The 288358-nt window shown below is 35.2% G+C and overlaps 2 protein-coding genes across 3 annotated transcripts; one reads left to right on the top strand and one right to left on the bottom strand.

Moving 5' to 3' along the window:
• Positions 1 to 62397: 62397 nt before the first annotated feature.
• On the top strand, positions 62398 to 102475 carry COL3A1 (collagen type III alpha 1 chain). Its single transcript, XM_058300507.2, has 51 exons — positions 62398 to 62621; positions 73014 to 73216; positions 74246 to 74296; positions 74751 to 74864; positions 75884 to 75964; positions 77774 to 77827; positions 78298 to 78351; positions 79526 to 79579; positions 80220 to 80273; positions 80440 to 80493; positions 81128 to 81181; positions 81609 to 81653; positions 81800 to 81853; positions 82290 to 82334; positions 82932 to 82985; positions 83421 to 83519; positions 84081 to 84125; positions 84269 to 84367; positions 84566 to 84619; positions 84744 to 84851; positions 85044 to 85097; positions 85722 to 85820; positions 86145 to 86198; positions 86332 to 86430; positions 86745 to 86798; positions 86916 to 86969; positions 87285 to 87338; positions 87879 to 87932; positions 88263 to 88307; positions 88895 to 88993; positions 89081 to 89188; positions 89447 to 89500; positions 90911 to 90964; positions 91087 to 91140; positions 91811 to 91864; positions 92409 to 92516; positions 92789 to 92842; positions 93142 to 93195; positions 93392 to 93553; positions 93668 to 93775; positions 94751 to 94858; positions 95493 to 95546; positions 95630 to 95737; positions 96215 to 96268; positions 96668 to 96775; positions 97094 to 97147; positions 97241 to 97348; positions 98181 to 98475; positions 99375 to 99562; positions 99958 to 100200; positions 101355 to 102475. Exons 1-51 carry the CDS (start codon positions 62543 to 62545, stop codon positions 101499 to 101501), a joined length of 4398 nt encoding a protein of 1465 aa, XP_058156490.1. The 5' UTR covers positions 62398 to 62542; the 3' UTR covers positions 101502 to 102475.
• Positions 102476 to 124449: 21974 nt separating this feature from the next.
• Positions 124450 to 271283, bottom strand: COL5A2 (collagen type V alpha 2 chain). Of its 2 annotated transcripts, XM_058300506.2 has the most exons (54): positions 270781 to 271035; positions 202662 to 202886; positions 196738 to 196751; positions 193317 to 193349; positions 191962 to 191994; positions 190474 to 190527; positions 185310 to 185420; positions 183712 to 183789; positions 181527 to 181571; positions 180511 to 180564; positions 180043 to 180096; positions 177979 to 178032; positions 175048 to 175101; positions 174022 to 174075; positions 173094 to 173138; positions 172589 to 172642; positions 168222 to 168266; positions 165449 to 165502; positions 162188 to 162286; positions 161798 to 161842; positions 161586 to 161684; positions 160293 to 160346; positions 159966 to 160073; positions 158875 to 158928; positions 158157 to 158255; positions 154298 to 154351; positions 153301 to 153399; positions 153138 to 153191; positions 152950 to 153003; positions 151926 to 151979; positions 150873 to 150926; positions 149177 to 149221; positions 148758 to 148856; positions 147655 to 147762; positions 147293 to 147346; positions 145154 to 145207; positions 144909 to 144962; positions 143329 to 143382; positions 142490 to 142597; positions 142309 to 142362; positions 141738 to 141791; positions 140604 to 140765; positions 139799 to 139906; positions 138561 to 138668; positions 137401 to 137454; positions 136809 to 136916; positions 136216 to 136269; positions 133986 to 134093; positions 133474 to 133527; positions 132371 to 132478; positions 130125 to 130416; positions 128497 to 128684; positions 126749 to 126988; positions 124450 to 126104 (listed from the first exon to the last, which is right to left on the bottom strand). In XM_058300506.2, exons 1-54 carry the CDS (start codon positions 270875 to 270877, stop codon positions 125958 to 125960), a joined length of 4500 nt encoding a protein of 1499 aa, XP_058156489.1. In that variant the 5' UTR covers positions 270878 to 271035; the 3' UTR covers positions 124450 to 125957. The 2 variants fall into 2 exon arrangements, with proteins under 2 accessions (XP_058156489.1, XP_071072324.1); XM_071216223.1 differs by lacking the exon at positions 196738 to 196751 and having other exon boundaries at positions 202647 to 202886; positions 270781 to 271283.
• Positions 271284 to 288358: the final 17075 nt, after the last annotated feature.

Below are 288358 nucleotides of genomic sequence, written 5' to 3'. Positions count from 1 at the left end.
GAAGAGCATCCTGCAACATACTTGAAGGAGTGGAAGGAGGAGATGCCTGTCTGCAGAGAAGACTCGTAAGTAGAGCACTCCACGCCACAGAGGCCAGTGCCCATCCTCCACTGAAGGCACAAGCCACCTCGGGAGATGTTCCACAGCTGAAATTGAAAGCTCCACTTCCCCAAAAGGGGGAAGGAAGAGAAGGTTGGGCACCAATTTCAACTATGATGAGGAAATTCAGTGGACTACCATATGATGCTGAGAACAACTAAAGTTTAAGCCAATCCAAATCAGAAAGAGGCCAGGAGCTGCGATCTTAACTCTGTGCCTGGCACGAGGGGAAGCGGGGCAGACTGAAAATCCCAGTGTTGGTGGGAATCAGCTTCTTCCCATCCAGATCATATTGCGGGTCGGCCTAGCATGGAGGAAGCTGCGGGAACCTGTGCCAGTCTCTCCAGGAAGTTACTGGCCAAGCCGCGGAGGGCGGTGATTATCCTGCTCTAGCAGCACTAGCCACCCCAGGGCCTGTTCTGTGATGGGAATTGGAAGATCCATTTCCCAGAAACAGGGGAGGAGGAGACAGTTGGCTGTCGATTCAGCTGCAGACTGGGATAGTTGGCTGGCTAAGAGATAACCCTGGGAATGGCTGGTGTGAGAACCAGCCCTAGTCAGAAAGAGGCTAATAAACACCATTCTGACTGTCCCCAGCCTGAGGGGAAGCCAGGCTGACTGAAACTCTCAGAGTTGGCAGGAACAAGTTTCTTTTATGAAGATCAGCCTGCAGCCCTAGCCTAGGCTTCAGCCCTGCCTCTGGTAGGGAGGAGACTGAGGAACCCTGCACACGCCTGTACAGATAACTGCAGAGAACTTTGACTGGCATTGACTGAAGACCAGAAGTCTACCAGGGCAACTGCAGTCATATTGGACCCGCACTGCATAGATTACTGCCCACACCTGCAGCTCCATCCCTGTCCCAGGCAGGGGAGAAAGGGATGTGAAGCTTCATCAGTCTCTCTGGGCAACTACAGTCTAGGCCTGCATGTGGATTATTCCACATAGCTGTGATTTTGTCCATACCCCTGGCAAAGGAGAAAGTTGGAAGAAGCATCATTGGTTCCTGGTGCAATGAGGGCAGCTTGAACCTCTACAGCTTATAGCACCAACTACATGCTTGACTCCTACTATGCAACCAGCAAGGCAGAAACAGTAAGAAGCCCTAAAGAGAAAAACTGCACCCAGAATAAATACTCTAGTAAGCCAGATGCAAAGACACCAACAAAAAATGACCATCCATACCAAGAAACAGGAAGCTATGGCCCAGTTAAAGGAACAAGATTAACCTCCACATGACATAAAAGAGTTGAGACAACTAATATCAGATGCTTAAGCAAATCTCTTTAATAAATTCAATGAGGTGGCTAAAGAGATTAAGGACATTAAGAAGACATTGGAGGAGCACAAAGAAGAATTTGAAAGCATACATAGAAAAATAGCAGCTCTTATTGGAAAGAAAGGTGAAATCAATGAAATTAAAAAACATTGGAATCATATAATAGCAGATTTGAGGAGGCAGAAGAAAGGATTGTTGAGCTTGAAGAAATGGCCTCTAAAAGTGAACATACAAAAGAAGAGATGAAGAAAAGAATGGAAAAAATTTAACAAGGTTGGAAGGAACTAAAAGATAGCAGAAGGGATGCAAACATACATGTCATGGGTGTCCCAGAAGGAGAAGAGAAGGAAAAAGGGGCAGAAAAATATTTAAAGAAACAATGGTAGAAAATTTCCCTGAAAGAAGGGAAAGAGGACCCCTATCTCACACCTTATCCAAAAACTAACTCAAAATGGATCAAAAAACTCAAAATAAAAGCAAGAACCATAAAACTTCTAGAAGAAATGATTGGAAAATATCTTCAAGACCTGGTGGTAGGTGGTGGATTTTTAAAGGAGATAAGAGAAGGACTGAGTGGATTGCTAATGTTTAATGTATGTGGAAGTTTTAATTAGCTTTACTGTAAATTTGTGGAAATGTATAGAGTGGATGGTAACACACAGTGAGTAACAGCTAGTTTATAAATGGGGATGTGACTGAAATGGTAATCTAGTTATGTAAATGCCAAATGACAGAATGCTTGGGAATAATCTAGGAACTGGATAGCACACTAAACCAAAAGATGGGTGAGAATTATGGTTGATGGTACAGATGCAAGTATCCTTTGTAAGCTACAACAAACATATATCACTACTGCAGGGTGTTGGAAATGTGGAGAAGCATGGGAAAAATATAGCTGGAGTGACCGATGGACTGTGGTTAGTAATAATAATATAATACTCTTGCATCTATGCAAAAGATGTACTATGTTGATACTGAGGCAGATGGAAAAAGTGAGCCAAATGGACACTATGGACATGACAATAATCAGATCATATTATTTTATCTGTAACAAATGACACACAATATTGTGGTGTGTTGATGGAGGGGTGTTGTTTGGGAATTCTGCACATGTGCATAATTGTTTTAGAAGTTTACAACTTCTCTCATAAAAAATGTATTTAAAAAATGATAATAGGATAGGTTGGGGGGAAAACACACCAAATGTAAGAAAAGAACTATGGTTAGTAGTAAGATTTTGACAGTGTTCTTTTATAGTTTGCAGCAAATGCCTCATAACAATACAAGATGTTGGTGGAGGGTTGATGTATGGACCCCTGTATGACGTTATGCATGTTTGCTTTGTAAGTTCACACCTTTTACTCTACACTTAATTGTTTATGTATGTTCATATATAAATGATATATGTATGTTTTCATATAAAAGATAGTAATAATCGGATTGTTAGGGGAAAAATACTTTGTTTAGTAGTAATATTTTGACAGTGTTCTTTAATCGTTAGTTAAAAAGATTTAAGAACAATGAAAGTTATTGGTGGTAAGGTGAGATGTTATATATGTTTTTGATGTTATGTATTTGTTTAAGTTCACAACTATTATACATTCATTGTTTATGTATGTTTGTGTATGAGTAATATATTTCAATTTTTAAAAAGTTAAAAAAAATTAAATAGAGGTTACCTACACAAAAAGAAAAATCAGAGTTATCTCATATTTTTCTTCTACCATATTAAATGCTGGAAGGAAAGAGCATAACATCTATGAGTTTTTCAGGTGAAAAGTTTAGGAGCCAAGACATTTTTGCTCATTCAATGAGGCAACTGAAAGACAATTTCAAATACTCAAGGATTCAGAAAGTATAATCCACTATGTATAAAAATGATAATTACTTAAAAATAAACTTTAACCAAAAATAGCAGTGTCAACCTTTTGAAAAGTAGGTCTGATCATGTCACCCTTCTGCTCAAAACCCTCCATCACCACCCACTCAACTTAGAGCTTCTTACAATGGTCAGTGAGGCTCCAGAAAAGCTGGACTATTACTTCTCTTACCTCATCTCCAATTATACTCAACTCCAGGTTCACTGACTTCCTTGCTGTCCCTCCAATAAGCCAGGCACATTCGCAGCTCTGGGTATCTCCTCTGCCTGGAATGCTTTCTCCAAAGTTATCTACAAGACTCACTCTTACCTTCTTGCCCAACTATCTCTTCTCCCTTAAGGTCTCCCCTGACTAATTTTGACTGTTTGCTGCCCCTTTCACTCCATTTTCTCTATTCTTGCCATCTACAATACATTCTAGAATATGGATTCTTTGCATGTTTTATACCCATTAACTTTTTCCATCTTTTTAAAAATCTTTTTATGTGGTCTGGTCAAGTTGCTCAACTTTATTTCCAAATGAGTAATTTTTAAGTTAGAACTATTAATTTTTCATTTTATTCTGCATGTTTTTAAATTTTCAAGAGTTATTTCTTATTCCATGATCATTCCTATTTCCTAAAAACTTGTTTTGATTTTGGATTATATATTCTCTTAAATATCCCTACGGATACATTTAAGAATTTAAAAAACTTCCTTCTCTCTTGCATTATTTATATGCCTACCTTGATATTTCTCTCCCAAACTGCTAGTATTTTCCAAATGATTAATAACTATTGTCTTAAAATTACTATTTATGAGTAGAAGTTGATTTTACTCAGTCTATATTGCAATGGTGCTTTTCCTTTCCTGTAGTATATGTATTTCTAGCTAAATAGAAATGACAGACTGAGATCCCCACGTATGTTGATGGATCTTGCTGAAAATCAAGCTCTCCTTTATGGTACATGGCCTGGGAGTAGGTAGCTAGCTCAGGACCTCCACAAATGCCAAAGCAAAGTATATGTTGCTTTGCAAGCAGAATACTTTTCTACAATATACTCCTGCCAAGAGGTGTCTTTCCATGGACCATTGTAGAGATATGGTATCCCTTCAGATTCTTCTTTTTTTCATTTATCTCAAGGGAAATCAACTATGATCAATGCCTCACCTAGTATATTACCAGCTTTTAATTGAAGTTAAGTCTTGGGTTTCCATCTGTGAATAAATGTCATAGAATGCTGCCCCAAACATATACAGGGATATGAGGAGCTCCCTTAGACTACATGCATTCTCTGACTCTGCCCAGTCCTTCTCTTTTGATGTCTGACATTTCCAATCTGGGAATCTGGGGCACAGCAGGAAGAATATCTCCCACATCTACAGCTTCTTACTCCCATATCTGCTCTAAGATGTGACTTTTTCCCTATCAGTATTACCCTAACATTCATGATTACAAAAATCTGTCAAATCTCTTCTAGTAGGGGAACACTCTTGTTTACTGTATTCCAGAGGCTCATTCTGTTTTATATCTTTACGGCAATTCAGTGAGATTTTTGGATGGAAGGAGGTACCTGTATATGCTCAGTTTGCCATCAGAAACTGAAACACAGAGAGAAGGTCCTAACTATACAGTGGCAAGAAACATGTTTCAGATGAAGGAATTAAAAGAATAGGGGTCGGAATGTCAATGAGGAGTTTTCTTGAGCAAGAATCACTAATTCCCTGGTTACTCAGTCTTTAGCTACTAGTCAAAGGAAATTCACTATACTTTTATATTCTTAACACTTATCTGTTTTTGTTTTCCAAGGCTTTTAACAAATGTATTAAAATGGCCTTCTGCAGACATTACCTATCTTTATAGTCTAAATCTAGAATTTCAAAAGGTAAATGGAACTCCAAGCTTTGAACTTGAGTGTTACTGCAAAAGTAGCAATAAACATCACTAAAGGAAAAGATGGGTTAGATTCTAAACCAATATTTGAATATGACATTAACTTTAAGAAATCAGCCTATAAAAAATCATGACCAAATTTCTTTCAGTGTGGTTTTAACATATATCCCTATTCTGATCTTCTGTATTTGTTGATTTCCTTGATTTGGGCCTTTGATTTGTTCTTTATTCTTTCCATCTCACCTCTCCTGAAAAACCCTGTAGGAAAATAGTTCAAGATGATTGAACAAGAAACATCTTCACTTCATTATGGTTCTCCATCCCATAACAATGATCAAGACTACAGAATGACAGATACAATTGGCCCAGGAGCCCATTATTAAAACCGAGTTTTTAAAACAAAAGCCAAGACATCAAAGCCAGTAGGACAAATGAGTGAGGTATAAGTACACTGCATTCTCTAATTTAAAACAAAGGAATAAAAAACTTTTTTTTTCATTTTAAATTGATGACTGAAAACTAGGACAAAAGAAAAAGACAATAGGATTTCCCAGTTTGATGTGAATGTTAATTTATTAAATCCCATTGTTTTCATATGTGCCTTAATTACTGAAATGTACACATGTAGATGATTGGTGTCACTTATAGCCTGAAGTTTCATTAGATGGTAGAAAGTTTCTCTTGGGAAGCTTTATAATGAGCATAGACAACCATCATCTGTTTTGGATAATTTTGGAGACAGAACTTTTAGGTTCCTTCCAGCTCTGATCCTGTGTCTGGATCTAAACAAAATGAATTATGTCCAATTTTCCCAAATGCACACATCAGCACTTCCTGGTGCTTCCTTTTTTGAGAGGCTCAACTTCAAGCTTACAGTTTGGGAACACCATGATACCATGCCTTATCTCAATACCACTCATCCCAAAAAAACTTCTATGATCTTTACAGCGTACTGCTCTCTCACCTTCTCACACTAGATTCTCCTCTCTGTCCCCAACCTACCCACACACGAAACTCAAGTTTGTGTACTTGACCCATTGACTCTAGTTCATCAACTAATCCCCTGTTTCCTTCTCCTCCAAATCATGCTGCCCAGCTGCAAGGAGCACCATTTAATTTGTGTATTCTCCCTCCTGCTCTGGAGTGAAATGGAATAAATCATTATTTCAAAATGTGATTATCCCTGGAAACATTCATTTTTGTTTTCAAAGACCCATGTTTTTGCACAAATAAGAGAATTAAAGGTTTTGTCCTTGATAGGAAGACAAATGTTCACACCTGCATATACCAATCAACCATTGAACAAAATTATTATTCAAGCTCAACTTAAATCCATCTTTCATTTATAAATTATGTCATTAATCCATACCTGGTATACATATTATTGCAAAAATATCTAAGTAATATAATTATAATTTAATTATTTTATTAATATATCACATGAAAACACTGTCAAGCCAATGTCAGTTTATGTATTCCGACTTTCCATTGCCTTGCACTATGAAATAAAAGCAGGAAAAATGGCAATAGTAGTAACAATCAGATTTTGAGAGACTTTATAAGTGCCAGGCACTGTTCAACAAACACCACATGGAATAATCCCTTTAATCCTCACAACATTTCTACCGGGTATATGTCATTTCTATCCCACATTTTATGGATAAGGAAAATGGACACAGACATTTTATATATCTCACCCAGGATCACTGGTACTGAACGCCAAAGTCTGGATTCAAATCCATAGCCTACCTTCAGAAACACCATGCTATAATATGTCAAAATATAAGGAAAGTGTGCTAAATAGTATTGAAGACCTTTAAAATTCTTTAATGGAAAATAAAAATTATTATAGAGCACCAGTGATGACATTGAGCATATTAACAATAATTTAGTTATGTACTATGAAATTTTATCAAACTAGGTTCAAATAAATAGTTGCTTCCAAGGAAAAAAAGAAAGAAAACAAAAAAGCCTTTTCTATAGTGGAATTATGCCATACTACATATATATACCATACTGCAGTTACAGTGAAATGACAGATAAATATATAAAATGTAATATGACTAGAATTCGAATGTCTGCCTATATCATATAACCATGAATTTCCTAATACTTAACAATGTCCTTTGGACAGATATGGCATTCAATAAATGCTTGTTAAATTGTACGAACTTTTATTGGTAGCCTTGTAGGAGAATTATAAGGTATAAAGGGTGAATGCCTTCTTAAAACAAATGGAATTTAATTCGATGAGGACTTATAAACTTCTGAGTACTCTTTCTTCAGAGGTATTCAGATATACAGCCAACTAAATGTTTTGTCCATAGACAGTGAGAATGTTAAAGCAGAGCCATTATAAACATTCTAGTGAAATCCTCTCATTTGGAAAAGAGGGAAATGAGCAATAAGCAGGTTCATTGACTTGCCCACATAGTTGGTTCATGAAAAAAATGTGACTAGAACTCAAGTCTCTTAATATCTATGTTCATTTGAGAGGTGCATGTGCATACAAAAACACACATACACAAATTCCAACTGCCCTAAATTTTCCTATCTTTTTGCCATAGCTCTGAAATCCTAGCATTAAACATTAAAGGGTACTATTTTCAATTATACAAGTAAACTAAAATGTGCTAGCCAAGATTTAAAAAGAACAGAAAGGAACAATCGACAGCTTACACATCTCATTGGTGCTGCTGGTGGTGCTTTGGCTGCTAGGCATCTGCAGATTGACTGCTTTGCGCAGCCCTACTCAGAGGCCCCAAGTTGGCTCATATCTGGAAAGTGATCTCAGTGATCATCTGGTCCTTGTTCTTCTGGAGTATTTTAATTTCTCATTTCAACCTCTTTTATCCTAAAGGGATGACTACACTTGCCTGAGCCCAAGAAAACGTTCGTGCTGACTAAGCATACAAAGGGAAGAATAATCCAGCTATCGTGTCTTGGCCTTCTTGTGCACTCAACCGCTCTTAAAAAGAAAGTCAGAGAAGTAAATCTCCGAGACACCATGTAAACAGAAATATCCTCTGAATTCCATAAGACTTTATTTACCCATAAATTTACTAGCATGAATTAGTTAAAAATCTAGCTGGTCTGATAGCTGTGCTTGACTTTCTAACATCCAGGTTACCTGACCACAGCAAATAGCATCAGTACAGTTTTGTGATCAAAGTTGGGTTCTGATTTATCTAAGATACTCCTGATAACTCTGTCAGCGAATAGATCAAATATTGAATACTTTACTCAATTTGGGTCAATGAGACATGAAACCAAGTATTCAAAGAGTTCTAGGAATTTCTTTACTCTTAAAAATGAGCTATAGGAAAAACATAGCACACCTCCTCTTTCCCACACTGGTCATGAATAAAGATGTATCTAGCCCTAATTCTTACTGATACAACTATTCAACGACTTATATCAAGGTTACTCAGCCTCAACATTATGACAGTTTGAACTGGAGAATTCTTTGTTGTGCGGTATCTTCCTGTATATTGTAGATGTTTAATAACATCTCTGGTTTCTATACAGCAGATTCCAGTTGAACACCCCTCTAGTAACAACAATCAAAATGTCCCCAGACTTGGCCAAATGTACCCTGCGGGGCAAAATTTCCCCTAGCTGAGAAACCCTTAGTTGAATTTGGCAGTATTGACAGCAAAGGGAGAAACCAAAATATACAAGATTCATGATGATATCACTGAGTCTATAGGATGACTAATTCTGAAGCCCTCTTCACATCTGTCCTATAAGATGAGCAAATAAGTCCCTTTATCTCTTAAGCAATGTGACTTGATCTGTCATAAGGGATACTGGAGCAAGACCTGGAATGAATTAAATGGAGGAAGAGATAAAAAGACAGTTTCAAGTCAAAGGCCAATGACTGTGAAAGAGAGTGAGAAGAATGACGGACTGGGCATGCTATGGTTATTGATTTGGTGAAAGAAGTAACAAAATAATATGCTGAGAAGACATAAGGAAAGGGCCAAGGCACAAAACAGACTTTTCAACTAACTGCCAGCTCTCTTGTTTATAACTTTTCCCTTGTCAACAGTAAACTTAATACATGGGTTAGTACTTTTGCACCTTCCACACCCTTAAATGACAGCTTCACACCCTCCAGTCTCCTCAGACCACCAGCATCTTCTCCACATCCTCACTGTTAACCAAGGACATTACTTTCTACTTCACTTAAAAAAGTAAAAGAAAGCAGAAGAAAACTTCAGGCTCCCACATCTACACTCTATTTATCAACCAGCATCTGCCTTCATAATCCAGTCTTTCTGCTTGTGCACTAACTCTCATTCTTTCTTCCCTACTAAAATGCTTAACCCCACCAATTTCTCCTTCTCTCTTTCTTATGTATTTCAATCAGTGCACAAACAAACTAGTTTCTCCCACTTTAAGAAATAACTTTTCCATGACCTCACTTCCCCTGCCAATATCCTCATTTATCTGTTCTTTTTACCTTCTTAAGAATTATCCTCAATCAAGTTATCTACACTCAGTACACTCAGTATCTCCAACTTTGTTCCCACTATACTCTTTTTTTTTTTTTTTTTTTTGAGGTACCCGAGGCCTGGTACTAATCCTGGGACCTCGTGTGTGGGAAGCCAGTGCTCAACCACTATACTCTTTTAATGTCACTCATTCAAGCTTTCACCCCTATTTCCCCACCACATCTGCCTTTGTCAAGGTCAGTAATGACCTCTATGCTACTACACCCAATTTCCAACTTGCAGCCCTCATTTTAATTTAGTAATCAGCAATATTTAATACTGCTTAGAGTTCTCTACTGCTTGATGTAGTTCCTTCACTTGCCTTCAGCACATCATTTTTCTTCCTTTTCTTCATATCTTAATGGTATCCTCAGGTTACTTTGCTGTTTCCTCCTCTCACTTACCTCAGTTCTTACCCTGTGTTTCAGTTCTGGGTCCTAATTCTTTTCCCTGTTTAAAGTCACTACTCTGGTGATTTTATCCAGTCTTGTGGTTATAAATGTCATCAATACACTGATGTCGTCCAAATTTATAATTCCAACCCAGACTTCTCTCTTAGACCTATGACATATATGTACAACCATCTACTTGATATCTCATGTTGGCTTTTAGATTTCTCAAATTTATTAAATCCTATACTAAACACTCAGCCTATTCCAACTCAAACCTAATATATCTGAAGTCTTCCCTAAGTTGAGAACAAAGTCATTCTCTCAGTTCTCAGACCAAAATGTTTGAAATCACTCATTATTCCTCTCTTTTCCTCCTCCATATTCAATCTGTCAGAAAATCCAGTTGGCTCTAACCTCAGGATACATTGAAAATTGAAATATTTCTTATCACTACCAATGCTACCCTGTACCACAACACTTGTCTAAGTTACTGCAAATGACTCCTAGCTGGTCTTCCTGTTTCTACCCTTCTCTCAACCATAACATATTCTCAATATAGAAGACAAAGTAATATCTTTGAAGGTCACTAGAATTCTGTTTTGGGTAATGGAAAAGTTTTGTTAATGGATAGTGGTAGTGGTAGCACTGCCGTGTGAATGGAATTAACACCAATGAATTGTATATCTGAACAGGGTTAATAAGGAAAAGTTTAGGTTGTATATATGTTGCTAAAGCAAAAATTAAAAAAATAAAAAAGGCCACTAGTGATTTATCAATCAAAACCTCCAATTGTTCTCCATTTTCACTTAAACTTTTCCAGCCAAAGTTCTTAGAAAAGTTTGAAAAATCCTCTGTGATCTGATTTCTCTAACTTTTTCAACCGCATTCACCCTTACTCACAGTTCCAGTCATACAGTCTTCCTCCCTTCTTTTGTCAACCATTCCGTGAATGCTACTACCTTAGGGCCTTTTCATTGACTTTCTGTTATGCCTGAAATGATTTTTCTCCAGATAATATCTTGACTTACTCTCATATGAACTGTCACCTAAGGTTCCCAAGCATACTGAAAAACATAAATGCATAGATAAAAGAAGCTCTATGAACCACAGACCATATAAATACAGAGGGACCCAAGCTAGAAATATCATAATCTAGCTGCCAAGAAAGCAAAGATTGTGAATGTAGCTTGAAGAAAATGACACATTACATTCATGGGAAAAATAATATGAATGAAAGGTGACTTCTTATCAGAAAAAAATGAGCCACATTCCAGTAAAATATCTGACATATATGAAAGAAAGCATTAAAGACAGTTTCAGATGAATAAAAAATTGAGAAAATTTGTTTCCAGTGACTCTGCAATAAAAGAAAAGCTAAAAGAAAATTCTTCTGGATGAAGGGAACAGAAACCATATGAATACTTGAATCTCTAGGGAAGAACGTAGGTAAATATGTTGATAAATCTGAAAGAATTTTAAAAGTCTCTTTTATCATATTTTCTTTAAAAGACATGACTGTTTAAAGTTAAAAGAACAACACTCTATTGTGGGGCTTGCAATAAAAGTAAGTAGATGTAATATATATAACAACAATGGCAGGGATCAGATAAAGGAGCTTTACTGTTGCAATGCATATTACAATACTTAAAGCAATCACTAAAAGTAATGTAAATAGTTATAGCTGAAAAACTCTTAGAGGAAGAAAAATGGCTTATTAAAAAATATTGTAATATCCAAAAGAAAGCAGATATTGGAGTATCCAAAAGAAAGCAGGAATGGAGGAATAGGTTTTTTTTAAAAAACAGATGGGACAGTTAGAAAAAAAAAAACCCAAAATGCTAGTCTAATATCCATGATATCAATAACAAACATTAATCGTAAGCAGATGTATTACTCCAATTAAATAATAGAGTTTATCAGACTGGATCAAAAAAACTATCTTCAAAGATTCCTTTTAAATATAAAGTCTCAGGTTAAAAGAAAAAGAATGGGAAATGATATAATACAAACAGTAATCATAAGAAAGTTAGAATAGCTATATTACGTAGACAAACTGACTTCAAAACAAGAATTATTAACATCGATGAAAAGTATCTAGTCATCATAGAGGCATACCAGTCTTAAATGTGTATGTGTCAGATAACAGAGATTTTAAATACTTGAAGCAAAAACAGACAGAACTTAAAGAAGAAATATACAAACTTAAAATCGTAGTTATAAATTTTAACAAACCACTTTTAATAATTGATAGATTAGCCAAAATCTAACAAAATAGATTAAATAATTGAATAACACTATGAATCAACTTGAACTAATTGATATTTGTAGGGAAAAAAAACTGCATTATGTTCACAGGCACACAGAAAAGGCCCCTAAGATAGACCATACTAAAGCAGGCTAGTAAGATAAGGAAACAATAGATGGATCTGAAACCTGGCAAGAAGTCCACGTGGACATCAGCAACCTCAAGATGGCTGCTGGAAGACCCTCCCCAAGATTCTGCCACTCAGAAGAAGACTTCCTCCAGAAGCCAGGAGAAGCCCCAGATATTCCCTAAGGACTTTATCTTGGGCCCTCCTGGGAGATTGGGGGGGGGGGTAAGTTATCAAAACAGGAAACAACTGGGACTCCTCCCCTGCTGTTAGCAAAGGGGAGGGATAATTAACAGTTCAAAAGCCAGGCACAAGGCCTGAATGAGCTCTCTTGTTCTCTCATGCTCTCTTGCCTCTGGACCCCGACTCCAGCTGCCTTCTCCCCCATTTAGATCACCACACAAGTAAAAACTGGGCATTTATAACCTATATTGGGAAATTGTAGCCTGTAAATCAGCCCTCTTTTATCACTTCTCAGCCCTTTCCTCTCTACCTGGGACCTCTGATTTGTTATTTTCTCCCATTTCTCTTCCCTCCCTACCTAAATAAATTACTGACCTAACTCACCCGATGTGCTCTTGAAATTCATTTCTCCAGAACTGTCAAAGAACCTAAACAAAATCCGGTAACAATATCTTGAGCCATAAATTAAATCTCCATAAATTTCAAAAATTTAATTTTTTAAAGAGCCTGATTTCTGAGCATAGTGGAATTGAATTAGAAATAACTATAAGATATATAGAATGATATATTTATTCTACTTACAAAAATTATTTCAAAATTCAACACACGGATAGCCCACAGAACAAAAGCAAATTAGAAAGGAAATTAGAAAATAGTTCAAACAATGATAATAAAAATACAATATTTGTATCCTAAATTTAAAAGAGCATTTGGAGGGACTTGTGGCTTTAAATGTTTATTTTAGAGAAAAAGAATGGTATAAAATCAATTATCCAAGATTGTTCCATTAAGAGGCAAAAAGAAGAGCAATTTAAAACCAAGTAGAATACCAAAACAAGTAGAATAAAGTATATAGTGATGATTAGAAAGGGGAAAAAAATCAGTGTCTTAATTTGTCAGGCTGCTATGACAAATACAGCAAAATGGGTTAGCTTTGGCCAAGACTGTTTTTCTTTCTCTTTGCCAAGCTGCCAGACTTATTCCTTACATATCCCTTCTCATTCCCTTCCACATCCTGACTACCTTGAAACCAATTCTGCAGCAGTGGGACTACAGAGAAAAACCACTCACACTGGAGGAAAAAAAAAACAGGAAAAAAGACAACTTCAGACCCTAATTATTCTTTCTCAATCCGATCTCCTCCTCCCCTTTTCCTCAAACCTGACTAAACAGGTGCCTGAAAGACTCCTAACTAAGCAGTTCCTATCTCCCTCTGCCTCTCCCCAGCGGTCCCAGACTCCAGGCAGCCTAATTACTGCAAAGAAAGCACTCTGATCCAATCCATCCCCAATGCAGCCTCAGTAAATCTCTTATCCTCCTTGTGGTCAACACCTATTACTATCTGCCAGGGCTTTTCCTCCAAACCACTCCCAGACCTTAAAAAAGCGTGCTGTCCTTTGTTTCGTTGTCAAGGGAGTTCATTCTGCTCCCTTTTTGCCTATCATACACCCCTGGATAAAGTCATCCTTTCCTGCTTAACATTGTCAGGAGCAGCTCTTTTTTCTTTGACAGCTTAAACAACAGGGATTCATTGGCTCAAGGTTTCAGAGGCCAGAAGTTAAGGTCAAGGTATTGACAGGGCCAAGCTTTTTCCCCAGATAACACATGGCAATGTCCAGGTAACACATGGTCTTCACATGGCAATGTCCACTCCTTTCTCTTCAGTTCCCTCTGACTTCCTATTTGGGGGTGTGGCTTCTCTGACTGTGGTTTCCAGATTTCTTCTCTCTATAGTAATAAAATCTCCTTCATTCATTTGGCCATGCCCTAACTAAAAAAGCATCTCTAAGAGAGATGCTATTTATAACTTAACCAGCATAGGAATATTAAGATTAATGACATGTGTTTGTTAGGGTATATAACTCATCCTACCACATAGAATTAAAAAAGGACAAAAATGAATGAAGCTGGGAATTTGATTCCTTGGAAAGGTTAATAAAATTGATAGACACCTGGCAAGACTTATCCAGGAGAAAAAGGAAAAGAGAGAGAGATAACAACTTATCAATATCAGGTATGAAAGAGGAAATATTTCAACAGACATTAAAGACATTAAAAGCATAATAAGGGGATATTGTAGCCAATACAATGATTTAAGTGGATTATAAAACATTGGATAAAATAATATCCAAGAATCTATACTAACACTGATTAAACAGTTAGAAAATGAGGAAGAAAAAATATTTTCTTTACAGTAAGTACCATGCCACATAAAAATTACAGAAGAAAGGATCTCATGGATGCCAAAACTATTAGGTAAAAATCTGAGGATCAAGATATTATATAGTTTCAAAGTATCTCACAGAAGTTGCTTATTATTTATAATGGAACAGAATTAGTAACTTTGCAATGGAGAAACAATGAAGGTCACATTAGCCAAAAAATCAAAGTTAACATTATCAATATTGGGAAAAAGTATCAGCATGTGCCTCCTGATATGATGCACTGAGAAGGCATAACAGCATTTTAATGGTATTTCAGGGGGAAAATGCATGACCTAAAATTAATCATGAAGAGACATCTGACAAGACAAAAATTTGAAGAACATTTTTTAAAACAATTGGCCTGATCTCTTCCAAAATGCCAAGGTCAAGAAATGCACAGAAAAGTGAGGAAGTGTTCTAGATTTTAAAAGACTAGAGAGACATGACACTATAATGCAATCATGAACATGAATTGGCTCTTGCACCTAAAAATAAAAAGTTAAGTAATTATTCCTTATTGAGACTGTTGGTGAACTTTGAATATGGACTATGAATTAGTTAAGAGTACAGTACCAGTTTTAAGTTTCTTAATTTTGAATACCTATTCTGTGATTTTAGAAAAATATTCTTGTTTGTTGAATATGCACACTAATATTTTTAGGGGTAAAGGAGCACTATATCTCTAATTTACTCTCAAATGGTAAATGTTTCTGAAAAAATTTTGAGAAAAAGGAGAGCAAAGGAGGGAAGAAGAGAAGGGGAGAGGGAAAGAGAGAAATTGAGAGAGAGGGAATGATAAAACAAATTTGGGTAAATGCAAACAATTGCTGAAGAGGATCTGAAATTTCTATTAACTATTTTTGCAAAATTACTCTAGGTTTGAAATTATATTAATATTTTTATTTTTTTAAAGTCCTAAAAATTACTGGAAATCAGAGTATTATTTAATAGGTTCAGCACATTGAAACTATTGTTGATATTTGATATTTTGATTGTTTCTCATGTTATTCTAGAAATTCAAATCTGCAAGAAATGTCATTTTTCATTTTTATATACTGATACTATTAATTCTTCTTTGTCAGTGTTTTGTTTTTAATTTCAACTATATTACTTTTAGTACAAAGGAAAACTATTGAATTTGATTTATCACATATCTCGTCAACTTATGACACTTCTCTTATTGTTTGTAATAGATAATTAGTTAAGTACCTGGAATTTTCCAGGAGTACAGTCATATCATCTGAAGGTAATTATGATAGCATTCTTTCCTTTATAATATTTAGTGTGGGTAATTTTTCTTGATTTCTTACATTTGGTAGAAATTTCAAAGTTTATTTGGATAACAGTGGTGATAGAACTTAGCCCAACTTGTTTCCAAATAAACATTTTTAGTATAAAACCATTAAAAAAATAAGTGAACAACTTACTGCTAATTGTTTTATGTTTAGGAAGTTTCCTTCTATTATTGGGTTTTATCAGGAATGGATGTTGCTAATGTTTAATCAACTTTTTTTGTGGGAAATAGCATTTCTTGATTTTATTTTGTGATTTTTCTCTAATTAGTTAATGAAATACATTATTTTGGCAAATCTCCTAATATTAAACCATCTTTTCATTTCTTACTTAAACCCTTCCTGGATATGAGGTATTATATACTGATTTATTCACTTTCTCATAGTCTTAAATTTTCTTTAATGGAATTTTCAGTGGAATGGAAAATGTGTATCTATGTGTGGTTATGTGACTATTTGGCGCATGCGGCATAATTTAGTAGTTGTGTGGTTTGGTAAAATTAAATCTGTGAGTCTCAATTTTCTCATCTTAATGAAGAAATATTATGAGTTGCTACATAGAAATTTTTAAAGATAAAATGTGAAAAGATATGTAAAACCCTGGCAAGGGACCCTGATCTCAGTAAATGATAATTCATCTGTTCTATGATCTGACAAAGATACCAATATAAGACACAGCTATTCTCCTAAATGGATTAAGATGGCATTTCTCCTAAGTGTAAAAGTCCAACTGTGGACCCATAAACAGCAAGAATGATCTACATATCACACAAAATAAAATATTTTTGACTATTTCTAATAATAGCAGCCACCCGTGAGTGACTCTCCAGCCTGGGGTAACTTTCCAGCAAGTCTCTTTTGTATAACAGAATTATTTGATCCAAACATGTGGTCTTGTTGAACATTTCCCAAAAATCCTTATTTATAGCAACCCCCTGGCCAGTGTAGTTCTCCTTAAATATAATCACTAAAACATATTTGCAGTCAAACAGTTATTGCCATTTCCTTCTCTAAATTTCTTTCTAAGACACACAGAAAGGTGGAAGGCTACTGTTTACACAGCCAAACATCCTCTGAGTCCAGACATTTCCTTTGGCAGTCAATGCAATAGGTTTCCAAATATCATCTGAATACATACTATGTTGCAAATTGTGAAAGCAGCTACCAGCACTATGCTTGGCACAGACCAAGCTATTAAATAAATGAATGAAGGAAGGAAATGATAGGAATTCAAATTTTCAAAAAATAGTTGTAGCTTGTCTGGGAAATATTACAGCAGTTTAGAAAACTGGGAAAATTATTTCAATTGAAAATATAACTTACCTCTTCATTCATTCAATAAATATTGCTTGAGGGTCATCTGTTTCCCAGACACTACGTACAATCTACATTTTTACTCTTAATGTACAAAAATAACAACTAAATATATCAGGATAAGGTTCTGAATGTTGGAAGATCTAAATTCTAGTTCAAGATGTGATGTTAAATAAGCTTATTATAAACCAATGAACTACAAAATTAGGACATCGCATGTGCTGGCAGAGACAACTTGAGTTGCTGAATCTCTCAGTTCAGATTCAGCTGCTTGGAGGTTAGCTAGTCTCTTTCATGATTTAAGTATCTCTTTCCTGCCCATTGGTAACACAACACCTTCAACTAGTACTACTTGAACATAGGCAGCTAAACTTTTGAATGCTAATATAGTAGATCTCATCAAATCCTGACTGGACAAAAGTAACCCCCCCCCCCCCCCAAAGGGCAAGGCAGAATGTTTTGAACAAGTTGAAACAAAATCAAAACATGCTATGTTTTGCTATGATTCAATGTAGAAAATAATACCAAAGGAAAATATACAGATGAATTTCAACAAAGATTGGAGGATCTAGACCAATAATTAGGAAAGAATATTGACTGGGTCTACAAGCAGAACAAAGGTATTAAATAATTTTCACTTCTAGTGAGAAAAAGTAGACAATTAGCATCAGTATGTTCATCCTCAGCAGTAATTATCCTGCTTGTTTATGGCCTTGTTCCTATAACTTTCTGACAACAGTCAAAGCCTGGTTCTCTGCTTGGAAAGAAAAATGGAAAAATACGGTGAACACTATATACATATATACGTGTATATATATATATATATACATATATTTCAATATACTCTGCACTCTCCCTCTCACTTGGATCCTTCTTGTCAGAATTTTAGAATACTAAACTATCTCCCATTAACTTATAAAACAAAAGACAATGTTCCTGCACATTGTCAAATTCACCAGTCAGACTTTTTTCAGCCCTGAGTTCTTGGCCTGATTTTATATAACAGACTTCAATAAAAATTCCATTGCCAAACTAACCTTTCAGCTGGTTTTCAACATTTTTTATCCACTACTCCTTCTTCAAACATTCTCTTTTCTTTACTTCTGTAATAAGTAAACTCTTGGTTTTCCTCCTAACTCTTAGAACAGCGCTCAGGCTTCTCTACCCTAACTGCTCAATGTTGGAGCTCTTCAAGTCTAGACCACAGACTCTCTTGTCTTCTCATTCTCTCCCATATAAATTTAAAGTATCAGCTACCAACTAGACACCAATGACTTCCAAATTTACCAAGTGTTCATTTTTAGTCCAGGTAATTTCAATAAATTCCAAACCAGTGCAGAGAACCATTTATTACTGGTGAGTTCCAGGTGGATATCTCAGATGCATCTCTTACTTGACATGGCCAAAACCAAATTAATATTCTCCTCAACCAAAGCAAAAACAACACAAATCAGTGAACAAACAAAGCAAACCCCTCCCCACAACCTGGTTTTCTTCCAGAGTTTCCTATCTCAATATAATGATCATCCAAATTCTAGTGGTATAAATCAGAAACTTCCTTTACTCTCACATTCAATCAATTCTTTAGCCTCCAATTTCTAAATATCTCTTTAATGTGTATACTCTTCTTTACCCTATCTTTCACAACCCTAATATAGGTATCCATTTTTCTGTAGGCTTGACTTCTGTCTGAATTGCCCACTAATTGGTTTCTTCATATCCACTCTAACTACACTCCAATCTGTTTTTTGTAACATCATCAAAGTAATGTTTTAAAAGTTAAACTTGCATTATATTTTCTTCCTTACTTAGAAAACCTTCAACATCTTCAGGACTTTTGAGAATAAAGACTTGTATCTTCATATAGATTATGATGTTTTATATTAACTCCTGCCTACATCTCCAGCTTTATCTTATATCATTCACCCTTCCTCTCTCTACTCCAGCTTCACTGGCATTTTCTCAGTTCCTCAAAATAAGTCTTGCTCTCTTTTACTACAGGGCTTTTGCTAAAGCCATTCCTTCTGTCTAGGACATCGTGGAATTTCCCCAACTATAAAGAATAGTTATCCCTCAATCCCTCAAGTCATATTTAATTTCTGAGAGAAGACTTCCTGAATTCCACAGACCAGGTCAGGAAACTTTGTTACAGCATACCAGTTCTTCATAGAAATGTATTATTTTTATGTGTTAAATGATTTCTGTGATAATTTGATTATTTCCCAATACCTCTCCATGATGGCAGACACCATGGCTGTGTACATAACCAGGTCACACCTAGAGTTTAGCACAGGACTTGTTATGTAATTAATATGATTGATACAACTTTTTTTTAAGGAAGTACTGGGGATTGAACCTGGGACCCCATATATGGGAAGCAGGTACTCAACCACTGAGCTACATCTGTTCCCCAACTTAATAAATTTTTATGGCATGAGAAAACAAATAATTTAACTCTGCAGATAAGGAAATTAATTTAACATAAAAAAACAAGTAAATGCCTTTTTTCAATTTTATAACTTCAATCTATCTATATGGATAAAACTTGATGGAATGAAATTGTCATAAAAATACTCTTTTCTTACCTAATCGTGTTTATGAATGACCGGTTAGCATTAGGGCTGAAAAGAATGATGTAAAACTTTGTTCTCCGTTATAATGAAAAATTCTGACTCTTATTTTGTAGCTGTATCTTGATATATATTGTTTTAGTTTCCTGGCTAAAGTCAATATCACGCAGTGGGTTGATTTAAACAATGGAAATTTATTGGCTCATAGTTTTGAGGTTATGAGAAGTCCAAAATCAAGGTATCATCAAGAGAATTCTTTCTCATAGGGCTGGCTCTGGCAAGACTTGTTCCTTCAATTTTCTGTCACATGGCAGGGCACACCGCAGCCTATCCTGACTTTTCTTTCTCTTCCCGGTTGGTTCTGTTGACTTGCAGATTCTGGCTACTCCCTGTGGCTTTTCTATCCATGTCTGAATTTCATTCAGCTTATAATGAATTTCAGTAGTAGGATTAAGACCCATCCTGATTGGGCTGAGCCATACCTTAACTGAAGTAACCTCATCAAAAGTTTCTATTTACACTGAGCTCACACTCACAAGGATGTATTAACTTTTAAGAACATGATTTTCTGGAGTACATAGTTCCAAGCCACCATACATATTACTGGCTAAAATAATAAATGCAATGATAATATATTTAAAGAGAGCTGAACCCTTTCTATTCCAATGGTGAAATATTGAGTGGTCATTTTAAAATTTAGGAGATATTTTTGACAACTTCTTGACACCAGTATGTCCAAAGGTGATACGGTGTCATACGCCAACCTAAATGTGTGTGGAGGTAAGTGATAGGAATTCTCAGTTTTGTGCTGGAAGAGCATTTGATTTTAATTTCAATTGGCAAATTAAATTGAACATAGATGGCTGATCTACCAACTACTATCATGTTTTGAGTGGTTTATATCATGAATGGTAGTTACTGCCAAATTTGAGCCATTTGCAAGCTATAAAAAATTAGAGTTAATATCCTACCCCAGTCAATCCTTTAAAAATTAATGTATAAACCCTATACATACATAAATCTATTAAAGAATAAATGGAATTTTAATTATCATACAAGGTAACAAACTTGCTTTTATATTTTTATTCAAGAATATTTATTATGTGTTCTTTGATTGTAAGATCAAATGTCTGTTAATCATAAAATTCTCAGTTGTCAATGTCCTATAGTGAAATTATTATGGGACACTTTACTATTAATATCATCGAATCAACATTTATATAAGACATTTCCCAACTGTTTTTTTTAAAGCTATAGAAGAAATTACAAAGAAAGAAATGCTAAAATCAGATTCAAATTCTAAGTACTTTGAAATGGAGAAAAACGGCAAGTGTATATTTAGCTGACAATATTAAGCTATCTCTTCATTCATTCTACAAACAAATTTGCCAGATGCCACACTGGTACCTAGGAAACAAGAATGTTCCTAAATCACAGAGCTTCATCTAGTTCTATCTCCAAGAATATTATTCCTAGTTTCTGGTAAACCCAATCATATAGGGATTTTTAAAATTCCTAACCATTGAGTTTTTTTAATATAATAAATTATAGTCCTACTATTTGGCATTTAATAGTTACTTAATGTTATATAAACCTGTAGCAATTTGATATTATTTATAAATTCCGAAAAGAAATATAGATTATGTTTGTAAACTGGAAGTTTCCCTGGTGTGATAATCCTTTGATTGTATTAGACTCAGCTGAGACATCTGATTAGATCATGTTAAGATTAGGGCTCTGGTCCAACCATTAGAGTGTTACTCAGCATTGAGTCCCAGCCCCCTTGGACTGACAACACAGGCTCTAACATGGAAGTAGACACACCAAAGCATACACAGGAAGAGAGAGTGTTAAGTAGAAATGGCCCAGAAGAGAGATGAGCCTGATAGTCTACAGCTGACTTTGTAAGAGACCAGAGCAGCTGAGCGCAGAAAGAAGTGAGCCGGGGAAGAGAGACGAGCCCCATGATAGCCTACAGCTATGATAAGAAGAAGCTTGGACCACAGAGCCTTAAGAGGAAGGAGGAAGACTGAACCCTCGCAGAGATCACCCACCGTATTGCATCAACATGTGGCAACAGACTTTGGTTGAAGAGGTACCTCTTACAGTACCTTGAGTTGGATTCTTTAGGGCCTGGTAACTGTAAGCTTCTACCACAAATAAATACCTTTGATAAAAGTCAACAGAATTCCAGTACTTTGCATCAGCACCCCTTGGCTTGACTAATAAAACATCAAATAGGCAAAATAGTGTTTTGATTTCTTATTAATTATGTCATTCTTTCAAATATTTCTTTGAAAATAGCTCTTTAGTACAAAAAATTGAAAAAAAAATACTTCGCTTATAAAGAGCTTGGTTTTTCGATCCCTGTCATTAGCAAAGACTTGAACTCATATTTTCAATTGCTCTAGGTCATTTATGAAAACAAATTTTCTCATCTGTTCCTCAATGCTATTTATACACCTCCTAGATCCCACCCAATAGGTTGGCAGGAATTTGCATGATTGTGTTATTGGAGGGAAGTATTCATGCTCCTGGAGGTAAGCTGAATGAAAGGGGTGTGTTCAGAAATCCGCAGAACTGTTTTTCTTGAATATATTGACCATTCTTTAATGCAAATGACTCATGCAAGTGCAAACACACTTCCAGCACAATGAAGGGAATAAAGGAGTCTGTTCTTCATCCATGATATTTGAATATAATTGAAAAGCCATCTCTCCCCTCTGGGAACTGTTTTCCTATATTTGTTCAGCACAAAAGGATATCTTACATTTCAATGAATTATACTGGAATGTAGATAGAAATGCTTCATGCATAATTGTTACTGTTGATTAACAGTGGACAAAATCAGCCTCTGCCTTAACACTTCTCCTTTTGTCTTTAATTCTTGATGACATGAATGCCTCCTAATCTGAACCTACCAATACAGGATGCTTCTTGAGGACACAGATTATATGTTCATTTTATCTGTATTACTAGTGCTTAGCAAAGATTTGGACATTTATTAGACACTTGAAACAGGAACAAAATAAGCCACTCTGCCATTTAGTGATGTGGTAAGTTAGCAAAGGAATTCTCAGGAAACAGAAGAAATATGCTATTATTGTGTCACTGAGAGGTTAAATTCCTACCCCCAGCCCAACCTACTTTCTTGTCCTTGCACAAATGGAATCACCTAGGGAGTTTTAAAGATATCCAACCCAGACAATATCTCAGATGAAATAAATAAAAATATCTGGAAGTAGGATAAATCCACAACTATTTCTTAAAGCTCCTCTTTGATTGCAATGTGCAAACAAGTTTGAAAAACAACTTTGTAGAGAAACCTGAAGAAGCTACTTCACAGATAAATATTAAGGAAAAAAAAAAAGCTAAGTTGATTTCAAGAATTAATAGTAATGAATATAACTAATTTAAACAGACAGAATTTCTTAAAGAAAAATAATTGATATTTCAGTTCTACAATCCTGATAAATTGGTTGATATTTTAGGATCAAATGATGAAACTGTATGTGCTTGAAAATTTGCATGATATATTAAAAAGGACATTCGGTTTGGAGAAGTTTCCTGGACTTTGGAAACCTTCTTCTACAAATTAAACTTTAATAAGCTAATCAGTTTCTAAAATGTACAAATTTTCACTTGAGGCAGCATCCTTCATAGCTGTGGTGAAATGGAGGCCATCAAAAATTTTTATCTTATGCTTAAGAACTCCAACAGGTAAGAAAAATAAATTTTAAAATCCTCTGGTGTGGAGGAAGGCTTTTATTGCTTTAAATTTTCTGAGATTGAATCCAGATACCAAAATTGCTGCCCACAGCCCACATGAGTAATTCCAACAGTGTTAGTCACCATATTCTGTAGAATCAGAATTTATGGAATTGTGCTGACATTTACTGAGAAAGGACTTTGCCTACTAAGGTAAGCTGTAAAAATTAATTCTGGCTGCCATCTTCTGTGGGGAAATTATATATAACACATATACATGATTCACTTTGTACAATAGGCATAAAATAAGTCTTGCTAAAAATCTCATCCTGAACTTCAATATCATGCTTAATCTTCCACCTTTTAACTCACTTTCATAATTGTTCATGGTGTTCATTGCCTAGTATCAATGATAATATCAATGCAATATTAGACTTTGTTTCTTGTTACTTTCACATATATTTTCTAAATAAATTCTCAAAAAAATTCTGTGATGCAGAGAAATTTATTAATTTTTTAGTGAGCAAATTCAGAGTCTAAGAAATTCAGTAATTCTGCCACAGTCAGTTAGTGGAAGGATACAAGGCTTGTATCCAATATTTTTGATTCTGAGCTCAGGGTTTTTTGCTATGCATCACTGACAGAATCGGCACCTTGTTCATCATGTGCTTTTGTGCTGTCCCTTTAATATATTTTTAAAATATTTACTTATTTATTTATTTTTCTCCCCTTCCCCCATCCCGGTTGTCTTTTCTCTATGTCTATTTGCTGCGTTTTCTTCTTTGTCCACTTCTGTTGTTGTCAGCGGCTCAGGAATCTGTGTCTCTTTTTGTTATGTTATCTTGTTGTGTCAGCTCTCCGTGTGTGCGGAGCCATTCCTGGGCAGGCTGCACTTTCTTTTGCGCTGGGTGGCTCTCCTTACCAGGCGCACTCCTTGCGTGTGGGCTCCCCTACGCGGGGGACACTCCTGTGTGGCAGGCCACTCCTTGAGCGCATCAGCACTGCACATGGGCCAGCTCCACAAGAGTCAAAGAGGCCCAGGGTTTGAACCGCGGACCTCCCATATGGTAGACAGCACCCTAACCACTGGGCCAAGTCTGCCACCTGTTCCTTTAATTTTTAATTTGGTTTATAGTGACTACTTCATGGGTTATTTTCATGGCAGTGGAAGACACTGGGCAGACATGCACACTAGTGCTTGGGGACTACTTGCAATGATGTGATAAGGGACAATGATAGATGTAAGTTAGGTTAAGGGGTAGCAGAAGAAACACAGTCTCTTCTACGATCAAAGATAGGAAACACTAGTCTCAGCTCAGACATCAAATGGTTACATTTTATTCCATAAGTTACAGCTTCTCTGGAAGTCAGTTTTCTCAAGTTGAGTAAGGGGGGCAAACCAAGACTTTCTTGTGGTTTATTCTTCAATCCCTGAATATAATATGAATATAATTATTTTAGTAGCATATGATAGATGCTATTCAAATTGACCAGGCTGTCTCTTTGACATTCTTAAGTACTTTTTCTATTCTATGTACTGGAGACATTGGCTGTATAGATCACCAAATAATCTTCCATTCAGTAAATCTTTACCTGTATAATAAAAGTATTTTACAGTACTTTTGAACACCATAAATAGGTAATTGAAATTTTATTCCTGCAGGTTGGATTAAATGGCTAGAACTGAGTACCACATAGCCAATTTCCTTAATTACATTTGTATTTTGTTTCTTTACATATAAAATATTGACTAAATTATATTTCATTTCTCTTGATATAACTCTTCTAAATTTTGATCAACTTTACTATTTGTAGAAATCCCATTCTAATATTCAAATTATATAAGTATTAGTAATGCTATATGTATTTAAAGAACTATAAAGATATCACTGTGGTAGACAGACTCCTAAGATATTCCTCAAAATTTCCTATCCTTATCCCTGGAACTTTGAATAAAACAGATAATACCTCTGTGATTAAGTTATGATATAAGACACAGTTGACTCTGAGGTTATTCAGGTGGATCTAACCCAATCACAAGAGCCCTTTAAAAGTCAAGAGTTTTCTATGGCTGATTGCAGAAGTCCGAGATTTGAAACACAAGGATTTGACAACTGTTGCCTGTTTGAAGATGGAGATGGCAAATTGGCAAGGAGAGTGGGTAGCATCCAGAAGCTGAGGGCTGCTCTTAGTTGACAACCAGCAATGAAATGATAACTTCAGTTGTTCAACCACAGAGGACAACAAAAAGAGTGAGCTTGGAAGGACTTTTTCCCCTAGCCCCGGAAGAAAATTCAGTCCAGGAAATATCTTCATTTCAGCCTTGTGATACCCTGAGCAGGGTCAGAGTCAGACTTCTGACCTATAGAACTGTAAGCTAATAAATGGGTATTGTTTTACAGAATTAAATTGTGGTCATCTGTTACTTAAAAATACAAAACTAACATATATCACCTGGTTCTTCATTTCCTTCACCTAAGGTTAATAATTGTAGATACACACTACACTGAACACTATCATTGCAAAATAAATAGAACATTTGCCTTTGTCATAGGGGAAGCTTTAGTATATTAATCCTAATTCTCTTTGGGCAAATATATCCCTCCAAATGATAAGCTATTCAATTTCTAAGCCATCCCAGAAATCCTTTCCCAAAGCATTTCTATGCAAAATAACTCATCATTAGGAAATCTGAGCTCAACACTCATTTCCTCCAGAGAGTAGCAAGTAATATAATTTATGCATATCAGCAGACACACTATCCCTTATATAACAATCTATCCATGCTCTTGTGAAAAAAAAAATTAAAAAGAAAAATAAACAAATGCCTTGAAGCTATTAGAGATGGAAGGGTGAAAAAGGACTGCAGTGAGAACCAGGACCTAATAAGGACCTAGGCAGTTTTCACAACCATCTTGTTTCTTTCTCTCAGAGCTACAGGCTTTTTGCCTTAATGCCTTTTTCACAACCAGTTTTCTCCAAACTCTCATAATATCTCATAATAATATGACTCACATGTATAGCAATTTTTCAAGTTCTGCCCTTTTACCAGAGTTCTATAAGAGGATTCCTTTTGGATTAGCTCACTTTATCCCACATTCCACATTAAAGGCGTCTCACCGGCCTAAAGGTGTTTGCCACTGGATTCCTGAGACAAGAGAGGATTAGATCACAAGCTCTAAAACATGTCCATGTAGGTAGAGAGTGGAGAAGGCAGTGCCCAAGAACGGACTGGGGCCCAGTGACTGTTAGCTCTAGTACAGACTTCATAATCATTTTCTCCTTACAAACTAAAATGAAGTGTTGAAAATTTACTTTATCTCCTCCTACAGAGATAAGAGGAAACCAGCTGATGCAAATTATTTTCCCACAGCAAATTTTATTTTTTGAAATAAACTTCTTGAATGTTGTTATTAATATATTAAAATATATCAATGTAAATGGAAAGGAAACCAAAGCAAAGATGATTTAAAAATCATCACATAGAGGGAAACGGACTTGGCCCAGTGGTTAGGGCGTCCGTCTACCACATGGGAGGTCCGCGGTTCAAACCCGGGGCCTCCTTGACCCGTGTGGAGCAGCACGCGCAGTGCTGATGCGCGCAAGGAGTGCCGTGCCACGCAGGGGTGTCCCCCACGTAGGGGAGCCCCACGCGCAAGGAGTGCACCCGTGAGGAAAGCCGCCCAGCGTGAAAGAAAGTGCAGCCTGCCCAGGAATGGCGCCGCCCACACTTCCCCATGCTGCTGATGACAACAGAAGCAGACAAAGAAACAAGACGCAGCAAATAGACACAGAGAACAGACAACCGGGGGAGGGGGGGACTTAAATAAATAAATAAAAATCTTAAAAAAAAAAATCATCACATAGAATGGCTCGGGGAATAAAATTATTAAATTTTGTTTTTCAATTCTTCAAAAAAATATCTGCCCATAAATGCGATGTTTGGTTTTGACACAGATGACTGTGGTGGTTTGATGCTGTGCGTACCCCAGACAAATATGTTCTTAAATCTAAACCATTCCTGTGGATTTAAAACCATTGTAAGTAGCACCTTTTTGATGAGGCTACTTCAGTTAAGCTGTGACCCACTTCATTCAGGATGGGCCTTAATCCTGTTACGGGAGTAGTTTAAAAGTGGGATGAATACAGAGAAAGAGAAAAAAACTCAGGAAGCAAGAAGGTAATATGGAACCCAGAAGAGAAGGAAGAGACCAGGGATTCCACCAGGCTCCTTGCCATGCTACAAGCTAAGGACCAAGGGCTGCCAGCCCAGGAACACCACAATCTTGATGATGCCTTGATTTGGACACTTTTCCAGCTTCAAAACCATAAGCTAATAAATTCTCATTGTGTAAACCAACCCATGCCATGGTATTTACGTTAGCGACCTAGGGAACTAAAACAATGACCACTCTGATCCTTAGCTAACAATATCAAGTGCCTCCTAATTCTGCTCCAGTCAGTCTGTTCTGTATTTCAGGAATACAGTGAATGCTACATGAACTCAAAGAAGAATGGTGACACTTCCTTCTAGGATAGTTAAGAAAAACCTGTGGATTTGATCTTGCCTTTGAAGGGTGAAAAATTCTTGAATGGGGGCAAAAGAAGTGAGAATGACACAGCTGAAAGGAATAATAATATGAGTGAAAAAGGATGGCAATAGTGAGAAGAAACAATACCTGTTGAGATAATATCAAGACCTAGAGCAAAGCATTCATAAAATGTTTTAGATTTTGATTTAAACTAAATTAAGGAGAAACGGACTTTGGCCCAGTGGTTAGGGCGTCCGTCTACCATATGGGAGGTCCGCGGTTCAAACCCCGGGCCTCCTTGACCCGTGTGGAGCTGGCCCATGCGCAGCGCTGATGCGCGCAAGGAGTGCGATGCCACGCAAGGGTGTCTCCCGCGTGGAGGAGCCCCACGCGCAAGGAGTGCGCCCGTGAGGAAAGCCGCCCAGCGTGAAAAGAAAGAGCAGCCTGCCCAGGAATGGCGCCGCCCACACTTCCCATGCCGCTGACGACAACAGAAGCGGACAAAGAAACAAGACGCAGCAAATAGACACCAAGAACAGACAACCAGGGGAGGGGGGGAAATTAAATAAATAAATAAATAAATCTTTAAAAAAAAAAAAAACTAAATTAAGCACTTCATATAAGGGAAGTCTGGATAGAAAGATATACAAGAAACTGGTCATAATGGCCTAGTGAGTGTAATAAAATATGTTTAATAATAATAATGGCTAATACATCCCCAGCCTTAATTTAAAACTAGGGCCTGTTATTTACCTGTATTAACTTGTTTAATTCTCACAAAAATCCTTGAATAGATGTTATTGTTACTTGCGTTTTACTGATTAGGAATCTGCGATTAAAAGATTTGCTCAAGATCTCACAGCTAAAAAGAATAGAGGTGGGATTTGAAATCAAAAGTCTCTTAAAGAGCTAATACCAATTTTTGTTCCTCAACCTACTTTTTCTAGCCCATGCCTACTTTTCCATTTGTTTGTTTTAAGAAAATGGGCTATAGTGTGTTAAAAAAAAATTACTAAGTGCATTAATATGTTTGAAGATGTGGATGAGGTCATTTCCGTATTGTTACAGTAAGTTCTAGTAGAAGAGATGACAACATAAAAATATAGATGAACCAAGCACAAACTTTGTGAACTAAAGATGTACAGATAGATGGATGGATAGATAGATAGATAGATATGGATATGATAGCTTAAATTCATTTGAAAAACTAATAGGCAGCTATTGATTGGGAGGGGGGGTAAAACTGCTTGTGAGTAATTTTCAACCCTGAAATGTTTTGAGTACCCAAGGCAATATTCAATATACTATTTATCTCAAATGGTATAGTTTCTAACTCTGAGCTGTCCTTTTCTCCTAGTTTCCACAGTTTATCATTCAGGGACCAAAAACTTGAATATTCTTTTCACAATATTTTCTTTCATCAATTTATTGTTTAAATTGAGTTCTGTAGAAGAGTCATGTCAGTTATTCTTTTAGATCAATTTGTGACAGTGCTCATCCAAAAATTAAATAAACAAAAGAAGAAAGAGAAAAAGAGGGAGAGAGAGAGAAAGAAAGAAAGAGAAAGAGAGAAAGAAAATAATGCTAGTATTTTAGGTGGTGCTTTTCTATGATTCTTGGATGTTCTGAGATGGAAAAGGATACATCAAATGTGAGTCACAATCAATGATGCTTGTGGGGTTGCTTTTTAGTATTTTTTAAAATTTGTGCTTAGCTACCAATATTCTTTGAACTCACCCTTCTGTCATCAGTCATGTTCAAGAAGCTGGAAAAGAGCACATTTTGACAACCAAATTTTACCTTGCTCGTCAGGCACTAGACATTGATGTGTTTTGCTCCTAAATAGGTCTTCATGTTTGATTAAAATGAAAATTTTTCACTAATTAACTGTTCATGTACTGAATTTAACTGAGGGCTAGAGGGATTGGAATCCCAAAAAAGTAAGACCACCATGAATTTGCATAAACATTTAGGGGCACAGACCTATTTAAAAGAGAGTAGTTTAAATGACAATAAATTAATTTTTAAATTAAAAAATCTATGGAAATTAATTAAATCTGAGGAATTTGTATGAATTTCTCAAATGAAACTACTCTGAACATAAGCACTTAATCTACAATTCAGTTAAATTTCATGATTTTCCTTTGACTCAGGAAACCTCTGTTGGACTCTTGTTTTCATTAGACTTTAGAGTCAAATTCAACCAAAGAATTTAGCAACTCAATTCAAACCATTGAGGTTTACCTGGTTTCATTACTCATTCCTCTAAATTATTCAGTTTCTAACAATTCTAAAGTATTTCTTCCTGTGTAAAATCACCTTCAAAAGGTATAATTGTTTTCTTTTATCTTTGTCTTCTTGACAGTCTCTTGATTTCTAAGTTGAATGCCTACTGATTCAGTTACATGTCTAAAATAAAAGGCTTTAAAATTAGAAGAACTTACTTTTAGATATTTAATCTCCTAGAAAGATGAAAAGCTTCTATACCATGGAATACTTATTCTTATATATGCAGTGTTTAATAAATATCATTCAAATGGCTTCCCAGCTCTCTGTACATATGCAAGTAACCAGATGTGGTAGACCATAGGAGTGTCCAGCAAATATTTTTAGGTTTCTTTTAGAAATTTTTTCTGGAATTTTTTTTCTTAATGCACATCTTCATAAAATGATTCATAGCCATATTACTTTCTTCAGTTCATAAAAGTTGGTAGAGCTGCCATGTCAATTACTAGTTGGAACATGAACCTTCATGTTAATATGGCAGCAGAAACTCTATTAGCCTGATTCCTGAATGACCATGATGAGCAGACCCCCTGATGACCACACGTAGCATAAGCAAGAAATGAGCTTCTGCTTATTCAAGAATCCTTTGTATACTCTGGATGCAATTTTTAAAAAATCAGAGATGTGAATTTCAGATATTTTCTCCAAATCTGTGGCTAATCTTTTCACTTCCTTAACAATGTCTTTCTCAGAGTAAAATTCTTAATTTTAACAAGGTCTATCTTTTTCCATGCATCAGGCATTTAGTGTTGTATCTAAAAACTCATCACTAAACCCGAGATCCTGCAGATATTCTCCTATTTTTCTCCTATAAATTTTATACCTTTGCAATTTACATTTAGATCTTTGATCTGTTTCATGTTGATTTTGTGTAATGTGGGAGATCTCTATCTAAGTTCACATTTTTGCATATGAATACCTAATTGATTTCAACACCATTGCTTAAAAAGACTAATATATCTCCATTGGATTACTTTTGCTACTTTGTCAAAAATCAGTTGACTAATTTGTGTGAGTCTGTTTTGGGGCTTCTTCTATCCATTGATCAATGTGTCTATTTTTTTGATAATGTCAACTGTTTTGATTATTGTACCTTTATAGGATGTCTTGATATCTGGTAACATGAATTCTCCAACTTCGTTCTTTTTCAGAAAATGTGTAGGATATCAACTTTCTATGTCAATTTTAGAGTCAGTTTTGATATCTGCAAAAAATCTTGCTGGGATTTTGATGATATTGTGCAGAATCCATCAAGCACACTGGAAAGAACTAATATCTTAACAATATTGAGTCTTCTAATCCACAGACAGAGAAGACCTTGCAATTTATTTAGATATTCTTTGATTTTTTTTTCATCAGAGGTTGGAATTTGTACATATTTTCCTGGGTTTATACCTAAGTATTACATTTTTTGTGCCATGGTTAATGCTATTTTTCTTTTATATTCTAAATTCTTATTGGTCTCTTCTTATATGTAGGAAAGCAATTGACTTGTACCACTGTTGTTTTAAACCACAACAAAATGAGTTATTTGCCACTAATTGCTTACTTTGATGACTATGAAAATTGGTTATAAAGTATGCTGATTTCTTAACAAAGCCTAAATTATGTCATATTGCTTTAGGGATCTTATGGCATGTGTTGGGGAAACTGATACTGGACACTGAATGTATGGACATCTATGTTTAAAGCTAAGAAACATTCCCTAAAGCCTATGATAACTTGGAAGGTGGATCTTTTTCCTAATGCACCTGTAGCTCTAGGCAAGTAAGTTGGAAAACAAAATGTTGATTGAGTATGTTGGTTGCTATGATATCAGAAAAGAATTAGCCAGTTTGCAAACAGAAGTGAAAGCAAATAGAATGGGTCCAGAAATTCAGGGTCTTGCAGATTTGATAAGGATGGGTGCTTTTTCATTCCAAACAGTGCAAGATAAGATTGTGTAACCTAGTCATTGAAACCATTCCATTGCTTAAATTGCCCCTCAGCAAACAGCAAATTAGGGGTATAAAATGCAATATCATTTCAGTTAGTAAAATAAATCTAGCATTAGACCCTAAGGAACTCATAGCATCTGACACTAGTGTGGAGGAGAGAAAGAGAAAGAGAACAGAACTGAAAACAAAGAAATGTGGCAGTTTGGGGAACTATGTCTCAAAAAATACTGTGGTTCTGATTTTGGTTACTGCTTCATGATGCTGACTAAAATCAGATAGATAATACTTCCAGAAGAACCAGGAGTCTGTTCCTCTCCCAGATTTTAAATGACCATTGGACACCAAACCACAAACGAGAAGGAAATGAGTTAAGAAAGCAGCACTGCATATTCCCCAGTGTCAACTTAAGATGTGGCCAAGGAATATATTGGAAAAAGAGTACTTTCTCAGAGGATGTAGCAAGAAACTTAAAAAATAATGAACTATAGAACTCTTCCCAAGAAAAAGAATCAGGATGTAATGAGGAAATAGTCCACACTTCCAAGAATAGGAAACCTTATGAAATCTTCTCAGTGAAGTTTAAGAATTAGAAATTCTTCCACTCTTACCCATTCTGAATTGGAGAGTTTATTATCTTCTTTTTCACCATCGTAGAGTGTGTGTGTACATGGTTGGGGAGATGGGACACATTTCTCATTTTTTTAGCTCCCTGTTCTCAAGGTCAAGGGAAGTTGCATTGAGACCTGATGTAGACACAAGAACACATCAAAGATCACCATATCATGACTGATGGGACCTTTGCATTGTCTCCTTTAGGAAGGTGATGAGTGCGTTCTACATGTGTAAAAGAGAGTGGATGAAATACATGGTGATCCAAAAAAGGAAACCGTGATCGATATTTTTATTGCTCCCTGAGAGATCTAGTTTTCCTCTTTCCTTAGAAGAACATTCACTCTTTAACTTCTACATTGCTAGGTGACTTGCTTTGGCCAATGAAATGTTAGTGAAACTGATGTGTCACTTTTGAGCAGAAGTGTTTAAGAGATACAATTCTCCATGCTTTCTTATTCTGCCATGGCTAGTCAAGAAGCCTCATATTCAGATAAAAATTGAGCCTCAATTCAGTGGTTTTCTCAGCAACAACAATGAGCAGATCTACTCTACTATCCTGGATTTTACTTGTAACATGAAAGAGAAATAAATATACGTTGTTTAAGCCACTAATAATATAAGGATATTGTTTCTTTTGCACCATAAGGTAATCTATCCTATGACATCAAGTAAATGGCTTAACCACATTTGACACATTAATGAATTAAAACTCAATACAAATTTATTAATGAATAAAATTTTCCAGGTTCACTAGGAAATTCTGAGAAAAAAATCGATTTGTGATTTTAGTTGAGTTTCTACATCCTTCCAAAATTCAGAAGCCATAATAAGCACTCAAAGTAGAAAAAGACTACATGTCTGAATCTAGGCAATCTTTCGAAGTTTGTTTTTGGAAACCTTAAAAGCCTTTTATCAGTGGATATTCAGTCTCCAGAGAGGTCTAATCGGCACCTACCAACCCCAACCTCTAGACAATTTTACACAACTTACATCATTGATGTTTTAGAGATCATATAAAAGTAGTGTCTTTTGGAGTTAGTGCAAAATACAACTATTATTTGGTTCAGAAACCTTGGAGAAAAGGATATGGGATAAGAAAAATAAAGAAAAGTGTTGTACACATTCTTTTCTCCTCTTTGTTCACTTACCCTCTCTCCTTTTTCTCTTTTCTCTTTTCCTGTTCTCCTTTCATTTCTTCCTCTTGGTATGCTTTACGAAAGGTAGTTTTAAAGTAAAGTATAATAATTTTTGTATGATACCAAGAAAATATGTATGATGATAAAGACATTTAGGGTATTATTCTTAGAAATCATGTTTTAAGATGCTGTATTATCCATTATACAAATCTCAGAATGAATTCCATTTTATAACTTGAAAAGTAGATCCGCAGAGAAGTTCCTTTGTTTGGAGTTTCTTGATTATAGAGAAGGAAATTTAGCTATTCCAACTGGTAGAAACAATTATGACTAGAAGGTAAAGGAGAATGTCAAATTTTATAAACAAGTGTGCTAATCATTATGTTGAGAAGTATCACTAAAAGTTAAGGAAAATATTACCATATTTTTCCATAATGGAGGCAGACATTTTATGGAATACATGCTAGTTCTTCTTTCACTCAGATATTATTCTTACTCAGTAAACAATATTCTTATGAACTGCTTAACATCTAGATATATGGCCTAAAGTTTTCCAGTGGCCTTTAGGTAAAAATTTCCATGTGTACTTAATAATTTCTAATGGCAATATTAATATAATTTTCGACATTTTTTCACAACATGAAATGAAGTACATATTGATTTCAATAAAATTTAAAGTACAACTTTACAAAGCTATAAAATGTCTTAACAAACAATATACACAACAAAATAAGTCTGTTAGAGTAGAAGGCATTTTGATTCTCTCAGGAATATGTTCCCGAGATCAGGCCATTTACTGAGTCCTTTTTTCCATGACTGTGATGAAACTCAGCTGGACCACTAACAGTCTCTTCCATGGAGCTGGCAAGTCAAAAGGAGATTGCTGCAATAGGCTTCCTTGCCCACTTCTCCACTGCACTTCCCTCAGTGAAACTGTCTGGGAAGACAAAAGTGTGCAGACAGAGAATTTGACATCTTGACTTTTTTACTCAAATTTAAAGCAGTGCCAAAAGCCGCTTTATTTAATGTAGGCAGTGAGTTTCCACCCACAGCTTCCATCTCCTCTAAATGTTCCAATCCTGTCGGCTCATGAGCAATCTTTTCCCGTGGAAAACTGCCAGTTACTTGATTATTATATTTTCCTTTCTAACTTTGAACTTGAATTATCTTTCACTGGTTGAAAATCTTTCAGAAATATTTTTAAATAAAAGTTAACTCTTTAATCTTCCCCTTGACTTACAGAAAAACTTAAAGATTGAGCATTGCTAGCACTAAAATGAAATTAAAGTTACATTTTATGGGCACAGAAAAGGAAACTGGTTGAGGAAGGGAAGGTGGTTCTTGCTGTATATTCCATATTATTTCTTTCAACCCAGACCTCAAACTCTGCTACTATAACTTTTTTTAACTTTTTGGAAAGTTGCATATAATTTATTCCTGTATTCATTTATATTGCCATAAAGAGTTCTTGACAGTGAGATGAAGCTAGTTTTCTTCAATATAATATTTTTCTTGTCATTCTTCATTCTAGCTCATCATACGGAAGTATAAGTTCCTATATGTGACTTTATATATAATTTAAATAATTCAATACATTTACAAAAGTTTTATCAAGTTCATTAAAATTTTATTGTACTGACATTTGTATGAAATAAGCATAATAATAAAGACTAAGAAAACAATAATAAGGGATATAAAAAACTAGGCATAATCATCAAAACAAGATAAAACACATGAACATACTTGCATTCTTATTTTCCGAGAAAAGTGTAATAAAAAAAGTAAGTACAGGTCTAGTTTACCTAGACCAACTTAAGTTTTCTTCAGATTAAATTCCAAATTCTTAAACAACATTTCAGTAAGAAAGTAATTGTTTGAGGCTTAAATCACGTGAAGGATTTGTAAATTGCTTACTTCTTTGGATATGTGTATATGTATTAATCCATATATAAATATATCCAACTAATATGAATGAGTCTTAACTTCTACATGAAAAATTTGAGACGATGCTAACATAGTGAAAGATATTTGTTTGGAATAGCTAGAACAGTCTTTGTCTGTCATATCCTAATGACACACACGATTTCCAGTCCCAATATAAATGCTTCCATTTCATTTGAGGACAGGTGCCATATGAGGTCAAGAGAAGGGTGGTTAGAACACATATTACACTTTGGCAGTACTAGACATGACTTCTGGATAAAAGAATGAGTTCAATATATTTCCACTCAGAGTGTCAGCTGAAAACTCAGTCTTTGGTGATGATGATGGGTGGGAGGGGAGGAACTTGTATGGTTTTCTTTCTCTTGCTATGAGACATTGTACAATGTCTCAAAAATATATACTCTGTTCCAAAATAAACAAGAAACTTTTAAATAAGCAATTTCAGAATTTTAAAAATTTGAACAATGCTTTTTATTTTGATATAAAAAAATCTGATAAGAAAAAAATTATGGCTTTCTATAGAATATTGTAGAATTGGAATAATAATAACAACAATGCTATAGTTGGCAAAGAAAAGGATCTATGGAAGTTATAAACAAATTGCAATTGCCACAGGAGCAGACCCTTATTCAGTTGGGAAGTAGCAGCAAGATCTACTCTTCATTAAAAACTAAGACTTTCCACGTTCACTTGACAACCTGTTGTCAAAATCCATCAAAAATATTAAGCAAGAATACTAGTTATAAATCTATCTACTATTTGGTAAAATGAAGGATTTTTAAAATAATATTGATTTGTTGTCAGTTTTGCCTCTTCCTTGTTTATAAATTTGGTTTGAAGTAACTTTTTTAATATTATCTCAATACACGTTATATAGAGTGTTTCTTCTATTATGTGACTTGAAGAAAACTATCCTTCCTTACATTCATTTGTATAATACTAGAGTTCAGGATAGTAATTTACAGTAGCTTGTAAGTTTCTGGCAGGCAGAGACATTATCTTCTATGTCATTTGATAGCATGCAGGTTGTATTAGTGTCCAATTGCTGCTGTACCAAATTAGCACAGATTTAGTGATTTAAAACTACACAGAGATAGAAGTTAGAAGTCCAAAGTCAGTTTCAGTAAGCTAAAGTTTGGTGACAGGAGGGCTGCATTCCTTTTAGGAGGCTCTAGGGAAAGATCCATTTTCTTATCCTTCACAGCTTGACCCTAGCCTCCTCCCTTCTAGAACGTGAGTTCTTCTCATCACAGCACTCTAATACCCACCCTTCTCTCTCATTTTCCACATTAAGGACTCTTGTGATTACCATGTGGATAAACTAGGATAATTTCTGTGTCTAAGTAATCTGATTAGCAACCTTACTTCTACACAACCTGAATTTCCTTTTGACATGTAACCTAACATATTATCAGTTTCTAGGAATTAACATATGGACTTATTTGGAGGATCATTATTCTTCCTACAATAGCGATATTATTTACACGCTTGTGAAACTGAGGCCCTGAAGAAGGTGACTCTAAATACAACATTAGTTACCAATATATTTCCATAACCTTGCCCAACAACTAAAACCGTCTGTTCCTTTCCTTTAGCTCATATTTTCATTATATTTAACATTTTCTTTTTGTTGGAGAAAATAATTGCAGAAAAATCTATTTTCCTTAAATGAGTTACTTGCTAGGAATATGTTCAAGAATAAAATTAATTTGAAAGAATTATTTTCAGGAAAAGTTACAGAATATCCATATTTTAAAAATAACAATGGTTTCAGTAGAATAAGCAGTTCTTCAATAATGACTGGTATGTAAGGAATATTTCAATATACAGTTCTTTCCTTTAAAACTCTGGCATATATACCAAAACAATTTATACATTAAAGAAAGATTCTACCTCATTAAATAGATTAAAATCTTTTTTAAAATATTGGGCATAGCAAATTAACATGTATTATTATGTGTTGATGGTTTTATATTGTCCAAGTATTGTTTACACATTATGTCAACAAATGACTATAACACATGCAGGCAAGCAAAGGTATCACTATCCTCCCTTGAGGATGAAGAAACAAGGACTTATATAGGCTAAGTGATTTATCTAACATCACTATTCTAGAAAATGGCACAGAATTAGACCTTAAACCCAGGAACTATGATGAATTTTGGTCGAAGGGGCTTTCTATCATAGCATTTATTTTCTGGGAAGATATAATAGGAAGCATTCATATAGTCATACAAACAAGATTAGAGTCCATATCATATAATTTAATTTATAAATGTTCAGTAGAAACTAACAGTAGCTTTTGGTTTTCTGTAACACTTACCTCTGAATTTGATGTTATTTTCATGATCTTATTGATTATCATTACATGAATTCAATCTTTGTTGGGAGTCTTTGTGCTCACATGTTTCTATTCATGATTAATATGTTTGGATAAGAACACAGCAAAAGAAGTACTGATTTAGAATAAATGTTCATGTCAGAAAAATACAATAATATTAACATGTATTTATCAGCCAAAGTGGTGCTGATGCAAAGTACCAGAAATCTGTTGGTTTTATAAAGGGGATTTATTTGGGGTAGAAGCTTACAGTCGCAAGACCATAAACTCTAAGTTACTGCAGTCACCAAAGTCTTTTACCATGTGCTGGAGCAAGGTGCCTACTGGTCTCTGTAAGGGTTCAGCTTCCCTCTTCCTCCTAAGGATTTGTAGTCCCAGCTCCTTCAGGCTTTGTCTCTCTCTCCAGACCTCAATTCTTTCCAGGCTCAGCTGCTCTGTTCTCTCCACAAGGTCAGCTGTTGACTATCAGGCTCTCTCTCCTCCTGGGGCCTCTGCCATGTCTGTGTTCCATCTCTATTCCTCTGTATTCTTCTCCTGTGTGTTTACTTCCCAGGGTTCCTGCATCAAAAACACCAACCACCTCCTCTGCTGTGTGGTTTTCTCTGTGAGTCGCTGCCCACAAAGGGGGCTGGGACTTGATGTCCCACATATATGTCCCAATCAAAGCTCTAATCACAACTCAATCAAGTACAAGTAAACCTCTAAATCCAAAACAATCTAATATGCCCAGAGGAACGGACCAGTTTACAAACACAACCCAACAACTACTTTTGGAATTCATAAACAATATCAAACTGCCACACGTGTTTAATGGAAGATAGCCTTAGCAAAAATTCTGAACACAAAATTAGAGAATGTTAGAATGCTTTTCTGAATTCCTTGTGTGTGTAATGATCAAATTGTTGGTAGAAATTGATGAACTGAACTCAAAACCATTGATAAAATTCCTCCCACTAATACAGACATTTATTTCAAATATTACAAAATTTTGCCTTGGAATGAATTCTAAGTTGCTCTTTATGTTTTTAAATAGATAGAATTAGAGTAACATACAAAATTGTCTTAGATCATCTCATTTCACATGATTCCACAAATGTAGAAATTAATTCAACAACTTATCATTGATAAACTGCACAGACCACTATTAGTCCAGGAAATAGGAATAAAAAACACATTTGAGGATCTTATAATCTAGTCAAAGGAAAGGCAATATAGACAACAATTAAAAAATATAAGAGGTTCCCTTGTACCCCCACTCCCTCCCTCTCCCCCCCCCCCATGCCACCCACATCAACAACCTCTTTCATAAGAGTGGCAAATACATTGCATTTGATGAATACATTTTGGAACACTGCTACACAGCATGGATTATAGTTTATGTGGTAGTTTACACTCTCTCCCAGTAACTCAGTGGGTTATGGCAGGATATATAATTTCTTGCATCTGTCCCTGCAATATTATTCAGGACAACTCCAAGTCCCAAAAATGCCCCCATATCTTCCCTCTCCCTGCCCTCACCAATTCCTATGGCCACTGTCTCCATATCAATGATACAGTTTTTAATTTAATATTTTGTGTTGTCTATGCATATTTTTAAGAAAAGATTAAAAAAAGACAACAATTAAGATACAGTGAGAAAAGGAGAGGATTGGGGAAGATGGTGGAGTAGGAGTCTCCAAAACTCAGTCCTTCCACCAAAACAAGCAGGCATGAACTGTCTGAAACAACTATTTTCAAACTCCTGAGGCCAGAAGTACACTGTACAACATCCAGGGAAGAACTAGAGGAAAAGAATGATAAATTATGGTAAAGAACAGTAAATTGCTCTCTGCACCAAAGCTACTGGTGACCACTGACTACTCTTAGGGCAGGCTGCCTTAGTGTCCAGCACCTGGCTAGCTCAATGGCAACAGAAAGGGACATAAAAATCTCCTTCTCCAAAACCAAGGGTGGGCACAGTTGATCACTGATCATGGGCTTTTGATTACAACTTTGGATTGCTAGGAACCCAGATATAAAGATACCCATTGTTTCAACCCACCCTAGACAAGGTTAGCAGCAGTCCTTGTTTCAACCCACCCAGGCAGAGACCACAGCCGTGGGGATTTAAGAATGTTGTGTTTCCTCAAGGTTGCAGAGGACAGTTAACTGAATGGGCATTTGCTGGCCAGGCCAGGAAATCTCAGCAGTGAGGAGCTGTCATAGAAGTTGTTGGGCCCCTTCCTGAACCCTCCCCTGCCCCAGGGCACTTTGGAGATGGTCTTAGAAAAAGACCTGAATATGAATATCCAAGCTCAGAGAATACCAAACAGGATAAACATGAAGAAAAATACATCCCCTCATATACTGATCACACTATCAAATGAAAAGGACAAGAAGAGAGTTCTGAAAGCTGCAAGAGAAAATCAACATGTTATGCACAAGGGAATCCCAATTAGATTGAGTGTCAATTTCTCATCAGAAACCACCGAGGCAAGAAGGCAATGGGTTGAAATATTTGAAGTGCTGAAATAAACCACTACCAGCCAAGAATTTTATGTCTTTCAAAACAGGGAGAGATTAAGACATTCTTAGATGAAAAAAAGCTGAGAGTTTATCACCACTAGACCTGCTTTACAGGCCATTCTTCAGACTGAAAGGAAAGGACACTAGATATTGGCTCAAAGTGGCCTAACAAAAGACCTGCATTAATGGTAACCAATTGGGTAATTATAAATGCCAGTATTATTTTAGTCTATTATTTGGCATGTAACTCCACTTATTACTTCCTACAGGTGCAAAAATGTAAATGCCTAAAGGTAAGGATAAGTCTATTGTTTTGAACATACAAAATATGAAGATATAAGTGGTAATCGGAACAAAAAAAGAAAGGTAGGAAGACAGAGGAGTATAGGGAAAGTACATGTGCATGTTATTGAGGTTAAGTTGGTATCAAACCAAGTATGATTGTTATATATTAAGATGCTAAATTTTAACTTCATGGTAACCACAAGAAAATAGATGAAAAATATATCCAGATAGAAGTGAGAAGACACTTAATATGACTTAACACATAAAAAAGCAAATAAATATAAAAGCAAACTTTAATGGAAGTGAGGGACAAAAAAGATAGAAGACTTACAAGGACTAAATAGCAAAATGACCAAAAAAAAAGTGCATATTATCAGTAATGACTTTAAATGTAAATGAATTAAACTCTCACAGCCAAAAGGCAGAGATTGGCAGAATGAATTTTAAAAAGCATGACTGAACTACATGCTCTCTGCTAGAGACTTACCTTTAATTCAAAAATACATGTAGGGTAGGAGGACAGTCCCTATTTTGCAACAAGAAAGGTATGGATTGAGGTTATTTGTTTGTTTCTATTCCCCTGATATTTTTGCTTATCTTTTGAACCTATATCCAACTGTCTTGATTACTGTAAATTTATGAGTCTTGAAGCCAGATAGTCTGTGTATAAGTCAGCCAAAGGGGTGCTGATGCAAAATACCAGAAATTGGTTTTTATAAAGGGTATTTATTTGGGGTAGGAGCTTACAGATAACAGGCCACAGAGCATAAGGTACTTCCCTCACCAAAGTCTATTTTCACATGTTGGAGCAAGATGGCTGCCGATGTCTGTGTGGGTTCAGGCTTCCTCGGTTCCTCCCTTCCAGGGTCTTGCTTCTCTCTGGGTTTAGGTTTCCTCTCTTCCCAGGGCTTGCTTCTTCCTGGACTCAGGGTGCCTCTCTTCCTGGGGTTTGCTTCTGTTTCCTCTGTGAGCTTACTTCCCTGCACTCCAGCTTAAGTCTTCAAGCATCAAACTCCAACATCAAAACTCCAACATCAAAAACACTCAACTCTGTCCTTTGCCATGCCTTTTATCTGTGAGTCTCCACCTTCTAAGGGGTGGGGACTCAACACCCTAATAATGTGGCCCAATCAAAGCCCTAATCATAACTTAATCATGCCCAGGTACAGACCAGATTACAAACAAAATCCAATATCTATTTTTGGAATTAATAACTATATCAAACTGCTACAGTCTGTCTTCAATCTTTATCTTCTTTTTCAAATTATTTTGTGTGAAAACATCATATTGTAGGTTTTTGTATTTTCATATAAACCATAGGATAAACTTGGCAATTTCTTCAAAAAATAGAATTTTCATTGAGATTTCATTGAATCTATAATTCAATTCTGGGAGAACAGGCATCTTAATATTATTGAGTATTCCAATCCATGAACAAGGTATATCTCCATTTATTTAGATCATCTTTGCTTTCTTTCATCAAAATTTTGTAATTTTTCAGTGTCGAGGCCTTTCATATATATTAATTTCAGATTTATTCTTAAGTAATTCATACTTTAATTCTCTTTTTAAATGGCATTTATTTAAATTTCATCTTATGAAGTTAGTTTTCTGTTTCTGGAATATGTAAATACAATTGATTTTAGTATATATAGTATCAAATTAAGGAAGTTCTCTTCTGTTCTAATAAGTGGATATATATATATATCAGATATGGGCATTGGATTTTGTCATATGCTTATTCTACATCTATTGGGATGACTGTGTGTTTTTATTTTCTAGTCCATTAATATAGTAAACTACATTGATTAATTTTCAAACTTTAATAATATTTGCAGTAATGTCACCTTTCCTATTCCTGATATTGACAATTGCCATTTTATCAATTTTTTAAAATCAATCTGATTAGTATTTTATCAATTTATTGATCTTCTCAAAGACCATCTTTGGTTTTGTCAATTTTATTTATTGTTTTCTTACTTTCTATTTGATTAATTTTTGCTTAGACAGTTGTTATTCCTTTTCTTCTGTATTTCTTGTAAGCAGCATCTAATTTGAGTTTGTGCATTTGTCCAATTGTTTAAAATGTTGAATATTACATGATTTCAAATGTCAAAACTCTGTAAAAGGATGTAGTCAAAGAAGTTTCACACTCTCTTCCCTATGGCTTTCACCTAATTCTCTCTTCAAGTTTTCCTACCACTCTTGTCTTTTTGAACTATTGTGATTGCTAAAGCATGTCATGATATAATTTAACCTTGGGGAAAAATGCAACATATATATGTATATATATAAATTGGGTTCTTTTGTTTACACTTTCATCTTAGCCAGACTCAATTATCATAGTATCATTAGGCACCAAATGTTGTAAACAAAAAAATCCAGAAAAAATTGTTTGGCCATATATGATTATAAGGAAGTCATACATATGATACAGAGTATACACATGTGTACATGTGTGTGCTTATCATCGTGCTGAAAACATAAAATATAAAAATTTCCTGGGTAACTTACTGAAGTGTGCTTTTTCAATTCTCTTTCTCCAGAGTCGTAGCATAATTCACACAAAAATAATACCACCACCTTTATAAGTTCATGTACAAACAATTGTGTTCTGTTTTACCACAGTATATATTTTCCTTATGGTGCATAGAGCATTACATTTTGAAAAAAGGAAAATATAAATAGTATGTTTTTGTTATTTTAAATAAAATATGTAAATGGTATTCCTAATGGTATAAATGTGACTAAGTAAAAGGAAAAACCTAAATTTAACCAACAATTTTTTCAAATTCCTTATTTGAGTTTTATTAGAAATTATCCACATTATGCAGAATGAGGAATGAGTAGATATTCAATGATGATAAATTACAACTATGAGATAAAATAGGATTTACCAAGCCACCTGTTTCTATTTGATCCCTAAGCCAGTCTGCACTTCCAGCTCCTTCACCACAAACTTGCCCGATACTTAATCCATCTCAAAATCTCACTCAAACTCACCTCTTCTTCCAAGTTATGCCATATGTCAATTTCACATTCTTTCCTCTCACGTCTCAGAGCTCACTTACATATATCAAGACTTGTGGATCATTTCAAAATTCTAGAAATCATATTTTAGTAAATTGAGAATTTTATGGTGAATCAGCATCCAACATATTATCAAATTATTTTAGTAGTTGCAGATAAAGTAAGAAAAGAAAACAGTAACTAAACAGTATCATATATTTGATTTAAATAACGAAATTTGACTATATCATTTTCCTAGGCTAATATCTCACAGTATAAGTCTTCCTCCACATTTTGCTCTTTTATTCTTTAAGAAATGATTACTATAGTCATAAGTCTCATATGTAAATAGAACTAGAAGAAAAGCATTACACAAAAATATGGGTCAAGAATAGAGTACTATGGGAAATTTTTTTTTCTAGTAAATTGTTATTGCTTCTTGTTGTTTCCTTTTGTTTTTCTTTTTTTTTTTTTTTTTTCTGAGTGTGGATATCATCTTGCCAACGTGGCATGAAAGAGAAAGTTCTGTTTAATAGTAGCTGGAAGTTCCTCATCAGCATACTTGTTTAAAGTATGAGACCAATCATTTTCTAATGATACCAGATGGGCTACTCTCCTGCTACATTACCTCATGGTCTGAGGAGAATTGTAACACGTGGCAGATTCAGCAAAGAGAAGGATTAGGAAAGTTCTGAAAGATGGCAATAATACTTTGGCAAGTAAAAACTAATACACATGGTTTTGGCAGCGGTTTCTCAAGTTCAAATGGGTTCCACCCTTTTTCTTCACCTACATTTCCAACTTTGTTTCAAAATAGTTGTTTTGCAGTTTTGAGAGGAGTAGACCTCTTATTGGAATACAAATCTGGAAGGGTCCACTCTGCCTTATCTGTAGCACTGCTTCCAGGCCTGTGGAGATTGATATTTGGAACTGATTTCCTCTGTATTTCTAAATGACAAGGGGAAATAAGACATATGATCAAAGTTAGGGAAAATGAGTGGGAAGGCTGAACACTTGGTGGCTGGGTTTGGTCAGGGAAGCCTGGAAATTCTAGAAGTATTGGGCGCCCCAAAAAACTTTGAATAGGTAGTTTTAGAGCAATTCAGAATGATTACTTAACACAGTGACTAATAATTTTGGAAGTTTATTGCCCAAGAGTTGATACTGCTTAAAGATGTAACCAATTTAATAATAACGATTTTGAGGAATACATGGATGATTATGCAGTTAGTTTAGAATTACTTGGTTAAAAATCATCACATCGTGAGATGACTTCTGAGTGTCATCACATCCACTTCTACCCATGCTGTCACTCTCATTCTCAGGGCAAAGACTGGGCTGGATGGACCATGTCCTGCCTGGAGAATATTTTGAATGTTCTCATTGAAACTGAATAGATTTTTAAAGTCATTTATATTCACAAAGATTACCTTTTATCTGCTTGCAAAAAGAAGCAGTCTTGTGTCCAATTTATAGATATTTCTTTAGTATCTTCTATAGACTTGGGAGTATTTTGGGTACTAAAACAAGAAAATGACTTAAAAATAACTTTTGACACAATCTCTGTTGCATTTTAAATGTTTTTATAAAAATTATTATCCAATTAGAAACTTGGAATATAAGAAAATTTATCCCCATGGGTAATCTATGCTTGTCTTCTTTAAGAAAAGAATAGTTTAATGTCTCTTTTTTCTCTCTTTCATTCATTCTCTCATTCTCTTCCTCTCTCTCTTTTATTTTACAACAAATATCAAGTGTTTTCCATTAGCAAGGCAGCTAAGCTCTACAGAGATCTAGGTATTAGCAAGACAAACAGGATGACTCTGCACAACTGTGACTCTGATAAAGGAGCACAGAGAAACAATCGATTTCAATAATATATGATGACTGCTTTGAGAAAGTACAGGAGCAAGGTAGATACTGACCAGGAACAAATGAACTCTCTTCTATGCCTCAGGAAAGCTTCCCAGAGCCAGGCCACCTCACAATTGAAGAATGGATAGGAGATAATCTGGCAAAGTGGGCTGTGGAAAGAGCGCACCAAGCAGAGTGTATAGGAAGATCTGGAGGGAAGAAAAAATAACGGTGATTTTGAGGAACTTAAATTCAGGATTGTCAGAGGGAAAACTGAAGTTGTGAAAGATGAGGCAAGAGGAAAAGTCAGATGAGGAAGGCCCTGGTAATCCTTCCTAAAGGTAGATTTTTATTCTAATGGTGCTGAAATGGTATTAACAAATTATAACTTGGTAGTTGTAGGATCAGATTTGCATTTCAGAACAATTTCTCAAGAGGCAGTGCAGAGAATAGATTTTGGAGGAAAAAAAACTGGAAGTAGAACTAGGAATTAGGATCTGTACACAAAGCTGGGCAAGAGATAGATAACAGTGATGATCGCAGGGGAGAGATATGGATAGATTTGAAATGATGAATTCAATTTAAGTTACCTGTGAGACATCCAAGGGGATGTACTTAATAGGAAGTTACATAGTCTTGACACTCAGAAAAGAAGTCAGAAGTGAAGTAAGTGCTTGGGGTTTATTTGTTTATTCACTCATTTTACAAATATCTACTGAGGACTTACCAAGTACAGTACTGAGACTGTTCTAGGTGCTGATGCTATCAAAACACCATAACACAGACAAAAAACTTTGTCTTCACAGAATTTATAATCTAGTGGGAGAGACAATAACAAATAAGTAAAATATATAGTATGTCTTAATTTGCAACAGGGCTGCTGATACAAAAGAGCAGAAATGTGTTGACTTTTAAAATGGGGATTTTTTTTTAGGATAAAAGCTTACAGTTCCAAGGCAGAGAAATGTCCAAATCAAAGCACCATCAGAGATACTTTTTTACCAAAGTCAGCTACTGGTGATTCTGGTGTCCTGCCACATTGGCAAAGATGGCAGCTAATCTCTGCTGAGGTCTCTGCCTTCCCTTCCAGAACCTACTGTCTCCAGGAGCCTAGCTGTGGGCTAAACCAGGCATAAATATGTGAATGAGGGTATGAACTAAATCAGCAGCTGAATGCTGATATCCTGGCTAGGATCAACTAAAACTTAACTCTTTTGGGGGGTTTTTGTTTGTTTGTTTGTGTGTGTGTGTGTTTTGTTTGTTTGTTTTCTACATCAACTACTACTATGCAGCCATACAGCCCTTCAAACCATTATTGGAGCAATTGATACTTTATGAATGCTTTTATATTTATCCTTTACACAACTTTATTGTGTTGATGTAGGTCAGCCATCACAATGTTCTGGGATTTTTTTTTTTAATTTTAATGCTATCATGCAACCTATAGCTCCATATCACCCACAAATTTGATAAAAATTTATGCTGTCTGCTCATCATTATTCTATAGGAATATTAGATAAACCAACTTTACAACTCCTGTTTCAATATCATTTCTCCAAGAAAGCTTTACTTATTCATCCAAGGGTAATATGAGAGACTTTGCTATAATTTGCTAACATCCATACTTCAGTATCAGGAAGAAAGCTGGGCATTTCTAATTAACCTCCAACATGTGGAATTGTCCCATTGCAAGGTAGTAATTTTAAGATTTATGCCCTGTCATTTTTAAGTGCATTCACTCTTCTCTATACAAACAATGGTTATATCTTTATCTACACTTTTCTATGCCAGAATGAAGCATTTGATTAGAAATACCAGAGAAATGCATTCATGCAGAGCCTTGAGCCTTCTATAGGACAATATGAATCAGACTCAATTGCTAGGTCTGAAAAAATAAAACAATATGACAGCCAGATGAAAAATATGCCTAACATAACTCAAAAACTATCAAGAATAGAGTAGCCACCCCAGTTCTGGATCATGGATAATAAATAGATAACACTATTAAAACACACACATACACACACACACATATACACACATGAACATAACCAGCATCTTTTGATGTGAATTTCCTCACTCTCTTGGTAGAATAATCATTTTCTCAGTGTTCTAGAAGCAATAATCACCCTGTTCCTTTAATAAAGGAACAATGTGGAAAACGGACTTGGCCCAATGGATAGAGCGTCCACCTACCGTATGGCAGGTCTGAGGTTCAAACCCTGGGCCTCACTGACCCATGTGGAGCTGGCCCATGCACAGTGCTGATGTGCACAAGGAGTGCTGTGCCATGCAGGGTGTCACGTAGGGGAGCCCCACGTGCAAGGAGTGCTCCCGTAAGGAGAGCCATCCAGCGTGAAAGAAAGTGCAGCCTGCCCAAGAATGGCATCTCACACACAGAGAGCTGACCCAACAATATGATGCAACAAAAAGAAACACAGATTCCTGGTGCCGCTAATAAGGATAGAAGAGGTCACAGAAGAACACAGCGAATGGACACAGAGAGCAGACAATGGGGGGGGGGGTGTAGAGGGGAGAGAGAAATAAATAAAAAATGCATCTTTAAAAAAAAAGGAACAATGTAATTATGACAATCAGATACAGTATGGTTGGAATGAGAAATTAAGCTCCATCCTTTTTCCACGCTTACTTCACTAAACTGCAAAATGGAAAAAAAAAAGATGTTATCTGACATTAGTAAATGCCATTAGATTAGTCTGTAGGCTTATTGCTTCATTTTGAAGCTTCCTATTCAAAATTATAACCTATAGATTACTTGAGCTACTCTAAAAGGAAAAAAAAAATGAACTCAAGCAAAATAAAATAAATAGCAACAATAAAGGATTAAGCCCTAGTATGTATGATTATCTATTTTAAAATAAAAATTTCTAACATGTCCTTCAAGTAAAAATCTTCCACATTTCAGATCCAGAGAGAAAGAAGTAACCCAATTACTTTCTCGTTTAAATGATGTAACATTGAGGAAACACTCCATGTGTGACAAAAATACTTTTTTAAAAGTAGCTTTGTTCTGTTTACCCGTGTTTTACAATAATGTGCTCTGTGCAAAAAAGACAATATCTTTTTTCAAACCTAGAGGGCAGAAGTATGTATTACTATGGGTACTCTTTGGAAAATAGTAATTCATCTATAGACATAAAACATTATATAAGAGAAAGAAGAAAATTTAAGTGAAAATCGAAACTTCTTTTTTACTAGAATAAAGCCTACATGTAATTTATAATTTTTTAGAAAGTGATTGAAAGTTTGAACTGAAATAAATCATTAACTATGTCTTACCTCATCATTTCATTAGTGAGACGATGTAGGCCAAGATTAAATAGATTATAGTCTCTTTAAATCTAGGGATTGTGCATTGCTTCTCTGTTTATACCCTATTCAACAAAAACAGTGTGGTGTCTTGCACACAGTGGGTATTGGACTAGCATAATTTATTAATTGAATGAAAACTATTTGGGCCATAAATTAGGTACTACCATCTACTAGAGGCACTGGTATGAATTGTTCGAAAGTAATTTCAAGGCAATATTTAGAATGTAGGTGATAGCCTTGAAAACCCAAATCTGAAAGTGAAGCAAATGTCACATCTATCAAATAATTAAAGCAAAATCAAAAATAAAAATGAATTTTGAAGAAAAAAAATTTTTGAAGAAACTAAAATTTAATCAAGCTCACCTTTGAAAAAGTGATACTGATTAAGAGAAGGCCAAGCTGAGAAATGTTGGAAAGTCTAGGGACTAAAGTTGTACAGAAAAGTCTACAAAGGTTTTGGAACAATTTGCCTAAGTATGTCATTTTGGGACAGCTGTCTGCCACATATGTAAGTTTTGTTGGAAACTGCGCTCATTCTTGCACTGTCAGGATGGGATCATTTTGTACAGTTTACAACGTGGACAAGCCCTGAGGGGAGGGAAAGTCTAATTTTTCACTTTCTGATTTTTCTTAGCTAATCCAAGCTTAGTACTGACTACAACAAAATTTGGATTGTCCTAACAGTTCCTGAGGAAGAAAATAGGATTAAAAATTATAATTTGACCTCTATATTCAAATATACCTCCACACCCTCTCCAGCCAAGACCATAGATTTAAAGAACTCTTTCAGTGTCTTTTAAACTCCATAGAGTAGTGAGTTTTTCTTTTGTGTTCTGTTCTATTCTTTTATTTAACACAAACATAACAGAAAGACTGCCTCTTTGACCAATTACTCATATTAGTTTTTCAAAGCACTATTGAATCTCCTCTTTGGGGGCTTGCTTATGAAATAATTTTAGGAGACATACTATTAAAGTTGAAATCATTACCATATAGACATATTTTAATTTTTGATTCAATGTCACACAATTTATTTAATACTGTTTATTCACCAGTAATTGTAACAAATTATTTTTGGTTGTTAAAAAAAATTAAGCCTACCCTCAACAGGATCCACCATTATAAACATTCAAAATAATGTTTTAAATAAATACAATTCACTTTTGAGTAATTGAAAAAATATTGAGCTAAATATAGTTATTCAGAATTATTTCATTGCAGAAGAAAACACTCATTGAACATATCATTTCTGATATGTTTAATAAAGTGTCCATATTATATAATTTTTTTGTTTTTTATTTTTAAAGAAGCTTTGCATTACATAAGTGTTGTATTAAAAATATAAGGGAGGGGAACAGATGTAGCTCAGTGTTTGAGCATCTGCTACCCATGTATGAGGTCCTAGGTTTTATCCCAGGTATGCAAGGGGGGTTCAACACAAGAAAATCAATTACCATAATAAACCACATTGATAAATTGAACAAGAAAAATCACATGATTCTTTCAACTGATAAGAAAAGGAATTTGACAAAATAAACCACCCTTCTTGATAAAAACACTCAAAAGATAGGAATAGAAGGAAGACTTCTCAGTATGGTAAGGTGCATATATGAAAAACCTATAGCTATCATTGTATTCAATGGTGAACGACTGAAATCTTTTCTGCTGCAATCAGGAACAAGACAAGAAAACTCACTGTCACCATTATTATTTAATATTGTGCTAGAAGTTCTAGCTAGCGCAATCAGGCCAGGAAAAGAAATAAAAGGCACCCAAGCAGGAAAGGAAGAAGTAAAATTTTCACTGTTCATTGAAGGCATGACCCTATATCTAAAAAAATCCTGAAAAATCTACAACAAATTTACTAGAATTAATAAATGAGTTCAGCAGGAACTCATTTGTGGTGGGATACAAAATTAATACACAAAAAATCAATAGTATTTCTATCCACTGCAGATGTGCAATCAGAGGAGGAAGTCAGAAAAAAAATTCCATTTATTATAGAAACTAAACCAATCAAATATTTAGGAATAAACTTAACCAAGGACATAAAGGACTTGAATTCAGAAAACAGCAAAGCATTACTAAAAGAAACTGAAGAAGACTTAAATAATGGAAGGACATTCCGTGTTCATGGATTGGAAGACTAAATATCGTTAAGATATCAATTCTACCAAAGCTGATTTACATATTCAATGCAATCCCAATAAAAATCCCAACGACCTATTTTCAGAAATCAAAAAGCCAATAATCAAATTTATGTGCAAGGGTAAGGGACCCAGAATAGAAAAGATGTCTTAAAAAGAAGAACAAAGATGGAGGATTCTCACTTCCTGACTTTAAAGCATATTACTCAACTTCGGTGGGTACCGGCATGGTATTGGCAGTACTTCATGGTACTGGCATAAAGTCAGGCAGATTGACCAATGGAATCAAATTGAAAACTCAGAAATTGACTCTCTGATCCATAGTCAAGAGATCTCTGACAAGTCTTTCAAGCCCTCCCAGCTGTACCAGAACAGTCTATTCAACAAATGATGCTAGGAGAACTGGATAGCCATTTCCAAAAGAAAGAAAGAAGACCCCTGTCTCACACCTTATACAAAAATTAACTCAAAATGGATCAAGGGGCTAAATATAAAAGCAACAACCATAAAACTCCTAGAAGAAAATGTAGGAAAATATCTTCAAGATCTTGTGATAGGCAGTAGTTTCTTAAATCTTATGCCCAAATCATGAGCAACAAAAGAAAAAAAATAGATAAATGGGACCTCCTCAAAATATAAAACTTTTGCAAATTAAAGGACTTTGTCAAAAAGGTGAAAAGGCAGCCAACTCAATGGGAGAAAATATTTGGCAATCATATATTTGATCCATGATCTCTAAGGAGATCATGTAACACAACAATAAAAAGACAAACTATCTGATTAAAAAATGGGCAAAAGACGTGAAAAGACAACTATCGAATGAAGAAACACAAATGATAAAGAAACACATGAAAAATGTTCAACATCACTAGTGATTTGGGAAATGCACATCAAAACTAAAATGAGATATCCTTTCACACCTATTGGTTTGGCCACTATTAAGTCAGAAAACTGTAAATGTTGGAGAGGATGTGGAGAGATAGGAACTCTTATTCACTGTTGGTGGGAATGTAGAATGGTACAGCCACTGTGGAGGATTGTTTGGCAGTACCTAACAAAGTTAAATACAGACTTGCCATGAGACCTGGCAATACTGAGAGCAGTGACATGAGTAGATATCTGCACACCAATGTTCATAGCAGGATTATTCACAATAGCCAAAGCTTGGAAACAACCCAGGTGTCCATCAACTGATGAATGGATAAACAAATTGTGGAGTATACACACAACGGAATATTATGCAGCTTAAGAAGAAATGAAGTTGTGAAACATGACAACATGGATGAACCTGGAGGGCATGTTGAGTGAAGCATGCCAGACACAAAAGGAAAAATACTGTATCATTGGGATTCTCATATATCCCATTCCCCTCCCCCATTTCCCCCCAATAACAACATCTTTCATTAGACTGGGACATTTGTTGTAATTGATGAGCACATATTGAAGCATTGCTACTAACCATGGTCTATAGTTTACATTGTGGTTTACACTTCGCACTGCACAATTTTATAGGTTTTGACAAAATGTGTAATCCATTTATCCATAATCCATCCTTTTATCCATCATGCAATGTCATGCAGGACAATTCCAATGCCCCAAAAATGTCCCATATTATACCTATTCTTCCCTCTCTCTCCTCTCAGAATCTCTGGTTACCACTGCCTTCATATCTATGATACAAGTTCTTCCATTGCTAGAATAATAATGTCACCTATATTATTAATATAACATATTAATAATATTATATTTTAAATTAACTTTAAAATTAATATAATATATTAATAATATGTCTTTTTAAAAGAATTTAGGGCTACTAATTACAGCATAATACATGGTGATTTGAGAGCAGATTATGGGACCACACTTCCTGGGTTTTAATCTTGGCTCTGCCATTGTTATATGATCTTAGGCAAATCAGTTTGTTTTCTCAGTTGTATATGCACATAGGGTCATGTGCCAGGATTGGCATATGGTAAACACCGCATAAGAATTGCTATTATTTTTTTAAATTATGGATAATCATCTACAATTATTTTTCCATGATAGCAACATTTTCATATTAATGAAATTAAAACAGCAAACCAATTCCATAATTTATTCAATAAACATCCATTTACTGAGCACCTCTTACATGCCAGTAACTGCAGTAGGTAATGGATATTAATAATTTTAAGATATTATTTTGAAATGATTGAAACTCTCTACATAAGAATTTTAGGCTTAACTGCTCAAAGTACATAATCAAAAATAATTTCTGTGAATATTTTAATTGGGGGAGATACTCTTCCTCACTTAACCCCATTCCTTGCTTTTATCTATGCAAACTAAGATTTACAGCCAAGACTTTTCCTATAATCTTTTAAAAAATGTTTCTTGGATGGTAATCCAAAATAAACAGTGCAAAGAAGATAAGCTTTGGGAAAATGTTAATAAACTTGCCTCTGGCAACTTATTTGAGTTGGCAGGGATTTTATTTGGGGATTTAAAAAAAAAGGAATGAAGAAAAATGTTACACAACTCTATGGATGGATACTTCTCTTTTTTAAAGGGATGTTTTACTTATAAACTACCATTCAAGGTTGAGAGTTGGGAGTCCTAAAACTGAAATTTAAATTACATAAATTAGACTGGAAAATTATCAAATGGCCAGAAAACTTTGAGTCATTGCTATTGGATTAGATTCTCAGCATCCTATCAATCAATAGGTGCTTAATAAGTGCCTAATGTTTTAGATGGTGTACTGGGTTATAGAGATACAACAATCACCAAAGCAGGCACAGCTTCTTTACATGGAGCTTATAGCCTTGCAGGCAACATAAAATAATAATTATAAATAAACAAGTAATTTGACATAATAAATAGATACAAGAAAATCAATTAAGGTGGTCATTTAATACAGTCCATATTTTAGCATTCTTTGATATTTTAAAACCCTGTATCTTAAGATTTCCTTATCCCCAACTCTTGATGAGCATTTCTCCAAAGCCTAAGCTGTTGGTAAAAGGAAATGGGAAGTTTTATTTTTATCTTTTTTAGCTAAAGAAAAGATAATTTAACTACAGCAATGTAATGCTGGGAAAACCGAAGGAAGGGAAAACAATGATGTGTGTACAACGGCAGCAGAGGTGGTGACTGACAGCCATCACCACAGTTGTTTCCTCTGGTTCACTCCTCACCCTTTCCTATTAAATGATAGGAAGAATTTTGCTAACTAATGTGGCTGCAATCATTAATGATTTGGTGAAATTCCAATATCCACAACCCCTAAGAATTTTCCTGAATCCCCTACTTGGAGAAACGCTTATGGCCCACTAAATCAGAACGGTTGGCCTGGAAAACCATTTATGTAATTTCTCTGCTTTTGTTTTGGGGAATCATCCAAAAGAAGTGTCTAGAGAATCAGATATAATTTTGAGCAGGGCATGCTAACGTGGCTTCAACAATGATTTTACTTTTCTTGTAAATTTGCACTCGACATCATTTTTTCCAGTGGTGTGTCATGCTGTCCCAACTGACTGTCTGGACATATTTTGCTCTGGTGTTTGCTATAGCAAAAAATGCAGATATAAAATTACCTCCTTCAACCTCATGTTAATTTATGTGGAATCTCCCAAGATGTACCCTCTCCTCTTTTCCCCACCAAATCTGTATAATTTCAAAAGGCCCATCAGCTCCTGATGAAATTTTGAATAGCAAATAGTAACTGGTTGTTATGTTAAAATAAAATAATTCAAGAGTTTTTTCTAGCCTTTCATTTCAGTTATCATCCTAATACCTAGCAAATGAGTTTCTGTTTTTGTTTTGTTATTTCTAATCCCCACCATAAAAGTGTTTCTTGCACCATTTCAAGATGGAAAAGCGAGAGGGCCAGGCAAGTTTCACACAATTCCCAGTTTGGTCACACAGTCTCCAACTACTAACCTTCAGCTGTTGCCCCACCACCGCCAACCACACCCTAACCGAAATGTTAGGAGTGACTCAGCTGGACACCAGGCAGCAATCAAGAATGATACAATCCTGATGCTGAATTGAGGTCAGTTGGCTGCCCACTTTTCAGTAAAACTTGACCCCAATACCAAGAAATGGATTCTAGTTCTTGCACACAGGGGGACATGCATGTCTTGAATACTATAATCTGACTTCTCTCTATTCCATCGCATACTCAACTAAGCAGACTGAAGTTTCCACAATTCGCCCAAGAAATTTGTAATCGACAAATTCAACAATAAAGAACAATGGTTTAAACATTTGTCTTACATGTTTTTATATGTGGGTGTTTGTATTTGTGGAGGGTAGGGAAATGTCAATACTTTATCTGTTGCATGATTTTTTCCTTTTTTTAAATTTCAACTGTAAAGAAGTTAAGAGAAGTGAAAATAATTTAAGACAATACACTGGGAACCCTGTGAAGAATATTTCTCATGACATTCATTTATATGGATTTTTAAATTATGTACATTGTAGGTTTATGGAAAAATCATTCATAAAATACAGAGTCCCCATAAACTACCCTACTATTAACCTTGCATTAGAGTGGTACTTTTGTTACAATTGATGAAAGAATATTATTCTAATTGTACTATTAACTCTAGACCATAGTTTACATTAGAGTTACATAGTCCTATGTTACTGTTGTTTCTATTTTTAATCTGGTAACATATTTGCAACCTAAAATTTCCTCCTTTAGACACATTTAAATATATTCAGTTGTGTAAATTCATTTACAATGTTGTGCTACCATTACCACCATCCATTAATAAACAGTTGGCACAGAATTTCTATTTAGGATGTTGGGAAAGTTTTGGTAAGTGCTATCCTTTATTTAAAAATACAGGTTAAAATGTGATACATTTAAAGTTCAGTAATTTCAATTAATTTTGAAATGAACTCTTAACTCTTCTGCCATTTCTTTTATAATACTTGGCAAATTACCTGTTTTTGTTTTTGTTTTTATTTTTTCGTTTTGCAAATTGTCTTTTTTAGTGATCTCTTTTTTTGACATTTCTGGTAAACACAGTTTGCTTTCAATTTGTTTGCTAACCAATTCTATTGTGCTTTTTTTTCTATTTTAGAAATAAATTCATAACATCTGGAAGCTTAAAAAAATCCTTTATAAATCCAAAGTCTTCCTATGCTGAAAAGAATGACCTTCCTTTGTCTGAGTGATGAAAATACTGGGGAATAATTAGCCTATTGGAAAATTACATGAGTTCTAATGCTACAAAGAAAATTAATTACTTCACATGCAGTTGCTGTGTTACGTGTTTTATGTTTTAAATGACATACCATTGCATATTTATTAATCACTTACTAAATGCAAGTCCATGTCAATAGCAACTTTGAGGTATAAAACAATTAATAAACTTGAATCTTGCTCTGGAGTTGCTTTCAGTCTGACTGGGGAAATAAAAAGCTTTGAGTTAAAGAATAAAGAGCCATGGGTAAAGTCTATATGAGGAAGGTTAAAGGAGGGAGGGGATTATTTCAACAGGGAAGATGAAAGAGATTCCATAGATTGGGTGATCTTTGCACTAAATCGTAACAATCAATTACAGATTGAAAGATCATTTCAGAAAGAAGGACAACATGAGCAAATACATACATAAATATAGATGAGGAATTGAAAAATTAGAACCATTCAGTTTGCCAAGAAATCAGACACGTGCCTGAATCAGGTTGAACTGAGTATCAGGAATTATCTAAGAAAGTCTTAGTCCCAAAATTGGCTTGGGGTGGGAAATAGAGCGGGTAGACGGACATGAGCAAATGGAAATAAAACAATATTAATCTATTCAGTATTATCATCCAGATATTAATATTAGCACTTTGTATAATCCTGATGGCACAGTGTTTATGTGGAAACTTCCTACTCAGAATGGTTTATGCATCTAACATCTGTAAAATTGTGAAGGGTAGAGGCTGTTTTCTGGTTGTGTTCTATAAAGCTTTAAAGAACAAATTCAGTCTGTTCTCCTTTAGACTATTTCATGCTTCTATCAGAAGATCGTGAAGTGGGCCTTCTTTTTTATCTTCAGACAGAATTGTCTATATTTGAAGAGCTATTGCAGCTGTGTTGGATATTGCAGAAAATTCCTAAGGATGACTCAGATGACAAATTATATGTGATAGAGAGTCTAGTGGGATTTACAGCATGAGAATGATTAGTTAACTAAAGGCCCAATAGGGAACTCCTACAAGATGTCGCAACCCATCTCTGTGTCTCCCTAGCAGCAAAATTGATAAAATAATCATACTGTTCAGGGATGAGTCTATATATTAAGTGATGAGCTAGATTCCAATTTTCTATGAATTTTCAAATATAATTACCATAATAAGTATGAGGCAAATAAAATCATTAAAAGTTAAGTATTTATTTATGTATTTTTTAAAGATTTACTTTATTTATTCCCCCCTTCCCTACCCCCACCCCCATCCCCAGTTGTCTGCTGTTTGTGTCCATTCACTTTGTGTTCTTCTGTGTCCACTTGCATTCTTAGCGGGACCAGGAATCTCTGTCTCTTTTTTTGTTTTTGTGTCATCTTGCTGCGTCAGCTCTCCATGTGTGTGGCACCATTCCTGGGCAGGCTGTGGTTTTTTATACGGGGCGGTTCTCCTTACAGAGCACTTTCCTTGTGCATGGGGCTCCTCTATGCGGGGACACCCCGCATGGCAGGGCACTCCTTGCGCGTATCAGCACTACACGTGGGCCAGCTCACCATATGGGTCAGGAGGCCCTGGGATTGAACCCTGGACCTCCTATATGGGAGGTGGATGCTCTATCAGTTGAACCATGTCCACTTCCCTAAAACTTAAGTATTTAAATACTTCAGAATCTTTGACAGATGCTGGTCTGTACTTTCCCGTTCTCTAAGTAGTCTTTTAAGTAAATAAAATTCATCTGGCAGGTTTTTATCCACATCAGAGAAAATGCATTGATGTTTATTTAAATGGAGATAATGTGGAGAAAAATTGATATAACAAATACAAATTATCTTTACATGTATGTTATGATTTTTCCAAGGGATTTTATTTGTTCAAATCTTTGTCAGCCTTTTAAAGTGTAGGAATATATACATACATATAAACACACATACACAGACACATATGTGAATTCTCTTGCATGTCCTAAGATTGTATTTTTACTTACTACTTAATTATAGCGATACTGAAAATGGTCCAAAGAGCCATGATGAGCCAAAAAATCAGAAGAGTGATTTTTTAAAAAATTGGCCATTAGCTCTCAACTTTACCCTTTCTCTGCATCCTTTTAAAATCCCTGATTTAAAAAATACAAAATTAAGTTCCAAATAAAATTAGGAATTGTATTCACCCAATTCCTAAATTGCATGAAAATATCGTTACCACAGTCAGTGACTAATCGAAGTGAGAAACATGGCAAAAATATTTGGAAAATGTGCTATTTGATTCCAGTGAGTAATTTTGAGAGTCATGTAAACTTTTTGAACTTTCTGTTCAATCTTGGGGTTATTTTCAGCTGAAATATACAAAGACAGAAGTGCAGAACCTGGAGTTTAACAGCATAGGAAAGAAAAATAATAGGAATAGAGATATTTAGTGTTTCTAAACTGAATATATTGTAGCACACTTCATTTTGCTAAATGTCAAGAAAATTTGAGTCTTCTACGAAAGTATGACTTCTAGACTAATAAGAAGTTGTTTCCAATACAGTTCTACAGGAACCAAAATAAGGGGGCAATTAACTCTACCTCTGGGTGAACAGGAAATGAAAGTAAAGGGTCTTGAAGAAATGGTTTAGTAATTCTCAAATACTTGACTATCATGTTCCACTTCCACTGTCATTGGCACAATCTTGGAAATATCTATTGTTGGATAATCCAAAATCCTCCAACTATGACGTGACATTTTCAACTATATTTCTGGTTCTACTTCACATACACTGATATTTGTTCAGGTTCCTTTAAAGAGAACACAACCCTACAAATGTCATTTCACCTATGTAAGCTGAATGAACTAATCCAACACACTAGGAATAGCAGAGAAGATTCACATTGTATTTTAAAATTGTATTGTCAATTATTCTATTTTAGGCTGCAGTTCTGCTATGGATTCAGAGTATTTTTAAGTGACTACTGTTATTTTTAAATGGCCTTACAGTGATTTGCAATCTTATAGAAAATAGCCATAAAAATAAAGCATCTCTTTAGCCTAAAAAAAGAAAATCCTACATGTCAGTTTAACAAGGGAGGGAAACAGAGAGAGAGAAAGAGAGAAAGAGAGAGAGAGTTTGAAAAACTGCTTCTACATGTGTTTTTCATGATAGAGCTAATTGATTTTCTTATTGTAGAGAGCACTGCTGACATTCACTGGCCTACTGAGTTAATCACAGCTGTGCTTGTGCAGCTCTCCCAAGCTCCATTTTCCACTGAACTGGAAAAGATTTAAATTTTTGCTTGATAATCTGCCACTCCCTTGTTTTGGCTCATCTTTCCAGCACTCTCTTTGTTGAAAGAGAGCCAGATTAATCAGTGCTTTAGTTGGCACAGGTGTTTAGATTGATGTTAAAACTCTAAATGCAGTCCAGAAAGCAAAATGACATGACTATGTGTCCTGGCAAATATCAGCAAAGGCAAAGAGGTATAGAAAGAAATGTTTATCCAGATTCCTGTGATGATGTCAGCTCCAGAATTGCATAATAGCTTTCACTCGTGTGTGCATTTCACCCATTCGTGGCACCAGCTCAGATCCACACCCATCTAAACACCTTATCAGAAAGGATTTTGACATGAGAGGAAGAATAGAATCTGGGACTCAGAATGCAAAGAATCGTAGTGCAAGATCTTCCATTAAAATGTGCTTGGCTAAGGAAAAATGATAAATTGGAAAATCTGGAGTTTGAGTTATCCAGGTCTCTCATGAATATCTTAAAATGCAGCAATACCTTTATTTGCAAAATATCAGCTAATTTTTCTTAAATGCCTGCATCAAGCATGAATTTTTCTCATGAGGATAAGATTTTATATGAAGATTAAGGAAATTAAGAATGTTAGGGCAAAACAAAAATGCAGTAGAAATTATAGATGTAATGCCTGAAATAGAGCATACAAAGCATAATTTTTAAAATCACACACCTAATTCCTCATGCCTGAAAAGAATTCCAACAAGGAAATTCAATTACTTTGAACTTTTATTGACCACCTAAAACTATAAGAGAAATCTATTTAATATAAGCATATGAATTTTTTTGTACATTCCAAGATACCTTAAGGGAAAAAACTAATCATGTTTCTGAATTCGTTTCCCTACAAGAAAATAAAACTTAAAATAGAGGATGCAGGTGACTGGAGGATAGGAAGATGTACGTAGTCTCTTTTCCTAATATCTGCACTATGGTCCAATAGAAAAGCTTATGTTCGTGACCATTCAACAATTTTTCTTCTCAGGCAGAGGCGTTGCAAGCTAAGATCAGAAGATCCATGAGAGATTGGTCCAACCAGTTCTCCTTTCCTGTCACCAGATGATGTCATCCACATTGGAACATCTCAGGCAATGCTCTGTGTAAGTAGAGAGGCAAGTGTATCACTCTCTGTTCATGCTTATAGAATAGATATACACCTGGGACAATGCATGCAACATGAATTGAGTAAAAATTGAGTAACATGAATTGGGAAAAAGTGAAAGATGAAAACTGGCTTTAATGATTTCCCTAAGGAGGAAAGTTTGGAGTTTGGTCTTAGAGAAGTGACTTCCATGAACTAGTGTGAGGTTCGGAGAATTTTATGTGCACACACATAAAGACAGTCATTGTTAAACTGTACCTGGAAAATTAAGTGAATAGGTAAAGGAAGGAATCATGGATTGATGATTAGTGTATAAAGAAAGACTGTGGGAAAGCGTATTTTTCCTGCAGATATTTATTGAAGACCTAGATACATACGATTTGCTCTTCTTTCAAATATGACCCAGAATTTTCACTTACATCCAGAAATATATTTGAAAGCTATGTTGATGTGGATCTAGAAATTATATATTTGAAGATCTAAGTTTAGAAATATTTATGCTAATTTAGATAAAGTGAAAGTTTCTTCTGGTACTTCTGCCATTCCATGTGATAAGCTGTTTCTTTTCCAGTTTTTAAAAAAGTCAATACATGAAAAAGCTGAATTTTATCTAGAAAAATCTGTTCCAGCTATCACAAGCAGCACAGAAAATGGACATCTCATAAGAAAGCACTACTTGACTAGCTAAAGAAATTTGTGAGAAATGGAAACAACTACAGATAAGTATCTAACTTTTTGGATGCCATTCAAATATAGTTCAAATGGCTTTTGACATTTGCCTGAAATTTTAACTTCCAGGATCCAGTGTGGGTGGATGAGTGGAAGAGACAAACAGAGGCTTTTCTTTCAGTTAATCTCTTACTGTTCCCTATTTAAGTTGAGTTTGGGTGGATTCTGGCAAAATCCCAATTTCAAAATCTTTGTAGCAAGAAAAGGTTTGCGGATTTGTAGAGCCCAAGAAATGGGCATCAAACAATTTCTCAAAATTATGTAGTCAATGTTAAAAATACATACAGTTAATTCTTATATTAAAACACAATAAGGCAGAGCCTTTCAAAATATATTCAAAAGTTACATAAACATATATGTGACGAAAATATGCAACAAATTTATACATAGAGACACACAAGCTCCAGATGTGCTATTTTTCTTACTTTGTGGGTTGTCGTCTATAAGGGGAAAAAATATTAATCATTTCTTTTACTGCTAAGGGGATGGGTGCTGCTCTCATATTTCAGAAAGGGGCTGGAAAGTGAGAGAAGCCAAACTTTTTCCTATTTAAGGCCAAAGCAAAGGAATCTCAGTGGCTGAGTTTTATGACGGGCCCGGTGCTGAAGGGCAGGGAACAACTGATGGTGCTACTTTGAACTGCTTTTCTTTTCTCCTTTTTGCACAAAGAGTCTCATGTCTGATATTTAGACATGATGAGCTTTGTGCAAAAGGGGACCTGGTTACTTCTTGCTCTGCTTCATCCCACTGTTATTTTGGCACAACAGGACGGTGAGTAGGTGCTGATTTCAAGAAACTTTATGTGGTTTTTGTCGTTACTTCTTTTTACAGCTAGATAAAAGGAGGAAATCAGTCTCCTAAAAGATAATTTCCTTTATTGCTCCCAATTGTTAAACATTGAACTAACCGTGATAGAGCTTTTTTACCTTTGTTTTTGTTTTTGTTTTTTAAATATTGTCATTTGAAAGTTCTCTGGCTGTTTAAGAAAAATGTTCTCATACCAACTTGTTTTCATGTTAAAGGCACTGGAAACTTTTAAAATGGCTTTTAAAAAACTACCCTCCTGGATGGTTAACATCTTGGAATGCTTCCATAGGCAGTCTGGAAGTTATTGGTTTCTTGTAATACTTTCATGTTCTCCTTTGTAACTGGATTCTTTGTGAGGATAGAATATTGAGCATTGTTTTACCAAAAAGATAACACATTAAAAAAAGAGCATGCTTTAAAAATTGGTCTAAAGAAAAATACTATGCCTTATTAAAATTGTTGAATATATTTCTATAAAATGGAAACAGTACAATATCATCAACCTTCTTTAAATGGATTCAAACTGTTAAAAATGTTTCATCACTCCTCTTTTTATTCTGTTTCAAGCACTTGCATGGTTGATTAATGCATATTTTCTAATAGTATATTGTCAAGGGTCTAGTAATCTCATGATCTCCTTTTTAACTGCATTTGCATTAATGAAGAGAATATTTTTAAAATATTTTTTCAACAGGAATGTTTTGACTTTTCTGCAAACAAAGTAAAGGTATAAGTACTATTTGACTTTGAAATGTTTATTTTCTCATAAAAGCATGTAAATATTTTCATATTCTAATGTTCCCCAAAATTCTTATCTAATTATTTGATTATGTGAAAACATTTCTGTTGACTCATATGCCCCTCATAGTTGTGAAAATATGACAAATCAGAGTAGAAGCCTGCATAGAAATATTTAAATGCTAAATGTAAAGATGGCTAGAAGAAATCATTACACGTCATTTCCTATTTGCACATAATAAAAAAATGTTTATGTCTTAGACCTATAGTTTTGACAAACATGGTGTATACAGTAATTTTTTTAAAAGTTTAGTGTCCTCACAGGTAATATATGTAAAGAGGGGGCGGGCACCCAATGGCATTTCTTCAGCCTTCTCTGCAGCCCACAGCCACAAAAGAAAAGAAACACCCTCATCCCTCATTGCCTTCCTTGGCTCCCCCCTTATCCCTCCACTCCCTTCCCTGCCCCTCCCTTTCATCTGTCCACCCCTTTTGGCTCCCTTAGATGTCCTCCTCCTATTCTTTTCTCCACGTATTACTCCACCCCTTTCCAGGCAAGCCCATCTCTCCACATCTTTCCTCCTCCCTCTTGCCTTTGCCCATCCCTCCTTCCTCTTATCCCCATGTGTCCTCTCTGAGCCACCATCTCCTTTCTTTCTTCTCTCTTCTTGTTTCCTCCCCTATCTTTCCCTAGAAGCTCAACCCTTTCTCTTACCCATCTCCCTCTTTCCTCCCCATACCGTCTCTCCATAAGATGCTCCACCTCCCAGTCTTTGAATAGGACAATAAATGATTGCCACCCCGCTCCAATAAAGATTTTGGCCTTTTTTAAGCTTTTAAATTCTCTTAGATCTTGTGTGGGGGGGTAGTGCTCTCATTTATGGAAAAATATACAAACTTTTCATTTTTAGTTCTAAATATTGACAAAATATTTGTAGTTCTGTACTGATTACAATCATTAACAAGTACTATGACTTTTTTTCTTCTCTAATCCAACTGTAGAGTAGAAAAAGGCACTTGATAGCTATATTATCTTTACATCACCCAAGTGTTTTATTTTGCCTTTCCTCTCTCGCTGCAGAAGATACTAAGTAGTATGAAATTATGCTTTTACATTTATGTGTTCCTAACCTAAAAAGTAGTTGAAAGGGATTTTGTTTAATTTATTGTTCCCTACTGATCATACAAGGAAATTCTGCTGGTGGATAAACTTTGGGAAGGTCACAGGAGATGGACGAATATACAGCACAATGAAAGCAGTCAGATACAGTTTTGGCCTATGGACCTCTTGCATTTGCCTTAATAGAGCAAAAGGGAAACAGCATAGCTCTAATGAGCACTGACATCCAATATAGTCATGGGGTTTTCTGGTGCATGATACGTGTCTTCACAAAGGATTTTGGTCTTTTTACAAGTTTGTGAAAATTCTTCTTAGTTTATGTATTTTATCCCAGCAATAGAGAAATGTGGTCTGTTTTATATTTCCTGTAGTTTATAAACACAAAATTTTTAAGCATAAGGAAGTGCCACCTAGTGGCTGATAGCGAATTACCATTTTACAAAAACTGTGCCAACAATGTTACATAAAGCTCGACTGAGTATTTTAAGATGAGGTTTTAAAATATTAAATTATGAATTTTAAATATTAAATACTGCTTTCCTAAGGAAATTAATGTATTATTGACAAAATGCTGCCTCACACACAAACACAATAGAAACAATATTCAAAAACGTTTTGGAAATGAGCCTGACTGTTACGGCCATTTTCAAAATCCCATATATGAATAGTTTTGGAATATTTTTCAAGTTTCTAAAGTAGTCCTTGTTTGGAATAAGTACTTTGCTCATTGCTTGCTAGATAGATAAATAGATATATGCTAATAAGCAATATTGCTTCATGAAGAGAGAAACTTTATTTTAGTTAAACGTGTTTAAATGATTGAACTCTATACATTGCTACACTGATAATTCCACTAAAAGGGACCATGGGCCTTTAATTTTTTGGAAATTTCAAAACTGTAAATGGATTCAGAGAATCAGTTCCTTATTAAATATCATGACAGTCTATTTTACAGTATGCTTAAAGAAAGAATTGATTACAATTCAGTAAAAATCAGGCTTTCTGCTTTGTATTGCCCCTACAATTAAACATCCTCAGCTAATGAAAAAATGTAGCAGATAATCATTAGAAACAATGGTACTGGCAAGAGATGAGAATACACAATTGCTCATAGAGCCAGTGTCAAATATGTAACATGTATCTTGTACTCTAGTTGAGTTTACACAACTAGGAAATGATAGCTAAGAATAGAACCTAAATTCTGTTAAATCCTAGGTAATAAGAGGGCATAAAACATACATTATTCTTAGAGTATCTGAAATTTCTTATATTTGCAACTACTTATCAGTGAAAGCAGAAACTAAAATAGCATATATTATACTAGAAAATACATGAGCTAATGCATTTACAAAGAGAATAAAAATGTATATCTTTATTGTTTAATACTCAACTATGGATTGGTAAATCATTTTTTTAAACAAGAGCGAGAGCTTATGATTTGACCAGATATTATTTTCAATTCTGTTATAATTTAAATTGTAAATAAATAAAGTATTATTGATACAAAATTTTGTGTTCTCATTCACGATACTTTGCATTTCCTTAGCACCTTGAAAGTACACAACATCAAATAATGCAAATGCCAGTAAGTAAGTAGATATTCTATATAATTTTGGAATTAAACATCTCAGCACTATAAAAGAGAACAAAGCCACTGGAACAATTCTGGAAAGAAGGAAAAACTATGATTACATGCCTTTTACTAATTCAGATTCCTCTGTTGGTGTCTTATCTACAGGTTGATTAAAAAAAAAAAAACACTCAAGAACTGTTGCCTGTGAGTTTGCCAAGAGTATAGTTGAGTTTAAAAGATAGATCCTCAGAAAAGCCCTTGATTCACAACTACAGAGTCACATGCCAACCTGAGAATTGTCGTTCAGAGAGAATATTGTCATCTACCCAAACTACATGGTTTTCATTGCGGATGGCTCTTCCTTAGTGCAGAGTTCCAAAGATTTATGCCGCTCAGTTCTTTTATTTTTAACATCAAATGATATCATCGCCTTGAAGTGATTAAAGTGGATTGCTTAAGAGTTAAAGCTTTAAAGATGAAAGATGTTATTGCCTTTGTTGGACATGAGGAACATTTGTAAAGTTTCCAGGTCCACAATAACTTTCTGGAAACGTCTCAGTGAACAGTTTCCTGTAAAACAGTTTTCCCTGGATAAAGCTCAGCATCATTGTTTTCTACAATCAGAAAAAAAAAAGTTAAAAAAAATCCAGTTTTCAAAGGGGAAAACTTTGCATGTTTCATGTCAAAATGACAACGGAAAAAATGAGATAGTTATTTTTACACAAATCATTTGTTAACTGCAGTTTGGAGCATTACATTAACTACTAACTTCTGTTTGTGCTTAATGAAAACAGAGCAGAAGTGGATTCCTTTCAGATTAACTAACCAATCCCTGTATTTTCCATGACTGGGATCAAGAGCTGCCATTTCAAATGTAATTTAATAAAGAAATAAAAAGTTCAGAAAGAGAAACAAAAATTTAAATGTCCAAAAGATGTAAAATTCAAAGATAAACAGCCAGAAACTATTGAAAGCTAAATTTGCTTTAAAAACTAGCATTGAGATGTTATTGCTTTAGTAAAATGGCATCTATTTTTCTGAAACCTCGGTTTCTATAGCATTTAGGGTGGAGGATGACAACAATGAAATCAGAGAAACACTCATATGAAGTTGCTTATCATGTTCATAATGTCTAAACGTAGGAGGGAACTTCAAATGAAGTTAGAAATTCATTATTATCAATCATTTAGTAACAATGTTTTCTGAAATTCAGTGTGCTAGTGAGTCATCCTAAACATGTTTTTTGCATTGGATTAGAAGCCTCATCTGGTTTTTGTTTTTTATGTTGTGTTTGTTTGCTGTTGTTGTTTTCTATAATTTTTTATGTTGTCAGAATTCTACATCTCTGTAGATGGTAAAATGTATTCTTTGTTTCTGAGTAACACTTTAATCCTGTTGGTGGTCTGGATATTGTCAGGGTTGCCTTGGAGATTTAACTCTTTTCCATAAGGTCAGGAGAAAAACAACAGACTACAACTCCAGATGGTATCTTCCTGTTTTGAGACCAGATAGAGAGGACATGTTGCAGAAAACTGTTATACCTTCCAAACCCACCTTTCTAGAATTCGATTTGAACCTTGCTGGGCTTCCAGACCATAGTGGGACAGAACTTTGAAGTTGGCCTCTTCGCAGCCTTTGAAACAGCTAAAAGGGACTAGAATGCAGTCTGCTATGGTACCAAATCTAAAGACAGCCTTTCAAGGTTCAAATCTTAGCTTCACCCTGTGCCAGGTAACCTTGGGAAAATTACTTAACGTCTGTGTCTCAGATTTCCACATCTGAGTAATAAGGATTACGACAGCACTCCTCTCCTAGGGCTCCCGAGAGTATTAAGTAAAACAGATATGCAAAGCATTCACATCAGTGCCTACAATATAAGAGGTACTATACAAATGCTGAATACTAGTACTTTCATTAACACTAGCCAATAAATACACTGTTAGGAAGGAATTAAAGTACTTAGTAACTTAATGGTAAAGAAGATATAACATTTTGGTCATCAAAGGCAAAATTAAAAGATGCTTGCCAACTGCAATAGAACAGTAAAAATATATTTTCCTCAGCGTTCCCATAATTTGGCAGTAATCAAATTATAGATGTAATTGCTGATTATTAGATATAGGATAGTTTTAATTTTCTAATTTTATATTGATATTTGGCAGCATAAAATGTTAAACACAAGGGAAAGTTCTAATTGTATACATAAGTATCACATCTCAAAAATAAAACAGGGAAACATGTAGAAATGATTATAAAGTCGGGTTTGTTTGTTTTTTTGGTGAGGACAAGAATAAACAGAATCTACTCTTTTCATACAAGACATCATTTTAAAATTGAAGTAATTCATCTATTAGGTCTATAGACATTTCTTTGGGTCTATTTTCAAGCAGTTTTATTGAGATATATTCACATACCAAGCATTACATCCAAAGCATATAATAAATGACCTTTAGTATAATCACAAAGTCCCTTTTGTTTACTCATCTAACATATTTTAAGATCTTTTCATCAAAATGTAAGCCACAAAAACATATTTAATAAAGAAATGAATGTTTTACACACATTAATATCATTCAACATTTGAGCATACTTAAGTTTGAAACTATGTGAACTCTTTTCATTTGTACTTAAAAAATATTTAACTTTCCAAAGTAATGGAAAATAATGTTATGATATTTTATGTGTTACGTTTAGTTTTAGATTTTTAGATTAAAGAACACCTTTGACCAGATAAGAATTCAGTAATAAGAGAAAAGCAAAAAAAAAAAATTGTTATTCAAGTTAAGAATCCAACAAGAACAATTTAGCTGGATGTTTAAGAGCACATTATTTTTACTCCAAAAATGGTACCACAACAAGCATGCTTAAGTTGCTTTATTTTTTGGACACAAAAATAAAACTCTATCAAGTCAACATAGGCTAACATCTGAAGAATGGAAGAATGGAAGCTAAAAGAAAAGAAAGAAAGAAAGCTTTAAGCACATCTAAAAATATAAGATTATGTTACTTGGTTTTATTATTCTCTAAAATTCCAAAACAGAACTAGAAAATAAAAGAAGCTAAGACTGGAATGCCTGATGTTCTAGCTTTGTTTTGTTTTGTAATTTAGATCCTAGCAAGGAACTGATTTAGTCTAATTCATTTCTTGTGTGACCATGAATGAATTTCTTTCAGAATTGTGTTTATAATAAAGAACAGAAATACCAAATGACAGGGGAGGTGGAGTTTAAAATTAATAACAAGTTAGAATGGAGGACTTAGTTTAAGCAACAACAATAAAATAAGTAATTGGGAAATGTATTAATTTGTCCTGTAGTAAAAATATTATTTGCCTCATATTTAATATTTGTGTCAAAATACTTTTATTTATATCCAAGCTGCTCTAGAAACCAGATATGTAAAGGGAAAAAAGCAAATACAATGAAAGGACAATTTGTGAATTCTATCTTCCATTCCATTTTTAAATGCTGCAATGGACTAACTAGAGCATTCTGTTCCTCTTGAAAATAAAACATTCTTTTCCTTGACTCTACCATTATTTCCCCATATATAGCTAGGTTGTGGTAGTAAAACCGAGGACCATAAGACATCCACATAAGGGGTTTAGCTTACAGTAGAATTTCTTGTCAACCATATTTTGTCATGCACAGGACAGTAAATTAGATAAAACAGCACAAAACTCTATTCTTTCAGTAAAGGCAACTTAGGAAAAGCAGCAGAAAAAGGTCTTTCAGCCATAATTACTTTTTGGGAAGAGACAAATTTCTACCAAAATGGATATAAATAAGCTATGCCAATAAACAATGCTTCACTAATTCTTATCTTTCAAGCAATCCAACTTTCTTCTATTACTTAGAATAACCTGACTTTACTCTCTGAGGTAAAACACAGCATACACATGCCATGTCACCTGACATCTATAAGTCAGAAGAAAATAAAAACAATAATTTTTTTCTACTAAATTTTAGAAACAAGAGCCTAATGATAATTTTCATTTATATAGAATTGGTTTTAAGCTATTTCCAACAAATTCTTGTGTGACTTTTTTATAAGCCAATATTGCATTTATTTCTTTATTATCTTGCACAGGAAGTGGAAAATATTGAATTTCTAGTGATATGATGACACACCCAATGAGACATAGACACAGGGAAATGAATACACAGAAAATAAAGGTTTATGTTAATTTCAAGGCAGATTAGGAACATAGGAAGAAGAGATATTTAAACCATGAGATGCTAGAACCCAACTTTAACCACATCTTCATTCGTCTCTAATGTGTCAATATTATTCAATAGCTAGTCTTTATATCACAGGCACTGTGTAAAACATAAAAAGATATTGCTGATCAAGTGCTCAAGGAATCATTAGTATAAACTAATAATATTTCGGGGGCACAAAGTTTAAAATTCAAATTATTATTGGGAACTTGATCTGAAACTAATCTGCAGGAACATTGCATATAAAGCTATTTAGAGAAGGTTTTAATTTGATTAATTTTAAGAAAGTGAGACCAACACAAAGATCAATGAATGTACTTTAGAAAATTTTACTATACATTCTTTCATCTCATTAAAACTTTTTTGTAAGTCAGTGAATACGGTTCTTAAATATAGGATCTCAATTCTGCTTAGAGAATAAATGAGTTAAATACCTAGACCCTCTTATATTACTACTATTCTTTATGATATGAGAAAGAGTATTTGTTCTGTTCTTAAACTTATCTTCCACAGCACCATTCAAATAGGCCTACTTCATTTCACTTGCACTGAAGTAAGCATTTTGGCATTTGACCTTTATGTTCATTATGTATAAAGGATTTCTCCTTTAAAAGGTTAGACAATATTTCTTTCTGATATTCTCATACATCTGTTTTGAACATGAATGAGGAACAAGAATAACATATCTAAATAAACAGATTATTTCTTGCCTGTTTAAAATTGCCATGAAGCAATCTTGCTGTCCTTAGTTGCAGACCACAGTGGAAAATTATTACACAGATTAAGAATGGATTTTTAGACTTCCAAAATTGATTGAGGCAATTATCCAAGATTGTTAAAGTTGTATTTTCACACATAAAGAAAACAGGAAACAGAGACAATTTTTGTTCTCTGTAGTCTACAGGTTCTGAAATACTCCTTTTTCATGGACTTCTAGTAAATCAAATAAATCTCTCAGCCCAGAGTATTTAGACATAAACATAAGTTATTATTACTGCCTATATGGAGAATAGATTAAAACAAGAATTTAAAAAGATTATTTTTATGGCTGTGGGTACTATCCAGATGGAAAAATCTCAGGACCCATTCAAAGACCTCTTGGCCCCAAGGCCCACAAAGGGTAGTTGTTAAATTACTCGCTTGCTCCTGAACAGGCTTACTCCAGCAGACAATTCAAAGATCTTAGCTTTGATAAAACAAAATAGCACTTTCATGAAAATACAGAGGTACACAGCAATATACCATTTCTTGTTTGCAAACATTTTGTAGATGTTTAGAAATTATTATTTATTTATTCAATTGCTGGCAACTATTACAGCAATACTCAAGAACTAAGTTTGTATTTAGCCACACTCTACACTTAATGCTTTAAGAATTGAGACCAGGTTTTGTTTTGGCAAACCCCAAGCTGATTCATTGTTAGTAGCTTCTGAAATTTCAGTACCCTATATATAATTAGGAAGAAAGTCTAAAATCTTGGTTGGGGCAAAATTTTGACCAATTTAAGCCACAGATATGCATGGTCATGATTCATATTTTTCCCTATTATTTTTACTTATTCCTTTCCAATATTTGTTTAAAAAAATAAAACACCATTTTTGGTGAATTAGAAACCTCTTCATATGAATATAGGATATTCAATACATTATGTCATACCTGTTGACCTACTAATGCTCAACAGAAGTCGATGTGACATTCAATACATAAAATAAACTTTCTTAAAATTTTCCTAGGAAACTCTGGAAAGAGTTTCAATGCTTCCGAGAGTAGCTCAGTTTTCCTCTGGATTTCGCAACTAGGTTAATAAAATCCAAAGTCTTCAAAGCTAGTAGCAAACTCATCTTTTTTGTTTTATGCTCCCATCTACTGTTAAAGCAAAGAATAGCAATTGGGTAGAATGGCTTATTTTCAATTGAACAATTAAGAAAGAAATGTTTAGGTGTTTACATGGTTCCCATTTGGGTTAAATTCTTACTCTAAAAATATTGTAAAAGCCATTGACCTTAAAGAAAATTTACTATGATGAGCCAATATTGATGCTAATCAATACTGATAGTTTAAGAAATCTTTTACTACTTAGCAAAATAGGTAGAGGAAATATAATTTTCTTGGTAATTCAAATTGTGGCTTTTTTTGTGCATAAGCATGTTCACAAATTAGTTTAATGAAATTTTTAAAAATTATTTGTTCAAAGTATTTCTGCTTTGAATTGTTAAATTTTAAAAAGTGATTTAAGTGTATGGTCAAAAATCTAAGTAAGCACCTAAGCACCAAGCCTTTGTGCTGAAAGCTCATAAGTGATAGATAGTTTTAAGTTTCTTCTGGTTTCTAACAAATACGGAATAAATATGATATACTAAAAGTGATAGGGAATGCTTTTGAAAGGCCTGTATATAAAATGAAAATCCATAATTCTACTTGAAACAAAAATCAGATAAAAAAATGTCCAATTGAACCTCTAATAAAGATTCTTTATTCTTTAACTGGATAATCTAGTAGAGTATTTAATCTCTTACCCCAAATTAACATCAATGGTTGTGCATGTATTTTTAGTATTGCTAAGCTACCAAAAGAGATACAACTGTTTTCAAATTCAAAGAACATTTATTTTCATCTAGCTGTTGAAACTAGTTATAGGAGCATCACAAAAAATCACATTTTAGTAAAACGTAAGAAAACATTATGCTATCTGACTTCTTTTCCAGTTACTGGAGGAGAATGCTCCCATCTTGGTCGGTCTTATGCGGATAGAGATGTCTGGAAGCCAGACCCATGCCAAATATGTGTCTGTGACTCAGGATCTGTTCTCTGCGATGATATATTATGTGACGACCAACCATTAGACTGTCCCAACCCAGAGATCCCATTTGGAGAATGTTGTGCAGTTTGCCCACAGCCTTCAACAGTTGTGAGTTTATAGAAAAATTATACTTCTGCAAAATTAATATTCATTGTGTATTTATTCATTAAAAATTCAATAGGCACAGAGAGTCATGATTGGCTAATCTGTCTTGATAATAAAAATATCACTTTCATTTGACAGATGTTTCTGGTCCCTAAGACATTTTCCAGTATCATTGCTATATCTTGCTTATGAGTAAAAATTTTGCTGAACCTGATATTTTATTTCTTAGTGACAGGTCCAAGTACATTTGGGAAAATAGCTCTAGTTCCAGTTGCCTCTGGTGACATTGTCACTACAAACATCATTGTCTAAAAGCTTCCAGTGTTGCCTAAATATTCTAAAGGACCATACCAATTGAGAAAAAGTAATAATACAAGCATTAGATTTCCTTTGGTATATATTCAATCAGAAAGTAAGAAAAGAAATTACACTGGAAATAAAAATGCCTATTTGAGGTATAGTTTCAACTCTACTGAAACCAAGATTTAATCTGAACAGAAAATATTTTACAATCATTTGCACCAAATTATTTTTAGGGTCTTAAAATAATTTAAATGGAAATTTTATTTGCACTACTAGCTGACATTCAAGATATATATATACATAGACGTCACCCAATTCTGCTTATTATGTCACTTAATAGAACAAAAGAGAAATGTTTCTAGCTCTTGAACAACAATAATATATTTCCTATGAGGAATCTAGTAAATTTAAGTGATAGGCACAAACGTAAAGCAAGAAGATAGGTGATATATGTTGCAAATTTTAAAGAAAGGTTTCCTTTTCACTGCTTAATGATGGATTCCTTACTATAAAAATATGTGATATTTAGTTGTCCTTACTCACTAGCAACCTGAGAGGAAATGAATCATGTCTGTCAAACAATCATGTTGGTATTACAAGTAAAAGGTAAATATTCTGGTTTAAAATTAGGGATTAATTGTGAACTGGGTTAAGTGTGCAAATTAGGACATGCTTCATGGAAATGATTTTCCTATGTCTTCTTTAATTTATATCTTTTTCATTTTTTAGCCTACTCATCCTGTAAATGGTCAAGGACCTCAAGGCCCAAAAGGAGATCCAGTAAGTAAACATTCCTCAGTGGAATGAACTGAATGCTACTGACTCCAGAAGTAGCTTCTTTTTCTTCTTCTCCTATTGTCCCGAGACTTGAACTTTTATCATGCATGCATTTCCTTTAGTACCACATATTTGAATGAAACAAAATGACTTAAACCGAGATTCCATAATTTTACATGTAAAGATTCAAATTTAAAGCTTCATATAATATCCTCATCCCCCTTAGTGGTTTGAAAGCCAAACTATAGGTCAATATGCAAAAGAAAGAATTACTTTTAAATTATTCACATAATAAAATGTATTACTTCCCAAGAAATTGTATCGCTTATAATGATTCCCCAAATTATAAAGCAGAGAAGCTACACTCGTGTAATGATTCTGACTCATAGAACTTTTTACTGTTTTATTTATTTCTATCTCTGATTGAGTGATTGATTGATTGACTTATTGATTTTAGGGTCCTCCTGGGATTCCTGGAAGAAATGGTAGTCCTGGGATTCCTGGACAACCAGGTACCCCTGGTTCTCCTGGCCCGCCTGGAATTTGTGAATCATGCCCTACTGGTAATCAGGTAATAGATTACAGGACTGAAAGATTTACCCCTTTAAAACAAATCTTCTTTCCTTTAGCTTTTATTATATTTCATTTTTTTAATGCCCTTTGTTCTTATATTTTATGTATTTTAAAAATTCTTTTTCAGTGCTTACATGTGCTGGGCACAATTCTAAATGCTATACCAATATTTCCTTTTTCTTATACTGCTAATACTATGGCTAACCATATCCTTGCAAAATTTCCCAACTTCTCAGCAGCTATATAACACACACACTAAGTGTGAGAAGTGAACCTTCAACCCGCTAAAGAATTAACCTAGTGAATTGCTGCAGCTGTACCTATTTCTAATCTTAATGGCAGAGCCTCTGAAAGTTTGGACAAAAAGTTAAAAATCTGTGAACATGCTTTATGGACTTCAAGTCAACAGGATTATTCATGCCTAACAATTACTTTTACTAACCTTTCAGAGCACACCCTGCTCAACCTGAAAAGCATGTCAACCAACCTACTCTGCTTGTAACACAAACAAACTAAATTGCTGCTGCGTAGAGTTAAGAGAAATTAGAAAACACTTGTACACACATCTTTATGATATCAAAAAGTTGTTTTTCAAAAATCCATTCAGCATGATATGAAGAATATCATCTAAATTATTTCTATCCTAATAACCAAATAGAACCCAGAACTCAAAACAAGCTCAACAAGCTCCAAATAAATCCAATAAGCACATATCCTTCCTATTATTCTTGTGCTTATTTTCCATGGGGATTTTTATTTTGAGTGAACCTTCTAGATATATTAACTAGAAGCCAGAGGATGAGGCTTTTACTTGTTTTACTAATTATTTAGGAATAATATTGCATACAGTTAGCTGAAAGATTTGTGCATTAAATAATACATACCATAACCACTGGCATGCAAAAACTGTCTCTTCATGAATCATAGATGTTCCACATGTTTTCTTCTAACTGGTTTTGAAAAGAACTATGATATCCATATCAAGATGATCATATCTGCCCGATCTCTTTGCTACAGAACTATTCTCCTCAATTTGATTCATATGATGTCAAGGCTGGAGGAGTAGGAGCAGGACTTGGAGGCTATCCTGGGCCAGCTGTACGTACAAATGTTTCTTACAGTTTAGAGAATTACTCAGCCTTGCAATTTGTTCAGTCTTGAATGGTTGTTCTTTAGGAATACAGTATTATTATGGAATTGTACAAAATAGCTTGTGCCCTATTAAGTTGGACAAGAAAAATGGTAGCGTTATCATGTCCTTTCTATTCTAACTCATTTTTTCCTCACGGCCTCTTTTCATGCCACTGTTTTGCCATTCTTTCCTTCCCTGTAGAACCACCTCTGTTGGAGGCCCATCTGCCTCAGGCTTATGTCTCACACTCATATACTACCTACATTTTAACCAGATTTTGTTACTTTTCACTTCCACTTTTCCTTTTCCTCTCCTGAGATATTCAGAATCCTCTTTTTGTGTTTTTCACCTATTAAATGCTACTTTCTAGATGTCAAGACAAGTGATAAATTTCCAATACCACCAATGTCTCGCCACAAATCCTCACATGCAACACAAGTATTTTCAGAATTCATTGAGTTTTTAACTTCATCTGCCTTATATGATAGAACTGCCTTATATGATATCCTTAAAATATATCCAGATGGCTTCCTCAATGTAAATGACCTAGAGTTTTGATAAAAGAAAATAGGAAAAAGCATTGAAACTTGTACCTGTGCCCATAACTTACGGTATCCCGAGTAAATGACCCTTGTTATAGAATAGGTTCTTGGAAGGAGCTACAATAAGGAAGGTTAAAATTTCACTGCATGTGACCAGGTGGGTAAGGTGAAATGCAAACATGGACTCTCTGGGACCATGGAGGACTGCTGCCTACTTCTTTGGGCCCCAGATTTGTGACTTACAGAACTAGGGATGAAAATTTAACCAATAAATCCAAATGACCAGATAAAGAAACACCACTAGAATTGTGATAAAGTAAATGTAAAAAGAAGTGTTTCCATACCTTTACAGTTTAGGAGGTGTGATCTTTTTTTCTTTATTTTCTTTTTTTTTTATCTTTCAAAGCCAGAAGAATTACTTTAACTGTTGTAAACACTGGGTCTTACTTGAGTACATTCAAATTACAAATCATATTTTTTTTCAATCAGTTACATATTTTTATCAAAAGAAAAACCCTCTGAAGAGCATTTGTACTTATTGATATCTCAGAAAAGAGATTACATAAAAAAATGTAATTACAAACTGCTGTTGTATAATTTATTATCAGCATTTGTAAATAGGTTGCTACAAAACTGAAGATTGTCTAATTTCATCTCTGAACAATGATAAATCAATTAGTTATAATTTTAAGATATTGTTCTATATATGATGATTCTCACAACATGCATCTAAATCTCTATGTCACCATCACTTTGTGATATCTATATCAAAATAGCTATGTATTTGGGTTAATTTACTTCATTATTTTAGAAAGTGAGATCATAGAATATATAATAAACAGATAAGCATTATTTATCTGCCAGACAAAAACATTGCTTCTTCACTAGTGCCAGTACCATCCTAATATTGCAAGGATTCTCATAGACTTCTGTACTGATTTTTCCATATTTTAACCATTATTTTGGGGGTATTTAGGTCAATGTTTTATAACATTTAACAATAATTAGTTTGGATTTTGTAGGACTTCATTTATAATGACTTTTGCTTACTGAGATATGCATTCCCACTCTCATAAAATTAATCATGTTCATGTATAGTTATCAAATAATGAGATTAGTATTTTCATTTTTAAAGATATCAAAATGTTTCTAAACAGACCCATGTATTTGATACATGGATAAAGCATATCTTACATGCATTTTTGACATTTTTCTTTCAAATCTATATTCCAGGGTCCCCCAGGCCCTCCTGGTCCCCCTGGTTCATCTGGTCATCCTGGAGCCCCTGTAAGTACAGCTATTAGTGATACTTTCTTCATCATGCATATTATACAAACATAGTTCATATAAATTCTTGCTTGATTTTAGTCATTCCCAGCATGCATAATCCCCAATTAAGTAGAGAAGTCACAACCAAGCAACTGATCATTCCTTCCTGTAAAGATGTTGAAATTCCATATTTAATATCTTTCCACTAGCAACTTCTAGCAATTAAAGCCTCCGTGATGTTCAACCAAATGTTTAATTTGCATATCATATGGTTTCCAGTTTGAAAGAATTCATTTTCATTGGAAAGGATGGGATGGAACAAATTAACCTTATTCTGATCTGAAAGATATTGATTCAAACTTCATAAACTGGAATAAAATTAGCTGGTTGCATTAAAAACACTTGCTTTCTTACTGTCTTCAAGAAATAAATTAGTCATATGAAGATTATGTTGCTTTCAAAATATTTACATTTATTCTACCTACTAGGGTTCTCCAGGATACCAAGGTCCTCCTGGTGAACCTGGGCAAGCTGGTCCCTCAGTAAGTAACCATTAAATCTATGCTTGGTAAACTGACAATTCCATACTAAAGCCACCATCATTTTCTAAACCACAGTTATTGATCCCTAAAGAGTGTGGATTAAAATATGCTTAACATGGCGGCGGACTTGGCCCAGTGGTTAGGGCGTCCGTCTACCACATGGGAGGTCCGCGGTTCAAGCCCTGGGCCTCCTTGACCCGTGTGGAGCTGGCCCATGCGCAGTGCTGATGCATGCAAAGAGTGCCGTGCCACACAGGGGTGTCACTGTGTAGGGGAGCCCCACGCGCAAGGAGTGCGCCCCATAAGGAGAGCCGCCCAGCGTGAAACAAAGTGCAGCCTGCCCAGGAATGGTGCTGCACACACGGAGAAATGACACAACAAGATGACACAACAAAAAGAAACACAGATTCCCTTACCGCTGATGACAGCAGAAACAGACAAAGAAGACACAGCAAATAGACACAGAGAGCAAACAACCGGGGTGGGGGGGAAAGAGGAGAGAAATAAATAAATCTAAAAAAAATTTAATGTATTTTTATAATAGTCAAATTAATTTCAAAGATCTTTTGGACTCTTTTAATGGGTTAGATATCTTAGAGACACTATTTAATCTGCAGGTTTCCTGGTTAATTAACTGTCAAAATAAGTCCACCTCCCAGTGTTGATAGAGTTTCTCTCTTGAGTAAATAAAGGTTTCGTTATCCTGTAACCACTAAGTTCACCCCATATCTACTCTTCTCATATACTGTTTTAAAAATTTAGTAGAAATAAACGTAACCTAATGGAAACCTCCAGAAAGACATACAGCATAAATAAGTAAAGCAGCATTAGTTTAATTAAAAATTTCAAAATATGTAACAATATATATGCTTTCAGAAACCTAACATCTCCAAAGAATACAAAAATACATTTGGGTTTATAAAGACACACACATATACAGTCTGATGTGTAGAGACATAAAGATTGAAACTCCTTTAAATAAGTTTAATATACAGTAAAAGTTGAATACGATATAGGCATGTTAATTCAGTATCATTTTCATGATGAGTTACATGGAAAATATTTTCTAAGAGAAGATTTCCTCCAGGAATAGATATAATATATAAAAATAGATTGATCATAACAGAAAAAGTTGCAAATACATTTATTTTTATTATTATTTCCTTATTTTCAGGGCCCTCCAGGACCTCCCGGTGCTATAGGTCCATCTGGTCCAGCTGGAAAAGATGTAAGTTTTTAAAACTTGAATGTGGACATAGCAAAATCAAGTTGGAATTGTCTCAAAAGTATTCTGATATGCCAGAATCTCAGAGGGTAAAATCACTATCTTAAAAATTGCTGATATCATAATGACATTTTAGTTTGTATTAATCTTGGAATTCCTATATGATATTTTCATAGCTACATATACAATTTATTGAATTCCAGACTAAGAACCCCAAAATGGGATTCTTGATTCTTATCAAGACTCAGACAGAGAATATATCATTTAACAGTAGAAGAGATGTTTGTTTTCTCTGCCTTTCATGGAGTAATTGATAGCAACCCTCTATGCACTTGAAATTTATAAGCACCATGCTATTCTTTCCCTCCCATGTACTCTCTAATGGCAAGTTCCACTCATTTGGATGAGGGAGGGTCATACTATGTCAGTGACAAGGATGTCTGTATTATCCATTTATAAATTTATATCAAGTTGGAAGAAGCCCTCCTCATTCCATCCACTAAGAAAGTTGATCTTACAACTGATTCAACCCAACTGTTAAATTGAGCCCTCGGGCAGAACAATGCAAAGTAATTAGCTCTCTGATTGACTACCAGGTGTCTCCCATATGCAAGCAAGTAAGTATTCTTTATTTCTACCCTAGGGAGAATCAGGAAGACCCGGCCGACCTGGAGAGAGAGGACTGCCTGGACCTCCAGTAAGTCTTCAGCATCCAATTAATCAGTCGGAGTGACCACAGTACACTTAGCTTGAACATTACTATAGAATTAAATTTAATTTAATTTAAAAATAGAAGTCATTTTACCACCGGATAGTGATTCAATTTGAAGGTGGAGTAATATATTTTCTATTCATTATTTTAGGGTATCAAAGGTCCCGCTGGCATACCTGGCTTCCCTGGCATGAAAGGACACAGAGTAAGTAGAGTCTCTAAATTGACTATAAACTGTCCCATTTGGCTTTGTGTACTTGCCTAACTAATTTTACTGGAAAATTCATTATGTTCCCAAAATACTGGATTCTGATTTTATTTTAAAATCTATCAACTTTAATTTTGACAAAACTAGCTGATTAGTTTACACAAAATGATTGAGATGATTTTAAGCATATGGAAAGCCTTAGGAAAGAATAACTTAGTTTTGTCAACCTTTCAGAAAAAACATGAAAATATAATATTGAAAACTATGCTTTAGTCATTGACTGAGTCATTATGATGAACCAAGCAACTTTACTGTATACTAGAGAGTTCAGTAGATTTAACAATCGAGCAAAAACTCTATCAATGTAATGGAAATAAAATCTGAGACTGATGTTTGGTACTATACCATTAAGGCAACTTCCTAATGGGACTGAATTGTACTTTCCAATTAGTTCATAGTATTTACTATAAAATCATTATCAGATGTCTTCAAACCACTTAAAAGAGTTTTATAATAAGACAATGTTAAAACTTGTGCTATGAGGTAAAAGTTAGTTTTGAAAAATTCAATGTGAGGTTTATCAGCCATTCTGGATCGTTAACAAATTTTGTTATGTTTAAACATTTCATAGGGTTTTGATGGACGTAATGGAGAAAAGGGTGAAACAGGTGCTCCTGGATTAAAGGTGAGTCACAAAATATTCACATTTTCATAGGTGACTTTATTTTAAAATTTTATACGTACATTTAAAGTTTATTTTGTGGGATTTATCTTTTCTGAAATGAACCTTAATTTTGCATTTTGAAGCTGAGTGACTAATTGAGATATTTCATTAACGTTTCCATGAAAGTAAATTGACATGTCTGGATTATATATTCCTGAATGTTGCATGTCACTTCTGCTTAGCCCTTAAGTTTTAAAAATACAGGAATTGAGATTTCTGATCAAAGAAAATGCTAACAGAAATTTGATATTGTTAAAATGGACATCTTTTCCTTAGGTTCCAAATTGTTCTTCAAAATATGTTGGGTTTTAAATAAAAATCCACCTTTTATTATATTACATAAAGTTATATAACATATATAAAATAATAACATTTTATATGTCTCCAGGGTGAAAACGGTCTTCCTGGTGAAAATGGAGCTCCTGGACCAATGGTAATTATGTTTCTTATCATGTAATTTTCAGTTTTTACTATTATTCTCTGTCTAACCCAAAACTTGCCTTGCCCCTTCCCCACAAACCAACTTTTCTTGCAGATGTCAATTTAAAAGTAAACTGTACTTTCAATTTTACTTTGTAGGGTCTAAGAGGAGCTCCTGGTGAGAGAGGACGACCTGGACTCCCTGGAGCCGCAGTAAGTAACCATACAACAATTTCCTGTTACAACCCAAAATGACATGTAGAGTTTTTCAGCCACTTTCCCAGCCTGTGAATATCTGCAGGAAAATGTTCTTTCTTTACAATTATACTCAAAGCCATCTCAATAAAATTTTGGTCATGGTTTAGTGTTTTATAATTAGCATCTCTGTTTAAGGAAATTTTAAAAGTTTTAACTGCATATATTATTAGGGCCATTACAGTCATATTCAGTTCTGTGAAACACAGAATCCAAACCTTATACTTGTTGTATATAAAGTTTTCACAATTTGACTCTAAAATCTAAAATTAGTAGGCAGAATTTAATATACTTGAGGAAATCTAAAACTTAACTGAGTCAGAATTTTAGTCAAAATGTTTCTTGTGACCAGCCTTTCAGAATTAAGATGTTTGTAACACCCTTCTCTTTATAGGGGGCTCGAGGTAATGATGGTGCTCGAGGTAGTGATGGACAACCGGTAAGAGGCTTTTTACCTACCCCTGCTTTGTGGTCCAGGGTAATGAGAGATTATGTATTGTGGATATGTCCATTTAAGCTCCTATGTTGACTTTTAAAGATGAAACATTATTAATTTTGTTGTAGAGCCAATACTTGGCATTATTAGTAAAGATCTGATTCAAACTGATACTGAGCCCGGAAACAAACTCTAGGTTCTGATACTCTTTTCTATAATCAGCCAATCTTGTATGCTTGACCACATGTATGGTGCTCACAATGCGATTCTGTATTGGATATGACAATGAAAAGAAACTGACAAATAGCTAATAACATTATTTCCATTTTGTAAATGACAGCATAAAATTTAGGACCAAGTAACCTGCATGATGTCACAGAGTTAAGGCCAGAAGTGAGACAAAATGCAGATTTTCTCATTTTAGATCTCACTCTTTATTTTACCCCATTGTTTCTCCACACAAAATTCACCCATTCATGACTAGTACGATTTTTATGTGCACAAATGTCTTCTGTGTGTTATATCTGTTTACTTTTTATTTACTAGTAGTATTAGCTTTAACTTAATTAAGAGTTCTCAAAACTGTATTTAATTTTTCAGGGTCCCCCTGGTCCCCCTGGAACTGCAGGATTCCCTGGTTCTCCTGGTGCTAAGGTATACTTCTATTTCTCTAGAAGAAAATAAAATATATCTTGGAGACAACCTAAGAGTATTAGATGCTTCTTGAAAATGTTTTTTTTTTAACCATACAAATGGCTATCTCTTACACATGCTGATATTTAATGGCCCTATTTTTTATTCTAAAGAGAGTACTATCCCTAACATACAACTGCTCTGATAGATCTTCTGATGCCTTCTCTATGTTTTCCCAGGCTCTTTCTGGAAAGTATAGAAAACCATGGTCATGCATGTATTTTTCATTATTCCCTGCCTTCATGATTAATGAAGTCCATGATTCTTTGTTTTAACTATAATGTATTGTTATACCACTCTACACTTTGGGAGACAAGTTCAAACAAAACTGAGAAGTAACTGCTTAGTGATTAAAAGTGGCAAAGGAAACTGACTATCTAGGGTTTTATCCCTTAGGGTGAAGTTGGACCTGCAGGGTCTCCTGGTTCAAGTGGCTCCCCCGGACAAAGAGGAGAACCTGGGCCTCAGGGACATGCTGGTTCTCAAGGCCCTCCTGTAAGTAACAAAAAGGGAAGTGGGGTGGAAGAGTGAAGCAATACTTTTTCCTTGTAAGCACATATTTAAATGTTGCTGTCGACTAAAATTGCTGTTTTGAAAGGAATAAATATCGCTTGGTGTTCTGCAGTGACTCTGCTGCCTGTAACAAATGCTGGTTTGATTCATCCTGAAATGTTATTAAGAGTTAACACCCTTCTAGAATTTATGGATTTTATATTTATAAGGCAGAGTAAAGAAGAGGAGGGACAGTTCTCTGAACTTTGAAGAATCTCCCCCGAACTATTCACCAATCAGAATAATTCAGGAGGAAGCAAGCCTAAAAATCCCTCCTACTGATATTTTCATTTACTAATTTAGTCCAAGTGCACAATATCCCTAACGTATTCAAATAATAATTCATTTTCTCTAAACTTTCATGTGCTGGGCTATAGTTGGAAAAATAACCTAATCTCTACAAAGCATCATTTCCACCAATGACTTTCTTTTACAAACATTTCAATAATTTCAAATATGTATACACTATTTGCATTATTACTGAGATGTTCTTCTTCCCCCTAGGGCCCTCCTGGCAATAACGGTAGTCCTGGTGGTAAAGGTGAAATGGTAAGCTGCCCCCACACCTCACCCTCACCCCATTAACGCACACACAGTGCTGGTTTCTTTTGCGATTTGCCTGGCAATAAGTTAGCCATTCAGAAAAGAAAGTTCAAGTTTGCCTAATGTCAGTGATCTTGGATTGCTTTTAGGGTCCTGCTGGCATTCCCGGAGCACCAGGACTGCCCGGACCTCGGGGTCCTCCAGGACCAGGCGGTACTAATGGTGCTCCTGGACAGCGAGGTGGTCCAGTAAGTTGCCTATTTTTCATTTGTTTCCTTCAAGGTGTGGTTTAAGTGCCACATCAAAAATATAAAGAACATTTTGTTTCTCCTATCCAGTTGAATTTATGTTGACTTCACTGGTTTAATAATTTTAATATGTGTCACTGGTGAAAATGTTGTTAGTCTGTCCTCCCTGTTTTTAAAAGGAGATTTTGCTTCACTTAGGGTGAACCTGGTAAAAATGGTGCAAAAGGAGAGCCAGGACCACGTGGTGAACGTGTAAGTAGTTTTCCAATGGTTTTGGTTATTTCTTCAGAATATGCAATATAATTAGAAAGTAAACAGGCAAAGTTTTTGCACCCAAGTTCAGTCATCGTTCCTTTATTTGGGTATTCTTTCTTAGGGCGAAGCTGGTTCTCCAGGTATTCCAGGGCCAAAGGGTGAAGATGGCAAAGACGGTTCACCTGGAGAACCTGGTGCAAACGGAGTTCCAGGAAGTGCAGGAGAAAGGGTATGTCTTTAATGGGGCATCTAAAAGGAAAACAAAATCAATGTCAGAGTGAGGCCACATCATTTCTCTTGAGTACCCAAGCCTATATTGTTTTAAAGCATTTTATAGTATGAGATTATCTATGTTGGCACTCAAGAATTCTGGAGAAGTTTTAATGTTTTGACTGAACTGCATGATTTTCTTGATTTCCAGGGTGCACCTGGATTCCGAGGTCCTGCTGGAGCCAATGGCCTTCCAGGAGAAAAGGTAGAAACTTTTAGTTTCTGATTCCCTAAATGCTAATACTACAAATAGGTATTTTCTTCTATATGGTTCCCATTAATAGAAACCTCAAGTTTTGAAAGACATATATAGGAGTTTAAAAAAACAATTTTTTTTGCTTTAAAAAAAAAAGAAACAAAAAGAAAACAGTGATCCTTGTCCCTACTCAGCCACTTCTTTGGTTTTATAACTAAGGCAAGTCACTTAAGCTCTCTGAGAATCCTTCAATTTCTGTTTCTTGAACATCTTTTATCTAGTATCATTAAAAGAAGTAGCTAAACTAATATGCCTGAAAATTCTTTGAAAATTGTAAAGTGCTATGCAAATGATTTCATGTCATCAAATATATTTGACTTTATATACACAGAAACATATTATTAAACTCATTAAATATTGTTTTTTCAAACCTGTAATATTTGTTACAGTTGCCCCAAAATTTTTCCAATATGGCAAGCCAAGCTAATAGATAACTGTGATTTTTATACAGAAGATGTCAGCAATACACTGACTCTCAGAAGCCAGATGAAGTTCTCATATAATCTAAATGTTGTCAATGTCTAGGTTAATGAAGTCTATTTTAAAGATCTGTTTGTTTCTTCCACCACTTAGGGTCCTGCTGGGGAGCGTGGTGGTCCAGGCCCTGCAGGACCCAGAGGAGTTGCTGGAGAACCTGGCCGAGATGGTGTTCCTGGAGGTCCAGGAATGAGGGTATGGTGAACCATTAGTTTGAAGGACACTTCAATGTAATACGAAGACAGGAAAATAAAGAAGAATCAAGGGCAGTTCAAATCACACTACACCCTGAAGCTCAGAGTAAAACAAAACAAAAATTCTTTTAGGAAAATTTAGGACAGGATAAATTGAGAAAGAACGAAAAATAGAATATGTGGCTAAGACACCCTTTAAACACAAGAAAGTGTATGCAAGGATGAGGCTACACATGTAAATGGAATTCTCAATACTCCACAAATAAATATTTTATTTTTTTAAAAATCATAGTTTTAAATCAACTGACTGACTTCTTTAATCCAGGGTGTGCCCGGAAGTCCAGGAGGTCCAGGCAGCGATGGGAAACCAGGACCTCCAGTACGTACATTTTAAAAATATCGTTTTACCAACTCAGTGAAATACTGAATGCATATTTTGACCTTGAACATATATATCATATGTTGACCAGATATTTATTAAACCTTTACAAATGCTAATTTTTTCTCATTAGGGAAGTCAAGGAGAAAGTGGTCGACCCGGTCCTCCAGGCCCATCTGGTCCCCGAGGTCAGCCTGGTGTCATGGGTTTTCCTGGTCCTAAAGGAAATGATGTGAGTTCCTTCATTAATTTCATCATTAATATTGATCAACAAAGAGGATTTTGCTTTCAGAGATGGCCAAAACTGTATCCCACTTAAATGCACAGAATAAATGAAAATTTAAATAGCATATGGGAAGGGAGCTATTTTTTTTTTCAGAATTCTGAGGAACAGTGGCACCTACTTAGGGATACCTACTTCTAGAAAGTAGTTTTGGTTGTGTGTGTGGGTGCGTGTGTGTAGGAGGCAGATAAAAACTATGAGGGAGCTGCATGATTAGTGATTTCCTCTTGGGAATTAGTAAATACTGGATGCTTCTTCTTTAGGGTGCTCCTGGTAAAAATGGAGAACGAGGTGGCCCTGGAGGACCTGGTCTTCCGGTATGTAGCTATCACCAACTTACTTCAACCTTGCTATGGATGTGCTTCTCTCCAAGCTTAAGCACCCTCTCGGTTATCTTTGTTATCTCTTCTTCTCTGATTATTGTTTTATTTTAGGGTCCTCCTGGAAAGAATGGTGAAACTGGACCTCAGGGTCCCCCAGGACCTACTGTAAGTTTACACACATAAATTGAGAATGGAATTGGGATGGAGGTGGGTGAAGAGGGGAGTCTTCAGACATTATATCATTACAGTTCACCTTAGCAATTTTGAAGCATGCATATTTAGTTAGCTAGCAATGACTACTTTAAATAAAATGCATATTTTACACATCTGCTTTGCATCACTCCCACAGTCCAGACTCTTTCCCCAGGCAGTATAATTACTTTTAAATTTCAGTAAAGGGCCTGCTGAAATGAAAACTGCATGAACTAAACATGAATGAGTATTTTATAGTAGGACATCTCATTATATTTTTCTACCTAGGGACCATCTGGTGACAAAGGAGAAGGAGGATCCCCTGGTCCACAGGGATTACAAGTAAGAACTTGTTATTTAAATGTATATTTTTATCAAATAAGTACTTTCCTTTGATATTTGCTGAATAAATTGTTAAAATTTATGGTGATACTGATAAATTTCAGTTCACTTTAAACTTAATCTGTGGGTCTGACTTCCATTCTGAAATTAAATGGCCAGCAATTTTAATAAATGGGCATATCATCCATGTTTATTCCAGAATTATTGAATTAATGTTAATTTAAAAATTAATTAAAGTCATATAATTTTGCATAATTTCACTTAGTTTTTCACTGGCATATAAATTCTTATAGCTAAGTCCATCTTGCTATGCTTAACAGTTCATTTTTCTATGCAACAACAGAAAGAAAATTAATATAATTTATAATATACATTTATCAGGTTTCTATTACTGGAATTTGAGTGGCATACATTTTCTATCAACAAAAAGAACACAAAATCTATCTTGTGAATAAATTGCAGAAGCATGCTTACATCTGAGAAGCCTTTCTGTAAGCCATGTTTGAAATGATTACACAATGCAAATATGATTCTTTGTAGGGCTTGCCTGGTCCTGGTGGTCCTCCAGGGGAAAATGGGAAACCTGGTGAAGCAGTAAGTTGCATGCCATTTTTCAAAATGCCTCAACCAGAACAATAAATAGTGATTATTCATCAATTATCAACTGTTGCTTTTTTTCATGCCATGGTAGCTGAGTTTTATCATTCATTTTAGAAATATCCATTATCAAAGCAAAGAAAAGGTAGTTAAGTCATAATACCATTTAAAGTGTTTGGATTTCAAATAAACTAAAGGAAAATAGAGAATATGGCTTCAAGATTTGACAACTTATACAATGTGCAAACAAGTCAAATGTGTAATTTACTTGTGCATAGGGAACATGCACTCTGATATAGGCCTAATCACATAATGCCCATCTTCTAGGGTCCAAAGGGTGATGTTGGTGCACCTGGAACTCCAGGAGGCAAGGTAAATTATTTATTCTCTAATTTCTTCAGCATGTCATAGAGAAACTGATTGGTGGAACACTTGTCATATATCAAACCAAAATACTCTTTTTAGAAGAGCAATACTGCAAATGTTTGGTGGATATACTTAGGGTATTTCAGTGGGTTTCCAATGCATTAAATTGGCTTCCTGTGGAAAGTTCAATCTTCTAACATTAATGAGCACCACAGAATCAACTATGGGCCTAAAATTTCAAAAAATAAGTCATGCTAGAGTATTAATTCTATACAGGAAAACTGTTTTGCTAGAACTTACAAAATTTATCCTTGTGTATAAAATAATAATAATAAATGAGTCAAAGTTAGTCCATACTTCGGCAGAATAGGTTTCAGTTTCCCTGTTTACACTTACCCTTTTAGGCTTCCAGTTCCCACTCGGTTGCTCAAATGCTTTTTGTTAACTATAAAATGTTCCAAATTGTTCAAAATAAAAGTTGCGAGCAGAGGGACCCTCCTCAAAATAATACAATTTAAGGTGTTCATGTTTAGTTTCATTTTGTTTCAACACTTTGGGTTTTCTAACAGGAGTATTAATTTTTCAAAATGCAGGGTGACTCTGGTGCCCCTGGTGAACGTGGACCTCCTGGATTGTCAGGGACCCCAGGAATTCGAGGTGGAGCTGGCCCACCTGGTCCGGAAGGAGGAAAGGTAACTCTGTAGAATTCAATTCACATGATTTTAGACAATGCATTCCATTTCCTTTTGGTGATTGAGTATTTTGTCCCTTGATTTCAGGGCCCTCCTGGTCCCCCTGGGCCACCTGGTCTTGCTGGTAGTCCTGGTCTACAAGGGATGCCTGGAGAGAGAGGAGGTCCTGGCGGTCCAGGCGTAAAGGGTGATAAGGTACTGACTTGGTTTCTCTTATATTAATAAAGCAGATTTTGTAAGTTAAAGGAAAGTAACCCTGCTGGGAAGTCATGTACTTTTCAATGTATTTAATGTTATCATTTTATACTATGTGAAATGTGAGATATATTCTTAAAGCTACTATAAATCATTGCATCTAATATACACATAGCAAATCTTGAGAGTTGGTCTACTTCTTGGCATATTTTCTCCAAGGATACTGATAATCTTATTATCTTGGCTTTTATTTGACAGGGTGAACCAGGCAGTGCAGGTGCTGATGGGGCTCCAGGAAAAGATGGCCCAAGGGTAAGTATTAGCATGTTCCCATTAGAGATATATGGGCCATATCTTAATGTGATATGGAATAGTCCATTACCTCAACTCTTTCATTATTAAAGAATTCCTCGTGGTAAATTGGATCACAGTTCATCACCTTCTGGGCATTAAGAGGATACAAATGCCTTGAAAGTTAAAATACATGGTTTGTATGTAGCTCTATCATAGTTCAAGAGTGATCTAAGAATTGGAAAAACCTCAAAAGCATGATAAAGATTACAAGATAAATTCATGAGTCATTAAAATCCAAGATGAGAAATGCGCTCATTACAAAACTTTTTATTTTAAAAAGCATTGCAAATCAGTGGTACATCCATACCGTGGAAAACTACTTAAAAACTACTAAAAAGAAATGAACTTTATACATGTAATGACTTTTATGAACCTTCAGGAAATTATGCTGCATGAAGAAAAGCCAATCTCAAAAGAGTATATATATTGCATGATTCCATTCATGTAACATTCATGAGATAACCTAATTTTAGAGAAGAAGAACAGATGACTGATTGCCAGGGATTAGGTATAGGGGGAGAGGGAGTGGGTTGGTTATAAAGGAATGACATGAGAGAGATCTCATGGTAATGGTACATTTGAGCATCTTGGTTATGCAAGCTACACATGTGATAAAGTTGTACAGAGTGTAGCATGAGTGCATGTGCAACTGATGAAATCTGAATAAACTCTGGGTTATACCAATGTCAGCGTCTTGATCTGATATTTTACTCTAGTTGTGTAAGATGTTAGCATTGGGGGAGGTTGGGGAAAGGGTTCACATTACTTCCCTATATATATTTTTCACAACCTTCTGTGAATCTATAACTATCTCAAAATTTTAAAAAATTGAAAACAAACCAAAAATATTATAATCAATTCTATTTACATTAGTATATGTCTTCTAGGTATTATTGTAGTAAATAAACATTTAAGGCATTTCATAGGTATTATGTTGACTATAATTGCCTGAAAGAAATTCATAAATTCATCACTTCTGACAGTCTAGATGGGTAAGCCATTATCCCAATTAAAAAACAAGGATCAATCATACTTCATATATGTAATAAATATCCATATAAGAATTCTTCAAATAAATAAATAATTTTGAAGAATTATTAAGCAATTGAAGAGGACAATGTATTTTAATTTTTAAAAAGATGTTTATTGTAACATCTTGTATAACATCTTCAATGATGAGAAAAATGAATGAATACATAGATTGCTGCAGAAACTTATTGTCCTTTAGGGTCATCCCTATACAATTTTATATTTATTAAGCTCTGCAGTATTTACACGCTAAGCGAAAAGCATATCATTGAAGTCATGAAAGAAATCATATTCTCAAGTTAATGAAATGAATGACTAAAATATATTTCTATTTTTTAGGGTCCTACTGGTCCCATTGGTCCCCCTGGGCCAGCTGGCCAGCCCGGAGATAAGGTAACCATGTTCAGAAATGGAAAGAAAATGTCTTTGGCTTTTACTGATGCAGGAAAGTGGCAATATTGTTGTTGTTTTATTTTTTGTTGTTTTATTTTTTTCTCTCTCTCTCTCTTTTTCAGGGTGAAGGTGGTGCCCCTGGACTTCCAGGTATAGCTGGACCTCGTGGTGGCCCTGTAAGTATTAAGGATATTTTCAGCATATTCTTTCACCCTACACTTGTGCTTCTATCTTTAGCAATTCTGCCCCAAGTGATCTTCACCCTCAATTCAGGATACTGTCTTTAGAAACTATATAACATGCAGGGGAAGGTTAAATTTCTTATACCTAAAATTTACAAGAAAGAATTTTAAATTGTGCCTCTTTCCTAAAGAAGTCTAGAAAAAGAGAGGTAAAAATTGCCCAAGCAATATACATTTGTAATATAGGCTCTTTGCCTCAGGTTCTTTCTAGATCTAAAACTCCTTGCCTTCAGAGCTTTGAGACTTAAGACAGAAATATTGTCATTGTTTTGTTTGGTTTAAAAACAAATTAACTGATTAATTTCTCATGTAACCCTTTACCATAGTTTAAAAAAACACATATTTTATAGGTTTCATAATTAAGCATGCTAAACACTCCAAGAATCTCAAACTGTTTCTCTTGCAAAGATTATCACTGTGAGAGGCAGAAATGTTTCGGAGTTCTCCACTCTTAGTTTTGTTGTCGAATAGAAAAGCCTCAGAAGTTAAACTATTAGCTTTCAACATTTCTGCCTGAAGGGAAAGATGAGACGCTGTATTGGATGAGATGTGCTCCCCGTGGAAACTACCTTCACTTTGCTAACAAGGACTTTATCCCCTGCAGGGCGAGAGAGGAGAACATGGGCCTCCAGGACCTGCTGGCTTCCCTGGTGCTCCTGTAAGTGTGAACATTGAAACAACATGTCTCCCAGCCCACAATCATCATCTTGCTAAAAATCAACAGCAGAAGTTTAAGTCCAGTTGGGTCTCTAGTCCAGTCTCCATCACTTATTCCCTAGAGGGTTATTTTGCATCTTTATCCCTATTCTTCCTCCTTAAAAGATGAAGATAAAAATCACCATAACACTGCCCTGCCTTTAGCCTGGTTATTGAGCACTATAAAGTTATTCAGATATAAGAACTTCAGTGAATGAAGACTTGCTCTGAGCCCTGTATCTGTCAAATGAATTTGAACTATGCACTCCTTGGAGAGACTATCTCCCTTATGACAAATAATAAATATCTTCTGCTTACTTGATAATTTTATCATGGAAATATTTTTGATTGACTTTGTTTCACCATGTCTTCAGAGAGCCTTCTTTTCCTAATTTATTTCAACACCCATGCATCCAAAGAATTATATATTCTGAAGAAAAACCAAAACGATGAGCCAAGTGTATTTTAAAGAGTGTCAGCTCACAGGCTGTTGTTTCTGAATGTAGGGTCAGAATGGCGAGCCTGGTGGTAAAGGCGAAAGAGGTGCTCCAGGAGAGAAAGGTGAAGGCGGCCCTCCTGGAGCCGCAGGGCCCCCTGGAGGTTCTGGGCCTGCTGTAAGTATTCTCTCTTTCTCAGTGTCCTCAAATGGAAGTCAATAATTTACTAATTCATACTGAGATAGCTGACCTTCGTGACAAGATTGCAATCTTCATAGTAACATTCTTCTGAGTTTGAACCTGTCAAACTATCCAGTTATCTTGATATAACCTCATTCAAGTTATGATCTCTTCATAGAATTGCTATTTTTTCAAAGGCTGAATGCACATCCCAAATTTTGATTTCGGTGCTTTTTTGTAGACTTTTAATTCTCCTCCATTCTGTATAGGGTCCTCCTGGTCCCCAAGGTGTCAAAGGTGAACGTGGCAGTCCTGGTGGTCCTGTGAGTATTGATTCTCATCCTCTATTAGGGAACGTCTCAATCTGAGTAAGAACTTGATAGGCACTTGAAGCCTAAAGAGGGAATAAAAACTGTAATTATACATTCACATGTGAGTTACATATAAATGCCAAGGAGGCAGGGAACAAACCGTAATGATCCCAAGGTGGAATGAAGAGCCTACTACATTTCTTTTACTTTTTTAATATTTTATTTTATTTTTAAAATATATTTAATTTTAGTGAATAATTATTTATTCTACTTCAACCTTTAAGAATCAAAAAAATATTATCATTTCACAGGGTGCTGCTGGCTTCCCTGGTGCTCGTGGCCTTCCTGGTCCTCCTGGTAGTAATGTAAGAGCTTTTTTTAAAAAGTCTTTTCATTAATGTATTCCAGAATGAGCATTCATGTAGAGGATTGAGAAATTTACACAATGCTACCTATACTTTTATTAAATCCTTTATAAAATTATTTGAAAGCAGATAAAAGAGGGCAGAAAAATTCAGTTTTTCATTATAAAGTACTCAGATTTCAAATAACTCTTTGTAGGGCAACCCAGGACCCCCTGGCAGCAGTGGTAGTCCAGGCAAGGATGGGCCCGCGGGTCCTCCTGGTTCCAGTGGTTCTCCTGGCAGCCCTGGGATTTCTGGACCAAAAGGTGATGCTGGGCAACCTGGCGAGAAGGGATCACCTGGTTCCCCGGGCCCTCCGGTGAGTGGTTTCATTGCTCTCCTGATTGTTAATACTTTTCTTTAATCACAAATTCAATAAAGGAAAACATTGTCATGTAAAGAAAAGCTAAGGCTTTGTTATCTGTCACAACAGGGAGTTCCAGGCCCACTTGGACTTGCAGGGATTACTGGAGCCCGGGGTCTTGCAGGACCACCAGGCATGCAAGGTCCTAGAGGAAACCCTGGCCCACAAGGTATCAAGGTGAGTGTAGCCATCTTTCATTGGACTCTTGTTTCCTTTGATAGCCTTTGAGATCACTTAGCCATACCTGTAATGAATGAATCTTCCTGCAATAGATACAGATTATCCAAAAGACCTTTTTTCTTCATAGTTTCAGATTTGGGGGAAGTATACATGTTATTAAATGACTCCAGAACACAGAAACAACAATGTACACTGTAGACCAGCCTTGCACAGAAACCCAAACAAATTGATACTACAGAAAAATACCTTGCCGTCTCCGATACCTCTGTTAGAAAACTTGGGAACATTCTTCAATTTGTTGACTGTCAATCTCAAAGAGGAAACAATGTTAGCTTATAAACCTACAAAAACCTTTAATTGATGCCACTTATCCATCAACTTGACTCATTTTTCGCTAATGTTAACATAGTACTTAGCACCTTAAACATCAATTTAGCAAATTGGGAAATAAAATTCCATATTTATTACAGCTCACATTTTGACACTTTGAGCACTTGTTCCAATAAAAGGCCATATGATATTGTAATGAAATTGAAACTTAACGTTTAAGTGTATTCTATTTATATTAACATACTTGGTCCATCTGTTTTCTTTAGATATAGCCAAATGTTCAAGAAAACCCAATTCTAATGGTCACCAAAAGCCTGTAGTTTCAGGGTGGCTCATCATTGTTATTATTTTTTTTACAGTAAGCCATGTTTATTTATACATCTCAGACTAGAATGCATTATGAATAAGATAACCAATGTGATTCACTCAGCTTTTTGGTTTACAGAGTCATTGGGCAAATTGGGAATTATAGGAAGTTTGCTTCCCTAAAGCTTATCCTTTCTGGTGGGGATAGTTTTAGAAATAAATTCAATAGAAATTGAATAAAACAACATCTTCCCTCAAAAATAAAGATACTTAATAATGCCATGCTGATCGATTTCTTAAGTTAAAATGAAATGTATTTTATTTCTTTGCATACAGGGTGAAAATGGGAAACCTGGACCTAGTGGTCACAACGGAGAACGTGGTCCTCCTGGACCTCAGGGTCTTCCTGGTCTGGCTGGTGCTGCTGGTGAACCTGGAAGAGATGTAAGTGCCGGTTCTAAGGAAATATATGACCTTCAATATAGAATATGATAATTCATTTAAGCAAGGCTATATTGGGCCTTAATTAATGGTTATAAATATTGCCAGAAGCCAAAGTTCCCCTTCCTTCTTTAATAATAGATATTCTTTCTGTAGCCTTAAATTTCCATCTTCTTTAATATTTACCTAATGAATGATCATTGTTAGAGAAGAACATACTCTCTAACTAAATAAGGAAAATAGTTGGTGGGAAGAGCCTTCATTTACAACATTTCTCCTGGGTGAAAATGTTCTGCACATTTTCTTTGTTTAGTTTTTCCTTAAATTGTAGATTAACATTATCAGCTTAGACCACTTTTTCATACTATTATATTATTTTCTTCTCCCAAAAGACTATTTCTTTTTTTCCCAATTATTTCTTCCCTTCTCATCTCATGAAATTTTATTACAACAAATATACTGTATATTGGTGAAGGGCCACATGCTAATGTAATATCTAAGATTTTTCAGTCTCCTCCCAGAACCAGTTTTCATCTCCTGAAGTATGACATTGCCCCCATTGAGAATGCATGACTTATATAGCATGTGAATGGTTCCAAGGAGTTTGATTTCTTTTCTCCTTTTTTTTTAAAATCAGGGAAATCCTGGATCAGATGGTCAGCCAGGCCGAGATGGTGCTCCTGGTGGCAAGGTATAACACACGTGCAATAGGTTTATGGAATTAAAACAATAGCTGCTCATCATACTTAGTTTGGATCTGCCACTTTCCCGCAGGGTGATCGTGGTGAAAATGGCTCTCCTGGTGCCCCTGGCACTCCTGGCCATCCAGGCCCCCCTGGCCCTGTCGGTCCAGCTGGAAAGAATGGTGATCGAGGGGAAGCGGTAAGTTCTAGTAAACACCATTTCTCTTTATTTGTCTGTTTTTCACAACAAAGAGATTAGTAGTTAGAAGGTGAGAATGTCATCTCTGCTAACCAAAAAATACACTATCACTATCATTTGTTGTACAGATTTTATAAAAGTCATTCCTTAGGTAACTGTGGCAATAGACAATATATCAGAAGTTTCTGACCATAGTCAAGGAAGAATTCATTACTAATCTAAAACAGTAATAATTAGACCAAATTTCTATGCACAAAATAAATGCAAGGCTGAATTAATGGGTCTCTTCTTTGGCATATTGGTTTAGACCCCTATAAAGATACAAACAGGAAAAAGACTCTAACAGAGAAAATGATTCTATATTCTAATAAAAGTATGCATGATATTATTCCATCACCATGAAATTAACTTTTAAAAACAAAGTGGTATAAACAAACAAACAACTCCATGTTTTTTATTCATTTGTTTGCCTTTCAGGGCCCATCTGGTCCTGCTGGTGCCCCAGGTCCTGCTGGTGTCAGAGGCCCTGCTGTAAGACGTTCTTATTTATTTATTTATTTATTTATTTATTTATTTACTGACTCTAAAATGTAATAGGATATATCCTGTTTTCCTAAATGTTTAGGAAAAGGGGATGAAAAATACATAGCTATAGAGCAGAATTTAAACTTTCCTGGATCTTATAGAAAGCAAGTCAGGATCAACAATTCTTTGAGGTCACGGGTATAAATATCAGCTGCTGATATTCCATGTAATCTTCAATTGAAAATCAAAACAACGTCAAAAACGATGTTTATTGATCCCTATCTGAAGTGTCTGATGATTGGAATTTCTAACTATTAATCACAGCCTGGACATATTTGCTGAAATTCTATTTATTTTTCAAGTGTATGCTTGATTATGACTTAAATTTGATATTTATTTCTAAAGGGTCCTCAAGGCCCACGTGGTGACAAAGGTGAAACAGGTGAACGAGGGTCTAATGGCATCAAAGGACATCGAGGATTTCCTGGTAATCCAGGTGCCCCAGGCTCTCCAGTAAGTGAACTCATTTTGTCAGAAATTCCCCCTTCCATGCATTTCAACTGATGAGGTAGGCAATTAGATTTCCAAAACTTGTAGATTTACAGAGATTTTAGCGACTGACAGAAGAAAAATTTTCCTTCTTAACCAATATGCTAGAAAAGATGAGAAATGGAATAGAGTGCTTCTTTGAAGTGGTCTAAGACAATGGAGAATTTAAAAAGGAAACCGTAGTTCGTCATGATTCCCATATTTCTTGATCCAATCTTGCATGTATAGTTTCCTAAACCTGTTCAAAGTCTTCACTCATATTCATCCTGCCTTTCCTTCTAGGGTGCTGCTGGTCACCAAGGTGCAGCTGGTAGTCCAGGACCTGCAGGCCCCAGAGTAAGTCCCACAGAAAAATTTTAGAAGGTTCATGTTTTTAAATGTTTGCACTGGAGGAAGATATTCTAGCATTGGGATATGATCATTCCTTAGGGACCCGTTGGACCCAGTGGGCCTCCTGGCAAAGACGGAACAAGTGGACATCCAGGTCCCATTGGACCACCAGGACCTCGAGGAAATCGAGGTGAAAGAGGATCAGAGGTAAGACATTGCTTTAAAATATGTGTATTTACTATACTTTTCAAATTTTCAGAAACACTGAGAAGTATCTTTAAACAGAGATGGTAAGTTAGCAATGCAAATGCCAACTTGATTCAGAAAATGAATAATGGCCACATTAATTTTTTCTCCACCATACCATAACAGGCACGGGGAAAAAAATCAGTTCAATTCAGTAACTGTTATTTTAGAATAATGACATATGCCCAGTTAAACAAAAGAACTATTCCAATGTAGATCTCACAACAGAAACCTTTCAAAGCTGGCATGGTAATCATAGCACTTTGCACATCTGTGGTGCATTTAATTTATTTCTCAAACAGCTTCTATGATTCCTATTTTGCTACTTACACCATCATTCCTAATATTTTTCTACCCCATAACTTGGGGTAAATGGAAAACAAAATAAAACTATTATCCCCACAAGTTACACATGTGACAATGGAAACAGAAATGGTTAAGTGACCATCTCAAAGATACCCTTTAATAACAAATCTGGGTTGAGAACATAGATTTCCTGATCTTGTCCCCTTTGTCATGGCAGCATTAGAATTGTGCTGTATTAGGTGTTGGCTTACATCATTTATACAGAAGAAAAATATAGTAGAACACTATAAATTTCTTGGTAATTTTATAGTTATTTTAAATTGATTATCATTTGACCACAAAACAACCTAAATAAACCTTTGTTAAAATCGTTATGATGACACAGCATATTAATTGATTCTAACGCATTTGTGTGGGCTAGCAACATATCCTTTCTGTGGGACCCAAACAAATACACCTCTCTGATACCTCTTCCTACTTTTCCTAGGGATCCCCAGGTCACCCAGGTCAACCAGGCCCACCTGGGCCTCCTGGAGCCCCTGGCCCATGCTGTGGTGGAGCTGCTGCCATCTCTGGTGGTATAGGTGCTGAAAAATCTGGTGGTTTTGCCCCGTATTATGGAGATGACCCAATGGATTTCAAAATCAACACTGAAGAGATTATGTCTTCACTCAAATCTGTTAATGGACAAATAGAAAGCCTCATTAGTCCTGATGGTTCTCGTAAAAACCCTGCCCGGAACTGCCGAGACCTGAAATTCTGTCATCCTGAACTCAAGAGTGGTATGTTGGCAACAGGATTACAGAGAAAGCTACTCATAGTATAATTTGGGAACAATTGAACTTTTACTGTGAATGGAAAATATTTTATAGCAGAAAATACTGAACAGATGTTAATTAACTTGAATGTGCTTGATATTGTAAGAAAAAAAGCTTTGTAGACATTCTTAAAATATAACATAATTAACCTAAAGTAATGAAACACCTTAAAGTATCATATTCTCAGGATTAAATATACATAATCTGATGCAAACATAATTTGCAATTTAACTTTTTTTCAAAATACAATTATTAAAATTTTGAAGTTAAGAAACAAAATTCCAGAATATTGTATAGCATATTATATAGAATATTGTAGTAGTTTTAAGGTTTGGGATATGTTGGGTTAATTTTTTCTGAAAGGAAAAATTTTTTTAAGCTTTTAAATGTCTTGACATGGAACATTGCCTTTTCTAGGAGTCATTTCTGGAAATCACTGAAAATAGAGACAAGCGTCAATCAAAGGGACTTTAGGTTTAGATCTATAGGGATAAATCTGGATTAGACAACCAGCTTATTAATTAACATCACATTAAATAGCTAGTCACCCTAAGAAAGATTTCAGGGAATGCAATACACCAGTCAAAATGTCTTGGATTAGTATGTCATCTTTGTTCAATTGCAATATTTTTTTTATTTCAGTGTTTTCTAATTATTATAACTAGCTCTTTCACCCTACCAATATGAGTCTAAAATATTTCTCTATCATAGTATGCTATAAAATACAAGCATATAAAATACAGATACATTAGTAGTCAACATTATGACTGCTTTGCCACGTAAACAAACAAAATAAGAGTAATCATGTGTTGTCACTAGATTATATAATGAATTCCCATTGTCTTTTTTTTATGACTGTTCAGGAGAATATTGGGTTGATCCTAACCAAGGTTGCAAGCTGGATGCTATCAAAGTATTCTGTAAAATGGAAACTGGGGAAACATGCTTACAAGCCAATCCTTCGCATGTCCCACGTAAGAACTGGTGGACAGATTCTGATGCTGAGAAGAAATACATTTGGTTTGGAGAGTCCATGAATGGTGGTTTTCAGGTGACAAAGAATATATCATTTTTAACTGTCATCCTTACTTACCTTCCTTCATTCCTACTATTTGTTCATCATGAAACATAATTGCTTAATGAGTAGAAGAGCCAAAATGATTTTAGATATTCCAGTGACTATACTTTTATGTCTTTATAACTTGCCTATCAGTAAGAGCTAAGCTAAATTGAATTAATCTTTGTATTCAAACAATTTTCATTCAATTCTTAGGACATTTTTCCTCAATGATATGTTATACTTGACAATAAAATATGTTAATATATAAAATGTTCTTATATCAAATATGTAACTATTTATTACAATGACCATACTAATACTATGTGACTCCCTTAATACAGTTGAAACTGAAATGTTTGATGAGTTTTATTCGTTCCCTACCACAGTTCAGCTATGGCAATCCTGAGCTCCCTGAAGATATCCTTGATGTCCAGCTGGCATTCCTCCGCCTTCTCTCCAGCCGGGCCTCCCAGAACATCACGTATCACTGCAAGAACAGCATTGCATACATGGATCAGGCTAGTGGGAATGTAAAGAAAGCCTTGAAGCTGTTGGGGTCAAATGATGGTGAATTCAAGGCTGAAGGAAATAGCAAATTCACATACACAGTTCCGGAGGATGGTTGCACTGTAAGTAATATCATTTTTATAAACATAGTTCATAATGAACTTGGAATTTCTAGGTTTAACCTCGTTAACTGTTTTGAAAGGGGAAATTAAAAAAATGAGGGCTTTTAGTGTTAGGTATATCAAATCTATTGAATCATTGCAGGAAATGTCACATACCACAAAAATTGGGCAAGAGATCTTAAATGTTCATGACACTAATTCTTTGAGAATCTGATTAAAGCTTCATATGCTATTTTTTAAAAAAGAAAATATACATACACAAATATCAGTAAAATTTGCATCCAGTTTTTGGGAGGTAAAGAACTTCTTCCAAACTATCTATGAAACCCCTAGATATCTTTGGACTCTTGGTTAGTTAATTCTGCTATTTACCAAGGATTAAGCTTTCTTCTATTTTATTAAAATACTTGCTCACACACCTAAGGAAGCTTGGAAATATAGGAAACATAAGTAAGGGCTACAAGCAATAAGTGTGTTTGAAGAATAATTCATTTTTCAGGAAGAAAGAGTCTGTGCTTTTTACCTCTTGTCTATGAGTAAAAGATGGTGGGTAGTCAGAGTGATGGGAGGAAAGATAAAAGGTGATTAGTGTTGTGTGCTTAATACAAAGCTTATTGCTTAACAAGGAAAGTGAATGCTCTTTGTAAGAAAATATATATTTAAGTGTTAATAGAGAAATTAGGAGAGTGTGTTCTTGAAAATATGTCAAAGAAAGCGTTTAAATAAATGATTGTGATTGTGCTTAAGTTCTTAATATTTGATTTGATCCTCTGTTACTGTCATTTATGAACAGAGGGAACTCACTTCTAATATTAACAAGCTCCATGGTGAGTGACCTATTCACATCTTAGTAAACCAACTATAAACTTAGTTGTCATGACCAGACTCAGGCTTCCCAAAAAATGGGCTAGCCTATTCCTGATCTCCCTGCTAGATTTCCCTGTAAACCCCACAAGATCTTTTGATTAAGAACATAGTTTATCCTTTAGGAGAATTAAAGCTTTGGAGTGGAATAGGTCTCACATGTGTGGAAAATAATATAGCAAGCTTGCAACTCCCCTGGAGCAGCAAACTTTTTACCTGGAGTGTCAGAGGAACTAAGTTAATTGTAATGTGATGATCATTTACTTTCCCCCCCCCCCCCCTTTTCACAGAAACACACTGGGGAATGGAGCAAAACAGTCTTCGAATATCAAACACGCAAGGCCGTGAGACTACCTATTATAGATATTGCAATCTATGATGTCGGTGGTCCTGATCAAGAATTTGGTGTGGACGTTGGCCCTGTTTGCTTTTTATAAACCAAACTCTATCTGAAACCCCAACAAAAATTTTCTCACTCCATATGTGTTCCTCTTGTTCTAATCTTGTCAACCAGTACAAGTGACCAACTAAATTCCAGTTATTTATTTCCAAAATTTTTGGAAAAAGTATAATTTGACAAAAAAAAGGATACTTTTTTTGTTCTTACACCAAATACAATTCAAATGCTTTTTCTATTTTTTTTACCAACTCCAACTTCAAAATGTCTCAATGGTGCTATAATAAATAAATTTCAACACTCTTACAATAACACTGTGTTACATTCTTTGAGTCTTAGCCCATCTGCAGAGCAATGACTATACTCACCGTTAAAAAAATAAATTTTATTTCTGAAATAGCCAAACACGAAATTAGAAAAGCCCTCCCTGTTTCAACTACCTCAACCTGGTCAGAAACACAGATGAAATCTATGAGTACCAGAAGACCAAAAAATTTGTGTAAATTGGCAAAACTAATGAATTCCTTTGAATTATTTCCTTAAGTATTGGTAGAAAAAAGTAGAGGGTAGTGCAAGAATTTAAAGAAATATTTGAAAAGCCACTATTTTAATCTCAGATAGCGACTGCTTTTAAAGGTGCTTCTCTCTTTTCTTGTCATTGCTGGTCAAGATTACCAATATTTGGGAAGGCTTTAAAGACACATGTTATGGTGCTAATGTACTTTCACTTTAAAACTCTAGTTCAGAATCATTGACTTACATGCAAAACATAAATGTACAATATGTGTACATTTATTTGTACAGATGATTTTTTAAAAAGATTTATTGGCTTGCCACTTCAACGGACTCTTCCCTTCATCTGTAAAAGTTGATGACGACAACAGAAGCAAATTACGGGATACTTTTGTCACAGTAACACGAAGAATGTGTTGAAATTTAACTTTGTAAGCTTGTATATGGTTGTTGATCTTTTTTCTTACAGACACCCATAATAAAATATCATAATTAAACATTTCTGTTTTTGTCACTTTTCATAGATTTAACAAATGAATGTCTCCACTCGAGAACTCTCTTGATTTTCTTATAAATCATATTGAATTCTAACTCTCTAGTGTAATAATGCACTGGCTTTAGGGAACATTAGAATAATGTAGCCCATGTTCAGAGCCGAGATAGTGCTTAGTAGGGAATGTGGGAGATTTTTAGATTTTTAGATGTAAAAATTTTTAGATTTAGTGGAACACCTAGGCATATTAGAAACAGGATATTCTGTTTTAAAGGGTCAATACCTGGAAATGGTAACATAGTAAATTAAGGTGTCCTTAAAGTGGGAGTAATCAGGAAGGAAGATGCCAGTAATTTACCAGAAAGTAAGCAGTTTCTGGCAAAACAGGTGTTAACATTAAAGACTGTTATAAGCTTAGGGTTATTCTTCTATCTGTACACATAGCCTCACTAACCTCTTGATTCAACTCTTTCTCCTCCATCAATTTCTAATCACAGAGTTAGTATAAATAAAATAGCACATGACTTTATAGGCTGAAATTTACTCACTCTATATGGTCAATAAAAAATATCAAACATTTTAATTACCTTAGTCAAATGTCAAGAATCTTAGTCTGCTTATCCTCCAACCCAAAGGTAACCAATGTTAACTTTCTGGAACTCTTATTCTAGAAATATTTTATGCCTTAAATATATATATATACACACATATATATGTAATATACTTATAAAGAGCCTATAATATCGATAAACAAATTAGATCATGTTGAATTTTATTTTAGGCAAAGAGTAGCATATGAAACACTATGCTCTGCCTCTTTCAATTTTAACTTAAAGTATTGTGGAGAGTAGTTCATCTACATATAGCTCTAACTTGGGTGCCATTGCTGTTTAATATTCAAATTAATGAATAAACTAGAGTTAGAAGTATTTATTTTTAAATTAATTTTGCTCCAAGTAGCTAAACCCTATTTTATTTCAGGGAATTCCCAATCAAATGAGTCTTGGTTAGGATTAGAAGCCACAAAGTTCAGAAACTTACTTTCCCTCCCAGCCTCCCTTACAGTTTAGGTTTAGGCATATGACCTACACTTGGCAAATCAGAAATGCAAGTGTGAAAGTATCAACCTAGAGATAGTTGCATTAGTTTCCTATTGCTGCTGTAACAAGTTACCACAAACATAATGACTTAAAATAATACAAACACATTACCTTACATTTCTGGAGGTCAGAAGTCTGAAGTGAGTATATAGGCTCTAGACAGAATCTGTTTACTTGCCTTTTCCAGTTTCTAAGGGTGCCTGCCTTCCTTGGCTCGTGGCCTCCACCCTCAAAGCCAGCAATGTTTAAGTGCATCTTCCCCATATCGCATCACTCTCATACTGATTCTCCTGCCCCCCTTCTTCACCTTATAAGGACCCATTAGAATGGGCCCATCTGGTAATCCAGGATAACCCCATCTCAAGGTCAGCCGTTTAGTAACTTTTATTCCATCTGCAACCTTAATTTCCCCCTTGCCATGTAATATAACGTATTCGCAGACTCTGGGTATTAGGTTGTGAACTCTGTAGGGGGAGAAGGGGCATTATTCTGCCTACCACAATAGTGATTCAAAGAAGCAAGGAAAATAGAAATTATATTTTGTGGTAGTCAAAGCTACAGCAGGGGCAGCAATATCTAGATTTCCAAAGAATCTGGACCATAGTGCCAGAAATGGCATGCAGTGTCCAGAGTTGATGATGGCTTCACCTGGCTGTTTCTGAAATATGATTTTGTCTAATAATCCCTTTGATTCTACTCATTTTATGACCCTGGGTTCTATAGCTTTCTCTGTAGTCCGCTGAACTTCAGATAAAACCCATAAATTACATTTCTACTTATTTTTGCCAATCTGGTTTTGTTTGTTTGCAACTAAGAAGCCTGATTATGCCAGCAATTTTTAACAGTAGTGGTACTGGCAGCATAAACTTGGAAAATGGAGAGACTCAGGGATCAAATGTTTGTACTGTTTGATGGCAAAAGTAGATAAGCCCAGTTTATATACTTTGGTATTCTATGAGAAAGAGTGACCTGTGATTACCAGGAATAGGATTTATCATCTAGGATCACCTGGAATGATTTGCTCTTTGAAGTCAAAGCTTAAGAAGATGGGTAGCCTCTGCTACACAATGGTAGATTTAAATATCATGAGAAACACCAGGGCTGTGTGGGACAAGGCTGATTCTACTGGGGATAGACAGAAAGAAAATGACAAGCTTAAGTCCCTAACTTCTTGGTTCAAGGCACAGAGGAAAGCTATTGCCTTTCCCTGACTGTGCTAAAATATGTTTATAAATATGAAAATATATATATGTAAAAAAAAATCTCTAAAGCTCAACACCAAACTGTCTAAAATATGTATTAAAATGTTTCTCCAAAGAAATCTTAGTTACTATGCTTGCCAACAGTGCACTGTTGAAAGGAAAATTTCAGGAGAAATTTAGAGTACCACTCTTAACTTGAATTGGGAATTTGATTACTCTTTTCCAAGATGCCCCTAACTAATTTCTACACCATAATTTATGTTAACATGTATTTATTTACTGCCATTTACTTTTCATCTGTTTATTGGACATCTATTATATCAAGTACTGAAATAATAGCTTATCCTAAGTGATTTTTCCTCTAATCTCTAGGCTATTCCTTTTTTGTCTCCATCATATTCTTCTACCCAATCATTAGGGTGCCTTTAATCACTCCAATATCTCTCCTTGACAATTTTATCTATTTCCACAGCTCCAGTCATCATTTAAATTGAAAATGACTTTCAAATTTATTCCTATATTTCATGTAATTAATGACCCATATACTGTATCGCTTAATTGAAATCTCCACCAATCATTTTCATATATCTTTCATAAAGCAAGGAATGAAGCTATCTTGGAAACAATCATCCCAGGCAGAGGGAAGAGCAATTGCAAAGGCCCTGAGGAGGTAAATGTTCTTGAGGTATGCAATGAAGAGCAGGGCAGCATGGTTAGTACATGGAAGAGCAGTACAGAAGAAAACCAGAGACGTAGAAAGGGGGGCAGATCATGTGGAGTCTTAAATTAAGGGTGACCATGTGTCCAGGTTTTCCTGGAAAAGTACTAGTTCATGTCTTTTTTTCTGGTGTCTCATAAGAGTCATAATTTTAGCACTCTCATAAATATCTTAATTCGGATGATATCATATGGCCACATTACTTTTATTAAGTCACTGTGAGGTCTTTGACTGTTACATTCAGTGAGATGGGAAGTCATTGAGCAAATGGAGACATGATCTGGTTTACAGATTTAGAGTACTGCTGTAGCTATTCTTTTGAGATGATAGTGGCTTAGGTGTAGAATCAGTAAGAATAGTTAGGAGTACTTGCAATAATTTGGGTCAAAGATGTAGGTGTCTTCCCCCAGGGTGATATTAGTGAAGTGATGAAAAGTAGTCAGATTCTGGGTATATATTAAGGATAAAGTCAACAGGAATTGCTAACTAATTGAACATGTGGTTTAATAGAAAGATGTTAAGCGTGAATCAAAAGATTTTTGGCCTACGTAACTGCAGCAATAAAGTTGTCAGTAACTGAAATGGAGAAGATATTAAAGTAACAGGTTTGAGGGGCTCTAGAGTTCAGATTTGGACATGCTACATTTCAGATGCCTATTAATCATCTAAATAGTTTTACTGAGTTGTGGGTTATACACTGACAGTCTGGAGATCAAAGGAGAGTCCCAGCCTAGAGAAATAGATTTAAGAGTTTCAGCTATCCATAAACAGTGATGATAACATCAAATGATTGAGTGTAGAAAGAAAGGAGAAGAGTTATATGGATTGAACTATGGGGTACTTCAATATATGCAAATTTACATGTCAGGGAAGTAGGGAAGAAGCTGGTAAGAAACAGAGATGGAGTGAAAGGAAACCAGGAAAGTATAGAGACATACGAACTACAAGAAAACAAATGTTTGCTTTTTAAATTTTAGAATTATAGCATATTAAGATCATAAGTAACCTTAGACCCAATTTATTCCAAGGTCACTAGTTTTAGATAAAGTGAAGTCAAGTGAGGTTATATCAAATTTCCTATGTCCTAAAGATGCTGGATAGTGATGTACTGAAATTCTCTAATTCACAGTCATGCTTTTCTTTATTATCTCTGACTTGTTAGAAGATTGGATGCAATTCCCTTCACCCCAACACTGGGACCTTAACAAAACAAAATTCAATTCCTTGCTGGAAATAAAATTTATTTTATAAGTTTTGAGAATAAAAGTTATATGAAAATTATAGACTACTTAAAAAATATAGGAAATTAAGACAAAAAAATTGATTACCCATGTCTCTCATTGGTGGACATTTTCTTAAAGTCTTCTATGTATATCTAAACATAATTGTGACAACCCTATATATGCAATTTGATATACTGCTTATTTCATTTAACACAATGCCATAGTATCCATAGTTAGAAATCACATTAAAGAGATCTTACTTTTATTTATTTTATATTAAAATTGTATTTCTCCAGGTTTTACCTTAGAAGAATGTGCTTATTTTTAAAAGTGATTCAGAAACCATGAAAAAATATGTTCTTTCACACATAGTTCTCTGTTGAGTCACAACTCACTGTGAGCATCATGCAATATTGGTGAAAAGTTTCTGATATGAGAGTCCATATATGAGAACTCTCCCCAAATCTCCATGTTCCCCATCTGCTACCCTTGAGGTTTACAGAAAACATGTAAGGAATAACTTGTTGGTTCAATGCTATAAAGAAAAAAAAGAGATCATCATTTGTGGTCAATATTTTTTAAAACAAATTCTTCTCTGATGATATTTTTTTCTCCTAACCTTTTCTTCTCATCTCTTTAATTCTTCTTCAATGGATATTTCTCTTTTAAAACTCCTGTTTTCACTAAGAAAACAAACAGAATCACTTGGCAACTTTGACCATATCTGACACAATTCTTATTAACAGAAGTCAAATCTCTCCTGTGGTCCATAAAATTTAAAAAATGGGAATTGGTATATTTCACACCAGTCTAGTGATGATGGGAAACAATGATATGTTCGTTGCAATCTTAAATAGATGAGAGGAAAATAAACTAAAGATTTAAGTTCTGTTGGGTTCCCTGGAAACAGACTCTAAGATGCTTCTGTGTGCAGAAGGTTTATTGGGAAGTAATCTTGGGAGATACACCTTTAAGGAAATAAGAAAGACAGGTTTGGACAGAGCAAGAAGTTGATCCCAAGTGTAATTGACACTAAGGCTCTAGAGCTGAGATGGCCCTTCAGAATGTTACAGTCCACAACAAGAACTATATATCCTGTTATCCCTGAATCAACCAGCCATTGACCACTAGTCAGAATCTGGAAGGGAGAGGATTACCTTCAGTAAGGCAGTCTCAGTGACCAAGAGCAATGCTCAATGAAGGGCACAACTGTGAGCCCTTCTCAGCAATTGACAGATGTGTGCTTTGGCTTTGAAGAGGGAAACTGGGTGGAACACCACATTCTCCACTACAAAACCCTACTCTATGTTCAACATTTTGCTCAACACTATAAGAAATCTAAAATAAAACACATGATCACTCCTCTTCAGGAATGTATAGTCTAGAATAGATAAGTGAACACAAATTAAATGGCACCAAATCATTCAAGATGATTAACAATTAAGTGCTAGGTTGTGCTGGGTCAACTACAAGAAATAAAGATAGGAGGTCAGTTCAAGTCTTGGCTAATGATAATAACAGTTGTCAGGAGACTCTTTTTTAAGAAGATAAAACTTGAGTTGTGCAATAATCCAGGGGTATAACTTGGTACATTGTGGGGAAAAGGGAAACAATTTCAGACTCATAAACAAAAATGAAGAGGAATAGAAACAGGAATGTTTATTCTATATCCATGGACCCATGAAGAATCAGGGTGACTTAAAAGCAGCCTTCTTAATTCGACATTACTGAGTAATATTAAAGGCAAGATTCAGAACCAAGTGCTCAAGAACGTAAAAGAAGAATGAAATGTTATAAAATGTAATAAATAAGATGACACAAATAACAATGCTGCAAGACTCAAAATAAGCTGTACTAGAGAGATGGCACAAAAAAGCTGTACTAGAGAGATGTGCCTAAAAAAGGCACAAGAATGGAACAATCAGCCCACCTGGGGTCCCAAAAGGAAGGCTAAATGATGCAGGAGGCATCTGAAGAAGACTTTAAGTAATAGAATGTTTCCAGGAAGAGAGAAAGAGAGAGAAAGTCCAAAGAAAATACAATGAGTAAAGAGGTGGAGTTGTGAGGGACATATGGAGAATTATTTTAGCCAGTATCAGATTATATTAGCCAGTATCAGTATTATATCATATTGTGGTGTTGTTAGAGATAAGACTGAAAGTATAGTGTGGAGCCAGAGAATGTTGAACACCGAATTGATGAGTTTTTATTTAATCTGCTTTTCAGTGTTGAACCTTATAAAGGTTTAAAATATTGAAAAGGTCTGATCCTAAGACTGCCCTTGAAGATGATACATTTTGTAGCCAAGATGGGCAATATTGGAGCATAGAGAGCAGGACTAAACTATTACAGTAGTCTAGTTGGGGAATAAGTCAATTCTGAACCATAGTAATGGCCAAAAAAATGGAAAATTGTATCTGGCACATAGAAGATATCTGAGAAATCCTTCCTGAATGACTAACCAAAGTGAGCAACACTGCAGAGGTCAATCCATGGAATGGACACATAGTTGGTTATGGGGAAAAGGAGAGAGAAACAAAGCATCTTCTAGTTCTAACTTTCATAATTGAGCACTAAGCTTAAATAACTTCAATGGCAGTGATATTTAAAGAAAGAAGAATTATAGAAAAGAGGCTTGAAAAATGAAAATCATGAGTTAGGTTTAGTAGTCAAAGCACATGAGCTGTTGGTGTAAATGTTCTACAAGCAGATGGAAATTTAAATCTAGTGATATGGATTTGGTAAATTATACATATACAGGTATTAATTTAAGACAAGGAAGTATATGGTCCATCAGAAGGAATCTTGAAAGAGGAGACATGAAGTCGAAAACAGAAAGACCCCTTGTTATTATAACATTTAGACTAAAGGAAGCAAAGGAATAATCATTTAAGAAATAAAAAGGGAAAAGTCATAGACATATTCAGAAATGTAGAAAGTGTGATATCATGGAGAAAAAAAGGGCCAAAGAAGAGGCTAAATTAATTGACAACATTTATCTCAGATGCTTGACATATAGAATCTTCCAGCAAACAGTAGTTATGAGTGGGAGCTATTAAGCCTGACCCCTGAGTGTCAACACTTGATCCACCTTTACTGCCTGTATGACATTGGACAAATTACTTAAATTTCATGAATCTCAGTTTCCTCTGATGTCAAACAGGTATGTCACTGTGTTGTAAAGATTATATAAACCCTGTGAAGTACCTGACACATAATAAGTTTTCAAGGAATTACCTCATATAGGCCTTAAAACCAAATCTGAGAGGTAACTATTATCAACGCACTTTATAACTGAGGAAATTAATGTTTTGAGAAGTATAAGATTGTTTAGCTGACAGGAGGCAGAATTAAGATATAAATCCAGACCTAATTGACTCTAAATCTCATGTTTTACCCATAGCACCCAGTACCTCTAAGAAAAATGAAACTCTTAGTGAGGCTTCAATTTGATATGAATGAGGAGTGTTGAATGCTTTCTAGTGTAGAATTACTTCCTGGGAAAATTAGGTTAAAGAGGGAAAATGAGGACAGCTAAAGAGGACATCAAAAGTTATGTAAGAGTCATTTCCACTTAAAAAAGATGGACTAAGCGGAAAGTTGCACAACTCCAGTCTTACAGCTTTCTACGTGGCAGTTAAACCTGACAGTGATTCATTTGGAAGAGTGGTTGAACATGATAAAATGTGTTACTGATTGGGGAATACTAGGTCAGGGGCAGCTAAGTAGATTTGGAAATTATCCTCATACAGATGGTCGATGAACTCATCTGGTTCTAAAATGAAATCCTTGGGAAGCAAAACTTCCAAAGAAAAGGTAAAAAGGACAGTACAGTGTGTACATAGTAGGAGGGATTTGGAATTCTGTAGCTTTTAATCATTAAAAGAAAGGAGGATTTCGTTTTGAGGGCTAAACTGTAGGACAGAGAGGATTTGAACAGAATGAGAATATCATTAGTGCTATTGATAGCAAATAATTGGAGTCTGATTTTCAAATTTTGTCTTAAATTTAAACCACCTGGAGACTGTCCTTGCTGGAGTTGGCAAAAGCATGATTTTCTTGAAAGAGTGAAGGCAATCACTTTAAGAACCCATAGAGAAGAGTGTTGTGCAAGGAAACGTCAGATGTCTTAAGATTCAAGCATGAACTTCAATTTCCTATTGAAATCTTTAGGACTCAATTCTGACGGCAGATGTCTTCAATTTATGTTGCATTTTTCTTATTACATTGGTTAATAATTGCAATCATTCTGTATCTCCAGCTGCCTTCTATTATTAAGAGCTACCTCATAACTATTTCAAATATTTGAATACAAATAACTGCTGGGAAAATTGTTCATATTAGCATCGCAGTTATATTGTCTTCTATTTATTTCATTTGAATGCACATTTTTTAACTTCACTTATGTGCAAACCTATTTTTGCAATACCAATGGCATTTAATCATAATTGCTTACGTACACTTTTGATATGCACTCCTGAAATTGTGAATCTTATTCTTTGATATAAATAGCTGCAATATTCAGGGTTTTTTTTAACTTGCAAAATGTTATCAAATAATTAGGAATCAATATGAGTTAAATATCATTTGAAATGCTTGTTGATGCATTAAAATATAATATAGCAGAGAATTATAAACAGGAATTATATAGGATAATGCCAAGTCAGGTCAATTTCATCTCTAGTGTTGCCTATTATAACAGTATCACTAGTGTCTTTGTATAGGTTGATTTTCAGCTAGCATTTTCATTTTTTTCTATTTCCTCCTGTCTTCTTTAGTTTAGTAAAAAAAATGTAAAAATGAGAATAAGATGCATTATTGCATCAGTGGTGGTTTCAAGTTCACTTTTCCAAAGTCCGTGGTTATCTTTAATAACCAAGAGTCAGGATTCTATAACTAGAAAGTAATATTCTTAGTAATAGGAATGTGACTTTCCTTTTATTCTTAAGCACCATAAGCAACCTGAACATAAGTGCTCCTCAGAGATCTGTCCTCGGCTCTTGTTCTTCTCCCTTTGCATCTTCTCTAATGATCCCATCACAGCCAAAGCTCTAGTCAATGTGAGGGCCCCCATATCTCTAGGTAAAAACTTGACCTTTTTCCAGGTGAATACTCCCCAGACATATCACACACATCTTCAGATGTCCCTTTCCCTATTTTCCTACTCAGCAAATGCTATCATTTTCCATTCAGGTACCCATGCCAGAAATAAAACTTTCCTCCTTCACTCCCTCACTCTTCCATTTGATTATTTTGATTCTATTTGTTAAATTCCTCTCAGATCTATCCCTTTCACTTTCCTCAGTGACAATGAATTCTCATTCTCTCTTTGTTTACTTCAGTTTATTTTTGGTCTCATTCACATTAAAAATTCTTCCTGAAGAATTCTTTAGAACCACCAGTGACCTTTTTAGTGTGCAAATCACAACTTTATCTTGTTTAAAATACTTAAATATTTTGCAATGCAAGTTTTATTGGTATTTTGGGTGGTTATGTTTTTTTCCTCAGGGACTGACTTGCATGCAGGAATTTTAATACCCTTGATTCCATGCACAAAATGCCTAGAATTTTCCCCAATTTTAATGACAAACAGAAACATTGTCCTGATACATTTCCAAAAGTCCTTTAAAGGGTATGGTTACATCCCCAGTTGAGAACCACAACTCTTTTCTTAAAACACTTTCAAAATAATTTTCTATCTCTTTAGCTTAGCACACAATTCCCCTATGATCTCCCTTTCCTACTTCTCTGAATTTATCTCCCAACAACACCTTAAATGCAACCTGTTATCATGATAACCACTTGGGATTCCCCAACAATCTATGCCTTTGAACAATTCCATACCTTGACCCATGCTTTTGTGTCTGGTATGCCTTCTTTATTGTTCAAGATTCCATCTTAATTCCTCAAGACTCAGTTAAACTCTTTCTTCTAGATAGTCTTCCTCGTTTTCTCTCCTCCCCAACTCCCAGCCTAGTTTAGATGTCTCACCCCTGCATTTCCACTGTGCAATTATCACAATGTATTTATTTAGTTCAGTTGGTTTGCTGGTCTATTTTACCTACCTAAGTGGTAAAAAGAGCATATAAAGCATAGAGTGACTTCCTGGAGCATCAACTGGATAATCCTTTTACATCCCAATGCAAAGATACCATTATCCTCACATAAAATGCACATGGAAAACATGTACCCACAAAAGATTGTTAGGCTGTAATCTAAAGTGACCTGAAACCATTGTGAAATTTGTCTTGTAATGAGAAATTGAAGTTTCTTTCTATATGTATGTGTTTTTATATAAAATGATGCTTTAAGTGACTTGACATCAGGTAAGATTTATGGCCCTGGAAAATACCGGTGTATTTTTCTACTTTTCCTACTCCAAGCTCAATTCTGGTCCCACTATGTCCTCACATTCATGGGAAACTCTGAATAAACCATTTTGAGAGGATGATTTTTAATTATAGTTGCCACAATCCTGATGGAAACACAGACAATTATCAAAGATAAATGAGAATGTTTTCTTCCATCTTTTACAATGAATATGAACAGACATTGTAATATTTGTTGATATATAGGCAGAATTCAACTTCTTATTATTTCTGTTGCATTTTTATTTCTAAAGATTTTAATATCTTCCATATGTATATTGGCCTTTCATATTACGCCTTTTGTGGATTATCTAGATAGGACATTTGCATATTCTTTTTTTGATTACTCAGAGCTTTTCACAAATATGCCTTTTCTGCCATATTTACTACAAAAACTTTTCCAGTTTGAATTTGCTTCTAACCATATTTACTGAGATTTTTATAATAGAGAACATTTAAAATGTTTTAAAATATAATCTTTAGGGAAGCGGACTTAGCCCAGTGGTTAGGGTGTCCGTCTACCACATGGGAGGTCTGCAGTTCAAATCCCAGGCTTCCTTGATCCATGTGGAGCTGGCCCATGCGCAGCACTGATGCACGCAAGGAGTGCCACACAGGGGTGTCCCCCGCATAGGGGAGCCCCACACGCAAGGAGTGCACCCCGTAAGGAGAGCCGCCCAGTGCGAAACAAGTTCAGCCTGCCAAGAATGGCGCCACACACACGGAGAGCTGATGCAGCAAGATGACACAACAAAACGAGACACAGATTCCTGTGCCGCTGACAACAGAAGTAGACAAAGAAGAACACTCAGCAAATAGACACAGAGAACAGACAACTGGGGTGGGGGGAGAAATAAAATAAATCTTAAAAGTATATATATATATATATAATCTTTAAGCATTTTTAGCTTATAGATTCATTTGTTTTCATTCCCATTCCATGATTACTATTTAGTAATATTTTCTTCTAATATATTCAGAAGTTGTTTTTACATTGAAATCTTTAGTCCATTTGGAAAGATTTTGGTATAGGAGTTAAGGAAACAAACTTTAAAATAATAACTATTTACTCAAACATCATTTATTGAATAAACAAGAAATAATTTAATTATATATTAAATTCTTATATTGATACACAAGTGCATTTCTAAATCCCATTCTTTCCCCATCTCAGATAGTTTGGTATTCCTTTTTTAATATCTAGTAGTGAGACAGGTTAGTTCAGGAAACAAGGAAGGCCACTGGTCTGAACATAACCACAAGAACCCACCCAGAAACCCCCTGAGGGAAGGCAGCTGTTTTCTTGTGGCAGAGAGATGTCAGGTGGTCATGGCATTGAAGGCCAGGGTGCAAGAATCTGAGAAGGAAGCTTCATTAATAGCCAGCTGGGCTCGGTGGACTTCTGTCCAAAAAAAACTGAGACTGGCATAGGATTTTTGGGTCCCTTTTATACAGAGGATGTAGGAATGGGGAGTCAAATGGTGCTTTTATGAAAAAGAACTTTCTTTGTTACTTTCTTTGAGTTTAAATGTTTGTTTGAGTACCAGATAGGTTTTGAATTACCATATCCCTCACATTCCAGGTAAACTTGAATTAATATATCTCCCACATTCCATCTGGATGTAAGTTCGAACACACATTCAGTCTGCATCCTCCCTGTAGAGCTATATCACCTAATTGGCTTTCCCGGAACTAGGCATACTTGGTTATAGAATAAGATAAGTTTGAATTCATGCACAGGCCATACTAGTTTGAGAACAAAGCCATAACTGTTACAGCTGAAAAGTCTAGCAAAGACCCTGGTTACCAGGTCCCATATGAAAGCTCCAGGCTCAAAAGACACCCTGGATAACTCCAAAGAGAAAGGCCTCCTGGAAATTTGACAGGAGAAAGTAGAAAGGCAACTAATCAGGACAGCAATTAGCTGAGATCCTTCCTTCATATGGGGAAAGGGGATGAAGAAAGGCCTTTAAAAGGCCTACCCAGGGTCCCACATACATTTCTCACCCTGTAGCATGCCCACACCCATGTATTGGGTGTGTAAATTTCCTTTTTCTCATTTCTTAATAAACTCTTTTCCATTGCCTACCCTATGGCATGTCCTTAAATTTCTTTATGCATCATAGCCAAGACTCTAGAAACCCAGAAGCCAAAGGTTTCTACTAACATATTTGGTAAGCCACTGCAAGAGACAAAGAGCCAAGTCACCCTCCCCCATACCCGGCAAACACTGGAGAGTCTAGGCTTTTAATCAGAGCCTGTCTGTGTGCTCTTTTGTTTTATCAGTGAAGCGTAGAGGTTTGTTCCTTCCTCAGTTCCCAGGAGGTTCTGCAATTCCTGTTAATCCTTTACCTCTGGGGCTCCTAAGGCTGTTTGCTTCCAAGCTGCAGAACAATTAATCTCTAGCCTCTTAATGTGCTTCTTAATGTGCATTTTAACTGAAAAACTTGGTCCCTGGCAGTGGCCATAAAATGAGCTCACTCTCCGGGGCACTTCCTAAGGCCTCTGAAAATACAAGCCAAAAGAAAGGTCCCTAGCCAGTCCCTTTCCTAGGGAGGAAGTCTGGCTTGGGAGTTCCTGTCTAGGAACAGGACCCAGACATTTCCCAAGAGCTTTAAGGCCCTGGGGACACCCAGAAAGCAGGACTTCTGATCCCCAGAACTTTGGAATGGCAAACAAGACTCCCAACCCCAGGACGCTGTGGCAGTGAGCAACTTCCATTCATCAGGTCTAGTAGTGGAACACCACTAACAGGCAGTTTCTCCAGCACTCCAGCAGACTCCTCATTGGGGTGTGTTTTCAGGGATTGGGACAACTCATCTACTGATGGTATAAAAGGGAAGACGCTAATCTTTTCCTGCCACACCATGTGGCTGTCGTACAAATTAGAGGACAGCCAAGGGTGCCCTCTGAATGGGACCCTGAATTCCTGTTAAACTTCCTGTTTAAGAGGGAAGGAGGGGACAGGTAGACAGATCTGAGGGCCAGAGATCATGTGACCACATGTCTCCTCAAAGGGAGAGGAAGTGCACTACCAAAGTGGTCAGTTATAATAAGTTCAGGGAAGTAACTCAGAGGCAGAATCTGAAACCCAGCCTTATTTCAAGGAAAGCTGGTAGACGCAATAAAAATACCCTGTGGTAGACCCTGACTCTAGAGAAGAACAAATCCTGCTAGTGAAGCAGGCTAGTAAGATAGGGAATCAACAGATGGATCTGAAACCTGGCAAAGAGGCTACATGGACATCAGTAGCCCCTAAGATGGCTGCTAAAAGACACCCACCCCCAAGATTCTGCCATTCAAATCAAAGACTTGTTCTGGAAGCCAGGAGAAGCGCTGGATATTCCCCCAAGGACTTTATCATTGGGCCTTCGTGGGGGATTGATGGGTGTGGTAATCAATCAAAACAGCAAACAGTTGGAACCCCTCCCCTGCCATTAGCAAAGGGATGGAATAATTAAAAGTTCAAAAAGGTAGGCCCAGAGCCTAAGCACTCTTGCTCTCATGCTCTCTCACCTCTGGACCCATTCCTGTCCTCTGTGCACTGCTCTCACCATTTTTTCTCTGTCATGTGGCCATGCAAGTAAAACCTGGGCATTTATAATCTATAATGGGAAATTGTAGCCTATAAATCAGTCCGCTTTATCACTTTACACCCCCTTCCTCTCTACTTTAGGACCCCTGATCTGTTATTTTCTCCCATTTCTCATTCCTCCCTACCAGAATAAATTACTGGCCTACCTCACCCAACATGCTCTTGAAATTCATTTCTGCAGCATAGTTAAGAACCTAGACAAAATCTGGTAACACTAGGAACTCAGTTTATTAGCCAGTGTGCCTTAGATATCTGTAGGAGGCTTCAAAAACTTTCTATGGTCCCCAAACTTCCATGAACTCCCTTTTAGAAACAGCCTTCACAGTTTTCAATAATCAAAACTATGCCACCGAGGAAAAACAGGTAAGGAGAGGCAGGCACAGGGCCCAGAAACAGGCTCATCTTTTAACTTCCACCATTAAAGTCACCCTGTCACCCCAGGGCCTGTCAGTTCAGGCTTCCCTACTAGCAGGAACCTGTTTCAAGTGTGGAGGCAGGCTCCTGTCCCCAAGGTGCCTTGACCACGGGGATCTGCCAGGGCTTTGCTCCAGGAAAGAACTGAAGGGTCCTGAAGCCTGGTATGAGCCATCAACCAGGAGGAGCCTGGGGTGACCCTTGATGTGGCAGGTAAGAGCGTTACTTTCTTAATTAACATGGGAGACACTTACTTGGTCCTGTCCTGCCACTCTGGATCTCTCTAACTTCAGTCATCCCTAATAAAAAGAGTGAATGAAGAATCAAGATATAGGCCATTTACTAAACCTCTCCCGTGTAGAATAAGAAAACTCCTCATAAACCATTAATTAAGCAGTATCCCCTCAGGAAGGAAGCTGTTAAAGGCCTCAGGCCAATGACTAAACAGTTTCTTGAGAATGGCTTCCTAGTTCCTTGCCAATCCCCTTGAAACACCCCAATCCTTCCAGCAAAATAGCCAGCAGGACTTTAGCCCTTGCAAGAGATAGCTGATGGGAATGCAGCCTTGATTTGTGTTTTATCGGCCACAGTGAAGCAGGCTAGTAAGATCGGGAATTAATAGATGGATTTGGAAACTGGCAAGAAGTCCATGTGGGCATCGATACCCCCAAGATGGCTGCTAGAAAAGCCTCATGAGAAATCCCATTTGAAATGAGATTTTTTCAAGAAGTGAGGAGAGGCCCTGAATAGTCCCCAAGGACCTTATCATTGGGCCCTCCAGTGGTAGGGTGGGGCAATCAAGCAAAACAGCAAGCATGTTATTAGCAAAGGGGTGGAATAATTAATGGTTTAAAAAGCAAGCGCAAAGGCTTTTTGCTCTCTTGCCTTCACCCTGTCCCTAGTGTCAGTCATGCGCCTGTTCCTGCTTCCTGTACCCTGTTCTCATGGGTTTTCCCCTGCCATGATGGCCATGCAAGTAAAACCTGGGCATTTATCATCTATAATGGGAAATAGTAGTGTGTAAATCAGCCAGCTTTTAACTTTCCAGCCCCTTCCTCTCTACCTTGGACCCATGATCTGTTATTTTCTCCCATTTCTCTTCCCTCCCTACCTTAATAAATTACTGGCCTAACTAACCCAACATGCTCTTGAAATTCATTTTCTGCAGCATACTCAAGAACCTGGACAAAATCTGGTTATAACAGGGCTTCCCAGAATCCCACAGCTCTTTGCCTAGCAGCTGTCCCAGGGATTTCCATAGAGGAACAAAGTTGAAGGTTTCTGATTGAGGTTTCTGCCATGGGCAGACACTGAACATTTTGTGTGAAGGTGATTTTAAAGTTGGGTCTTTCCCTAAGCTAATTGTGTAAAATCCTCCTGTTCTAATCTGTTCTTCCTTTAACTTTGTCAGTCTGCTCATGGCTAGGAACTCATAAATCAGATTTGAGGTTCACCTGTTATAAATTGGATAACAGTGAAAGGTAACTTAAAAATGCAAAAAATTGCAATACTATCTTGCAATTGATTTTGATGTATAAAAGAAATCGCAAGTGGAATTAGTTCAACTGCTGGAAAAGCAGAAAAACTTAGTTAAAGTTACTAATAAAATAGTTTTAGTTGCTTAGTTACTGAGCAAAAGTGCCCAGGTTGTTTAGAAGTGAAAATTTACTAACTGATAGCTAAGTGTTAAGACAAAATCATTATATAGATGTCTTTATTTTAAAACAGCAAAAGGATAATGTCTGAAATTGCTGAAATTGGCTGGATTTAGCTTAGACCTACTATTGCAAAGGAATCATAAATTGAACTTACTTTTGCATATGGTTATTTTGAGACTAGCTTCTCTGCTGGACCTATGATTATAATGGTAATTCTAAACTGAATTTACCCTTGCTTATGGTTGTTTTGTAACTAGCTTACTAGCTTCCCCTTAGACCTAAGCTATTGTGATGGTAATCCTAGACTAATTTACCTTTGTTTATGGTTACTTCAAGACTAGTCACCCTTGTGCAAACTTGCTATTACAACAGTAATTCTAAACTGAGCTTGCTATTTGCTTACAGTTGTTTCAGGCCTGGCCTCACCATTGTGATGGTAACTACTCTATTCTCCCCTGTTTGAATCCATGGCAACTTCTTCTCCCCATGGTTTGGGGGAAGGCAAATTTGAGACACCCCTGTCTCCGGTCCTTCCCCTGGAGTTAATAACCCTGCTTTCTCTCATGACTCACCCAGGTGGGACTCAATGACCTTTGAGGAAATTGTTGTTTGGTGGAATCCTTGCCCCTTGGGGTTGGACGTCCATTCTTCCAGTCCAGCAGCCACCAGAGTCCGGTTATCTCTGAAGACTGGGGAGTGGGGGACCTTGAACATCAAGGATACTGACAGCAGCAGGTCATGAAAGAAACCAGTTTTCCCTGAGATTTCAATGACCTCAGTGAGTATATACTGGAATTGGTGTTGCTCATCCAAGGTCTGTTAGAGTTGAAAAGGGAAGTAAGCAAAGCTCTGACATAAAGGCAAATGATATAGATTGTTTTTTAAAGCATTGTGAACAATTTGGTTATAAGCCAAAAACTAAAAAGAATGAAATTCTTGTACAAAACTGCTTAGTCACAATACAGATTAATCAGAGATAGCCTTTATAGAGATCTTTTGAATATAATGTTATTTTAAAGTTAAACTTATTTTGTAAGAAAAATGAAAGGTCACATTAGTGAGTTGGGTGTTCATGAATAGCTATTTCTGTCAGTTCAGTGTATATTTTCCTACCGTGGGATGGTAATATCAAATTAGCAATTGAAAATCCTTAAAAGAGCTCTATTCAAATTGTTAAAAATTAAATGAGTGCTTATATATGTAAATGAATATTCCTGGACCCCAAATTAAAGAGGCTAAGCAGGATAGAAAGGTCATATAGAAATCTGAATATAGAAATTATTGGGAGAGAAAAAAATTTCCTAAGCTCTTGGCCTACCCAGTCCCCAGGGTCTCTTTCTCTTTGCAAGAGCAATGAGAGAAGGGCTGGGTGTGACAAGATAGGAATATATAAGTTCAGCTTTAAACCGGGAAATTAAGACTCATAGTTTTCCCTGTAATTCCCCAACTTAAGTCTTTTAACAGCCTTAAAATTAGGTTAATTAATAATCCAATTACCAAATTTCAATAAAGTAAAAGTCCTTGAAAGCTATTTTCTAAATTATTATTAAAATAAATTAAACAATTATAATATATTCCAGAACCTGGCAGTCAGTATGCTTTTGAGGTTATTCATAACTTTAGAATTTTATTGAAGAAAAAGAGGTTTTAGCCTCCTGGGGAGGAAGGAAAAAGAACATTTCTTGCATAAACTATAATTGTTCCAATTTTGTTTGGCTTGGGTTTAATCTCCGTAGGTGTATAGGATACTAATAAAATAAATTAACATTATGTATTAAATCCTTAAGATGATAAAAAACTGTAAGTTTGTGTTTAATGAAATTGAGATCTGTCCTAAAGTGAAATTACTAGTTTTCACAGAACAGAATAAAGGGTGTAAGATAAGATTTAAATGGATAAAAGTAAATTTCATTATTTGCAACTGTAATTTAATAAGCTTTTTTAGAGGTAAAAGTAAGTTATAGTTAGTTATAGGAAGTTTGTAAAAGCATTGTCTAAACTGAAATATTTAAATGACTAATTCCAGGAAGGCATTATTAAAGAGAACCCTAAACTGATATGAGTAACAAAAAGTAACTCCTCAGAGGCCAAACTCAATCTGCATGTTAAGGAGCAGGTAGGAGAAGATAATCTTGATTCCATTGGGAACCTTAGGTTTTCATAAAACAACGGAGAAAGTAGTTTTTCCTATACTCCTAAAGTAATATATCTATTAATTAGTGTAATCATGGTAAAGGTATAGAAGTAAAAAGTAAATTACTAAAAATAGTTAAGTTCATTTAATATTATAAACTGCATTGGAAGTAATAGAAAGTATATAAAAATTGAAAGGGATAGACTTCAGTTTTGTCAAACTCTCTTGTGTATTCAAGCCAGGCCCCAAGTACCCTGCATGGTGCCTCTCCATTTGAGTTATTGGCTAGATCAATCTCCACAATCCCTAAAACTTTAAAGGCATCTACCACATCTCTGAACATGCTCCTGAAGTGGATGGAAAGTTGTCGTTTTGGACTTCTGTGGCAGCCAGTGATGGTTTGATAGTGCTAGATTTACAATTGGCATTGCCTCCAGTCTGGCTCTGTTTCATAGTGCCAAAGTGTGCTATGCACAAGGCCAGTGAAACACTGGAGCCTACCTTCCTAGCCTCTCTCTAGGACCAATGGTACAGCAGCATGCTGGCTGTGTGAAGGATATATCAAGTGGAGCAATAAATATCAGAGCAATATGAGTTGAACTTAAACAAATACAATTGACATTATGTCCTGCTCCCATGGAGAGACAACATGTATGGTATTGCAAACTTGGAGCTTAGATCTATTAACTGCAGTTCAAAGAAGGAATTATGCAGTTATTAGTATTAAGTGCTGTACCTATATACCTGATAAATATGATAATATCTCTTCTATTCTAGAACATATGCAGAGGAATATTGAAGAAGTTAAAAGACTTGGTAAACAATTAATTTTTTAAGTAGTTAATGAATGTTCCTAAAAGCTAAAAGAATGGCTGTCTTAAGTTCTGCCTTTATTTTGCTTGCCATATGCTTGTATTGTTGTTGCCTATATTATCTTTGTGAGTTTATGTATAGGGCAGTGTCTCTCCTCATACCTCTCCTAGCTGTTCTAGGTACAACCACCAGCATAGGAACTGGGGTTGGCAGTTTATACCAAACCCAGCAGGTCTACCACAATCTGTTCCTAGAGTTAAACAACAGCAGAAAAGAAACTAACTGTACCTTAGAAGTCCTCAGAAAACAAATAGACTCCCTTGCCACCATGGTGCTGCAACATTGCCAACCTCTAAACATGCTGCCAGTGGCACAGGGAGGAACCTGCTTGTTCCTCAAGGAGGAATGCTGTTTCTATGTAAATTGCTGCCAAACTGTCCTAGACAGTATTTGAAACCTGCAAGATGAAACCCATCAATTTTGGAAGGATGTAGCCTCTGGAGGCACCTGGTCTTTCTCACTCATGTGGTCTAGTGTATCATGGCTGGCCCCCTTTTTGGGGCTGCTTACCACCATTTTCTTTATCCTTGTAGTAGGACCATGTATCTCCAAAATTCTGTTTATTTCTTCCAGAATCAACACATTCCAGAATAAGGTATTAGTCATGTGGGGATTTCATCCAGTTCCAACCATGGTGCCAATCCCAACTTCCTTCAATCTCAATAGAGTAGACAAAGAGTTTCACATCCTGTCAGGCAGGGACTATTGCCCCTAACCAGCAGGAAGCTGCTACAGAAAATGACCATCATCCTTCAGCTCCCTATTAAGAATAAGGGTGTAAACTCTTTGAGGTGGGAGTTGAGAAAGGTAAGTATAGGAAAAAGGGAATGCCACTGGTCACAACATAGTCATGAGACTCCACTTGGAAAACCCCTAAGGGAAAGCTGCTGTTTGTAAACAAAGCCATATTGGTTACAGTGGAAAAGCCTGCCAAAAGCTCTGGTCACAAGTTCCCATTTGAAACTCCCAGACCCTGGATAACTCCAAACAGAAAGGCCTCCCCATTGGTTCCCTGGAAGTTGACAGGTGAAGGTAGAAAGGCAACCAATCAGAACATCAAATAGATGAGATTCCTCCTTAAATTGCGGAAAGAGGAGGAGGAAATATCTTAAAAAGGCTTACCCCAGGGTCCTACACACTGTAGCTTGAAGAATCCATGTCTCAGAGGAGCACTTTTCTCATTTCTTAATAAACTTTTTGCTCCCTCGCTTACTCTGTTCCTTTATATGACATATCCAAGAACCTAGAAACCCAGAACCCAGAGCATTCTGCTAACAGTAGGGCTAGTGCTCCGTCTTTGGGCATCTTTTTTCTTTTGGGGAGGATTCCTGACCATTTTTCCTGCACATGAAATTGTTATGTACTATTTTTTAAGATCTGACACAGATTTTGAATGGGATAGTATTTAATTTTGTGCATTAATTTAAGAAAAATACTTATATTTTTCAAATATTGAGATTACCTGTGTGAGAATGAGGCCTGTCGATACGTATTTTTATCTTATTTTCCATGTCTCAGTAGAGTTTTATTTTTCATTTTCAATCAGATCCTATAAATACCTCATCATGTTTAATCTTTAATGTTCTGTGCTGTTATTGACATTATGGATAGATTTTTTTTTTCTTCTATTATGTTTTCTATCTGATAATAATAGAGAGTAATAATGATATAATAGTAATAATAATAATATATGCTTCACACTAGTACATAAATTAAGTATGAATACTCCCTAAATTACTTTTCCAGGTACACAGTATCTGAGGTATGAAGTCATGAACAATACTTCCTTGAATATTTTTTCAGTTTGGAAGAAATTATACTGAACCTGGCCAGAAGTTATAAATTTTTGTTATGAGTTTTTCCTGCATTGTTTATGCTTTACTTTATTTTTAAATTTTAGATATTTTCTTTTGTATTTTTAAATATCTATTAATTCCACCATCCTTCCCAGATGTACATTATTTCACTTTGACCATGTAGCATTTTATATGCATGTGGATATGCAGGTATAGTGGTCCACTAGGAAAAAGTGGTTTATAGGCATAGAACCCAGTCAAAAATTTTTTGAAGGCCTTTGGAACAGTCTGGGGCAGGCAACCTTTTATTTGTAGCATTTTTGAGCTCTACTAATAATTTTTATTGTTGGAAATTAAGTATTTTTTACTTACAGCAATATCTTATATTTCTGGCTCATCTCTCTGAACTTGTTATTACCTGTACTGGTTGATTTTCAAGGAGGTTTCTAATACAAACAAAATTTACAAATAATATTTACATTTGAGGTTAAGGACCAAATAATAACCAAGTTGGGGAGAAAAATTATATTGTGAAATAAATACTGGAAATAAAACTGAAAACATTTAGATTAAAATCCTGTATGATACACTTTGAAACATGTGTTTTATTATCACAGTTTATTCAGCCATGAAAGAATAATTGCTTTTCTCTTTTTATCAGTAGTACTACCCTGACATTTTTAATGGCATAGACACTGATACTTAGTGTTACGTTGCCTTTTTGAGTGATGTTGCCAATAGATTGTTATTTATAAGCAAGTGCATACATGATGGAGGTTATTTGCCGTTTTATATTTTAAGCAGAAGTCAAATAAAGAATATTCACAGTACCTCTCTTTTCACCACTTTAAAATGAAGTGGATCTAATATATTCAAAGGAATTTCACAAAACGAAAGCCAGTGACATGACAAAAGCGTGCATTTAATTTGATGCTTTGCAAAGATACATGTGTGCATGGCTTGTCCTTTGGGATGGTCCCAGCTGTTTATTTTCAAAGAAAAAAATAAAAGTGGAGACAACAAATGCAATTAAGGAAAAATAAAAACCTTGAGACACAAGAGGACCTACATGTTCTGGTCTAAGATACATGCAAGCATTACAAACATTCCAAATACAGTATGACAGATGAACAGTGAAAAGGCACTGGAACAATGCTCTTTCTTTTATAATTGGGAAGCCTAACAGTTATATTTTCACAAGTGGGATTTATGAAACCATCTTTATTTCTAAAGAATTTTATAGAAGTAATTTTAGCACCATCATTAAAGGAAAAATAATATTTTTAGCCCTGCCTATCTCCAGTCTTGGAATAATAGAATCATAGCACCTTTAGTATCTAAAATATAAACAAGAATAGTAAGTCCATCCCAGCTTCCAGAGATGAGGTAGCTCATGCTAAGAAATGTTGAGTCATTTTTCCTATAGGAGCATAGGGGCCAAATGATCTAATTCCAACCATTTCTATTGATTAGAGACAGTGCCACAACTTGGAGTTTCTAAACCTTTTTCTTCTTTATCAACTTGAGGATGATGAGATAGGACACGTGTAAGTCTCAGTTTTGGGCCCTGGAAATGTGTTTTTAAAGTTGTATGTGTAAATTATTTCTCATTCAATGTCTTCTTAAATAAGAAAGTGCAAATGTATCCATGTCACTACTATCTATATTGATAGATTGAGTTAAGAGGGAAAAGATACCTTTAAATTTGAAGTAGAAAGAAACCTAAATGTACCACCCTTTACAAAAGTTTAAGAAGTTGAAATGTTTCCATTTGTTTTCCAGAAATACCACTGAAATATATTATCAAAATATTTCATTTAAGACAGTGGGAAACTAGTATAATTAAGATTATTTTTAACGAATGTCTATACTAGTTATAACAAGACACGTGGCTTTCAATCACAAGGTTAGACATGTAGGTTTAATTTTTAATCTGAGGAGAGTCTACAAAAGAGTACTACTTCCTATTTTTCCAATTGTAATCAAGCAAAACAACATGTGTTGTGATTTTACATACCCCACTCTTTAAGCTACCTTCCAGGAGAAAGAATTTCCTCATAAATACTAAGCAACTTTTTCATTACCTTCAAATAAATTGCAGAAAACAGTGATTTATTTATTCAATCAGTTTACTTTTTTAAAAGGTGGTCATTGTCGTTGGTCATCTTTAACCTAAACTGCTGGACTGAAAAATATTTTATATCAATTAAAACTTGAGGACTGTAAGTAAAATAAATATTCTGAAGGATAAGAAGGCCAGGCACATAAGACCATATATACAATGCTGATGTGGTATCAGCCATTATTTCAAGAGTCTCAGGATCAAATTCAAACAGTCAAAGTTCTTGTGAATGGTGGTAGCCATTGATGGTGGTGGTGGTGGTCACTGTTGATGTATCTCAGCTTACTTTACACAAAACAAGCTGGCCCAATTTCAACGCCAAATTCCTGGTCTGTGTTGCCAACATCCATGGGGGCAAGATCTATGATGGGCAAACGTGCCACATTCTGTGTTCTATATTCAAAAACAGTCTTGCCTACAATTCCATTTCGTTTCTGGAATTAAATAGTGCAATGGTTAATAGTGTATACAAACTTATTTTTAGACAGCTACCCCCAGCCAATTTTTATAATTAAAAGCATTGCTTTTTTAGAGCACCACTTAAAAAAGAAAAGTGCTCAAAACAAAGTACAGCACTAGAATGCCCGGAAAGGATTTCTTTCATGCTGTAATTGGAATAATGGTCTTTGTTATTTTACAGCTTCTTAAATGGTCACTACCAATGTAATCAATGTATGTCTTTTTGTTTTTGGCAAATGAAACTATAATTCATCATTCACTAATCTTCATATTTTTTTTATATCCTGATACACGAGTAGGAAGATATACAAATCAGTGAAAAATCTAAAGTAACTCAGATTGATTATGCATTTTTAGAATCAAGGAATTTTAAAGCTCACAATGGAGATCAAATAAGTCAAGTAACTTATAGGGGAATCAACATGAGTTTGTAGACATAGATTGGAGCTCAGGGATCCAGTCCTTTCTAAATGCTAATCCACATTCAAGTTTACTCTCAAAAACAACTGTGAGCAAACTTTTGCTGCTCTTAGATACAAGGTAAAATTAGTGTCATGACAGTATTTTTAACAAAAATAACTTTTTTAAACCAGATCAATATAGACCAAAAAGTACTTACAGAGCATGTATCTTGGAGAACTGTATATCTGAATCTAATGTTTCCTTCTGCTTTGATTTCTAAGTCATTAGCACCTTTGAGAATAACAGCTTTCTTGAGGTTCTTAGCTTGATCATCCATGTATCCTACACTGTTTTTACAGATGTAAGTAATATTCTGGGAGGCTTCCTTTGATAACAGGCGCAAGAAGGTCATTTGAGTAATGGCTGTATTAGGTGACTGGTGGTCTCCATAAACAAACTAGAAAAACAAAATAAGTCTTGGCTATAAGCATTAACAAAGACTTTCATAATGTCATTTATTTATATGTGAATCTTGATTTCAGATAAGTCAGTTTTGAAGAGTATTTATTTTATTCTTGCCATACAAAAAGCTAGCCTACCTATACATATGAAAAATATAAAATTTTCTATGAACAGTCACAATTATGAAACTCTATCCTTACTATCCCAATCAAAAGATGATGAAAACAATAATAATAATTATAATTAACCAGATTGGCCAGAGAAAGTTTAATTATTTTTAAATCTTCTTTACCATTTGTTTAAAAAATACTTGAATAATAATTTTTAAAAGAAGTTATATACATGAGTATTGGCTTGGTTGGTCAATCATGCAATAAAAATAACTCATTGCTCTTATTGCTAATTATAATAAGAATTAGAAATTATTGGTATAAAATATTCTTTTAACTGTTATATACTTATAGGAAGTATGAATTAAAATTTTTCCATTAGCTAACAGAAATAATCAAAAGTAATTTCCCACAGGCTCTTTCTTATTCATTTTCTACTCTGAGTTTTGTTTTCAATGTTCCCATAATACTATTATGTTACACATAATACTGTATTAGCTGAATCACATTTTAACCATTTACTTTTGAAATTTTATATTTTCCACTCATTAAATAATGGAAGATTCTAGCGTAGCTTATCCACACCCATAGTCCTACTATCAAGTTTATTCTGAACATGACGAATTCTAGGTAAAGGTCCGGAGAAGAGGTGAGAAGAAAATGGCAACAGGTTAAATTGCCACACAAGAGGCTTGGAATGAAATATATGTATTGCACTAGCAAGGGGCAAAGCTAGACCAAAATCTGCATACTGGACCATGGTAGAAATATAAGGGAGACTGGAGCTCCAGAAAATAATAATAGAAGTCATATAATTACAAAAGTGTCTTAAATTTAAATAAGTTTACAGTGTGATTGTTATAAAAATATTATAGTAACTAATATTTATCACTAACCACGTACTAGACACTATGCTAAGTACTTTATATTCACAAGGCAACAATGAGATAACTATGATCAGTCTCACTTTAAATGGAAAAAGTGAGGCTCTGAAGGATTACTAGACAACCTAACACGGAAAGTCCATAAGAGATCTAGCTAAGAGCCATCCAGCTCTCCTAACATTAAATATAATCACTGTCTTTCAAATGTGGCCAGATTCCTTCAAGTATACTTCACAGTCAATGTCACACACATAATATTAAAAATGATTACTCTTCTACATTCCATCAATGGGAAAATTCTAATTCAAATTTATGTTACAATTAAACTCATAGTAAAACTTTCTTTTTATGTTATGATATTGCAATTGTAGCTAATGAGATTACATCACTTCAAAATAATGTGGGAAAATGATCCTGATCAAAAGTAACTAGCATAGTTCTAAATAAATACTAAAAGCAACAAATAATGAAATGTAAATAATACAATTTTAAATAAATATTTAAATTACCTGAGACCCTCTATTCATGTCCAGACCATACCAAACAGGCTTATGGTCTGGAGACCTGCTGGCCCACCAGGTCTTGAGTGGTATACTGAATGGGTTGGCTGAAATGCATGTTTCTCCTGTGTCCATGTTGCAGTGAACTTTGATCGCATCTTCAATAGATCCCTGGTTAGGATCAATCCAGTATTTACCTATTTTCCAAAAAATAAAAATATTTGCTAAATAAAGAGAATTTCAAACGTGATTTTGAATCTTCAAAAGATTTAACAGAGGATTGAAAATATGAAATCACTGATGAAGGACTCTTTTATGAGAGAGCATCCCTTAAGGGAAAAGTAGATATTATGCATTTGAGTCCCTTCTGCATGCCAGGTACTATTCTAGGTGCTTTGGAAAACCGTGTACTTAAGGTTCAAAATATCCACGTGAGGGAAATATCAGTACTTTCATGTTATAGATGAAAAAACTATACCAAAGAGAGATAGGCCACAGTAAGTGACTTTGTCAAAATAGATGTATCCCATTAAATTTTTAAAGCCCATATTTTAAAGGAAATCATAATTGGAATTTAATAAAGTAATTTATTATAAAAACCATGAATAAAGTAAATAAATTAAGTGAACTGCTTTTAGAATTTTATGAATAATCTCATTGGCCCTTTTTAAAATTGACCTTCCCATATATGTAAGTCTTCAACCAAGATATACCTGGGCAGTGCTTGGTGCTGGGTAAATAGATAAAGAAATAAAAAAGCATGCATATATACATACACATATATGTATATGAGTATATATAATATTTATATAAAAAACTACATTTTAAATGAAATGAGGGGAGAGTGGGGGGGATGTAAAGTATAGAATTGAGAATAAAAGTGCCTGTGTTTCAAAGATAACAATTTTAGCTATCCCTGACAATGTCATTTCAAAGTTAAATGGAAATTTTAAGCATTTCACAGCATATTCTTATGGTCTAGTATTCCTCTTCTCCAGGTTTTATTAGATTAATCTAAATGATAGAATACTGTGAATTTCAGGCATGGCACATGTAACTAGGGAAAAAGAACTTAAATTTAAAATATTTGATTCCAAAATGCTCTATAACCTCATTATAACATAATCTTGCCAGTAAAGATTCTTAAAGCATAATTCATAGAACATGAAAGCACATGAAAGCAATTCCATATATCAACAAGTTCGGGGAATTATATACCTCATTCCACTCCTCATGATCTACTATATATGGTAGCTTATTAAAGCCCTTAGAAGTCAGGCAGGTAAAAAAATAACATGTTTAACCCTGCTTAACCAACTATTTTCCAAATTTGTATTACCACAAAATGCTCTTACTCCACAAAATTTATCAATATATATTTTATGACTTCTAGATGAAATGGAACTACCAACATAAAATTATTTTATGAATTCCCTATTACAGTAATCATCTTGTCCCATAATTTTTCATATAATTGAATTCCCCACCACTAAACCATAAGCTCTGTAACATGTTTACCATTTTATTTCTTGTGTCTATCAACAAGTAGAGAGTCAATAAAATGGTTCTTAAACGCAGTGAAGAATAACACAATCAGAAGCAATGGGTTTTGCTTAAATGGGCTGCTGTATACTCACCACTCTGTTTCGTGGGATGGCAAAGTTTCAAGTCATCACAGGTCCGGGCTGGGTGCTTTTTGGAGCCATCAGGGCTGCGCATGGTTTCAATTTGACTACTGAGTGACTTCAGGGTAGCATGGACTCCTGGGTCAGTTTTGTTTTTGTCATCAGGAGCCGCCTGATCTTCAGTAAACTCTGGAAGTGGATCTGGCATGCTCTCATCATAGTGCCCCATGATATCCCCAAGAGCAGCTGTAAGGTGACCAGGGGGACCTGGAGGCCCAGGGGGACCAGGCTCACCAGGAGGACCCTAAGTAATTAGAAAGAAATTAGGAATGAAGTTGACACATCATTGTTTATTCTATTAGGCACGAGGCACAGGTGCGACTTGGTGTGGAGGGGACTGCAATTCAACACTTAAATTTGATGATACTGAGAGATGTGTAACATATGCTCTCTGAAACTAAGCTGTGACATTCCAAGGAAGAGAAATGACACACACTGTATTTCAGGAACATGTCTGCACTTAATAAAAACCAAAGCATAAAATATTTGTTCTGATGTTTACCTTAAAGTGCAATATATTTAATGTTAAGAATATTAAGATCTGTACATTTATTTAGGAACCATTAAATAGCCAAAAGATAAAAGCAATATGAGAAGATATCAATAAAGGAAAAAAACGAATTAAGATATTTAACTTATGGATAGAATCTGAAAAATATACAAATACAGATTTTAAAGGACTAGTTTGGGCAAGATAAAACTAAAAAGTTTTAAAAGTATTCATGGGCAGAAGCTCAAAGAGGAGACAAGAGAAATTATGACTGCTAATTCTATAAGGCTGCACATGAATATCAAAGAAAATACCTACAAGAGAATTTAGTCTTATTTCCAAATAGAGGGCAAAGTACAGGAAGTCTTTTTATGTACACACATCTATGTGTGTAGATAGAAGTTCTATGTCCAAAACAAAAATGAAATAGTTCTCTTTGACCATTACATTGCCAAAAACAAACAGCTCTCCTGCTCTCTTTCTAACCAAGAACTATTTGTGTGATAGGGAGATAAACACAAAAAGTGGCAAAAGCTTAGGAAGTGACTCCTCTCTGTTTTCTATACTTTCTTAAAGAACCCAGAAATTTGAAAGAACCAGCTGAAAATCTGAAGAGAGGCATAGCTTACTTATTTTGTGGAAAAGGTTGGAGTTCTAATCCTGGCTCTCCCATTTGCTGTATGGCTTTGGACAAGTTGCTTCAACCTTCAATGATGTTTGCCCACCTTCAAAAGGGTTCTAAATATGGCTTTATCTCAACAGTCATATCCTGTTCTAAAAGTTCAGGATTCTCTGCATTCCTTCATGCTAATCTCCAGGGCAGGGATTTTTTTTTTTTTTTCCTATCGAGGACCACTGACCCACAAAAGAAAAGGCAATAAAAGGCACAAAAGTAAGAACTCTCCAAATTTTATGGATTTTTGCTATTGAAGGTTGAAGAAATAAAGAAATAGAAAACATTCCTTGTGACAATAGGAAATGTAAGCCCATGCAATCCAGGTAATAAATCATAAATACTTGTTTTAATATTATAGACTTTAAAGGGCAGATACATGAAAATAAGAGAGAAAGGTAAATATGTCCAAAGAGGAAGAAAGACAAGAGAGGGAAGTATAAAGTCACATTCACACAAGTCTCACATGCAAGGGAAATAAATACAGATGTTCTCCAAAGCCCTGAGAAGCAAGAAACTACCTAATCCAGCTTTACACCTTTACATAATTCTCACGTCACAACTATGGGACTTTGTCATGAAATATTTTAATTGAAGTCTTATGTTATTTTCAATAGAGAAAAACTTCAATTTCATACTCTTCACTTTTCAAAGTAAAAAAAAGCTCATCAGTTTTCATAAATAACTACTTTATAAATGAGTAGAGTAATAAGTATTCTTATCTATAAATAACTAACCTCCCAGCCATTGCCATATAAAGGAATGACTTTAAAGTTTCCATAACTTTAATTATAAATTCAATCATTATTTGCTATTTGTCTTTCATTTATATCACATTAAGTCAAGGCCTTTATAGCTTGGACTCTGATTTTATATACTCTGAATAACCCAAATTAAAATATTCAAATTTACTTATACAGACAAGCTCTTATGTGACTTTCACGTTTGAAATCTCTTGCCCAGCAGACATTCCTTGGATAGACCAAACTAGTATAATCAGCGGCACTACTTGCTTGCCAGCCCCTGTGACTTTACCTCAGGTCCTGCTTCTCCCACACTGCCCCGCACACCAGGAGGTCCAATTGGCCCAAGTGGCCCAGGGTTTCCTTCTTTACCAGAAGGACCAACTGGGCCTGGGGGACCCTGCAAGAAACAAAGACTTTTTACATTTTATGAAGAATATTTTATAATGCCTTTCTCTAATCAAAGCTCTGCTTTCCTTAAGGAGCTATAACAATAATTTCTCAAACACATTTTCCCAATGACATTTAAATGGATCACTAACACTTTCTAATATTTACAATTTCATTGCACATGAATCTGCCATCATCCATGCATGTTACAAGTGTAGTATCAGTTAAAAACTAGAATGGACTCATCATCTGCTTTTATTGGTAGAAACTGTTTCTTCGCCTCTCAAGCATAGTTAGAAGTTCAATTAACTCACAATAAGAAAATGAAATAGGTTGACATGTTTGGAATATAAATTAGTGTGCTTATACCCAGAATGCCATCACATTCTAGTAGTTTTCATGCTACAGTTCTCAGCATTACATATGACTTGTTCACAATGAAAATGGTATTTAGATATTGGAGAAATTTTTCTAACAATTTACCTAAATAAGTGTGTGTGTGAATTGTACATAGTGGCTTATTTGAGGAGGTATTAATACTAATGTAGAATTTCTGAGAACTTCAAATATTGATTTCGTTTCATGATTTGCTTCTAAATTATCCTTATTCATCAACTTCTGGTGATGAATTATCACAATTACCTAAAGCAAAATATATATCCAGCTTCAAAACCTGTCTCTACTTCATGGTAGGTACTATTACATCATTTCAAACAGTGCAAATTTAATGGAAATTTCAATTAACACAGCGTAAGAAAATGAACTAACAGATGAGTATATCCAAATCATAGATAAAAAATTTTAAGGTAGCCACATGAGGTAATGTGTTTTATTTCAGGATATTACTTCAAAGTAATTGTTAAATGGTTTATCTCATACATTTGCTGCCACCTTCAGAGATCATGGGCCAATAACTGCTTTCATACCATGAAAATGATACTCAAGCATTAGCAGTATTATCACTGAAAGTAATATTTATATTTGCAATTTACTATAAATACTTACTCTTGGGCCAAATGGTCCAGGGATTCCAGCACTGCCTTGTTCACCATTTGGACCCTAAGCAGGAGAGAAATAAAAAATATAGTTAAAAATATTTAGGCAAAATATTCTGCATTATGCCATTGTTTCCTTAAGAAGTGCTATTCTTGACTCAAGCAGCATAATACTTTGATAAAGTCACCAATTTCTCTACTATCTACATGAGTTTGTTGGATTTTAGTCTTATTTTACCAATGCTAAAGATGACTGTAGAAGTAATGGTACATATATACTTTTGCTTTATTTCTTCTCTACAAAATTGTAGCTGAGGGATGGGTAATTATATTGCATAAGTCATAATTACCCATCTCTCAAGATGATAATTAATAATGGGCAATTATTAAACAAGATAGTTTTTGAAATGAAAACAAGATTCCAAAGTCCATTCATCCTATAGACAAATAAATAAATGCTCATGTCAAATACTTATGTATCTTCATACGGGACATTAAATAATACTTAAAGGAATAACTCACAGGAGGTCCAGGAAGACCCTGAAGCCCGGTGAAGCCTCTGTGACCCTTCTGACCTCGGTCACCCCGGTCTCCATGATCACCTTTGTCACCGCGAGGTCCTTGGGGTCCCTAGAAAGAGTCATCATGGCATGGCTATGACCTGTCTCAAATTTACTACAATTTTGAATATTGTATTTTTTGTGGATTAACATATTTACTTATAAAATAAAAATAGATGTAGGAAATTTTCTCTATTTTTTCAAAGAATGGTAGATAATCATTAAATGCATAAAAACATACTAATGCCTTCCTGAAGGCACTTCTATTTAACTTAGAATCATATCTCAAATGATATATTTGGAAGTTTGATTTAGCCTATTGGAAACATATTTTTATTCCATTTATTTAGCTGGCAATATATAAAAAAGTATATTAAATATTACCATCATATCTAGTTTTTTGAAAATCAAAACATGGGTATTTACTTATCATGTTACTCCAAAAATAAAAATTTGTATTACATTTGCATTGCAAATAAACTATCTATGACAGGTAGGATTATATTAAAGCATTGGCAAAAACTTGTTTGAGTCAACTAAATAGGAATATCATCAAGCCACTCTCCTCTAAAAAAAATATAAAGAAATCCTATACTATCCTCATAACTACAAATGTCTGTACCCAAATCTGGCAGTCCTGATGCAGATAAACTAAGAAAAAGTAATAGTTAAGATTCTTATTGTAGGATAGACATTGTACCCAGAGAAAAGGTGAGGTTAGTTTCAGGTGTATTTGTTTGTTGACTGTATTTTTTAAGGCCTTGGGAATAGAAGCAGCCCTTAAGGGTCCAGTAGTTTACAGAAAACTGACAAGTGAGAGAGGGTTACTTAGTATGGTATCAGCTTCTATGTCTCTCATTTTCCTAAACGAGAATTGAAATCCTAGTAATATGATTTTGGAGGGAATCAGATTAACTGACCTCCAGGTTAATATTTTCCAGATTGGTTTTTGCTTTTGTTTTGTGTTCAGTTTTGTTTTGGTTTTAATTTGGATTTTCTAATTTTCCATATGTGAACCTTTTCATAATTAAAACAAAACTAGGTTTCATTACCTTTTGCTTTTTTTATATAACAATGTAAATTTAAATATCAAAATCAGCCTGAATATTCTCATAAAGTTAGAGCAGTTTTTTTTTCATCTTTTTACATATTCATACTATATTTACTGAAACTGATGTACAGATATTGTGACAATAGATTTCAAACCAGGTAACATTAGGGATTACACTGTGGTTTATATTTTAGACTATACAATTTTCTAAATGTTTAGTTATCTTATGTTTTACATTATGATTTACATTTTAGCCTATCAGCCCCTATATATTTTTGGTGTAACTTAACCTGTCTTATATCCATCCTTGCGTTAATCTTGTGGAGCACTTCTATTTCCCACACAGTTACATTGATACCATCTATTCAATACCTCTTTTTTTTTTTGTCTTTATTTACCCTTTATTTCTGAGAAAGCTCAGAGTTTCATAATTGAAAATGAACTAAATCAAAAAGCACTTATTCAGCTATTAACTAAATTAAAATTAATTTTTTTCATGGAAAACAAAAACTACATTGTTTCTGTAACTCACTAGAAAACCATTTAGTTTTTCATGCCATACAATTATGAAATCTTTGCCAGTTGAGCTCAAATCAGTTAGCAAATTTAATAATATGGCCATGCTTTTTACAATATAACTATTCTTTATGGATAGTGGCATTGATTTATATAGTTAGTGTGAAAGGAAATGATGCATTCATAGTAAAACATTTGCATAATAACCATTTATCTGAAAGCAACTGCAAATAGCAAAAAGATCAGAACATAAACAGGACAGTTTAATTGAAAATTAAACATAATATTTGAGTAGCATTTTTCAAGTTTATAAAGAGACTTCAACTCCATTTTCCTATGTGATTTTAAAACAATCCTGAGAGAAGGGCACTATTATCCCTATTATTTAAACTGTGACTCTGGAAGTCTTCACTAATATTGAAAGAATTCACAGTTAAATTCTGAGCTGTGATGCTAAAATTATAAAAACAAAAATGAACTCCTAAATACTATTTTAAATTAATATTTTTTCCAGATTTTGAGGCACTCAGTATTTTTTCTTTTATGAATCTTAAATTGGACTACTCTGTGGATATATTTTATGCAAGAAAATGTACTTTAAAAACAAATACAAGGGAGAACTTACAGGTAAGCCACGTTTCCCAGCTCTACCAGGTGGTCCTATAGGACCTCGAGAACCCTAGAAGAAATTTTCACAAAAAATTTGTATATAAAAAAGATAAACACATACTATATAGACATAGAATGTAAAAAATGTTTTTGGTTCGGTATTTATATGTATATATTTGAATCTATGTATATACTCTTATAGCTAATAATTGTAATCAGGCTAATGTCCATCTCTAGGTAAGAATGTGCTTCACTGTAGCTTCTATAGCCAATTTTATTGACTTACTGAGTAAAGGTACTTAGTCAATTACAGTAAAACACTACTTGCTTAAATTTAACCGTGCCCAATACATACTTAATGTACTTCCTATAAACTGCAATATTGTAGATGATTAAAGTCAAAGCATCAGAGTCTTTGAATCCTAGCTATAAACTCAGCATTCTCCTGTGAAACTAAAAAATAAATAATTAATGATTGGCTTCTTATCATTCTTTGTGAGGAATCCTTAACCAAGTGCACATGTATGACAGTGTGTGTGCATATATTTTGCTTATAATATAGCATACGGACGTGTGTACCTGTCAGTTTGAAACTGACTCCCTCCTTACCGGATCTCCTCTTTGTCCTGCATCTCCTGGAGCTCCAACAGGACCAGGAGTTCCAGGAGCACCCTGAGAGCCTGGCAGACCTGCAGGCCCTGGGTCTCCACGATCACCCTGAAAAGAGTAATGGTGATATTGTTCTTTTAACATTTATTTGAAAACAGTGGTATTCTATATGGCCATGCTATTCATGCTAAGGGAAAAAAATGACACAATTTTTCTTGTTTACTTTGTAATAAATCAAATTGAAAAGAATAATATATTTCTCCCTAATGTCAAACCTATCTCAACCCTCCATATACACAAGCCCTTCCAAATGTATCCTCATCCAGAGCCTTCATATTGCACCAAATGTAAAAGTTATTTGTTTTCCTACTCTTCATTAAGAAAATGCCATCTTACTTGGCTTTGTATTCAAATCTCATTTCACATACAGAGCTACAAAAATGACTACCTTAACCGCAAGGGTTGTTACTACTAAAATATCAGCGTTGCACTGTAGTTATGAGGATAAAGCCTAGTATTTTACTCTTTAGATTTTATGAAGATTTCATATTTATATTACTGCAGATTTCGTAATCAGTGAAATTGCCCTTACACGTTCTCCAACGGCACCATCCCGTCCTGGAGTACCATCATTACCAGCAGGACCCTAATAAAGAATCACATTTGAAAGACAAATTAACTGAGTAATGAAAAAAATCTCATTCTAAATGTCAGAAAAAAAAATACATCATGATTTCCATTTCTCTTCTGTAAACTATAAATTAGTATTTATCAAAATCTCAGTAGAAGGAAGTTTTCTGCCATCTTTTCTGTTACTTTAAATTGCTTGTAAAAATATTATTGCATCTTTATTTAATCTAAATTCTTCATTTATTTTTCTTAAAAAAGAAAATAATTCTCTAATACTTTAAAATAAATGTTAAATTCTTGGTATTTTATGGTTTTGTTTATATTAACAGTGAATGTTTTTTCTCACTATTATTATACTTCTTAAATTAATTCAAATACTATCCTTAAGGTGTCCAAATAAAATAATGGTAAGTTTGGATGATACTGAGTTACTTTTTAAAATATGCAGTCTTCTGTCCCTATTCTCCTTTGAATTTTTTTCAGAGCTAGTTTTACTGTTTTATCAAAATTACTCTGAAATGTACTGATTGTTTCTTTCAAAAAATACATGGCATTAACTGTTTGTTAATATATTCCTTAAAGCACTACAGAGAGGAGATTCTAATGTATAACTTCTCCAATTCCCTTTCAAAAACTTAATATCTCTCAAAATAAGCCAAGTGGACATGCCATCCATAACATTGCTAAAGTGAAATTTAAGTAACACGATCTCTACATTGTCCTTTTCACAAGCTGTAACAATTATATTTTTAATCCTAACACCATAGAAGTTGGCAATTTTGGTAAAGATGCCATTTCAGACTAAAATGATAAAAAGGGAAAATGAACGGACGTATCTTTCATTTTCAAAACAAATTGGCAACAACTTAAATCCACTAAAATATTCAGTTCCAGATTAGACAAAGTTCAGTGCAAAGACATCAATGTTGTCTCCTTTTATTTACATGATCATTTAGCCAACTCTATGAAAGTAAAGTACCTCAAATAATATTACTAAGAAACTTCCTTAAGGGGAAATGTATGATCGATTTCTAAATTTTTATATTGATTTCTAAATGAAAAAAAAATTTCCCATGACACCCAGATGATGAAGAGTGGAGTTATTTTCACTGAAGAACTCACTTCCGGGCCAGGCTCACCCACAGGGCCATTTGAACCTGGAGGTCCCACAGGTCCAGGTGGACCTTTGTCTCCCGTTGTCCCAGTTGGTCCTACTTTTCCAGGTGTGCCCTGAAATAAAAGTATAAATACATCAACTACCTCTGAAGAAATTTAAGATTGTCAGTTCACATTAAAACTGCATGAATTCAAAAAAGGACCCCAGTCCTATTTGCCCTAATAATTGTTCATTATCTTCTAATACCCATGTCACTGTAATGCTTCCTTAAAGGTATGCCCACTGCTTGCCACATTCATTCTGATGTAGCCAAGGGACTGAAAAGCATCCTTTGCTTCCAACTTCCATGTGCATTTTGGATTCTAATCATGCTGTACCATAGTCATTTCTGGTTGCCTTCCTGGATTCTATATCACTACTAAGGCATGCTCATTGTTTTTCACTCCTGTTTTGTTTGCTCACTTTACTTCTATATCTTGATACTTTAGTCTCCCTTTGGAGGATTATTGTCCATTTCCTGGCTTGGCTTATGTGGTTACCAATAATAAAACTTCCTTTAACTCTTGACTTGTTGAGTTTAGACCTCTACGCCCAGTCCATCCTCCTCTCATCCAGTCCAAGGGCCTCTGGAGTAAACTCTCTCTGTAGGCATCCCATAAAAAACATCATTTTTTCTCCCCAAGCACATAAACTTTCAGTGGTAAATTTTAGTCTCATCAAAGCTAACACCGAATCAAACTTTTATCTGTACTTCAGGGAATAAGAGATTCATAAGCACCCTCCAGGAAATAGGAGATTACTTTTAGAATCCTTCATAAGTTACTCAACAGTCACCTCTAATCTTAACTCACATTAACTCAACTACTTCTTCCCTTTGTATACTTACGGAGGTTTTTGTTGAGTATGTTTATTTTAAAAGAAGCTCACCAAGAGATTATCCCCCTTCTCTAGCTCCATGGATCTTTGTAATCTTTGAAGAAAGGTTTAAGAGTCACCAAAAATCCATATCCTTATTTGTCTACCTCTCTCATCTCATGGTTAACCAAATATCCCTCAAAGAATTTGAAAGGTACTCAAGTAGATAATTTGACATTTGAAATAAAAAATTTTTTAAGATACTCATAATTTTGTTTTAAAAAGACTATTTAAATCTAGGTATTAAGCAAAAATATTTGATAAATTCCTTCCACATAAATGATATTGCACATATTCAGATGAGATATAGACTGATGAAGCTACTCACCATTGGGCCTGGCAAGCCGGGCATACCTCGTTCTCCACGTTGTCCAGGCATGCCAACAATTCCTCTTTGCCCAGTAGTTCCAGCTGGACCAGGGGGACCATCTGGGCCCTAATGTTGAGGATAAACTAAAATTAGAAATTCTCCAAAGCTAAAATTGTATCCAAGGACTTTACAAAAGTTACAGCTTTACAAGGATCTCAGTGTGAGAAAAAGGCCCCTGTTTCATAAAACCACCCTATATATGAGTATTCATAACTTGTAATTCACATAAGGTTTCTAAAGTTATTTAAAGGTGAAAATGGCTCATCAGTTGGAAAGGAACTTGAAAATGAATATGAATATTGACTGTATAAAAGACATAACTACTCAGAGACATCTTTTTTCTTCCTTTCATAAGGGCAAAAGGAAATTTTTTAAAAAGTAAAAAAAAAAAAAGAAATAGTGATCTATTTGAATGTATTAATATTTAGAGGCATTTGGACATTAAATAATTAGAATGTTTTAAAAAATTTTCTTCATGCAGTGCATATATTTAAAGACTTGTTTCATATTCAGTTTTTGGATACCATATCCATTACTACTATATATATTTATATATATATACACACACACACACATATATGCACACATATTTTCTACAGCAAGGAATTACAAATTAAAAGCATGCAATATATAATATACTTAAAGGATTATGAGAGCAACCAGGACAATATTTAAATAGTTTTCTGGTGGCAGGGATTATCACTGGTTTCTATTTGTAATTATCTCACCTAAAGGTGGTCTAGAACAAAGACTCCACACTTACAGGTTGCCCATCTTCTCCTGGGTCCCCTTTGTCTCCTGGGCCACCAGGGGGTCCAGCTGGTCCTCGATCTCCCACTCGCCCATGAGAGCCAGGGTCCCCACGTAGACCTGGAGGTCCCTCTTTCCCAGGCTCTCCTAAGGGCCCTGCAGGTCCTGGAGCTCCCTAGTGTAACACAAACACACACAAAATCACTCAGTAGGGTAAAGTGGATGCCAGCTAATAGGAATTGATGTAATGGTTTCAGCTTCAGATGCACAATGACTATCAGCAAACAATACTGTTAGTATTTAGTGCCCAAATGAAACAGTAGTCAGACTTTGGATCTAAAAGGGACTTACAAATATTGGATTATTAAATATGAATATAGGGGAGCTAGGTGTAGCTTGGTGGTTGAACATTGACTTTCCACATATGAGGTCCTGGGTTCAACCCCCAGCCCTGGTACCTCAAAAAAAAAAAAAAGAACATGATTTGGCAAAAATGCAAGTATGAATTATTGGGGGTGGGGTGGGGGAGGGAAGTTAACATAGGTGAATGAAATAAACCATATACAAAAGGGCAAATGTTGTTTGATCTCACTTATATAAAATAAGAAGAATATGCAAATTCACAGGGGCCAGAATGGGGATAGATAATGGGGGGTAACTTAACTAGTACAGTGCTTTTGTTTGGGGTGATGGAACAGTTTTGGGAATGGGTGAAGGTGATGGCAGCACAATATTGTGAATGTAAATAATACCTCTGAATTATGTATTTGGATATGGTTAAAAGAGGGACATTTCAGGTTGCATATATGTTATCAGAACAAAATTTGTTAAAAACTAAGGACAATAGTTAATAATATAATTATAATACTGTTTCACCAGTTGTAAAAAAGGTATCACACTAAATCACACTAATGCAAAATGTTAATAATAAAAACTGTGTGTGAGGAAGGGTGTATGTGAACTCTGTACATTCCGCATGATTTTTTCTGTATGTCTTCAACTTCTCTAATTAAAAAAAAAGAGTTAACATAGGAAAATAAACCATCAAGGGATTAAATAAAAGAATAAGAAATATACACACACACATAGATATACATATTTGCAATTACTCTACTATCAAAAACTTGAATTACTGGAATTGACTTACAGGAGGGCCTGGAGGTCCAACTCTGCCAGCAGAACCAGGAAATCCTGTAGCACCCTAGAAATTAAATGCCATATAAACATTTTAAAAACAATATTAATTAGTTAAATGTACTATCGTGGGGTCTATTTTCATAGGGAGAGTTAAGCCTTTGGATTGCCTGCTACGTTGTAACCAATAGAATTTTTCTTCTTGATTTAATGCACCATAGGTTTTCAAAATGGACCTGGATGAATTGGTTAGAAGTGTGCTACTTTTTTTTTCCACTTTTCATTACATACCCAGGGTTAGAATCACATCAATATTGTATTTAATAAAATTATATAGAGTGCTTTCACATTATTCATTTACCCCTTACATAGGTAATATATTATTTATGTTACCCATGAGGCAGCTGGGTCTCCAAGATTACAAGATCTCATCTAAGTTAGTTCCCTTTCCAGTACAATATAGTTGATACAAGTAAAAATTTATAATTATAGTCTCACATTATGACTAACTTTAAAATGGCCTAAGAAGCACCAGATGCCTGTGATTAGCTGTGCATGCTTCCCAAGCCTTCAGACCAACTTACAGGTGGACCCTGGGTTCCTCGACCACCTTTCAGTCCAGGAACACCATTCGGACCCTATATAGAAAGAAACAAAGAGAAGGCCACTGTAGTAAACTGCAAACAAGCTAAACACAAGTTCCAAACATTAGGTCCTAACACTCAAGTAAGGCCATTTATTATTACTGATTTTTTAAAAACTTACATGAGGGCCAGGGGATCCTGCAAGACCTTGTGGTCCAGGAGATCCGGCATCTCCCTTCTGTCCTGGCTCCCCAGGTTCACCTTTCACGCCAGGCTGCCCGTCAGGACCCTGTGTGCAAATGTGGAAGTGAGCAATTGATTATAAGATTTATAGATAAGTTGTTTATATAACTAGTATAATTTAGCATAGTTAATATAATTTGGTATAATTTTAAAATTATTACTAACGTATCATTTAACCATTTATTGTAAAACAGTATTTTGTATACAAAACAGATGCTGGACATTATGTATCCTGCCATAACCCACCTGAATGTACTGGGGGAGAGTGTAAACCACAATGTAAACTATTATCCATGTGGTGCAGCAGTGCTCCAAAATATATTCACCAAATGCAATGAATGTGCCACACTGACGAAAGAGGTTGTTGATGTGGGAGGAGTGGGGAGTGGGGTATGTGGGAACCTCTTATATTTTTTAATGTAACATTTTTTGTGATCTATGTATCTTTAAGAAAAAAAGACAATTCAATGAAGAAAGTTTTTAAATAAAACATAGTAGAAGAAAAAATACACTGGAGATCTTTCAGTACAGCCTGAAAAATAAGATATCCCACCACATTTTTACTATAACAAACAAGCATACAAGCCTAAAGAGTGCAAACAATACTTTTGTGCCAATCTATGAAAATGTATATTGAAAATGAGAATATTGTCTAGAAAATTATAAACTTTCCATAATCTTTATCTTTAAAACATATGACAGTGACAATTAATTAAATAATTGTTATAACAAGGTGTCTGTTCATTTGTAAATTAGGAGTATTTGAAAATTATATACCTGGGGTCCAGCAAAGCCAACAGCTCCAGTTGGCCCATTTTCACCACGAGAACCCTGAGGAAAAAAAGGTGATTGTGGCTTTCACACATTATTCTAAATAGGAACAATATTTAAAAATAAAATTATATAGGGAAGCAGCTTTGCCCAGTGGTTAGGGCATCTGTCTACCACATGGGAGGTCCACGGTTCAAATCCCGGGCCTCCTTGACCCATGTGAGCATCAGCCATATGCAGTGCTGATGCGCGCAAGGAGTGCCCTGGCACGCAGGGGTGTCCCCCGTGTAGGGGAGCCCCATGCGCAAGGAGTGTGCCCCATAAGGAGAACCACCCAGCACGAAAGAAAGTACAGCATGCCCAGGAATGGCGCTGCACACATGGAGAGCTGACACAAGATAATGCAACAAAAAGAAACACAGATTCCCAATGCCACTGACAACAACAGAAGCGGACAAAGAAGAACATGCAGCAAATAGACACAGAGAACAGACAACTGGGGGGGGGGGGGAGGGAAGAGAAATAAATAAAAATAAAAATCTTTTCAAAAATGTTTACAAAATTAAAAAATTAAAAAATTAAAATAAAAATACAATTATATAAATGGGACTTGGTTTGGTTTGTACATAGAAGGAGAAAATACCCAAAAGAACATTACTGGGACAACTGGGAAAAAAAAAATGGAACTGTGTGCTTTATTTCAATGTTAAATTTCTTGAACTTGATAACCTTAATGAAGTTACATAAGTGAATATCCTCGTACTTAGGAAGTCTACAAAGAAGTACTAAGTGTTCAAGAAGGACGATGCATGCAATCTACTCTCAAATGTTTAGAAAATGATAGATGTTAGATAGAATGATATAAAATCATTGTGGCAAAATGTTAAAAGTTGGTAAGTCGGGTAAATGGGTAAGGGGTACCATAGTTTTCTGTATCAGTTTTGTATTTTTTTTCAACTGTCCTATGAATTTGAAATTATTTCAAAATGTAAAGTCAAAAATATATAGAGTAAAGCAGATGTGGCTCAACCAACTGGGCTCCCGTCTACCTTATGGGAGGCCCTCAGTTCGCTTCCCAGGGCCTCCTTGTGAAGGCAAGCTGGCCCACGCCTGCAGAGAGCTGATGGCCCAGGCCCATGGAGAACTGGCATAGCAAGATGACGCAACAAAAGGGAGACAAGCAGACACAGAAGAACACAGCAAATGGACACAGAGAGCAGACAACAAACAAGTGGAGGGGGGGAATAAATAAATAAAATAAAAATCTAAAAAAATAGAGAGAGAGAGGTAATTGGAAATATTGACTAAGGAAAATTCTCAAGAGTGTTGTAGAACAAAATTCCCAAGGTCATAAGTCTAAAAGAAAATTCTTAATTATTCACAAAATCAGCAGCCCACCAAAACTTAATAAAGTGTGTAGAAATCACACACTGATATTTTGTTAATTCGAAAATTAAAAGTTAAAAACCAGAAAATTACAAATAGCCTAAATCGACCGGTGTGATTCTATATAAATATCAGGACAAATGATGAGCTGTTTTACTGCTTAATTTTACACTAAAGGAAATGAAAATACTGTCACTCACAGGATTGCCACGGGAGCCAGGAGGGCCAACTAAACCTCGAGGACCAGGTTCGCCCTAGAAATCAGAGTTTAGATGGTTATTCACACAAAGACAAAACATAATATAATTGTAGAACATTAGGCCCGTGTGGAGGGTGGAGAGTGGGGAGAACTCTGAGATAACATTTAATCTTTTATGGAAGAGATCTTTATGAAAGAGCTCAAATTCGGGTCTCATAAGTTTATGGCCACAACTTGTGACATTACCTTTTCTCCAGTGGGGCCTGCAGGACCTGGAGGACCTAAGGGACCCGGGAGACCCTGTCAATTGAGAAAATACATAATGAGGAAAAGAATACACAGAAATCTTCTGGTTTAAAGTAACAAATAAGCAAACAGAAGTGATTGGGTACCTTTTAAAAACACTATATACAATAAACAATGTAATACATATACTCTCAAGACTTTTCTGTCTCATCTAAAGTAAGTTCCACCACAATTTCTCCACAGAACTTTTAAATTTCTTTCATCCAATACATAAAACTGTCTTTTAACTTTAGATCTAAATTAATTGTGTTCTTCAACAATATCCCTGCTTCTTAGCCTATTTAATTTTGCTGATACCTATTTTGAAATTTGAGTATACACAGAAATGTGGCTTTTCTTCTTATGCATAGACAACTATATCTTAAGTTTTAATATAATAGCACATCAATTCTTTTTTCCCTTGAAAAAGTGAAATTGTACTAAAGCATTACCTACTCTACAGCATTCATTCTTCTGAGATTCATCTCAGAATCTCAGAAAAGGAGTACCACTACCCAGCAACACTGGGGTTGAATTGGCATTAAGGTTTTCCACAAGCAGATACAACCTGGGTCTTCTGGACACATAGTCAAAATCTTTAAATTGCTGGACTATACTGGAATCCTTTCTAAAACAAGTTCTCTATTTGACCTTTGAGTATTGCCTCTCATATGCAACCCAAATAGTCTTTGTTGTTTAATTTTTGTATATATTACTGAAGAGACTTAAGGAATAAAGTTGACTTTTAAATTTTATATTTTTAATAGGAACATGAGAAAATTTCTGTTGCTTTATTCTCTGGATCTATAATGGAACAATATTCTTCCAATTATATATCTAATTTATTTCCCTAAAGGATTTGATTAAATATAAAGATCACTTCATTACTTATATCCACAGACATTTCTTTTCATACAGAGAAAATATATTATTCATTTTTCCCTTTGTTATGAGATTACAGCAAGTGCCTTAATTTCCTTCTCTGCTAAAACAATGTATTGCTCTTACCAAAAATGATGCAGGTATTGCTTAACTGAACTGTCAACACATCATTGCTTCAAATAGTGCTGCACTACTTACTACACATTTCAGACCATTTGTGATGTAAAATGCATCTATCAGACTTACATTAATTGTTTTCCTGAAATATTAAATCAAATTTTTATCAAATGTTAGAGTTAATTAAAAGCCACATTCATAGCTTGGTAAATGAAGTGCTTCACCCTTAATTAGCTTTCTAGAAAAAGTAAAAAGGATAATTACAATTAAGGCTAAAACTTTTCCATATTTTACTTTATTTTCTTAATCAAAACTTAATGTATTAGCAGCAGCTCAACATGCAGAACCAAATATATAAACAATGGCTCAATATGAGCTGTTTTTTATGGGCATAACCTGACAACTAAAATCAAAACATGTCATACTGAAACAGAAATTACTCATCAAATATTAGGCACTATTCAAGGAGATATTGTACGTCTGAGCAATCGTGACTAACTACTTTTCCATAAGGGAATCATTTATGTCTAAAAATATATTGTCTCTCTAGTCAGATTGTCCTTGGAATTACAAAAGCAATTTTATTTTTGAGGATCTAATGCTTGTTAAATGTCAATTTCTTATGTGACATTAAACACTGTTTGGTGTCAACCATCCTTCTTGACATTTCACTTACTCACTTTCCTTATTGATGAAAGCATTAGTGATGATTCATTGTGGAGTAATTTTTAACCATTAAAATTCAGGATATTGAGAAACACTTATCACAACTTTGGCTCCTTTACAAAACTCTACTTACCTGCACTGGAATGAAGACCAGGCCAGCTTATTAGATCAGTATTTTAATAGAAATAAGCTTGGTGTAAGAAATAAAAAGATGAGAAAGAGGATTCCTATCCTGTACACACAGGTATGATAACATCTTTTATTTCAGTCTCTTAACAATGATTTTACTTTGCGCTTGCTTTAAATCAAAGTAAGCAAAATGAGTATCCATCGCTGATCAACATCCATCTCAAAGTCCATCATTTGCAAAAACCTGACAATCAAGGAAATATGACCAATTCATTCTCAGGTAGGAAGAGCAATAGTTTCACTTACTCTTGCTCCATCATTTCCAGCCGTGCCTTCAGCCCCTTTCTCTCCTATGCCACCCTGGCAAAACACACAAAATACTATTATGTCATTTATTGTCTCTTTCCCACACAGACATGGAAGTTTCATGAGGGCAAGGGTAATCTGTCATAGTCACAGTGTATCCTGTAGGGCCTAGAACAGTTCCTGGCACTGTGCATTTTCTCATTAACGGTAGAAGGAAAGAAAGAGAAAGAAAGAGAAGAGAGAATGAGAGAGAGAAAGGGAGGGAGGGAGGAAGGAAGGAAGGGAGAAGTACTTGTGATTCTGCTCAGGTAATCACTATCAACCAAAAGCCTAAATGGATGAACTAACAGAACCTGACTTACTCTGTCACCCTTGGGGCCAGGCGTTCCTGCAATTCCTCTTTCTCCTGGCATGCCCTGCAGGCCTGGTGGGCCTGCATCTCCAGGGGTCCCAGTTGGGCCTGGACTTCCCTAAAAAGAACAAACAAACTACATGAATTTGCCATTTTGGTAGGTCAAAAATAATTGAATGTGAGCAATTTCTTGGGGTTCTACTTGGTGCTTACATTTTTCATTTAAGAAAACTGTCTTGGTCTGACTTGACTTTTTAAATGTATCTTAAAAAATCAGATTTTGCCCTTGTGACTGTTGGTTTAGGCTTTCAAAATTTCTCTCTGAGGACAACTGAACATTGGTTCAAGTAAGAAGTGGGTTACATTTTTTACTCTTTTGGGCAGCATCATAGGAATTCTAACAAAGAAAAAAGGTCATTACATTTACACATTACATATTACATTCTCTGACTAATGCACCAGTGATGTTAAGGTGGTTTTCAGGCTCATTCAGAGGTTAAGTTGCAGGAATCCTTACACAGTCACCCTGGGCCCTGAAGAGATGATAAAGGATCTCATGTCATATGATTATAAAAAATTACACTCCAACTATTTATACTGAAGTTGGCCTCATTGTCTTCTACCAATCATAATTATACTAAAAAGGAAAACATGCTGATTTTTGTTTTAAGATGTACTATATTTTCATATTTTAAAAAACAATAAACTTTCGTATAGCTAGTGAGCAGAATTGTGGAATCTGAAACAAGGAAGTGGAACATGATTAGGATTGCCTCCTAGCAAATTACACAATTTTCTATTTCTTGCCTCTGCTTATTAACAGAAGCCATTAATAAAAATGTAAAACATGTTAGGAATGTGTTTGTATATGGGAATGTACCATTATGTTCACTAAACCATGTGGTTCATCATAGAAGAGAATCTTCTTTTGGCTGACTTTTAGTGCCAAGAACAACCCCCCAGTTGACCCACATTAAATATTTGTTGAAGAAGACAATGATGTAATCAAATTATTTTATAAAAACAAGGAAAATACACTCCAATAAACCATATGTGTTTATTGAGGGGTAATTTTAGAGCATGCTAGGATGCCTAGGTCCCTACTATACTTACTTTTGGACCATCAGGACCGTGTCCACCAGCCATTCCTTTCTCACCAGGGAGTCCAGTTATTCCTGGTTCTCCTCTTTCCCCAGGATTTCCACGTTCTCCCTGCACAACATTAGAATGTCAAATAATCCCAGTGTTTGGTTTGAAATGGGTTAAAAATGTTCTGGCAATCTGCAAACTGGCTTCTATTGAAGAAAAATTTAGAAATGAGGAAATATTGGGCCTGATTTTCTAATTTACTATAAGAATTGAACTTGAAGTAAGGATATGGTAGTTTCATGGGACAAAATATTTCTCATAAAATTGATTTCATCCATAAGAAGAATTCAGAGCTTAAAATAAAGACTATTTTAAGATTAAAATACATTTTTAAACTGAAGTCAGCTAGAAACAAAGTTAATCACAAAGGAGAAAATACTTACTCTAGGTCCTAATGGGCCAACTGCTCCAGGATCTCCAGGAACACCCTATAAAATAATATTTTTAAAAATCGGAAAAGTCTTGCACTAGTTCTTGGGTATTTATTAGAAAACTTTCCAGATCATACACCTAATTTGTTTTAATTTACCATTAGAAGGCTGAATAAGCCTATAATATTGAAGAACAAGAAAAATATATACAATCCTTTTTTTTTAATTGGAGGTACCAGGACCAGGGATTGAACCTGGGACCTCATACATGGGAAGCTGGCACTCAATAACTGAGCTATACCCACTCCCTATGTATAATATTTTTGTAAATGAGAGGGTATCAAATATTTTAGATGAAATCATTTTTCTAGATAAATTTAGGTTATGCTTAAATATTTAATTTTGGGCAATGAGAACATGAAAATATTACTTCCCAAACCTACTGCATCAGTTTTTAGATGCAATGAAATATATGCTAAGTGCCTTTTAATTTCCCAATGGAAAACTGAAAAAAATTTCAATACAGGAGAGTGATATTAAAAGCCACTGAAAAAGAGATGATCTTTAAATAGAACCAATTCAGTTCTATCCTATTCAAGTTATTAAAAATTTCTTGAACATATAATATTCTAGGAATTTGGATTCAAATTAGTATAGCCATGGATACATTAAAAGTTTCAGTTTATTCTTAATAAAAGTTTGTCATTTCAAAACTCCTCTGTCTAATAAAGATAATAACTTTAGACCTTAAATTTATTTCTCTTACAGTGGTGTGATCTTCCCTAAACCCAATTCTGATCATATTGTTCCCTACGTAAAAGCCTTTCATTAGCTTCCCATTACTCTAATGTTGAAGAACAAAGTAAGACCTTCTATCAAAGAGCTCCTGATACATCCCTCTAGTCTTATCTCCACCTTCTCAACTTGTACTTGACACAGTCCTGACATACATAATTCCTTTTAGTGTCTTAAACTGATCAGCAGGCCTTTGCATCCACTATTCCCATTTCCTGGAGCATTTTCCTGCCTGCCCTCCTCTATCTTAACCACCCTTTATCCTCCAGATCTCACAGTGGAAATTACTATGGGACACCTTTCCTAAATCCCCAAGATGGACTTAGTGCCTCTTCTGTGTTTCCATACATAGTGCCTCCCTTATCCTAGCTTTTATATCACACTATTTTTATAACTGTCTTATTATACTATCTCCTACCCTATTCTAATATATAAAAGCAAGGAACATATCAATCTTGTTCATCTGGGTAAGATGATTGCCTTGTAGAACTAAGCACCTAGAGTACTTAGCAAATATTTGTTGAATGCTCAAATGAATGAATGAATCATTCAAAGAAAAAGAAATTACATAAACCTATGTGCCAATAAAACAATAGCGATTTTACTATTTACAACTGCTTATGGAGCCTCCAGTAAAATACTATAGATGTGGTAAGATATAGCTGGTGATTAAAAGCCCAGTCTTGGATTCAAATCATTTCAGCTGTGTGACTTTGGGAACATTACCTAATCTCTGTGTGCCTCATTTTCTCTCATCTATAAAAGATATAATAATAGGATCTAGTGCATAGGGTTGTTTTGAGGATTGAAAGCGATAATATAGCCAAAGCAAATAAGAACAGAGTCTCACACATAAGTGTTATTATGAGCCAGCGATTTTCAATAGTTCTATTATTTTTATTTAAAAACTCACCTGATCACCTGGCTTTCCACCTTCTCCAGGAGGCCCTGGAGGACCAGGAAGTCCCTAAAACAAAAGGAAAGAAATCAAACTGTTGATCTGTTTAACTTTAATAGACCACCAGTATTAACAGTTCACCTTTTACAGTTTATGAAGCTTCCATGATTATGGTTTCCAGACAGAGATATTGCTCAGACACAAGATCAAGCAAAACTGAATGAGAAAACCACATCATCTAACATAATACAGCAGATGGTCAATTTATATGGTTAGGTTTTAATTTGCACACCACTTAGTAAAAAGAGATAAGAATACAACAGAAGGTTCTTCGAATTGTAAAGTTCATATGGGTCTGAGAACAATATTTTAGACTGCTAGAATATCCTTTAAAGTAAGTCCTGAAAGATTCTTCCAAATTATGACTACCCATGCCAATAAACAATCTACCATATCAATATATTCATATAAGCCATGAAAATCTGTTGAATAAAAAATTTTAGGCAATGTGTCAGTAAAACTAGATAAACTATAAAAATAGTTTAATAAATCTTGTTGAGATATCAAAACACTTTCTTTTTAATTTCTTAATAGCCATGAGTTTTAATAGTTTTTCAGGAGAAATTTGTTCTTTCTCTTTGAAAAAAGTGTTAGATTTTATCTATCTTAGATAAATAAAATATCTATTTTATTTACCAAAAGAAGAAGAGCTTCTTTTAAAAAAAAACAAAAGAAATTTATTGTTTCATGGTTCTGAAGTCTGAAATTGAGGGAAAATGAAGACAGAGAGACAGAGAGAGAAAGAGCGATGTGATGGAGGTAGAGATTGAGTTATGGCGCTTCAAGACAAGGGATGCCATGGGTTGCTGGTCATCCACCAGAAGCCAGGGGAGAGCCATGGATCTGATGCTCCCCCTTAAGAGGGACCATAGCCCTGCAACATCTTGATTTCAGAGGACTAACATTTTTGAAAATATAGAATTTTATTGCATGCAACCATATCTTTTTATAATTTTAAAATGCATTTTAGTTCATGAAGACTTAATGGAAAACAGAATTGGTGCTTACCTGAAAGCCAGTGGGGCCTGGTGGTCCCTGTTCTCCTCTTTCCCCAGCTAGACCCTAAATCATGGATTAAAGAAAATCAGGAATAGAGCCAGATCTTTATACCTGCTTCCTATTTATATGAACCACTAGAAGTATGATAATTCTTTATATTTCTTCCAATAGCATGTTTCTCAGTTTAGCTAAATAATAAACTAGGATTAAATGTCATCTAATGGTGAGGTTGAAGGCCCTGCTGATGAGAAAATCTCTTCTAAAGTCAGTGAAGGGAGTAATGACATGTATTTATTTACTGATCTAGACAAAGTATCTGGAGTCAACCATAAAACTGTAGGGAAATTGGATGAATTGGATATGGAAAAACTAATTACTTTCCTACTTCTAAGCTAAAAGAGTAATACTTCTATTTGTAGTTTCTATTTGTAGTGTCATAAGAATTGTTAAGCATTCAAAACTAGAATAACTAAAGAAAGCAAACATTTTAGGAAAATATTTAAACTAATCAAAGCAAAACAAATAAATATGCCAAAAATACTTTTTATAAAGACTTAATTTTAAAATCCTAAAATGAAAACATACCTCAGAGGATAAATATTATTCTCCTTTTCATACCCCCCAAAAAAGCTTAAATAAATTTTTATAAGATATATTGTTGGAAGAAGGTAAGTATTTAAATATTTTTTAAATAGTTATTTAAATATTTTAAGTAAAATATATTATGAAATATTTATTTGCCGAATCCTATTTTCCTCATTTTATACATTCTTCAACTGTGTGGCACATAAAGACAATGAATTGGCTTTGGCCATCAGACTTCTAAAGAACTTTCAAATGAAAAGAAAAATTATTATATTTAAAAAGGCAAAAGACAGCATTACAGAAAACCAAACATGTAATTGACTTACAATCATGTACTTTCTTAATTATTCACTTCTCCTAAAACTTTTGATTTATTCATAATTAAAATTCTGGATGAACATTACTGGAAAATGCAATGTGAATATATTCTCACTAAGATATCACGTACCGGGGGGCCCACGGGACCGGAAGGACCAACTTCACCATCTTTTCCAGGAGCTCCCTGGTGTTAAACAGATAATTTGTGAGGTGATGCCATAGGAATTTAGACAGTTCATATTTATATATGAAAATATATATATGGATTATATATATATGAATTGCATTTTTTTCCTTTATCAGAAAATAAGTACTTACCCTCTGCCCAGGAACACCAGCATTTCCTGCTTCTCCAGGTTTTCCAGGGTCACCCTAAATAATAAATTGAAGCTATTTTAAAGTTGAATCAATTTGCCAATAACATGCCTGCTCCAAATGAGGATTATGATGGGATGGCAAACATAGTATGCACTATACTCACACTGCTGCCTTTGGGGCCTGGAAGACCCATACTCCCAGGCTGCCCTCGGATTCCAATTGAGCCCGGAGGACCTGGACGGCCATCTTCCCCTGGAGCACCCTACAAAATTTACAAGAGCAATTTAAGTTTTATGTAAACTCTCTCTACATATTATACCACCCAAATTGTCACTTGGTTTGATTATTATAAAAGTTACGTAAGCATTCAAATATCCTGTGTTTTCATCTTATTACCTTAATGAATCAGAACAGTTAAGTGTTTTTTAAAACTGCAAAAGTGTTTTGAGTATTTAGAACAGAGATTTTATTCTTCCATACACAAGCCCCATTTTAACATCGCCTTACATTGTCATTCAATTGGGATATCAGTCTCTCTTTCATTTACTCCAGTTTGTGGTAATGAAAATTCAGGACTTCTATTTCACATTTTCAATATAAGGGAAGAATTCAGAAAATACAGGTTATTGAGGTTCATATCTGCTAACCTCTTGAACATATAAACTTGGTAGGACATCAAGAAATGAGAATGTTGCTAATAGAAATATTTCACCTGTATTATTGAAAGAATACATCACGTCAACTTTTCACTGATGCCAAAGAAACAATTCCAACCTTGAACATTCATCTCAGTGAAAGCCGATTAATTTTTTGGTAAATTTGAACATACACCAATCCTAAGACTTTGCTTCAGGGAGCCATTTAAACATATATATAAGATCAGCTTCCACAGGTCCCAAAACATTAACTTACCAAATCCAATGGATGTGTCATGATGATGGGAACGAGTGTTGTTTGGGGGGGGAGAGGGGGGGTGGAGGGGTGGGGTTGAATGGGACCTCACATATATATTTTTAATGTAATATTATTACAAAGTCAATAAAAATAAAAAATAAAAAAAATAAAAATAAAAAAAAAACTTTAAATAAACATCTTATCATTTAAGTCACATGTCTACTGAGAAATGTTAACAATTGTGGACTTCTGTTTAAATTTCTTACCAAAGGTCCAAGTTTTCCTTCAGGGCCTTGAACACCAGGATTTCCTGTCAGCCCCTGAAAATGTAAAGCATTCATCAGTTTGTAACTGCCTGCAATTCAAGTTAAAATTCTAAAGACTCACAATAATGTTTTAAAATCATCCAACCTGCCCTAATCAAGATGGTGGTGTAAGAATCAAGATGGTGGTGTAAGAACTCCATTCCCTCATAGAAACTTTGAACAGCCAGCAAAAACAGGCAGAAACAACTTTCCCAAAACTTCAGAAAACAATTAAAGAACTGCAAGAACAAGGTGAGTGCTGAATCAAGAAAAATGCCACTTAAAAGTGGTGAAAATCTTTGGTACACTGCCTGTCCCCTCACCCAGCCCTCTCTGACTTGGAGTGGAGCCAACCCAGGATCCCACTGAAGGCCTCTCATCCTGGGTCCAGAAGGAACAGAGTAACTCTTGTACACCTACTGAGAGCATGCATGTCTGGACCAATCCATCTGACGGTGGCCTGAGGGAATTTGCCCTGCATGTAGAAGACAGCTCACAGAACTCTCCTACAGAATGTGGTAAGAGAGCAGTCAAGTGACTGCCTGAGGCAAGGAATTGCTGTCTGTGAGATGTACAATACAGTGCCTCAACCATTAGGAAACTGTCTCCTAGGCAAGAGGGAACATTTCTAACTGTGTAAATGGGGGAATTCCTAGGACCCCAAGACATGATACATGTGCAGAAAAGACCTATGCTTTGACTTAGAGCTATTCTCTAAACTCATTGCATGGATAGGCTCTGAAAGAAAGCCCCACAAAGATCAATCTGCAAAGACTTGGAAAGGCACTTTCCTTTTTTTAAATTTTGTTAGCTCCTGGCTTTCAAGGGAAGCTCTGGCTTAAGAGTGGCTGGATAAAAGCTTAAGGAACAGACACTTCAGAGTCTAAATTCCAGCAAAAACACATTAAAATATCAAAATATCCATGCTTCAACAAAAGATTATAAAATATAGGAAGAAACAAGAAGCAATGGCACAAGCAAAGTAGAAGATTAAAGCATTAGAAACTATCATTGAAGAGGATCAGATCTGGGACAAGCCAAAGACTAAAAAATTGGTCCTAAATATGCTCAAAGAGCTAAACGAAAACATGGGCAAAGAATGAAAGGTAATCAGGAAAATGATAGATGAACACAAAGAGAATATAAATAGGCAATGGAAATTAAAAATTCACTAGAAGTATTCAACATCAGATTGGAGATGATAGAAGAAAGAATCAGAGAATTTAAGATAAGAGAATTGAGTCATCCAGTCTGAGATGCAGAAGGAAGAAATAATGAAGAAAAGTGAATAGAACCTGAGGACCCTGTGAGACACCACAGAGAACACCAATACATACAGTGCAGAAGGCCCAGCTATAGAAAGAATGAAAGGGCAGAGGAAATACTCAAGGAAATAATGCTGGATACTTCCCCAATTTAATGAAAGACATGAATATAGACATCAGTGATGCTGAACAAACTCCAAACAGGATAGACCCAAATAGGTTCATACCATACCATGCTACAATCAACCTGTCAAATACAAACGATAAAGAGAGAATTCTGAAAACTGCAGAGAGAAGCAACGTATCACATACAAGGGAGCCTGAATAAGATTACATACTGATTTCTCATTGGAAACCATGGTGGCAAGAAGGCTATGGATGACATCTTTAATAAGTGCTGAAAGTCAAAAGTTGCCAGTCAAGAATTCTGTATCTGGCAAAACTGTCTTTCAAAATCCAGGGAGAGATTAAGACATTCCCAGAGATACAAGAGCTGAAGGAGTTTGTCACCACTAGACTGGCCCAAAAGAAATACTAAAGGGAATTCTGCAGGTTGAAAGGAAAGGATACTAGACAATTGACTAAAGCCACAAGAAGAAATTACTTTTATCCAGTAAAGATAACGACATGGCAGTATAAAAATACCAATACTTCTATTGTATTTTTATCTGAACCCTGCTTTTTTACTTTCTTCAGGATCTAAAATGTAAATGCATAAGATGTAATGATAGGCGGCGGACTTGGCCCAGTGGTTAGGGCGTCCGTCTACCACATGGGAGGTCCGCAGTTCAGGCCCCAGGCCTCCTTGACCCATGTGGAGCCGGCCCACGCGCAGTGCTGAAGCGCACAGGGGAGTGCCCTGCCACGGAGGGGTGTTCCCCACGTGGGGGAGCCCCACATGCAAGGAGTGCGCTCTGTAGGGAGAGCTGCCCAGTGTGAAGGAAAGTGCAGCCTGCCCAGGAGTGGTGCCGCCCACATGGAGAGTTGACACAGTAAGATGACGCAACAACAACAACAAAAAGAAACACAGATTCCTGTGCCACTAACAACAACAGAAGCAGACAAAGAAGACGCAGCAAATGGACACAGAAAACAGACAACTGGGGTGGGGAGGGGGAAGGGGAGAGAAATAAAAATAAATAAATCTTAAAAAAAAAAAAGATGTAATGATAAATTTATGATTTTGGACTCATAATGGATAGATATATAATTTGTGATAAGAACCACATAGAGGGTGATGGAGGGGTACAGGAACATAATTTATATATGCTACTGGTGTCAAGTTGGTATCAAACCAAATGAGATTTTTATAAATTTAGTATATTAAATTTCACCCCAATATTAACCACAGAGAGATTTTTTAAAATTCCAAAAAAAGAAAAAGAATATACAAACTCATAGAGACAGAAAGTAGAACACAATGCCTGGAGTTAGGGACAGGAGCAAAGGGGAGTTGATGCAGAATGAGTAGGTTTCTGTTGTGCTAAAGGGAAAGTTCTCGTATGATGATGGTGAGGGCCTTACAATACTGTGAATGTGATTAATCCCACTGAATGGATGCTTGGGAAAGGCTGCAATGGAAAGAATTATGTTGAATATATCTTTCCACAATTAAAATAAAAACAAGGAAAAACCATAGAGATAATGGCAATTAAACGTAATACATGATATATGGGGTCTAAGAAGGAGGAGAAAAGGTTCCAAAGGACATTATTGGGACAAAAGAAAAAAACAGAATATAGACTGTAATCCTGAAATCAATGTTGACTCTTTTGAACTTCATAAGTGCACTCAAAGGTGATTACATAGTGAATGTTTATAGTTCATTCATAACCCTCCCCGTTCAGATGCAGTTTAAAATCAGGAGTCATTTTTACTGTAAACAATATTAGCATTAATTCAACTAGCATTCTACCTTTATCAGGTGTCTAGGGAAGAATATATAGGTAATGGTGAACTCAAAGCTCTTTTCCAAGTATAAGGACTAACAAGTAGAAAAAGAAAGGGCTATAATTAACTTTTACTCATGTATTTAATGCTGGGTTCAATATAAGTTAAAGAACTTATGGTGAGCTAAATATTTCTTTCCACTCAACAATTTTTTGTATAAGCCCTTTCTATTTAAGGGGTATGGCTGACAATTGCATATAAGGGCAAGTCTATAGTTCAAATGAATTTTAAAGTGGCATTTTGTTAAAATTAAATTCCTAACATCATCAGGAATTCTCTCTGCCAAAATTTAAACAAGTTGTTAAAATGTAAATAAAAATTATACACTTTGACAAATAGATTTTTTTATGTGAAGGGGGGAAAACTATTAATGCATACTCCTTTGAGAAAGGGAAACTGGAAGTCACTGATTAATACTCTGTTTTCATTACATGACAAAAAATAAACCAGTATATAAAAAATAATGGATTGAGGTCAAAATGATAAAAATGAAGAAATGCTCCGAGTTGTGAAAGAGATCTCAATTCTTAAAAAAATCATTTCAATGGACGTGTTCAGGATCATTTCTTCTGGGTTGATATAGCAAACAGCTGTTGCGATCTTACCCGAGCACCAGGCAGCCCAGGTTCACCCGGACGTCCTGGATCACCCTGACCTCCTTTAGGTCCTGAAGAACCTACAGGACCCCTTTCTCCTTGAGCCCCCTGTTACAAAGCAAAGCAGAATTTGTCAGGAGAAAAAGGAATATCGTATATATAAATGTATACAGACTATATATATAATCATATCTTATCTTGTATTTATATGTAATTCTTATTGACAAACCAAGGCACTACTAGTTAAATAGTTAATAAATAGTTGTCAGAGTAGTTAATGAAAGACTTTTTGGTAAAACAATGTCACTTCACCCTTTGTTCTAATTTGGATTCCTTGTAGAATTTGTTTTTTTCATCACTAACTCAAGAAAGATGTCTTTAGTGCTGCACTCCAACCATTAATATTAAAAAAACCGAAGAGAATTTTTAAATAAGTCTAAATTTCCAGCTAAGGGAAAATTCCAATCAGCTAAAGGACACATCTATTACCTTTACTTCTCAAGTAATGGCCCTGACAAGTCTAAAACAAGCTTCCATATTCCTCTAACTGCTAGACCTATAAAACTCAGTAATTAAGCAAGAGAGATTTGGAGTGAGACCACTATGCCCATCTCTTTTCTGGATATGGACCCATGTGGATGAGGGCTATATTACTACATTGGAAAATGACCTCTTTTATTACCCAGTTCCACCCACAAGAGTTTCAATATTGATGTGTAAACCTCACCTTTGGTCCAGGTAAACCATCAGAGCCTGGAAAACCACGATTGCCAGGAGCACCCTACAAATAATCAAAATGCCATCTTAATTGTCGATATTTAATAATATATAGTAAGTCATTTTTATTTTTAGAACTACAAAGTTTAAGGAGTTGTGGTCAAACCAACCAGCCATTAGAAATGTATAAGAAAGAAAAAAATAATCTGACCATACAGAGTAAGTTTCCATTATTGAAGAAGCTATAAGTGCTGATCCAAATAATCCTTCAAATCAAGAAATATTCTAGTAGTTCAATATAACATTGAATATAAAGAAACAGTAACATCTAATTATGAGAGGCTAAGGAGTGATACCTTCTACATCAATCAAAATGTCAATAATAACATATATTAGTATTTGTTTTATATGTGAAGTCTATTGTATTTTCTGAATCTCTATACAAATGTAAGGTGTGATTATTGTTGCTCATTTTGGACCTGATTCATTACACTTTAGTCATAGTAAAGTCTTCTGCTCTTTAAAATTATCAGGTCATTTCCTGTCTCCTAGCTTTGCATTTGTGGTTTCCTCTACCAAAGAAGCTCTTTCTCCCAGGTTCTCTTACTGGCTTATTGTCATCTCCAGGACTCAATTAAAATGCCATCTCCTCAGAGAACCCTACTTCCAAACCTTCTAATCTAACATTGCATCACTTTTATATATCCACATTTACTCTCCATCACATCACTCTGTGATTTAATGTGTTTATGACCCTTATTAAAATTTGTAATTTTATTTTTATTTACTTGTTGATGCTTTTGTTGTCTACCTCCCCACTAGAATGTTAGCACTATGAGGGCTGGGGCCATGGATTTCTTGTCCATTGATAGATCCTTAGTACCAATACATCAAACTGGCAGGAGCAGTTGTTCAATCAATATTAGTTGAATGAATGAAAAATGATTAAACAGTTGGCTTCTTTTAGTCACAGATAATGTTACTGAACTATGCAATTTACATGAAAGCATTTCTTTTAACTGCTTATTCCAGTACTACCCCAAAATTGACTTGTATACTTCCCCACAACTGTAAGAATTTGTTTTATTATTGAAATCTTACCCTTTCTCCCAGAGGACCGGGAGGGCCAACTGTCCCTGGATCACCTCGGGGACCTCTTTTGCCTTCCTCACCAGGTGGGCCTATTGGACCCTGAATGCCATGTGGACCCTATTGAAAATTGGAGAACAGTTACTAAAAATAGAGCCATAGGACGAGTGAGTTACAGTTGGAAGAACTTAATCACAAACTTCAAAGTATATTAAACAATTTCCATCCCATGGCATTATAATTCTCATTGGCATTGTTTTAAACCTTTAAACATTTTGAGTGGTGCACTTCTAAACATATTTATGTTTTTCTTATCACTTAAAAGAATTGAAGCTTTACCGGTTCCCCTTTGGGGCCAGCTTCTCCTTTGAAACCTGGAACTCCTGGATCACCCTAAAATAAAAATATCAATATCATAAGAACCAGGACATTTAGCCAGTCTAACCTGTTCTAATTAATTACAGAGACTAGCCTTAAAAATAGTCTGCAGTTGAGTCTGTATTGAATTGGCAGTATATTATCATTCTTTAAAATTTCCAAGTCTTATAAAATACGTGTGAATTTTTAAAACTTTGGTAGCAGTTATTTATTTTAGTGTTCCACAAAAACTTATTTTTAAAATAAAAATATTTTCATCATGTATACTAGAATAATTAGAATGATTCAAACTTGATATTTAAAACTAGAACTAGCTATGACAACTTCTACAGATAAATCTTCTTAGGTATTTTTTTAAGGAAATAGACTTTCACCCAGAATCAAAATAATATCATATTTAAGTTCAATTTATTGAGAGCTTTGCAACTTCAAACAGGTCATTTCATCTTTGGAGTGTTTTGGGGGTTTGTGCATATGTGTCTTTAAATAAAAATTATAGATTATGCTCTGGGAACCAGATATCTAAATTCAGAACATAGTAAAATCAAATGCTCATATCAGCAACAAGAATGATTTAATAAATTTGCTAACAGTACTTGAAAAGGATTTATCAGTATGATCAAAGTACTTGGAACAGAATCCAAAATATCTGTTTAAAGTAGTCCTAGTAAAGAATGTTTTGATTTATATATATTTATTTATATATATATATATATATAAAAGACTATAATCACAACTTCTCAAAGTATTTGTTCTTTGTTCTCACGGGCTTGCCCACATTATTTTTCTAATTTCTAAAAAATATGGAAACTCATTCAATATGGACAATAGTTGGCATCACCCTTCAAGACTAACTCTCAATATACGGCTGTTAAACCCATTTTTAGTCATATCAACATTACAAATCTCCATTAGATATCCACATTTCCTCACACTGGCTTGCAAAATATTTCTATAACTGTTTATCATTCAACTGCTCATAAAATTCTATAAAGTAGACCCTGAAAATGAGCTTATTGTTGTATATAAGAAAAAATTAAAAGTTAATAATGCAATAATGTTCCACTTAGGATTTTAAACATCTAAATTGTACGTCAATGTATTGCTTTCACTTTACAAAGATTTTAATCTTCATTTCACTCATTCAAATAAGTCACATGTGCTATGTTTCATTGCATTATATTACAGTTATTTTTTCCCTACCATCTTAGTTTGGTTATACCAGAAGATGATACTCCTTTCAAAGGACATTACCGGTTGGCCTCGAATTCCCGGAGGTCCAGTGCTGCCCTGAGGTCCTGGCGATCCAGGAGGCCCTGCCAAGCCAGGAGGGCCGGAAGTACCCAGCGAGCCCTATCAAACAGCAAGAATGACTCGATGAGCAGAAGCCCAGGTAGAAGTCTAGAGCCAATGTCCAAAGGATTATATTCATTGGAACTTCATAAGGCATAAACACAGGTACTCACTGTTGGTCCTTTGGCACCAGGCGTGCCATCTGTCCCCACTGTACCCTAAAGAGAAACATGAAAAGTTTATGAAATATTAAGCCATAACGGGGAGCATTTTGGATGGTACTCAGATATCTATCAATCTTCCAAGAACAGATAGCAAAATTTCAAAAAAAGAATCAATCACTGCTATATTCTATATCATAAAAATCAACTTTGGCCACTAATTCTCCCCTTCCCTACAATAGGCAAAACTTTCAGAAGCAACAAGGGACATTTTTTTTCCCCAAGAGTTCTAAACAGTTATACAGAGTCCAAAGAGAATATATTAAAATCAGTTGCATTTTTTCTGATGCTATGAACGTGTCCTACTTTCTGGGCTTTTCCTTCGATATGCTAGGAACTTACAGGAAGACCTTGAGAACCAGCTGGACCGGGAGGCCCAGTTTCACCTCTCTGTCCCTGAGGACCTTCAGGGCCTCTCGCCCCAGTGGGACCTGCTTCTCCCTAAAGGGTGCAAAGAGAAATGTTACTAGAAGAAAAACAGAAATATCTCATGGTACAAACTTGGTTCCTCATTTGGAATTTTACATTTTAAACCCAGGCTTGAAAGAGGCCAAGAGTACAAAAAGGTTTATTTCAGGAGTGTGTGCCTAATCTACCCTATGGATGGGGCCCTCGCACTCACTACCCCTTTTTGTGTGATGACACCCATGTCCACTTCACTAGGAAGGTGCTCCACACTCCAATCCCCAGTTACAGAAATATCCTCATCCTTCAGAGTCATTTTAAATTCTCCTCTGCTAAAATGCCACACAACCTGGAATTTCTTTTACCGCACTTACAGATTTTTTTCATCATTACATATTAAAAACTTAACATAATCTAAATTAGTAATGAAAAACTGAGAACTGGCCTTTACCAGGCACTGAGTTTCTCAAAGATTGAGAGTCACTTTTCTTATCCCTGAAGAGCAGTTTTAATATGGTCATAGGTAATATTCAGGTGCTTCAAGCCCACTTTTATGCACATGGTAGAAGTACATTTAGACTTTTAAACCAGCACAAAACCAAGCGAGAGAGGAAAATTTACTAGGTCAACTGTGATAGCAGGAGTTATCTCTGCTCATTGTAAATTTAGATGTTTCAGATCTAGCAATGATGCTTTATGATGAAAACCTGATGCAGTCATTAGAAGGTAAACCAAAATATTTCCTAACATCTCCAAAACAGCTAATAGCAGCTAAAATGCAGAGTTGATCTCAGATGACAGCTCTCGAAATGTGTGGGACTCATTCTAAAATATTCTACACAAAATTTCATATCTATATTACAGAACAAGAAATTGTTTCCTTATTATATAAACAACAGAAATCATGATATTTTCAAACTTAAGATAGGATTTGATTTGTAAAAATTTGATTCCATTTATCTTTTAATGAAAGCAATTGATTCATTACAGTGGGAAATACCTGGGCTACAAAATGCCTAATAAACTTCACAACTTTTGGCGACATACAAGTGAACCACCTCTATTTTTAAAAATAGTCCTTTGATAAGAATGAAAGGAAACTTTTATAAAAAGCAGTGCTAAGTGAAGAACAAAGTGGTCAAAGTGATCTGTTAGGTATTTTAGTTCTCCTTTCAGGACAAGACAGGAATCTAGATTTAACAAATAAAAGTGCAGGATGCCTAGTTGTACTTTAATTCAGATTAAAAAATAAATTAACAATAAACAGAAAAAATGTTGAATTCGTCCCATGTATTACATGGAACACATACTAAAAAAAGTATTCTTTGTTTATTTGCAATTCAAACAACTGGGTATCTGTAGTCTATCTGGCATATTATGTACCTATGTGGTTCTAATCCAAAGGAACCAGGCAACTAAAATCTAAGCTTTAGGAGGCCCATAGGTATTAATAAAACATATAAACTCCCTATCATCCTGTACCACTATAAAGCAAAGAGCTTGAGGTGGAAGTTTATTCTTCATCCAGAGAGTCAAAGGGTTATAGCAGAATACAAGTATAGCAAAATCCTGGGCAAAAAGAAAGACTTGGGAATTTTATGCTAGAGATAGTAGACCAGGGAAACAATTTCTGAGAAAAGTTTGTTTGAGCTTTTTTTTCTATTTCTTTCTCTCTTCCTCTCTCTCTTTCTTTCTTTTTTTCTTTTCATTTCTTTCTTCTTCCTTTTTTTTCAGTTTGAGCTTCATTATGCTGTTTTCAGTAGTCAACAGCCAGTACTACCAAATACCCTGGATGAGCTAAGTGTTCAGAGTAATCTGATGTTTGAACTGTGATTGAGAGGAAAGTCTTAATTAGATGTCTCAGTAGGAGCAGAAATCTTATTTCTGTTAAGTCATATAGTCCTAGACTTTGTATTATTTTCTTATTTCTCATCTTGGCAAGGGTGGGTCCGGTTCTCAAATGAAGAGGGAAGGAGTTGCCCATGTCTTGATCATGATAGGTAGAAAGCTTGCCTCCCCTGCCCCTGTCCCACCCACCCACTCCCATGGCCAAAGGCAAATGGCTACAGGATTAGGACTTCAGCCCAAGCCCAAAGAGGCTGGAGGAATGGATCAGACACAGAGGAGAGTCAGGAGTGTCCCACCTACAGTGAAAGAAGGGGCTGGTTAGAGAAACAAAAATACTTTAGGGCATCATTTTAAAGCAGCCTCATCCCTGAGGAAGAGTTTAAAGACGACTTTAGAGGCTGCCTGAGGAATCTCACATTTTAAAGTCAGCTACAGACTTTTTTAAAAATGTGATTTATTTCTAAGTTGAATCCAATATGAGTTACACTTCTAATAGGAAACATGAATCTATACTGAGGACATCCTTTGCATCAGACACTATGCTAGGAGTTTACATGAATTATCTCCCTTAATCCCTAACACAATTCCCTGAGAGAGCAAGGTTTAGAGAGATGAGGTGGATCCTGGTGGTCAAGGTCCCTTTTGAACAGCAGTATTTCGAGTAAATCCTTTCTTCAAAATGAAGAAAATTATTGCTGAAAGGAAACTGGGTGTGAGGGGTAATCCAATGTACTGTGTTGCTTAAAATGCGAAAAGAGCATGCTGAATTTACTTACTGATTTTGCTAATATCATCTTAATATTCTATGTAATCCTTGAAACCAAAGTATTCAAAAAGAACAAATTGTGACTCTTTACAAATGCAAGTCATCCCAGTAGAATACTTTAATCCATTCCCACAAGGAAAGCCAGCTATATCCTCCCTTCCCATTGCTTTAATTTTGTAAGGTGGGGGAGGGGAGGGCTGAAGGCCAGAATTGTATGAGAAGAGCCTTTTGACAACATATGATTTATTTTAACCTCCTATTGTTTAGAACATTCTGCTGTTTATTACTCCCAGGCCCTCTAGCCAAGAACAGAGTTCCAGATTGAAGCTGTTATTCCTTGCAGCTGTTTCAATTGGCTTTGATATTATAATTGTATGGTTATAAGTAATTCTCCCTTAATTGCATATTATACCATTTCATTTTATTCATTTTCTTTATTTTTTTTTCCTACAATAATGGATAATGAGGATACTTTAGGCTCTTCCTTGTTTAAGAGCAACTTTCATACTCTTCAGTTAATGAAATGATATTTTTAATTTTAGGACTCAGGTAATCAAGTAGAGTTGAATATATTAACGTTTTACCTTCATTCCAGGATTTCCTGGAAAACCAGAAGATCCAGGTATCCCAAGAGGACCCTATTAAAAGACATCAGAAGTACTTTTGTACTTTATAATCACAAAGATAACAATGTAATTTTATTACAAGTTCCTTCTTACATTGATATAAAATAGTGCCAAAAAACATGTCCAATAGTATTAAACATGATAATAGGATTATCCAGTTGTAGCATGCAAGATTAAGTGAGTTAAAACACAAATTGTTTGAAATAATTGCTTTAGATGTGTACTTTGTGTTAACCATTTAGTAAAGACAATTTTAGAAAGTTGGGTTTTACATAAAAACCTGGTACTACATTCTATAAAAATGATGCTTAAGGAGCATCTGGATATTTTAGACTGTTTTTTCCATGCTAAAAATAAGGGGATATTTATCACTATTCTAAAGTTGGAATGACACACATATAGTTTAAACCATTGATTTAAAGCCTAGATTTAAAACAAATGGCATTAAAAGAATTCTATCCTAGATTTTCCTGGTTCTTTTTTGAGGATTGCATTTTAATTCCATCAGTTTTGAATTAATAAGCACCCTCTCTATACTTAGTTTTTCATCCTATTTTTTGTTTCCTTGTTATGAGGAGCAAAGGAAGAAAATCCTTGGGGCAAATAATTTCAATTATTATAATGCTATTTTGCTTTTGACACATGAGAAAACTTGAAATCATTAAACTTTTTTTCTTTGATAGTCTTTCAATACTGACTCATGTTGATCATGAATATTCCTTGCAATCGTCTTTCTCATAAAATGTTCTTTCCTTGGTGTTTTATTAGCATGATTTCCCTGTGGGGCTGACCCAACTTTTGCTGTTTTGATAAGAAAAATTGTTCCATAGACTGTTAGGTACATTTCCACTACCAACTTGATGTTCAGTTACTGCAACATTCACATGAAAAATCATGACTATGGATTACGGTGCATAAATATATTTATATATTTGTGAAATTCTACATTTTGCATAGTGCAATAGCTATCAATCTTGACAGACCCATGGAATCACCTGTAAAGCTTTAAAAAATACTGGTGTCTGGGTCATATCCCCAGAAATTTTTATTTTAACTGGTCTGGACCTCAATATTCTAATTCTAATGTGCAGCCAAGGTTGAGAACCACTGTTTTAATGAGTAACAAATGAAGTTTACTACACAATGTCTCCAATATTAGTTTGAATATTTTAGTAGTAAACAGTCTGAATCATGTATGGAATAATCTCTGCTAGAGATTATTTTATCTTCTTTTCAAAAATCAAAGGCACCACTGTTAAAGTCATATATTCTGATGGGGAAAACACATGTATGACTGACTTACTCTGTAGTTCAGAAAATAACTTTATATCAACTAAAGCTATTTTTAAAAATGCATTTAATCTAGTTTCATTTTGATTGTAAAGATGTAACTTAAGTGTACCTGACAGAAAAATAAAAGTAGAGCTTTTGAGTCCCACAATGGATATAACTAACTACTCTGTACTTCAACTTCTCATATCTCTTTGGATCATTTATACCTCTTGGTACCTAAGGAGTTCATGAGCAGCAAGTGGAGCATATACATGATTGATCTATTCCCAGTAAGGGAGAGAGAAAGAAGGGTGGGTTATATTTTAGGAATTTATGAAATTACAAAATTTTGCCTTGATTTATAATGTACCATCAGTAGCCAAATGAATGTTCAGATTTTCATCTTCAAATGTGAACTAAAGGTCCATAATTACAGAGGTAATCTATGGGATAGTGCACTACATTCTGGAGAAAAAGGCAATAGATTACCAACAGCAGACATAAAAAGCATAGCATAAGAAATATTGTCACACTCTGCAACCTTATTGTTTCCTATTCTATGTTACACTTTTACTGCCATGGCTTTATTTATTGCTCACCACATGTTTAAAAACCTCAAATCTACATTTTATAATTCAAACCTCTATCTTCAGCTCCACTCTTGCATATCCAATCACAAAATTGAATTCATTTCTTCCTATCCTTAGCCTAAATTCACAAATAATAGCCTATTTCTCACTCTGTATTTATTTCCAGTATCAATAATGACAACATGATCCACTAAATTCCCTAAACTTGAAAATTAATGGACCATGCCCACTGGAATTTCTTAGCTCCTTGATATGTAGTCTGCAATAATTTTAGTTCATATACGTATAATTTCTCTCTGGATATCACTCCAGTGATATTCAAACTAATCCCCCAGTCTTTACTCCTAGCACATTACCAGCAAATGACACTCCCATGCTTCAAATCCCTTAATGATCTCACATTAACTAATATAGGAATGAACTCAAAAAACCTTTACCATTGTACATATAGCCCTTTATGAACTAGCTCCTACCTCCCTAACCCAATTTTGGTATTTCCCTGAGATCTTCATGGTTTTTCACATATCCATACTATGGACTACACAATACTCTTGTACATTATATCCATCTCTCAAGACTTAGCTTGAAAGTTGTTCTGCTTTAAGTCTTTGGCATCCTTCTCCCACTGCAGGGTTAGGTACTTCCTCCTCTATCTTCCCATGGCTTGAGTTATATTCCTATGTTAACAATAGCATTATGCTACAATTATTAAGAGAGATAAATCTCTCTTAAGAGATACATCTCTCTTCCATGATAGAGCAGCTTTCAAGGGCAAATATTATGTGTTTATCACCTTTTTATTCTAAGTCTCCATAGATATAACAGAATAGAAGAATGAAATGGACGAATATGAAAGTGATGAAACTCACCATTGGCCCAGGTTTTCCAGGCATTCCATGTGCACCTCGCTGTCCCTAATTAGAAAAAAAGAGTTAAGATAAAGTACATTCTGTACAGGGTTTGCTCATAATCACATGCTTTGTAAAAAATTCCATGTAAAAATTTCAAGAATAAATATTAAAGTTTACTGACAACACCTTTAACTGGGTTAACAGCAATGAAAAATATACATTTACAAAACATTGCAATGGCAGTAAAAATTGTATATATCCTTACAACTATAAGAAAGAAAAATCAAGATGGAGAAAATGGAACTGAGTAAAATGATTATTTTTACTTTAATGTATCACATACTATCATGTGACCTCAAAGACAATGAGTATTTGAACACTTTAGTCTTCTTAATAGATGAACTGGGAGGATAAATGTCCTCATTGGAAAAAAACATACACCTCATTCTCTCCCACACACATGGAAATTAAGTTGTAGTGAATGCTGTACCACCTAGATCCCCCTTCAGGCTGAGACACTCCTCAGGCCTTGACCTCAGCTAAAAGGAGTTCTTTGCTCTCAAGGTTATGCTCCTTTTTTTGCTGATTCATTGGTATAAAGGATTGACCCCCTTGCCTCATTCCTAGACAAGTCTGAAGAGCCAACCCAGGTTCAATGTTCTCATGGAATTAACTGAGGTCTCTGCTGCAGGTACAATATACTTCAATTTCTCTCTCTGACAAAACCTACTTCTTCCCTTCATTCTCTTAAAAGTGCAGATCCTAAGAACATTCCTCAGTAGATTTCCCACACATGAATTTCTGCTTTGAGGCTGTTCTAGGAAGCTTAACCTAAGACCAATAGTACCAGAAGTGGTCTAACACAGCAGCCCCTGTGATGGAATTTTGAAGCTGGATTCCTCATTGGCAGGCAGGTGATTGTTAGTATATGTATCACCCTTGGCATGCTGTTGTGGTGCAGTTAATACTATCTGCAAAGGTGAACTTGGATGAGATGCAAGGGTAAGAGAATAAACTAGGAATTTGAGAAGATTTTCGGGAAAGAACAATTACAAAATTGATAGAATTACATAGGTCTTCTTGACTGCATCTACAGGAGAAAGACAAATAATGGTTGATGGTGATTAATCACCAATTTAAGACAAAGGGCCACTTTAGGAACATGTAAAAAGATTCTCATCTCCTGCAGCCAGAGTTAAGGAAAAGCTGCAGATCAGGACCATGACTTAATGATAAAGGTACACGAATTCTAGATAAGTTTGAATACACATACCTGGATAACTTTGTTATACTAAGATCAGGGTCCTGGGTTGGAAGGGGTGGGACCTGAAATCTGGCATTGGAATAACTGGGTTGACACTTAAGAACTTTGAAATCTCAAATTCTCTAAAGGCTTTGAGCCAGTAGAAGTGGCCATTTCCCCATTAACAGCTTATGATTACCCCTTGCTTGAAGATGACACAGAAGGGTCTACCTTTCAAAACAACATATGCTCCCCTCCTTACCACCAGACCAATTATTAGTGTCAAGGTACAAAATAGCCAGGCTGAGAAAGTGCAGTTTCAGATAAGAGGGAAAAGAGACTGTAAATCAAAGAAGCTGCAGGATGTGTAGAATATGTAGGGGCAAGAGTCAGGAGAGAATGTATGAGACTCGATCCTGAGAGTGCTGGATGAAGTAGGACAGGATATAAAGTTGGAGAAAGGATATTTAATGATATGAAAGTACTCTCTCACATTATGCAATTTAACAGTCTAGTAAGGATCCTGGTAGATGGTGCTAACAAAAAATATGGTTCTTGGAAACTTAGAAAGAGCAACAACCCACCCTAAATGAAGTAGAAATGCAAGAACTGCCTTAGCAGATAGTAGAAGAAAGCATGAAGAAGTGAGCAAGAGAGACTGAATATACTAGGTTGGGCTAGATAAGCCAATAGTTGACTATTCTACTGGAAAACCCAGAAGACACTGTTTAATAAAGTGACAAGGAAATCCCAGTAAGAATCTCCAGGCACTATTGAAAAGCTGCAGGAGGAGAGGGGTTCTCTGTAGGCCAAGGGATGTTAGAGAATGCTGTAAAACCTGGGCTCCCTAATCATAATGTGGATGATAGAATCTCAAAAGAATAGAAGCCAGGTGGCAATCCTTAATTGTCAAAAGCAAAGTGTGTGCAATGTAATGAACTGCATGTTGAACTCTTGGTCTGGATAACCTGACCTTTAGAGAGCTGTGAAGAGAGTTCCTAGAACACACTCCTAATCCAGGGTCAAGATACATGGGAAGACAGCAAGGGTATTCCTCAATCCATACAATTAAACTAAATCACGGACAGATGACCAGAAGGCTCAGATCAGCTTTCACAATAAAATGTCACAATCCCTTGCCCTCTTTCCAGATTCTAGTCTGTTCTCAGATTTAGAACCTGCTGAGAGAAGGAGCGAGAGCATTTTCTACAACTGGGAATATGGGACGAGTCCATATATCCAGGGACATGAAAAGACAGTCAGAGCTCATTGAGCAGAGCGGGAAGTGTGAGATAAGCAGCCCTGCTGCTTGGGTCACAGACCTTTGGTGTTAGAGGTGCCAATGGTGGAAAAAAGTGCTCTCGCAGCTTGGGGCAAGTTTAAGGGGGAGAATCACAACATAGGCCTTTGTGTTCCAGACAAGGACATGCCATCTAAGGCAGTTATTTATATGCCTTCTGAAAAACAACTCCAGGCAGGCTACTGGGTGCTGTTAGAGATGGAACTCTTACCTGCGGAACACTAAATGAATAAGGTTATGAGACCAGCAGAGGTGGTAGCGGGTAGGTGAGTAGAATCTTAAGTAGACAGTAGAGATGAGAGATAAGTATTAGCTATAACCCTAAGACCAGTTTTAGCAGTGGGGCTTTAGTGTGATCTACCTTCTTTTTTGTAATTTTCCTCAGGAAAGATATCAACCAGAATCTCAGAGGAGCTATTTCCAGATGAGGTGGACTTATTATACAAAGCAAGTGGATCCAAGCAGGGAAACACTAGCAAATGCTGTTATGAGTTACACAGATCCCCTTTCAGGACTAAGGCTCTCATTCTGCAAGCTATTGGAGTATAGTCTGATGACAGTTTATAATTAGTCTCTGCCCATGAATTGCCCTCAGCTAAAGACACTGCCTCACCCAAGGTTACATCTCTTCCCTTAGGACAGTCCACATCTAATGACTGGTCAATGTGGGGATACAAAGGTACTGCCTCCAAAATTTAAAGTGGGACAACTGTGAAAGGCCATCCCAGATCCAGAATCATCTGAGGCTTCATTATCTCTTAGTTCCTATTGCCAAGAGCACTGCCCAAAAAATTTACTACATACAAATCTCCTCAGAGTCTGTTTCCCAGAGAATCTAATCTAAGACATAAGTGAACTTGCTAAGATTACTTTTCAAAAATAGTGCTGAAGAGGAAAAATCACTGTGGACCATTTCATTGACTCTAAGTCTTGCCAAACAAGTAGCTATGGAGTACTAGTGTTGCCAAATTCATTATAGGGAAGGAACATTTCTGTTTCTTTAACATAAATGTGGAAAGGAGCCTTTGTGAAGTATTTTATTGACATATAATGTACTAATGTAATGAAAACGGTTTCCGATATATGCATGGAATTTTCCCATCTTTTACAATTGGCATATAGGGTAGACATAGTGGTTTCAATAGATTGATTTCAAATCTACTTTCCCTCCACACACATATTTTAGAATTAAATATCCTTTCTATATATTGTCAGTCACTTTATTAGACTTTTTAAATATTTCCATTAATTCTCATAAGAACCCAATAATATTTATTTGTTCCATTTACAGAGAAAAATGAATGTCAAGTTAAGTGATTGCCTATTGCTACCCAGTCATTAAGTTGCACACGGTGACTGTGGATGATTACTTAACTTCTACAAACCTCAGTTCCTTCATTTTTAAATAAACTATTAGTGTTTATCTCCCTTTTAGGATTCTAATAGACATGAAATAAAGATGCTTGGAATAAAGCTTGGCATATAAAAAGAGCTTGATAAGGGTTACCCATTATTATAATTTTTATTACTGTTCCAAGTCTATATTTTTCTACTTATCCATTCTTTCTTATGTTTTCATTAAATTCTTAATTTTTGTATTAAAAATAAATAGCAACAAATATACCATGGTTGTGTGAACTGGTAAAATTAAGGGAAGCTTTGTGAAGGGTGTTTATTATCTTGCAAATTTTCTTTAAACCTAAATTTATTTCAAAATAAAAAGTCAAGAGAATAGGAAACTACCACTGTTAATCTTATTTAAATGACATATTTAGGAAAACAAACCTGAAAAAGAGTTAAAATACATATTTCAGCAGTATACATCATGGAGTCCATACTTACTGGAGCACCCTGTGGCCCAAGTCTCCCCCTCTCTCCTGGCATTCCTCTGGGACCCTGTACACAAGAAAGAAAAATCATCCCTTGAAGCATCTAATTTGCACTCTAGGGTAGTTTAACTACTATACTTCTCAGTCCATCCAGCAGCAGTTTTCTAGGGATAATTTTGGATTTGAAAAATCTAGACCTGTGAAGATACCTACTCTACCACCTCTTACATAAATAGATTTCACTTAATCAAGCTTTAAAGAGCTGGATGGATATACAATAATCCTTAATTGATCACTGAGTATAGAGAAGAATAAGGGCATTTGACAATTAAGAAAACAATGAAATGCAAGGAGCCTTTTTCAGTTCAAAGGCCAAATTCTCTTGATAGGCTATGTCTGTTAGCTGGTAGTCAAGATTATTTCACAAGCTAACATATGTTTCTCCAATGTTTTTCATTTAAGTATTCTTTCAATTTAACCTAAAAAGCAAACAAATAAATACTTGAATTGATACCTACCAAAGGACCCATGGCGCCCATTGGACCAGTAGGTCCAGCTTCACCCTAAAGCAAAAATGAGATCACATTATATTATGAGAAACCTAAAACCAATACTCACATCACTTTTTCCATGTATGTATCATTTTAAAGGAATATTTTCAAAGCAGGCATTTGAAAGCCATGCTTTGAAAGAAGAACCTCAAAACTCTTCTATTTCTTTTCTCAAAGTACAAAGGCAAATTAGTTTGTAGACAAATCAGTCTAAAATAAAGTTGGGGATTTAAACAAGACTGATGGAACTATCACACCTAGCCACATAAATTAGTATAATAAATTTAATTATGTGTCTATATCGCTTAATATTTTAGCTCAAATAAAACTTCACAAAACTGAAACTGACTGTAATATTTCTTTAAGATCTATTATATGAGATTTAGAAATAAAATTTTAAAACCATTCTTTTCCACATATGTATCTCATGACTCCCACTAAAAAGTCCATCACACTTCTTTCATGTTCTTTCTCCCTCTAGAAACTTAAATTTCAGGAAGAAAAGAGGGCAAGGAAGTCCTGGAATTAAAAGGAAACTAAATAATGGGGCTAAGAAACCATCTAAACCTCTCAGATATATTTAAAGAAAAAAAATAATGTTTACGAGAGAGTGGATTCCTAGTGCCATATTCACGTAAAGCCAATACACATCCGATATCGGCAGAAAGACAGTGTTTTGGTGGCAATCTTGGTGGTAGAGTTACATTATGTCACCTATCCTGGTAAAGCCATTGTGGACTCATCTATGAAAAATTATATTTATCTAGTCAACTAAAGGCTTATTTATACCCTTCTTTCTTTCAAAATTATTAAAGGTGGTTTTGAAAAATTTGTAGACAGCTGTTGCAGAACTGAAATGCGATCTTGTGGCTATATTGAAGTATTAAACAATTACCTTGGAACCAATTGCTCCAACTTCACCTTTTGGTCCTTCAAGACCCTTGTGCCCCTGAGAAGAAAAATGTTTGTATTTGTATACTCCTTTTTAAGTTTCAGAAGCATAAAAGAAGAAACAAAACTAAACTCACAGAAAAAGCCTTCTGAAAATGAATCTCAAATTTGAAAGTTGTTACTCAAAATGTTTCCAAAATCTCAACCTTTTTTTCAAAGTCTTTTCAAAGAAAATTAAAGTATGGTTTTCCATTTAATAAGATTTTAAACTTTTTGGTTTTCCATTTAATAACATTTTCAACTTTTAATATTCTCATATTTTTGGTGCCTTCATAGAAACTTTATCTATATCCACAAATGAAAAAATGGTATAGGCTTTAAGAAAAACAAATAATTGGATAGTTTATTTAGTTATAAGATATGTGTTATATCCAGGGATATAGTTCAAAAAATGTAATAACCAGTACAGTGGTAAGCATTTTAATGAGGAGCTCAACTACTCAGACCAGAGGACAGCCAGTACATACTGGCTGAGTATCAGCCATGTTTTCTTCTAAATATATATTGATAAGTACAGTTTAATAAAACTACATTATAAATATCTAGTTACAAGAGGAGAAGATCTCTATGGCCTTCCAAGCCTGGGTCGACTATCCTCCTGTGATCCAGCACACTCTACCTATACCATGTCCTTATTCCACTGTGTAGCAATTGCCTATTTTCTTAACTGTATCCCTTTTCAGGCTGAAGCTGCAGATCCTAGAGGGTTTTTCATCCATCACAGCATCTTCTTTCTTAGCACAGTATCTGGTACATAGTCAGAACTCAAAATATATTTGTTTACCAAATGAAATGAAATTCAAAGGAAATGTGAAAAAGCACTGCGATTTCAGCAACCACAGATGAATACCGCAATCATAGCCAGTTAAGAATCACTGACAACTAGAATGCTAAAGATTTTGAAAGTAAAGCACCCCAGACCCTACTGGATAAACTAGTGTGTGAGAGGATGACAACAGATTGAACTTACGCGGTGACCCTTCAGGCCTGGAAGACCAGGAGCCCCAGGAAAGCCTCGAGCTCCCTGGAAAAAACAGATAAATAAGGCATTTCAGAGTCATGAATAGGAATTGCTTAATATAAGTTTTTTTTTTTTTTTTCAAAAAATATCTGGTATGCAGTATTTCACTGATCTACTGAAGAAGAGAAAGATTCAATAAAGTATACTTTCATCTATCAAAACATATCTAGGTAATCAAAAATTAGCAAGGCAGACACATTGTTAGAAATGGGAACAACTTACACAAAGACATGGATTAATGTCAGGTATTGGCTTGATGATTTTCAATTTTTCAAATGGTATAAGTGTATTATAATTAGTAGGGGGAAAAGCAAGAAAACAAGCATGAATCAACATGTTCAGGACCTTAATCAATTAGATCAAGGTATAGGAAAACAAATCAGAGTAGGAACTTAAGGGAAAAAACATTTTCCCTCCTTTATATTGTTGCTTTATATTCAGTAGAAGAGTAAATGCATTTGTGGCAAATCGGTATTGTTGTTTTCTCAGAACTTATAAATATTGGCAACAGAATATGCCTGGAAGAATAGTATCAAAATGTGACCAGGAAAAAAAAAATTTTTAAGTAAGATGTTCCGAAGAAACTTTGTAGATTTATGATTTTTTAAAAGCGAAACAAAGAAATTAAAGGAAGGTTAAAAAAATATGGATAGAATGGCTTGATTTCTTTGTTCAGTAATTTCTTAATTTCTGCTAATTTTATGCATCTTCCACCTAAGCACATCAAAAAAAAAAAAAAGACAACAGAACAGAATTAAACAAAGACAAATCCAAATGGAACTACTATTCTAGAACGATGCTTGGAACTGTTTCCTCATACTCTGTTCATATAGATATGGACCTAGTGACTTAAATATTTGCTTATTCTCCTAGCTCACATTAATTTGGTTTTGAACTGAATTCCCATTACTACTGACACCAGAAGACTGTTAGTTTCTGATAGCACAGACTGACATTACTAATATGCATATCTGTGGCAGTTAGCTACTTATACCTCACCTTTAGTGACTACCCAGTGAGTAATCATTGATAAACAATGGAATGAAGAAACTAACATTTCTCTGAACTCTCTAAACCTTTCTTAAGGAACTTTTCTGTGCCACACAAACACCACAATCTTTTTTAGATGGCAATATCCTTTTGTTCTATATACCATCATTTTCCTTCATTGTTTACCAAATAATGAAAAAGCAACTATAAATGAACTTCATCTGATGAAAGCAAAGTCATAATTCCTCGTGCTCTCTTGAGGAGAAAATACTTCTTTGTTGTTTTGGACTTTTTCACAGTAAGGATCTATCTATCAAACCACACTCTCTGAACAAATGAAGCTCCACTAACTCCTCTGGTTACACAGCCCTGGTTAGAAATTATTTCACTGCAAGAGCTCCCTTTAAATTTTCCACTGGAATGTTCCCTTTACTGAGGTTTGCCTCCCCTCCTGAGCAGAAAACAAAGCACACGCCATCTAAGCCTATAGGGGAATTGCTGAGCTATGTTATTTCAAATAATTAGTTCACTTTCCAGTTTTTATGGCCTGCAAGAGAAATTCTCCTATGATTTCATCTTCCTAATATAACAAGAAAATGAGCCAGATGTGCTAGTACTCATAAAAAAATTCTCATTCTGCTGACCCAAGACTGTCATCACACCCCAATCACACATAGCTGCACAGAACTTGCGAAATACAGCTGCACTATGCTGGCAGGGCATGTTTCCTCCCCACGGAGGCCCACACTGTGGGTATGTGCAGGAGTGCAGCAGAATGGGGCTTCAGGTCTGGACTGGGTAAAATGGACATCTGTACTAATGACTAATCCGCAGGCCTCTGTCTGCATTTACTTCCCAAGCTGATGGGAAGGAAAGGAAAACAAAGGAACAGCGAACTGGGGAATCGATTTTATATCTGTAACTAAATTATCCTTAGAACCTTGTAAATCCCCTCAAAATATTTGCATTCATTTGTTTTAAAAAAATCCTGATGTTAAACCTCACCAAGTTTCAGAAAACAACAATAACATCAGTTAATGCAATACTGTTGGTTGTATTTAATGGTAGAAACATTAGGAAGTTACTGGAAATATCATGAGTAGGAGGCTCAGTCAGCTCAAGGGACTGCTGACCAAGAAGTCTTAAGAGAAGGAAAGTTAGAGAGAGCTTTTTGACTGCTTATCATTCTCTAATATTCCCGTGGTCTGTGCAACACATCCTAGAGGAGGGCCTATCAATATGGGGTGAGAGAAGACAGAAAGGGGGCCAGTGACCCCGATCCTAAATTCTGGTTGAGTGGGTTGCCAGGGACCTGTCCTGAAGTGAGCAAAGATGAAAGAAAACAGCGAGGTTAGGAGAGCTGGAGTCAGTGTGTCCTGTCTTAAATAAGATTTTAAGGCCTGGCACATCAGTTAGGAAGTTCAGTCAACACAAGGGTTTGGGGAGCAGCCAGAGAAGTATCCTGTCTACAATTTATCATCTCTAGCTTGTAAAAAACAAGACAGCTTTTTTTTTTGAGCTATTATTTTCAATATGTAGTATTATAATATACAAATACTAAAAAGAGAAAAAAAAGCAAACAGATTGAGGTGTTGTGAAAGGTTAATAGGTCAGCTTATCTGAAAATGTGAAACCCAGTTTGGAGAGTATGTTTCTATGTTAGGTTACCAATATAATTTCTCTGATTCTTAGGAGGGTTATTCACGTGATGTTGATGCACAGTAGTGAAATTGAATTAGTTATTACTCTGTCAAAATATCTTGCTTCAAAATGGCAGAAAAAATTTCCTGGTTATAGTGTCTAACGCATGTGCATGCAGTAAATTACAAGTTAATTTTAATGTTCTTTATTTTTGGAAGAGTCATGCCATTATGACAAGCATACACTTACCGGAGATCCTGCAAATCCTACATCACCAGTATTCCCATTTCTACCAGCTTCACCCTTCACAGAAAAACAAAAACAAAAACAAAAACAAGAAAATGGGGCAGGGGTGAAAAGGGATTATGTTCTCCTCTGAGAATAAATGACACATAATTTGCAACTAAAAGATTTTCTTTAGTTCATCTCCAATGCTCTAAATAGTAAAAAAACAAAAACAAAAACAAAAAAAAACTGGGCTCTATTCCAGATACTAAAACTTTCTAGTAAATCAGCTGCCAGCTTGGATAAATTTCATTAATTTATCTAAAGGAAGAAATGGAGGCAGCGGACTTGGCCCAGTGGTTAGGGCATCATCTACCACATGGGAGGTCCACGGTTCAAACCCCGGGTCTCCTTGACCCGTGTAGAGCTGGCCCATGCACAGTGCTCCTGCATGTAGGGAGTGCCAAGCCACGCAGGGGTGTCCCCTGCGTAGGGGAGCCCCACACGCAAGGAGTGCACCCCGTAAGGAGAGCCGCCCAGCGCAAAAGAAAGAGCAGCCTGCCCAGGAATGGCGCCGCACACATGGAGAGCTGACACAACAAGATGATGCAACAAAAAGAAACACAACTTCCCGTGCTGCTGACAACAGAAGCGGATAAAGAAGACACAGCAAATAGACACAGAGAACAGACAACCGGGTTGGGGGGGGGGGGAAGGGGAGAGAAATAAATAAATAAATAAATCTTAAAAAATAAAATAAAGGGAAATGGACTTTGGCCCAGTGGTTAGGGCGTCCGTCTACCATATGGGAGGTCCGCGGTTCAAACCCTGGGCCTCCTTGACCCGTGTGGAGCTGGCCTTGCGCAGTGCTGATGCGCGCAAGGAGTGCCATGCCACGCAAGGGTGTCCCCCGCATGGGGGAGCCCCATGCGCAAGGAGTGCGCCGGTGAGGAAAGCCGCTCAGCGTGAAAAGAAAGTGCAGCCTGCCCAGGAATGGCGCCGCCCACACTTCCCGTGCTGCTGACGACAACAGAAGCGGACAAAGAAACAAGACGCAGCAAATAGACACCAAGAACAGACAACCAGGGGAGGGGGGGGAATTAAATAAATAAATAAATCTTTAATAAATAAATAAATAAATAAATAAAATAAAAATGGACATCAAATTACATTTAAAAATAAAAAATAAAAAATACATAAAGGAAGAAATGGATATAAATTACACTAGTCTGACCTAGCTCACTATGTTATGAACAACAAAACTTACACATAAATACTCATATGCACGTATCTACTATAAGAGTCTATATAAACATGTGGTGTTGAATTAAAACTTGTTTCATAAAATATTTCTTATCATTTCTTTTCTTGTGAAAAAAATTTTGAGATACCTTAAATATTTTCTCTCTGGCCAAATTTAAGGTGATATGCTTAAACAAATTTCATGACTCACAAAGAGAAAACACTTACTTGTTTTAGTATCACACAGAAATTAAGGGCCTACCCTTGATTTATCTTCATTTTTGGTACAACTAAGAAAAGAATCCAGAAAAATAAATTTGCTGTTCTACCCTGCTCTCTGATCACATATTCTTTATGCTAAAATCTGGAGGCGCATCACAACATCAACTAAAAATCCAGTTGAAGAAAGGCTTTTTCAGCTTAGGGTGCCATATTGACACTCTACAACTAACACATTTAAAATTTTCCATTTAATGAAGTTCTTGGCACAATGTATTACCATCAAATCAATGTATTTTTCTTTGAGGTCACTTCAGCAATTTCACAGCAAAATTTCTAGCTATTTTAAGGAAAAGTCTAGCATCTGATAGAGAAATGATAGGTGAAAAACCCAGTGTATGCATGAAAAGACACAATACCTAATAATATAATAGCATGAAAATTAAGAGTACTTTTAGATTTTTGAAAAATTCCATTTTGGGTTCTCCAGTTTAGATAGAATTTAGCAGAGGCTAAAAATAGTGAGTAAAAATGAAATAGGAATTAGTGAAGAATATTCATGTTAATACTGAAGCTCCTTCTTAGCCTCTTTAAAACTTCAAAACAAAATGAATAAAGGCAACTTACATCTTCCCCAGGTTTCCCAGGAGGGCCCTCTGGTCCACGTAAACCAATTGGACCCTAATAATAAAACAAAACAAAAGGAAAAAAAACAAAAACATTTACCTGTATTAACTATTCCTACCAATGTTATAATCCAAAATATTGTTGAGACAAGTGAAAAGTATCAGAAGAAATAGCTTTATTAATGTTCTGATTTTTATGCACTATCTCCCATATCATGTACTCAGCAAGGAAAAAGTTTAATTTCACAAATGAAAATATTTCAGGGCTGTCTGCAGACCATATTGTATGCTTTTAAATTTAAATATTTTGCTGAAAGGAACACACATTCTAGGTACGGTTTACAACCTAGGGATCCCAAAGTGGACTACGATGCCTTGCTACATTAAGGGGATAGTTAGGCAACTGTGAAACTCACAGCATTTTAATACCTATTGTCAACTGCTCGGTTACGTGCTTACTTGACATTACCATTGGTCCAGGTTCACCAGGTTCACCGGGAGGTCCTGTAGGGCCAGTGCCACCCTAAAATTGAGAACAAATTATACATCTTTAAATGATACATACAGACCAAAGGAAAACAGCACACTTAACCCTATACTCCCTACAGTATAGCGTTTTTGTTCAGACTGCTGGCTTTGCCACTTCTCAGCTGTGTGAACTAGAACAAGTTACTTAGCCTCCCTATTCCTCATTTTCCTAATCTGTCAGGAAATTGGGCCTACCTGATAAATCTCTTACGAGTATTTAAAGAACAAATGCTGGTACAGAATGAATGTTCAATCAATGGTAGCTATCACCATCATAATCATCAGCATCACCTCCACTATCAACAATTACCTTTTGTATTTACCACTGACAGTAATGCAGAATGGCTTGAAGTAAAACACTTTACAATGACTATATGGTACTCTTTGAGTGAGCTAAAAATTCTTTTAATTTCTTTCTGTTGAAAAAGTATTTCCTAGTGCTTATCAAATTTCTACAAAAATCAAAATAGCTCTGTATCATTATCTATTTTACATATCTATTTTACTGGCAGTTAATAGGCTATAAAAAGGACAGTAATATGTTCTCTTTTTTTTAAAGATTCCACAGAGAGATAATCTTGACTGTTATTTTTAACAATACCATATGTTGATGGCCTTCTCTGGTTGTATTTCATATGGCTTCAAAGTTGGCACCAATTATAAGAATTTTCAGCCTAACATGAAATAATGGTCTATTTCAGAAGCAAAGACACATAAATCTTGGTATTGGATGTTAGTTACATAAAGAAGTCAGATGGTAAAAATTTAGTCCCATGAAGCAACTTTGAAAAGAATATTGCATATATTTCTAAATGGTGAAAATTAATTCACTACAGTGTATTCAAAGTAAGGATTAAATATGCAGTTTAAGGCCATCCCAAAGCAATTGTGTCAGGTGGCCCTATTTGCATATATATATTTTGCTACAGTATGCCATTTAATTATAAAAATACTTACTTGCTTCCCTTGTAAACCTTGAGGTCCTCTTGGGCCAACAGGACCCTTAAAAACAAATGAGAGGAAAATGTTGACTAGTACTAATGATAATTAGATTACACATTTCAAAAATGTTGAATCAGCTTTAGAATCTGGACAAATGAAGCTTTGACAATAAAGGATGATGACATTCTCCATCTGTACTCATCAGGAATGTAGCTAAATTCAAGGAGACTGAGTCTTGGAACAACTTTGGTATAATTTCTATACACACCCTCAGTGTCATGAAGGAAAATAAATGGGCCTGTACACACCCAGTGTCTTTGGGATAAGAGCAGTTGCATGGTTCTGTTAACTAGAACATCTGAAAAAAAGAAAAATCTTGCCAGGCATAAACTATCTTTTTAATTCTTCAGTTTCACAACTGATAACTCTAGCTTACAAGCAAGTTGAATTTAAATGTTTATGAAACCATGAACAATGACTGGATTATTTTAAATGTCAGTTTATAAATTATCTGATGTCCTGAGTTTCCTGGATTCTTTCTTTCTTTCTTGAAATACATTTCAAGAAATACATTAGAGAAACAGTATCCACACAGGCTTTCTCCATTTAAACATCTTGAAATACATTTATGGAAACAGCATCCACCCAGGCTTTCTCCATTTAAACATTGCAAGATTACACAGAAATATAACAAAGGTGTAAAAAAGAAAAATGTAATTTTTGAAATTTATTAACTTATGTCTATGCAAATTTTAAAATGTCACACTTTTAATAAGTACAATTAACTAAATTTTATCAAATCTGTTCCTATGGGAAAAACAACTTTTTATTTTGAATTTATCAGATATTTTAGCAACTAGGAAAATAAAAGCTTCATTTTTGAAAATACTGTAAAAGAAACACATATTTAATTTGAATTCTTCTATTCAAATGGATGAAAAAAACTCACATATTTCAGAAAAGCATCTCAAGAAAATCATTGCATGACACCATAGTGTAAATGATTTCAGAAAATACACGAAGAGGCGGCAGACTTGGCCCAGTGGTTAGGGCCTCCATCTACCACATGGGAGGTCCTCGATTTAAACCCCGAGCCTCCTTGACCGGTATGGAGCTGGCCCATGCGCAGTGCTGATGTGCGCAAGGTGCCACGCAAGGGTGTCCCCCACATAGGGAAGCCCCACACGCAAGGAGTGTGCCCAGTAAGGAGAGCCGCCCAGAGAGAAAGAAAGTGCAGCCTGCCCAGAAATGGTGCCACACACACTGAAAGCTGACACAACAAGATGACGCAACAAAAAGAAAGACAGATTCCTGTGCCGCTGACAACAACAGAAGCAGACAAAGAAGACGACGCAGCAAACAGACACAGAGAACAGACAACCCAACCGGGATGTGGGGGGGGGGAGGGGAGAAAAATAAATGAATCTTTAAAAAAAAAAAAAGAAACTATACGAACAACGTTTAAAGTACTCTAAGTGTTTGCCTTAAGGATGGGTAGGAAAGGTGGTTATACATAAGATATAGGTTTACACTTCCTACTGCCTGAATTTCACCAATTTGGTACCCATTTGAATTATGAGCAAAAAGCTCATTCATGTTGGAAGAGTTGGTTTGAAAAGTGCTGTTAATTCATTCAGTGAGACTGCATTGCTTCAAATACTCAAGGTAAATACTTGTCCAGAAAGAAGGGAAATCTTTCTGGCTGTTGAAGAAATTTGAAAGGGGATGGGCGGTCAGTAGGTCCAGACAGGAAACCTCAAAGTTGTTGGTATAAGGCAGCCAGAGGAAGTTAAGTGGGAACAAATAAAATAGAAATAGCAAAACTTATCTTACTTGGAAATTTTGCCAAAGCACTGTTCCCATCAATCCTATAAATCAATTTTTTTAATTAAAAAGTTATAGCGGTTTTTATTATGGTGATGGTCGAGGTGAACATATGTTTTCAAATCCTTCATTTTCTGTGAATTACAGGTCTTCATGTTTTAAATAAGTCTTTTACTATGTAGATAATTACATTGCATAGCTATGAATGGAAAACCACAGGCATTTTAGGTGATTCATAGTAGGGTTTGATGAGTGAATGAATGCGCTTAAGAAAACACATACTATTTCTTGATTAGCTAATTTGAACCTCTCTTTTTATACTGGTTCTTCCACAAGTACTCCAAGTACTCTGATTATCAGTAAAACTTGTGCTTACCACAGAGCCAGGCATCAGTCCTACTTGACTCCCAAGCCCAGATTTTTCATCCACCCCAGCCATCTGAGCTGCAAATGGCTGAAAAAGCAACGTGTCGAAATTATTTTCACAGTATAAGACACACAACAACATACTTTTTAAATTTAAAAATGTACACTCTCCAGGATTCTTATAGCATGACTCTTCTGAGAGTCATTTTATTTGACTTTAAAGCAAAGAAAAAGATTCAAGTTGCTTTTCATTGTATGTATGCTGGATTGAACATTCTTCCTCAGAATTGGGTCAAATTTCTGATACTTGATAAATGGGTTATTCTGGAAAGCACTTAGCCATTCTAATGAATTTCAGGTTTAAATCTCTATCTGATGCCCTCTTGGGGTTAGAGCTTGTTCAACATCTAAATAAAGCCTGAAAGATGCCTTAATAGATTTATCCTAAATCAGGGGTTTTTAACAAGGGGTCCATGAACTTGAATTGAAATTCAAAAAAACATAATTCTTCTGCAGATATGTTGGTGCCGATGTGATATATTTATTAAATAATACACAGTATAGTGTGGACTTAGTAAGGGGCTTTCAGTCTAACTGGAAAAGGGGTCTTTGGAACAAAAACGGTTAAGAACCCCTGAACTAAAGACACCAGATTCCACTTTAGATTATTTTATTTAGATGGTGTTCTTCTTCATTTTTTCATGGCCAGTAAACTTTAAATTCTATTTACATAAATTAGTAAAAATGTTAAAATCCTTCTAATGAATCCCTAAACACTCCAAGAATTGTAAACAGTTTTACCTTTATTCTTTCAAATTTAAAAAACTCTAGTAACTGAATTGACTAAAATTGCCCATATACATTCTAGTAGTTACATTAATTTCCAGATGACAGTAGGAAGAAAAATGCCTGCATTGTTTAAAATATAAATATGTAATTACCTTATGCAATCACTGGAGAAACAAATGTATGCAGTGTTGTAAATAAAAATCTTATTTCTGGGCTCCATATGGTCCCTAATTAAGCTATGCAATTTACTAATGAATCTCATCTGTCTGCTACTATGAATTCAAAAAGGTGGGTATCTAAAGATGTTTTATTTTATCTCTCTTCAGTAGGAAGTTAAAATTAAGGAAATAATCAAGTAGCAAATTTAGAGTCAAAGGAATGGCCCTTTCATACACGTCATCATGGATGAGTCATGCTCTCTTGCTGCAGAGGACAAGATGTAGATTTTGTCAGCATTCTAAGCCTTGAAAAGAGCAGAAGAGCACAGTACATCTCTCTTTTCAATTCATTTCATAGGGCCACAGTGCTAATGGTCCTTTAGCAGTTAGAACAGAATTCATAGCATTCAGAACCAACATTGAGAAACACAAATAATTTGGAGCAGCACTTAAAAAACTCATATTTCGACAATTCTCTGTAGATTTATTAGTTTTATTGTTGTTTGTAGCAGCATTGCATCCACTTAGCAGCTCTTACAATCTAAGGTCGACCTCCAAACTAACACAATAACAAAACATAACAATAAATCCATAATTTATAATCAATAAATCAAAGGCCAATGTCATCTAAATATGATATTAAACAATGCACACAACTCACTCTGCTCATGCCATCAGGTCCTGTGTGGGATGGATGTCCAGGAGGCCCCGGGGAACCAGGCTGACCAGGAACACCTGGTTCTCCATCAATTCCCTGAGGACCACGGGGACCCTGGAAAGACAAGTTAGTGGAAATTAAAGTCCATTGTCAAATGTGTACTTAGTATAAAAGCTAACAGGATAGACTTCCAGGAGGAAATGGAGCGTCCATTATTGTAAAATGGATAAATAGCAACTTATGCACTATATAGTAGTTTAATACACTTCTGTCAATACTACTGATCCTGGCTGGGCAGAATTTCTACCAATGAGATAAGATCTGGGTAAGAATTTTACTCTTGAGGTGTTAAAGCCCCAGTAATCACCCTTCTTGGAACAATTATAAATTTTTATTGAGATCATAGGTATTCTAGAATGATCCTCATTTCATCTAATTTTGCTGATCAAGGATATTTAAACAATAATTTTTTAATTCACTGGTCTCTTACATTTCAGTTAACTATGTAAATACCTGCTTAACTACCCTCTACCCAGATTAAGCCCCCTTTATTGGGGTTCATGCTTGTTCCTTTTGTAATTTTTAAATTGCATGGTAATTATGGTACACAGTAGACACTAAATATATGCCTGTTAAATTTTCATGTTCCAGTCCTCTTTAGTATTTAGAGTCTGACACACTTTATTTTCCTTACCTCCCCTGGAGATAGACCAGACCAATTAGAAGGAAAGCACAGCGACCCAGCCAAGTTCTGGTTTTCAGGGAAGAGAGCAATAATTTCTAGCTGTCAGATTCCACCTTCCTCATAACCCACAATTTGAAGGCAGCGAAGGGAACAACCACTTCATCAGTACTGGAAATGCTCAGTCCCCTAACCTCATTACTCCTAACAGCTGTGTTCAGTAAAGACTCTTCTCTTTAACCCTGAAGAGTTTAAAAAGGCTTTATAAGGAAAGGACCAAAGAAGTCATAAGACAACATAAATTTGTAATTAGATGCAGGGATACAAAAAAATAAGTGAATTGGAGTTTAATAGTAAAAGAAGCCTCTCACGCTTAGAGAGGCGACTGTCTTCTGGCCTACAGTAAGCATTTGAAATTTGAGGATAAGACAGAAAGAATAAATTTAGAACAAGTTGACATGATAAAGGTGGGCAGTTTACATCAGAGACTTTGGGAAAGGATAGCATAATAGCTATTCAGAAATTTAAACATTTAATATATTTTAATATATTCTAACATTCATACAAATGTGTTTACTGCCTAGAACAGTTTTAAGAAACATTATAACATATATACTGTGTTAAATCATGAAATAAATAGAAGTGGATAACTTAACCTCATGTTTTTGAAAAACGATTTCTTAGAAAATTATCCAAATCCTTTAAAAAGCAAACCCTTTAGGACCACATCTTTTCCCCTAAACTGCTGACAAGTCACTATACTCTTTTCATTATAAGGAATAGAAGCTGACTTTAATTGATATTTAGTACTACTGGATCATATTACTATAGACAATATGAGGGGGAAATATACACCAACATGATGTTACAGACAAAATAATAGCATGAGCTAGTCATAGAGCCTTGCATGGAAAATTATCAATGTCTTTTCCAAATATGCAATTGTTAATTGATAACCAAGTATTACTACATATAAAAAGTGAGCTAGCACATTAACTTTGTTCCCAAAGATATCTCCAAATACAAAATTTAAAAACTACATTTAATGCCAATGGGAATGGAGAGAAGTTTGGGTGATATTAATCCTTCTCTGTGACTGTTCTGTGATGAATAGTCATGTTTCAAAGCCTGCTCTGAAGACAGCCCACTTTTTCAGTGGTTTTATGAACACTTCTGCAACTTCATGTCATCTCCTCTAAAAATCCTATATGATTTATTCTTATAGAAATCGAGATTAAAATTAATGAAGAGAGCTTATGAAAATGACCCAAAATTACGTGAACATAATGAACAAGGTAAGTGAGGAGAAAAACTTGTATTAGAATCCATAAGCATTTTACTGAAGTATTGAAAACATAAATTATGGAGCCCACGTAAAAAGATATATTTTAATATTTCCAATTGAGCTGAACCACATAAAATCATAAGATGAATGTTCTATTTATCAGCATTCCCTTCCATCTGTCAGGATATGTTTTCAGTATCCCTAGCAGCAATCGACAGTAAAAATACTCAAAGGTGGCCACTAGGTGGCAACCTTTAAACATCCACAAGTAGCATCAAGGTTATTCGCTGATAGTTAATAGCATAACCTCCGCCCCCCCCCCCCAAAAAAAAATGGAATCATAATAATTACTAAGTATTAGAGCAGGTAAGATCTGGCATATTTTGCATTTTACAGATCAGGAAACTAAGACCTATAGAGGTTAAATGATTTTTGCAATTAGAACTCATATTTTCTGGTAAAAGTAATAAACACAGATTTCTGAAACAAAACATTTTAAAAGTCTACATTTTTATAACAAAATAAACACATCTCCCACATAGGGCATGTCCTTCCCAAATAAATGCTCCAACACTTGTATCTAGTAGTATTTCTGCCGATGTAAAAGGGCTATTGCCTCAGTCTAACAATTTTATGTTTGCTGTGTTTCTGAACTTTGCCCATGCAGACCAGCTTCCCAAGAAAAACAAACCATTGGTAAATTTGATAACTGCCTTCCCCAATGGGCAGCACTTAAAAAATAAAATTTTATGGAAATGTAGAAATATCCTGTGACTCAATAAAATAACTCATTCTGAATTAGTAGAAACACGTGGGTAGACTATTGTGCCTTAGGTCCCCAGCATTCCAGGAACTGCTTAGCTGAATTAAAAGCTATGACTATAATAATATAGGATGGCATTGCAATAATAAATATCACTTTTCTCCCCTACTTCATTACCATCAAGTGCTACAGAAGGCTCACAATATAAGCAGAGTTTCTCAATTTCAACAATACTGCCCATAGATTGGGTCAGATAATTCTTTTTTGAGGGATAACGTCAAGTGCACTGTAGGTTGCTTGGCAGTATTTCTGGTTTCTACCACTGGATGTAATAGAACATCCCCCACCTCCTACATACAGTAGTGACAACCAAAATATTAATTGTTAAGTGTCCCTAAGTGGGGAGGAAGGGGGGGCAAAATTATTCCAGACTGAGAAGCCTTCGGAACTAACCAATGACTGGACTTACTGTTATCACATATCCTCAATTTTAAGTGCATTGTCCTTGTAACTGCATAGTGGCAAAGCAGTAACCTGTCAGAGATGGACTAGCAATGGTATGCCTGAGTCAGTTCGTACTGGCTCATAAGTGCCAATTATGCACAGCTCTTCCCAACTCCATATTCTGTGACCTCAAGTTGGCAGCTTGAAATTGCCCATGGTGGGAGTATTTACCCCAGGAAATCAGCAAAAGCTACAAATCAAGGCTTTATATAAAATAGAGCACTGGTAGTTAAATGTTTACCAGCACAACACAACTGGAATTAAGAGAGGAACAGATATCCTATTGGGTTATTTGCCTGAATCATCCAGATTAATTTCTCACAAATAACCACTCTCCACGCTAAATCCAGGCATCTCTGGGCCCCACTCTCTTATCTCCCTCCTTATCTCTCACTCTCTCTCTCTTTCACACACACATACACACAAACACACACAGTCATATCCTATACTCATTGATTATATCAAACTTAAGCCAGTACAGGAAATGGAGCACATCATGGGCTAAGTCAAGAAGGGAAGAGAAGAGTAAGAAGAATGGGGAGTGGATTCATGGGTCCTTAACCAGGAACTCTGGAAGTCACACCACTATTCCCACAGCAAAATGATACAAAGTGTTTTCCACCTGACCACACAACCTATACCTGAATGAAATATTCCTCCCATCTCTATCATTTTAGGCCCTGGACAGACATCTGGAGAGTTCCTAAAAGTGTTCAGGCTACTGACACTTGTGAGGTACATTCAGGATAACAGCAAGGAACAGGCATAAGATAATCTGAACATAGCCTTTCTGCCCCCCTATAGTCACTTCATTGGGGTATTGTCAATGACCTGCATGCTGGCAAATACAACCCATAACTCCAGCTCCAGTATAGAAAAGGTATTGGCAGCATACTATACCTAATGAAATGTATAGAAGTATAAAATCATATCAAAGATGAAACTAGAGGTGGTATTTCCTAGGCACATAGTCTAAAATATGGGGTTTTTTCTCAGTTGTGTATTCAAGGTTGTTTGTTGTTTCCTTGTTAATCTATTTCTGTCTTTTAGATATGGATGCATACATATTTGGAAGGCTATAAACCCACAGAGATCACAGATATGAATTTAAGTAAATGTCATTAGGGAGAAAATTAAACAATATAAATAATTTTTTTCTGATTCAAACATGGCACATTGAAATCAATGCAGAAATTAGTCCATTTATTTAATATATGAAAGATATTAGAATTCTTTTTTTAAAATTATAATCCTAGGACTTGAGAGCAATATGCATTCTTCAAGTTTAGGTAAAAAGAAAATATTTCGTATGCATTATATAATATCTTCAGGTTTTATCTCAAAGGTATAGAGTTGATTATTTAAATTCAAAGGAGTTAGCTTTGTTCTGATAATGAATTTGTTAATTTTTAAAATTACTCCTTTGATACCTCTGAGGCAGCTGCTCAGTGAAAAAGGCAGTGTTACTTGGGAAATAAATTCATGGTACAACCACCACTTGAAAGAAAATTTTATTCTCTGATCATTTCTTTTTTCCTCTATCTAGTTTGGTAATTTCTACTGCAACCACAGACCATAGAACTTGGGTGTTTTATGTCAACAGCACATTCTTGGCATCATTTACTCATGAGTTACAATTTCTGGAAACAACCTATGTGCTAATTATGTTTCCTTAGATTCTACTACATTTTATCTGACCTTATAAAGGTCAAAGAAATATCATTTGTATTACCTAATAAGAATAATATGTATTTATTAGCAAGTAATAATTTCTTCTGAATGAGTAGAGATGCACAATCTCTTCATGACCTGAAATCTTTATAACATTTAGAGAGGAACAGGGCCACATGCTTTTTGCTGCATCCACGATCATGGTACAGATTTGCTTACTTGATATACATTCACAAAAAGGAAAACTTTGTTGTCAACTTACAGGTTTTCCTTTTGGGCCTCGCTCTCCCCTTGGTCCTTGTGATCCTGGAGGTCCCTAAAAAAGAAAATGATGGTCATACCTGCAAAACACATATGCTTTGCATGCTCTGTTTTTAAAGATTTGCTTGATATAATGAAATTGGAAAACAGAGATAATTCAGCTCAGTTTAAAATTATAACGAATAAAGCCACATGTATATAAAAGTCCTGTGTCCATACTAGGGTTGTTGATTTCAACAGCAAATGTTGAAGGATTGTAAAACATTAGATGTAACATTTTAGCTTCATGGAGACCAATGAGATGGATATATTAGCTTAAAGATGTAATTGCAAATTTTAAAGGATCATTTTCCAATCTACTCCTAAGCACAGCCTTTTCCACTAAACAGGGCACAAAAACTTCATTTCAGATTTTGAGAACTACATAAATGTGCAAATCCCAAATTATCAATTATCTGAGAGAATGTATGAGTTCACATTGGCATATAATCCCCCAAACTATTCATAAAGATTCAATATGCCAACGAAAGCAATGAAAAGCCGCTTAGTATATGATTGTTTTATGTACTTTAAGTACCATTTTTTTAAACTTTACTGAGAATGCTGCATCATCGTCATTGAATATTTAAAAGCACACCAATTTTCAAATCTTAATTACTTTTATTTCTCCCTTAAAATAACAAACGACCATTAAATTTCATGTTAAATGACTGCTTAAAATGACTTTTTTTCCTAGGAAATGTCCAATTGTCAGGAAAATGTGCTATATCTTTACTTTCCCTCCCTAGAGTATGCCCTTCAATGAGAGTTTCGATTGAATTATGAAGAATAGATTGGGTATTTCCTCAATTTAACATATGTCGTTACTTAAAAGCAGAAGCTTCAGAAGGAGTGGACTAAATCTGTTAAGGCTATGTTAGTATTTTACTTAGGTTGATTTGATGTGTTTTAAAATTGACTTGAACTGGGTGTGTGTTTATGTAGGGGTGTGTGTATTGTCCATATAGCAATTTATGAATGTTGTTGATAATCCAAACCTGAAATCAGTACTCCTTTATGGAAAAATCCTATTCTGATGGATAATTTCTCAGATTTTATTGAAATGTATAATTTAATTTCATTATATAAATAAGAATAGTCTATCCTCTCTCTTTCTTAAACAATAGGCAATATGCCTTGATTTCAATAGGCAAGATCAATCTCAAGTGAACAAGGTCACAATAGATTGTTTTGCCCTTCTCATAACCAATTACAACACTAACACATGAGGAAAAATAAGGTCCATCGGTGTCTGCATGAAATGATCCCCTCTGCCATTCACTGCTGCAAAGGAATGCCTAAACTTGAAGATATTTCAGAGAAGATGTTTCAAGAAACTAAATGTCATTGTTTTACATTCTTTTGTCTTCTCTTGGATTTAATGTCTGTAGATATTTTCAGAATCCCAAAGAACACACAAATACCGTGAGTACTGAAGGGAACTACTTACAGCTGGTCCTGGACGACCGCGTATGCCTGTTACCTGAACAATAAACAAGGGTAAAGGTAAAGTTTCTACAGATGCTAGAAAAGTCAATAGTCAAACTAATAAGAATAGCAATAAAAATCCCCGGGAATTTCTTTCTAAACAAATGAATGTTGTCAATTGATGCCCATCTCCTCCTTGTCATAAGAACTGCTGTTATTGAATTCAATTTTGAATACAGGGTGTCAGCACTCCTATGATTAGAGCACCAATGTGGGATCCAAGTGGCCTGGGTTCAAAGCCTGTCTCTATCCCTTACCAGCTGTGTGACCTTGGACTAATCACTTATCCTCTCTGTGCTTAAGTCTCCTACTCTGTGAAGTAGAGCTATTAATTATGAAAATGCCTCCCTACAGAGTTGTTGAGAAAACTAAATAAATAAATATTGGTAAGGCACTTAAAATAGCACCTAGGTGACGGTAAGTGCACACAAGTGTTAAATAGAGCAATATGAATGATTCACTTTAGGTAACCTTTGTAAAAACAAGCCACTTTAAAAGCAAAGCAAAAATATAAACATTGCCAAATAAATCAACTTATGTATATTCTTTTGCTTTGGAAGAGTGATGACAGTTCTTTTAAAAGTTACCTACTCACATACTTTTTTTTTTAAGGAAGTACCAGGGACTGAACCCAGGACCTCGTACATGCAAGACAGACACTCAACAACGGAGCTACATCTGCTACCTACTCATGTACTTTATTTTTATGTTTTATTTTTTAATTTCTAAAGAAGCTTTAGATTACATAAATGTTACATCAAAAATATAGGGGATTCCCATATACCCTGCCCCTTCCCTCCCACTATTTCCTTAGTGTGGTACATTTGTTACAGTTGATGAACACACATTGAAGCATTGCTTCTAACCGTGGACTACAGCTTACATTAGAGTTCATACTTTGCACTACACATGTACTTTTGATCATCTCCAAGTTTAAAGAATGCTTAAACAACATGTAATTTCTACCATGATCAGGGCATGATATTTCCAGATGTGTGGTACATTAAGTAATGCCTTTCTATATGATTACTTATTTATCCTAGAAAATTTTTACATAACTATTACTGTATATATACACACAATATATTTAATTTGGTAAAACCTTGATCCTTTTACCTTTAGTCATGGGACTATGGAAGTCAAAAATACAGACTATTAAATGTTGGATTCAATGAAGAATTAACCTTTTCTGATTTTTTTTCCTATTCAGTTTAGCTCCAAAATACTTGTATATTATTGCTTATGTGCTTTTCTAAAGAAAAGAGATTAATTATATTACAACCAAGGTACATGAAAACAATATATATGTACACTTACAACAGGCACTAATCCTGGTTCTCCTTTTTGTCCCTAAGAAGTGGAAAAAAAAGAAAAAAAATTAATTAGCAAAATAGAATGCTTTATTTGGCATGAGCATGCCATACTAGAATATGTCATGTCAACACTGGGAATTTCTATATAAGAAATGAGAAAAGTAAATTGGCATTTAATTCTTAGTATATTTACTCAGACATTATGCATGGAAAAAAGAATTTCTACTCATCTGAAAGACATAAAAACTCAATCCAACATGTGGTGAAAAGTAAAAATATCTAAAGATGTTTCACGTCAGTTTTTACAGAGATGAAATCCAGAGTTGACTAGAGCAAGAAATAGTTGTGATGAAAAAATGGGAAGTCAAGAATTATGAGAAAAACTACCAAAAGACTAAAAACAAAAAAGAATTATTAGTCTTATTTAGATTCTCACAAATTATTCTCTAATAGCATGATGTCATATACATAAATTAAATAATTATTGGATGAATTGTACCTTTAGATACCTCTATTTTTACCACATATTTCTTTGTGTTATTTATCTGGGGATTTCTCTTCTAACAGATTTTGGTCTCAATGCTTTGATCATTTTTCAATGTACTTTACATCCTCCATGTAGCATATAAACATTTTCAATGAATTATTCTTAATCTATTAATTTCTGTAACATATTTTCAAATAATGCTTTCTGCTAGGTTTCTGGAGAGGGTGAAAAGTGAATTTAAGGATTATATTTAAAATTTAAGGAAAAAAGAAATGGAATGATTTTTATTTAATTTCCCCTTTTACATACACTGTTATTTTATCTGATTATAAAAATAATATATGTTCATAGTGGGGAATCTCAAAAATAAAGGAAATATACAAAAGAAACTAAAAACTATGCTCAATAACCAGGAGTCAACCACTGTTAAATTCAGATATTCTTAGCTTTCTATCGCATCAAGGCCCTCTGATCTACCTAATTAATGCCTCATTATTTTACTTTTAGATTTTGTTTTCATTTTTTTAATTAAAAATAACATTTACAATGAACATCCTTGTTTATAAATGTTTGTGTCATCTCTGATTATTACTTTGTGTCTTTAGAGTTAAATTTGTAGATTAAACATCATACACATTTTTAAGATTTTGACCAGATCATTAAGTTATACTAATGAAAGTACAATAAAATTACATTTCCAATAATACATCACATCTGACAAAATTTGGTGAACTAAAATTTAACAATGATTTTGTAATCATGATGGTCTTAATGATGTACTCAATGACAGAACTAATAATATTCTGATCACGCTTGCTGATAATTCTAATGCTGAAATAGCTACTACTCTGGAAGTCATTAATGAATGAGAATTTAGAGGAGGGAAATAGCCTTACAGAAGCACAAAGATGCTCTCTATGAATACGTATGAGATAGAATCATGAGAGACTAATGAACAATTCACAGGAAAACTAGGGGAAGAAGTGATCAATGTATATAAGCTGCGGAATAAAAGACTTAATTCTGTATTTCCATGTCTGCTTATTTTTAAACCAGATCTTTCCATTTTAAAAACAATAATAAAATAATAAAGATTTATTATTCCCTGGTAAATTCCCCTAATGATTCCATAATTTGTTATATTTGGAAATAACACACAAATGTAACCATTTTGTTTACATGCAGTGAATAAGTTAATTTATGTGGATTGATGATCTGTTTAGAGTTCTACTAAATTTAATTTTCATATCCACTAACAAGCAAAGTTCAATACTCCAATTCTGATGAGAATTGAAGTTTAATTTTACTTGTCTGTTTACCTGCCATCACTTAATGCCATGTGGACATGCCTTGTCATTTTTTTAAGATGCCATTACCATGGAGGCAGGCACAGTGTTTTTCTTTTTTTTTGAAACATCTATAAAATTTGCCTTGTATCAGGTATAAAAAAATAAGGCTCAGTAATGATTGGGATTAACCTGAATGAACAAATAATTTAGAAATAAAAATAATACTGATATAAACTAAGAATAAAATTCATCTTCATAACATTACTGTGCTGTTGAGTTTGTGATGACACAATAATAGATGACAAAGAGTTATGAAGATAATGGCACATCACTAGAGTGTGCTAAATTGGCTTTGGAGAAAAGCGGTTACTCTTGTCTCTCAGGAAATTGGGTTTTTACTACTTGAGTTTACGGGGTTATTACAAGCAGTTCTTTTCTACTTCATGAATTTTGTTTTTGTTGTCTAAGGTCTATATTCAAACCTTCAAGTTTCAATTTATTTTAGTTTTCATATGTAAATTAAATATGAGCAGGTATTTGTAATCCTTCCCCTTTCACATATATTCAAATATAAATAGCTTATTTATATTTATCACAAATAAGAAAAATTTACGGTATTGCCCTCTAAATGAAAAGGTAAACAACTGGCCATGATCTGTTGACAGCATCACTTTCATTTATCAGAAGACATAGCATTACTCTATCTGACTGATTATCACTTTACTGCAGATGCATTACATACAAAAGTAAAGGCAATTTAAATTAGCTGGTTAGCTGTCAAATAGCTACCATGGAAATCGGAGTCTCATTTCCACTTCTCCCTCCCTACACCTATCATATCTGGATAAGATTAAAGCAAATGCCATAGTCTCCAAGGTAACCAGAAAACCAAGAACACTTTCAAAGGAAAGGGAACACTCTTTGCTCAGAGGAATGACCCGTGTCCAAATGACAAGTGGCCAAACTGGCCAGTTGTACAAGAGATATTGGCTATATCCTAACTTTGTCCTAGCGAGGATAAGACTTGTCTCCAGGGTTAGATTTTAAGTTCTCTGAAGGTCAGGAGGTGAGGAAAAGGGAGATGGTTTGTGTTTGGTAAAATGTTCAATTAATTCTTTTAATTGGATCTTTACTTCCAAGTCAATGGGAGTAGGACCACAACTCCACTGAAGTAGAACTTCCTTCCTCCCTCCCTGTCCTTCCTCCCTGTTCTTCCTTCCTCCCTGTCCTCCCCACCCCCTTTCCTTCCTTCCTTCCTTCCCTCACTCCCTCCCTCCTTCCTTCCTTCCTTTCTTCCTTCTTTCCTTCCTTCCATCAAACACACATTGCATTTCTAATACGTACAAAGTGTATATTAAGCACTGTGATAAGTGCAGAAATACAAAGGCATTCTCAATTACTAAAGAATTTGCAACCTTCTGACAGAAACAGATATATAAAGAAAAATTAGCAATAATGTGAATGAAATAGAGGCATCTGTGATCTAGAAGCATACCTGCTGAACTGTGTTCATATATTTAGCATAGTGGAATCGTGTGGTGCTTTGCAATTTACAAAAGTCTTCCAAACATTTAAAAATACAGTCCTGTGCGGGCAATGTTAGAATGAATTCTACTTAGGATAAAGAAACTATGCAAAGTAAAACATACCTTTCTTCCTCTACCTATAAAAAAAAGAATAAATATGTTATTTTAAAGAGAAATGATAATTGGGAATATTTATTTTCAATAATAGTTCTCTTGTAGTGTTAGAATTTGACATAAACAGATTTCCCTATCACTACACTAGCAGGTAGAATGCAAAAGTTGTTTTGCATCAATTTTATTTCCATAAGAGGCAAAATAATGCATCCCTTTAGAAATTTCTGAAATAATTTGAATATTTTTCACATTTATATAGCATTTAAAATTAATTAAATTATAAAATGAGTAAAATTATAATGAATTATCTTCAATCAATGTTCTCTATTTTAGTTTGTTCTTACATATTTATAAGTGGGTTAATCATTTGTGCAGTTCAAAAGTCAAAATGGATTAAAGGAATAAAATTAGTCTGTGAAAAATCTTCCATCCCTGTCCCCTTTTCTCCAAGTAGTTTCACCCACCACAGGAGGCCACTGTTATTGGTTTCCTGAGTATTGTTCTCAAGTGTCTTTTTCCCTTTAGGAACAAATTCTAACTTAGACACATTTCTATACTTTCCCCACACTGTTCTGCACTTTTTACAGATCTTATAGATTTTTTTATATCTTAGCTTTCTCTATATATTAGTGTAAAATTTCTTCATTTTTTTAAATAACATTTTTTGGGGATTTTTATAAGATTGTTTCTAATCTTTTGCTATACTAGAGTTTAGTTTCTCACCCAAATAAATGGTTTTAAGAGTGTAAGGGAGCACTCATGTAAAGTATACTGGGAAAATAGGTGTAATCTGGGATTATCCTGGGCAATATGGGATGGATAATCATGCTAGCTACTATAAATAATAATATAATGAATAATCTTTACATATATGACCACATGCCAGTATATTTGTAGGATAAATTCCCCAATATCCTTTTTAAGTCAAAGGATACAAACATTTGTAATTTGATATATATTGCCAGAATCCCTCCGTACAAGTTTTACCACTTTTCACTCCCACAACCAATGCATGAGAGCATATGTTTCCTTACCGGCTTGCCTACACAGTATGCTGTCAAACATTTTTAATTTGAAGAGCCATTTTTATTTCTGTTTCTTCAAATTGTTAATTTCCTTTGCGTATTTTCTGACTGGGTAATTACTTATTTATAACAAGGAGCTCTTTATATGTAAAGGAAATTAATCATTTGTGAACTATGGTTAAAAAATATGAAATATTTTTTACTTTATTTTTAGTACAATGCAAAAGTTTATTATCTATGCATTTTTATGGATTCTGGACTTTGAGTCAGAATTAAGAAAATCTTCCTCACTTCAAGATTATAAATTATGAAGAAATTTTCCTCTGTTATCTTTGAAACTGCTATGGTTTTATGTTTCATTTTTCTTAGTTAAAATGGCTTATTTGGAATTTAACCAGGGATAAGGCTGCAATAATTATTCCCCAGTCATTACAACACGACTTACAAAAGAATCCTCTTTTCCTCTGCTGAGGTGCATCTTCAGCATATTCAAACTGACCATGTGTACTTGAATTGTTGTAAAACTTTTTGTTTTATTCCATAATTTCTTTAGTCATGCATTCGTACATTTTGAAGTCAATGATTTATTTTAATATATTAAAAGAAATATTAACCCTACTAGATAGTAGGGTTAGCTAGCCCTTCATTGTTTCTCTTTCTCAAGTTTTACCTGATTTTCTATGAGAATTTTTATTTTCTACATGTCAAATTCTAAAAGAAAGTATGCTATTATTTTTTATTAGGATAAAGTTAAAGTAATAAGTTCATTTATGGAGATATGACATATTTATAGTGTTTAGTTTCCTAACCAATAACATAGGGGATATTCCATTTTTTCAACCTTCATTTGTGTTAGCAGTGTTTTACATTTTATTCAGCTAGATCTTGCACATGTTTATTCTTAGGGCATTTTGTGTTCCCTATTGCTATTATTAAAAAGGTGCTCTTTATTTCCACTATGTATTCTACATTAAGGCATTTGTATTATAGTAAATCTATTTCTGTTTCATAATTTTGCACTGAAATACCTTACTAAATTATTTTATTTTACAGTAATTTTTATCACATTCTCATAGATTTTGTAAGTACATAATTACATTTTCATTTAATTTTTAAACCTATAATTCCTTTTTCTTGTTTAATTGTATGTTCAGTATTGTTAAATTATGGTGGTAACAATGGAGTTTAGCTTTGAATATAATGAAGGCTCTGATATGTTATCATGTTAATGAAATACCCATTTATTGCTGTTATTAAGTGTCTTTATCAAGAATACATATAGATTTTTGCCAAATACATTTACTCCAATTGTTAGAATTAGCATATACTTTCTCTTCATAGGTTTGAGATTATTTTATTAATAGCTTTCCTAGTATTGAATATTCTTGTATTTATGGAATAATCTCCATTCTTTCATGATTAATTATCCTTTTAATATTTTAATAGATCTACTATTTTATTTTGGATTTTAATCAATATTTATAAATTTGGTCTATAGTTTCCTTTTTTGTGCAATCTATGTCTTTTATTTATTTAATTTTTTTTTTAGGTACCTGAGCCAGGGATTGAACCCGGGACCTTGTATACGATAGCCAGCACTCAACATCTGAGTCACATAGACTCCCCTGAACTGGTTTTTTATTTGTTTGCTTATTGTTTGTTTTTGTTTTTAGGAGGCACTGGAGACTGAACCCAGGACCTCCCATGTGGGAAGCAGGTACTCAACTGCTTGAGTCACACCTGCTCCCTATATCGCATTTTTGTATCAATTACATCCTTCCTTTACATTGAGCTTTGGAAATTTACCTTCTCTTTCAATGTTCTAGAAGAGTTTGAAAAGTAGTGAAATCATCTGCTTTTTAATATGGCACAAGTGTTAAACCAGCTAGGCCTGCTGTTTTATAGGGGCAAGTTTCTTTACAAATTATTCTAGTCTGTAAATAGCACAAAAACTGCATGCTCATTTTCTCTTTTTCCACGAGGACCAGATTTAGTAAATTACATTTCTCTAGAATATACTCATTTTGTATAGGTTTTCAAATTTATTAGCACAAAGCTGCACAAAGAAACTCTTATACTTCTTTTATTGCCTGTTTTCATTAGGTTATTTTCTCCTTATCATTTCTTATTTTATGGTTAATTTATTTCATTGGTTTTATTGTAGAACCACTTAAGGAGATGCATGTTATTTCTATTATATTTTGGCTTTCTCACTTTTCAATCTCTGTTTTCTTTCTTTATGAATTTCTTCTGCTTATTTTCAGTTCATTTTGTTTTTATAGCTTTTCAAGATGGATGCTAAATGCACATGTTTTAATTCTTTATTTTTTTCCTGATTTCAGCATAGAACTATGAATTTTTCATTATCTTTTAAAAAATAAAATGTTCCACTACATTTTCAAGAATCTTTGTTTTGTTTGATGTGTTAGCCCTTCTGATGTTTAAGATTTGTATATTGGTTCTGCTAGTTATCTCAATATTATTCTTTTATTTTACTCTTGCATTTGTATTTATTTAGACAATTTCTATTAGTGCCACTAAAATTCGCAGTGTTAAAGATGACCCTGTTTCCTATTTCTTCCCTGATCTTCCAGCACTCAACTTTAGACAAGGAAGTGCCTTTTTTTTAAGCATTTATCTTTGTAGTTATAAATTTTACTAGTTCTTGTACATGATTTGTCATGTTTGAATGATAATTTTTGACTCCCATCTCTGAAAATGAGGAATCAACAAACTTACTCTCCTTCACATTTTTTTTCCTCCTTCCCCTTTCATTAGTTGTATTACTTCTATATATACATTTCTGTATGTACATGTATTATTTCTATATATTGTGATAATTTATAACATTTACATCTTACTGTGTACTCTAACTCACAATTTTGTTTTAGGGGGTTTCCTAGAGTTAAATTTATTCAATGCTCACATCAGATCTTTGATAGTTTCCACACATAACTGTCATTTGCCTAGGGTTTGCCATGGTAGTTTCATTAAGAAATTTATGGAAACAATAATTCCTAAGTTCCTATGTGTTCAAAAATTTTTTTGTTCTTCACTTTAAGGAGAGAATATATTTATATTTAAATTTTGGTGCACATTTTTATTTCCTTGAAAGACTTGTCGATATTGCTCCACTCTCTTTGGGCATTGAATGCTACTATGGAGAAATCTGTGACTAGTCTGATATTTTTCTCCTTAGAAGTGACTTGTTTTTCTCTAGTTCTCCAAAAGATTCTTTCATCTTTAAAATTTGATAACTTTACTAAGATATGTCTTAATGTTGAGTGTTCTGGGTCAATTTTTTTCAGGGACATGGTTTGCCCTTTCAAAATTGACAACAAAGTTTCCTTTTATTTCAGCAAAGTTGTCTTGTATTATATCATTATTGTTCTAGTACATTGCATTTAGGTTTTTTTTTGTTTTTGTTTTTGTTTTTGTTTTGGAGACTTTTCTTCAGTGATACCCTTTGCCTATTTTCTATATCTATTATTTTCAATCAAATCCTTTTTGATTATCTGTAAAATTGTCAATGTATTTTGTTGTTTTGTTGCTTTTCTCATTTTTTGTCATCTATGTCCCTTATCATGTTTTGTAAAGTATCTAGTTGCATTTTGCTTCTTCTTATTTTATCTTTCATTTCCCTATGATAGTTTTGATCTTCCTTCTATTTCTTGCCTGACCATTACTTTTTTTTTGGGGGGGGAGGGGGAAAGGGTTCTACTTTAAGACCTTCTTTCTTAGAGGTAATTTCTTCTTTAAGTTTTATTTAGTTCAAGATGAAATTATTGATCAGAATGTTTATCTGTTATGGGGTAACAGTTTTTTGTTATGTCTTTTTTGTGGTAAATTTAGCTGAACTCTCCCACTTATTTTTCTTAAAGTACTTTTGTATCAATGTTATTCCCAGCTTCTTTTTTTATTATTTATTATGGAATGATTTGGGCTTTCATAGACCAGCTATTTGCAGGAAATTGTATATTTTATTGAATTTTCTGATTTTTCTCATAATTTTCCAACTTACTATTCATTTATCCTTATTGCTTTAATTTTACATCACTCCTGAGATCTGTGCATATTGTATCTGTTTTGGGTAGCCCTTGGATAGGCTATTTTAATTATTCCTATTAAATCTTTCTCATTACATTGCTGAAAACTGAGCCTAACTATTTATTCAAGTTACTTCCTTAGTGCTAAATATTGAAGAGGTGAGTTGCTGCCTCATGTTTCCATGTATATACTATTGAACACATTATATTTGTTATAATTTATGATGGAATTTTGAAAAGCTAAAAATTAACTTTAGCAATGTCTTTATACAAAAACCTAAGAGTTTAATATTAATCTTACCTAGTTCATAAAATATATAAATTTGAAAATTTTTCTCTTATATGCAAGTCTCTTTAACATATATATTCAAATATATTGTTTCTATTAAATACAATTTTCTTTAAAAAATTTAAAAACCAATATTAAAAAGCCAATATTAAAAGCATTCTGCAGTTATGAGCTAATGCAATAGAGGGTGCTATGGCACTAAATTGCTTTAGAAGTAATTGCTCTGTTTCCAAGGGCAAAGTTGGCATCAGGGAAGATAAATGAGTTTTCTAGATCTCTTCTTGGATACTAATGGACTTCATCAAAAACCAGCAAATATTTGGAGGCATCCACCAAGGATATGGTAACAAATGGCCAGCTTAAGTAGTACAAAGATTCTTAGCTTACACATAACCACTCAAAATTTTTAAGACAGGAATTACTATCTCCCCACTAGTGCTAGACAAAGTGGGGGAGCAAAATCATTAACCCCAAAGGCCACTAAATAATGGGCTATTGAACACGTGAGAGCTAAATACATTAAAACTTTAAAGATGTCATTGGATCAATTGAGTTGGCCCTAGGTATTCTTACCAAAATTGGTATTGCTGCCTCCAGTTGTATGTGGGCAGACAGGACAGCATTCCCCATCAGGAGTTACAGGGTCAGCACATTCAAGCATCTCCTGGCACTGTATATCGTCACAAAGAATGGCTCCATTGTCACAGACACAAATCTGGCAAGGGGCAGGTTTCCAAATATCCCTATTTAAGTACATCTGACCATTCTGAGTGCAGGCTATTTCTTCATCATATCCCTCTAGAACAAGAATACAAAGGGGAAAAATGATGGTTAGTAATCCTCCAAAATTTTGGAATCTGGGAAATATTTAAGAAGATGGTCATCTCGTAGGTTCTAAAAATTCTGGGCTAAGCAGTACTCTTCTATGGAAACAAGAAACAAACGAACTTATTTCATTTAGTTTAGTTTTTGTTTTTTTTTTAATTTCTCTCCCCTTCCCCCCATTGTCTGCTCTCTGTGTCCCCTTATATTCTTGTCAGCAGCACTGGGAAACTGCATCTCTTTTTCTGTCGTTGCATCATCTTGCTGCATCAGCTCTCTGTGTGCTGCGCCACTCCTGGGCAGGCTGCACTTTTTTTGCACGGGGTGGCTCTCCTTGTGGGGTGCACTCCTTGTACATGGGGCTCTCCTACGTGGGGGACATCTTGTGTGGCATGGCACTCTTTGTGTGCATCAGACTGGATGTGGGCCAGCTCATCACATGGGTCAGGAGGCCCTGGGTTTGAACCCTGGACCTGCCATGTGGTAGGTGGATGCTCTATCAGTTGAGCCAAATCTGCTTCCCTCATTTAGTATTTATGTGCAAAGCAATATGCAATTCACCATGAAATGATTATGATGTTTACATGCTAGCATGATGGGGGAAAAATCAAAGAAAATATGATCCAAGTAGGTATACTTAATCAGAGAACACTCCCTACAAGATTTCAGTTTTAAAGACATAAGTGATCAAAGATGGGAAGGGAAGGTCAGCAAGGTGAGATAATAATAGACTTTTCAAAAAGGGGGAGAAAAAGAATAGTTCAAAAGATAATATATGCTTTCAGTATTTGGTGAACCCTTGTGACTTTCAATTCACAATAAATTTTAGCTTTGTAAATATCACAACAAGAGATAACACACATTCATTTACCATGGAGGAAGACTTTTTTAAAAGCGGATGGGTTTATTAATATTATTTTTAAATAGAAAGTTAGAAAAAGAGAATAACAGTGTCCCTTTTCATGGAAAAGTTTACCTTTAGATATCCTAAACTAAAGTTGCCCACTAAACTAATGGAAACAACAAAATTTATGCAAGTAATGAATTAGCTATCTTTGCTTCAAAATTAATTAAGAAAAGCCATGACCAAAACAATGTAGGAAGTTATATTAGTAAGTTATTATAGTAAATTATTATATCTGCCAAATGTCATTCTATATTTAGATTAAAAATCAAGGCAGATTGGAAGAGATGTATACACGTGTATATACAGTGATAGCAATTATACTACGCACTTATAAAATAAAATACATATATATCTGACTTGATGGTTTCATGAGAAACAAAACTATGGTATTTTAAAACATAATGTGGATCATATCACCTCTTTGTAAGTCCTTCAGGAGCTTCCCAACTACTTAAATTCAAAACTCCTTAATAAGACTGCAAGCCCTATGTGATCTGCACTTGCCTACCACTCCAAATTGATTTAATGCCCATCTCTCCTTGTCAACCCACACTTATTTCTCATGTTTACTGAAAGGCAAATTATTCCACCCCTTCCATTCCTTGCACAACTTCGTCCCTTTTTCTGAGACTGCTTTCTTCTCCCATGTTCAAGACTCTCATGGCCAGCTCTTCATTCATGGTTCTGATTAATTGCACCTACCCCCAAAATCCTTTTCTACCCTATATAAATTAGACTTCTTATACCCAATTGCTAAACTTCACAGAACTCTTTAGAGAACTCATTCATTCAGTCATTCGAGTATGCATTATATGCAGTGGAATTTAACGGTTACTAAAATGTGAAGAGAGAGGCAAAAATCAATCACTGCCCCCATGGAATTTATCACAATTATTTATCTTTTAAATAAATAAATAGTACACATTTATTTATTTTCACTAGTTTGTATCCTTGTCTTTCCCACTGTATAGTAAATGCCACTGATGTAGTGACTATTGTTCAACACTGTATTTCTAATTTCTATTGATACCACACTTTGCACAGAGCTGACATCCAATAAATACCAAACAGATGCATATAAATGAATGAATGAATGGATGGATGGATGAGACAAAATTATGGCTAATTAGCCTAATTGCATCAGCTTTAACTTTGTACTTTGAAAATATAGAAATAAAAAATTTTTAAATGCATTTGAAATCGTTTGTGAAATAATCTATCAGATGGTATATCTTACACATCTACTGAAAAACAATGCAGAACCATGAGGGAAAATGAATACAGTTGAGGTTTAAGATATTAACCAAAGCATTCATCTTCCTTGATGTAAAAAGTTTCTTCCTGAGCACATGACAACATGGAAGAAACTTGAGGAGAGTGAAACAGGCCAGATACAAAAGGATGCATATTGTATCGTCTTACTGATATGAACCAAATACAATAAGTAGATTTATGGAGTTAGACTATGACATGTAGGTTGGTAGGAGATGGAATGTGGGATGAGAAGGGAGAGACAATGCTGGATGTACATAGAATGTTTAATAAGATCAAGTATAAATATGTGGTAATGGTTGAGCTTGATGGTAACACATTGTAATGAATATAACAAACACTGTTGATTTATAGATGTGATTGTAACTGAAACTAGTAGTCCAGGGAGGTTAATGTTAGTTGGAGGACAGCTGGAGGATAACATAGGGAATGTATAACAATGATTTTGGCAGTAGATGAAGATTGTGGTTAATAATATAAATATAGAAATGTTCTTCTACTTCAGTGTGTTAAGAATGCACAGTGATACATGGGAAAATATAACTAATGTAATTTATAGACTATAGTAACAATATTTTAATATTTTTGTAGTAAAAGCAAAGTTCGTAATATATTAATGCTAAATGTCAGAAAAAGAATATGGGGCTTGGTTTTGTGAGATATGAATATGATTAAGTATTTTTCTCTTCATTTTTTTCATTAATGAATAAACCTTGACTACGTCATTTAACTGTGTATCTTTCTGAACACTGGAGGAACAATTGAGGTAGTAGCTGGAATTGGATGAGATGAAAGTGCTAGGACAGAACATTTTAAGAATAATGTTTCCATGACTTGGTTTTTTTTTTGGTTTTTTTTTTTAAGATTTATTTCTCTCCCCTTCCCACCTCTTGTCTGCTCTGTGTCCATTCACTGTGTGTTCTGCTGTGTCCACTTGCATTATCAGATGGCACTGGGAATCTGCATCTCTTTTTTGTTGTGTCATCTTGCTGCGTCAGCTCTCCATGTGTGCGGTGCCACTACTGGGCAGGCTGCGCTCTTTTTCATACAGGGTGGCTTTCCTTGAGGGGCACACACCTTGTGCATGGGGCACCCCTATGCAGGGGCACCCCCACATGACACAGCACTCCTTGCACAGCGGCACTGCGTATGGGCCGGCTCACCACACAGGTCAGGAGGTCCTGGGGATTGGAACCTCCATATGGTAGACGAACACTCTATCCATTGAGCCACGTCCGCTTGCCCCATGACTTGTTGAGATGACTTTTTCTGTTTTTGTTATTGTTGTTGTTGGCTTGAATTTGAAATAAAAATTGTTTTTTCAAAAGTTCTTCTGATGGCATTTTTCACACCTTTTTCTTGTATTCATTAGGGAATACTTTGTTACACATGCTCATCACAGATACTTGGCAAAGGGAAAATAGCTTTCAGGTATCACCATATCATCACAGTTTTTTGTGCTTTTATGAGAAGAACACTAAATTTCTACTCCATTTCTTCATTGTCAAAAGACATTACATAATGTTAATCAATAAAACAATAATAGCTTTAGTATATTTAGAATAGCTATTATTTAGCATAATAGCTATACATAGTACTGGTATAAGGCTTTGAAACCAAGGAGAAAATAAGACTGTTTTAATATATTTTTCAATAGCATTATTTTTTTTATTAGAAAATGTGTACATCATATTAGCAATATGACTTTTGGAAAAAAAATAATTTTGATGATATAGTTCCATGATGAACATTTCTACACAATACCAACTGTATAGAAAACTGACTCACATTCACTGTCTTGAGCAATTCTACTAAGTAGATAAACTAAGGAAAATTTTATTCAAGTTTTTTTAATTGAGAATGAAACATCCAAACACAAGCATGAAATACTACTGCCTGAAAATGATCTATGCCATACGTTCAATTAGTTTGCTTCTTCCTTCTCACATTCTAGGGGACAATGGTATTTGCAGGTATTTACTGAAGGTTACATGTGTATGTACTGAATGCATAAAATGTTTAAAGCATACATGTTTTGTTCTTAAAAATTATATGATCATTGTAAAGTAGACCAAGGTTGCATTGATGAAACAATTAAATATTTGGAGATAGAGAATATGGAAAGCAAACAAATACCAAAATGACATGCAATAACACTGTAAATTGAATATCAATAAAATGCGTCTCGCCAAAGGATGAGTTATCCTGTTTCTCTGCCTCTCCTCTAGAGCTGGAATAAAGAGACACATTTTCTCAGTACTGTGTTAACTCATACAAGGCTAATTTTTTCCTGAAGTTTAAGACAGCATGAGCTTTCCCCAAGAGGCAAAGAAGTGGTCCACTGTGTTTCTTTAAATGACAATGTTAAAAGTTAATTTTATACTCTGTGTCATCACTAGTCCCTTTCCCCTGAAAATATATAATTAAATCTGAGATGATGTGGAAAGTTAGTTGGAATGCCTTTAAATGGCAAGAAGATGAAAAACCACATTCACAACTAAGCCCTGCCTTCTCTCCACCCACGCAAGAATCCACACACATCACAGAGGGCATGGAAACTCAGTGAACTCTCATTTTTCATGTCTGAATGAAAGACACGTTCAAAAAAGAGTGGATAGAAAATACAGGGTGTTTTGCATATTTCATGTTTGTACATGGTAGTTGTGCAAATTATGATTAGTTTGTCCATTATCTTTTCTATATAAATGTTTGCTTAAATGAAAAGCAAAGCAAAATAGAAAGCAAATTTGCCACCAATTTATTGAAGAGAAGTTATTATGGCACACTACTTAGTAAAAACTAAGTAGGAAATTTCAAATGACATTCTGAGAGATTCAATAATCTGATCCTTCTACTCAAATCATAAAATTAACCCAAGCCAATACTAATTTTGATCTCAGGTCTACCACTTAAACATAATTATTGGTCTTAAAGTAATTGGATAAATAAATAATTTTTTAAAATAAAAGGTGAATAAGAACTCCAATACAGGAACATTTTTCTATTTATGTTTCTTTTGTTAATAAAAGTGGGGAGGACTTACAGAAATCTGATAGTACTGTCACTGTTTTTTAATTGTCCATTGTGTTGTAACTCTGCAATTTTTTATCTTCCAAAATATGACGTTCTTTTGGCCTTACCAAATTTCCCAACAAATTGAATCAATACTATGAAGTAAGTCATTACAACAAACATTCTGTCACTTATACATTGGAGAGAAGAGATGTGTTTTATCTATACACATTTTTGAGGAAAGTGATTCAATTGTGTTTTTTTCTTATATATCCTCATAGATTCACCATCTCATAAAACTTATGTGCTTTTAAATTTAGTTCTGGAATTCAGTTCTTAATCACTGGATAGCACACTAAATCCATCATCTTATAATTGCTATCAAGAAACTAAGCTATCTGAACTGCTGCTCACCAACAATGAGCCATGCTGTAGGATTATATTCCTTTATATAATTTTACTTTTGTACAAAAGCCTCCATAGAAATGGCCATAATGAAACTTACTGATTGTCCAGAAGATTTGTGGTTCTATATTTTTCTTAAATTATTGGGGTCTACCAAAGCACTTTGAGAAACATAAATAAAAGTCCATAAGGGGAAGCAGATGTGGCTCAAACCGTTGGGGGCCCACCTCCCACATGGGAGGGCCCAGTTCAGTTCCCAGTGCCTCCTAAAGAAGATGACCTGGAGCAACAAACAGATACAATGAGACAATGCAATGAGCTGACACAAAGAGCTGACACAGCAAGCAGATAAAAATGAGCTGACAAAATAAGCAGGGAGTGGATGTGGCTCAAGCAGCTGGGCACCCACCTCACACATGGGAGGTCCCGGGTTCTTTTCCCGGTGCCTCCTAAAGACGAGCAGACACAATGCAAATGCAATGAACACAGTGAGCAGGTACAGCAAGCAAACACAGCAAACAGACAATGAGCACAAACAATGAGCAGATAAACAAGGGAGACATCTCAGATGGGGGAGGAGGTAAAAATAAAAATATAAAAAAATTTAAAAATTAAAAAAAAAACCATAGGAAAAAAAGTCTATAAGACTATGCTGGACATTCTCTAGACATTAACAAAAATTCTCCCTTGCAGAAATAATGTAGAGTGCTCATGCCTTCCAAAAATTTTAAATCTCTTTACTCAGAAGAGGATTTGTTCAGATCATTTGTCTCCATTGGACTGTGAGCTCCATTGGAGTTGCACTGTATTTTATTCGTCTCTCTATCCTTCACATCTATTGTCATATAATCAGTCTCTGATAAATGTATTTGCTGCATGGTTTAATGCATGAGTGAATGAAGGATGGAATGAAATAATTCATTGATGTGTTTATTTTTAAGAACATTTCCTCTTCTCCTAAACTTCCCATAGAGTGTGTGCAATTAGAACCCCTATTCTGAATGAAATGGATCATTTGTTGGTCCTTGCCAAGTGTGTTCCTGACATCCAGACCTCTGGATGGCCAGAGAGGAAATAGAGTGTCAGTCACAGCAGCTCAGAGTTTGGAAGAATTCTTGGAATGCTACAGCAGCCCTTTAGCATTCCCGCCCCAGCTGGCCTTGGTCCTTTCTAGGACTGTGAAGATCTGGGTTAACATTACTATTTAAAGTTTCCCTGCTGTAAAAGTCTTTAAAGGACTAGAATTGTGAGCACTGTCATCTGGTGCCCTCATGAAAGGCAGAGAATGCCTTTTGGGACAAGGAAGTGGAAGCGGAGCAGCCCCATGTGCCCCAAAGCACAGATGCCACCTGGAGCAGTGCACAGCATAACCCAAGACGCTCAATTGTTTCCAAAGGATCTTTCAAGAAAATCCCTCCTTTTCTTCTGCTCTCAGGTACTGTGTATCATCAAAAAGAACGACAAAGAGGGAGAATATCCTATTCTTCCTTGGTCCCTTCTGAGTAAATGCCAGCAATTCCACATTCGTCATTTCTCTTCTATTATCTGATCTCCAAAGTTTTAAAAGTTAGATACATTAGAAACCAACAGGGATAGTGGAGTGGGATCTGTAACAGGGTTTGCAAAATATTTTTTCCATGTCAGCCTCAAGTTCTGTGAGAGGGTGGGTGGGTGGGTATGGTACAGGCCTGTGGATTTTACATTTTTTTATTCTTCATTTCACTATGGATTCTTGATTCCACTACTGCCATTTTCTCATGAGCCCTCCAATTTAAACTCCTTTTTTGTATACTTATTAAGAATATAACTTTCCTTATGTCTTTCTCTCTTTCATTACAACAATTGAATAAGAGTAGGAATTCAATGATTATTTAAGCTGACTTCAATTTCTATTCCACTAAGGACAGTCATATTCTATTTCTAAAGTAATAATAATTATTTTTAAAATGATCTTGAAATCTAAGAAAGTGAAAGGAAGAAAATTCATGAACAGTATTTCAGTGACACAAGTAGATAAATCAAGTATAGATAAATTATCTAAAAACATGGTTAGTTTCTTCAGTTCAACCACAAAACATTTCTCAATCTCATATGCAAAGGCCTTTCAGTTAACTGGTAAAATTGCCCTTTTTGTTCTACTAAAATGGAAAACATAAAAAGGGAAAACTCCCATATTAGGTAGTACTTAAATTTCTTTCAGTGTATCATTGGAAAATCTAAACAATCATGGCCAAAATGTTAAATTAAAACTACACATAATCCACATGTAATTCTCATCTACTATTCTGTCTGGAAAACCAACTTTCAGTCTGCTGGTGCTTTGACAAAGATTTATTTTCCTCCAAACACATGGTTTAGACTACTAAAGAATTTTGAAAATACTGTAAAGAGAAATAGGCAATTAGGTGTGCCTTATATTCTATACACTAGAAATTTCAGTAATAGCTTCAATAATATCAACTCTAATCCTATTTGTAAATGTTTATTCTCAGCAAACAAATTAGAAGTAACATGTGTTATGCCAACTGTATCTAGATACCTAAATGTATGAAGTTTTTAATGAAGTCTTTCTACTAATCTATCTCCATCATCATATTGCTGATATAAATGCTCAATTTTATCATTAATGTTTAATTCATACTTTAATTTCTTAAAATATGATAACTCTGAAGAAAATATCTGTAAAGGAAAAGAACTCTCATGATTTTCTTTAAATAGCTGTGGAGAAGTTTAGAGTGTTCAAAAACTTTTAATTATTTGTTTAATCCCCAAGAACCTACTGAACACTTATTTTGTGCTAGCACAGTGGTTAGCACCATGAGATCAGAGGAAAAGTATGTAGAATATTTGCTATCCTGAGAAGTGTAAAATTTGGCTTAGAGAAAATTATAACTTTAGTTAGGTTATTTACTTTGATTTCTTTAGGGAAATGTTTGTCTCAGGTTCTCTACTTGTTAATGAATAGGAAAAGATATAATGTGATGCTTACTTTAGAAGCAAATATCAACATAACATAAAGTCTGTATTTTGATAATGTAGTTTACTGGTCAAAAAATATTTACCAACTACTTGTTACTTCACCAAGGACTAGGAATACAAAGATTAAATATTGATCCCCCTTAAGAAGTTTACTGATTAGTTAGGAAAACAGTCTAACAGACTATTAGAATACAGCTTTTAAATTATATTAGTGGTGAACCCAAGCTGTTTTGGGAATCCTGAGGGGGGCATCCCACCTCGGCTGGAGATGAGAGAAGCTGAAAGAGTTCTGCAACTTAAGTACTAAATTTTGCTATTTCCTGTCTTTAATTTATTATTATTATTAATATTTGAGTGAGTAAACTAAAGTCCAAAGTGGTTTCTTCCAAAAATTCACTTCCAAGTTGCATAATACTGTCCCTCTTGGCTCACTGCTGTAAGTGGCAATGGTCTTCTCTTTGCCAACTGGCCTGGAAGGGTCTGAAGGAGCACAGGCACTTCCTTTCACTCACTGCTTCCTATTTTAATCTCTTAATGATCTCTCCCCTTGCCTAAAACAAAGGTGCTCTCATTTCTAAACCTGCTCCCATAGGTAGATGGCTTTGAAGGGAGTGGGAGTACAGCACATCAATCCCTGGGGCCGGCCAGCAGCCCAGAAGCCGGGACCGTGGCACAGGGCAACACTAGGAGGCAACAGTCGTCGCCAATGACTAACTCTGGCAACACTGAGAAGATCTGTAAATTACATGCTTCCAAGTCCATAGCCATTTGGAAATTCAGCAAAGTTGAATTTAAATACCATTATTTAAATTTAGATGCAGAATTCTGGGTTATACTGCCTGACATTTTAGAAGGTAAAAAAAAAAATTGTATTGTATAACATCTAGTTTGAAAAAAGCTGAGTTTTGTCCAAGGATACCAGTTTATAATTTAGAAACCACTGTCAAATATGGTAGGAAATACTTGTGTTAGAAGAAAACTTACATTTTATATGTAGCAAAGCCATTCATACTTATTTGCATGGATTATTTTAGGGTTTGTCAGGAACATACTCTGTGGTTGGCATACTTCATGCTCAGAAGAAGACAGAAGTAAAAGGCACACACATGCTGCTCTGGAAGAGCTTTTAGTGGGATAAATAAGGGGGAAGTTTATAAAGCCGTGCTTTTAACAAATATTTACTGAGGGCTTTCTAAATGTAAAATGTTTTTTATTTAGTTACTTTTCCAGGGACCAACAATTAGACATGGCAATAAGTACAGTTTACTTTAAGATACCAAGTTTGAGGAATTACGTGTAAGAAATTTGGAAAGATGGGATCACCATACACTAAAATTATCTGAGAATAGTTGAAATGAAGTGGGTTTAAAGTAGACTGTGAAAATATAAGGTATTTGATAGGTACAATTTGGGGGCATTTTGGAGTTGCCCTGAGTGACATTGCAGTGACAGATATAGGCCTTTGTATATCTTGTCATAACTTGCAAAAATATGCAGAAGAGAGTGTTCATTACAATGTTAGCTATAATCATTGCTTAGTGGCAATGCTCCAAGATAATGGTCATTAATTGTGGCAAATGTTACCACACTAATGAAGGATGTTGTTGATGTGGGAAAATGTGGGAGGGCTAGGGAGTGGGGCATATGGGAATCCCCTATATTTTTTGTGTACCATTTATGTAATCTAAGTTTCTTTTTAAAAAAAATTTTTTTAAATATATTTTAAAAATAAAGATATAAAAAAAATAAAATATAAAGTATTTGAAAGTATAAAGGAAAAAAGACTGGAGGCAGGGAACCACTTCAAAAAGGCAAGGAAAGGTGGCAAACATGCCATACATGTAAGGTCAGAGGTGATGTGAATTCTGGATAAGAGTGTTGCCTCTTCCTCTAGAGAGGCTTTCATGATTACCCCTTTCCCATGTGGAATTTGGCCACTCCATTCTGTGTCCTGATCTTATCTTGTCCATATGCCTATCAATGTACCGCCAACATTCTAGTATATTTATTTGTTTACCTATAAACTCTACTGGGCTATATGTTTCTCAAGGGTAAAAAACATTTCAATCCTCTCTATATTGTAAGTATATTAGTAGAACAGTGTCTGACACATAGAAGATATCAAGTAAATTCTTGTCGAATAAACGAAAGAGTAAATAAATAGAAGAATATATTAATCTAACAGCAAAATTAAAGATGGATTGGAAGCAGATGAGACCAAAGGCAGGGAAACTAGTTGAAATATTATACTCTATTTAGGAGAAAGAGAGGCTTTAGGAATGAAAAGCAATAATAATTAGGAATAAAGTAAAATAAAAGCAAATAATGGGAAAATGTGATTGTTCATTTTGTTTTACAATAATAAAAGAGGACATGTGATCTAATACAAAATATTTAAACTTGACCCATTGCATACTGATTTAATGGAAGATAATTGTGGAGTTTATAATTCATCATAAATGGGCTGGCATAAAGTAGCATAAAGTCATGTGTGAGAAAGGGTTATTATTGCCAGTTAAACCAATTATGACTAAACTGATAGTTACTAAACAGGAGAACAAATTGAAGTTGTAGAGTGATCCTTTGAGGAGGTTTCTATTTTCAAATCCTAAGTAGTTAAGAGCTTTTGAAAAGACTATCTCAGACTTCAGAATTAATGAAAGTAACGTAGATCTGAGTGAGATGTGATTTTAAAAGCAAGAAGTTGCTGGTTTGCTTTAAAGTATATTTTTAAATGCTGACTTTTATTGATTTTTTTCCAATAGCTTTTTCAGGATCATCTAGTTGCTTTAAACACAATAGATAGTATAAAGTTAATTGTTGGCCATTTCTACGTTTCTACAGTCTAAGCTGGGAAAAAATTTCGGTTCCTGTGGGGAAAAAAAAATTGTTGGTATGCAATTATATACAAGCTGTATTCATCAAAATGCCTGAAGGCTTATTCATATTGTAAAGATAGTTTTCCTCCATTAATATCCTGTGAGGCCTCAGGAAAGCTAGGGAAAATCTCACCGGAGAAAAGGGGTAAATCCATGAGGCACAAGATAGAAAATATGCAGGATTTGTTTAACTGTGTGTAGGATAAGATAGCAGAAAAATGGAAAAATTTTTGGGAGTTTTGGGAATGAATGTTAGAGTTAGAGTTTTGGGAATGAATGGAAGAAATAACATCTATGAATACCTACAGGACAGAAGTGTCTAGACATCAAATGAAATACAAATTTTGGAAAGATGAATGAATTTAATTGGAAAAATTCTAAACCCTATTAAAGACTTGCTAAGATGAATATTAAGGAAGGACAATTTAGTAGAGATATTAAAAGCTATTATTTATCGGGTTCTATGATAGATGTTAGGTGCCCTATGAAAATTTTATACTTAATTCTTAAAACCATGTCACAAAGCCAGTGAGTGGCAGAGCCAGTATTTGAACTGTAAACACTTACCCATTCATTATGCTTTATGTAAGACAATTAGACTGTTACTTCAGAGAAAGAATAAAAGGGTGTAATATTTTAAAGCCACAACTCAAAATGGATATTTGGAGTAAATCAGTGTGATAGAATTCACATGGAGGATGATAAGATAGGGGTGTGCATTAACTTGAAAGACAAAACAATGGAAGTTAAAGCATGATTTATCTTAAAGATTAGAAAAGGGAAAAATTATGGCAGTTATTTTAAAAATGAATTTGTTATCAAAGGGAAGAAAGCCACCAAATGTCAAATCTAATTTCCCCTATAAAGGTAGCATTATAATAAAAAGAACATTTCAAACCAAGGGCCCAATAACAAAAGTGACCATGTTTAATAAAATTAAACATAGATAACCCTATACTGTGCTATACAAAGCCTTTGAAAGATCTAGGTAGAGTGAGGGAAGGACTGGAATCTCCAAAGAAATATTGATTGAAATACTCCAAGGAATTCTGAGGCCATGCTCTGAGAGAAGAAATAGTTTTAATCCTTTCAACAATTATTTGTTGAGCACCTACTATATGTTGTTTCTCTATTAATTATTAGAGTTGCAGAAACAAAGTCACCATTCTCATTCCTAGTAGATGCTGCCTAAAGAAGCAGGTAGTCAAATAATCACACAACTAAAATACAGAATAAATACAGGATGCTAAGGAAGCATATTCCAGCTTAAGGAATTTTATGTGAGGATTAGGCAACTCTTTCTAGTGGAAGTGATGTGTCAGTTAAGAACTGAGAAAGGTGTGGGATTTATCAAGGAGATACATTTAATTCACTGTGACTAAAAGAAGGATTGGGAGGGAGAAGAGATAGAGAAGGAAAGAAAAGAGAAATTGATTAGTGGCAGAGTTGGTAAGAATGGTAGGGTCAGGTGTCTGGAGCACAGATTTCTGACATGCTTCAGTCCTCTGTCTTTGGCACCAACCTCAGAGTGAAATCTGCTAACTGAAATTAAGAGAATGAGGGATAGAGAAAGGGAGAGCAAGCTTGAAGATCTAACTAATTAGAGTCTCAGATTCTGAACCTAGTCACTGAGAACTGGCATGAATATGTACATTCAAGAATCCAAACAAACTCCAAACAGGATAAATTTAAAGATATATACAGGTTAAGCTATTTAATGCAAGGAGAGAGTTCTGAAAGTTACAAGAGAAAAGCAATGTATTGTGTACACGGGAGTCCTAATAGGGTAAGAAATAATTTCCCATCAGATACCATAAAAACAGGAAGGCAATGGGACAAAATATTTGAAGTGTTGCAAAGACAAAAACAATGGTCAACCAAGAATTTTCTTTTATATCTGGTGAGACCGTCTTTCAATAATGAGGGAGAGATAAGATATTTCCAGATAATCAAAAGCTGAGGGTATTGTCACCATTAGACCTGCCTGCAAGTAATGCTGAAGAAAGTTCTTCAGACTGAAAGGAAAGAACACCAGATAGTCGACCAAAGTAGCATAAAGAAATAAAGAAATAAAGTTTTCAATAAAGTTAACTGTATGGGTAATAATAAATACCGATATTATTGTATTTTTTGGTATCTAACTCCACTTCTTACAAGTTCTAAAATGCAAATGTATAAAAAAGTAATGACAAATCTATGATTTTAGACATAAACTGTATAAGGATATAATTTGTAACAATTACAAGAAAAAGGTGGGGAAATGGAGGGTACAGGAACACTGTATGTAGATTAGATTGAAGTTAAGTTGGTATCAAATCAAATATGATTGTAATAGATTTAGGATGTTAAATTTAAGCTTTGTGGTAACCACAAATAAAATATATGAAAAATATACTTAAAAAGAAATGGGAAGAGACTCAAAATGCTACACTACAAAAAGTCAAATAAATATGAAAGTAGGCATTAATGGAAAAATTGAGGGAAAAAAAGATATGACTTACAAAGACCAAATAAATAGTAAAATGGCAGAAAAAAAGTCCTGCATTATCAGGCATTTACTTTAAATGTAAATGTATTAAACTCTCCAGTCAAAAGGCAGAGAATGAAAGAATGGATAAAAGCATGACCCAACTGTGTGTGTGTTTTTTTAAATGAGAGACTCACCATAAATTCAAAGATACAAGTAAGTTGAAAGTGAGAAGATAGAAAAAAATATACCATGCAAATAGAAACCAAAAGAGAGCTGGGGTAGATGTACTAAAATCAGATAAAATAGACTTTAAGCCAAAAACTATTACAAGGGACAAAGAAGGTCACTATATATTGAAAAGGGGTCAATTTAACAAGAAGGCATAACTACTTATTTATTTATTTATTTGTTTGCTTGTTTATATATTTATGCCTAAAGGCAGTGCCTTAAAATATGTGGAGCAAATGTTGACAGATTTGAAGGGAGAAATAGGTGGTTCTATATTAGTAATAGGAGACCTCATTATACTACTTTCAGTGATGGACAGAACATATAGACAGAAGCTAAATACAGAAATAGGAGACAAATGATACTCTAAACCAACTAGACCTAAAAGACATATATAGAACACTTTACCCAATAGCAGCAGAATGCACATTTTTCTCTAGTGCATATACATTATTCTCCAGGATAGACCATAAGTTAATTCATAAAAAAGTCTCAATAAATTTTAAAAAATATTGAAATCATGCAATGTGTCTTCTCCAACTACAATGAAATGAAATTAGAGACACTGGAAGATTCATGAATATATGGAAATTAAACACACTCTAAAACAACCAGTGGGCCAAAGAAAACACAAAGGAAATTAAGAAATATCTTGAGGTGATTGAAAATGAAAACACAACACTAAAGTTTTTGGGATGTAACAAAGGCAGGGCTCACAGGAAAATTTATAGCTCTATATGCTTACATTAAAAAGAAGAAAGATCTCATATCAGATGCCTAACCTCACAATTGGAGGATCTAGAAAAAGAGAACAAACTAAACTCAAAATGAGCAGAAGGAAAGAAATAACAAAGATTAGAGCAGAAATACATGGTATATAAAATATAAAAACAATAGATAAAGTTAAGGAAACCAAAAGTTGTCTCTTTGAAAAGATCAGTAAAATTACCAAACTTTTAACTAGACTGATAAAGAAAAAGAGAAAAAAGGCACAACTAAAATCAGAAATGAAAGAGGGACAATACTACTGTAGCAGTTTGATATATGATTTCCAAAAATAGACATTGGATTATGTTTGTAAACTGGTCTGTACCTGGGCATGATTAAATTATGATTAAGGCTTTGATTCGGCCACATCAGTAGGGTGTTGAGTTCCCGCCCTTTGGTGGGTGTGGACTCACAGATAAAAGACATGGCAAAGGACAGAGTTGGAAATTTTGATGTTGGAGTTTTGATTTGGAATTTGATGCTGGAGTCTTGAGCTGAAGCCCCAGGAAGTAAGCAGACAGAGGAAAGAGAAGGCCCAGGGAAAGGAGATGTAAGTCAGGAGAAGAATACAGAGGAATAGAGATGGCTTCTTAGACATGGCAGAAACCCTGGGGAGAGAGACAAAGTCATTTGCCTGATAGTCTTCAGCTGACCTTGTGGAGAGAGGCAAAGCCTAGAGAGCCTCATAGTCTGTAGCTGACCTTGTGGAGAAAACAGAGGACCTGACCCCAGAGAGAAGCAAGATCTGGGAAGAAAGGAACCCCAGAAGCCTGAACCCAGGCAGACATTGGCACCCATCTTGCTCCAACACATGGAAATAGACTTTGGTGAGGGATGTAACTTATGATTTACGGCCTGCTATCTGTAAACTTCCACCCCAAATAAATACCCTTTATAAAAGCCAACAGATTTCTGGTATTTTGCATCAGCAACCCCTTCGGCTTGCTGGTTTGGTAATACAACTACCAAACCCACAGAAATAAAAAGTATTTTAAGAGTATACTCTGAACAACTGTATGCCAAAAAATAACCTAGAAAAAAAAAAAACACAAATTCCTAGAAACACACAAACTACTACCTACACTGACTTGAGAACAAATAGAAGATCTCGACAGACCAATTACAAGTAAACAAATTGAATCAGCCATCAAGAACCATCCAAAAAAGAGAAGCTCATATCCAGATGGCTTCACTGGTAAATTTACCAAACATTCCAAGACAATTTACAACAATTCTGTTCAAACACTTCCAAAATATTGAGGAGGAGGGAACATTTCCTAACTCATTCTATGGGGCTAACATCACCTTAATACCAAACCAGATAAAGATAACATAAGAAAAGAAAATTAGAGATCAATATTCCTTATGAATATGAAGCAAAAATCCTCAAAAAAATACTGGCAAACTGAATCCAACAGCACAATAAAAAAGTAAACACTATGATTAAGTGGGATAATCAAGGGTGGTTGAAGATAAGAAAATCAATTAATGTCATACACCACATTAATAGAACGAAGGAGAAAAAACAACACATGGTTATCTCAACCGATGCAAAGAAAAGGCACTTGACAAAATCCAGCTCCCCTTCTAGATAAAAACACTTAGAAAACTATAAATATGAGGAAACTTCTTCAGTATGATAAAGGACATTAAAAAAACAAAACCATAGCTAACATCATACTCAATGGTGAAAAATTGAAAGCTTTTTCTCTAAGATGAGAAAGAAGACATGAATGCCCACTGTTATTCAGTATTGTACTGGTAGTTCTAGTCAGAGAAGTTAGGCAAGAGAGGAAAATAAACAGTATCCAATGGAAAGGAAAAAGTAAAACCTTCCCTAATTGCAGATGACATGATCCTATATAGAGAAAATCTGGAAAAATCTGTAACAGAGCTACTAGAGTGAATAAATGAATTTAGCAAAGTGGTGAAGCAGAAGATCAGATGCAATGATCAGTAGTGTTTCTTTAAATAAAGATGCAAAGGACTTACAAACAGAAGAACACAAAACAGTGCTTAAAGAAATCAACGAAGACCTAAATAAAATGAAAGGACATCTACATTCATGGGTTGGAATATTGAATATTAAAATGTTAATTCTATCCAAAGAGATTTACAGATTCAATGCAATCCCAATTAAAATTCCAAGGTCTTCTTTGCATAAATGCAAAGCCAATCATCAAATTTATATGGAAGGTTAAAGGGCCTCAAATAGCCAAAACAATCTCAAAAAAAAAAAAAAAAAAGTAGTTAGATGACTGATCCTTCCCTATTTTAAAAGTTATTATGAGACCAAAATAATCACAAATGCTCTGGTACTGACCCAAGGACAGACATATAGACCAATGGACTTGAGTTAAGAATTCAGTTATAAACCCTCACATCTATGGCCAATTGATTTTTGACAAGGGTACCAAATTCGCTCTTTGGGAAAAAATAGTCTGTTCATCACATGGTGCTGTGAAAATTTAATATTCATATGCAAAGGAAAAAGGTGGACCCTCACCATATACTATCCACAAAAATTAACTCAAAGCAGATCAAACACCTATATATAAGAACTAAAAGTATAAAACTCCTGGAAGAAAATATAGGGAAGCATCTTCAGGGACTTGTGTTAGGCAATGGATTTTTTTAGACTTTACACAAAAAACAAAAGACACAAAAGAAAAAATAGATAAATGGGGTTTCATTAAAGGTAAACATTTTTTGTATCAAAATACTTCATCATGAAAGTAAAAAATCAGTCTACAGAGTGGGAGAAAATATTTGAAAGCCATATATCCAGTAAGGGTTGATATCCAAAATATGTCAAGAAATCCTACAAAAAGCAACAACAAAACAATTAAAAATGGGCAAAAGAACGAAAAGACATTTCTCCAAAGAAGATACACAAATGGCCAAAATAGTACATGAAGAGATGCTCAAAATCTTTATCCGTTAAGGAAATGCAAATCAACCACAATGAGATACCATCACACCCACCAGAAGGTCTACTATTCAAAAAAGAGAAAATAACAAGTGTTGGGGAGGATGTGGAGAAACAGGAACATTCATTTATTGTTGATGGGAATGTAAAATAGTGCAGCCACTGTGGAAAACAGTTGTGGTTCCTTGGAAAGTGAGGTTTAGAATTGCCATATGACTGAGCAATCCCACTACTAGGTATATACCCAGAAAAACTGAAAGCAGGGACTTAAACAGATATTTGGATACCAATGTTCATAGCGGTATTATTCACAAATGCCAGAAAATGGAAGCAACTCAAATGCGCTTCAACAGATGAATGGATAAACAAAATATGGTATATACACACAATGGAAATGTAATGTTATCCAGCTTTAAAAATGGATTGACGTTCTGATAGGCAACAACATGGATGAATCTTGAAGACCTCATGTTGAGTAAAATAAGACGCAAAAGAACAAACACTATGATTTCACTGATATGAAATAATAAGAATAAGTAAATCTATAGTCAGAAACTAGACTAGAGATTATCAGGGGCTGGGATGGGTATGGGAATAGGAAATTTAAAGCTTAACTGGTGCAGAATTTCTCTTTGGGGTGATGGAAATTTTTGATAATAGATGATGGTTATGGCAGCACAACATTGTGAATATAACTAACACTGAAATATATACTCGAATGTGGCAAAAAGGGGAAATTTTAGAGTATATATACATATACAACGTTACTAGAATAAAAAATTTTAAAAAACAACACATAAGACTGTACAACACAGTCAACTATAATGTAAACTAGGGATTATAGTTAATAATATAAGAATAATTAAAAATATTATTTCATCAATTGTAAAAAGGTACCACACCAATGTAAGATGTTAATGATAGGGAAAACTATGTGTGTGGGGGGGTGGGGTGAGAGGGTTGTGAGAATTCTATTTTTTGCATGATTTTTCTCTAAGCCTACAACTTGTTATGCTTCTCTAGTATCTTGATGACAGATTCAGGATTAATTACTCTAGTCCTCACCTCACAATAAGCACTTCCAATGATGCACTACTTTCTTTAAATGGAAGAAGCAAAAGAAAACCATCTTTTGTTAGCTACAGTTTTACCCATTTTGGTCCCTTTCCTACTTTATATCCAGTTCTTAAAGAAGAATATATATTCTGCTCTTTCCTTATAGCAACACAGATGGAAGAAAAACAGCACCACCCTCCACAGGAAAGTTTACCACTGAGAAGAAATCCCACTTAGTGGTCTTCCATTTCAAGGTGTAAACTCTTTAGGACCCTTTGATTTTTAGTAATCTATCCTCCTGGAAAGGGTCCCAATTTAGATCAATATAGGGAGAATCTGCTGTGATTATAAGGAGTTGCAAAACTATCCCAAAATCTGTGACTTTATGACCCTAGGAGTTGTATCACTGGGTAGAATTCATAGACCAAAAAAAAAAAATCTCAAGAAAAACAGTCACAGGGAGAATTTAACAAGAAAAACAACTACCTTATAGAAAACAGATTGTTGCTAAAGCTGAAAGGCCCTCAGCTGTGCCTTCAGCCTGTTTTCTATGCTTTTATAAATTGCCAGGGAAAAAAATCCTTACATTTTACCAAAAAGGGCCCAACCCATAAATGATTTTCTTAAGAAATCTGAATAGCCATGTTATAAATATGATTTATGATAAATAATTGAAGGTAATATTTTGGTCCTTTTGATAGATGAATGATTTAGAGACATTCCCTAAATTTACAGAAATAGTGTAAGTGGAATAGAGAAAATGGCTTATATATCAATTTTTCCTCAATATTCAAAATGCTCTTTTCTCTTTTACATGCAAAAACCATTAGATGATGGTTAGACTTGTAAATTGCCTATTTGATTTCAAAATGGATAAATTATAGTATGCAGACTAGGAAATAATTTTCAGATCAAGAATCAAAGAGTGACTTGCTGTTTTATATATTCACAGGAACTTCAGTTATACTGAGATTTAGGGGGAGTGGTATATTATAACTTAGCCATGTATTAGATAACATATCATGGAGCTACATTATAGAAGACAATATACTCAGAGGTTTATAGTAAAATAAAGTTCATACCTTCATGTAGCTTAGACTTTACTTGTTTTAAATTGTGCTCTTTCAATGATTCTGCCTAGGCTAGTTATGAATTTTATGAGCATGATCTAATTTTGAAGCAAAGGAAGATGAAAGAAATTAATAATTAAATAAAATGAGATGCCTGATTGCGCTATTCTAGAAAATTTTTGGCCAAAGAATTAAAATTCTCCTTTCTTCTTATACTCCTTTAGTTCAATTCAACAAAAAGGCATTTTTCTGTCTTCTCTGTGATAGTCACAGCACTGGTCACTGGCGACACAGTGATGCCAAATACATTCCTGAATATTTATACTTCTGAATAGAATAGTCTTATCTGGTTTCATTTAAGAGTTTCCCTTCCTCTAGGCGTTGAAGAAAAGATGGTATTATTTTGTGGGCAGAACTCATGTGCCTGCTTTTGGACAATTCACTCTGAACTCTTAATCACAGGGATATATATTGTGAAGAAAGAGTCTATGAAAAATGTTGACTTCTCAATTTACAAAATGTGTGAACAGGGATTAAGTTTTAACTTAGGCTTTCTTAAATAAATACATTTACTCATTTAGTTAACAATTATTTATTGACCATATAATGTTAACTCAATTTCACAAAGGACCTTTTTTCTAAAAAAGTGATCATATTCATCCCTAATTTTAGTTTTAATACCTAGACAATTCCCTCCACCGAGGCAGGATCTCTCTGTCCTACTCACAGCTATATGCCTGGCACCCAGAAGAGGATCTGGGGTATATAGTTACAAACAACAAAAGGGAAGAGGGAAAATTACAATATAAGATCACTAGCATATTTAAATAGCCACGTTGGCTCAGAAAAGATTCCATATATATCTATCATCTCTTCTACAGAGAGAAGTGCTCATTTCATTTTATGGATAAAGGGATATTCAGAGGATAAACAAGACTACAAACCTACATTTCTTCACAAGGAACTGTGAATTATGAAGTAAGAGAGGCCCAAGTCACATAAAAAGGGTTCATATCATAGTTAGTAGTAATAGTCTAATGATAGTACCAAATAATTTGTAACAAATAAATTCCACAGTGATGTAGTAGGTTGGTGGGGAACTGTTGTATAGTAATTCCACACATGTACATACGTGATTGTTTTGTAAGTTCACAACTTCTCTAATAAAAATATATATTTTTAAAAGTATATATTGTTTTTCCATTCTTTCAACACATATATATATTGAGTACCTACTCTACAGTGGCAGGGTACCAGTGTTTGGAATGCAAATGTGAACAGAATAGTAAAAGACTAGTCCTCAAGGAGATTGCGCACTAGCAGAAAGAGAGAAAATAAGCAAATAAATACATAATCATATAGTATGCCTGAGAGTGCGGAGTGTTACAGAGAAAACTATAGCAAGATAAAGACAAGGGAATGTCAAGAAGGGAGTAAATTGAGGTGAGAGGGAAAACTGGGGTTAATTTTGAATAATTAGGGAAGGGCTCAAGATAAAGCAACATTTGGGCACAGACCTGAAGGAAATAACATAGTATTTAAAAATGGCTGTTCTATTAGGGGAAATGTCATCTTTAAGTTCAGTCATTATGAAAAAGAAATTTCTCAAAGTAATATTTGACTATTTCAAACAAGATAATTCTATGTTATGCGAGTGATCAAATAAAACATGAATACTGAATTTTTGGTTAATTCAGAGGATAATAGATTTCAATTACAGGGTATCTATTAATTTATCCACTGAGGTACATTTGATTGTCTTTTGTTAAAATGTCTGTTATTTAAAAAATTAATTTAGCTGATATATATGAATATGTGATTAAACATGTTCCTGCCAAAGTCCTCTGACCTCAAAAGGCCTTAACAGCCACGTTTTACATCTATTTTCATAGTATGTAATCATGGCCTAGTTTTTAGAGGCATAAGTAGAAGTTTCCTACCACATCAACATTCCAAAATAACAGTATCATTCTGGTATACAGACAATTTGAGAAATCAGAGGGGAAAAAGAGAACTTATTTTTAAAAGGTTACAAACCTGAGTGAAAAATAAAAAGAATAACATCTCTTGTTAATCAGAGATAATAAATTTTGTGCCCTTAAGGGAGTTGTATAACTGGCTTCAAATATTAAGTAAAACTCATCTAAAATTTCTAACAATTTGATTGTACTTTTATTTATACCAAATACCACTAGTCATTTTTGGAAAAGAATAATAGAACTGAAAGAAATCAATGCAATTCAAATAACCAAGTCAAAAAATAGGAATAAATGATAAATTCCATAGAATTTTTAACTGTCTAGCTAATATATGTTAAAATCAATAAAAGAATAGTGAGTGCTCACTGCCTGTGAATCCTTGGAAGGATGCTTTGGAAATAAGATCAGGAGGATCTTACTTGAACAGGCAATGCTGTTAAGTCAAGAGTTGGAAAGATACTTAAGCATTACTCAAAGATAAAGAAATTGAAGAGGGAATGTGTTTGGTGAACTGTGAAGAGATTGGTTTGACTGGTATTGAGTCATCTATCTAGGACCAGGAGAAAGAAATGTCAGAAAGTGTTATAGAAATCCTGAACACCAACTACCGGCTTTGTATTTAACTTGGTTGATGGCAATGTGATAGAATTGAAGAATTTTCCTTTGTTGAGCAGTGTAACTAAAGAAGAAGGATTAAATATTCTGAAACTGTAAAACAAACTGGGAGAAGCAGGGGGGGAAGAAAAGATGTCACATGGCAAATTAGTTCAGTGATCATTACTCTAGTCCTAGGATGAATTAAGGAGGATTTCATTTAAGGACAGAGGAAAAGAAAAGAGAAACAAGCTAGAGAGGTCAAATGAAACCAAATGGTAAGGAAAGAATTAAAGAAATTCAGAAGTTATGTCCCATACTAGGAAAAACTTGTTGGAGAAGCTTGTCCTGACTTGAAGAATGGAAAGACTATTTCTTTAAACTTCCTTTCAGGCGTCTATTTCTGAGCTAAGGACTGGAACATATACATGGGGATTGTTAAATTCTGATGGACCTTGTGAGGACAGGGCCCTGTAGAATTGGTTTACCATTCCTGAAAGCTCTTCTCATGCTAATAAAAAAGAAAACAATACCAAAATGATATGCTAATCAATTTTCTGTGGTGTTAAAACTGGTTGTAAAACCAGTTTGGGTTTTAAAACTGGTTCTTTCCGCCACCCTGAGAGTTAGCACCTCTGCCTCCTCATACTCCACTCCAAAGTCAGTTATTTAGCAAGTTGCTATCCTCTAATTAGCCAGGTACGCTTTATAGATTTGACAGAAATTATAAACCGAGCCTGAAAATTATTCAATTAGTTGACAGTATAAACATATTGCTAGACTTTGTTGAAGTACATCCTTTTCAGCAATTTTGCATAAAACAAATTCAAATGATGACCCTGGATTCTCTGCAAGAGGTTACATGATTAGAGGAATTATTTTTCAGTATGAAAGTTGTCCCTTTTCTTCTTCAGCACTTGCTTCCTACTAGCATTGAATTACACAAGGACAAAACTTGGTTTTGGGGTTTTTTTTATGTCTAAACTCTCCCAGAAAATTCCTCTTGCCCAGTATTTATTTGGTGCCCTTTAACCACGTGAGGGGACAAAAATGAAACTCATTCAAGCTGCCGATATTTATCTATGGACCATAGAAGTACACTGAATTGTACTAAAGCAGGGATATTGAGGTACTCTGGGGATATATTATATACCTTTCAGTACTATAGTTTTTTCATTTCAGAATTGAATTTTCTTTTCTTGGTGTTAGTTTCCTTCATATCACCTCAAGAGTTTAGACTTGTGAAGGAGCAAGTATGATGGAGATAATAATCTTGAACAAAGACACATTGTACAATAATCAGAAATAAGAAGAAAGAAGGTCTTGTCCATTTTGACTTTGCTGTAGGTTGCCAGTTTTCTTCTCAAAGGGAAATCTGGCCCACCTGTCACATTGGCTCCTAAGGACCTGCTGTTATATCCAGCTCATCAAGACTTGAACTTCATGTAGCCTTGTTGTAAATGTGTAACAAGAAGAGAGCCACAGGGCTACCTGTTCAGTCTTGGGAAGATCTGGATGATTCTGGACAAGCAAAAATGGCATGAAATTTTTATATAGACACCTCTCTACCAATCCATCTTCAGTTGCCTGGAAGTTGTATGATAGCCCCACTCTACAGCAGGATGGAATGTTGATTTCACCATATATTTTCTACTCATTTCATTTTGGAATTAGCTTAAAGATTCCAGGTCCCTTTTGTATATAACCTTGATTCTTTTACTTAAAAAAAAAAAAAATTTGTTACATACTTAAATCCCTTGTATTAGTCAATGATTCTTGTTCAGCATTATTTGAATCATTTGCCATTATAGAAAGAGAAATATTTATCTATATTTCAAGTAAAACTGATATAGGAAAGTCTTGAAAAAAATTCAAATGATGAACAAATAGGCTGTAAAACATATATAAAAACACCATATTGCAATTTTGGAGTTGCCAAACACCTAATAAAGGGCAAGTTCCAGGAAAATTAAGCAAATTATGCCATAATGAAACATGAAAAAGTTCCATTTATATGTCTTAAGCTTTGGCTAAAAAGATGGGATGGATAATCAGTTTTAAGACTCACAAAATGAAATCCTTCTAGTCCCAAAATACTACTTCATTAATAATAACACTAGCTCCTACATGCCTTTTTCTTCATGAAATCAGTACAGGTTGAGAATAAAAAGGCATTAGTTGCTAAACTTTGGAAAGTCATATTGCTCTTAAGAACAGTATCCATAAATCTAGTTCCACATCCTTGGGTTAGCTTAGACTGTCTATGTATGTGTTTGTATGTGAGTGTGTGTGCATAAGTCTTTAACTAAAATCAAAGTTTTTCTTTTGGTTATTTCTTCTATTTTCCATTTTAGTTTATAATTACAATGAAAGTCAAAAAATAAAGAAGTAATTTCAAGACATATAGATTCTAATTCAAACCAATCAAAGACAACAAAAAAGAACCTACCACAGGGGGCATAGATTTCTGGACTATTATCTGAACTCCTTTAGCAACTTGTATGTTCCTTAATCTGGATATTTAAGTAATATGTAATTCATGATGGTGATAGTTTATGACAAAAACATTGTCACACAAGCAAAGTAGTGCTATAAACAGTAACATGAGTGCTTTAATTACTCCATGGAGCTGCAGGGTATCAATTTCATAAGAGAAACATTACCTGGGCTTGCAAATGAAATACTGCAAGTGATTTCTGACATATCCTAATCCTCTGTGCCATAATATTAGAAACAATGAACTGAAAAACAAAAGGTAGTGCGCCACTTGGCAGTCTATTGTTAATCACAATTTGTAGGCTAATGTGTTCCAATTCTTTCAGCTTCAAATATGTGAAAACACTATACCAATATCTACACACTTGGAAAATCTCCAGATTAGTGACAAAAAATTGCCAAAAAGGCATTCAGATGTTGGGTTGTTTTTTTACTTGATAAATTCTTAAAATAAAAAATGATTCAGTTTAAAGGACTTTGTTTAAATTGGAAGGAGTCATTGTACTGATAGAGTAGAAGTCACAATAGAAGCTTATATTCATTGAATACTTAACATATGCTAAGTACAGTCCTAACTGTTTTACATCTTTGATCTCATTTAATACTCAACGAACAGTATTATCCTCATAAGCTGACAGTCACTCAGAGCAATTAAACGACTTGCCCTGGAGCCAAGATCCCCAAACCTCATATGCGATAAGCCTTGATTTGACCCCGGGCAACATTATTGGAGAAGTAAGCTATGTCATCAGCAATGAAGATCAGCAGGAGAAAACGTTTTTACTAATCCTACATTCTTCATCAATCATATTCATTCCCTAGACGGGCCATGGTTACGTGAGTGATGGAATAAAATGACTGGTCTTGTGGAGCCTGCAGAAGTAAGGTCCTGACCAAAGCTCTAGTTTTTCTACACTGAAATTCCAGAATCTTAATGGGTAACTCAACCTATATTCATCAGGTTTATTTTTTAAATATTAACCTATTTTGCGTATATTCAAAAGAAACTAATTTGCATATGAAAAGCCAACATACTGTATTGTTGTATTTTGTGAAAGCAACGGAAAGAAAAAAAACACATATCTCTTAGATTATGTTTCATTTTCCCAACTTGTTAGTTACGGTTTCAAGAAATAGTTTCCTTTCATCTTTACTATAGGCAAAACAATAGCCCATGTGGAATGGAGCCTCAGCTATCTCCTTGGGGTCCAGGGGACAGTGAAGTGGAGTGGTGGTGGGTAGTTGGATTTAAAGTTAACTGGAGCCCATGCAGGATTTATCAGGGTTTGAACCACTCACTCTTCAGCATGAAGGTGACTGGTGTATGAATAAAGCATATCCAGAGTTTCTCATACCTGGCAAATTTTGAAGGGAATCTATAAATCTGTATTTGTATATGACCTCTCTCAACTGTTTTATGTCAGCAATGCAATTCAAATTGTTTTTAAGAGCACAGTGTGGTCTGAACAAAACATGTACATAGGCCCAATTCATCTGAGGACTCCAGGTAGGGACCTGGTTTAGTGCATATTTTAAAGAAATTTCCAGCCGCCACCTCTCTCTACCCTTATCCCAGGATTTAACATGCCCTGATTTACCTGTTTTATATGATATTCTCGACATGGAAAGTTGGGGAAGAAATGCTACAAAGCCAAGGCAATATTACTGTCCCTGCTTAAAAAATATTAATAAAAATATTATTCACTAAAATATCTATAGATACATATATATATACCAGTCAATATACATGCAGATATTTTCTTGCTCTGTCAACTGAGAGTGTCTAGAAGCAGACTCCCCAGTGATAAGACCACCCAGCTTCCAGATCTTGATTTATAACATCTTTCTACAATAAAAGGAACCAAGGCCCTAGGAGAAGTACTGATTCTAGAAACGGGGAAGGAAATATACAGGATGAACCTGGAATATCTTATAGTGAGCAAATAAGTAGCATTCAATAAAAACACAATAATGTAGGTATGTCAGAGGGGCACAGGGTCCAAAAGAAAGATCTCCCAATGGCCAAAGCTAAAACAATTTGAGCACTAAAATAAACTAGTGATTGATTATAAAATAAATACCTATGAATCCAAACTGACTTAAATAAATCATTGAATAAATAGATAAATGAAAAGGGACAGATAAATCTCCTATGTGATCATTTAGGTTGAAACTCCTTACTCAAAGAAAAGAGCATAAACTCTACTCCTTGAGTGTGACCTCAGCATAGTGGCTTCCTTCCAAAAAGCACAGTATGGAAAAGGGTAAAAAACAATAACTTTACAGTGGAGAAAGCTGATAATCACTACATCAGCCAGATGAATAAGATTAATTATCAACAGCGATAAATCATGTTGATAATATAAACCCTTTATATGATATGACGAAAAGGGTACTTCACCTCTGAGGACTTCCTCCCCAAAACACATAGCCCCATTCTAATCATGAGAATAACATTAGACGAATCCAAATAGAAAGACATTCTACAAAATACTACTTTCTACAAAGTATCCCTTAAAAGTACCCCTTAAAACTGTCAATGTCATCTAAAAATAAGATGGCTGAGAAACTGTCACAGCCAAGATGAGCCTAAGGAGACAAGATGACTAAATATAATGTTGTATCCTGGATCAGATCCTGGAACAGAAAATACAGCCTACTTGATAGGAGAAAATATTTGGAAACCACATATCCAATAAGGGTTTAATATCTAGATTATATAAAGAAATCCTAAAACTCAACAATAAAAAGACAACCCAATTAAGAAATGAGCAAAATACTTGAATAGACAATTTTCCATAGAAGAAATATAAATGGCCAAAAAGGACATGAAAATGTGTTCAACATCACTAGCTATTAGGGAAATTCAAATCAAAATCACAAGGAGATATCATTTCACACCCACTAGGGAGGCCACTATTTAAAAAACAGAAAACTACAAGTGCTAGAGAGGTTGTGGAGAAATAGGGATCCAACAACTGATGAAGAGATAAATAAAACATGGTATATACATTTGATAGAATATTATTCAGCTATAAGAGAAATGAAGTCCTGATACAGGTAACAATATGAATGAACCTTGAGGACATTATGTTGAATGAAATAAGCCAGGGACAAAAGGACAAATATTGTATGATCTCACTAATATGAACTACTTTTAACAAGCAAACTCATGGACTTAATATCTATAACATAGGTTACCTGAAAATAGAATGAAGGTGGTGAATGGGGAGCTGATGCTTAATTTGTGCAGAATTTACAATAAGGTTGACAGTAAATGTTTGAAAATGGATAGACGTGATGGAAGCACAGTATTCCAGGGTAATTAACAATGTTGAATTGGGTATGTATGTGTGTGTGTATGTGTGTGATTCCAGTTGAAGGGGGAAGCCTAGGGTGACAGCTTTCCTTCTGGTGAAGATAAAACATAGGACTGTATAATATAGTGAACTCTTTTGTAGATGATGACTGTGGTTAATATTACAAATATTAAGATGTTTTTCAAGAACTATAACAAATGTATATCACTACTACAAGGTGTTAATAATAGGGTGGTATATGGGAAAAATATAACTAATGCAATTTATCAACTATAATTAATAGTAATACTGTCATTTTTTCATCAGTTGTAACAAAGATACTACACCAATGCTAAGGGTCAGTGATAGGGGAATATAAGAAGTAAGGATTTTTTTTTCTTTTTTGTTGTTTTGGTTTTTATGTTTGGAGCAAAGAGGATGTTCTAAAATTGATTTTGGTGATGAATGCACAACTTTGTGATTATACTGAAAGCCACTGATTATCCACTTTGGATGGATTGTGTGCTGTATGAATAAAACTCCTTTAATTTTTTTTTAAACTTTTAATTAAAAACATCTTTTAAATACCAAGGAAATATGAATGAACTACAGACTTCAGTCAATAATAATAAGATAATAGTATTGCTTCAATAATTGTGAAAATACACCATACTAATGTAAGATATTAATAATAGGGGAAACCATGTAGGATATATGAGAACTCTCTATAAATATAAAACTATTTTAAAATAAAAACTTTATTTTAAAAAAAGGAACAGAAGGTATTCAAAAAACAATTGTTTAGCATTTTTACACTTGTCCAGGAATAAAAAAGCAGGAATAAAAATAAGGACCAAAGTAAAAAAATACGTGATTCATTTTTAACAAAAAGAGAACTCACTTTAGCATATAAACTTACTCCATACAGCACTATATAGAGCAAAGAACAAAACAAAAATTTTCATGTACTTTAAACACAAGCAAAAAAGCCCAAAGCTCAAAGCTCAAAAAAGCTTTGGAATCACACTCCAGAGCCTATCCTGGGAGCTACATTGCCTTCTTTAGTCTTTCTGAAAAGGGTTAGAACACAGGTCTCAACATCAGTACATTTTAAGCCTGGAGGCATATTTAACACTGTATTATGAAACAAATACATATGTTCACAGAACAGAAAGTTTCAACAAAGCCACTGAAAAGGACAGAAATAATTACATGTATGTGTGAATATACATACAAATACAGAAAGGAAGAGAGAATGGGAAAGTCTGCCTTATATGTTCAAAATGTATGATATTATAATCAGAGCTTTAAATCTCCATACTAATCTTCTTTTAGGTTACTATCTTTCTCCCCTCCTCTCCTTTTTATTATCTTATTTCTCATTTTAGAGACTTAATGTATACTAGGAAAAACACAATTTTTGGCATTAGAACACCTAGCTCTAGTAATTAATAGCAAGGAGACCTTGAGTAAGTCATTTCTTTTTCTAAGGCTCAGTTCTTCCAACTTTAAAAGCAGTTTTAATAATTCTCATCTGAAATCCAATGAGATGATTTATATATGGAAAACACTGTAAACTATTAAGCACTATATAAAGTCCAGCATCTGACCCCGCAATATCATTTAGGACAACTCAAAGTCTCAAAAATGCCCCCGCATCACATCTCTTCTTCCCTCTCCCTGCCCTCAGCAACTACCATGGTCATTTCTCCTCCTCAATGCTACAATTTCTTCTATTATTAGTCACAATAGTTTTATAGTAGAATATCAGTAAGTCCACTCTAATCCATATTTTATTCCTCCATTCTGTGGACCCTGGGATGGTGATGTCCGCTCCACCTGTAAATCAAGAGGGGGCATAGATTCCACATGGATGATGGATGCAATTCCTCTCCTTGCTGTTGTAGGCACTCTTGATTCCCTGGTGTGGTGTTTGACCATCTTCACCTCCCTGTTAGCTGACCTGGGTAAGTCCAATGAACCAGAGAGTAGGAGTCACAACTCAGCTGAGGCTCAGGGCCCAGCTGGCACATGGACAGTCCAGAAATTCAAATCCCCTGAGTATGCACCATCCCTAGCACCAACCACAAGTTCAGTAAAAGTGACAAGAGGCATGTGTAGGAAGGTCACATCTGAGTCCAGTTCCATCACACTCAGCTTTAACCTACTGAATGTACTGGAGGAGAGTATGAACATCAGGGTAAACTACTGTCTATGTGGTGCAGCAGTGCTCCAGAATGTGTTCACCGAGTACGAAGAGTGTGCCACAATGATGGAGGAGGTTGTTGGTGTGGGAGGAGTGGGGTGGGGGTGGGGGGGTATACGGAAACCTGTTATATTTTTTAATGTAACTTTTTTGTGTAATGTATATATCTTCAAAAAAATACAATTTACAAAAATGATGGCATGAGGGGCGAGGAGCTAGGTGTATGGAAACATCTTATGTTTTTTAATGTAATGTTCTTTGTGATCTATTAGCTTTAATAAAAAAATGTAAAAAATATTTTTTAAAAAGGTACTATATAAATAGTCCTTTTTAATGAGTCTGGATTCAAATATTCTACTCTAAAATATACTCAAAATAATACTTTGTCTACTTGTGATTTTTTTAAAAATCATAATGAAAAATCATCATTCTGTTATAAAGGCAGGATGTGGTCTCCTTTAATAGGGGTGCCCTGAAAATGATGTTTTCTGGGAATTAAATCAGGACTTTGACAGGCAGAGGTGGGAAATAGGTAACATGAGCTAAGCATTCCAGACGTTCTGTGTGAAGGCTGAGTTGAAAATCAACTGGAAATATAGTATACAATAGACCAATGAACATATTAGTTACCTAGAAAAACACCATTTATTAAGTGCCTGCTTTGTTATACAAGGCATTTTTCAGATGGTTTGAAGCCGTATGTACCAAGAAAAACACATTCTTAAACTTAATCCATTCCCATGGGCAAAAAATTTTGATGAGATTATTTAAGTTAAGGTATGCCCAATCATAATCAGGATAGATCTTAATCCTATTACTGGAGTCCTTTATATGTGTAATGAAATTAAGACAGACAGAGAGAAAGCCACAGGAAGCAAGAAGCTAAAATATAAGGGAACCCAGAAGAGATGGAGAGTCCAGGAGAGGCCACCATGTATGTTGCCATGTGACAGAAGAACCAAAGACCAAGGATCTGGCAGCCAGCCCCAGAACATCAGTCTACAGGGAGAAAGCATTGCCCTGACGACACCTTGAGTTGGACTTTCTTTTAGCCTCAAAAACATGAGCTAGTAAATTCACATTGTTTAAGCTGATCTAAAACATGGTACGTGCTTGAGCTCCAAAGAAAACTAAAACAGATGGTATCTGACAAATACTCATGACTTAGAGCTAGGAACTATTTTCCATGTTTTACAAATAAAGGAGCCGAGACTCACAGAGGCAATATGATTTCTCCAAGCTGGTGAAGAGTCAGCTTTCAAAGCCTTCTCTGTGTGACTGCTGAAGCTGTGTTCTTTCTATTACTTAAACCAACAACTATGTCATTGATATATGGTGGGATACTCATCTTACTGGGAGGATTTCTTTGTTGCTCCAGTTAAAGACCTCCTCTCACCCAATAAAATAAACTATGTTTACATATTCGAAAGGGTAACATTGTTAAATCAACCTTTAAAGTCAACACACTCTCATTTCCCAACTTTCTCCTGAATTCTTAAATTCACCAGTATTAAAGTAAGAGTGAAATGAACTGCTAAATTTCCTCTAGACTCTTAAGATATATTCTGATGTGTAAATAAAGTTAACCCTTCAGTTAACTAGATCAGGAAGATTATAGAGTTTAGTAATGAAAACTTCTCTTTTACACTTGAGGAAATCCAGTTCTCCAATGCACTTGCTTAATTTCATAATGGAGTTATATCAAGAATCAAAGAAAAGTTGAGCATCACCAAACTAATAAAAAAAATTTAGATGTGTTATAGATGGATCATTTTATACATTTATCAAACTCTTTTGGAATCTCAGGTTTATGTTAAGAGAAAATATAAATTTAATGTAATTAACAGCCTCATTTTTGCCTATTCTTATATGTAAATATTACAAACATTGTATAAACTTGACAAGAATAAATACAGACTATTAAACAGTCTTTAAATTAAAACTCTGTATTTTAATGCTATGATTGAAAATAAAATAGTAAATCCCTTTGACTGAAACAAGTTTATACTTCCAATTACATAAGTCTAAATATCTATAATTCCAGCGTTCCTGGTTGTTCTCTCATTTTTGAAATAAACACTTAATGTATTCGATGTAAGAAGATTGTAGCTCAGGATTTCCCATACTACAGTCAATAGCTCACCATAATTATAAATTCTCTTTATCTGTGTACATCTCTTATCATTATTTATGTATATTTTCCTAAGATCTATTTTACGTTGACTCTTGGCTTTTTAAAACTTTTTAATTCTAAATAATCCCAAGATTCAAAGGGCTAAATCATTTTTCCTAATTTACACATATAACTAATAAAATATAAAATGTTTGTGTGCTACCTGAAATTCATTAACACTAGTGACTAATGTCCTATACTTTGGGAAACACTTCCACAGATCATAGAATTTTAGAGTGTGGGTAAATTTTTTTTTAATTCAGATAACATAGAATTGATCATTTTATTTTATTTTTTAAATTTCTCTCCCCTCCTCTCCCCCCATTGTCTGCTCTCTGTGTCCATTCACTGTATGTTCTTCTGCGTCTTCTTGTATTCTTGTCGGTGGCACCAGGAATCTGTGTCTGTTTTGTTGCGTCATCTTGCTGCATCAGCACTCCGTGTGTACAGCACCACTCCTGGGCAGACTGCACATTTTTCATGTGGGGTGGCACTCCTTGCACACATCAGCATTACACATGGGCCAGCTCACCACATGGGTCGAGAGGCCCTGGGTTTGAACCCTGGACCTTCCATGTGGTAGGCAGATGCTCTATCAGCTGAACCAAATCCACTTACCAGAGTGTGGGTAAATTTTAAAGTTATCTTATGCCATAAAAAATCATAAGTAGGTTGTAGCTTAAGGGAAGCAAATGATCCTAAAATAAAACAGAATACTATAAACCTATACTGAAACGATCATATTTTAAAATGTCATGGTAACACTGAGTACTTGCTTTATTTATAAGAATGCACTGTACATAGGATTAAAAATTGAGTGCACATATTAGGCACTCAATAAATGCCTCAAGATAATCATGATGATTATTATACTCATTAAAAGTTATTAAAGCTCATAGTTTAAATCATTATCCATTCCATTTCTTTAGCTTCCGAAGAGTGCATCTTCAGATTTTGTTGGAACAGTTAACTAGAAATTTCTCTCCATATGTTTGCCTTAATCATTCCCCTCTCCTTCTACTCTCAATACTATAGGCATCCTGTAGATTTCTTTCTACCATTGCTACCTTGCAATCTATATTAAATGTAGCTACCAAAACTGTCTTCTTAAATGGCACTTCAACAATGTCACCTTCCTCAAACCTCAGCAATAGCCCTCAGTTGCATTCTGACCTAATAATAAATTTGCCCTAAGCTTCAGAATTTTGATATTTCTTTAACTCCCCATTGTCAATACCTTACAAACCTCACCAACTGCATCATTATCTCCCCATCCATTCTCTGGCCTTAAATATTATTTCCATTTACCAATGAAAAGCCTATCTTAAATAAGGTTTATATACAATGACCACAGTTACTCATATCTTTCTTCCAGTGTGTAGCACACATAAAAGTTTCTAGGTTTCTAATCTCTGGTTTCATGTCACACAGAGTACACAGTTTCATCTCGTTACCTTCACCTACATGTTTCATCTTTACAGCTATTCGGAGTGCTGCTGCATATCATTTGCAGTTTGTATACTTTACAAACAACCCCCAACTGAGAGAGCCAGTGGCAGCTGATATTCAAGCCAATCTTCTCCTGTCCTTGCACAAAGGTCCACCTCTTGCCTAGGTCTCTCAAAGGAATGGGCATTTTCTGATTCATACAACAGCTGTCTAAAGGTTAACCATGGCCCTATAATTTAGGTTAATATTTTCCATTGTAAGGTTATTTCCTAATTTGATTTTATTCCTAAACAATATGTTCTTCCTCGCATTTCTATTATGACAAGGCGTCTTCGATGGAATTTATGTAGTATTCACTCAACAACTAGGTCCTGAACATTTTTTGTTTTCCTTGTACTATGACTATAAAGCAAAACAAAAAAGAATCCTATTCTCAAACAATTTACACACTACTGGGGGTATAAAAGCACAAACATGAAATTTAAACAAATATATGCCTTGATTTAACATGTAGGTGAGTGTTCTGTGCAATAAATTAAAGAGGCACAGGTGTTAGACTGACGAGGAAAGGTGTCACAGAGGAAGCAGGTCTTAAACTGGGCTTACAAAGGAGTAAGATGTGCTACACTACAAGAACAATGAAGACGTTACAGCACCAGGGAAAACATCCTACAGGTGGTATGTGATAGTTAGTGTGTGTTCAGTCTTTAAAAAACCTATATAGCTGGAGCACCGAATTCCTGAAGAACTTGGCACAGTAATGAAGATTAATACATCAGAGATCACTAGGGTAGAATTTGAGGTAATATCTGTTTCCCAGATCTCTAGTGGGGGAAAAAACCCTAGTGCTTGCATTTGTCATCTGCAAAACAGATGGTTATGGAAAGGGGTGCGGACACTCAAAGGCATTCTTTCACTGCAAGAAACCATGTTGTTATAATGCAAGATTCCTGAAGCTTTAAAAACAGTGAATGCAAAAAGTACTTACAAGCTTTCTGAGCAATTCAAGAAACGAAAAGATGAATAGATAAAAGAAAGAGGAAAGGGTGCAGCTTGATCATCTTTTTAAGAATAAGAATCTCAGCCTCAATGGGCAAGTACAGAGTTGGAAATTTGCTTAACTTTAATTAGTGATCAGAGCAAAGGTTCTAATTTTGAACAGTAATCTCCAGAAAGAAGAATAAAAATATCATGTTTTATTATAAATTTTAAATTAGAAAAATAGACTGAGATTTTTCAATGATATTAATATATTTTAGGTTCATAAGGATATAAGTATGCTGCAATATACTTGTTGAGCCACATTATGCTGAAAGAATTGAATTAAAAAATATATGTACATACATACATTAAATACATATATAATGTATATGATATGTGATATATTTTTTGAAGTTTTCAAATAATCTGACTGAATGAAATACACTAGCCATCTTGTTAAATTTAAAATATATATATATTTTTATCAGTGTCCTTTTTAATCTTAAGAAACATAGGAAGGAGGTAGCTGTTTATATTTCAAACAAGTAATGTGAAACACCAGATACTCTAACTAGTCTGTAAGAGTAGAATATCCTGAGCAATAAGTAGAGTATGAGCACTGAGCAGCCGAGACTTGCTGATGTGGATGAAGAATTCTCCATTTTGTTCTGAGTAGGAACAGATGCCTCATTTCTTTTAGAAAGGAAATTACATTCTACAGAAGAGGAACTCAGGATGGCCAAGTTAATAATATAAGAGATTTCATCATCTCCTGGAATTTATTAGCAAACAATTTTCCTCCTATTACAGCAATATTTATTGAACCAGTCTTTCTTTATGTTTGGACCTTCCTGGAAATTAACCTAGTCCATAACCTGCATTGCCTTCAGAGCAGTACAGAATTCTTTCTTAATTCCCAACCTGTACGGAGCAATGAAACCCATGAGATTTTACATGCTCTCATAAAGACTTCCTTATCAAAGATTCTGAGTAAGTGATATTTGAGAGAATGTAAGGATTCTTGCAGTTAGAAAGTTTTGTAAAATAATAGTATTATATGACAGGGAAACAACGATCTAATAAAATCCTAAATTAGTAAAATGACATGAGAAATCATGTGTTAGGAATTAAGAATCATTTATTCCTTCCCTTTTTTTGTTTTTTTCATGGGTTCAAGGAAATACTCATTGAAAGTCTATTTAAATGATCAAAGCATGATAATGCAAATATACTATCTTTCACTAAAATAATTCAACCAAGCTGAAAATATAAGAGATGCATTCACACAACCCCAAATACTTACTGAAGACCTACTGTAGTTGGTCATTCTGTGTGCATGTGCTATATAGTTGACCCAAGAACACAAAGTAAATAAGACATGGACACTTTTAAGAATTTACGGATGAGTAGAAGAGACCAACCCACAAATAATTAATTATAATAATGTATGGTTAATTTTAGGAAGAGAAGTATGTACTGAGTACTATGTTTGCCTAATGATGATTCCCAATTCAAACTGGGGATCTAAGTTTGCAATTATGAATTCCTGTTTGGCTTACTTAGTAACTTCTTGAAATAAAAAACCATATCTGCATTTTTTTCACTATATAATCAGTGTTTACTTTGTTTCTTGGATCATTGTAGGCACTTTAAAAAATTGTTGTCAAGTAATTAGCTGAAGAAGATTTTGTTCAGTAGGATTTCTTTTGGGGAGAGCACAATATTTTTAAAGGAAAGAATACATTTTGCTAAGCTGCATGCAATGTAGGACGAAAAAGTATGAAAGTGGAGGTCAAGCTACAAAACTTCATGAGATGAGGAAAGATTTTTTTTTTCCCTTGAGAAAAAGGAGGTGGTTGGAAAAGAGATAGAGCCAGAGATAGCAGCGAGACTAGCAGGGGATTGAAAGAGAGAGAGAGGAAACAGTGAAGAAAGATGGAGAAAGAAAGAAATTGCAGAGGACACTCGTCCTTAATAATGTGGCCCCTCCTTAAAACTCCAAATCTTCAGGTGAATTATTAATCTCTCAAAAGTTTGGCATGAGTGGACTTTGTGGTGTAGGTGAATGATGTGCTGACTCTCACATCTGGATTCACAAAGGGCAAGGCAGTAGAATTACCAAATTGTAGAGAGGGCAAAGGGCCATGGAATTAGGTGAAGTTACTTGTGACTTTACTGTCCAGTGGCCTAGAGTTAACATCTTGATTACAGTGAAGTCATCTTGATTATATATGAATGGATGAACAATGATAAAGATGGGGAAGGGTGTTCTGGGAAGATCTGGCAGAAGATACAGAGTTGTGAAATGCTACTGTTTAGGAAGAACTGTACAGCAAAAGGAAAGAAAAGCTGCATATAGGAAGTAAATGAAAATAGGGCTACAGGTAATTAGGAACCAAATTATGAAAGGTCTTGTGTGCCAAACAAAAGGATCTAACCTTATCTGAATGATTTAGGGAACTATTTTAAGCAAAATAATCAGAATAATATATAGCTATTAAGAAAGTTAAAACATTGGCTAAGTAATACTAATGTGGATTTATAACATCATATCACAGTTAAACAGAATGCAAACTCGAATGCAAGAATATAGATGATTACAAATATTTGCTTGATAAAACTGAATTTTTTGTCTAGAGATCTGAGCAGGAATTGATGCAGGTCATATCATGGGTGTTTTTCTGTCCATTATTCACAACAATTAGGCTCAACATTTGGGCAAAAAGAGGAATGTCATATAAAATAATTTAATTTTAGGAAAGGGAGCTTAGGAAAATGTGGCAATTATAAAAAAAAAAAAAGTAAAAAGGAATAGTTTAAAATAAACCACAGAAAGTCTGGAAAGTATTTTAAAATACACGACTAGAAATCTAAAATGAATTTTTTGTCATGAATCATAAAAATGAGCCAGATGAAAAAAAAAAAAAGCTTTCATAGGAGACTGTTACAGTAAAAAGCTGACATCATGGAGAGAAATAGGCATAAAATGTGAAGATTGCCAAATCAAGGGAAAAAGGGAAGCCTCCAAAATGTGAAGGTCAGATACCACTGGAAATTAGGCAGACCAGAAAATTATTTGTGAAACTATCTTATAAGGAACTTCAAAGTCAGTAATGACAGACCCTTGAATAAAGCCAAAGTGAGGAAGGAATCCAACCACAGAATCCCAGGGATACTAAATATGAAATGGTGTGTTTGAGAATATGCAAGGAGCGGTTAGCTCTTTTCTGTTTAGGTATCTTCACTTGAAGGATATTTCAACACTTAAACTATATTGAGGTATGCACGTCAGAAGTACTAGATCAAATTGCAAAGTGCACATTAAATGTTTTATTTATTAGAAAATTTGATTCAGATAAATGCCTGAGGCCCTATAGCATCTACACCCAGACATATGAACTATCAGTAACAAATTACAACACACCAGAGAATTATCAAGATGACCCCCCATTCATAAACACATAATCCAGTGAAAATGCTGAAAACTGAAGATTCATTTCTACCGAGACTATCAGGTGGGATCTATTATAAACGGGAGCATAGCTGTCTACTTAATACAACCGAACTCATGGAAGAGCCATGTTTCTGGAAGGGGAAATCAATGCTTGACTAACTTTTTTAGAGTTGTCAGGCTAAGTAAGCCTTTGAGCAGGAGAGAACTGGTGAATGTGACCTATTTAAACTTTCAAAATGTCTCTGGAAACGTTCATACCAAAACTACTTGACTATTGAGTCACCATGGATGTGGGAAGATGTTTTGGCCTGCATAAAGAATTGGTTTAGAGTCAGGAAACAAGTAGGGCCAAATAACTTAGTTCAAATTCTAGAGCCTTCCATGTACCGGTATGTTATAACTTCTCAGATGAAGCAATACCTAGATAACTCTCTAGGTTTATAGATAATATTGGAGTGATTTTTCACTTCATAATCAGCCTACAAGCCTTCCCCCAATATCCCATGGCCTCAGCAAAATCCCATGGGAAAAGAGATGAAAGAAGGAAGAGAATCTTCATTTCCACTCTGGTGCTTTCTGAGCCTACACTAAATTAGTTGGTGGGGAATATCTTAAACATTTCATCACAAATTCTTAGAACTACTACTGGACAATCCCTAAACTCTTCTGGGGATTAAAACACTAAATTTTGAGTGATTGTCTTCAGAAAGCTCTATGATATTGCTAGTAGATAGATAAAAGACTAAATTCTTTGTGGAACATACACTTGCATTCCCAGAAAAGTACAATTCTGTTTCATTAGTAGAGGGATCCAAATTTCACTTAAATGACAAGTTGTATTATGATGAGAAAGATACAGGAATATACTTGGCTAAATATCAACATATCTGATAATGCCAGGAATGAAGAAAGTATAAGTGCATTAAACAATATCTGATCTTTTCAAAGGCTTGAGAGCTAAATTCTACGGTTCCATTTTCCTTTCTAAATCTTTAGTGGTTTCACAGATTAGAAGCCTAGAATCAGAAATTTCTACCATCAAGTCAGTAACATCCAGAATAAAAATATGGCCTTCTATTCTGACATTCCTCTTCCTTAGCCAAATTTCTCTAGAGAAAAACTCCATAGTAATGCTTATTAAAATAGAACTTTTATTTAGTATTCTTTGTAAAGTCTTAGTAGAAACTTAAACATACACTTTTCAAAAATGATATATGTGCAATATGGCTATGTAATTTCAACCTTAGCATAGTCAACCTTGTATTCAAGGGCTTTCAAATCCCTCTGTGATGTGTATTTTATGTGTGTCCTCAGTTGTTATGGTTTGCTTTAATTTATGTAATTATGTATGAGGTCAATATGGAAAACTAGCCCTCATTCATTTCTAGAATACATTCCTGAACAATGTGTGTTCCTTCAGGAATCAAACAGGCAAACAGTCCATAACAAGATCAAAGTAAAGGAACCAATGTTCAGTCACTAAACAGTTGTGATTGAATTCTATATTACACTGTACTTTAGAGATGGTTTAAGAGGCAAAATATTATAGCCAAAATATTCTTACATGACAAACAAGTACATGAAGTAAATAGATCTCATGCTAATTGTCACATATCAGACCATAAATGCAAATCTAAGATTGTCACATTGATATAAAAATTTGGGGACGCAGTCCATCAAAGGGGATTTTGACTTGATATTAGTTTTTTTGTATGCACAAATTTTAAAGTAGTACCAAGGCAACTCATTTTAAAGACATAAAATTCAAAGTCCTTGAAAAGTTCTCAAATACTAAAATGTTAGTTTGAAATACCAGGGCTTCTGAGGCATACCGTATCTATCTTGTCAGACCTATTTATAGGTCTGTGACCTACTTTTCTATCTTATAAAATAATCAATCTAAGATATCCTTGGATTTGTTCAGCCCCATTAAAAATTCCTTGTAAGATAAAAGAGGTTTGTGTATATAATAAATGTTTCTTGATATTCCCTCTCATATCTTTGTCTTGGAATGAATTTTATGAAGCTTGTCTTTAGTTCTTCAAACACTAATTATACAGAGTTTCAGAAAAGAACGAGAAATATTTAGTCCAATTTCTAAGGAGTTTGTTCTATAATATCTCTAAGTGACTATCAAGTCTCTATTTGATTACTTTCAGAGATGGAGAATTTACCATCTCAAAAGGGGACCCATTCTATTTTCAGTTTAGTCAAATGGTTACAAATATCTTCCAAAGGGAATCTCACATGGCATTTTAGAGAGTGTATCCATGTACAAATTTGGAACTATCTAACAGAGTAGTTTTTAATGTAATTTAATGAATATATCATGGATTACCGGATAGGCAAAATTTAGCCACCAATAATTTCTACCACATGGAGCTAGTTTTGCCTTCTGGAATTATAAGAAATACATCCTTTACAATACAACTCATTTCCTTTCCTTTACAATGGAATTATTGTATTTTTTCTGGACATGCTTCAAAATGTACCTTCTAAAAGTTAAAATAACTTCTATGGCAAATGGTGTCACACTACATCTAAAAATGGTCTATGGTTTATATGTAATAAAAGCATAAGGGCAAATGAAGCTATCCTTAAATTGAAAAAAAAATTAAGAACATAATCTTAAATAATAAATCCTTTTAAGAAATGCATTAGTGTAAATAATTGAATTTTATTGTCTTATTTCCTATTGTATCCATAAAGACATGAATGTATGATAAATGCTTAAAAAGAAAATAGGCCTAGATCATCTGCAAATTAAATAATACCTGACATTTAGCTATTACTTTTATAACCTTCCATTTCAGTTAGCTTTCCCCCACCTCCCCATGAGTTGCCAAGGTTTCTTAAATTAAAACCTAAGCAAAAACATAAAAATACATATTCCTCTGTAACTCCTTTTCTTATCTTCTTAACTACAAAAACCACTAAAGTACTTTCTCGAATTTTACTGCGATTATTTTTAAAGCTCTGTTATAATTGAGCTTACTCAAGAGAACACATAAGTCTTACACAGTTCTCAGTAGCTTTGATAAAACTATAACCGAATAGAAATGATATAAAAGCCTTTTGACTTTAAAACCGTTTTTATGTTTTACAATCATGTAACTGTGGAATTCACAATGGAAATAAAAAATGCTCTGCCGTTCCAGAAAAACTTTTAGATAAAATATGGAATTTTTACTCAAACATGTAAAAACAAATGACCAATTGCTATCTCTAAGTTGTATGATTGGGTCTAAGACCTTAGGATTACATTAGAAGATAAACTGTGGCTTTCCTTTGTTTACTTAAAAGATTAGAATAGGTAAAGTTTTAGAATTTGAGGAAATTTCCTCCAAACATCTAGGAGGGAGAACAAAGAATATAATCATCCAAGGTAGAAGAAAGTTTGTCTTTGAGGTAAAGAGAATCCTACTGGGGGATTTAATTGGGAAAAAAAAAGCATTTTTAAAGGTAAAGAATGTTGCAGATGTAATACATACCATACATTGGGCTAAATGCTCTGGCTGTATTATCTATTTGATAAATGAACCAGGTAGACAAAGACTTTCATCCCCATTTTACAGACAAGGTGACTGTAAAATGAGGTTAGCCCAGTGAGGTTAACCATCCTACTCAAGTACACATAATGCAAGGTAACCTGAGGTTTGGATCTGTTACAGCATGAATTCAGAGGCCCCACTCCTAAGAAATCCCTAATATCTCCCCTGTCTGGACAAGTACCTAGCTAGTTTCTAGGACTGATTAAAAAAATTCATAGAAATAAAAATAATATCTTTCCTTGAGTCTCTAGCAGAGAGAGTCAAATAATTATAGTACAATGTGAATAGGATTATTCAAAGTCCCCAGGGAGACTGAGAGGGGAGTCACCCACCTTGTTTTAAGTACTTTGACACACATGATTTCACTCAATCCTCACACCAAGAGAGAGTTAATACAGCAATATTATCCTGTACATTTTATAGATGTAGACTTAATATGTAGGGTTTAAACCTATAAGATCATACAGCTAGTAGACAGATAGAGGAGCTAGGATTTAAGCTAAAAGTTTCTAACTCCAAATACAATAATAGGGTATCTCAGCATCCCTTGACTTTCATGCTATAAGTCATGATGACCAAAAAATGCTGAACTGCATCTCTGTGGTGTTTCTTTAGAGAAATTAGAATAGCAAGGTGTTTGGTTAGCTAATGTGGTAAGGTGAAGTGGCAGGGAGATCAACACACCAAGTAGTTCAACTCAAAATTTAGACTTCAAAAGTTTCCCCAGCCAGTTCACAGAGGAACACAGCCAGCGGGCCAGGTGTGGAATGAGCTGGTTCCCCACAGGGATCTCTTCCTGTTATCCTGGCTCCTGTTGCTCCACCCCTTGGGAAAATAGTCAGAGTATAAATTATGGTTTTTAGGTTCCAACTCCTGCAGAGTCTGGCCTTTTGGAAAAGTCTGGCTTTTTCTGGACCAGGTCCATACTTAGCACAGAGATTGGAAAAGTCTCTGTTTCAGAAAGGAGCTGGGGCATAGAGTTGTGGAGGAAAGACGGAAAATCAAAATTATTTATAAATGAAAGTCAAAGGTCCCAGCAGATCTGAGGGCAGATGGAGAATTTTATTTATGTTGAACTGCTTGGAACTGGTTGACTAGTTTGGGATGGCAATTAACAGTATGCATTTTAAAATCAGCGCATAGGTAAAAAAATGTTGGAGGAATAGGGGCACTGCAAATATTAGGTATGTAAAAGGAAATATTCAACCAAAAATGGATTTTTATTTTCATATTTTCTTCCCCTTTCAGAAAACAATCCCAAGAAGGTATCTGATGTTTAGACAGAATACCTGGTTGCCTATATTATTCTATTCCAAGAGCTCACAAAAAGTCAACCTGAACAAAAATATCCAATCTGTAGTTAGTCAGCATTACTTCCAATTCTCAGAAGTTTTGAAAATGTGTTTTTCTTCACTGGACATAAACATGTTACTTCTGAAGTTTGGTTGGAGGGAGGCAGCTAGGTGAAGAAACTCAATTCTAACATGCATTTCAAACACATTATTTCCTTTGATTTTCACAAAAGGCTTGTGGTAAAGTTATTATAACCCTCAATCTACAAATGAAGAAACTGAGTAGTTTAGAAGTTAAGCAATTCAGCCAGGCCACCCTGATAGTAAGTAACAAACCACGATTTGAAGACACCTGCTCGACCCCAGTTGTGTGTGTTCCATTACTCCCATGACACCTGACAATCATATTAGCCAGGGATAGTTTCTCTAATAACCAAACTGCATATATAGTAAGAGGAAAGATCATGAAAAAGGTTCTGGAAGGAGGAAGTGGGGTGCTCCATAGCAGTTAATTTTCTGTGCATCCCAGTATAGGAAGCTATGATTTGCTGGGGCTTCATATTTTGTTGGGTCGACTCAATTCTCATCCTTATATCTATATCATCTGGGTTGTGCTTGCCTCACCTGACATGTGCCTGATCCTTCTTACATCAGTGCTTCACATCTCTTCTGGTTTCTCAGGCAACATATGTTTTAGTTTTCTGTAGCAGTTGCCAAAATAAGCATTTCAACATCTGGAAATCATCCTCCACCGCTTTCACCAGTGAGATGCATTTGCCTTAAAAGGTAGTTCCCATATATATCCCCTGAGATTCTGCATTACCTTTGAGTAACAACCTTCCAATATTCTCTAGCTATGGAAAATTGCAGCACACTGACTGCAAATGCTGGCACTTTCTGTCATGTTAATAACTATATTTTATGAGTAGCTGTTATAATATCCTGAGTAACAGATTTTAAAAGAAAAATATTAAAACAAATAATCAAGCAAGCAAAAAAGAAAAAAGAATACTCTCTGGATTCCTTTAAAGGAAAACTCAATTTAATTCTATAAGGCTTGATATTATTAATACATGGAAAAGAACAATCAAGTGAATATATAGTAACAACAATAAAAATACCCTATCAAGATAAAGATAAAGTTGTAGTTCAACACTTACTGGTCAAAGAACTGAAAGCTAAAGAGTCTCCTCATTTGCTAGGGGAACCATGGCATTATTGATGACTCCTACTTCTGCTTCTTCCACTGATATGATGTAGGTTGATGCCAAGGCTGAATTAGTTCCACAAAATAACCAGACAAATGTCTCTGCTACTGGACAATGCACAGAGTCCTCAGTGTAGCACAATCTTGCCCAATCCCCTCTTCCCCAGGCCTCTCTAGAACAATACAAAATTGCAGTTTAACTTTCCACCTATAGACTCAATGGCTTTTTGAGGCCATCAGTATGAATCATAATTTTAAAAGGAAGAATCAACCAGACTATGAGTTCTACGAATTTAACATCTCTGTCATATTCACTCATGGATGCATTTTGCATGGCATAAAATCTGATCGAAATAGTTTGTCATAAATGCTTGGTGAAAGGAAGGAAGGGAGGAAGGAAGAGAGAGAAAGAGAAAAAAAGAGAGAGGAAGAGAAAGAGAGAGAGAGAGAGAAAGAAAGAGAGAGGGAGGAAGAGAGACTCTCTATGTTCACCTTAAAGTAAAATAATAATCATATCCCTAAAGCACACTGGGAGATTTTAAAATGCTGTATATTATATTCCTCTGTTTTATTTCTTTTATAGTACATATCACTTTAAAATTTGCTCCTTCTGACTAGATTCTCACCCCTTGCCTTTCACATACATGATGCCATCTTCTCATTCAGGTTTTTATATGAACTGAATCCAGCTTATGAACAGTAGCCCCCTCTCTCCAGGACAACACAGTCCAATAGAACTTTCTGCCACGATGGAAATGTTCTGTAATCTGCCCTATCTAAAAAGATACTCACAAGTCACATGTGGCAGATTAGAATAAAATTAATTGATGTTAACTTAAAACTAAACAGCCACATGTGGTTCATGGCTATTATATTGGACTGCATAGCTCCAAACAACTGCACTGCTTTTAATTCCTTTGGCGTACTTATTTGATGAGATTATCTTTTTAAAAAAAAAGATTTTGCTCATATATTATCTTCTTCCTCTTGATGAGTTTCCTGATGCCGCTGCATTTTACAGTTCTGGATATCAGAAGTTCAAAATGGATTTCACTGATTAAAATCAAGGTGTTGGCAGGGTTTCATTCCTTCTGGAGATTCTAGGGGGAAATCCATTTCATTTCCTTTTCCAGCTTCTAAAGGCTCCCCACATTCTTTGGCTTTTGGCCCACTTCCATCTTCAAAGCCAATAATATCAGGACTAGTCCTTCTCAAACTGCCAAGTCTTTGGTTCTCTCTTTTGATTCCCTCTTCATTTTAAAGGGTTCTTGTGATTAGATTGGGTCCATCTAATTAATCCAAAGTAATCTCCCTATTTTAAGGTCAGCAGGTGAGTAACCTTAATTCCAAATGCAACCTCAATTTCCCTTTGTCATGCAAAAGTAACATATTCACAGGTTCTGGGGATTAGGACATGGCCATGTTTGAGGGGAAACGTTCTGCCTACCACACCCCCTCCCAACAGAATTCAAGTTCCCCGTGGTCAGAGATCTGCTCATTGTTTCATTCTGGAAGCCATGAATTATGCCTATCACATAGCACTTGTTTTAGTTTCCTCACTGCTGAAGCAATGCCATGAAACGTGTTGACTTAAACAATGGGCATTTTTAAGCTTATCATTTTGAGGATAAAATAAATCCAAATCAAGGCCTCATCAAGGCTCTGTTTTCTCCCTGGAGACTGTGGCATTCTGAGGTGCGCTGATGCTGATCCTGGGGCGCATGGTTTGTCACATGGCAAAGCACGTGGCAGCATTTCCTAGTCTTTCCCTCTCGTCCAGGTTCAGCATCTTGCCTCCTGGTGCTCTCTCTCTCTCTGAATTTCATTCTCTCACAAAAAACTCTAGTAATAGGATTAAGACCCATCCTGATTGAGGTGGGACACATCTAACTGAAGTAACCTCATCAAAAGGTCCTACTTACAATGAGTTTACACCCAGAGGAATGGACTAAATTTAAGCATGTTTTTCTAGGGTACACACAGCTTCAGACCACCATAGCACTCAAGAAATATTCATTGAATTAATAAATTTTAAAATTCCTTTTTAGGGCCACAATTTTTGACTATGTGTATTGTGGATTATAAAATTTTAAAAAATTAATAGAATAAAAAATACTACAAAGTCATAATTTATATTACTTTTCAAACAAATACATTTAATTCTTCTTTTCATAGGGCCATGTCAAGATGTGAAAGTTTCTAGTACACTCAGTTTTCATGTTGTATACTTATAGCCTTGTCCCCAGAAATTAATTTGAAGAGAGTACTTTCATCCTAATTAGTTGGAGAACTACTCCAATGAGACATAGTGTTAAATAAGCAGAATATCAAATATTGATGCTTTGATAAAAAATAACAATTTTACGTAACAAAAATATATATTGATATCTCTCAACTATGTTTATTGTACTAAATACTTGAATCTGTTAGAATAAATGCCATTAAGCTGATAGTGTAAAATCATATTATCTTTTGCAAATTTCTGAAATAGTGGGTACAAAATCTAGTATTAATTCACACTATAGAATATAATAAGCATACGGACTATTAAGTTACTCTAATAATTTGCAATAAAATAGTGGAAGTATGCTTGAGGATTAGTTACCATGGTAGCTGAAAAACAACATCTGTTAACAAAATGGAAAATTCAGGCTCAGCAACTGCTATTATGACTATGTGATAGTTCCAGCTACCTGTCTATATTTCCACCCATCTCCCCAGTGGACGGTATTCAGGCTATAATGAACCAAATAGCTATATATTTTGTACAGTTTAATGAAAGTCACATCTATCACAGAGCATATTGAAATGTTCTAGAGAACTCTGTGAGATACATGAAATTACAAATACAAATAATACTAAAACTATTAGATCTCACATTAAAGTGAAAGTTGTACAGATTCACTTTCTTTTTTAAATTTGTTTCTTCCATGTTTATTAAAGCATATGAAAATAATAACATATAAATTTAATTCAAGTCATAAAAATTGTACAGAAGAAGCCAAAACATTTATTGGCCTAACAGGGCATGCTAGGAATATTTGAATAAAAAGGTTCAAAAGAACTAGAATACAGTTTCATCATTTATCTTGAACAATAATTACAAATACCTGATTCTGTTATCTTCTTATGTTAGGGAAGGTAATATTTGCAGAATAGACAATACAGAATCTCAATACAGACTATTATCTACTTCAAAGTATATTTCACACATACCAGCAAAACTGAGTTTGGAATGTAATGTTCCTTGGATGACAAAAATAAAATGTGGGCTAATGCTTCAGTGGAACTAAATAGTTTGTGGTATTCTTGTTTGAAATAACACTTTGCCAAGAGTTTGGTCAAAATGCCCTTCTTTCTCTGGTATGTTCTAGTTTGAAGAAACAATTCAATCTTTTTACCACCAAGGAAATCACTGGAATAATAAACTATTTTAATCTGATATTAATCATACATATATGTTTTTTTCTTGATCTAAATAGGAAAAGAGTCTTTTATTTGCAGCAGATAAATTTTGAAAATATCCCTATTCTATATACCGTATACCTGTTTTTCCCTCTCTAAATATACTCTGAATTCAGTGAGGGTAGGGACTGTGTCTTCTTCACTGCGGTATCTCTACAGCCTAGCAAATGCCTGGAACACAGTAGGGACCTAATAAATATTTGTTGAATTTTTAATTAGAAAGTCAATGTTTTGTGGTGAACAACCCAGTAATTAATGAATGAGTTGCTAAGAATCATCACACTAATAACTGAACAGATGTGCAATGAGTGACTCCACAGTAGTAATTTTATTGGGCAATTTATGGAAATGTGTGTCATTTTTAAGGTAACAACAAAGCTTTTATAACATGTCAATTAAACATCATCAAGCCTAATATAATTTATTCTCTATCAAATCCACTGATCACAGTCTGCTACTTCTGTTTAATACCTCACTAGCATGACAAACACCAGCACTAAAACTATTAACACAGTGAAAACACCAGATAGTTGTCATCATTTAATTAATAATCCAATAGGCCCATAAGATTAGAAAATAATATCAGACTCAAAGAAATTAGGTGAATAGACGTTAAGTATATGACCTAAATGGCTTCTATATGAAATTAGTTCAGAAATCAGTATTTATACTAGAATATATAAGAGAGCTAATCTCTGGAAATTTTACTTTGGTTCTTAACTATGAGGACAACTACTCTCTCAAAGATCATAAGAAACCTCCACACTGCCATATCTGCTACCTTTCTTCCATCATTCTTCTGCTGTATCTCTCTGATACTGGCACTATTGATCTCTTCTGAGAACCCCTCTGATAGCTTCCACAACACTAATCTCCTGTCTGCTTCCTCTCTGACACTTTCACTCATTTCCTGATGACTCCAGCTGACTTTTTCCTTTCCATGACTGTGACTGTAGGCCTATTTCTAAAAGTTAAATTTCTTTTTGTTCATGCTTACATATTCTATTTCTTAGTCTAGTTATTTCAATCTTTTATTTTCCAGCTAAATTGGAAACTTCCCAGAGTTAGCAATCAAGGATTTGACATCTGAATTTATTCATAAATATATAGATTTAGTGTAGCACGGTGCTTGGCTTGGTGCACAGAAGTCAGACAAATATTTGTTATTGGTGGACTGATTAATTATAAATGGGTAGCATTCACAAATTAATAAAGGATTTCTGCAGGTATTTAAAAATTTTAACTCATTTGTAACTGCCTTCAAGGAATCTCAAACAGTTTGATCAAAAATGTTACTACAACAGAAAGAAAAATAATACTTTAGCATATAAACAATTTTATTTGAGATTCTACTACACACTGAAAATGTTTGGTGCAAAGGTCTGGTTTGTAACTTCTGACTGATGTGTACTAGCTAGTTATACATCCATCAGTTCTCTATACAAAAATCTAAGGGGGAGCAGATGTAACTCAGTGGTTGATCACCTGCTTCCCATGTACAAGGTAATGGGTTCAACCCCAGCACCTCCTTTATAAAAAAATTTTTAAAAAAGACCAAAAAATAAATAAAACAGAAAGAAGAAAAACAAAAACAAAAAAGAAAAAAAATCTAACATGTTAAGGGTTTGCTGCCTCTAACCAAAAAAGAACAACCAAAAAACCCATTATACAGTCAATTGTCAGATTTCAGCTATTGTGCTTCTTATATTGGAAACTCTTTAAGTACGCAGACCATTTCTAAATCTTCTTTTTAATTCCAGTGTCTAACATGGTTCTTAGGTCCCAGGGATCTAGTAAACTCCCAATAAATATTTGATCAATGGCTATTCAATTAATTTTATAATCAGTGCAGTATACTAATTTTATAATCAGTGCAATATATAAAGTTAAGCCAAATAATTGGAGGTGTTGAAACAGCATTATTTTTTCTTTTTCAAAACTCATTTTTGGCTCTTCTCCTGTCACACAGCCTGGGATTGCATTTGTTTTCATTTCTATGCAGATTTCTTACCAATTTCATCTCAGGTAAATTTTTTAGCTGGATAAATTGAAAATTGTGTGGTCATTTCCTCCTGACTACCATTCCTCATGAATATATCCCCAACTTCCAGGCCTGAAAAAATACAAATCTAAGGTTTCCCAAAATAAAATTAAACTTACACTAAGTAGCCCCTGCCACAAATTTGTGTCAGCCAAATCCCTGTGAGAATGTGGCACTGAACATAAATGATTTTTGTATTTCCTTCGTGACTAAAGCTGTCTTTGTCCTCCTTTCCTTTCCTCTCTATATGATACAATTGAAAAAGCCCTGGACTGAGTCAGAAAACCTAGGTTCTATACCCCTGTCCAGTATCCACTGCATCATTGCCAAAAAAAGGCTTATATATCTTGATAGAGGAACACCTTGAGCAACCAATCGACTTATTAACCACCATTGACAATAAAAGCAAATTATTTACTGACAATTTAATCTTCACATAGTATTGGCAAAAATAGGACAATGGGGTAAAATACTTGTTCTTTATGGTAATGTAATTTAATATCAATGATGCACTAAAATAGTTGAGGAAATAAAAATAGTTGGTGCACTCAGGCATGAACTAGCAAAACCTCCCGCTCCCATGTCTTATACTCTAAACATACCAATTTCTTCCAAAACTACATCTGCATCCTTGCCTCCTTGCATCTAGTGCCAAAGAGAAGATATATTCAATCTCCTCTGTGAGGTTAATTCTCTACCTTTCAAACAGTGTTGTGCCTTTCCATAGCCTTGTCAATTTTTAAAACTTTTTCTTTCTGTATCTTCAATATCTCCTTCTCCACAGGCTCTTTCCCTCAGCCTATATACACCCCACCCTGCCATCTGAAAAACCAAAATAAAATAAAAAACCTTTCCTGAGTCTACATCTTGTTCCAACCATGGTCCTATTTCTCATCTTCCTTTCACAGCTCCTCTTCTTAATGGATGGAGAAAGAAAAAATAATAATCCATATCTGCTGTCTCCACTACTATTTAAACATTCAAATTGTAATCAATCATTAAATTGTCAAAAAAAGTTAAGCTTCAAATAATAAATAAGAAGACCTTCCTACCATTCATTCAATGCTTCATGAACATTGAGCTACTAGTTTCTTACAAAACTATGCCAATTGCTACTTCTGAGAATTTCTTCATGGGCTTTTTCTGTTTCTATGCCATACTCTTGCTCCACAACCATCACTTATGCACAACCATCATTATGTCTTGGGTCTGTCACCTACGGGAAACAAACCCTTGTTTTTGTAAGGTGGGTTACACCCTGCCATTTGTTTTCATCATCTTTATTACATCAAGTTATAGTTATATGTGTATATGTCTTTTCCTCTCATTATAGATTCCTTAAAGTCAGGGATAGTATCTTATTCATCTTTGTGTCTATAGCTTGGCTGGTGTCACTTCAAATAAAATAGATGTGCTATAAACCAAATTTTGTCCTCATTTACTTGTCAATAGAGATGCTTTGAAGTGCGTGTTTTATGAGGACTTAGGCAAAAAGGCACAAACCTAAACATCAAAGCTGGTTCCATTTTTTAAAATTTTCTACTATGCATATGAAATCTTAGGCAAGGTTGAGTGATGAAGTTAGGCAATGATCTGGTGATTAACAGAAAGAAGGAACTTGATTTTGAACACCATCAAGATTAAAAAATATTTTTCCTTGAACTATCAATCACAAACATTTACTGAGTACCTACTACATCCATAGCCCTGTTTCTGTATCAGAATTTCTGGTCTTTACTCTCAAGAAGTGTATCTATGACTAGGAAATCAATTACACTAGTTAATGAAACTAAAACAATAGACAATACAAAAAATATACCTATTAAGTGCTAAATATATCATATAAAGGTAAAGTGATATAGGTTAGAAAAAAAAGACGAAAGATGTTTGGGATCATCCAAAAGATTTCAAAGAGGGTACACATCAGAGTGCACCATGGATGTGAAGGACTTGGGTGTGTGAAGAAGAGGATGGAATACACATAAAGGAAATAATGGTGTGTTGGTTTGCACCTTTTATGTGGACCCCAGAAAAGTATGTTCTTAAACTGAACCTATTGTGAATGGTATTAGTTTAGATCAGTTAAGTGTCATTTGATTACATTGCTCCAGTAAAGGTATAGCCCAGGATTCTTCGTAATCCTCTTACTGGAGTCCTTTATAAGTAGAGGAATAAAGAGCCACAGACAGAAAAAAAATGGCAGTCACAAAGAGAAGCCTCTAGAAGTTGAAATCAATGAACTGAAGAGAGAGAAAAGTCACAGATGGAGCAGCCCAAAGCAAAGCTAGCAAGGAGACCTGGAGGAGTGGGGAGAGATGAGCTGACACTGCTCAGAGCTTAGCTTGGGGAGAAAGTAAGCCTGGAGGAGAAGGTAGAGACCAGCAGTGGTGTCATTGTCCCTTGCAGGAGTCCAGAATCACCAGCAGCTGTCCTTTGTTGAGACAGCATCTTTGATGATACCTTGATTTGGACATTTTCACAGCTTCATAACTGTGAGTTTTTACCTAATAAATTCTCATTCCAAAAGCCAACCCGTTTCTGGTATATTGCTCCCAGTAGATTTTAGCAAACTAAAACAAATGGAGCGAATGCAGAGGAATGACACCACTTAGGTGTCCTCTCCACTGAGATCTTCCCTGACCTCTTACCCAAGCCCTGCATACCTCAAGCAGTGTGGGGAAGGATGCTTTTACTGCTCCCCAGGAATCCTGTGTCTGCCTCTATCACAGCACAAACAACCTGTATTGTCTTTGATTTTACTTGTCTAATCCTCACAATACAATTAGCTTTGGGGGGGACAAGGATTGAATATAAATAATTTGTTTCTGTACCATCTACCAAAGTATCTGGTAAGCAGTAGGTGCTCAAATGTCAAATAAATACATTAATTAACTATTATATCTTCCCATAGTTTGCATGGTGGGTATATATTACTCTAGCAAAAGGCAACTGAAAATCATCACCATTCGAGATGCTTCAGAAGATTCATAAAGTCTAATGATCTAACCAAGTTCATGATAATAACCATGAAAAGTTAATTTTTTTTAAAAATCATCTGAAACAAATTCCAATGCCACTGACAAACTTTTATAATGGCTTTTGAGGATATAATAAGATCTATATTAGCCAAAGAAGTAAGTTATTTTCAAGTACTTTAAGATGACTAAAGGTTTCTCATTTATTGGAGAAGTACTTAAGCTAAAACCTGACAGTTTCTCCCAGTGAGTCTTTGATTTGAACACAGATGTGAGCATTTCTGGATAATATTTTTTTAAACTCATTAAAGTTTTAATCTTTAAATATCATGAACTTGAATTAGACATACACACTTCTTGTAAAGGCATAAGAAAAAGGCATTTTTTTTCTGCCCAGAATGCTTGAGTCTGAATTATAGAAGGGCTTGGAGACATAGTTATTTGCATGACTCAATCAGTATTAGTGAAGGAGATAAAATGGGGAAAGAACCATAAATGGAATCCCTTTCATCCTGACAGAAAGGAGAGCAAGCAGCACGTTCCAAAAAGTTCTGTGCTTAAGAAATATCAAAGGAATAAATCAAATCTACTAAAATATACACTAAACAATGACATATCTCCTACCAAACATAATTGCAAAGGCAAAATAAAGAATGAGGAACAAGTATGACAATTCTGTGACCTGCTCACAAGGTAAAAGCCCAGGCTGTATGGAATAGCAATGTAGTAGGTTGTTGGGAAAAGTAAGCAGTAAACAAAGGCCAACCAACTAGCTATCAGGGTCAGCATATAGGAAGGAATGCTGCTGAACCCTGATTCCTAACCTATTAAAAAATATTTAGGGGATACTGTCTTGTGGTTGTAATAATGTGGCACAACAGATAATGCATTTACATACTTCCTTTTTAATTGAAAATTCAAAGTTTATCAGAAATCTATAAAATCAAATATCTGATTATTGTGATTCTTTCTATTATCACATTTACCACAATGCCTAGAAACTTAGTTATAAAACCATTCACTGAAAAGCAGATCATTTTACAGAATCATGAATTGGGAATTGTGTTCTTTAACTTATGGTTGTGAACCATAGTTAGAGAAATAACAATAAGCCTGGACTGAAAATTCAAATTATGTTTTTAAAGTACAGAAGTACATTACCCACAGACATGATGCATGATGCTTCAATCTACCAAAATATATAGATTATCATCTCCACAGTATTGTATCACAATTCTGACCTCCATGAAATAGCTTCATGTAAATATTTTATAGTTACAGACTTTCAGAGTAGGAAGTACCCTGGATAATTTATCTACACATTTTATACAAAGGAGGAAACTGAGGCTCAGAGAGTTTAAGTCACTTCCACAAAATCACCCAGTTAGTTCATAACAGAGCTGCAATTAGAGAGCAGATTTCCTATGTTCTGGTCCAGTTTCAATTTAGAAGATTTTCTTTGAAATTAATTCAACAATTCATCCATGAAAGAAAGTAATGGTCATTTCGTTGAGGCCCTCATCTCCTTAACTGCATGTTTTTCTCTGTAAGAGTGGAAAGTCTTAAAATATATCAGAAAGTAGACAGACCCGAGGGATGCTAGAGCCCTTGTCTAAACACTTGGCTGTGATTGCTGTGGATATTTGTCACCAGTTTAAACTTGTAGCTCAAAGCCACCTTTTGACCCAGGGAAAAAGGATACCATGCCACAAACGGGCATTTAGTGCTGAACTTTGATTTTGAAATAGGCTTCCTGATGAGCAATGAATAACGAAAAAGTAATAATAATAGTGGTTTCAGCCTTCTGCCAAGAAGCTACATTTATGCTTGCAGAGGGACTGCAGTCTGGTTATATTAGAAAAATTGCATTTTGTTTTTCCATCTGTCTGTTTATTCTCAAGTGAAAGCCTCTATTCTTATTATTTCCTATTTAATTCCTATTTTGAGGCTTTGGGAGCGTTTCTAGATAGTTACATAAGCAGGCTATTTTGCTTTTCTCAATTCAAGGTTTTACGTATTGGGGGGAAAACACTTTGTTTTCTTTCATTTCCATAAAGGGTCTTATATTCCTTTGATTTATTAACATTGTTTTTTACCTAAAAGAACAATTTTTTTGTATATAGCTATTCTGTTTATCACAGTAAAGGCATGCTAAAATAATACTACCTTACAGGGCTTTGCTGCTGACAAAAAATTTCCACATATATTATGTCTTTAATTTGAAACAGTGAGATAGAAAAATAAATAAAAGGTTTTATCTCTGTTTTATAAATGAGGAAACTAATACTTAGACATGTTAACTTTTTATTTATTTATTTATTTATTTTCAGGACGTACCGAGGATTGAACCCAGGACCTCATCCATGAGAAGCAGGTTCTCAACCACTGAGCTACAGCCGATCTCCTCCATATTAAATGACTTACCCAGGGTCACCCAATTTATAAGAAAAGAATCAAGAGTTTATTCCAATCTTCTGACTCAGGGTTAGTGTTCTTTGAACTCTATCAACATAGCAAGTCAGTAGTAGAAGTTGAGCAAGCTCGAATAGCTTCTTACTCTTCTCTAACTTTCAGGCAGAGGTACAAGCTATCCCTAACAAAAATATTACTTCAGGGTTCAAATGAGTCTATCTTGACATCAGTAAAATATCAGGAAAATAAACAGATGTTTTATGTACTGAGCATAGTTTCACTTTTCTCAACTAACTCCACCTAAGCCAAATGTACAAACAAATGCCAAAATCACGATACTGGAAAAAATAAAATAAAATTGAATGACCATATACATTTCTAGGTTTGTGAAGTAAATCCTAATAACAAAGAGGTATAATTTTTAGATTTTTTTGGTTTGCTTTTCCTGACTTTTTTGCTAATAGTCAAGATCACGAGTTGACCACAGGCCTGCTCCAAGGTAAAAACATGAGATAAATAAAAACTTGTTATTGGCATTTCAAACTTTCCAACTTCACTTCTTCCTTTCATCATGCCCCAGGAACTTAAGACTCATTGCTGTGCTTTCCCATTCTCCCATCTAAGTCTAGTAACTAGAAATGATCTGATAAAAATTATTTCAGTTATGGAGAAAATAAACTATAAAGGCCCAGTTAGGAAATCCATCCTAAAAGTACTAATAATTGTCACTATTCATCAGTATCTATAATATGCCAAACATTTTAATTCAATTCTTCAACATGCAGATGAGGAAAATGAATCTGAAAGAATAGCAACTTGTCCAAGGTCACAAAGCTAGCAAGTGACAAAGAATCAGACTTGAGACTCCAAAGACACTTGCATGTTGTTTCTTGATAGTAAGTAAATGGAAAAGAAGAAGCTCAAATTGTAGAAAATGCTAATTCTGAAAAGCTCTAAATACAGAAAAATGGTAATAGTTGGAAACTGAGGTAATTTTCAAAATTAAACAAAAAGCACTCAACCAGTGTCATGCTTATAGCCTATAGGCCTAATTGTCAATACATATGCTGTTATTATAAAAGAATAGAGATACAGTATTGTGATACAATTTTTTTAATTCTCTGAAAAGGACAAATTTATAGGATTACAAGGGAAAAAAGAAATTCAGAGTAATCAATGTATAAAAATTTAGAGATGTGACAAATTTCTCCAACCTCTTGAAATTCCCTAAACAAATTCCACAAGACCTAATATAGGTATGGTCACACCAAATTAGCATGGAGTCTTACACTTCAGGGTATTTCAGTGAGGCTATCTGAGCCAACTGTCAATTGATATCACTTGCATACCCTCAGAGAACCCATCTTCCCATGCAAAGAGGTCTTCCATAATCTTCTCCCTATCTTCTGCTTCCTGCTGATTGTCCCAGTCACAAAGTTCTACTCAAGAGTGACTAGCAACTTGCTTTTGAAGGTTTTCAGAAAGTAAAGGCAGATTCTATTCTTATTTAATCACAAGGAATAAAAGGGAAGGCACTGCAGGCAGGTTAGGAAGGAAAGAGTCTTGGGGAAGCCCTCACACATTGAAATGGTTCCAAAGAAAGTTTCATTTGGGAAATTATCTTCCTGAAAATTGAATTGCCCATGTTAGGTCACTTTGGGCATCGATAATATAGCAATCATAAAGTTCTATCCTAGGGAAAGTCAAAAGTCATTTTTGGAAGCAATGGGAATCTGATGGGCTAATTTCAGTTTTGAAATTTGGTGGGCTAACTTCAACCAGAGTCCATCTCTGATAATGGGATTTTCATCCAGAACCACCAAGTTCTTAAGCCAGAGAATATTGAGAAAAAGATCTTAAAAGGTTAATTACTCTATAACAATTCACATTACAAGGAGTAATATTATTATTAAAGCTAGATCTTTGAACAATAACCACAGATGCTATACAGAGTGTATTAGTTCTTTATGGAAAAGGAAAGAATAGAGGACACTGAACAGGTTAAGTTTTGCTAGGAGGACAAACTAAAGGAAAAGTCTGTAATTTAAAACAAAATTTGGGAAGGTAACATCCAGATAAAGCTGCAATGGGAGATCCTGGAAATGCAAGAATAATAACAGAAAGTCCTGAATGATGCTTTTCCTTCAAAAAGTAAAAGGATCTTGAAAGCATATTTTCCCAAACGAAAGAAAACAAAGCAAAAAAAAAAAAAAAAAAAAAAATCATCTATTTAAAAGTTATTTTCTTAGAACTGAACTTTCTCTTCCTCTTAGGACTTTAGCTTTAGCAACATTGCACCCAAGGAACAGGTTTGGAAGGGGCACAAGGTAGTTCACGTGGGACTGGCCAAGTTTCTGAAATATATTTATTTATATGCTGAACATACTAAAATATAAAACATACCAATTTATTTTATTTCATTGCTCCTCACGCACCTAAACACAAAAACCCCCAATGGAACTTTGAGTATATTCTTTGATTTATCTCTATAGAACTAATTCTGTTTCAATTTTATCTCATCCACTATATAAAGGAACACCCCTCCCCCACACTTTTCCAAACAGAACAATTAGACAGACTTTAAGTATGCTGAAAGCTTTCCAGCTAATGAGAACTTTATTGGTTCAGGAATTTATTAGTTGTTTCTCAGTAAAATTCAGCTCAGTTTTACTCTGCTTACAGGATAAAACCACTAACAAAAGCTTGCCTAATCTCATCAGCCTTAGAAGTTCCAAGATTTAAGGGGAAGTGGAGGAAGAAGGGAGATTTTTTATGAACACCCAGAAAGACATAATACTTGAGGCCCCTTAAGAATGGTGCACAAGCTCCCTGATAGAATTTTCAGTGTCCCTCATTCATTGGTCTCAAGTCCACTGGGTGTTTTTTAGTTCTTTATTCCTAGCACAAATTTGTGTAAAGGAAGATTCTTATATCAGAATTTCTCATTTGCCTGGGAATACTCAATGCCGTCTGTACTCTCAAAGATAAGTAAAACTTTTGAGGTCCTATGTTTGTAGCCAAAGACTAGAAAACTAGGAGCTTTCCAATGCAATTCATTTTCCTCTGTAGTCAGTTAACCTCACTGTCTACCGGCCTCCTCCCATGCCACCCCCAGAAATTCTAGCTGAAAATTTAGCACTAACATGGGAAACATAATGCTCTGAACTAAACTGTAACTTCTCATGTTTTCAATATAAAGATCTGCAAAGAATGAAAAAGAAAAGGCTCAGAAATACATTCAAGCTAATATAAATGAATCTGAAAGGTTCTTCTACCTCAGAAGAAAATAACAGTCTTTTCTATTTAAATAATGTCATTTAAATAATGTCATTTAAGATAAATAACAATATTAAATGTATATAAAATTGTATTTGCTTTGGAAACTTCCATATTTTTAGAATTCCACAAAGAAAATATCTAAGGCCACAGCAAAACCATGATGAATATCAAAGATTTAATTAAATCATTTTATGGCAATAAATTGCCAGTAAAATTCCATATGCATTGCTCCTTCCAAGTTAAAACCATCATTTCATATGGTTGAAAAATTAAGATGAAAAACTTAGAAGAAAGAAAATTGCAGCAAAGTAAGGAAAGTATGAATAAGGATAAAGTGCCCACATCCTATGCCAGTTTCTGCTTCTGGAGACTATTTTACAAAAATATCTCACGGGAGTGAAGTAAATTAACAGCCTTTGGAAAATGAAGAGACTTGGTGCAAAGTCTGAGAAAAGATGGTCACCCCACTATTCTATCCAAATGGTCCTGGGAGTTGCCTTGTAAATCCCTGTGCAGTGAAGCAATTCCTCTCATTCCAAATGCAACCCAGCACAATGCAGAGTGGAAAATAAGCTTCCAATTTTAATAGAGACTTTTATGACTATCATAGTTTCAGAAAATAAACTCTTAAGCAGACAGGAGTGGTAGACAGGCACGAAGTAGCACTGGAGCATGGAATGGGTCATGCTTGGCTTGCTGACTCACTGGGAACAACCCCAGCAAAGTAAATGGATGTGGGAGTGTGGAACGGGAGAGTGGAGAGTGATGCTCTGAATCACAGGGCCATTTCAAAGTTTCAATGGAAAGAAATTTTCATTTTTACTTTATTTTGTTTTTCCCAGTAGTAAAACTACAGGAAACAATTCAATAAAGCCCTTCTATTTGAACAGTGAAAAATCTTAAATGAGCATGAATAAATTGTTGTATTATCAAAATGACCAGAAGAATAGTAGATAAAATTTATATTTTAAGTTTTATTTTTTAATAACATCTAATATATTGATTCTCATAATTACCCAATAGGCATTCATTATTGATATTGTTATTAAATAGTAATATGATAGTAGTATCAGCTACCATTTATTAAGCACCTACTATTTATTGGGAGCCATGCTATCATGTAGGTGATTTATAAACAGACTTCATAATAGTTATTTAATGTAAATATCATTATTCTAGTTATATAAATGAAGAAATTAAGACACAGAGAAATCAAGAAAATTGCCCCAAAATATGCATATGTAATTTACAAAACTGAATTTGAATTCAGTTCACTCAAACTTCAATGAGTGAAAGATGGGAAATATTTTCTAGATTTTCACAAATAATATTCAATCAGCATATATGCATGGAATAAATTTCATTTATCTAATACATAAAATAAATTCATGACACGGGCCTTATCCCCTGGGAGGTTTACCATTGGTTAACACCAACACATTTGAAGCACGTAGAGAATAGGCACTAAAAGAAGAGGAGAAATTCATTGTACACTAGAATAAACAAAAGGACTTTCTTAGAGGATATAGGGTTTGATGGAAAATTTTAACAGGTTGAGGGAAGATGAAAGGAGGAGCACAGAAGTACCTAACTCACAAAAATTGAATCGGGAAACAGTGAAAGGTTAAACATGACCTGAGAAAATGTGCCACATGGTGTGCACCAGTCAATAATGTTAAAGAGCAGTAATGGAAATGTGGAATATGGCTGTTTAGGTTGAGTAGAGGCACTCACGATAGCCTTGAAAGTCAGCTAGATAATTTTGGCATTCTTAGGTTTAAAAAATACATGTAAAAAATTCATTTCTACATAAAATTGACAAAATAGGCTATATAAAATCAGGATAAATTGCTGATTTGGGACTTGACATTGTAAAAATAGGATTCAGAAAGACAAATGTAACAGGAAAAGGTAAAATTGATTAATGGGAGAATTTGGAGTAAGGGAAACCTACAGGAAAGCCATGTCAAGCATGGCGATTCAGATCAGCCTGGCACAGGAATGAATTTGGTATGGTCCACGATTATTAGGATATTAAGTGCTAATAAGAGCATATGAGAAGGCAAAGAAGCAGGTGGTTGCAATATGATAATGGCACATGCCATGGGAGAGGTGTAGGGAGTGTTGAGATGACAAAATGGAGTGTACTTGGCTCAGCTAATGAAGGAAAGGGAACCCTAGTTGATAAATGGAGTCTAGAAAGTAGAGGTAATAAAAGGAAAAGTGGGGGGGGGGGGGGCGGAGAGAAGGGTAGTGGGAAGCACAAGCAATTCCTGATTATTAGAACAGCAAGTTTGAGGCAGAGACTGACCATTGATATGACTAAATTCTAGAAATGGACTAGATCTGAGAGGACCTTGTATTCCATGCTAAGCAGCTTTTCTTATTCTTTCTGGAAGTTATGGGTGCCAATGGAAGGTTTTAAGGAGGGTAATGAGCTTAGATTTTAGTTCAATACCACACAGGTAGCAGAGAAGGAACGACTCATATGGGGGTGTGGAATGGCTACAAAGGAGGCAAGGAGATGAACGCAGGAGCCATTGCAAGTGTCCAGAGAGAAATGATGAGGGCCTGAACTGAGGCATTTGTGGTAGAGATGGAAAAAAGGTATATTGGAGAAACTTTTAGCAGATAAAATGGGAGAATTTTGTGACTAATTGGAATTTTACTAATTGGAATGACCAGGTTGGTTGATATTGCCATGAACTGAAACAAGAAATATAGAAGACAATCCGTTTTTGAAGGAGGAAAGATGGTGAGTTCAGTTTTGGATACTTGTACTTGAAGTGGTTGTGAACTATTCCTGGCAGTTAGATATACACCTCTGGAGTTCACATGGAAGGTTAGAGTTGTATAGAGAGATTTGAGAACAATCAGCATATGGGTGTTAAACAAAGCTCTTGAGAGTGAATAAGATTCCTAGATGATCTAGAAAGAGAACATACAGAGAGAACCAATGGATGAAATCCTATGGAAAAAAAAAAAAGACAAAGGGCTAAGGGGGAAAGAAGAAGTCCATGAATGAAGCTGAGAGTAAAAGGTCAGGGAGGTAGAGGAGTAACCTTCAGAAACTAGCATTTCAGGATATCTTTAGTGGTTAACGGTATCAAATAAAGCAGAAAAGCCTGATAAGATAAGGTGACAGGGGCGCATTGGAACATCTTTTGCTTTGGGCCCCAGTTTAAGTGGGATGGAGTTGTCAAAGATCATAGTGCAGCAGGCAAAGCCCAGCTATGGAAGGCAGAGACAGGAAAACTATAGCGCTACTTTAAAACAGTTGGGTCAAAAAAGGAAAGAGAGAATGGGAACTAGAGACAGGCACTGAGAGAGAGTTGAGCTTCTTTACAGGGTAAAGGGAATGAGCCAATAGAAAAGAAGTAGAGAGGCCATAACTGATGAAGCAAGGTCCCTGAAGAAAAGGAGAACAAGTGAAATGCAGAAGGAGAACAAATCCCTAAGGTGCTTCAAAAACAAATTGAAAGATTTGGTGAAAGTTAAAAATATACCAGCAGTGGACTTGACCCAGTGGTTAAGGCATCCATCTACCGCATGGGAGGTCCGCAGTTCAAATCCCGGGCCTCCTTAACCCATGTGCAGCTGGCCCATGCACAGTGCTGATGCGTGCAAGGAATGCCGTGCCATGCGGGGGTGTCCCCCGTGTAGGGGAGCCCCACGTGCAAGGAGTGTGCCCGGTAAGGAGAGCCGTCCAGTGCGAAAGGAAGTGCAGCCTGCCCAGGAATGGTGCGGCCCACACAGAGAGCTGACACAAGATGACACAACAAAAAGAAACACAGATTCCCATGCCGCTGACAAGAACAGAAGCGGACAAAGAAGACACAGCAAATAGACACACAGAGAATAGACAACAGGGGGAAGGGGGAGGGGAGATAAATAAATAAATCTTCAAAAAAAAAAAATAGCACTAGGTTTGGTATCTGTGGATGACTGAAATAAGATTGTAATTTCCCTTTTTGTCAGAGGAGACTAAGGCTTCTTGAAGTCAGAAGGCTATGCAGTTCCCCCAACTGTTAGATACAGAGTGGTTCCAGTACCCAGGTGTTCTGTCTTATGATGTCTGGACCAGGGCTTGCTTTGCTTGTTTAAAAAGCAGATACTGGCAAGTCTATGCTTATGTTACTACCAGTGTTTCCATTGATAACAGTTTGCTGTCATTTTAAAATTGAATTTACAATGCACCATGTGTAACATTTCATATATAGCCAAAATTTCCAGTGTTGCAATACTCAGAAAGAAAAAACATCAGGTCAAAAAGAGATTGATCCATTTTCAAACATTTTATGAAGGAACATTCCAGGCTAAGTAATGAAGTATGAATTATTCTTCAACAGGGAGCAAACTGTTTAATTCAAAAGATTTTATTCTGTGGCCATAGATTACCATGACTCCAATCTTCTAAGTCCCAGCTTCTTCAAGAACAAAACTTTCATTTTTACATGTCTGCTTCACACCCCTGCATTACATGCATTTCGAGAATTATGAGCACAATAAATTTCAGGCCTGAGTGATGGTGGTAATTGTGAAGAGCAAGAAATAAAGGAGAGGAGGATACAAAATGAACAACATGTATTCACCTGGAAATATCTCTTAAAATGCATGTCCTCTGCTTAGTAGAATGATTCACCTATCTGCCCAAGAGGAGGATTTGGACCTTGAGTTATTTTACCAGAAATTATGGTGCATTTGAAATGTTCATCTATAAACTCTAATTAGCCTTTCTTGAGAAAGGAATAACTAGAATAGAAAATTAATTACCAAAGTCACAGTGTGTAGCCAACTGGTCCATATCAAAAACAAAGAGTATTAGGCAGAGATTTAATAGAGTGCTTCATTAATGTACCCATGAATCAGAGTGACCAGGAAAGCTTTGAAAAGTTACAAATTCCCAGACTTCATCCTGAACCTACCAAATTAGGATATTTGGGACAGAAGGCTGCTTAGAATCTACTCTGCAAAGAAGATCTCCAAGTGATTCTTTACGCAGCCAGCTCAACAATGAACTCCAGATTGCTGTCCAAATAATTTAACAAGTCATGATTCGAAGTATACATTGTATGCATATTAATATAAAGAATTAACTATTTCAATCTACCTATATACATAAATATGTATATATACATATATAGAGACAGTCTCCAAAATAATTTAGTTTGGATAAAAAGTATACACACTTCTAAATTTATTTGTAGAAAATAAGGAAGAAGAAAATGTAGTCTAATATTTAAATGCCACCCAGTGTTTTTAGCTTTGTACTCTACTCATAAATGAACAATGACCAGGATGGGTCTGGTCATTCAACTACATTCTGTCCATTGAAACCATAATATCTATACACTAAAAGTAACTAAGACATGCTCACTGTGACCAGGACTGTAGTTGATTCCTAATGACCATTCTCTCTTTCATCCTTCATAACAGATTGGCAGTATTTAGCAGGATACAGGATTTGGCAGGATTTAGTAATGCTACCCAGCTATAGATTAATTTCTCAGCCTCTCTTGCAGCTTTTTACAGTCATATTACTAAATTCTGGCCAACTACAAGTTGAAATGTTATGAAGACTTAAAAGTCTCCTTTAAAAGGTGATAATGGGGCAGGCTTTGTCCTGCATCCAGATGCCTGAAAAGTATATATGATGGCTGGAGCTCCTGCAGCTCTCTAGGACCATAATACCAAGAAACACACCCTAACAGTATAGGACTACAGAGCTGGAAAGAGCTTGCGTCCCTGACACTGAAGACTTTGCGGAGCCAATACACCAGCTCTTCATTGCCTATCTAAACTCTTCTTTTACTTGAGGGGAAAAAAACTTTTTTGTTAAATGGCCAGTCACCCATGTCTTCATATCTGTACTTTAGCAATGAGAAAATGGCAAATTTAACATATAAAAATGCAAGCAACCATGATATAGAAAGGACTGTGAGCCATTCTACTCTCAGTAATTAGGAGTTGACTTGTATCCAGTAAATCAGTGTAAAATTATGACATGCGAATTTATGGGCCAAATTTTGCCCTCAGATATATTTTATCTGGCTTATGCATGCTTTCTGAAAGTGTCTATTCGACATGCCTTGACATGGACATGCATTTCCACAGGCCCTATCATTCCTCGATATGTACATTCACTTGCTTCACTTGTTTGTGTTACCTGTGTGGCCTCTGAAAGCTCTGAAATCTCTGAAATAGAGGCTCTGAAAATAAAATTGTACATTTAGGCATCTTTTCTTCTCACCATTGCTCGTGTGATGTTGATCACAATAAATCATCTCATTGATAGTTTTCTAAGATTAAGCTTGTCCACTTCCAATAACAAGAATGTGTATAGCTCACCAGGTATTTGACATTTATTAAGGAATTAAAAGTTACTATACATGGATTACTATTTTCTCTTAAAAGAAAAAGAAGTGAGGCATTTTTCAAAAAGCCCCAACCACACACACACACACACACACACACATATCTTGAAAAGCTGATTATATCATCTATTTTTCCCTGATTTTTTATTTTTGTTACTGTTTCAATTATAAAGTCTAATTCTCAACTTTTCTCCTTTTGTTTACTTATAAATTTTTAAAGTCAAGTAAGTTTTAAAATTTAGTGTTAATGTTTTTGCCCAAAAGGCCTAAAACTTCATTATTAACTTTTACTTCATAATTCATAAGTATTTATATCAGGCAGGCACTATGCTTAACTTTTACATTACTGGTAAATAACTACAGTCCAAAAGAGGAAAAATAATAGTTCAAGTCATATAAGGAATTAAAAAAAAAAAGCATACAAGTATGTATAGTTTCTTTGCATATGTTCCTTAGACAATTCTTTTGATTAAAGCATTTACCTACACTTACTCTTACCCAAACTCCAAATCACATGGGGTTTCTAAATTCTGATACCTTTCTTAGGCTTGTGGCAAGCCTGAACAGGGGAAATAAAATATTGCCAAATATCCATACAATATAAACGTAAAACCAAAAATATGCATTAAGTACAATACAAATAAAGAAGCTCTGAATACTATGGATTCTGCAATTCTTTTCTTTATATCTTTAATTAAGGGTATAGCTACTTTGTTTTGCTACTTAACTGTTATCACATATAGTCTCTAATGGAATAATAAAATAGAGAAATTTATTTTTTACAATACATATGCAAGCAATTACACTTTTTCTCTAAAATCTGATGCTTACAATTCCGGTTTCTGTGCTTTTGGACTGGGGATAGAGAGGTGGGCTTTAGCTTGGAGTTGGGGGCTTAATTACTCTACCTATCATATTGCTAACATTTATGTAGATGAAAATTAAGGAAACTCAAATTCTGCTCATTTATCAGAAACACAAAGTAACTACAACAACTTGGGAAAGTTTTTTAACATATGGCCAATTTCATATGCCTTATGAAATATTCATTTCATTTTTTCACATATTCAATTAATTCTATACCTTATAAAATTAAATTATTAACTTTAAAATAAATTAACAAGGAAAGCACCCTTAATTAAGCTTCAAATAAAAGTTGCTGGCTGTTTTGTGGAGGAAGGGAGTCAACTGTTTCCTTTATAGTCAGATTCTCTACTTCTATTGTAATTTTTCTATATTTTTCCTCCCCTTTCCTGACTCCCACTTCCTATTTAATTACCTTCTCCCCCGTTCCAAGCAAGGCTTGTTTTCGGCACCATTTCAAAGAAACGCAAAAATCTTGACCTTTTATAAGTTGTCTCACTTTTAAAAATATAATTGTATATTTTTAAAATATAATTGTAACACGAAAAGTTCAAGATTGTAGAAAGTGCCCCCTCTATGGGACTCCTTTCAGACTGTAAGTAATTCATTCCTACATTCTTGTTTTCAATCTTTAAATGTGTCTAGAACTGGTAGTCTCTAAATTAATTTTATGAACATCGTTAGAACAAATATAATTATATAAACATACACATACATGGAAGATAGTAACAGAAAAGTTCAATAACTGTATTAAGTTTTAAAAGCTTGCATTTGATGTTAAATAGTTATGAAAATCTATAATGGCCAATTATGAAAAAGTACAAGTCTGTATTTGAAATTTCAGGCCTTGAGACTAAGGATTTAAGTTAGTGGAACCAATTACCTATTTTCTTACATTTTGTATCAGTCATGCTTTATTGATTAACCACATTATATAGCCCAACCCTAATGTATGTAAATTGCATAGGAGAAATTTTGGTAACCACACAAAATTCGTCTTAAAATTTTTTTTTAATTAAAAACAAAACAAACAAACAAAACCCCTTGTGTCTAAAGGATGATGTCCATACTGTATGCCAAATAAGTTATTCGTTGGTCATGCTGATTTCCTGCCTTCGGCCATCCAGCCGAGAACTACCACTGTCCTGATAATCAAGTCAGTAGGGTGAGAAAATACCACTGTTTAAGAAATCTGGGTTCTATCAGCCTCTGTCATGGAGAAATAAATGAGACAGCTCTCTGTAAGCAAAAGTGATTTTAAGATCATAAATGAAAATGGGAAATAAATAAAAATCTGTAAAGATTAAAGAACGAGGAACTAAAGACAAAGAAAACTCAGAATTATCAGAGTTGCTGCAGAGAATTTTCTAAACAAAGAATTTTATGAAGCAGCTGAAGTTCAGTACAAAGAGACTCCACCCAATTCAGCCTCTGCAGCGACTTTTCCTTGCTCTGAAAACTCCAACCCACAGAACACAACTCCTCTAACTAAAAGTGACTTTAATGTTCAGTTTTAAACTTTCTCTTTGTTTTAAACTTCCCACTCTCCATACCCAAGCAAAAGGACTTATCCTAGCCTTTCCCAGAAATATCCAGTAAGTATATTCTTTCCAAAGGCAGATGTAGAAGCTCCGGATTTACAAACATCCCGACTGTCTTCAGAGCCCTTTCCCAGGTGCAAGTCTGTCAGCCCCCGTCTCAGCTTCAAACCAGAACCTCTCTTTACTCTTCCTGAGGCTTAACATTCCACCTATTTCCCAAACCGTGTAATAAACACCACCAGCAAAGCAAAAGGCAAACTCACCATCCTCGCCTTCTTCCTGGGCTTTCATTGAGACAAATTGCCCTAATAAAACGGTAAGAATGAGGAGAGGTCTTGCTTCCACCCAGTTTGCCATCATGTCTAAATATTAGACATGTGGGTCTTCCTGGGAGTGAAAAGTAGATTCTAAGGTTATTGTAGCACCATGAAGTCAGCTGCGGGCTCTTTTCCTTTCAGCACCAGCCCCAGGGCAGGCTCTGCAAGCCCCCTTTTTCAGCACCAGCTCCAACACAGTCTGCGAAAACTTTTTTCAAGCGATGCAGCTTTAAATAGGAAGAATGCTGCCTCCACTTCTTTTCCTGCCCCTTTTCAGCTTGTTCAGGCTCATAACCATCCAGTGTCTGCCAAGCAACGGCTGATTGATGGTAAACAACCAAATCAGAACACGCGCCTCTGTGCCTTTAACTTTGTCTATCACATTTATGTGTTAAACATAAATTGGGCTTAATAACAGAATCAAACTTTTATTTCTTTCTTTCCTTTTTATAAAGAAAGGCTGTTAGGATGAAAGAGCCCTGTTCTCCCCTCCCCACCCCTCTCTCCAGACACACACCCGTAACTTTTCCCCTATAACCTGAAAGAGCCTTTAGTGAGGAAATACAGCCTTTTAGCCTAGTTTTTGGCGTTTAGATCATTTGAGATTCCCTTGTCCCGGCAAGCATTTAAAGAATCAAATTTTAACCCTTTCTTTTGGCTAAACAGGAAGCATCTGGTCCACTTCCCGCATTCTTAGGTTTTTGTTTTGTGGGTTTTTTTTTCTTTCTATACTATGGAAGGGGATTATGACAACTGTGCCCAGGTATATTCTAGGTGAGGCAACGGTTTTAGACAAATGAATTTATGATGCAGCTTACTTCAAATTAAGAAGATGGGTCTTAATTTTTCCACATCTTATTTTTCCACATCTCTTAGGACCCTCTTGTCCCAGAGAGCTTTATTTATATAAAAAGATAGCCTAGTAAACTAGTATAGAGGAATGGGAAGCACACTGCATTTGAATCTAAAAGTCTTGGTTCAAACACCAGCACTACCACTCACCAATGTTGTTAATGAACACACAGTTCTTTATCTCTGTGTGATCCAATTTTCTTACTTGAGGAAAGGGCTTCATCCTGAACAGTGCACAGATTTTAGTGACACTAAAATAAGTAATATATTCTTCACTAAATTCTCAATTGCAAAGAAACTACATAAAAGTAGATGATGGTGTTATATCTCTAAGCAAGCTTTTCAGGGAATATGGTAGTCCTGGTTGCAGTTACCTCTGAAGAGGAATAGTCATGAACTCTTGTGCTACACTCATGCTTGCCAAGATCTCATTGACCTCAGTTTGTTCTACACAATCTTATGCATTTTCTATCTTGAATCCACCTAGAATCAGAATGGATGTTTATACAAACAGGTGAGTATATACTTGCGCAATTGTGATCAGGTAACTTGGGCTGTGTTAAGTACTGAAAGGCAGAAGTGATACTCGAGAAATAAAAGACACTTTGCCTTTAAAAAATATATGTAGGCACCAAGAAAATAAACTTACAAGAAAAAAAAAAAAGAGAGAAATGTAAGCCAGAGCATATAAATATGTGTGAAATGCAAACTACTAAGCCTAATTGAAATTTAGAGAAAGGAGAGATCATTATAGGGTAAGATGGGGTAAGAAAGACTTGGGACTATTATCACCTTTCTTTAGAGAACAAGAACCCTTGAATTTTAGCTTTGGAGCTAAAATCTCTGGAGATGTACTCCAGAGGAGGATAACTGTCCAAGACGCCTTAGCCCTGTGCCCTCAGTTTAGCTTTACTTGTTCCTTTTCAATTAATTCTACTACCATCACACTGTTCCCTAGGGGTGCACTGCCCCCACTTAAATTAATGGGCTGAGTAAGGACCAAAAATTGATCCATCTGCTAATTCTCCCAACCATATCTAAGTAGAGCCAGGACTTAAAAACACCTCACTAATAAAGAATAACAGGAAAATAAATGCAGGGAAAACAAAAAACACCTGTTCTCTGACTTCCTAATTCTATTCTAATCTACTCGAAGGCTCTTTGAGACACCAACACTCTGATTCCAAAGGACTGGCACAATTTTCATACACCTTGTCTGGACTCTTCACTGCAGTGCAGAGGCAATGAACTTTTATGAAGAACCTGCAATTCTCAGAAACTATCATAGATGCCGGGGGTACAAAGATGATAACACAACAGGACTTGTACATAATGCTCAGATCAGGAGCATATTGCCTGTAATTAATACAGTTATCATTTTACTTTACTTTTAATTGTAAATTGTAAATACAGGTTAAAATAGAAGAAAATGACCTTTCGCAATTCCTCCAGTTTCAGCTCCCCCCTCTCATCACACCTGAAGCTTAAGACATCTTGAGGGCAGAGTAAATATTCTCAGTACAGCTGAGGTAAATTCTCTCTTCTCCTTGTGAGCTCTTGACATCTTATTATAGTCAACTCATAAGTAACAAAAGATTTTGTGACTTGGGCTTTTCCTCTGTTTGACTTTAGGTGCTAAAGTCATTTAGGTGATACATTTGGAGAAGAGCAAAATATTCTAAGATGCATAGGCATTTGTGCCAGGTATGTCAGTTTAATAGGTGCGGTAACTCAGGTTAGCAGACCGTACATTTCTTAGTACTTGAAGAACTCTGATTCTAGACCTCAGTGCTTGAGGCCCAGTTCCAACGAAGCCCATTCCAACAGTGTGCATATTATAATATGTGCTTAGTGGATGAATTTTACCAATTCTCTCAGCAAACCTGAAAGGTATATATTATTTTTATCAAATCATATATTTGTAATTATGGTTTAAAGAAATTTACTTAAGTTTGCTCAATTAATAAGTAGTAAATTTAGGATTCTATTTCAGAAACAGAATAGTGAGTATCCCTACTGCTTCTTAGCTCTTGGATCTACCTCTCACCCATATATCCAGTCTCTAAAGAAAAGGTATTTTGACACCTTTTCAGGGTTATCCCTCTGTAGTAGTTTGATATGGTTATGAATTCCAAAAATAGATTTTGAATTATGTTTGTAATCTGTTCTGTACCTGGGCATGATTAATTATGATTAGGGCTTTGATTGGGCCACATCATTAGGTCACCCCACCAAGGGTTAGGGACTCACAGATAAAAGGCATGGCAAAGGACAAAACTGAGGGTTTTTGATGTTGGAGTTTTGATGTTGGAGTTCGATGCTGAAGTCTTAAACTGGAGTCCTGGGAAGTAAGCTCACAGAGGAAACAGAAGAATGTCCCAAGAGGAGAGGAACCCTGAGCCCAGGAAGAAGCAAGCCCTGGGAAGAAAGGAACCCTGAACCCAGAGAGAAGCCTGAGGAAGAGAGGAACCCAGGAAGCCTGAACTCTCACAGACATCGGCAGCCATCTTGCTCCAACACGTGAAAATAGACTGGTGAAGGAAGTAACTTATGCTTTATGGCCTGGTATCTGTAAGCTCCTATCCCAAATAAATACCCTTTATAAAAACCAACCAATTTCTGGTATTTTGTATCAGCACCCCTTTGGCTGACTAATACACCCTCCCACTACAACCTTTATCCCATCCCTTCATATACACTTTAGGATATCACTCTCTCAATGTACTCTTTCTCCTCTCTATTCATCCTCTCTTGCTCTACTGGTTCCTTCCCTGCAACCTCTAATCCTGCTCATCTAAATTATATCTTTAAAACAGAAAAGCTTTCCCTCAACTTCACACCTATAGTGTCCTTTTCCATTCTACTTTGTCACCTTTCACCTCCCAGTCATCTGGTCATCCATTACTCTCTGCAGTCAGGATATCACCCCCTACCCTACCTCCACAGCAGTCTACCGAAATTGCATTACAAAGGACAGCTTTGTTGATGAACCCAAAGATCAGATAATTCTTCTTTTTATCTACAGCATATGGTTTTCCAACTCTTCCCTTCTTCCTGAAACTTTATTCTTCCATGACATTCTTTGTTCCACATACTCTTCTTACTCCTTCTGCTTCTCTGGCCAAAATTCCTTTGCCCATTCCTCTCAGTTATTTGTGCTCTCCAGGATTGTACTTTCAGCCTTTCTCCCTCCCAGCCCATTGTCCTGGTCTATTTTCACTACTAGCTCCCTTTGCTTTATTTCCTTTTATATGCTAATCCTCCTAGCAAAGGTTTCCCTCTCAGCTGCAGAACCTGTATTTCTAAGTGTCTACAGTGAACATCTCCATCTGGGCACGTTCATGAAATTCAAAGGTCCAAAATGAAACCTATCTCCTATTGTCTTATTGTTCTTGACATTAATTAACCCCAACACCATTATCCTACTCTCAGAGGTAAAAAAAAAATTGTAAGTACACTCTATCTTCTCCCTTGACACACATTGAATTGGTATCCAAGACCTGTTGATTTTATGTATTTATTTCTTTACTCAATGACTCCTTTTTTTTTTTTTCTTTTTTGAGGTGCCTAGGGGCCAAGGATTTAACCCAGGATCTCGTATGTAGAAAGCGAGCACTCAAACACTGAGCCACACTGGCTCCCCTGAGTTGGTTTCTTTGCTTGTTTTGTTTGTAGTTTGTTTTTGCTATTTTTAGGAAGCACTGGAAATCAAACACAGACATCCCATGTGGGAAGCTGGTGCTCAACTGCTTGAACCACATCCACTCCCTTCCTCTTTCTTAAAACCCTGAAATAACTCCCAAGTGCCTATAAAACACAGTAGCATGATATTATATAATAATAATAATAATGCCTTCCTTTGGTTCCCATCTCTTTTGCTTTTTTCTTTTAGTTTCAACTGTACCCCCCATCTATGCTCCCAAGCACTTTATTTTCACAACTCAGAATTTTGGTCAGCCTCTGATGTTTGCCTGGAAGAATCTGTTCCCTGTCTAGTTAATTCCCTCATCCAACAAATATTTATTGCATATTTATTATTTGCCAGGTTCTTCAAAGCACTGAGGATATAGCTGTGAACAATACAGACAAGGTCCCTCATTCTATGAAGCTTCTGTCTTTGAGGGGGGGAAAAAAGGCAATAAATAAATACAGAAATAAAATGTAATTTCAAAAAGTAATATGCTATGAAGGAAATAAACAGTGTGTTGTTTCAGAGTTGCTCAGAGATTGGTGGTAGAAGAGATGCTACAGATAGGATCATCAGGAAAGACCCCTGTAAGGAAACAGTGAAGCTGATACCTAAAGTTTGAAAAGAATTTGTCTTAGAGAACTGGAAATAAGGCATTTCAAATATAGGGCATATCAAGTATGAGTGGCCTGGGATGGTGTGTTAGCTTTCTTTTGCTGCCACAACAAACTGTCACAAATTTAGTGACTTAAAACAAAGGGAATTTAGTATCTTACAGTTCTGCAGGTCAGAAGTCCAACACAGGTCTCAATGAACTAAAATCAAGGTGTCAGCAAGGACTGGTTCCTTAGCTGCCCTAGGGGAGAATCCATTTCCTTGCCATTTCCAGCTTCTAGAGGTCAGCCACATTCTTTTGCTCATGGACCCTTTCCTCTATCTTCTAAGCCAGCAACATACCTTCTCTCTGACCCTACCTCTAGTGTCACATCTTGTTGTCTAACTACAGCCAGGAAGGGTTCTCTGCATTTAAGAACCCATGTGGGAGGAGCAGATGTGGATGTGCCTCAAGCAGTTGGGCACCTGCCTCCCACATGGGAGGTCCCAGGTTTGGTTCCTGGTGCCCTCTAAAGAAGATGAGCAGATACCAAGTGGACACAAGGAGCAGAGACAATGAGCAGAGACAATGAGCAGACAATGAGCAGACAGAGCAAGCAGAAAATGAGTAGACAGATGAGGGAGCCATCAGGGAGGGGATAAAAATTTTTTAAATAAAAAAGAGTCCATGTGATTACATTGGGTCCACCTAAATGATCCAGGGTAATTTCCCCTTAAGTTAACCATGTCTGCAAAATCTCTTTTGCCATGTAAAGTAACATATTCACAAGTTCTAGGGACTATAACACTAACATATTTGGGGACCATTATTCTTTGACAGTTCAAATCCTGGCTCCACTACTTGCCAGCTGGGTGACTGCGGTCACCCCTCGGGCTGAAGTGTGGTTTGCTGGCCTGGCAGGGGAGCAGCCGCGGTAGGCCTAATTCCAAGCCGCTGCCCCCATAATAGGGTGGCTGGTCAGATTCACCGCCACCCCTGAAGGGAGCTCGGCATGGGCGCAGAGTGCCCTCGGGTCTCCCCTTCTCGGCAGCCATGCTTCCGCGGCCGCCCCTCCTCCCGGATAGCGCCACACGATGCCTTATGAGGCAACACCCTTCTTCTTCTTTCTCCCTGCACAGGCGCAGGGCAGAAAATTCCAGTCTGCCCTTCCTCCCCCCCCCCCCCCCCAGCAGCAACAGCCAGGCACAAGGCGAGAAACTCAAGTCTGCCCTCTACCCCAGCAACAGCAGCCACCAATCACTAAACCCTGCCACTTCCCCCAGCAACAGCAACAGCCAATCCCTAATCACCACCCCTCCCCCATCCAGTACCTCCCACTGACCTTTCTCTGGCAACCAATCAGAACAGGGCGTGGCTTCGACCAATCAGCCTTCCCCAGCCCCTATAAAACTGTTGCCTCTCCCTCAATAAAGTTGGACCTGCGTGTTTACCTCGTCTCCGCGGTAGTTCTTCTGCCGTGCGCCCTCCAGTCCTGAGAGCCCCCGACAAGGGCCTGGCCTCCCTTGTCCCCAGTTCGTCGCCGGCTTCGCCAGGCGACCCCGTCAGCCGAACCGCGCAACCCCTGTGAGACCGACCCCTCGTCTGCTGCCGGACCGACCCCTCGTCCAAAGCTGGACCGACCCCTCGTCTGCAGCCAGACCCCACCGCCACCGACCGAGCAAGCCGCCGCAGGTGACCTTGGAAAAATTACATGTCTTTTCTGTGGCTCAGTTGCTTCATCAACAAAATGAGGATAATAATAGTACCTATCTCAGTGGATTCTTATGAAGATTAAAATGAACTGGTTTTATAAAGTTCTTAAAATAGTATAACATGATATAAGTGCTAGTTAAATAAAAATAAATAATTCTGTTATTAATTCTTTTGGAAAATATTAACTATTTGAAAAATGTAACTATTAAAACTTACTTAAGGGAAAGCGGATGTGGCTCAAGCAATTGGGTTCCCATTTACAATATAGGAGGTCCAGGGTTCGATACGCAGGGCCTCCTGGTGAAGGCAAGCTGGGCTGCATGGAGAGCTGGCCCACACAGACTGCTGCCCCACACAGTAGTGCTCACCAACACAGAGAGCTGACTCAGCAAGATGATGCAACGAAAAGAGACACAGAGTAGAGACAATAAGAGACTTAGCAGACCAGGGAGCTGAGGTGGCACAAGAGAATCATCTCTCTCCCACTATGGAAAGTCCCAGGATCAGTTCCAGGAGCCGCTAATGAGAATACAAGCAGACACAGAAGAACACACAGCGAATGGACACAGAAAGCAGACAATGACAGTGAATGGACACGGAAAGCAGACAATGGTGGGAGGGGGGAGAAATATAAACCTTTAAAAAAAAAAACTTACTTAAGGATCAAAAGCCAAGGTACCTGGAAGGTAGATTAATTATCCACCACACTAGACTCCATGCATTCCCTTATTCCTTTTATGTCATGTTTATTGAAGTATAATTTACATACAGCAAAATTCATCTTTATAGATAGTTCCTTGGGTTTTGACAAATGTATACAATCGTGTGACTGCCATCCCAATCAATCTACTGCATATTTCTTTGATATCCAAGTGTTTCCTTATTTGGAGTCAGTCCCCCTCCATTCTCTCCCCTCCCTGGCACACTGATCCATGCCTATAGCTTTGCCTTTCCAGAATGTTATGTAAATAGAATCATACAGTATGTAGCTTTGTGTATTTGACTTCAAGATTCACCTGTGCTGCCATATCTGCACTTTGTTCCTTGTTTTTTAATTCTGTATTTCCATGGTGGTTTTTTTACTTCATTCCCTCATTTTTAACCATTTATCCATGCCTAATATATCCTGAAATGCTGATGATTGTTTGTATTGGAATAGACAATTCTCTGCAGCTAAAATAAGAGTCCATGAGTCAGGGCTTCCCTGGAGGGAAACTTTTTAGATGGCAAGACTAGGTGCAAGCTACAAAGGGGATATTGTCCAGGAGCTCAATGACACCAAAGGCCATTTATACCAAATGCCCATGCAGCACTCCATGTATGGTTTTCTGGGTGTTTTTTGTTTTCTTTTTAATTAAAGGTCCAAGACTCAAGTTTTTCTCAACTGAAAAGGGAGTCATTCGGCCATCAGACTTTGAGTTCTTGCATTATTCAATTGACAATTATGTTGTAGTCAGAGGTTTGGGAAGTTTATCTTTTCTTCGTAAAGAGATGGTGGTAGAGGGCAGGGAAATTTAAAATTGGGATTGCAATAACCCTTCATATTTCCAAGTATTATTATAAGAATCATTCATTAATAAGTTTTTTAAATTCTAAAAATTCACAAAATATAAGCTATTATAATTATTACTATATTATCATCTACATATAAGGAATAATTAAATAAAATCTGTTTAAGAAGAATCTGATTTAATTTTTTGTTTAATTCTGGACAATGTGTGATCCTGAAGCTAATTTTAGCCCTTAAAAATCTAGTTACCATAAAAGGATGAGACCAGTAAGCAATGCAATACTCTTGGACTTGGTAGCCTTCTCTTCTCTTGGACTTGGTAGACTGCTGAAACTCAGAAAGACCTTCCAGTGTGAGCCCTGGCTCAACAGGACAAACTAAGAGAAGAGAAAGGAGTTTGGAGATTGAGTGAGTCATAATAATAAGGGAGACAGTCTCTTTGATATCCTGCTAGAAAAAAAAAATGTCTTTTCTCTCTGCTTAAAAATAATGTACAGGGAAGTGGATATGGCTCAAGTGATAAGGCCTCCACAAACCATATGGAAGGACCCAGCTTCGATCCCTGGGGCCTCCTGGTGAAAAAGAGGAAGAGAAAGTATGCCTGCTCGGTGAGTCGAGTGCCTGTCCAGTGATCTGAGTGCCCATGTGGGTGCCCATGCAGCAAGCTGAGTGCCCACGTGGTGAGCCAAGTACCCAAGCAAATGCCTACATGGCGAGCTGAGTGCCCACATGAGTGCCTGCATGGTGAGCCAGTGCCTGCACGGCAAGCCAGTGCTCACACCAGTGAGTCACAAAGCAAGATGAAGACACAACAAAAAAGAGATGAAGGGGAGAGTCAATGTGAAGCACAGCAGAGACTAGGAACTGAGGTGGTAATATTGACAGAAAACCTCTCTCCTCATCAGAGGTCCCCTGGATCGAATCCTGGTGAAACCTAGAGGAGAGAGAAGAGAAGACAAAAAGAGAAATAGGTACAGAAGATCACACAGCAAATGGACACAGACAGCAAAAACAGCTGAAATATCAATAGGTGTAACAAAAGGCTCTTTGGAACCCTCAGTAATTATGAGTGTAAAAGGTTTTGGAGACTAAAAATTTTGAAAAACACTGCTCTACACCAGGGTCCAAGTATGTCTGCTTCTCATGTATATTTTTAACATAGTATTTATTATCTAGTTTACAAAAGTAGATTGGTTTCTTTGGCTTATACCCTTAGAAAAAGAAAAATGCAGAAAATATAAAAAATACCAATTCACTGTAATAAACATACCATCTGTTAAAATCAGTTAATATTTTGTTATACTTGATTTCATTTGTCTGTCTTGAAACATTTTTGCATTTGCAAATACATTTTACATGTACTATCTTGCTTGATGACCTGTTTTTTAACACTATAATATTTATGCATGTTAGAATTCTTTGAACAGCTCTTAATGACTACATTATATTCCACAAATTCCCTATTCTATATTTATTTCACCATTGCCTATTATAAATAATTAAACTGTTCTCCAGTTTTACAATTTATAATATTATAAATAATGCAAAGGACAGAAAGTACCTGTAGATTCTTTAAGTTTCTGGAGTGTGGAGTGTAGATGAAGGCACCTAGAAGCACCTGCATGTTTCATAGTCAACAGAAAAGAAGAGGTTACATCTGTTGAATTGCCCTTAAAAGAGTGTTTAACTGCGTTTTTATTTGCTTTACAAATGAAATTTAAACTGAAATATAAAATAAGATATCATTATGAGTTATAGATGAATAATAATGAAGTGATGGTCTAAATCAAGTCATCCATTTCTCAACTTGAGATACACTAAAATTATTTTCAGCAGCAAACAGTTTTTTAAATTCTAAGTTGGGGGGGAAAGGGAAGTTGCTGATTTTTTTATTTTCAGAGTCACTCTACCTTAACTGATAATTTATTTAGCAGCCCCATTATCTATTTATTCTCTCATTCAACTATGCTAAAATTTTTCCTTTCTTAAGATATTATATACTTATTAACCTAAATTTTAACTTCCTACATATCATATGCTGGTGTATTCTATTACTTATGATTTCAAATGAGTATATTTTATCTTCTCAGAAGGGTATGACTCCCTGAAGGAAAGCGCCAAGATTAGTTTGACTAATTCTTTGTGTAAACTTTTTGTGAGCTGGTTCCTATGAATATGAATTGTTAGGTTGTTCCAAAATTAAAATACAAGATGGGCACTTGATTCATTCTATCATTGTTTAACAAAGATTTATAAAATGCACACATAAGTGGTCATTAAAACTTAAATGTAGTGAGTGTAAATTACAATGTAAACTATAATCCATGCTGTATTCTAAAATGTATTCATCAAATGCAACAAATGTGCCCTACTGATGAAAGAGGTTGTTGATGCGGGAGGAGGGGGACAGTGGGGAGTGGGGATATGTGGGAACTTCTTAAAATTTTTAATGTAACATTTTGTGTAATCTATGTATCTTTAAAAAAAAAAGATAAGAAAAATGAGAAAAAAAGTTTTTAAAAACTTAAATGTAAAGACTTCTTATTACTGACAAGGGAGATGGACTGTAGGACTTATTAAGGTAGCATTTAGCCAAGTTTTTCTCTTCTCTCTAAAAGCTACAGCATCTCAAGAAGTTATGTTTGTTTGCTTGTTTGTTTGTTTGTTTCCTTGTTTGGAGTTTCAGAAAAGCATGGAGATGTACAGTGGCTAATGAAAACAAAGTCTGTACATTTGAAAGTCTTAATTTTGTACAAATATAACTAGATAGAATTTTCTACAGTTAAAATATTTGTCCTAATATAATAAATTCCAAAAGGAAGCAACACAGATGTACTGGGTTTTCTTTTTTTGCCCTACAACATTCATTCTCCATCCTTCTCTGCACATCTCTGTATCCCAAAAGGCTGACTAACAAGTTGTAGCAACAGACACCTTGTTCTCTGGCTTCCTTTTGGGTTTGGTCAGGCACAGTAGGGGACTGGAAAGCAGGAAAAGAATGAAGTCAGGGTACTTCATTCCTGCCTGCCAGGCTGTGATTAGAGAGTGGCTGCATTCCAGTGAGGGAGATTTTTCCTACAGCAACAGTTCATAGGTTCCAATAACTGTTCTCCTCTCTTGCTCCTTCAGGTCTCAGGATGATAAAGGCAGGCCCTGAGTGCATTACATTTTCTGTTTGTTTGTTTTGTTTTCCTTTTCTTTCCCATATCTTTGTAAAGCATCCTTTCATAAACTTTTTTTTCCTTATCCCTTTTGAGGGTACAATTTGTTTCTTGCCCAAACCTTAATGAATAAAATCTATCAAAAATAGAATACTTTCAAGTTAAAGATGCAGAAGAGTATTTGTGAATAACACAGAAACAGATAGTTAAGAGAAGATGATCCAGATGAGACCTAGACACATATTTTTCTTATCAACTAGTTGGTAAGGATTTCACCAATTTCCAAGTGGGTCAGAATTAGTAGCTAAAAGCAACATCATACTTAAAAATAATAATTATTAAAATACTAACTACATTTTTTGAAGGTTACTTTGTGCCAAGCTTTTTTCTACATGTTTTCTAGATATATCATTTGATGCTCACAACCATCTATGAGATAGATTCAAATTAGAAAACCAATGCTTAGAATGGTTAAATAATCAGGCAAAGTAATGGTTGGAAACCCAAAAGTAACTGGGTTTCAAACTCTGGTATCTTTGACTCCACTATTCATTCTCTCAACTCAACACAATATCACCACATCATACATGTTTAGCCAAATATGTTTTAACTCTTTCAATTTTTACATTTATGTGTGTAAATTAACCTTTTAATGGATTATCATGTCATTTCACATCTAATCCTTTATAGGGGGAACTAGTATAGCATTTTAATTAAATGATTGGTAAAATTTACTAGCTCAAACTCAGAAAATCTGTGAGGAAGGGACAGGGAAGCAGGATGGAAATCACCACTGTAAACATCACCGTGCCAATTTCACAGATGCTGCTAGCAGAACGTTCTAGGTTCTGGGCTTCTAGGTTCTTGGCTATGTCACATAAAAGAATTTAAGGACGTGCCATAGGGTAGACAAGGGAGTAAAGACTTTATTAAGAAAAAAAAGAGGAGTAAGTACACAATCTGGGACATGGATTACAGGTGTGCTACAGGATGAGTCACGTGGGTGACACCCCAAGTTAGGCCTTTTTAAAGCCTTTCCTCCTCCCCTTTCCTAATATTGGGGAACGGCCCCAGCTGTTTGCTGTTGTAATTGGTTGTCCCACTTGTAGCTCAGGAGGCCAGGGGAGAGGCCTGATGTTTGGAGGTATCGGGGGCTTCCCATTGACCCCAGGAAGAGTTCCAAGTGGGACCTTGTGGCCAGGGTCTAGGCAGGGTCTTTCTGGCTTTGTTCCTAGTAGAACGGGTTTCCAGCCCGGGTCTCATGGTCATGTTCTCTGCCAGCCAGCCATGTTCTCTGTTGGGTCCCAGCTGTGACAGGACATCTTCCCTCAACTTCCCTGTTCTCTAAACTAACCTGCCTCAATGCTGCAATGGCCCTTGAGAGAGTGCTTAAGAAAACATGTCCAAATCAAAGCTACAGACTCTTTCAGTTTACTTCTTTGTAAATGTTTTTCTCCCATTTTTCAACAAATCACTAGCCCAATAAAAGGAGAAAAAGAATGCAAGCAGAAGACGGAGGAAGAGCAGAACAACAAGAGGAATAGTTTGAACAAAGAGTTCTTCAGATCCTCTGAAAGTGAAGGATATTTTTATTAACAAGCCACACAAATCATAAATTATGAGTCAAAAAGTTTATATAATAGAAGGAGACTGAAAATGTTTATCAGTGCACAAAAAAGAGATGGAAAATGAAAACTTGAAATATATAGAAATAAAAGCCATATTAAAAGAAATAGCAATGGAATACTTTTTAATTAAAACAGAGAAATAGTGAACTGGCTGGAGGCAATCACACAAAAATGAAATAAAGGAAAACACAGTTATTAAAATGTATAAAAACAATGATAAGTGTTGGGAGACTAAGGAAACCAGAGATACACACACACACATAATTGCTGTTCCTGAAAGAAAACAAAAGGAAAAAATGGAACAGAAACCATTTGTTTAGACATGAGAGAAGAAAATCTTTTTTATTATAAAGAACACTTGCCTGTGCCAGTAGAAAGCATACATTTGTCATAAGACAAGTTGTCAATAAATAATCAATACCAAGTCATATTTTGATGAATTTACTGAACTTCCATGTAAATTAAAAAATGATGACTATTAAAGCAATTTTTCTTTTTAAAAGTCAAGCACAAAGGATAAAAATATCAAGTTGCATCAAGTTGGCTTGAAAACTTTCCACAGTAATATACACTCCAGAAAAAAAAAAAAAAAAAAGGAATGGTCAAGAAAATGAAAAATGACACAATAATTAATACTTGTCAAAAAAAATCTGCAATAATGAAATTGGGCCAACCAAGAGATGGCTTTAAATAATTCTAAATGAAGATATAGTTTGAAAAGATCATGCTAAAAATTGACAGTTATGGCCAAAAATAATGTGTGAATATTGGTTATATAAAAATAATACATTAACTAACCCAAATTAAGGAATTGGAGAAGTGGTAGAAAGAAGAGAAAGTATATTAAATTCCACATCTTTAAATCAGTACTCTATCAAAATAAAATATGGAATTAGAGGGCTTTTAACTTCTGCTTAGGAAGTAAAAAGCTGGCAAACACATTGTTCCCACCCTGATAATAAGAAAAGGTCAGATAATCTTCAAAATCAAAATTGTCTTCAATCAATCAGAAAGCTGAGGTCACAGGGAAACCAAAAAGCCTGGAATTTAACATCGTTGGAAGAAAGTGGGGTTGCAATACAAATAGAGAAGAGAGAATGGGGCAGAAGAAATATTTGAAGAAATAATGGCCAAGTATTTATTGACTGAAAGAAATAAAGACCAAAATAATAAAATAATAAACACAGTGATTCAAAAATCTCAGAGAACACTGAGAAGATAAATACCAAAGGTGAAAAACAAAATACTTAAATGCATCATATTTAAACTTCTGAAAACTAAAGACAAAAAAGAAAATCTCGTGGGCAGCCAGAATAAAAAAGACATAATACATAGAGAGGAACAAAGAATGCAGCAGACTTCTCATCAGAAATCAGGCAAGACAGAAGACAAAATGGAGTCCTACATTTGGAGTGCTCAAAAAAACACACCATCAACCTGAATTATTTATCCAGCCCCAAAAAGACCTTTCAGAAATAAAAAAAAAAAAAAAAATAGATTTTTAGACAAAAAATAACAGGGAATTCATTACTAGAATCCCTGCACTACAAGAAATTTTACGGAAAATTCTTCAGGTAAAAGGAATTAACAGAAATCTGGGCCCACAGAAAGAAATGATGATCTCTGAAATGAATGAATTGAAGGTAAATATAAAGGTTTTATTTTACCATATTTCGTCCAAAATAGAATAAGTCTAGAGCAAAGGTAAGAGCCATTATACCATGTGGAAAAGTAAAATATATGACAATAACAGCACAAAAGACAGGTAAAAGAAATTGGGAATATACTGTTACAGGATTTTAACATACATATGATGGGCCATGATGTGGACCATTGACCATGAGGTGCAGAGGTGCCCAGAGACGTACTTACCAAATGCAATGGATGTGTCATGATGATGGGAATGAGTGTTGCTGGGGGGGAGTGGTGGGGTGGGGGTGGTGGGGTTGAAGGGGTCCTCATATATATTTTTTTAATGTAATATTTTTACAAAATCAATTAAAAAAAACATACATATGAAGTAGTACAAGAGTATTTGAAGGTAGATCTTGATGGAAAATATATATTATAAATCCTAGAGCAGCTACCAGCAAATTATTAAAAACATGTGTTAATTTTAAGCCCACACTCAGTTAATCCAAAAGCTTGCAGATAAAAGGTGAAACAGTATACAAAACAAATAGAAAACAACTATATAAACACCTAATAGAAAGCAATTAAATGTAAATGGTGTAAACACACCAATTAAAAGCTAGAGATTGCTGAGTTAGATGCAAAAAAAATAAAAGACCTAATTATTTGCTCTTTATAAGAAGCCCACATTAAATATATAAAAGTATGGATTTAAAAAGAGACTGATGACAGTAATCCATTAATAAGTTCCATATTTTTCTTTTGAAATATTATCTCATACAGTAGTAAAGTCTTACATGAAGTTCAGTAATTCCTTCAATTTCACATCGGTTTATTTCCCTTTTATTAAGTTCAAATAACATCTGATTAAATATTTCATTAAGGGTAGTGAATATGGTTCCATTCTTTCTTTCTATTTATTAATTTACCTAGCTCTCATCCTATTTGTCTTAAATGATGTTTATTATATTCAAGAATTTTAGTTCTTAGTGGTGAGTGTAGTACAATATTCTTTTATCTTCCTTATTAAAATTTTCTGTATTGCTTAAAGTTTTTATGATGAACAAAGCCATTATTCTTAATAAAAAAGAGAGGGTTTCTGTACAGTCTTAGACACTTCCTAGATAAGCTATCACAGAAAATTTAATTAATCAATTGCTATAAGCAATATTTTCCTCATCAATAAAACAAAAGATCGTTATACTTTTGTTTAATAGTTAAGTTATCTAAGATAAAGTTGTCTAAGATAGCACAGTGCTTGGACATAATAAACACTCAATATGAAAATGACTATTAATCATTAAATTAATATTAAGAATAATGTTACCATCATTAAGTTCTTATTTAAAAGAAAGAGTACAAGGGTTGAATAAATACCTGTGATACCCATTACACTTATATGTCAGTTGGTGGTATAGAATGGAGGAAAGATTATAAATTCTGTAGACAAAGAGACATGTTTAAATTCTAACTCTGCCACCTTCTTGATTTCTGACCCATGGCAATTCATTTAACCTTTCTGAACTTTGGCAATAAAATGAGACTTAAAAAAGGGGGAAAAAACTTTTCTAGAAAGGTTTTGGGAAAATTAAATGAGTTAATATATGTACAATGCAATATATACATAATGTAATGTATATATAACAGATTTGGTGTATTTCTGGTGGATTGGAGATTCAGAGAATAAATAACCAAAGTGCTAGATAAAACAGTTTTTAAAAATCTTTATAAATGTGAGATGAGCTGATTAAAACAAAGAACATCTTTGGAAGACAGAAATTACAGAAAAGTTAGAATACAGAACTGATATAAACAAATGTTGATGACATTTGTCACGTGCCTGCCCATGGTGATTTAGAGACTGGATTTTAAAGGAGCTTTTATGTGGAGACAATTGACAAAACCTAGGATTCACACTAAGTGGAAGGTCAACACAAAGCCCCAATCAATAATTCTAAGACACTAAAGTATAATATATTAAGAAAACTAAGAGTCATTAGAGGAGAAAAGAGGAGCTATTTAGAATCATAGACTCATCTCTGAGGGGGGGGGGGAATGTTTCCTTGATATTTATTAAGCATAATTCTCCATAATTCAGGTTTTTGACTGTTATTCACAGATCTCTATGGCAAGACTACAAATGGAAAATTAATTTAAAATGGTATTAGTATAGGGTTCCTAAAAGACCTATCAGAAACAAATGCAAATCCTGTTTATATAAACATACTTTGAACCCAGGCCTCAAAAAAAAACCAATTAATTAATAAACTCCACCCAGGTAAAGTAACAAGGCACATGAGGTCACAAGTAAAATTTCAAAACATCAAAAAGAAATCACCACCTTAGTACAAGGTAAAGCGAAAAATAATGGCAGACACAGAACCACAGAAATTAAGTATATATAATAAGTTGATAGATTTGAAAGGGATTAATCAAACTATGATTATTTATTTTAAAAGTAACCAAATGCAACTTCCAGAAAGAAAAACTTAATAATTAAAATTAAAAACAAAATGCATGGGTTAGGCAGAAGACTAGACACAGCTGAAGAGAGAATTTGTGAATGAAAAATAGAACTGAATAAAGTATCCAGAAGGCAGCAAGAAAGATAACAAGATGAGAAGTGTGGAGGTTAGAGGGAGAAATTCTTACAGAGCCCCAGAAGGAAAAGCAAATAGAGCAGGGAAGAGACAATATTTAACAGTAAAGAGACAGTGGATAATAATTTATCAAAATTGAAAAATT

The sequence above is a fragment of the Dasypus novemcinctus genome, chromosome 7 (assembly GCF_030445035.2).
Source record: "Dasypus novemcinctus isolate mDasNov1 chromosome 7, mDasNov1.1.hap2, whole genome shotgun sequence".
Classification (NCBI taxonomy): Eukaryota; Metazoa; Chordata; class Mammalia; order Cingulata; family Dasypodidae; genus Dasypus; species Dasypus novemcinctus.
This window is presented reverse-complemented; position numbering and strand designations above follow the sequence as displayed.

Bases quoted from the DNA above. Each gene is read 5' to 3' on its own strand.
- COL3A1 (XM_058300507.2), top strand. From the start codon at position 62,543: ATGATGAGCTTTGTGCAAAAGGGGACCTGGTTACTTCTTGCTCTGCTT. The intron at 92,517-92,788 runs GTAAGTATTCTC...CATTCTGTATAG, and splicing joins CTGGAGGTTCTGGGCCTGCT to GGTCCTCCTGGTCCCCAAGG. The intron at 97,349-98,180 runs GTAAGACATTGC...TACTTTTCCTAG, and splicing joins GAGGTGAAAGAGGATCAGAG to GGATCCCCAGGTCACCCAGG.
- COL5A2 (XM_058300506.2), bottom strand. From the start codon at position 270,877: ATGATGGCAAACTGGGTGGAAGCAAGACCTCTCCTCATTCTTACCGTT. The intron at 151,980-152,949 runs GTACGTGATATC...TCCATGATTTAG, and splicing joins CCGGTCCCGTGGGCCCCCCG to GGTCTAGCTGGGGAAAGAGG. The intron at 142,363-142,489 runs GTAAGTTTTTAA...CTTTCTATATAG, and splicing joins CAGGATCCCCTGGCCCTCAT to GGTCCGAATGGTGTTCCTGG.